The sequence below is a fragment of the Myodes glareolus genome, chromosome 11, assembly GCF_982192425.1.
Source record: "Myodes glareolus chromosome 11, mMyoGla1.1, whole genome shotgun sequence".
Lineage (NCBI taxonomy): Eukaryota > Metazoa > Chordata > Mammalia > Rodentia > Cricetidae > Myodes > Myodes glareolus.
Window position 1 is genome coordinate 18297174 of NC_142036.1, and position 288358 is coordinate 18585531.

Here is a 288358-nt window from a genome sequence, read left to right on the forward strand (position 1 = left end):
TGTTGCCCTGTTTGTGTGCCTGGTTATCTGACACATATTCATTCAACCCTTGGAAATGCGTTGTGGGGTTTTCTACAAAGTCTAGGATGGTGGCTCCTTCCTGAAGAAGAGACGGGCTTTTTATCTGCTTCCTGTCGACACGTGGGCCTTTCCTGTTGACAACTATTTCATCCCACCCATCCCCTGCAGTTCCCAGATGCCTCCCTGGCAGGCTCAGCCCTGGAACTAGTAGTTCTAGATGCTCTGTGCCTATGCCATAGAGAACAGTTGCTCCCAACACTACTCATACACCCAGGCTGCCAGGTGAGTCCCAATAGGGGCCCCCTCATCCACAGGTCACCCTCTCTGGAGTCCACTCAGACCTGCCTAGTCTTCAGTGATGCCCATCTGTGTGCTCAACCCCTGCAAACTTTTCATGCCCACCCCTGTTCGAACCCCAAGGGCAGTCAGTACGTGACTATGCTCCCATTGGTTGGTTATCACCAGAGGGAGGTCTCACTTTCCCCTTCTGTAGCCTGAGGACACTGGTCCTTTCCAGGGGCCTTCTAGACAGTCGGCACACTCTGTATGGAGTCGAGCTGGGTTGGGAGAATATAGAGAACCATTTGGGGAGGCAGTAAAATGAGTCAAGGGTACAGGCTTCAGAGATGGGTGGTCCCAGCATGTCTTTGTGCCCCTGGAACAGAAGCTTCCTCAGTAGGACACCAGGGGGCATGGCCATGCTGCGGGGGGGGGGGGGCTGCATGCTAGTGACACTCAGATGACAGCCACAACCTGACTCGGTGGACAAGCCAGCAGCAGATACAGCCTGTGGAGGTCTCTCTAGACAGGGCCGCTTTCCTCCCTGGGCACCTCTGATCTCATGTTGCAGGTTACAGATGCAAAAGTGGGATGGGGTGAGTTGGGCCCAGGAGGGTAGGTGGAGGGAGAACCCACACTCCAGGTTCATCCTGCTCTGCGCTTTCCAAATTTAGCTTTCCTATTTTTAAATTGCAAATGGTGAACTCCCGACACCTCAGCTGGGATCAAAGTCAATCTTTCTGAGTGTTCTTTGGAAGAAGACATTTGAAGAAAGAAGGGGAAGCAGGGGACCCACCTGCCCTCCTGCCCAGAGGCACGGGGCACCAGCATCGACAGGGAAAAAGCAAACACTTGGAATGGCACCAGGAAATAACCACAATGGGACTCCTGGAGACCCTCACTGGTCCCCTGGACCTGAGTCAGAGCATGGAGGACTCAGATGCTGTCTGCCTGTCCTAGTGACACCAACAGGGGGACAGTCTACAGACTATAGAACTCTTTCCTCTCCCCTCTGTCCCAACAGGCCCACTGTGTACCTGAGAAAGCAGAGGGTCAGAGAAGCCAAATCCCACAGCATTAGGGGGCGGGCCCAGAGTCTGATCAGGGCACCATGATCAGAGTGCACTGGAGGGGGCTGGGCACTGAGGTAGACAAGGAAGCCCTCTAAAACCAACTGCTAGCCCTCCTGGAAAAGCCGGAGGACCAGAGCCAATCTGTGATGTCGCCAACACTGCAGTGGGGACAGTGACCGTAAGATAACCCTGGGGAAGAGAGAAACTTGGGGATGACAGCTGCCCAGGTGGAGAGCACTGAGAGAGAGGCTGGAGGAGGCTGGGGGAGGCTGGGGGAGACTGGGGAGAGGCAGGGGGAGGTTGGGAGAGCACTGGGAGAGGCTGGAGGCTGGGGGAGGCTGGGGAGAACACTGGGAAAGGCTGGAGGAGGCTGGGAGAGGCTGGGGAGAGCATTGGGAGAGGCTGGAGGGAGCACTCAGAGAGGCTGGAGGAGAGCACTGGGAGAGGCTGGGGAGCATTGGAAGAGGCTGGAGAGCACTGGGAGAGGCTGGGGGAGACTAGAGGAACACTAGGAGAGGCTGGGGGAGCACTGGGAGAGACTGGGGAAGGCTAGGGGAGCAGTAGGAGAGGCTGGGGGAGCACTGGGAGAGGCTGGGGAGCACTGCGAGAGGCTGGGAAGGCTGGGGAGAGCACTGGGAGAGGCTGGGCAGCACTGGGAGAGGCTGGGGAGCACTGGGAGAGGCTGAGGAGGCTGGGGAGAACACTGGGGGAGGCTGGGGAAGGTTGGGGGCAGCACTGGGCGAGGCCCCTGGAGGAGGCTGGAGGAGGCTGGGCCTACCACGTTTTAGTTCATTCAGGGAGACACTCATGAAGACACCCTCAGGGGCCCTGAGGTCTTGGTGGAGCACACCAGTCCTCTGGCTCATGCTGGGAGCTACTGAGCACAGCACCCCATCCGCCTGGGCAAGGAGTCCTAGTCCAGCAGGGCTCGAGACAGAAGCCAGCTGATCTAAAGCTCCCAAGAGTTCATCATGTGGGAAGGAAGGAAGCAGCCTCCTGCCAGTATCCTTCACCAGGATTAAATCTGGACCTTGCTAAGGCCCTGAAAACAAGAGGGACAGCAGCAGTGGGAGAGGGTCCCACCAGCCCTTGGCCTACCACTGCAGAGCCTTAGAATGGAACCTGGCCCTGGTATCCACTGAACAGACACAGACGCGAGTATCCTGAGCGCCCACTGCACACAGGCCCTATGCTGCTCTTTAGGAGGGGAAACTGAGACACTGAATGACCACACAGATCCCCTAAGGTCCCATAGTAATGAAGGAAACACAGGGCAGACTTCAAATCTGGGTCTGACTGGCCCTAAAGTTTGGTCCTGACAGGCTACGTAGCAGTTATTCATTGCATGCTTATATGCCAGGGACACAGCGGGACACAAAGCTCCGCCCAGAGAGCTTACTCCATACCTGATGTCAGTCACACAGGACAGCACAGGGTGGAACCCGGTGCTTGAGCAAGGCAATTTTGTTGTTTCCCTGCAGTTCCCTGAATAAGGAAGAGGGCATGCTTATGGGGGAAGGACAGTACCTAGGCCACGATGGTGGGTCCAATGGCCCTGAGGCACCCAAGCACAGAGGCAGTGGCCATCAGCTTGGGGAGAGGAAACCTGAACTGACCTATTGCGGCAGCAAGGACATAGGGGCTTTAAGATGAGCCCCAGCGCAGGGCTCTGACTTGCTTTACCCTGGTGGGAATGGCCCCTCAATGCCTTGGACACTGGAACAAATGTCCTTACACAGCATCCCTGAGCCAGGCTGGCCTTAGACTTGGGCTCACTATGCCCAACATTCTTCCAGCTCCCCAACACATCTGCAGGCAGCTCTCCTGACTTCTGGCCTCACAGGTGAGGAACTGGGGCACCGAGGGAAGGAGACAGGCCTTGCCTGGGACTAGACTGTAGAACGGAGTAAGGTGTGAAGCTGTAAGTACTCTGTCAAGTCCCAGGCCCTCTCCCGTCCTCCCTCACCACATCCTGTGAGTCCCAGGCCGTCAGGCAGTCTCTCAGTTACAATTCTAGTAGTGTTTGAGATTCATGGGCCTTCCCAGGAAGCTAGGCTTCCTGTCTAAGTCACTGTTCTATTGCTGTAAACAGAAACCATGACCAAGGCAATTCTTACAAAAGAAAGCATTTAATTGGGGCTTGCTGACAGTTTCAAAGATTTATTTAGTCCATTGTCAACAGGGCAGAAAGCATGGAAACATGCAAGCAGACATGGTTCTGGAACAGTAGCTGAGAGTTCTATATCCTGATCTGAAGGCAGAGAGAGAGAGAGAGAGAGGGAAGAGAAGGGGAAAAGACTGGTTCTAGCATGGACTTTTGAAATCTCAAAGTCCATCCCCAGCGACACCCATCCTCCAACAAGGCCACACCTCCTAATCCTTCTAATCCCTTCAAGCAGTTTCACTCCCTGGTGACTAAGTGTCAAATACATGAGCCCTTGGGAGTTTCTTACACAAACCACCACATTTCCTCACCCAGCCCAGTCAGTCCCTGAAGTGGCTTCTGGGACCCTGCATCTCCTCATCTCCCCTTCCAGGACAGACACACGGCTGTGGCCAGCACAGACCACCCACCTTGGCAGCAGGCAAGCAGCAGGGTAGAGGACCAGAGAGGTGACCAGAGAGGAGTAGATACACAGCTTTGGTGTCTAGTAAGTGCAGGTGAGTGGCAGGGCCCTGTGGAGCTCCTGCACAGAGTTCCTGAGCAGCTGGAAGACCCGGAGACCCACTGTTCTGAGGATAACACTCTCAGGACCAGCAGACAGTCCCATCTCCAGCTCCCTTACCTGCCGTAGGATGGCAACAGGAAGCAGCTATGTGTTTATTTCCAAATCACATTAAGAAAAACTACAGAGTACACACTGATTGGTTGGGCATCACCAGCCATTTGGCAAATGCCTTTACTAATGCAGCCCTTACATCCTGAGACACTTCTCACCCTCCTTTTACAGACAAGTCACTGAGGCCCAGTGTGGGGGCAGCCCCTGCACTTGCCTAACCTCCAGTCAACTTCAGAGACCCAGGGGCAGGGTCTCAGCTGCCAGTTAGTGCCAGATCTTGATGTCTCCTCCCCAGGAGCAGGTGCCAAGGACAGAAGGCAGCACGGGGTGGTAGGTGGTGCCAAGGCAGGCCTGAGCATGCCCTTGTAGCGTACACGCCCGGCTGGCAGTGCGGAAGCTGAACATCAGAACCCGGCCATCGGCGCTGCCTGTCACCAGCAGGTCACCACATGGGGAGCACTCGCAGCCCACAGCGTAGCCTTCCACCTGTGGAGAAAGACAGAGAAGGCAACCTGTGAGGTGGCAGCTATGATCCCACACTACACCTAGTGATCTTGAGGCCAAAGGCTGAGCTCCTGCTATAAGCCTACAGGTTGGTGAGGTGACCTGTATCCCAGGGTCACTAGTCCCAACAGTCATGTCAAGTCTGTGGCCCATGGGCTGCAGGTCTCCAGAACATGAATGCCCAACACAAATTACAAACTTACTTAAAACAGTATCTGCATTTTGTTTTATTGTAGCTCAATTGCACAGCATTCAAGTGTGAACTTCATAGATGACATCTAACAATATCCTGGTAATGGAACCCAGATACAGCAGCTTCTACAGAGCTGGGGTTTGACACCAAGTACTAAGTGAATTCCCAGCCTCTTCCAGGCCAGCAAAGTGGGCCTCAGGCAGGAAAGGGGCACACAGAAAAACGGCTCCCAAGTCTGTCCTACCCTGTTCCTGTCCCCACCCCACCATATGTGAACTGACATGCTCTCCTGCCTGTGGCTGGGCATGTGGCCTGGACCCTGAGTGGACCCTCATTCACACAGCCAGAAGTCATTCACTTCAGCAGCAGAGTGCCCAGAGGGTCTACATGCCCTGGAGTCCTGGTGATACCTGGCTGGAAGTCTTGGGGCCAATGGTCAGCATTTGACCTAGGTAACAAAGATGGGGGTACCTTGTGCCCTTCATAGCGCCGCCGTCTGCTCATCCGATAGGGCCACACAGAGGAGAAGAGAGCCAGGTAGTTGCCATTGGTTTGTGCCAGGAAGACCGGTTCCCTCGGATGCAAGGCGAGGCTGGGGCAGGTGTACCTCTCCTGAGAAGACAGGACCACAGAGGGATGAAGGCTACCACCGTGGGGTTTCTGCCTCCCACAGATCGCCACCTACCTAGCCTGCACTCTGCTCTTGGGGTTTTGTCCCTTTCTCCTGGGCCTTGACTTAGGCGTCTGTGTAGGTTGCTGTTGTTATGTCAAGTTATATACACTCAGAGCTTGAAAACAAGGCAACTGCCCTATCCTGCTGCTCTGTGGAGCTAAAGCGAAGCTCACTATGTTAACACACTGCCCCTTCTGCAAGATGCTGAAGAAGGTCTCACTTTGTAGCCCTGGCTGTCCTGGAACTTAATGTCTAGACCAGGCTGGTCCCAAACTCAAGAAGATTGGCCTGCTTCTGCCTCCTGAGTGCTGAGATTAAAGGTATGCACTCAAGAGATCGGGAATAGTTTACCGTCACCAAAAGACGGTAATGTGAGCACAGGTGGTGATGGTGGTGACCACCACAATGGTGATGGCGAGATGGCAGTGATGGTGGATGTGGTGACAGTGGTGGAGATGGTGATGGTGGTCAGTGATGGTGGTGGAGATGGTGGTGGTGGTGGTGGTCAGGGATGGTGGTGGAGATGGTGGTGGTGATGGTGGTGATCGGGGATGGTGGTGGTGGTAGTAGTGATGGTTGTGGAGGTAATGATTATAGTGACAGTAATGGTGGTGGCGGCAGAGAAGGTGATGCTGATCATGACAATGTGGGGATGGCAGTGACCACAGACATGATAATGATGGTGACGGTAATATTGGTGATAAAGGTGGTGGTGGCAGGGTGATCACAGCAATGATGATATTGGCAGTAATGATGGTGTTGGGTTGGTCACAACTGTTATGGAGGAGTCTCTGTGCCCGACACTGTGCTAGATCTTTATAAGCATTTTCTTCCTGTAGTTCTTGGTACTCTATGAGGTGAGTATTAGGGTGGCTGAACCAGAAAGGGCAGTCTACAGAGGCTATCACTGTGTGCAGACCTGGGCCTGACCTATGCCTACCTCTGTCCTAGATATTTCAAATAGCTGATCTCCTCCTCCCCCAGACAGAGAGGGGCCCCCGACCCCAGCCCAGGGCTACAGGAATATCCCCCACTGTTGACACCAAGAACAATTCTACACAGGGCTTCTCACATGGAAAATTTGGTTCGATATTTTGGCAGCAGTCCGGAAATCCCAGGCAATAATGGTTCGGTCAGCTGAGTCTCGAGTGGATGCATCAGTGCTGCTCAGGAACTCAGACCCTTCTTGGAGGAAGAGGATGTCCAGGGTCTGCTGGATGGTTGCCTTATAGCCTCTCACCACCTACAAGAACGAGCACTGGTCACCATGGTGGGCCTGGGAGCATGCCCACACAGGGAGAGTCAAACAGAGTTACCAAGTACCGGGCATGGGCAGGATCAATAAAAATATACTAGGCCATGCACACATGTGGTTTCATGTGCTTTCCAACTTGGAAACACAGGGTTTTCCAACTTCACCAGGACAATGCCTATTGCTCTTTGGAGCGACTGGACTCCCAGATGCAAGGCGACTGCTGGTTATGCCCACCCCGCCTCTATCAGTACATGGGTGGGTCCAGTGAGATGCAGCGGTTTCCTGGGATGGCAGGGTCCCTCAGCAGCAGCTGTATACAATAAGGGCACATTAGGTACAGGGTTCCCACCTTGCCCTAGGTGCAGAAGGGAAGAGTGACATCCAGTGATAATGGTGTTATATTTCTGAAAGGGCCTGAAGGTGTCATACAGCTCACAGACAGCTACAAAGCCTAGACTACTTACTGTCCCTGGGTAAGTAAGGATGACACAGGGAGCAAGCATTCTTGGAGACAGAAAATTACATCAGAATCTCAAGTCTCGGAATGTATTTTACTGTTTGTTTGTTTGTTTGTTTTCTGAAACTTGCTCTGTAGACCAGGCTGGCCTCAAACTCAGAGATCTGCCTGTCTCTGCCTCCCAAGTGTTGGGATTAAAGGTGCACGCCACCACTTCCAGGCAGAATTTATTTTACTTTTATAGACATGCTTTATGTTCTGGGACCCAGTACAAAGACTCAAACAAAGCATCTATGTTGAATGGGCTCTCAGGTGGCATGGTGCCAACTACAATACTGAGAAGACCACCCACTGCTGTCTGAACTGGACGCACAGACAGGACTCCAGCTGCCCCTAGGACTGGCCATGGAGTCATTAGCTCCCTGGGCACTGCCGTGTGGCTACACCAGAATCACAGTTCTCAGGCCATCTGCTCCTCTGGCTACCAAATGAGCAGCAGTCACACAAGCAGGTGAGGCCAAGCTTCTCCCATTCCAGCCGCTCCCCTGGGGCCCACGACTGGGTAACCCGCTGGCCAGTTCCTGCTTCTGTAAGTTCCTAGGGACAGACATGGGCAACAAACAACTTGGCCTCTTTACAAGCAGAGTTTTACTAAGAGAGAGGCCAGCCCTGCAGACCCATGAAGGTTAAGATGTGCTTGTAGCAGCTTCTCGGACAACAGGAGCTGACTGCTGTCTTGCATGCCATCCCCCATCCCCAGGATTCAAAGACACAGCTTCATAGGGTAGCAGGGAAGAAGTCCAGGCAGTCAGGGTTCACACTGCTGCTGAGATACACCACAGACAGGTCAGAAGCTGAGACAGCACCTAGGACCCGGGAGAGTACAGAACATATCAGCCCCCAGTACCTGCTCAGACAAGTTCACACAACATCCAGTGCTCACGGGCAGAGCTGGCCACTGCAGCTGTTGCGGTTTGCTGGTGGGCAGAGGGGTCTGGAGCAGAGAGAGGGCTCACCTTGGCTCTGGGAGCCTCTTCCCTGGCACTGCTTAGGTCCTAAGCCCTAGAGGGTCTCAACGTTCCTAACGCTGCGGCCCTTTAATACAGCTCCTCATGCTGTGGTGGTCTCTGATCATAAAATTATTTTTGTTGCTACTTCATAACTGTAATGTTGCGACTGTTATGAATTGTAATGTAAACATCTGTGTTTTCCCATGGTCTCAGGTGACCCCTGTGAAAGAGTCGTTTAACCCCCAAAGGGGTTGAAATGCACAGGTTGAAAACCGCTGCCCTAAGTAGTTCAATCCCACCACCCTAAAGCCCTTCTCATGTGTCACTTGGCAACTCCATGGGTATGTTAGATCACATACATCCGCTCCCCCTTCTGCCTCTCCCCATCAGCTGCAGGCCAGGCTGCCAGGCAGTCAACAGACACCTAGGATGGAGATTAAATGCACAGTGAGAAACAGGTCTAGCCTAACGTTGATCTCTGGATATACCTCTGGAAGTGGCCCACACACTTATCCCTGGCAAATACATGTCAGAGCCCTCCAGTTCATAGAGAACAGCGGTAAGGAGGCACCATGTGTGCCTTGGGATACACGTGGCCTTAACATCATGCACCCTGCAGTCTCCTTGGGTTAGCTGAGTCAGGACAACATCCCAGGAGTGCCTTCTCTCAGGAAGACATACCCGGGGCCACCAGCCACCCGTGACTGAAATATTCGCACCTGTACCTCCCAAGAAAACTTTACCAGAACAAAAGGCCTACCTACGTCTTCTCAGAATGGCCAGACATAGCCCAGTTCATTGGCGCATCATAAGAGCAATGGATGGGAAACACACTGTGGTATGGACGAACCCTGCCAATGAAGCACAGCTGTGGGCAGGAGGCTGGCCTTCAATGTGCTCATCACCGAACATGACAGACTCTCCTTCCCACTGTGACATGTCCCGTAGAGCAGATGCATCATTTGTGCAACTGGCTGGGGAGTTTTACGGCAACCTTGATTATTGCCCTGGCAGCTGGCACACCCTAGCCCAGGCATGGAGCCAAGGAGGAGAAGCTCCCCCAGCAACCACAGGCCCATTGACAAAGGCTGGCCTTGGGGAAAGTAGACGACAGCTCATGCCATAACTGCACGCCCTGTGGCCAATCAGCCTGGACTACACTGAACTGTCAATGCCGACAAAGGCACAGTCTGCCTCTTTGGGGCCCTGGCTCTCTCAAACTGTGTGAGCTGCTACAGCAAGGGTCTGGCCCTGGCCCAGGTCTCTTCTCCCAGATTGTTTTATTTCCCTGATAACAGGCATATGGGCTTCTTCAAGTGCAATGTGATAGTCTATACATGCCAGCTCTGGAGCATGTGTGCACTTGACTCCAAGATTTAAGGTAACATGGGTAAAAGGAGACAGTCACATGACCAGAGTGTCTGCAGACTTTAAAGAAGCAACTACAATTTTACACTGAGAAAAGAAAGGGAACTATATAAATATGAGAAGACAACATGGCTAGATTCCATCTATAAACCAGCCCTCGGGGAACTTCCCAGCTACAGCTCTGGAGCTGGAGAGCTGAGAGGAAAGCCAGCGATACTGACCAAGTGGAAGAGTAACTCACACACCTCACCCCCAGGTGGAAAGAGGCAGATAAATAAAGGAGGAGTAAAGGAGAGCCAAGCGGGAGAGGCTTTCTAACTCGTGTGAGATGCGAAGGTCACCATCTGCAGCATCAGAAGCGCCTGCGACAAGACGAGAAAGCCTGAGTTCCACAGGCGATGGTGAGAGGATGCATCTCATCAACAGGGAAATGGCTTTGACCTTGCTCATAACAAGAACAATTTAAGCAAACTTAAATGTCAGCCCTTGCTTATTAAATGAGCCAACTCCCAGAGTTTGACAGTACTTTTGTTGGGTGGTGTCAAGGTGCCGGACAGCTGTACGCTGTTCGCAATAATGCACAAACTCGGCGAGGAGGAGCCGAGCAACACTACAGATGGGCTGGTATTCTGCAGCCCACAGCCCACAGCCCACAGCCCACAGCCCAGCCCGCTCACCCACCACCCACCGTCTAAGGGCTGGTCATAGAGCTGCACCGGCAAAGTGCCAAGATGTCAGCACTATGTCAAAGGCCATGAAGAACCAGAACGAGCCCAGCACACACCACAAGAAGCACAGTGAGGACCTGGGCACTGCCGCACCCATCACAATAGCAGGGAGCCTGCCTTGCTAAAGCCATCTCTAGGGCTCCATGTTCAGAGCAAAGGTGGAGAGAATGTGGCAGAGAATGATAGGCAGATATGTGCGCTAGAGTTAGGATCATTAGGAACAGCCAGGTATGGTGGAGCAGATCTGCAGTGTCAGCACTTCAGAGGACCAGACAAGAGGATCTGAAGCTCAAAGTCACCCTTGATATGCATTACCTGTAGAGAAAGGGAGGGACGGCATGCGGAGACGGGGTTACCAGTAGAATTTGATGGCTTCTCTAGGGGCTGGAGGAACGGCTCCGTGAGAACTGAAACAGCAGGAAGAGCACTACTGCTCTTGCTGAGGACCTGGGTGCCGTTCTCAGCACCCACAACGGCTCACAGCCTTCTGGAACTCCAGCTCCAGGGGAGCCTGGCCTCCCTGGGCACCTGCACACATGTGGTATACATACATAGATACATACAGATACATATAGATACATGTATACACATACACAAATTTAAAAAATTAAAAACCTTTTTTAAAAAGATCTTATTTTGCAGATTTTACCCACAAATAAGGATCACTGATTTTTTTTTTGTTGTTGTTATTTGAAGGGCCAGATAATAAATAGTTTAGGTTTTATTAACCATGTATAGTCACTGTTGCAGACCGTGTGTGTGTGTGTGTGTGTGTGTGTGTGTGTGTGTGTACATGTGTGTGTACATGTGTATGCGTGCATATTAGAGTTGACTACAGGCATAAAACCCAATTTTAGCCCAGGGGCCATATAAAAACTGGTCACAGGCCAGATGGGGCCTGTATGCTCTGGTTGCCAACCTTTTCTCTAGATTCATGGACATATTTTATTAAATTAAATTATACTACAAAATTAACTTAAAAAGCAATTTTTAAAATGTGAAGGCATAATTAAGCAAATCACATTAACCAAGTATTGATTTGGTAGGTTAGCCACACAAACAGGATTGCTTTTAAAAGGGTTTAAAGCACGACCATTTAATGCAGCTCCTTAGCTGAATACACATTATTAATGGGAAATCAGCAATTTGATGGCAGGTCCTAAATGGATGCACATTGTGAACCAAAAAGAAAAAGAAAACGAAAACAAAACAAAACAAACAAACAAAAAAAAAACCCTACAAGAAGGTGAGAGCATTTCCCAGCAACCATGGCTAATACCTAAAAGAAAAGTGTTGAGGTGAATCGAAGTAAAAAATTTCCCATAGAAAAAGTTTAAAATAAACATGGAAAGAAAAAGCCTGTAAGCTTACAGTTGCACTGGAAGTCAGTAGAAATTATATATTTTGTCTTAACAACAAAAATACTGCTGGGCGTGAAGGCAGAAGGATCTCTGAGTTCAAGACCAGTCTGACATGCAGAGCTAAGCCCAGGATAGCTACAGCTACCCAAGAAACCCTGTCCAAAAATCCAACCAAAACAAACAAACAATACTGCCCCATCTGTTCACAGAGAGGGCAGAGAAGTGAACACTGCCAGAGAGCAGACTGTGGCCCCTAAGCCCAGCAAGGCTGGCCAGGGCAGCCTGGGTGACCGGCCAGGACTTTAAGAACTGCTGTAACTCTGTAGCACACCTTTGGTGGAGAAGGACCAAGGTGAATATGTCAGACAGCACTGACGGCAGAGTCGGCACTGCAGAGGAAATCGACACAGAGCATGGTGGGTGGAAACATCTCAGTGTGTGCCGTGAAAAGACATCACTGGATCTTAAAGGAATAAAACAATGTTAACACAAGAAGGAGCAAACCGAGCCCACAAGGGTCCCTTCTCCTTACCTACCATCTACACATTGCAATACAAGCTCTGGATTAAACTCAAAAGGCAACTACCTGAAGAAAAGCAAGCAGCAGCAGGTGGGCCAGAAAGTCCAATGAACAGGTACAGAAAGATGAGCGTGGAAAGCAAAGACTAAGTTATAAACCATAGAGTGGGCACTACTGGCAAAAGTCTGGTCAAATTACTATTCCAAAGTAAAAACGAACTGAGCCTTAACTGTCTTGTCAATGGACTTCCTGAAGGGGAAGGGGAAGGAGGGCACTACAGGCGAACCATGGGAACACTCGCTCAAGTACAGCCCCTGGCATGAGAGAAAATGCTCATATAATCCAAAGAAGACAGGAGAGGCAGAATAGAGATAAACAAGACAAATGGAAAACAGTAAACGTAGGGCCAATTAAACCACATCAATAAGCACTTTGCATGTAAACTATTTAAATCACCAACTAAAAACCATCAAACTGTATTTAATTGTTTTTGAAGACCCAGCAAAGCAAGATGTAGTGCCACCCACCTGCAGGCCAACCTGCTTAGGAGATCGAAGAAGGAGGGTTGTTTGGATCTAGGAGTCTAAGGCCAGACCCTGTTTCAAAAGTAAATAAATAAAAATTAAAAAAGACTCAATGGGATCATCACCAGAAAGCCACTTTAAATAAAATGAAACAGATAGACTGTAAGTGAATGGTTGAAAACCACACCATATTACAGCTAATCAAATGAAAGCCAGAGTGGTTGCGTTAATGTGGGGAAAAGCCACTGTGAATAAAAAGGACATTTGCAGAAATGGAGGCATCAGCTCATCTAGCAAATACACACCTACAGAGCAATTCAGTGCACAGAGCAAAGACGGCAGGGAAGCCAGGCAGGGAGGAGTCCAGTTATACCTGGGGAAAACTGACAGGTAAGACAAACCGTGACCAGGTCATTCTCCATGTGTGGAGACGACACAGATCCATGACATAAACTACAAGACGGGAACAGGCCAAGTGCGCTAAAGGTTTCCTACAGGATGCAGCTATGCACGCACCCACTGACCTGAGGGTGAAAAGCTCACAGTGCACAAGGCATCAGGTAGTTTTCTGCTAGCGCTCGAACCTCAGTGTCCCCGAAGGCTCATGTCTTAAGTTCTTATCTCCCTGCCAGTGGTGCTATTTAGGGAGTCTATGGGACCTTGGAGTGGGTCACCAGGGGGAAGGCCTTTGAGGTTCAAGTCAGGCCCTGAAATTCAGAAACTGAGCCAAAATCAACCTGCTCACCCTAGAACTGTTTCTCATCATGGGCTTTGATCATGGAGACACAAAACTAACAAGGACCACAAGCGATGAGGCGAAGGGAGCTAGCTGCATGGACAACTAGACAAACCTGAGAGAACATGGCATATTAGTAAAACGTACATGTTTCATTGGCAAATTTTTAAAAATAGCTATCTCTGCCAAAAAACCAATAACAATGTGTCATAGCGTGACGAAGCTGAAAGTCTATAAATGGTAAGAGTCTTACAGAAAAGAAACAACATAACTGAGGAGGCCAGCCATTAAGAACTCTACAACCCAATGTTGGTAACACAGTTCACTAGGTAATGGTGCCTGCTACCAAGCTTGAAGAATTGAACTCAAGTGCTGGGCTATATATAGTGGGAGGAGAGAACTGACTTCCAAAAGCTGTCCTTTGACCTCCACTGTGGTACACATTTGTACACACATAGCAAATAAAGATAAATGCAAAAAACTTTAAATCCAAACACAGATTTAGGAGACCCTGAATTCCATGTTCCCATGGGAAGCAGTTTCACGAAGTTTTTGTTGAAACAGAACAAAGCAGAGAATCCTAGATAGAGGCGTTGGGCTGTCTGATGACTCGCAGGCTTTCAGTCGGCAGAAACGAGAGTTTTGTTAGTACATTCCAAAAGGTTTCTGTTAGTCACAGGACATTAGGTCTGACACAGAAGTAGGCAAGGGATGGCTATGTGGGAGAATAAAGATCACTCGAGATAAATTGTAATTAGGCTGTGGACCCACAACATTCCAACCTCCCCACCCACCATCACTGAGGAAGCTCTGGTGTGCTAATGGCCTTGCAGAAGCTTCAGTTGGAGCTTCTTTATTGGGAGCTTTTGTTCATAGCAGAAAATAAAAATCCTGGCCCTTAGGCAACTGGTACAGAACTTCAAATAGAAGCAGTGAACTTGAAACCGAGAGAACTGAGAAGGATCGGATCTGAATCTTAGTCACAAGCGTCAGCCAGCTTGCTGGGGTTCAGTGGGATAACCGTGGGATGAGAATGTCATCTCTCACAGTTCTACACTCTGGAAAGCTTAAGATCAAGGGACCAGTGGATCCAGTGTCTCGTGAGGTTCTGTGCCTTCCTGCTGTATCTCACTGGGCAGAGGAGACCTGATATTCCCCTCCGGCCCTTTGATAAGGATGTCGATGCACTTGAGAGAACAGAGTTTCACGACCCCCAAAGCACTCGTCTCCTAACATGCAGCCTCCCAGAGCATGCATAGCTTGTTTAAAAGTTTTACGTTGCTTTTAAATTTATTAATATGACTTATATTACGTGTGTTGGCACATGTGCCACCACCCACATATGGGGGTCATAGGACAACTTTGTGGGGTTAGTTTTCTCCTTCCACGTTCACGTAGGTCCCAAGGACCAAACTCAGGTTGGTAGACTTGTGTGGCAAGCACCATTCCCCCGAACCATCCCACTAACGCTGGACCAATCTCTATATACATCACTCTCGTCTGAATGTGAGAAGTTCCCCACGGGCTGCATGTGGACACTTGGTCCTCAGCTGGTGGAGCTATTTGGGAAGGTTGTGGACCTTCACGAAGTGGAGCCTTGCTGGAGGAAGTGAGTCACTGGGAGATGTGCCTTGAGAGACCACAGCCTGTTCTACTTCCTGTCTGCTCTCTGTTTTCTGACCACAGATGCATCCCATGGCCCACCATGTGTTCCCTGCTATGAGGGATTACCCAACTTGAACTCCAGGGCAGACCAAAGCCTCCCTCCCTTAAACAGTGTCTTCTCAAGTCACAGCAACAAGAAAAGCGAGCATTACAATCACTTAAGGGTTCATGTTCTAGCACATGAATGTTGGGAAACTATAAAACATTCAAATCACAGCACAGCTGTTCCCATCCAAAAGATAGAGAAACAGAAATGATTTAGAAGACCTGCACAATACTGCCAACCAAGCTGATATAATTGATACTTGATATCCACCATGCCCAATCACAGCAGAATATACAGCATACAGGCAGAATGAAACAGACCGTGCTAGAACATCAGATAAGCCTCCATTTAAAAGGACTAATATATACAATGTACATCCTGTACCCACAGTGGAGTTAAGTTAGAAATGAATAACAAAGGCATTTGGAAAACTCTCATGTGTTTGGAATCTAAATATGAACTTTTAAATAATCCACAGGTCAAGAATAAATCAAAAAGGAAATGAGAAAGTGTTTCAAACAATGAAAATAAAAACACAATGCATCAACATTGTTCAGCCGAGATGTGATGCCCACAGGGAAATTGACAGTGCTGATCGAGTAAAAGAATAAAAGTCTCAAGCAATGACCTCAACTCCCACTGAAAGGAACTAGAAACAGAAGAGAAAATGAAATTCCACAGTAGGTGGAAGCAAGGGGTAAACAGGATAGGAAAGAAATTCCTGTTTCTTCAAAAGGCAAAACAAATATATATATAAAACAAGTGAAAACAAAAGGTGCTGCTTTGAGAGACAATATTTGCAAATCTTTAACTGGTCTGATGGGGTGGGAATGACTTACCAGCACCAGGGATGTGGGCGATAGGGAGACACCACTGGGGATTATTCAAATATAAAATGTCATCAAGACAAACATTATAACCAAACTGTAACTTTGATGAAATGGGTAGCTATCTTGGAAGAGAAAAGACACCAAGAGTAACTCAAAGAGAAATATAGAACTGGATCAAGCACAGGTTTATTAAATATATTTTACTTAAAGTTTCAAACCTTTCTGAGAAATTTTTGTGCAAAACTGCTTTACTGGTTAATTCCAGAAAATATTTATGGATGAAATAATAAATAAATTTTAACAACTTCTTCAGAGAGCTGATGAGACTCTCCAGAGCTCACCATGACATCAAACCCACACACAACTTCCTAGAACACTGAGATCCATATACGCATGATGGATGCAGAAATCCTGAGATCCACACCCTCACGATGGATACAGGAACCCTGAGATACACACCCTCACGATGGATGCAGGAACCCTGAGATACACACCCTCACGATGGATGCAGGAACCCTGAGATACACACCCTCACGATGGATGCAGGAGTCCTAACAGCCACACCCTCACGATAGATGCAGGAATCAAACCCACACACAATTTCCTGGAACTCAGATCCATACACGCATGATGGATGCAGAAATCCTGAGATCCACACATGCATGATGGATACAGGAATCCTGAGATTCACACCCTCACGATGGATGCACAAGTCATACAGGGAAGACATGATGATGTGAGGCTCATACCATGAACACAAGCATGTTCTAATGTTCGAAAATCAACTCACCTTGATCGAACAAAAACAAGAGAACCTCATAGAAACTTGCATCAAAGCAAAAAAGCATGTGATAAAATCCAACAACTCCTAACTGAAAAATCTTAGAAAATTAGGAAAAAAAAAAAAGAAGTCCTAAAACTGAACTGCTCCTCACCAGACAGCCACAGTCGACCTGATCCATAAGTGGGAGAATACTCCTCTAGGACCAGGAGCCATGCAAGGCTGGCCACATCCAGACAATGCTACTATGCATGTCTGAGGCAGGACCCACAGCAAGAAATAATAAACAGGTAAAAATAGGTAATTAATAGATATGAATGGCATCTAAGATGGAAAAGAACAATTAAAGATGACTTTGCTTACAAGTGACATGATTACCTATTTTTAAAAACCTGCTAGCATCTACAAAGAACACACCAGAACTAAGGAGTGGAACAGAACTGCAGGATTCAAGGTGACTATTCAAATGCTTATTGTTTCTCTAACAATAAATAATCATAGATTGAAATTTTAAAAACTAGTTACAAAGCTAGTTCATGGCTCTGAATTACAACTTTGGCATCAAATGCGTAAATACTCAGGAATAAGCCTGACCAGGAACTGGGAGAAGCACAGATGCTCCTGACAGGTCTCCAAGACTGTGCTGCTGAATCAGAAACCTCGCCCTCATTCAGAGCTCAGTTCTCTCCCACCTGCAGACACGATACCAAAGCTCAAGTCGACTTGTCTCATCTTGTTAGAATTTGGCAAAGTGATTGTAAAATCAAAATGTAGATGCGATAAACTCTGAGCAGTTAAAACAACTGAGAAAGAACAAAGCGTGTGCCAGACAGATCCAAGATTCCTTATAAGGGTACAAAACCAATTCAAGACTTAGAGAGATGAGGAACTCAGAGCAGGAAGACAGACCCACACAGGTTCAACTGCTAACACCACACAGGGTAGAAAGGCACAACATACAGCAATATGGAACACCCATAGCTGGACACATGAAACTCCATCCAACCTTGGCCATATGCAATATTAATTCTAAATCGATTCAACTGTAATATAAGGCCCCAAACTATAGAACTTCTAGAAGTGAACACAGGACTGCAAAACTTTCTGAAAGTGATGGAAATATTACTTTGATATGGTGTGGTTTTGTAGAGATACATATTAGATATATACATATTCTACACATCTATAATATAAGTAGCTGAGTAAGGTGGTGCACGCCTCTACTCCCAGCATTAGGGAGGCAGAGGCAGGAGAACTGCTGTTAAGTTCAAAGCGAGGCTAAACTACAGGGAGAGTTCCAGGTCAGCCAGGGCTAGAGGGCAAGGCCCTTTTTTACACACATAAAAATATGTATGTAGTCAGGCGATGGCGGTGCATGCCTTTAGTCCCAGCACTCGGGAGACAGAGGCAGGTGAATCTCTGTGAGTTTGAAGCAAGCCTGGTCTACAGAATGAGTTCCAGGACAGCCAGGACTGTTACACAGAGAAACCCCTGGCTCAAAAAATAAAATAAAAACCATGTATGTATGTCTATGTATGTCAGAGTTCATGGAACGTCCTTCATACTTCAAGCACATGATGTTTACAATATGTCAACCAAGCCTCTACTACAGCATAAAGAGGGGAGCTAAGGACAGAGGGGAGCTAAGGACATGAGAAGAGCCATAGCAACCAAAGACGTTTATCATGACTGAGAGAACTCGCCAGCATCAAACTCGAGGATGAGAAATGCCAAAGGAAGGTCCCATGACAGAAGTGACACTTTCAGAAGCAGGAGCTGCTTCAGCACTGGAGGATGAGGGCACATGTGAGGATGCAGAGTCGATGATTTTAAATGACATCCAAACTTCCTTGTGAGGCAAAGAACCCAAAGATAATCAAGGGAGAAACAGAATACCCAAAGAGCCCTTTAGTACACCAATTCTACATTATTATGTATGACATTACATTGTTATATATATTATGTGTTACATTATTACACATAATATTATTATTATGTGTGGTATTATTATACATCATTATGTGGGCTATTATACTATTATATATTGTTATGTGTGGTATTATGTTATTATATGTTGTTATATGTGGTATTATAACTATTGTATTTTGTTATTTATGGAATTATATTATTATTATCATATCATCATCACCTTTCAACTAGAAAACTCAGCTCCAGACAGCCTCACTGGTGTACTCTGTCAAAGATTAAGGAAGAACTAGAGTCAATGCCACATGAATAGTTAGAAAATAGGAGAGGAGCCTCAGTTTACTTTTCTGCATCCAATATTAATCTCACACGAAAACTAGACAAGAAATAAAATAGAGATCATAGCTCTTGGCAAGGTTCCACATGTCTCTTCTTTCCTCTGAGGACTTTCCCTCCTGCCTGAAGGAGGCACCTCATACCTTCTCTTCCACACGTGGAACAGCTGACATCACTGTTATTGGGTTTGGGGGTCATTATTAAGTAAATAACGGTTACGTGAACTCAACCATGGAGGACATCACAAATGACTGTCTGAAAACTAAGGCAGCAGCAAGGTGACTGGCAGGCAAGTGGCAAATACAGTGTGGATACTGTGGGCAGTGTGGGACGGCATGAGCGGTCAACACCTTCAAACTCAAAGACTGTGGATTTTGGAGATTTCCATAGGATAGTCTGGGGGCTGAGCACTGGTAAATGAAACCTGGAAGGAAAGCCCTGGCTGAGGAGACCCTTGCATCATATGTGGATGGACGACAAGAACAGGAGTGGTGCAGAACACGGCTCCCCGACGTGACCTGTGTGCATGGGCCAGGGTCAGAAGCTGCAGGACACAGTGGCTCATGAGACAGACGGAAACCACAGGCATATGTGAGTGAGACCTCAGGGACAAAATCAGGAAACTAAAGGACAAGCAACCACTTTACTACCCAATAAATACGTTACAGGAAAACCTGCAGAGTAAACAAGACTGCAGAGACTTATCAACCAAATGTTTAGGCCCTGATCTGAACGGGGCAACTATTTAAGGCAAATTATGGGGCTTTAGGGAAATCTGAACACAGACTGGATATTTGATGGTATTAAGGAATTACTGCTAAAGTCTTAGAAGGGATAATGGTATTATAATAATTTTTGAAGTCCTTATCTTTAAAAAAAAAAGTATTAACAAATGAAATGAATGTCTGGGACTTGCTTCTAACTAATTAGGTGGAGGGGAAGTGGAGTGGAGTGGAGGCTGCTGGGGAAAGGATGGGATTAGGAGAGGACGAGGCTGGTCATCAGCTCATAACCACTGGGAGGAGTGGTGCCTGTGCAGGGTCATTAAGTAACTCCTCTACTTTGGTGGATATTTAAATTTTTCAGTAATGAAAAGTTTCCTTAAAGTGCTCTGCAGGGAGGAATTAGCTCCGCAAATGTTCATTCTTCCTCTCATCATCTGGGCCTGAATAATAGGCAGGGTGGGGACAGCTGAAATCAGGCAGTAGGTGGAGAAAAGACACAATGACTGTCGCAGGTTACAGCTGCGGTAACACGCACCTGTCCCACAGGACCCCGTCTTCAGAGGTTGGGTGTGCCCAGTGTTGCGTAAGCAAACCTGGAGCGCGGCTGTTCTCCTACCTAGGTGCCGGCCGTTTCTATAGAAACCACCAGAGAGATGCTATTCCAGAGAGCACCGCGCATCTCCACTGGCCTCACTGCTCTGTGCACACTTGCCCATCAGCATCTGAGAGCCGGCCTATCAAAGAGCCCTCGCCGCTCACTTTTAAAATAGGTACAGCTCATTATAAAGCACCTGCTCTCAAATGTTTCCAAGGAAACAGAGGCCCCAAGACACCCCTCTCTAAATTCATTAGCATTTAACACTCCCTAATGAGGCTTAAAGATGGCGTACTTTAATAACCATATGCTGGGAGGGCACCTTCCCCTTCACACCTAGGTGTGACTGATGAGCTGCCTGGCTCCCTGGGGACAAGTTGAGAGTAGTCTAGGATATCTGAGGAGGTCCCCATATCCAAAGACTCCTTTTGGAGAGTTTGACTCTGGGACACAATCCACAAAAAGCTGGGGTGGAGATCCTGCCCTGACCAGCTCAAAATACCACCTGACTTTCTTTCTTAACCTTTCCTCTGAATGAGCTTGTATACACACACGCATGCACATACTCATGCACACATGGAAGCGATGTGGTCTCTAACTAAAGGATGCATTCTCTTACATATGCTATCCTTACCCAACACTACTGTTGGGCCTAAAATACCCTAATGTGACATGTTACCTGGAAAACTCCTATGCACACTTTAAAACCTCTAAATGAGCCTATATGAACTCACTAGCTCATTCCTTTGAGATCTGTCAACTCCACTGTATGGCCACCACAGACCAAACAATGGAACTAGTTTCCTCTTCTATGGTGACTTCAGGGCCTGGTGGAGATGAACCCCCATCCTCTTCCATTTCGTGGCTTCCTGGCCTTTCCTTGTTTGGTTGCAGAGTCCCATAATGAGGACTCTAAACTGACAGGGCTCTGGCAGAAGAGCGGTCAGCAGTGGCGTGCAGCCTGCATGAGTCCCCACAGCTCTGAGGCAGGAGCTGACTACGGCAATGTGAAGGTCTCAGCTGAGTCTTCTGATTCCCACGGACCACACCATGGGGCTAAGCTTCTTCCTGACAGTGGGGGAAGGGAGAATGAGGGACTGAGAAAGTCAGGTGATAAAGAATTTCAGTCCACTAACCCAGGGGACATGATGACACTGGCTTCCAGTACTGTTCGCTCAGTGTGAGAGGGGGAACAAAGGCCTGAACACTGGTCTTCCTGGGGTGAGCTGCCCTGGGGGCAGGTCCTGAGGCCCTGGACTTGGAAGGAGCATGGAGCAGATGTAAAGAGAAGTCTGGCCCTACGAGGGCCTTGGCCACCCCTGTGGGCCATCCACCTTTCCTAGTGTGAGGGTGCTGGTGGCCAAACCTCCATGTGGAGTCACAGTTCTTGGGTCAACCAGGAGCTATACCCTCCATGGTTGACCCACATCTCCTGGGCTACCCTGGGCTACACCCTCCATGGCTGACACAGAAGACTCCACCTCAGCTTCTCCAGGCAGTCTGAGTGCCCACACTTACTTGGCAATGATTAATTTACTTTTGCCTTTTAAAAATTAATCAAAGATGCAGAGGAACGTTTGCTGGAGCCTGTGATCCCCTGCACTGGCCATACCATTGCTCTGGGTGATCATCTTTCGCCGATGGCACAGATACTTGGCATTTTGGTCAGGGTGCGCCCAGGTGCTGGAACAGATCCACCCTGCTGTTAGCAAACTGAGGACAGCTCGACTATCATGACCCCACAGAGGACTGGGTCTGCTGTGACCATTTGAGCAAGCAGATGGCTGTGAGATCCTGGCAGGATACACCCTCTCTCTGAATCAGAGTCCTCATCTGCACAGTGAGGGTGCTAACCTGGACTTCCTAGAATGCCCATGGGAACTGTATCCTGCCTGGGATCACACAGCCAGCTGGAGACCTTACTAGAGTCATGACAAATCCATAGCCTGACACTTGTGCCTGACCCCGCCATGCTACACTCCACAATAGTAGCTGCTCAGTTAGTGCTATCTGGGTGGGACTGAGACCACAGCAGCCTCCCAGAAAAAAGGAGAACAGCAACCACTGTGAAATTTCAAATTGTGGATACAGAACATGGGGGAGAAGGAGGAAAGTAGAAAGAGCCAATGGCACGTGCGTCCGTGTTGCCAGTCCTCACAGGAGAAACGCTGCTTCCGCTCACAGTGGAGCCATGAATTAGGAGTGGCTTCCAAGGGTGCAGCTCCCCGGTCCCCCAGCACCGGAGGACCCATGCTGGATGCCGCAGCTGTCCATCAGCCCCTCAGGCATTCCCAGCCCTGGGAAGCAACACGATGGGAGGCACAGAGGCTCTCAGGCTGCATAGGAGGGTGGATGACATGGACTCACCTGCTCCAGCCATCGGCAGCCAAACCAGGTCCTGCCATTCCTGGAACCCCTTAGAGCTCTAAGAGGAGGGATCTCTCTCAGATAAGGCCAGAGTGCCCTTGGCTGGGATGCAGGGATGTCTCTCCTCACTTCCTGTTCCTCCAATAACAACTACCCCTACACTTCTGTACCCTCCAGTGCTAGGACACCTGGGAAGGAGAGCTTGAACTGAGCTGGCCTAACTAACGGGCCAGTGAACAGGACAGGGCCTCCTCTAGGGACAAGCAGACCGTGAGCAACACAAACTGCAAAGGGACAGAGGGAAGAATGAAGCCCTCCTGTGTCCACACACCTGAGTACACACAGTGTACAGCAGGTGACTGTTTGTATGATCCAAGCAGAGGAGAGCAGTAATGGCCTGGGATTCTCTGTGGGCTAGGCAGGCTGCAAGAACCACTTCCCAATACTGACCACATGGGGAGCAAGTCCCCTGTCACTTTAGGGCCCCCTCTGTCTCCTCATCCAATGCTTATTTTTCAGTATATCCTATCTGTCTGGCATGCTCTCTGAATTCCAAGGATTCTATGGGACTAACGAGCAAAGAGCAGGAGGAGCAGGGACACCAGAAACTTCATACCCTGCATCTGCTCCAGACCCAGGACACCCAAGGGAGAGGAAGGCAGCCTCCCCTGGCCTATCTGCCTTAGTTTCTTCCTACTTCATCCTAGGACCCTGGCCCCAGAGCCCTCCTTGGTCACCCTACCTATTCCTTCTCTCTGCACCAGCTCCTCTCCAGACAGAACTGGGCCTACAAAAGCCTCACCGTGACCCAAACAAGCAAAGTGATCAATAGCGTGAGGCTCAGGCAGGCAGCTGTCCTCCAGAAGGAGGTGGGCTACCCAGACTTAACAAACATGCACACATCTTAGCAGCACCTAGGAAGTTAGACACTCGCTTCAGTGTTGTAATAAAGAAAACACAGAAATATTATAAATACCCACAACAAAGGACTGGTTAAATGCATCATGGCATACTGGATAATTGTTAAAAATTATAGCGTCCAAAAGTCCTTTAACAATATGGGAAATGCTAATGATGTGATATTAAGCTGGGAAAATCACATTAAAATGCAAATGCATGTGTCCAAAGAGCTGCAGTGGAGGGTGCCAGCCACTGGTGGAGGGTGCCAGCTGCTGGTGGAGGGTGCCAGCTGGCTATGCTGAGCATTAGTAGGCATCTTCCTCTTCATACCACTTGGGTCATCATGTGACCTAGAGGTCATAACTCCCCAGCCTACTTACATCTTTCCTGGTCCTAGGCCACGTATGGGTCTCTAGTTCCTCTCATTCTAAATCACTCTAAGTGACAGGGGACCTCACCACATCCTCTGGACAGTTTATGGTTCCTTTCATACCAAGTAAGGGGCGGCAGCAGAAGAGACAGAGCCACTGCAGCCAATAAGGCATCTTCAGGAGGAGAAGGGGGGACAAGAGAGGATAATGGGTTGAACATGTTCAAAGTTCATTATATACATGTATAAAATGTTATAATGAAACCAATGGTTTGTTATATATATATATATGTAGTCCACATAGCACCCTTCAGTGGAGCTCACCAGCATATGGGCCTTGCTTGGATACTGGTGTCCTATCCTCTGGTCAGATATCTGTGTGCTTTGGACAACTGAAGGAGGGAGCATGAGGACTTGGGTGGGCTAGAGTTTGCAACCCTGAAGCTGCCAGAGAAGGTCTGGGCCAGCACCTGCACGGACGGTGCTGCACTACCCAAAGGCATTTTCTACAGCCTCTCTGGGCCTTGTAAACCAGAGAGAGCTCATGCATACAACAGGAGCTCAGAGCATGCTCAGTGAGCAGGTGGATGGGGTAAAGCAGTAATATCTTATTTTTAAAAACTTCAGTATTCTGGTTAAGAGCGAAGCAGCGTGCTTGATGGAGGCGTGAGCCGAGGCCCAGCCCTCATTTTCTCTGAATGTGTACAGAGTGCAGGCTCTACTCGACTACAGCCTAGACACACCACTTCCTCTTAGCATGGCCAGCATATGCTCAGTCTTCCCGCAGGACCCGCTGGGAAGTGGCCATCAGCTGTCTGTGGGTGAGAAGAGGCTGAGTGAGACAGCATGTCTACCGACAGATACAGCAACACCCACATGTGAAGTCACACAAGCATCAACTGGCACGGAACAGAGTTCCCAACTGCGGAAGCCTCCTCAAGTCACAATCTCAGAGTTCCAGATTCATGGAGGTGAGAGCCATGGGTCACTGAAGTCCAGGCCCCAAATCAGCACATAAGCAAGGTTCCTAGTGATCCTGCCCAGTGATGGGCAGCAAGCCTCAGGTCAGCTATCCCCCGGGTTGTGGAAGAAATAGTCAGAGATTTGGTGGGGGTGAGGTGTTGTGGAAAGTGTCTAAAGGGACATCCATGGGGACACACAAGACAGCTGGCATCTAACCAAAGGAGGCAAAGTGGAAGAAATGAGTAAGAACAGACCCAGAACTGATGGGAACAAGTCAATGACAGCCCAACACCACCAACCCCAGCCAGAGTTCTAGAGAAAAGACACAGGCACTAGCTGAGGAAGGAAATCAAGTGGGAGTGGGGAACACACACAGGGGACTTCCTCCTCTTTCTTTCCCTCCTCCCTCCCTTCGCCTTCCTCCTCCTTCCTTCTTTCTTCTTTTCTTCCTTCCTCCTTACTTCCTTCCTCCATCCTCCTCTCCTTTCCTCTGTCCCTTTCTCTTGCTTCCTTCTTTCCTTTTTCTTTCTCTCTCTAAAAGCTTTGACCCTAACAGCAGGACCTCAGTGGAGCTGTACTGGCAGCTTCTGAGACTGTGAAGCAAAAGAAGACAGAATCAAAGAAGAGACAAATCCACAGCTACAACTGGAGACCTCCAGGCTCACATCCATGCACTTCTCCCAATAATGGAAATAGCAAGTACAGAAGTGTAGACCAGAAGGCCCCCAGCCGCTGGTCTGACTCTGGTGCACTGTTGGATCATCTTCCCCACGAAGGCCAACATGGTATCCAAGCATGTGCCAGTAAGTCAGTCAGTAGCTTCGCCCTACTCTGGGTGAGGAGAACAGCCCTGACAAACAGAGAGTCATACAACCTGTTTCCAACCGCAGCAGAATTAGGTTCAGCATTAACATCAGAAGGATATCTGGAGAATCTCTTCATGTTTGAAAATTAAATAATATAATTCTAAACCCATATGTCAAAGAGGACATCAGAATAAAATTAGAAAACTTTTAGATTGAATTAAAACAAATTTTATTTTTTATTGGTAGCTGGCAGAAAAAGAACATGGGTAGCACGTAGCTGTTACCGTTAAAAAACTAAAATAAAATAATGGCCTAACTTGTTTGATTACTAAAAAACAGACATGTGAAAACAAAGCAAGAAGATTTTTAAAAATGGAAATTAGAGCAGAAGCCAATGAGAATGGAAACAGAAAAGCAAGGCAAAAACCAATACTTCATTGAGGTGGCCAATAAGATTGACAAACTTCTAACCACAGAGTGGGAAGGGGATAACATGAACGTCATAATCAGAAATGAAGAGGAGGCACCGACAAACTAGACACCGTGAACACTGAAGGGTACGAGCAACAAGTTCTTGCATGTGCCTGTCACAGTTTCCATGAGATGAGACAGTTTTCCGAGACTCGGAAAGTGCCTGAGCTCACTTGTGAAGAAACGCATGCTCTGATTAGCCTTCTCTGTGACCTCCAAGAGACCACGTGCCGCACACTGCTCCCAGGAGGGTGGAGTGCAGAGGGCACCACAATGTTCTGTGTTACCTCCAGAAGCTCTCTCAGGCCACAGTGACGACCAGGAGCCCCGCTCCTGCTTAAATATTCCAGGTTCTCCAACCCTAAACTCTGAAAAGCACTTCAAAGTCTGAAACCTTTGCGTTTCCATGACACGCCACAGTTGAGATTCCAAACCTGGACACACGTGATGCACCGCAAGTAGACTCAAAATAGCATAGTAAATGAACTTCAAGCCATGGATACAAGATGTAAATAAAACATAAATTAATTTTATGTTTAGTCTCCAGACTGACCCCAAGTTATATCATCATGTATACACAAATATTCTAAAATCTAAAAGAATCAGAAATTCCAAACCACTTCTGGTCTCAAGCATTTGGGATAAGTGTACATTGAAATGTCCTGCGCATTCTGTTAAGGAGGCCTGCCCTCAGGAGGACTGTTTAGCAGAGTTCAAGATATGGTAGCTTTCCACAGCCTAACTGATGTGCAGAAAGGACACCGTCAACCCCAGCTGGTACACACCCTCTGTGTGGCAGGAGAACACACAGTTCTTGTCATGCTGGCTTCTATTTGTGGGGAAAAAAATACCCACCCTAGCCCATTCTGGCCTGTCCCACCTCAAGGGTAGGGCATGTGCACCGAGAGACACATGAGGTTCAGGAGAGACACAGCTCACTAGAGGCTTGGCCTGGCCAGGACTAAAGAGTAACACCTCCCCAACACAAATAACGTGTACCATACGGGGAGCCCTACCTCAGATGTGCTCACCTAGCACACCCTCCTGGCAGGCAGGTAAGCATGACAAAGGTGCATGCCAAAAGACAAGGCAGGACAGAAGGATCAGAGCAACATGAGACTTGAGAGATGCTGGACTGACTGCTAATGAGGAATAGCTGTGGTCTCCACACTATGGGCTCTAGTGAAGTGTGTGGTGTGGGCAAAGCAGGGCACTATAGGCAGAGGGGAAGCTCCCAGAAAGGACTGCCAAAACAGAAATAAAGGGTTCTTCTGACAGGCTTGTCAGTACACTGAAGATGGCTAAGGCCATTTCAATAGAAACCTCCAGAATTTATAAAAGCAAAGAGAAGAAAGACTGGAAGGAAAGCCCAGAGGACATATGTAGGGGTACAATACCAGGGAAGGGTGGCTCTGGGAGTCTGGATCCCCAGCATCCACACAGAATGAAAATCTGGACAGACATGACCCCTCACCTGTAATCCCAGCACTCAGGAGGCAGAGGCAGGTGATCTCCTGGGCAAGCCAGCCAGCTAGAATAGGCAAATCAGTGAGATCTGGGTTCAGTGAGAGACCCCGCCTCCACAAACACAATGGGCAGGAATTGAAGAAGACCTCAAACATCAACTCCTGGCCTCCATGAGCACCCCACACGCACATGAGAACGAACACACACAGACACACACACACACACAACTATAAGGAATGATGGAGCAGAGAACAAGAGTTAGGATGGTAATATGTGAGAATTTCCCCAGATTAATGGCAGGCAGCACACGGCAGGTAGGCCCAGAAGCTCAGGGAACACAAAGGATAAAGGGGGAACTGACAAAAATATAACATAACACAGCTATATCTTGTCGTAGAATTTTAAACCGCAGAAAACCGGAGACGAAGAAATCCCCATGCCAGCAGCCGGGTAGCAGAGAACCATATTTGCAGAGAAGCGAAGCTAAGAACCACACTCAGGCTCCTCTCGGAGTCACACGGAGAACAAGGCAGCAGCAGCCAAGGAACCGAGGAGTGGGGTGGGGGAGACCAGCAGCTGAGAAGTCTGTACCCTGCAAATAGTGCTTGGAAAAGCAGATACGGGGCCAGTGAGGGCTCAGTGGGTAGGAGCACTCTCTGGACAAGCCTGACAGCCTGAGCTCAGTCCCCAGAATGCACAGGAAAAGGAAAGAAACAAGTTGATAAAGTTGTCTTCTGACGGCCAAAGCACGTTGTGGCACACATGCATGCTGTGTATGTACGCACAATAACGCTGATAACAATAATGAATAATAATAGTAGCTCCAGTAGCAATCATCATAATAATATGGAGGGAAAATAAAAGCTTCTCACAAAAGAAAATATTCAAAAACTTGAATAAATTTGTTTCCCACAGGCCCATCTTACAAAAATGTTAAAAGATGTTCCTTAGGGGGAAAAATGATCAAGGTGAGGAGCCTAGAGGGACATTTGAAAAAAAAGGAAGAGGAGCCAGCGAGACGGCTCAGAAGGTAAAAGTACTTGCTGCCAAACCTGGAAATCTGAGTTCAGTCCCTGACACCTACTATCTCGTGAAAGTTATTCTTTGACATCACACACACACACACACACACACACACACACACACACACACCCCATATACTGACAAAGAAACTCACACACACATACACTTAAATAAAAACAAGCTTTAAAAAAAAAAGAAGTCTGGGTGTGGTGATGCACGCCTTCAATCCCAGCACTCAGGAGGCAGAGGTAGGCAGATCTCTATGAGTTGGAGACCAGTCTGATTCAAAGAGTGAGTTTCAGGACAGCCAGGGCTATATAGTGAGATTCTGTCTCAAAAAAAAAAAAGAAAGAAAGAAAGAAAGAAAGAGGCGGAGGAGAGGAGGAGAAGGAGGAGGAGAAGGAAGAGGAGGAGAAGGAGAAGAAAGAGGAGGAGAAAGAGGAACATACAAGATGTATAAAATGGAGTTATGTAAAAACTCATTTTTCTTAACACAGCAAGTAATGAATTTGTTCAAAATAACCACCATAGCAATGTATGCAGGAATGGCGGTTATGACGAGGGCAGAGGGAGGGAGGGAGCAGGATTACTTTGCTACTATAAGGCGCAGCTTCTTGCACAGGACTGGGGTCATGTGACTCAATGTGAGGGTCACAGTAACAGGCTAAGGTGAAGAGTCTCTAAGTGCACAACCTCTAAAAACTCGTTCAAACTCTAACATGCTTAACTTCAACTGTTTCTGGCAGCACTCGCCTTGTGCCCCAGCTCCCTGCATCTTGGCCCCAAACACATGAGTGCCATCACACCGAAAGTCACCAACCAACACTGCCTGCAACACCTCGGTTCCAATTCCAGGATATCACATTATGAATCATGGGGGTTTTTACTGTGTGTAAGATTTTTCTATACTTATATAAATGTAATGGTTAAATGAACAGAAAACAAAAACTTTGACTATTTACCTGTGGTCATTCTTCAGCATATCAGTATTAAAGCTGTACAACATGGGATAGTATTAGAATGGCTGACTTACAAGTTAACCACTGCCAGAATTGCTAACTTGAGTTCCATTTTAAAAAAAAAATCATTAAGTGAGACACTGGGTAGCCTATTGGGAAAGTGCTCGCCTCAGCAAACATAAGAACCTGAGCTCCATTCCCAGGACCTACATTGTAAAGAGTCAAGTGTGATGGTGTATGTTTGTAATCCCACTGCAGGCAGGCAGGCCCCTGGGGTTTGTTGGTCAGACAGCCTAGCCTACTGGACAAGTTCTAGGTCAGTAAAAAAAAAAAAACTTGTCGAGGGGTGGGGGAGGAGAAGAAAAGAGAAAGACACCTGGGGAATGATACCTGCAACTGTCCTCCTCTGGCTTCCACACACACGCACACACACATGCACACACACATGTATAAGCATGCAAATAAACAAACACATGCACACACACGCACACACACACAAAACCATTAAATGGTTTTGGCTTGGGTTGAGGACAAAATTTCTAACAATTTCTGAAGTGACCCCAAACATACTTCTGTAGGTTCATAATTCATGTTTATGCAAAGCAGAGTTCTCAGCACTAACAATTATAAAATCTGAATATTCATCAACTATGAAAAATGATGAAGATGCTCATGTCCTTCAGTATCAAATGATCTGTCAACACTTAATGCTTTGTGTAAAAACACAAGTGCACCTACCTGTCTCATTAGTATACGAATTTGTGTTCATCTTCAATAATGGTACGTACATAAATCATGTGCACATCAAAGAACTGTTAAAATAAATTTCCTTATGACTCAGTACCAGTAAGTGCTTGAATTATAGATGTATTTTATATATCTCCATCCTGGAATTGCATAAAAACTTGGGCAAAAGGAGTTGCAAATGAAAAAAAGTTGAAGAAGGCCTCTTAAAAAGCACTCAGCGTATTCTAAGGAGAAGGCTCAAGAGTAGGTTAACAGCACTTGCTGAGCAAGCTTGAAGACCTGAGTTCAAATCTCCAACCCCCATGAAAAAAACCTCCCAGTGTGGTTGCATACCTAGAACACCAGAACTGGGCTGCGAGTAGAGAGAGAAAAATGGCGAGGGCTGCTGGCTTGACTCCAGTTCAATGTAAAACCCTCTATTGGACAAAGTGGAAAGTGACAGAGAGGGCACCTTCTGTCTTCCTCTGTGTCCACATGTTCACACACACAAATACTTAAAAACAAAATTAAAACACTAAAGGGCTCACCATGCCTTTGGAATCCTAGAGTATCAACGGAAAGTAGATTTGAATTAGCTTTAATGTAGCAAATTCCATAGCAATCCTCAGAAAGTTAGAAAAGTAATACCAGTGTGCTAAGAAAGCAGCAAAGACCACAACTGTACAAATGCTCAACTACAACCAGAGGAGGGGGCAGGTCTGGTGGCCTGGCCTATAAACCCACAACTGACAACACAGAGGCAGGAGTAGCTACAGAGTGAATGCAAGCAGCAGAGGCCATGCTGCGTACAAAAAGCAAGATTATCTCCCAATATCAAAAGAGAATAGAAACTCCATGATCACATATGATCAGGGAAAGTTAAGTTATTAGGAACCTGGAGGGGCCAGTTCTCCAAGCCTTACAGTATAAGCAGCTAGTAACAAACTGTCAAAATGCATAAGGAAAACCTGACAGACTTGCACTGTGAGACAAATGAAGCCACATCACAGTTGGGGCTGCCAACTCTGCCTTCAGAAAAGGACAGACCCATGAAGAGGAGCACAGTTACAACCCCAGCACTCTGAAAGTAGGGGAAGGAGGATTGCTATAAGTTCAAGTCCTCCTACAGAGGGAAATCCTGTCTCTTTAAAAATGAAAAAGAAAAATGTCTAACAGGGAGAAAATCAATAAGGACACCAGTAAGCTCAACAAGACTCATAACTGACAGCTAGAGACAGGAATAGGCCTGTGGTTGCAGGGCCTAGGGACAGAGGCCAGGCTGCTACAGGCACAGGGCTCCTTTACAAGTGATGAAAATGTTCACAACTGACTGAGATGTTGGCTTCTGTGTGCTGGAAACATACCAAAAACTGCTGTACTAACACTACAAACAAATCAGCTGGACGGTATCTGAATAAAAGCTGTCACCAAAAGATTATCAGATATTTAAAGTAAATTTAGACAAAATAAAAATGACTTGGACATCAAGTTGGTGAGTTAGGGACACTGTTAGCCATGGAAAGGAAGTCAGGTAAAGAAAAAGAATCGATATACAAATTAAAATAATTTTAAGCACCTCAAGGTGAGAAATGTTGGGTCCAACATAGAGCTGTCCTCAGTGGCATCGTGTCTGAGAACACACGAATCAGAAATCTATGTACACCGCATTTACAGAATCATCACGTGTCTACAGAGCAGGCCTCTAGTCTCTGTTCATACTCACATTTCCTAGAGGGTGGGTGCTAATGACAGCCCTAGGCTACTGGCCTCTGGGCTCCCAGTCGCACATCAGCAACTCACCCAAGGAAACAGACTCAGGAGAAAAAGTTAGGGGGCAAGTCTCGGAGGTTCTGCACTTTAGGAACAAACTAGCTGCCTTCCTCTGCCCAGGTTGGGGACCACAGGGGCACCCCAGCCACTTATGAAGGCAACCAGTGGAGCTGACAACTGCACCAGTCATCCTAAGACACAGATGGCTGTCTTCCGCAGTGGGTTTTGCTCTGTAGACTGAATCCCTTGAAGGAATGGTTGGTCCACCTGGGCTGTGTTACATTGTGCCCTGGGAGAACACCTGGTTCCTGGTGTTCTCAGAAAGCTTCAGTGCCATTCACAAATAACATGTTTCCTCTTCCTACACTGGAGAAAGAGAAAGTAACACCTGGCTTCAGGTCCACCCTCCATGGCTGCCAGCCCCTGTCTTGAGAGTTGACCCTGTCGGGATCAGCTTCCTCTCTAGACTGTAGGCAGTGGGCTTACCCTCGCAGGGGGTAGGGTACACTGGAGATAATGCCAGCTCTCCCTCCCAGGCCTACTAGGACAGAAAGAGCTATAAAATAGGGTAGATGGCGGCACCCACAGTCTGATAACAGAGGTTTGAGGGGTGGCCTGGAGCCTCACCCACCTCCACCTGAGAGAGGAGGAAATAGAGTCCTGGGGAGAGCACCACACACGCTGAGTCCTGCCACATGTCTCCCTGTCCCACATCCCCAGCTCTGGGGGGCTCCTAGTCTCATGTGCATTGAAAAGTTTGCAGCAAAGCTTAGTCAGAACTGCAGCGAGGACAAAGAGTCCAGATAGAAAGGCGTTTTAATATGAAACAGATGAAAGAGACGGATGGAAAGTAATCAAAACCTCATTAGGGCAAATAAGCAACCTGCCTACAGTGTCACCAAAACTGATGGCATGGAGCACAGCGTGGGCGAAGCCATCGGGGAGGTGACGGCACATGAAACCCTGACATCCCACTCAGGGCACTGACCTAGCACCCACACTAAAGCCTCAGGAGTTTTCAAACACCCCAATGCCAGGCCACCCAGATGGGACAGAAAGGCAGGCAGCCCCCAGATGCGCCCACCCTTTGAACCAGGTAGGTAAGTGCAGCTCTTCTCAGCTCAGGTCACCCCAAGCCAGGGAGGAAGCTCCACCTAGGGAAAGCCGCCTGCAGCAAGGGCCAACAATGAGATCAGTGGATTGTGCCTCTGCTTGCAAGCCAATGGGCCGGTTAATTACTCGGGATCTCTGCATCCGTCTTGATTAGCGCTATTAGTCTTTCTTGTAATGTTTTCTCTCCCAGAGCCTACTATGTGCTCAGCACAATGGTAGGTGCTAGAACACAGCAGCAAAGAGGCCTAATTCCTGCCTCAGAGGAGGCTCCCTTCTCCTGTGACACTCCAGCTTAAATGCGAATAGCCGTGATGACAGAAAGCCAGGCTGAAAGTCCACAAGGCCAAGAGCCAGCCGGGGCCCTGCTGTCACCTCACGTTAGGGCACACGCCACGGGGAACCTAGCACATGACTCCAGAAGGGGGTCAAGAAGCCAATTCAAGAAGTCAAAATGTCCGTTTAAACACTTAAGAAAGGAAGGAAGAATGTAGAACAAGCATGAAATATTGATGATCCGTGTCAAAGCAACACCAGGGTGTGCTGAGCAAAAGTGAGCTAGCCTGTCAGAGCTGATATTATCGGGAGAATCCCGGAGAGGGTGGAAGTCAGGGGTTTAGAGGAGCAGCGGGGGCCTGCAGCAGAAACACAGCGAGTCTCGAGGCAACACAGCTGTCCTTCTCATGGGTAGAGCAGGAGGCAACCAAAAGCTCTTAGCCCCCTGCCTGCCCGGCATCTACCCCCCACACAGGGAGGAACTGGGCCAGAGTCCAGCCTCCCTAGTTCTGGGAGGCACTCGTCCTAGATTCTCCGAGGCTTGCTCCAGTTCCCAGTCTAGGCCTGCCTTCTTCAAGCAGTGACTTGCTGAGGCTGGAGTTCCATCATCCGGCCTTGGAGAAAAGACAATTCCTAAGCACGGGATCCAGCTTCTCAGCTTCTGTGGGGCTTCCTTAACAAACTGATATAGGAGGGAGGAGTCACTTTGAGGACTTAACTTTGACTTCAAGCACAATGAAACTTTGACTTCAAGCACAATGAAATTGGAGGTGACTGTCATGAGGCACAGTGCTGGTGGGTCTTATGTCTCGGTGTTCTGGTAAATCCCACACCATGCAAGGCTCAGAGCCAGGGTATCACCAGACTAGAAACCAGGAAGCTAGTGTTCCTATTGTTATTTTACTTATGCTATAGTTGTTATTCCACCAGAACCCAGGAGCTGGAGAAGCCAGCCTCGGCTAGGAATCACAGAGCCCAGCTCACACAGGATCTCCTGGGAACTCCCTGCAGCCATCATTCTGAACTGCAAATGCTTTCACATCCATTGTCAGAGAGGCCTCTCCTACACAGATCCCAGAGCAACCACTGGTCAGTCCCATGGTCCTGGTGCTGCTCTGGTTCAGGTTCGCTAGAAGATGCAGATGTGACTGGGCAGCCACTGAGAGGCACCTGGGGATGAAGAAGCCATAGGTGCCCAAGAGACCAGAAGCTGCCACAGTCATGGAAAAGGATCACAGCTGGTACAGACCCACTGAGTCAAAGGCTCAAAGGGTTCACATGAGAGAAGCCGGGTACCACTGAGTTCAGAGGTTTCAAACTAGTTTCTCAAAGGTTTTCACTCTCGGCTCCTTCTGCATTCCTTGGAGTCTGCTGACATGCAGAACTTGCCCCATAGGGGACTATGGAGGCAAAAATCTATACCTAATGAGGGCTGGAGTTCTCCTCCATGTGGCCAACATGAGAACCCTGCTCTGCGGACATCTTCTCTATTTCCTTCTGCCACAATAACGAGGGACTGTGCACCACAACAGGTTTGCCTATTTTGCCTTGGATCACCCAGTAGCAAAGGGAGTATTTGAAACTCAGTCTCCTGCAGCTCAAGGCCCTGGTTCGGGAGAGAGGGGCACCCACAGCACCATGGAAGCCAGACTAAGGACACCCTGGGTACCAGACAACAGCCCTCCCAGAGAAGATGCTGGAAGTGAAGCCTGGCACTTTGTCGTGATGAGATGGGACTTCAGTCATCAGGCCATGGCAAAGAGAGCAGCCAAGAAAGGAGGAAGAGAGCCAAGCAGCCCATTTTCCATAATGAACCAGGCTGGGCTGGATGGAGCCAGAATCCCAACATTTGACATTTTGCTGAGTTTCAAGATTCAGAAAAAAAAAATCTACTGGCTTCAAAGTTACACTCCAACTATTCATCAGAGCTTGTGCCTGAAGTCTTCGGGTGAGGCTGCTGGCCTGAAGTGGTTCCACAGTGATGGGCTTAGACCCCTGGTCTTGACGGCAGAAGCCTGTTCCTTGCCTGCAAAATGTTGGCTTACATTGACCCAGAACTTGAGTTCTTCTTGAGCTTAAGAGTCTCAATCCCTGGTGTGGAACAGCTCCTGGAACAAAGATACCTCTGTGGTGGACTGCATGACGGTCAACCTTAATAGTCCACTAAGAGGAAAAAGAAAAATGACCCAAACACCACTGGCTGGAGAACTATCCAGAAAAAAAAATTCTCTGAGCACATGGTATCTGTGAAAACGCATGGAAGAGGGCCAGGTACAACGGGTCCCACTTCATCAGCAGCTCACGAAGGTTAGTCCCAAACAGTTGTCAGAGCCAGGTCCCTCGATGCTCAGCGTCAGACACACTATGTATCTGGGGCTCTGCAGGCTGTGCAGTCTCTGCTCCACTACTGTGGTATGAAAGCAGCCACAGAGGGGACATAAATGAATTCATGTGGCCGTGTTCAAATAAAACTTTATTTACAAAAAATAAATAGAAGGTGAGTTGAAGAAACCTTTTTTTTTTTTTTTTGATTCCTTCTACATAGAAGTCTACCAGGTGCCTATCAGATGCTGTGCTGGGCACGGGAAATAAGGCGGGAGCAAGTGAGGAAGACACATGAAGCCAAAGGGTATCACAGAAACTTGATCTCAAGCAAAACCGTTACAAGAGTTGACAGTGGGCAAGGGGAGAGGGGAAACTAAACTGGCTCTTTAGCTCTATATTTAAAAAGAGACCAGAAGGTACCGGGAGCAGTGCAAGGAAAACAGCCAAACATCACCATGTCTCTGTACCTGGTGGACTCTCTGGCCTCTCCCCCTGAACTGCCAGTCATAAGACTGCACACTGCTATCCCATAAGCACTCCTTTCCTGGGTGGTGACACAAGAAAGCTCAGTTTGACTGTGAGCCAAGGGTCTTTGTCCCTCCTGCTTCTACCTATTTGCCTACTGCAGCCCAGACAGGATGGTCAGAAAAGGGCCACACTGCTGGGTATAGAAGCAGAGGCAGTCAGATCTCTGAGGTCAGCCTGGTCTACACAGAGAGTTCCAGATGAGCCAAGACTACCTCTAAAACAAAAGGAGAGAAAAGGGCCACATTGCTCGCCACAGACTTCAGCACCAGGGACAGAGCCCCTGCGGCCCCAATCACTGACCAGCAGCAGCAGTGTCAAAGCAGGGAAGTGTGCTGGTCCCCAGAGCCCAGCTGATGCAAACAGAGCCGCTGTGCCCCACGCTCGGTGACCCTGTGTGGGAGGACTGTTGGCGAAGAGGAAGTAAAAACAAACACTGCACAGATCCCTCCACCCACGTTATTAGCTTGGGAGAGACTCACAAACGTGCCGATAGCAGCAACAGCAACATCTGCTTCTGATTGCTTCTCCCCAGAACTCGTCAGCTGGCGTTTGCCCCAGGAGAAAAGCTGGTATTTGCAACAAACTCTTAAATCAGATGGCATCCAGAGTGAGTAATTTCTTATGTGTTTGGTCTTTGAGGCCAAAAACACAGAACGCACCTTTACAGGAGAGCTGGGCCAGACAGTGGTCCCACACCAAAGGTCTGCTTACAAGGTTTCTTTTTTTGGCTGTTCAGCACAGGGTTTCTCTGTGTAGCCCTGGCTGTCCTGGAACTCGCCCTGTAGACCAAGAGGGCCTCAAACTAGGAGATCCCTCTGTCTCTGTTTCCCAAGAGCTAGGATTAAAGGTGTGTGCTACCATCACCTGGCTACAAATTTTTGATTTGCATACCATGCTCAAATGTTTCCTTCTATTTCTTACATATTTGTGTCCTAAAAAAGGGAGGTGCTCTAGTGTTTTCAAAAATTCCACTATGCCCACTAGTTTATGGGTAATATTCCTCTTATTTTTGTAAAACATTTCTTCTTCAAAAGAAAAGTAGTATTTTGAAAGTGTATGGGTCTATGTTGCCATTTAAGAAGCGTCTCAAGGAAGAGACCCACAAAGTACTCTGAAGCAAGGATCCCTATTTGTAGGTTCTGCTCAGAAGCCCATAGACCTTCCAGAGCCTGCAGGGTACCGCCTTTCTGGAAAGCTAGTCTGGTACACAGTGTGGATATGGATAGAGACTCTGGGCTTTGGAGGCTTTGCTGCATTGTCCCACATCAACTCCACAACCAGTGTCACCAGGATGGGGTATCCCCAGGTGACATGGATGACTTCGGGTAGGTCCTCCTAGTGCTACAGACCCTACGACACTGGTCCTCTCCATGATGAAATGGAAGAGGACACCTCCTGCTGCCCTGTACCTCTTTCTTCCCTATGAGCTTTCACGCAAACAGAACAGGGTGCAGGAATGGCACAGGCTATGCCTCGATCTTCCTAGGACAAACTGAAAACAACCTGAAGTCACCGAGTCCCTCAGTCATAGTCCTGACAAGCCTCTCACACACCTCTGCTCTCCACCTACTCCACGGCCATTGTTACCAACACAGAGCCCTTCCTCAGCCCAGCCCACCAACCTCCACAGGGCCACAGCAATAGTTCTGACTGGACAACCCTCCTTTGGCCCTGGCCAAAACACAGCACTGACGGTCTCTTCCTAGCCCATCCTGCTGCCCAGTGCCCTCGCCAGTCAAGTCTATATATCTCTCTCAGAGCTCACACTCCTACCTCCCATATATGCACAGTTCACATGGCCATCCTCCTTAACTCATTCAGTCAGTCATGGCTCGCCAAGCGCCTGCCTGAGCCAGGCATTCCAGCAAACCACAGAATCTTTGCCCCACAAAAGCTCACATTTGAGGGAAGGGAGACAGGCGAATACAAGAACATGAAAACTCTAAGCTGTGCCAACTGATGGGAAGAGCCATGGAGAGGAATAAAGTAGCAGAGGGGACCAGTGAACCCGAGGAAGGTGGCAGGCAGGGAAAGTGGCATTTGAGTGACGGTCCCTCTGGGAACATACTCTACACAGAAAACTGGAGGAGCGTCAGTACACAGGCAGCAAATGTGCACCATATTCTGGGAAAGGCAGAGTGGGGAAGGGCGGGGCTCATAATCAAGGGCTTTGGGGAGATCATTTAAGCCTTGTGGATCATGGGCTTTCGCTGCAATTAAGACAGGAACCTGGAGATGCTGCCGGAGGACGGAACCATCTGATTTAGATCACGCCGCTGCTGTGTGGCAAACAACTGTAAGGCCAGCAGCAAGGGTAAGCAAACAGAAACCCCAAGCTCTCCTAACTCAAGACAATGGCGCTCCAGCCAGCCACAAAGCAGTGGACATGGGCAGAAGGGCTGATGCTATGAAGGGAAGAACATGGTTTGCTGGCAATTACAATGGGGGTTCAATGGGAAGAGCAGAGACGGGACTGGTGTTTGGGACCCAAATCTGAGTCATCATGTGTTAAGAGACAAGGACAACTGGAGCTTCAGACTGCAGCAGGGTAGGAGTGGAAGACCCCCAGTTTTTAAGGCCCCTGAGGCCAACACCTCCTCCAGGAAGGCCTCTCAACATAAGCTGGCCAGCATTGTGCTTCTCCGTGCGTGTCCATGCACACACTGCAGGACGTTCTCTGCACTGGAGCTGTCTATCTGCTGGAGCAGGCTGACTCATTTCCCACACGCAGTAGGTTCTCAACAAATCTTCACAGTGAGACACTGCATAAACTTGTACCTGTGATGTTTCAATATCTAAACTACCCTCTAAAACCTCTAAAAATGATGCTCAGACCTCATTAAATATGAAGCCAAAACTATTCTGCCTCAAATATACAGGTGCAGATCTGTCCCTACTTGTTCGAATTATGAAGGACAGTTCTCCCATAGAAAGGATGGCCCAGCAGGCACTAAGCAGATGGCTTAGTCAGTAAAGCTTGTCTTGTAAGCGTTGAGTCCCTTAATTCAATCTCCAGAGCCATGCAGAAGGTCAGGTGCAGTGGTGTGAGACTGCACTCCCAGCACTGGGGAGGCAGGACAGCCGGAGCCCTGAAGCACTCTGCCTAGCCAGTCTACCCGATCAGAAAGGCCTGGGTCCCAGCATCTCAAAACACAGGTGACAGTTCCTGAGACACCCAAGGTGGATCTCTGTCCTACACACACATACACATGCACAGCCACACACACACACACACACACACATGCACAGCCCTCCTTCTCCCCCCACACACACACATTCCCCACACATGAAAGGCCAGCCTCAGAAAAAAGGTGTCACCTTGCCAGTCCTCATGTCCCAAGCTTTGATTTCAGAGCTGAAGCCGCCACATAAAAAGACGTTGTGATCTTTTGGATGAAATTTCAAGGTGGTGATTCTGAAGTCACTCCGACCACTAAATACTTGGGTCCCTGCAACATAGACAGACAAGAAAGAGTGAGAAAATACTCAGATCACACGGATTTCAAAGTGGAGATATTCACACAGCTCACAAGAGCCTATGTGGCCCAGTGTGAACCTTCTGGAAACAGAGCAAGGTGGCAGGCAGCTCATTTCCACTCCCTGTCAAACCCCTCCCCTGCCAGGCAGTTGATCCCAGGACTCGATCTCTCCCTGGTCTGTGAGAGTCATGAGTGTCATCTCATTTAACCACAGGACAGCTGAAAACGGGTTCAGGGAGGCTCGGGAAATTTCTCACGCTGCATGGGCAATACAGGAGATTGTTTATCTAAAATCTAAAAGTAGAGTTGGTTGGAATTTATTCCAGGATACATCTTCAAATTCTTATAAAAATGAAGATGGGCTTGTTACAGAGTACAGCAGGTGCAGGTGACCTGACATGCTGGGCCACAAATGACAGTGACCCGCACAGCAGTCCAGCTACAGAATGGACATCAGGTGTGGCTCACTGGGGTCTCACTAGCTCTACAGGACTCGAGACAGCCCTGCCACTTTTCACATCATCATAAATGGGTATCGAGTCCCTGTGTGCACTGTGGTAAATATCTGACACATACAGGTACATACGGTGTGGAAACAGCTGTCGCTATGGTTTCCTAGAGGTGAGCAATATAAACATCAGAAGTGTCCATCATTCAGAACCGGGTAAAGCCAGCACTCCCTCCACCGCTCAGTGTGACTTGTGCATCCCACAGCATGGATGGGTTTCTTATCTGTCACACTTAATTTGTCCAAATCTGCACCAAGAAATCAGACCAGCTTTAAGAGACACCACACAGAGAAGCACCTGGGTTTGGCTCCTGACACATCACCAGCAGCCAGGCTCATATACCGGAGACAGCACCTGACACCTTCCAATAGCAGAGGAGGCTGACTTCCTCAGTCAAATTGGGAAATCTTGGCTGCCTTTGGCTACCAGGACTCCTCCACTGAACCAGCGCAGTGGCAGAGTGGAACACAGAGGCTGACAGCCAAGGCGCTGGGAAGGTGGCTGTCTGTAAAATGCATGCCACAGAAGCATGAGGAGCTGACTGTGATTCCAAAACCCACATAAAAAGCTGAGCCTGGTGGTGCACACTTACAACCCCAATATCAACCAGAGATGGGGAGATAGGCAGATCCCCAAGGCTTGCTAGCTGGACAGCCTCACCTCATCAGCAAGCCCCAGGTCCCAGTGAGAAGGTAAGGCTCCCAGGGAATGGGACCCAAAGCTGACCACCGGCTTCCACATACATGTACATATGCCAGCACCTGCATACACACAGCTGGCGGCAAAGACAGTGATGAGATGTCAAGACGAATGGGTCCCCTTCTAAGCCTTAGAAGACTGTGTTTGTTCATTCCAGGCAGAAAGCACTCCCTGGTGGCTGCCTCTGTCTGCTGACCCAATACACTGAGTAAGAACTCGACCAGCTCCAGTTCATCCAGTAAGGAAATGAAACTCATCAATCACAGCTTATGAGAGTCACAGAGGGACAACACAGAGCCAATGGCCAGAGCCACTGTCTCCAGGCCTGTCTGCCTATACCCCATTCAGGACAGACCTAAACAGACATTACTGTCATGCAGTGATTTGTTTATGAGTGACAAAATGTACCAGTGTGCCAATATAGCATAGACACGGTCTTTAAAGACCGTTGGTATTGTTTATTTGTGTGTGTATTTGTCTAGAGTATACGCCGTGTGAGTGCAGTGGCAGCATAGGCCAGGAGAGGGAGTCGGGTTCCCTGGAGCTGGAGTTAAGGCAGTTGCCTGACACAGGTGCTGCTCCTCTGAAAGAAAGAAGCATCAAACCACTGAGCCATCTCTCCAGTGCCATGATCACATTTTTTAAGCACCAAAATTAGGATCTCTTACACAGTGAGACAAAAATAAAAATAGCCAATTTAAATATATCTTAATATGCCATACATTAAGAACATCAAGCAACCTATTTTTTAATATTTGACTTATTAATTTGGGGTGAATGTGCACGTGCTACGGTATGCAGAGGTCAGTGGACGACCTGAAGGGGTTGGGTCTCTCCTTCAGCCATGTGAGTTCGGGGCATTAAATATAGTTCTCCAGGCTTGTTGGCAGAGCCTTTACCTGCTGAGCCATCCAAGGGCATTGCAACTTCCCAGAAATCATGAAAACCGTATGAGCTACAGAGTTAGAGCTATGACACTTTTAGTGGCAGCAACAGAACCAAACATGCTTTCTCTTATCTAAACGCAGATGGCGTCCTGTAACCCAGGGCTTGAAAGCCATCCAGCTGTAGTTTCTGTTTACCCAGCGAACTGAGTGTGACTGACAGAGACTCCTCACAGAGATGTGCCACTGGCCACACAGACATTCTCTACTTCCAGCCCCCAGTGACCACAAAGGACTGGGAGCCCATTTCCTCTAGCGAATAACAACCCTACACCTAACCAGATGCTTTTACCACTATATTCCTATGCTTTCAACAACTTGATTCAAAATCAGATGAAATGTTCATTTAAAAGGTTTTAAAATGGATGGGAAATGGTCAGGGTACAGACACTAGCTGTTTTGTTTTTGTTGGGTTCTTTTCATTTGGTGCTAGGAACTGAACTCAGGACCGTGAGCATACTAGACAAGTGTTCTACCACTGAGCTACACTTCCCATCACAAAGTAAAGTCTTCAATGGATGACATTTAAATCATTTTTGGCAACACCAAGGCATAAATAAATAGATCCATTTACAGGTATCAGGGTATAGCTCTGTAGTAAAATTTGTGCTTAGTATGTCCAAGGTCCTTGGTTCAAATGCCAGAGCAGAAAAAAAAAAAAAGAAATCTGTTTCAAAGCATTCTCTCCAAAGTGAAAAATAGCAATTATTAATTTTAAATTTTGGGAGGGCAAAGAGATGTCTAGGTACATAAAGTATCTGCCATATAAGCATGAGGATTTGAGTTCAGATCTCCAACACCCACATAAAAAGCTCGGCATAGTGGCACATTCATATAATCCTGGTGCAAGGGGGATTAAAATGTGGGGGAATCCCTGGGGTTTACTGGCCAGTCATCCTAGCTGAATCAATGAGCCCCAGGTTCAGTGAGAGACCCTGTCTCAGAAAAATAAGATAAAGAGAAAGACCTCACTGTCATCCTCTGGCCTCAACACACGTACACACATAGATGTGCATGCACGTCTGCATGTGTGCTCACACACACACACACACACACACACACACACACACACACACACACGAGGGCAACAGAGTCTTACTGTGTAACCCACAAAAGCCCCTACTGAACTGCTAAGGCTCCTGACTCAGTCTCCTTTGCACAGACAGGTCATCCCTGGGCAAACCTTGCTTGTTTTTTGTTTTGTTTTGTTTTGTTGGGTTTTGAGACAAAGTCTCATCTGTAGCTCAGGCTGGGACAGAACTCACTGCGTAGCCCAGGCTGACCTCTCCTGGCGATCCTTATGCTTCAGCCTCTCAAGTGCTAGAATTCCGGGCGTGAGCCACCACACCCAGCTGGCACACACTTCCCTGAGCACAGTTACTCCCACGCTGCACCTGTGCCTATACCTGCCCTCCCCTCAAAGGATGACTAAGAGCGTTCTTTTCTTTTCTTTTTTTTTTTTCTTCTACTCTCCCCTGGAGTCAAGGATTGGCAGTCACTTGTCATCATAGGAGATTCTGGAAATACTTGTTTTTTTTATCAAGGAGTGCCTGTAGGCTGCACAAGTGCTCAAGGTCCTCAGCTATGCAGCAAGTGGACAATGCTGATCATCTGCCCCTCAGTAGCCCAAGAATTACAGGAGTAAAAATGGACCAAGCTAGGAGGAGACAGAGACACAAAGCAATGCTAGAAAGGAGGGCTTACCAGTCTTGGTCATTCCCTGCTCCTTTTCATCCAAGGTACTTCATGCACCCTCAGGTGCACAAGCATAGACAGGAGGTGCAAATAGCAAACATTTGTGATAATAATCATAAAAAAATTTAAAAGCAATCCTTTGGCATACATATAATTTTACTATTTACTATAGATGAAAGCAAATTTGCATACTAATGAGATGGATTACTTGTTTATTTTTACATGGAGAATTAAATCCTGAGTATGTGTGGCAGGTCTTATACTTCCAGGACTCAGAAAGAAGGCAGGAGGACAGCCTGGGCTACACAGTAAGTTTCAGATCAGCCCAGGCTACAGAGTAAGACCCTAACTCAAAATATAAACAACAAAAAGAAACAGGAATTATATTTAATACAACAGAATATATCAGACTTTCAAAGTTTTTCAAAACTGATTGATATTCAGAGATGCTGAGAACTCCACTTTGCATAAATCCATTTTTAAAAAATCACAGAATTATGTCTAGAGCCATTCCAGAAACTGCTGGAAATTCTATCCCAGGCCAAACTTCATTCACCGTGCTTAAAATGAAGCTGATTTGAAGAGCAATTTAAAGCCAGCACTCTGACACAATACAATCCAAGGATGTCTAACCTGACGCCTACACGCTGAGTACTGTAAAATATTAAAAGTCCTTCTGTCCCAGAATGGAACTGTTACATTTCTGCAAGAGCAGAAAACTTTGTAAACACAGGACTAGCACAGCACTTCATCACACAGAAGTCTTGAATGTGAGCTGAGGCTTTGGGGTGGGTCTCGCTGGCATTATCCTACCTGATGGCACTCACAGTACAGAATGCCCATAGTGCGTGCTCAGGCCGAGGCTGCAGTAAAGTCACGAAATGCAACATGGGTGAGGACTGCTAGAAGCATCTTGGATCCGTTACGCTTTTGAACTTGAATTCATTTTTGGTCACTGCACACTCAGAAACCTTTAACAGTTGCTGAGTCTTCACAACCCCACGCTCAATTCTACAACCCTGTGGAGCTGTGATCACAGTTTTCAAAACTGGGTTCTAGAGAGTGGAAGATGGCCTTTTAAAACTACAGCACTGTTTTTATGTTGTGCTATGTTGTTGCTCAGGGAACTCAGCAGGCTGTGGGTGCCGCATTAGGACTTCACACCCTCAAACCACCCTCATAAACAATCACCGTATGGAGAGCTCATCTAACTGGGAATATGCTTTTTCTCCAGCTCACTCATTTTTTTCACATCCCAAGCTTTTCTTCCCCTTTCTTGTGAGTGTATGCTTGCATGAAGCCGTGAAGGGAGGGTGTAGAGGCTAAAGGATGATGGTGGATGCCTTCCTCAACTTACTTTTTGAGAAAGTCTCTCACTGAAACTGGAGCTCTTCAATCTGCCTGGACTGGTGGCCAGCAAGTCCCAGGCATCTGTCTGTCTCTGCCTCCCCGGGGCTCAGATTATAGTTAGGAGCTGCCTCACTTGGCTTTTATGTGAATGCTTGAGACCCCAACTCAGGTCCTCATGCCTAAGAGGCAGGTGCTCTACCCACTGAGCCGTCCCTCCAGACACTCTTCCATACCCCTTAAGCCGCAGTCAGAGATCAGGCACTTAGCTGATATACAGGTAGCAAATGTCCCACTGAGCAGAACGAGGAAAGAGACTCTTCCCCTCTGCACCCCCAAATTTGGAAACTACTGTCCATCCTCAGACCCACAGCAAAGGAAAACTCTCCCTGGGGGTGGGAGGCAGGGACTTTCCTGGGTCCTTGGAGCACAGCATGAGACCAGCCATGTTTTCATTTTGAAATAGCAGCAAGACACCAGATGCTTGCTAATAAAAGGTGGGTGGCACAGCCTTGTTGATGACAGGGAAGAAAGGGAGGGAACACTGGGCTGCTAAAAGGTGGTGGCCGAAGTTTTCCTGCTAAAAAGAAAAAAAAATTCTGAATGTTATTCCCCTCAATTCCCAAAGACACTGAAAATCTGTCTTTGAAAGGACTAAAATTTTCCACTTAGAAAGAGGCCGTCATAAGTATTTTCTACTTCTAAGAGCTAGGGCTTTACTATTTTTCTTTGTTAAGCAGTCCAAAGCTAAGAGATTTTTAATAAGCTAACAGGTATTTAATGGGAAACACTAAGGAAAAATTCTGCTAAGACTTTAGTTCAGAAATCAGCATCCATCATGGCCGGACAATTGAGACAGTCAGGGTGATAATGCTGAGAGCCAGAGAGAGCCAGCTCCCAGACCAGCTCTGTCTCTTGAGAAGGGCCTGAGGTGGTCCCGTCACTGCTCAGTCTCATGCAAGCAGGAGGACTGAACACTAAGTGCCATACATAGCACTCTGTGGAGTAAGCAACCAAAGTGAACCATTATTGCTTGAAAAATTAAACCCCAACTTATTGAATTCATCTGTGGTTAAATTAAAAGCTAAAGCCAAGGGATGCTGGGTTCTAACAGCAGGAACCTTAAGAGACTAATGACTGTTGAGGCTTTTGCACGAGGCCTGGAGAATACAGCAGCCTGGGCTGGCTTCTGCCTTTGCTGAAGAGAAAGGCAGAAAGGTTAGGAGACATCCATCAGGGGCAGCCTTGACCAGGGGCACTAGCTGCTCTCGAGAAGGCCTGGCATCTGTGGCCACTCTCTCCCCTCTCCCAGACGGTGCCCATCAGTTCTCTTCTTCAGCACTTGAGCTAGCCGTAACAGACCTTTACCTTGGGACTACCTTACTTGTCTGCCTGTTATAGGAAATTCTGTTTATTCACTGCAGGCTTATAGGAAATTGAGCTTTAAAATATGTAATCCATTGGCACTTGGCTGTATTGATCTGGTTATAATGAGCTCAACCAGTATAAAAACTGTTTGGATCTTCTTGGAGTTAAGAAAAATTACTTCTTTTCCTCTTTGGATCAATACTGATACAAATAGAAAATATGTTTCTGGGCTGGCGAGGTGTGGCTTGGTGCAGAGTACTTGCTTAAGAGTATGAGGTTCCAAATGCAATCCCCAGTCCTAGAATAACTCATTCTGAAAGCAAAACCATGCTTCAAGGATTCTGCTCTCTTGACACCATCATTCCCACAGCTTCACCATCCAGTATCACTGAGGCGACGCTCGGGTGACCCTGGACAGGCAACTCCTTTGAGCTGTGCCTCTTCCTTCCTTAGGTAGAGCTGTTAGGCTTCCCTAAAGGTGGCCACCCATGTAACCAGGGCAACATCATCTGTCAGCCTAACGTCTGCACGAGGGGACACTACGGTTAGGCAGGCTCCAGGTCCCTTCAGTGTGTCTGGTTCCCAAACCATTCCTGCCACATCAATGGCATTTCAGGTTTAATGAAAGCCAAGCGCTGATCCCTAGGAAAGAGAGGGGCCATCTGTTCCTCTGTAAGAGCTCACCTTAACTAAGTTATTGTGAGGTCACAAGTGGGACGGGAACCAATATGTTCCATAGCCTGTCCTTCAGGCCTCTCTGGACCTTGCACTTAGCACACCACAGTCCTGGGCAATGGCAGGAATTAGTCTGCATCTTAGAGCTGAGGAAAGGGAGTTTGGGAAGGGAAAGGACATCTGGCCCTACTGATCAGCCATGCAGACAGTGACTGAACTTGTGTGACCCTAAAGTCTCTCTGCCTGCATCCCACCTCCAGACCTGCCAGCTACGCATGACCTTTCCTTCTCTGTAGCTCTTTGTTGCTAGCCATAGACTCATGAACATGTAGGAAAAATGTTGACAAGGGAAAGCTTATGTTGTTGGCTCGTGGTAATTGAGCCTGTGTTCCCAGGCAGCAGGCATATGACTCATTTCGCTAAAATCAATATCGTTACACTCATCCTCTGGGAAATATTCAGCCAGCTGTAAATTTAACCATCCTGACTCAAAGTTAACAAGAAAAGAAGCTTGCTAACTTTCAAATCAACCTCCATGTATCAGGAGCAGGGCCCATGTTGGCAAGTGGGCAGAGGGCTGGCAGGAAGCCAGCTGAGGGCCAGGTAGGCCTTGTCGGCATGCCCACTAGCAGGGCTCTGGAACTCACCAGCAGTGTAGCTCAGAGCCTGGCATCCTTACCGTAAAACTGGGCTCAAAACTGCCCTTCAGGAGTAGCTGTGAGAAAAGATGCAGCAGAGACAGGAGCAAACTCCAGAGTAATGAATGCCGGCTGCAGGAGGCTGGCAGTTGCTATCACTCCTTTTCTGAGCCCAGCTACTTTCAACTGTCTGGACAAAACTGAATTTCTTAAAATTAGGGGGTGGGGAGTTAGCTTGCAAACCAGCTGTGTTTAGCTATAAGCAGCTTTGTTGAAACACAGAACCAACCATGCTGAAATCAAACATGCCCCGGCCGCGTTCAGCTCCAGGGTCAGACGACAAAGGCAGGCTAACCTAAGAAGGGCCAGTTGCTCGCTGATGACTGCTGCCTACACACAGGAGGAACACGGCTGCTGGGAGCCCGTGCCAATTAAGAAAATCACGCCAGGGCCTGGGTGCTGCCTTCTTCATAAGGAGGGCTGGCATGAGCTTCCCAGCTAAGGATGAGACTGGTTTATGGAGGTGCGGAAACCCTCTCCAGAGAGGGGCCAATGAAGCTGCTCGGAGAGCTTGCAGGAGAGGGCGTCACAGATGACAGACACATACAGAAGGGGGTTAGGGAGGGGTTTGTGGCATGGCTAACAAAGGTGGTGGGAGGGTAGCTCTTCACTGGGCAAGAGGGTACCTGAAGGACAATGGCCAGGAATTATCATCAGCTCAGCTCCTGCTAGACCTAGATGCAACATGGCTGGGCATAAAGTGGTAAAAAGACAAGACTGCCAGTCTGAAAGCAGGCCCTACCCAGGGGACACAGCGAGCACACACTGTTTTCTTTCTGGTCTCCAGGGGCACTGAGGGCCCTAAGCAGGTTCTCCTGGAGTGTGCCACGGAGCATGAAAACCTACAGAGGCTCTGGCTTCAGTACGGCACTTGCTTCAAGCACCAGTAGGAGCTAGTGCCACTTCAGAGGCTTAACCCGACACAGAGCCTTCTTTCATGGCCTCTCCTCCAAAACCTGAGGAGCCGACAGCGCTCGTCGCTGCGGCCTTCATTTGGACACTATTCACTCTTCCTATGCCAAGTGCTCTGAAGCTGTCAAGGCGAACACTGCTCATGCTGGAACATAGCTGTCCACGGCTCAAGAAGCATCCTTCGGCCCACCACTTCATCAGAGGGGTTAGCCAAGACCATCGGGCACTCCATTCTCCCAAAGCCTGTTTTCTGCAGATGTTGAGCCACTACCTGGAGGCAGCTGAGCACCCTGCCAAGACAGTTTGCCCAGGGCAAGGAGAGGTTAGGGGAGGCCATACCAGTCCATGTGTTGGCAGGACACCTTTGCCAGCCCCATAAGCCAAAACTATATCAGCTTCACCACTGGTTGGGTGACCTCAAGAAGTCACCAAACACTCAAAGTCTTAGTTCTACATCAAAGAAATAAGGATACAGATGGGGTTCTCACAAGCGAGTGGGGGGCTAAGCATGATGCCCAAGCAAAGGGCCTTCTCCATTTATCTGTAACAGCTCAATATAGACCTAGTGGCATGTGGGACACCAGGGCTACAGCAAGAACTTTGGACAGCAGATCACTCTTTCTCTATGGCAACAGCCCTAGTCATATGATGGGGCTGAAGACAATTCTTAAAAAAGGAATAGTTGTGCAGGGTGCAATTCCACCTGGTCAATCGCTCCCACCCACCATGACCCCAACAAAAGACACAGTGGCATCAAGATAAGAGGAGGAAGTCAGAACAGTGAGCATCCTAGAGAGAAGGGCTGATGTCCCTGGCCATGACTGCCTAGAGTTCTGCAGAAAGCTAAACTGTGGGGCTTAATTTATACACCCACCTCCGACCCCAAATAGAAGGCACCCCACTGTCAGGAGGAGCTGCCACCCACCATGAAGGAGAAGGACAACTCTAAGGAGCTGAAATCTGCAAGAGGGGCCCTCGGAGCAGAGCAAGCTCAGGGGGACTCTAAGGAGACAACCAACTGACTGGTTTGCAGGACAGGTCACGTACAAAGTCAGTGTCACTCAGGGCCTGGGTGGTGTCTGCCAGCGTTCCCTGAGGCTGCCTGTGTGCCTAATGTAGCAGAGACGTTTGTTAGGAAGATTGTAGACGGAAACAAGAGCGCCAAAAATAATTAATCTGTGAGCAGATTTGATTAAGTGTTGATTCATGGCTGTTCCGTAAGCCAACAGCCCGTCAGAACTATAAATTAACGAGATAAAATGGTACTGGCCCTCCATATTTCAGGCCGGGTATTGACATTTTAGAATCCACAGATTTTTAACTGTATTGATTGAGGACACCAGGATAAATGGCCTTGGCGCCAAATTCCCATTAATGACAATGGGCACAGAGTGACTAATTCCCAAAGCACTGCAGAGCGAACGCCCTGCGCTGCCTTCTCCTGGCAGGACGCTCTAATTAGATTGAAATGAAAAAGCCAAATCACCATGGGCGGGAGAAGCAGAAGAAGAAAATGGAAGATCAGACTTCACGAAGAGAAAGGACAAGACTAGTTAGAGCCGGACAAAGGCCACAGGGTGCACAAGTGCTAAGACCCAGGGCCAGGGAGGGGTGTGCAAGCATCTGCTGTTTCCCACCCCAGCAGCCCTGGGAGCTTCATTACTCAGGATAGGAGGATACGGCCGAGGCTAGCCTCAGCTCTCCAATTATGCAGATGCAAGCCAGCCTCATCAAAGCAGTGGACAAAGAGACCACCAGGATGGGTCCATCCTTGGGGACACACACTTGCCAGGATACAGACAGAAATGCCAGTTATCCTCACAGGAGAGGCCTCATCTGGGGTTCAGAGGCCTTCCTGGAGGCTGAGATCCAAACCCATCAACTCTGTCCTCTGTGGGGACAAGAGACATCCAGCATACGCCAGCACAGGCCATGCACACAGTGTGTGTATAATCAGTAGCAAATTAAAGGAATAAAAACAGTTCTGCAGTAGATGAGCCCCATGCAGACACCATTCTTGGCAAAGGAAGATGAAGGGCCTTCCATCGCTCCCTACTGGACAGTAGCACTGAGAAGTGGGGCCCTGCCTCTCTATACCTCTCTGCACACAAGAGCCCCTGGGAGCCCTGGCAACATGCCGCCCTCCATGATTCAGCATACCTGAAGGGACAAGCGCCTCCTCTCTCACCCCTTCATTGAGCCACATGTCACATGATAGCAGCTGCAGTCAGGTCCTCCTAGCTGGAACACAAACAGGACCACACCCCACTGCTGCCCCAGACTCATCATCAGCCACCCACAGCCACGAGTCCCTAACTTGTCAGGCCTCGGAGCCCATTGCTGCTGACAGCCAGAATGAGAATTCTGTCCAGGAAGCCAGGGCCGAGTAGGATACTATAGGTTAGACTCCATATTCAATGGTCCCCAGTCTCCCTTGCCATCACTGCTGTATCGACCTTGCTTGGGAAAGCTCCTTTTGCTGGCTGCTCCCTCCTTCCCTAACTGATGGAGGCTTCCTGAGGATTTTCCTACATGAAACCCCTTTGCCCAGGGGCCTCTCACTATAAATACTGGGAAGAGCCCCTCTGAAGAGTTCCCTGCGGAACTTAGTTCTACCCCATGGACTGACAGGAATTCTAAGCTGATGCCAACCACAGGACACCGTGATATTTTTGGTCCAAATTACACAGCAGAAGTTGATTAAAAAGCTGCCTCTTTCTCCGGCCCTGCAGCTTGGGGCTGAGAGAAGAGTGGCTGTCCTTTGCTGACTGGCAGAGGACTGGCCCCAGGACCTTGTAGACAGCTGCAGAACCACTGGCAAATGGTCTGCACACCCGTCAGGGAAACTAGTCTGTCCTGAGGCCCTCACCACACCATGACTATGGGTAGTTCGCAATCAGGACCTTCTGGAGAGGTTTCCCAGTCTTGAGAGGGCTAACCTGGGGTAGTGAGACATCAGGACACACCTGTTTCGAGGTCTGTTAGGTGCAGGGCAAAGTCGAAGCCACCACTGAGAATGCGCCGGCCACAGGGAGACCACCGCGCTGCCCGTACCGCCTCACTGTGCACAGAGTAGGTCTGCAGGCAGTGCCCCGAGTCCACAGCATTCCACACCTGCAACGGAAACACAGAGAGGCAGCCCCAGACACTGTGGTGAGTGCCTGAGCTCCAGGTCAGCAAGGGGCTCCCGGGAAACTGGGTTCCTATTATTCCACATCAGAACAAAAGCTGTAGTCACTTTCCCTCTCTTCATAGAAATGTGCAGACTTCCTTTTTGGGGGGCTAAGAAAAGAACATTCCCTATCTCCACTCAACCTTCACACCTCTCCTACCTGCTGGCTGCAAACATGTCACAGTCCTATCCCAGCCTCCACTGGCCAGCTACTTGTTCTGAGCAGACAGAGCACGTGGTCAGGCCACAGTCAAAGGATGTCTTGAAGAATGAGACCCAGACGGGGGCCGGTCACAAAGTACAAGGAACAGATTCGGAGCAATTGTGTATCTTCTTAGGAGAGGGGTCCTTCCCCCTCACCTTCATCCTGCCTCCCCATCGGGGAATGAGGCTCCCAGGACACTATCTAGTACACAGCTGACTTCACGTGGCATTCAAGCCCAGGCAGGAGAGCTACAGTACCACAACTGGAAGGCCTGGCCACAGAGGTGTTTGGAGCTAGCTCTCCTCACTGTCACTACAGGGCGAAGGGCACACACTGTAGACACCTCCCCTTGACACTGCATCTTGCTGGTCACGTGGTCCAGTGATCCAGTGGCTCCACCTCACTGAGCCTAAGTCTCTCACACCATGAAGTGAAAACAAAAGCATTGCCCCAGACAGGAGTGAGGCCAGAGTAGGGGTGGTTCTACAGCAGGAGCAACAGTAGAGTTGAGCAAGGGTAAGGCCGGAGCAAGAACGGTTCTGCAGCAGGAGCAACAGTAGAGTTGGGCAGGGGTGAGGCCAGAGCAGGGGCAGTTCTGCAGCAGGCGCAACAGTAGAGCTGGGCAGGGGTGAGGCCAGAGCAGGGGCAGTTCTGCAGCAGGAGCAACAGTAGAGTTGGGCAGGGGTGAGGCCAGAGCAGGGGCAGTTCTGCAGCAGGCGCAACAGTAGAGCTGGGCAGGGGTGAGGCCAGAGCAGGGGCAGTTCTGCAGCAGGAGCAACAGTAGAGTTGGGCAGGGCGTGTAGGGATTAGAGTTCAGAAACAGCAAGATTCCCTGAGTATCAGTGACACCAGATTTTCCTGAGTAAGTTCGAGAGAAGCCCAAACAAGTACACCCACACACTTTCACAAACCTGCTCCTAGGACAACTTCCACTAGAGATGAGCTAACTCTACCTGCCAAGTCCTGGAGGCTCTCAAATTGCTGAGTTCTGAGGTTTCTGGGAATATGTACATGTCTAAGCTCACCCAAACAAGAAGTTATGAGGGAAAGGGCCCACAGAATGTGAGGTGGGCCCTTCTGTTCTCCCCTTCCATGCCAGGGGTCAACAGCTAGGTCTCAAATTAAAGAGACTTAAACCAGAGGCAGCAGTGGTTGTTTCAAAACACGGAACTAATAGGAGCAGCCAGAGGCTGGTGAGTGTAGGGGGATTGGCAGCAGGGCAGCAGAGCACGGAACGTGGCTGCTTCTTCGGAATTATGCACAAGCATGATGCTAATAGAAAAATTAAGTGAGCACGTGAAGCTCTGCGGGGCTCACACAGTCAGGCAGGAAGAGGCCAACACGGTGCACACAGGACAAGCCGCATTTACAAAGTGTGACGGCATTTTCTAAGACACATGAACTACAACATCATACTAATTAGGCAGGCTGGTATAAAAAACAAAAACAAAAATAACAGGCATTGGCATGGATGCGGAGAAGTCAGAACCCCCCACAATGCTGGCAGGAAGGCAAGACAGTGTAGTCATGATGGACAGCCACTTAGTGATTGCCAGAAACCTGTAGGGTTGCCATGAAACCTAGCAGTTCCACTTCTGAGAATAAACCCAAACATCTGGTACTGGGATCTCAAAGAAGTTTTGCCCTTATTTATATGGGTCGAGGATGGAAGGAGCTCACTTGTCCACAGACAGATGAAAGGGTAAACCAAATGCAGACGGCCCAGACAGCAGAGTGCCTCTAGGCAGTGCTCCCTGACAGCAATCACTACATGCAGCAACCTTGATCACACTGTACTCAGTGGGGCAGGCCGGCCCCAAAAGAATGGATTCTGGACATTCTCCCTTCATGCTGCTTCCTGCATAGTCAGAATCACAGACAGGAAACAGAAAGGCTGCGGCCAGGAGCTGGAAGAGTGGAGTGTGGGTGGAGCGTGGGCAGAGGAAGAGGCGTCCTGGGGATGGGTGCAGCCAAGCCAGCCAACAGCATGAACTGCAGCCCTAAACCCAGCTACAGCGGTTTATATTTCACCGTGGTTTTATTAAACACACACACACACACACACACACACACACACACACACACAAACCTTGTCTACTCATGCATTTTCAGTAAGACCTTAAAACCAAGCTCAGGATGGTTGTTGCTCCTAGGACTGGCAGGCGCTATGAACACTGCTCAGTATTTCCTGAGAAAGACAGTGGCATGTGAGGGGAACAGGGAGGAAGAAGGTGGCTCTGAAACAATCGTGTCCGATGTTTGCCTCTGTGAAGCTCTTCCACTTATTCATTCAACAAACACTCCTGGGTGCTCATTAGCTAGCCAGGCACTGCTCACAGGAAACAACCAAAATCAAAACGCTTGCCTTCCAAGAACTGACCTTACTGTCAGAAAGACAGGGCCTACACAAACCAGTAGAATGGAGTGTATCAGGCACTAAGACTGATGGTCCAAGGTCAGCAAAAAAAGGGGGCTCTAAAGCCAAGAGAAGGGGCTGAGAGGGTGGCCATGTTAGGCCTCACAAAGGGATGAGAAAAGAGTTTTGCCTGAGTATGCAACAGCACAAAGGCCAGTCTGGCCAGAGAGGTGAACAGGATGTGACAAGAAGGGGTATGGTGAGAATGTCTCTATGGCAGTAGAGCATTCGGGGTCTCCTGGGGGAGGAGGTAGCCGGCTCCAGCCTACACGACCCCTTTAGCTGCCCTGCAGGAAGAAGATGCAGGGGCTTATGTAGGAATTTGGGAGAGAGGCAGCAGCAGTGGGGACAGGGGTCCATATGGGAGTCAGAAGCAATAGGAACCCCTTAGAGGGAAGGCAGTAGAGAAGTCAGAGAGAACAGGACCACCTTAGGCCTGGGGTCTGAGCAGCAAGGAGAATGGCCAGCTCTAAGAGAATCAAGTTGGAAGCAAGGCCAGAGCACAGCACTGAGCGAGGGAAGTCATAAGAAGGAAGAGTGGGGAAGTCCCTGCCCTATACTTCCAAGTACAACGCACTTACATATAAACCTTTTGTGATGTGCAGTAAGATGTTGAGTTAGAGAGGAGGGAGAAGAAAAAGGAGCAGGGCAAAGAGATGAGAGAGAAAAGGTAGGGAGAGACATGGAGCAGATGGAGGGAACTGGGACATGGGCGGGGTGGAAGGAAGAACGCAGAAGAAAGCTTAGACCCCACGATGCCTGAGTCAAAGGGGCAGCACAGTGCGCTAGGGTTCTTGGGCAGTGGTGTCCTGCATCGGCCTAGGTCTAAGGAGACAGAGCTGGAAAAGGTGTGACAGTCCCCGCTAGGTGAAGTTGCACACCTGTCTGCTAAGGCGCTCCGCTGATGGCGGCAGCAGCAGAATAGATGAGGACCAGTCAGTCCCGGCTTGCTACCAGGGGCGAAGGCGAAAGGAATCTTCGCCAATTGCTCTCCCTAATTGAATTGAATGTTCACTGTCAGGCTTTAAAGATTAATTCCCAAACACTGCTGCAGCCCCGAGTGTCTGTCTTTTTTCAACCAAGTAATTAGAGATCCCAAACTGCCTTCACAGGATTAAGGAGCTCAGTCTACTGTCGAATGTTCTGAGACGGCTCCATGTATTAACTACAATTATTAACACGGTTTGTGTGTCCAGCCAAAGCACAGATTTGACAAGAACATGACGAGTAAAATGCGGTAGGACTGGGTACCAGCGCCCTGGCTACCGCCACTCCCACAACAGCCTTTCTGGGTCTTCAAAGACCATCCAACCTGTTACTTCAGTCTCAGGCCACCCTCTTGATTGCCTATTGGTTTGGGTTTTGCTTTCACTTATTTAACTTATCATCATTATTGGGAGGCAGAGGACAACCCTGAGGATTCAATTCTCTTGCTCCACCATGGGTTCCAGGGAACAAACTCAAGTGGCTGGGTTTGTGCAGCAAGCACCTTTACCTGCCGAGCCATCTAATAGGCCCTATTCCATATTTTAAGACAAACGCAATCTCCTTACAGAACACTCAAATTTTACAAAAATGCAAAAAAGGAAAGCCCTGTAGGGACCCCTCTGGGATGGTTGTTTCTATGGGAAATAAGCATGTTCCACCAAAATGTATTTATCAAAGACAGAAAAAAAAAATCACCTAAGAGTTGCCCATATCGCCACACCTGGAGACTGTCACTGTCACATTTCTGGGGTGACTGTGCTTGCTGTGTGGTCCACAGTAGCTCCTCCTGCTTCATCAGCACTTCCAGTCAGTCTTTTACACAGTTTATGTTGCCAGAGCCATCTTGGTGGAAAGCCCTTATCAGTTGAGAGGTTCCCTACTATTTGCTCAACATTGCTTAAAAAAAAAAAAGTGTTGTGTGTGTGTGTGCGTGCGTGCGTGTGCACGCACGCGCATGCGTGTGTGAAACAGTGATCTGTATGTATGAGTACAGGAGCATGCATGCCATGAGAGCTCAGAGGACAATTTGAGGGAGTTGATTCTCTCCTTCCACTCTGAATTCCAGGGATCAAACTCAAATTGTCAGGTTTGCTTGGCAAGCACTTTCACCTATGAGAGTCACTGTGCTGTCCCTGAGAAATTGTTTTTGGTTTGCTACATATATAATCAGGAATGAATGTTAGGTATTGCCAAAATCCATCTACTTATAGCTTTCTCTTTATAGTTAATCATTAATATTACAGTTCCATCATCAACCACTGCATTGATTGATCTTCAAAACCTACACTAAGCTCCCATTCCTGGGACTGACCCTGCTTAGTCATGCTATTTTAAGTGGATGGTTGGATGGATTTGCTAAAGTTTTTGTCAAAAAATGTTTGCCAGTTCATCAGAGATATTGAATGAATGCTTGCTTCTATTATGTCTTTTTCTTGTCTTGATTGTCAGGAGAACTAGTCAGGGGAGGTGTCCCTCCTCTTTGATGTCCCAGAATAATTAGTAGCCAGTATAACAACATCCCCCCAAAATATAGTTCCAGGAGCTAGGTCCCTCTGAGTATGGGCTGGCTCCTTTCTCTTATGCCTAAGCGCTGCCTTCATGTCTGCATGCCAGTCTTCCTCCATAAAAGCCTGTCTCCTGATCTCCCGTCTATGAACGCGAGTCACATAGCACTAGAGCCCACCCTACTGCCTCAATTTCCAACAATTGCCTCTGTACAGATTCAATCTCCAAATATGGTTATGTTGTAAAACACTAAGGATTGGGACTTTGAGAAAGAAATTGAGGGTGACAGGGGTACATGTAATTCAACCCACAGCAAATGGATACTCTTTCCCTTAGATGTTTGTTAGAACTCATTAGTGAAGCCATTAGGGCCTAGAGTTTTCCTTGTGGGAACAGTTTGAACTAAAAATTCAATTATTTCCATAGATATGAGATATGTTTCTTCTTGGGTAAGCTTTTATTATTAGGGTCTTCTGGGGGATTGTTCGTGTCACCTAAGTTGTGGCATTCATTAGCACACGCTGATCATGCATTACCTCTACATCCTTTTAATATCCGTAGCGTCTATAATTAGCATACTCTAATCATCTCTCTTATTGGTAATTTGTGTCTTTCCTCTATATTCTTGACTCTAGCTAACAGTTTAACACACATTCATCTCAGAGAACCACCTCCTGAGCTGGGCGTGGTGGCTGCCTCCCGTAATTCCACACCCAGGAGTGTCCCTGGGAGGTCAAGGTCAGGCTGGGCTGCAGAGAAAATAAGAATAAAATAAAATTGGGCCAGAGAGATGGCTCAGCAGGCAAAGGTGCTTGCCATGTAAGCCTGATGACCAGAGTTCGATCCCCAGAACTCACAGTGGAAGAAGAACACAACCCCTGGAAACTGTCCTCTGACCTCCACATGTGGCACACACACTCCCAGGTGTGCTATACACGCAGCACACACTAAACAAATTTTTTAAATTTTGTCTTTTTAATAGCTGGTTCCCTTTGTTGCTTCCTTTCCCTCTATTTGAGGGCCTTCTGTTCTGTCCTCCTTTATTTATTTGGACCTCCCCGGTGTTTTAGTGGAAGTTGAGTTTAGGTGTTCGTAAACGGCCAGCATTGTTTTGTTGTCTGTGGTACAGTTGGGGCTGAAACCCAGGGACTCTCACAAGCTAGACAGAGATTCTAGCACCACGCCACACCCCAAATTGACCTTTCAGCCATTAGAAATGTATCTAGTTTCCAAATATTAGGGAATTTTCCAGTTATTGATTTTTTTTCCTTATCCTATCCTAGGAAATCAGCTGTGAATAATTTCAGTATTTCTGAATTTCCTGATTAATTTGTTTCACGGCCACACGTGGTTATCCATGGATATTCCATGTGTCCTGGAAAGGAATGAACATTCTGTTGCATGATGTGGAGAGTCGCATGGCTGTCAATCAGGCCAGCTGCTGACAGCTTGTCCCGGTCCTCCACATCTAAACTAACTTTCTGTCTGTGTGATCTACTGATTATTGAGAAAGGGCTAGAAATTCTCAAGCCATTGGTGGGTTTTACTGTTCATATATCCCATCCTGGCAGCTTTGCTTCGTGTGTTTTAGGGCGCTCTTATTCTGTGTGTATATAAATATCTGTGTGTCTGGTGCTATGCACCTTGGGGGATGTGCTGTGATGAACTGATCCCTCCTGTTATTATAAGATGACTCTCTTTATCCCTGTAATATTTCTGCTCTGAAATCTGCTTTGCCTGATATTTATATAGCCACGCAAGCTTTCTGTTATTACTGTTAGTATTGCTTATCTTCCTCCATCCTTTCAACTTAACCTTTTTGTTTTTATATTTAAGATGGGCTTCCTGCAGGCACCGTATAATTGTGTGCTGCCTTTCTAGCCAACCAAACAACCCTTGTCTTTTAAATGGAGTGCTTAGACCTTTTCACCTGCTTCTGATAAGGTTTAAGCTTGTTTTGTTTACCCAGTCTGTTGGTTTTTTTTTTCCTCATTCTCTGTACCTCTTTGTGATCTTTTGTTATTTCATTATACTGCCCATTGTTAGGACCCATAACCATAAATCTTTCTGTCTCTCTTATTATTAGTCACTTTAAGGTTTGCAGCACACATCTTTAATTTATCCTGACCTACTCTCAAGTCACAACACCACTTCCCTTATGATATAAAAACAAGAAAATGATGCATCCAGTTTCCCCATCTTTCATCACGTATGTTACATCTCTATATGTTAATGCATCAGCACTATGATTCCATTGGTTAATTGTCATCGGAAGAATTCTTAAATGAGAACAGTGTTTACATTGCCTCCAATGTACACTATACACTCACCATTGTATACTCATCATTTCTGGAACAGATGGAGAATCTCACCCAGCATCAGTTTCCCTCTGCCTCAACAACTCCCTTTCCTAAAGAAAAATTCCTGTAATGTGGACTTGCTGGTGATGCATCATTTCGGCTTTTATGTGTCTCAGAAAGAACTGTGCCTTTGTCTTTTCAAGACCTTTTGTTTGGGATTGTGAGCTAAGGTTCCTGCAATGACTTTCACCTCCTAATGAGCCTTCTGCAAGGTTGGTTCACTGATTAGACTTCAGTAATTGGGGAGAGGTTGGATTGTTAACAATCCAGAGCCTAATCACAATTTATCTGGGGCTACCTTTCCCAATTTGTGTGTGGCCTAACATCCTTGTGAGTGAGAGGTGCAATCCTTTGAAATGTATTTACCTACCGCTAGCTTTCACTAACCCAAAGACTAAGAAACCATCTGAGGCCTCGAGCAGAGACTCGCCTTGGCTTAACCCACCTACATGATGTTCTACCAAGGCATCTGAAAAGTGTCTTGACTTATGACTTTGTCTTGTTACTATAAAAATCCAGTCATGTGGGAACATGAATTCGAAGCACCCTGCATCTGTGCTCCCAGGTCATGGACAGGTCATCTTTGGCTCAATAATAAACTACCTCTTATCCCCACTAAGGTGAGAGCTGTGTTTGGTTTTCTGTTTTGTTTTTTAACTAGTACTTTCAGGGTTTTTTTTTTCTATCCATATTTCTTTATTTCTATTATGTGGATGAGGGTTTGCCTGCACATGAGTCTGTGCACCATGTACATCTGGTGCCTGAGGAGGCCAGGGAGGCATCAGATCCCCCTGGAACTGGAGTTAGATGGTTATGAGCCATGTGGGTACTGGGAACTGAACTTAGATCCCCTGCAAGAACAGCCAGTGCTCTTAACTGCTGAGCCATGGCTCTAGTCTATGAGCTGTGCTTTTATGTTGAACGTATCAAATTTTCACTTGCAGTGGCTTGGGTTTCTCTTCTTGCTGTCTTATAACTGAATTTCTTCTGCCATTAATCTTTGTTCCTCTGTATACCTTGTGTCTTTTTCTCCTTTTCATATTTCTTTTATTTTATTTATTTATTTATTTATTATGTATTCAATATTCTGTCTGTGTGTATGCCTGCAGGCCAGAAGAGGGCACCAGACCTCATTACAGATGGTTGTGAGCCACCATGTGGTTGCTGGGAATTGAACTCAGGACCTCTGGAAGAGCAGACAATGCCCTTAACCTCTAAGCCATGTCTCCAGCCCTCCTTTTCATATTTCTAAGTCAAGCATGCATGAAGGCCTGAGTCTGAACCCCTAGAACTAATGTAAAGCTGGGTACAGCAGTGTGCACAACCCCAGTGCTCCTGGCCAGGCAGCTAGGCAGGCACACATGACAGGGAACCAGAGAGCCTGTTTCACCTGTCTCAAACAAGAGGGAAGGCAAGAGTTGACACCTGAGATTATGCTCTGACTTGCATATGTGTACCAAAGCATGTGCATGCGCGCGCACGTGCATACACACACACACACACACACACACACACACACAGTTTGTTATAGGGAGGGCAGTGGTAAGGGCTATCCTGGGATATACTTTGTACAAGCTGACCTTACTCTCACTGAGGTCTGCCTGCCTCTGCCTCCTGAGTGCTTTAAAAAAGAAAAATAACTTTTTTTTAATAAAAAGATTTTTCCAGCCAAGTGTGGTGATGCACACCTGCAATCCCAGTACTCGGGAAGCTGAGGTAAGAAGAGCTCCAGCTCCAAGCCAACCTGGGCTACACAGTGAGACCCTGTCTCATTTTCTACATTTGGCCCTTATTTTTAAATGTTATTTCCCCTCTGAGAACATTCATTTCATGCGTGCTAGGAGTCTGAGGTTGTCCCAGGGCTCACTGATGCTCATGTGTCCACACCGCATGTTACTCCGGGGAACATTATCATCCTTATGTCTGTAAATGTTCCCATCTGTAATTCCCCATCTAGTAATCTCACACAATGTATTTTTTGTTTAAAATGGTTTATTATTCTATTTATCATTAACCATGTATAGTCCAAAGACAGGAGTTGTCTACCATGTGGGTCCCAAGTTGTCAGGCTTGGTGATGAGCACTAACCCACTAACCCATCTTGCTGGTCCTTGTCACGCATGTCTCTCTGTCTAGCATGCCCATCCCTCCTCTTCTGGCACAGAGGGGTATATTCCCTTGGTTTACTGACTGTTGCTATTTCTCCTCTGCACCACTTCCATGCCGTTTTCTTTTTTAATTGTTGCTGCCTTTTAAGCTACAGCTATCCTAGTCAGCAACTGCAACTCCACCACAGCTAGCAGTGGTTCAAGAGCCGCAGCTTGAGGAAATTCTGTTCCTTCAGGCACCGACTCAAAGCTACAAAAGGAACTTAACTAAATCTCTGTTCCTCTAAAGAACTCAATATTCAAAGGCTGAGGTAGAATTCTGCTCCCTAGAGAAGCTGAATAGCAAGCAGCTCATCTCCTTGAGTCTCCCAAGAAGTTCTCATGCATCTCCTCCTCCTTAATACCCTTCTCCACCTGGCTTCACCCTATAACTTCCGGTCAGCTAGTTGCTAATGCAACCTCTTGAATGCGGGTGAATTTTATTTACTCAAACACATCTTTGCATCATTAAACAAATGTTCTAGAGCGCAAGCAAAAGTTAACACACCTGAAAATACTATTCACAACAGTCCCACATCTGGACCTCTGCAGAACTTCCCTCTTGATTTCCTACTCCGGATGCCTTGTGCTCCTTACTTGGGTACTAGACAGAATGAGCTTTACTTTACAAATGTTTCCTATTTCTGTCTTCCTAAAAAGATCTTGGAAGTTTGTTCTGGAACATACTTAAATTCTTGGAGACCACAGGCTCTGCACCAGTACAAATCTCTAATTCACCACTCCTCCACAATGAACTTGACTGTTAAGTCACCTCAGCCACTTGGGGACATCACAGGACCAGGTTTTCTCCTCTTGGGAACCTGAAAAGTTCCCAAAGCAGTAGCAGAGACAATTGAGCACTTGTCCCATTTGCTACCCCTCAGTGACATTTGCCTGCTCTGCCCATGTTCCCAAAAACCACTGCACTGTACACTTTGCCCAGCTTCTTACTTGTTGAAGGCTGGGCAATAAACCCAGTCTCTTAGAAATTGGGCCAACAAGATGGCTCAGCAGGTAAAGATGCTTGCTGCCAAGCCTGTTTTGATTCAAGTTTGATCCCCAGAACTCACATGGTGGGAGGAGAGAACTGACTCCCTCAAGCTGTCCTCTAATCTCCACATGTGCAACACAATGAGTGAGCATATGTGCACACGCACACACGTGCATGAACACACGCACATGCACATTCACACTAAATGCAATTTCATAAAAGTTTTGAGATACTTGGAAACTGTTGCCAATGTTCCGCTTTCCCTTTCGCTTGATGAATCATGACTCCTTACTGACCTAACCCCATGGCAATCAGAAAGCCTTTGACGTATGCTTACCTCAAGGAAGCAGGATTGAAACTGGGAAGTGCATGTGCCCTGCGCTTATGTAGAGTGGTCAGTACATGTCAGAGCTCTCCGGCCTACTTTTGTTGGCTTGTCTGGTTCCTACAACCAGCCACTTGGAGAAGGGCATTAGGACTTCAGCGGCAACCGTGGATTTGCTCTGACTCTCATTCTGTGAAAACTGCTCTCCGCTGCACACGCATGCCCGACGCTACCTTCCTAGGGAATCTACCTTTTTACCAACCCGCACACCTGGCTTTTCTCCGGTGACAGTCTCTTCCTGGTCAGCCTCCCCCTACCCTTCATGCTCACTGTCTGGAAACTGTTTCTTTATTCAGCCTGCTTACCCTCTCCTGCCAAAGCCATACCATGTTTCAGTTTGCTCTTTTTCTTAAAGCACTTTTTAAAAGATTTTTAAAACATGTGTGGGTGTTTTCCCTACATGGATGTCTGTGGAACACAGAAGCCAGAAGAGGATGACAGATCCCCTGAAGCTGGAGTCACAGACAGCTGTGAGCTGCCATGTGGGTGCTGGGAATCGAACCCAGGTCCTCTACAAGTGCAGTCAGTGCTCTCAACTGCCGAGCCACACCTGGTCTAACGTTTTTATCTATTCTGAAAATCTCTTTTCCGCTGTCTCGTTTACTTCAGGTAATGTAGTCGTTGATGGAATCAAATTTCTATTAGATATTTGGTTTTTTAGCCTCTCTTTTTATTCTTATCTTTCTCCACTACTAACTTTTTAAAAATAACTCAATATTTCATAATTCCATTTTACTTAGCTTCTGGCCTTTTAGCTATCTCTTTACATTATCTCTTTGGTGGTTGCTCTGGGAATTATAATATACACTCTTAATATCTTGTCACTTTCTTGCAAATAAGATTGTACCAGTTTCCATACACAGCGCAGAACTATAAATGCTCTCCCACTAAACCCACTGTTCACCCTGTAGCATCATGTACTGCATTGATGTGTGTCATAAACCACACAATGCAGCACTGTCTGCCTTCAACCGTTATGTGTGTTTTTAATCTAAGGTGAAATTGCCTTTCAGACAACCACACGCTCCTGTGTCTTCCAGCCATCACTGCATCCTAACTATTGTCACCTACCTGCATCCTGAAGAGCTCCTAACACCAAAGGCAGTTAATCTCATTTACCCAAAACACATTCATCTCACCTTCACTCTTGAAGGACACTGAACCACAGCTGGGCTGGGCAGTTTGGGGGCTCAACCAGCACTCTGGAGGCACTATCCTAGTCTCTGGACACCACTGTTTCTGGCGAGGGGTCAGTGGATTCCTACCACAACTCTCCTTGGGTGAGTCATTTTTCTCTGATTGAGACGTAGATTTTCACTTTAACCTCCAGAAACTTGAGTGTGCTGTCTCATCATGAGGTTCTCATGTGCTGGCCTGTGGAATCTGCACTGCACTGTTTTCTGCTCTTTAAATGGACTTGGGAAATGTCCTGACGCTTGGTACTCGTGTAATCATTCTGACAACACTGTGCACCAGGCCCTGGGCATTTATTTGCTCTGTCTCTCCTCCATTTTCCCCTTGGCTGTTAGGCTTCAAAGGTTCCAGGGCCCAGACTCCTGTCGTCTCCACTCTACTGCATGGCCACGTGATGCAGTCCTGCCTTCAGACACTACTTTCAGTGCTGGTATTTCTACTTGCTTACTTGTAGTCTTGATTTCCCCGAGAAGAGTTCCTATATTTATTTACTGGAGGTGTTTTCCTTTATGTCCCTGAGCATATCTATGATGGCTACTTGAAAAGACTTGTTGGCTAACTTAATATCTGGACCATCGTGGGAATAAGACTGCTTCTGGAACCTCGGTCCTCCCTTTGCAGTTGCTGTGGTTGTCCCCAACTCTGCCCTCTGCCAAGTCAGCAACACTGCAGTTCTCTTATTCATCTGCTCAGCACTGGGCCTGCCTGCCGGTGAAAGCACACGATGCAGGTGCCGTCTTCTGCCCACTTTCTGCCTGCTTCTATGTCCCTACAGCACTTCAGGGGACATCACTACTGCACATGGTTGACAAGTAGTGATGAGAGGGACAGTTCAGGGGACACCCTGTTCCCTGCCCAAAGTCACGCCAAAATTCCAGTTTGAAACTCCTGTTTCACAACAGTGGAGAGACTTCATCCGTGTCACCGGCCCTTACACTCGCTCACACTGCTTAGGGAAACATCTTCTGCACACCCAAAGAATGTTCAGGACATCTGAGGAATAGAGAATTATTTCTTGGAGCACACAGCTACATCACAGATAATACTAAGGTTCACGGGAGTACACACATGGTTGTCACCCACTGCAGGCACACAATGGGACTAGACTGCAGTGGGTCCCATCTCCTCCACTGTACAAATGAGGACCCGAAGACGCATACTCACTACTCCCCTGCAGCTTGAGAAGGCTGCAGGGCTTCTAGCCTACTTGGGCAATCTCATGTGAATTCCTACGGGCAGAGTACCCCAGCAGCTACCTGGGTGACAAGGGTCTCTCACATCTGCTCACACAGCAAGATCAGTGTCTCCTTACACTAGCCTCCTACCCATTTCCTAAGATGGCCTGGATGCCACAAGATGCAAGGTCTCCCAGAGTTTGGGCTGAGAGAAATGACCGTAATCTGGAAGTACATGAGCATCTATTACACAGAGAATTCCAAGCACTTAGTCTCTCTATTCAACACCATCAGAACAAAGGACAGAGTTCTAAATGTCAGCAGAAAACATAAAGGGCAAAGGAGAGAGAGCGAGACAACACTGAATACTCCAGAGTGGGAGGTGGGTATGCTTGAGAGTGGCCTGCAGGGTTCCCAGCAGGTGATTAGGAGATTGGGAGTAACTAATCCCCTTTCCTAAAGCTTTGCATTTTGAACCTTCTTCTGAGACACACACACACACACACACACAAAAAAAAAATACAAAATCTATTGTGCTTACCACCTCCCAGGGACAATAGTGTTTTGAGCAGGCATGCTTAGAATGCCTTTAAGGACTTCACCAGAACCTCGTGGAAGAGTTGAGAAGAGTCAGGAGATAGTGCTGGCTGGACACAATTAGGAATGTATCTAATAACAGAGAACTATATTTATTTAAGGATGGTTGAGAAGGAGCTGGGCATGGAGTAATCCTAGCAGCAGGGAGCTGAGAACTAAGAGTTCAAAATTGGCCTAGTCTATAAGAAAGATAGCACAATGAACAAGAAAGGTTAAAACAGGAGATACTTTCTTTTCCTGCAACTAAAACTATAATCTTGCGAAATGCAACAGAGTTTTGGTGCATACCTTCACCTCATGGCCCACTGCAAGCAACAAGCAGTCTTGAGCTGAAGCCCATTCCATCTCTCCCTGCTGAAAACCCTTGAGAGGGTCTCATCATATACCAAAAACCCCTATCAGGTGCCCTGACATAGGAGTCCCCACCCCACCCAGCCCCACCTCCCATACTGACTTCCACACCACGCCACCTTCTCCAGCCATGTTTTCTGAACCCTCCTAATTCCTCACTTGAAGTACATCTCTCCTGCTCTGGCCGACTGATCCCAACCCCTTCCTCCAGAAAGCCCCCCTAATCTTTCCAAGCCAGGTGAAGCCCCAACAGATATTTCCATGGCACCTAAGGCTTTCAAGGCTGAGCCAGGAGAGTACAGGTAGCCCACTCTACACTGTCTCCTGCACCACTTCTCCACCCTGTCACCTGTACTGTTTTTGAATCCAGAAGAAATGCATGCACCTCACAGACTGTGGTTTAGACTCCCACGCTCCACACTGCCAGGCGCTTCCCCAGCTAATGGAAGTTCACATGGTCCCTCTCACCCGCTGGCATGGCTGTGACGGGGCAGAGATTCTCAGTAGAAGGCACTTGTCATACAGTGAGCTAGGCAAAGGCCGAGGCATGCGGACAGAGTACGTGTGCTTCTCACCCAGGAGGTCTCCACTGTGTCCACAGCTGGGCAGCTGAGGAAGTGGAGAAAGGAGACAGAGGGTGACACTGGGTCTGACCCTCACACTCCAACACAGATGAGAGCTGCGAGCCTGGCAGCAGTTTCCTCTCGGCACGCTTCTGTGCCTGCTGCTCTTTCCGGGGACCCCCTGAATGTAAAATTGTCATCCTGTTTCCACTGCTTAACGGCTTCCAGTGCTCATAAAACCCCATTTTCAAAGGTGTTGTTCCTCATCAATCCCAGAACCGGAGAGCACAGATATGGCGGGGGCCTTGAACTTGACCATTTTCCCCTGGTGCCAACAGCTACATGCACACAGCAAGAGGATGTAATGGCCTGATTTGGCATGGTGGGAAGCAGTAAATTGCTTGAGTCTGTGAAATACATTACCTCAATCTCACAAATGGTTTCTGAAAATCATTAGGCTACAGAAACGTCCTCTGCAAACCTGCTTTGCTGCCTTCCCCACCCGCTCAGTGCCACCAAATTCAGAGTGATAAAGCCTGTAGCAGGCTGAGGCTCTGGCCTGGGATTACCCCCAGTCTGGACCCTCGTGAAAGGCAACAGGAAGTCCACATGTCCCTAAAAGCAGCCAATCAGAGACGCGATAGCTGATGAGTCTTGAAAAGTAGCTCCCTTCTTGCCTGGGACCCCCACCTCCCACATGTGCTTCCACCCCAATCCACACACATGTGATGACTCACATGCTATTACCCATGTGCTGATGTCCACACACTTGACCTGTCCACACACCATGATCATGTACCTGCCTAGAAACAATCTGGGAAGACTCCCTGGCTATGTAGGGTATAGCTACTGAGCTGCTTCAACTTTTCATGGTGGAAAGCAGTTCTTCAGAGTGCTAATACTCAGTTAAGCCTTCAGTTTGCCTCACCCTTAGAACCTTACCCTGTCTCAAAATTAAAAGGCCTTTTAAAAGTAAATAAATAAAAAAAAAGTCTGGGATATATTGCTTGGTATGCTTGTAGCATGCACAAGATTCTAGGTTGAATACTGTGTGTGCGCATGCGTGTGTGAGTGCATGTGTGTCCGTGTGTGTGTGTGCGTGTGTTTAAACCCTCTTGTGCAGATATTTAACCCTCTTGAAGCTGCTGCGGCATACATTACAGACAAAAGAACAAAGCTGAGTCTCTGAGGCACAATTTTATTAGCACCTTGAAGGAGCTCCATATCATTTTTCTTGCCATAAACATGCAAATCTGGCATTCAAAACAGTCTAAGTTGCTTTATTCTCTGCTTATTTGCATGACTTTTAATGGCAAACAGTAATAAAGTGTAACCGAATCCTCTAATCCTGAATGCGTCAGCCTTTGCTGCAGCGAAACACACTGATAATAGACTTCAAAGTTTCTAGGAGAACTTGTAGGGCAGAACTTGGAGACAGCTAGAAGACATGAACAATGCCAGAGGGCCCTGGGTGACACAGGAGGACAGCAAAGAGGACATAGAAGCCTGACTCCAGGATGCCTTATGGTCTGACAGCCTGCTCTGACCCCTTGACCCATAAGTCCTGGGTGAATGACCATGCCTCTGAACCTCCATTCCCATAGCTAAGGTTATCTGTTCCCAGGGCCAGGGGCACTTGAGCACATTAAAGCAACGACAGCAAAGGCACCACAGAAGCCATAATTAGCTCTTGGCTCTTTCCCAGCCTTCCCTGCCTGCTGCCAAAATCTGTGTTGGTATACACAGGGCTATGGGCCAAAAAGCATGGCAGGGAGGGGGAGATAGGGTGTCTCTTGCTTCCTTTAAAGCAGGGCCACAGGCATGTGGGAGTGTACGTATGTCCTTAGTTTATGGCATGACCCAGAGACCCAACACTAAAGCCCCAACACAAGGCCATTGTAAGTGCTCATTAGCTAGATGTGGCAGACACACAGCCACGTACAAGGAAGGCGGCCATTCTACACAGACCTAGCCTATGATGTGCTTTTACCACACACTTAAAAGACATTTGTCCTGCCCTTCCCTGGGGCAGCTCTCCTGAAGAGCTCATCCCAGGCACACTCCCAAGCCAACCAGAAGGGAACCACTACTTTCAAAGGATCAGTACTGCCACCAGCCCCTGGGAGACCCCTGAGGCTCTCTTCCCATGTGTTCAGAATTTATCAAGACACATTATAACATGATTCTCAGGCAACTCCAGTTGGGGTGGAGGCAGGGTGTCTTCCTCCTGGGGACAACATCTTTGTGGTGCCCAGTGGGCCAAGGGAGCCCTGGACAAGGTAGTCTTTGCTCTGGGGGTTCACCCCTCGGAGGAGCCTGAGTCCCTGGGAAGCAGGACAGGAAGGTGGCCAGGAGGACCAGCATGTGCACAAAGAGCTGTGCCCGGCGCCTGACTGTTCCTCATGCGCCATTCAGCGAGCAGATATTCCTCACGCCTTCCAAAGGCCCTCGTTTCACATCAGCCTGCAGCACTCCCAATTAATGAGAGAACAAATTAAACTGTCATTACTTTAGTTTAATTCTGTAATTAAAGAACTTCAAGAGGCGACAGGCTCTAAATAATGCATGCTTTTGTCAGAGGAGTGTGGAGTTCTGGGCAGAGGGAAAATAAATAAATAAATAAAGGGAGGAAGCTGTGGGGAAAGGGAGAAAGCAAAGAGATGAGGTGCGAGCAGTGATGTTTATCCTCAAACATAGGAGAGAACACCTAGACAGCTGAAGGACTCAATTTGTTTTTGAATTAAGGCTTCAGCTATCAGGAAAGCAGGGAACGTGTGGCCCCTCCCCTCGGCGCATCTGCCATAAATAGGAATGGCGTTGGGAGTAATTCAATCGGTGGCTTTTCCAGTTGACGAGGCAAAGCACGGCAGTCATTCTGACATCTGTTTCTTGTGACTCTCCTTTTTATGTCAGTTCAGGGGAAAGAGAAATAAAAAAAAAAAAAAAAAGGAAACGCATGTGTCACGTAAATTTTTTTAAATGTGTGTCCCTCATCCAGCAGATCACTCAGCTGCCACATGCTACAAACCTAATGAGGCTGTTACATGCAGCTCAGGAGAGAGACTAGCTGGAAAGGATTCAAACCCAGCTCGGGGTACCATGCCCTAGGCAAAAAGACACTCTACTGAGCAGACCCAGCCTCCAAGCCCCTGTACCTTCCCGGGACCAGGACTCAAGAAGACAGGCTGGGGGGGGGGGGCGGCATGCCTGTGCCCTGGTACACAGTATAGGAGGCCTGAATTAGTAGCCAGCACCCAGGCCTGCAACTCCAAATTAAATAAGTTACTGGGATGTTTTCTTCTTGTCAAGCATTAATGTTTTCATAAATTTCATCCACAGTATAATTGCTGTGTCCTGACTCTCTGAATCACATAAAGAAATGGTATTCAGATACAGCCTCCGTTTATGTTTCTATTAGCCACAGAACCCGAAGGATGAAACATTATTAAATGGGACTTTTGTTTCCCCTGCTCTATCTTGAAGTTCCAAGAACAGTTTGGAAGTTTCCCTGAAAAGGCTGGCAGTGTATTTAGTACACATAAAAGCAGCTGCTTTACAAACTGCACACTTTTATCTAATTACTACCCCTGCAGCATCCTGCCAGCCATGGGATTAAAAAGCAAAAGAAATTCAGCTGACAGGAAAGGCTCTGAGCAACAGGTTGAAGGCAAGAATGGATCTAACTTCAAGGCCATGCTGTTAGGGAAGCAGAGATAGGTCAGTCAATGCAGTCCGTCTGGCACATGAACTTACAGAGACATAAACTCACTCTCAAAGTTCTGAAAGGGTTCTGATTCATACTGCAAAATGTGGCAATTTCCCCCACCAGCCTGGAAGCCCCAACCTCTGGCTTACAGTCACACACCCATTACTATTAGACTGTCAGGCATTCAGTAAATGCTCACTGGATCCTGGCTTAGTGGCTGAGTGAATGAAGTATTTGACTCAGGGTCCATCTAGAGGCAGTGTGAGGACCCACTGTCACCTGGCAGGGAACATCCTGACTCAAGGATCCTGAGTTGTCAAGAGAGAGTGTGCAGGCTACACAACAAGGGGATGTCCTCCTCCTGCCTGCGTCTGCTCCCAGAGCTTTTTAACCAAAAAAAAAAAAAAAAAGAAAAAAAAGAAAGAAAGAAATTGAGAAGCATACCTCAACATAGCAGGAATTATATACCATAAACCTAAAGCCAGCAGTATGCTAAATGGAGAAAAGCTGAACTTCCTCAACAGTTGGGAATAAGGAAAGAGTGTCCACATCACCATTCTCATTCACTACAGTGCTTAGAGTCAAGCAAGTGAGAAAGAAACAAAAGGGATACAAACCGTAAAGGAAAAAGCCAAAGGATGCCAGCTTGCAGACATTATCCTATACTTAGAACGTCCCTGAAGATGCCACCAAGAACTTTAGATCTGATAGACCTCAGCAAAGTATACAAAAGTAATACACAGTAATCAGTGGTTTTCCATACATCTACAACAAACATGCTGAAAAAAAAACTGGTAAAAAAAAAAATTAAAAACTACTCAGCATCCTTATCCATGAGGAAAATGCAAATTAAAACAGCTAAGCAATTCCCTCCATAAGAGTGGCTAAAATCAAGCAAACAGATAAATATTGGCAAAGATGTGGGGGGGTTACTCACGGCTGGTGAGGATGTGAACTGGCATGTTCTCTATGGAATCAGTATGAAGGTCACTCAGACATAAGACTAGAACTTCTGTGTGACTCAGCTAACCACACCAGCCTGGGTCTATAACCACAGGAGTCTACATGGAGTACCACAGAGATACCTGCATATCCATGTTCATGGAAGAACTGTTCACAACAGCCAAGACAGGAAACCAGTCCCTATGCCATCAATGGATAAAGAAACCGTTAGAGGGTTGGGGACATGATCAGCAAATAAGGCATGTGTACAGAAACAGGGGGTCCTGAGTTTAGATCCCAGAACCATATACAGCAGCAAGTTTCTGTAGGACCAGCTCCCCTATGGTGAAACAGGAGGTGGATACAGAAGAATCCCAGGAGTTTGTGTGCCAACTAGACTTGTGTGTTTATGCATATGCACACACAATAGGGTTTTATCCAACTGTAAAGACAGAGATAGCCAGGTGTACAAGTGTTCACCTTTTATCCCAGCACTCGGGAGGCAGAGGCAGGTAGATCTCTGATGAGGCCAGCCTGATCAACAGAGCGAGTTCCAGGACAGCCATGACTACATAGTGAGACCCTGTCTCAAAAGGAAAATGAATTTTTTGCCACTTACAGGAAAATGGATGGAACTGGGGATTCATCGCATTAAGCAAAATTAGCCAAAATCAGAAAGCCAGATCTTGCATGTTTTCTCACATATAAAATGCAGGTTAAAATAGGAAACTAGACAGCAGCCCCTGTGGGGTAAGGGAGAGCTCTAAAGGGATGGAGAGGGGCAAACAAGTGGACATGCAGAGTGAGAAGATGGATGCTGAGTCTCCTCTCACGTGGAAACGACTTTCTAGTTGCTTGGTTTGGTTCAGTTTTGCAGTTTTGTTTTGTTTTTTTTTGGTTTTGGCTTTTTTGAGACAGGGTCTCACTATATAGTTTTGGCTGGCCTACAACCTTCTATATAGACCAGGCTAGCTTGGAAAATACACCTGTTTCTGCCTCCTGAGTGCTGGGATTAAAAGAGCACACCACTACATCTCATCTCGCTTGAAATGTGGGGGAGTTGGGTAGAAGGGGAGGAACTGGGGGGAAAGGACCCACAGAGAAGGAAACAAAATTAGGTAAACGAGAGGGGGATCAGATATGAGCTGCATACAATGATATACATATATAAAATATAATGAAATCTATTCTTTGATACATTAACCAAAAATGTTTCTTTACACTTGCCTCCTGAACTGGCTCCCTCTCCCATTCAGTCTGACAGGCCTATCCTGCTCCAATAAGAGCATGTGACCACTCATCCAAATCTTCCTGGGCCCCACTCTGCTACTACTGATCCTATGGAATGTAGCACACAGTAGGAAGGCTGCAAAGTGATGACTCAATGGGCCACTGAACAGAGAGCCTCCTATGTGTCCGTGATGGTGATGCCAGAATGTTCTGGAAAGCAAGCCGGAAAGCAGAGTCTTGTCTCTGGCCCAGTTTCAAGACCAAATCAGGCAGGGCTCTGTCTGCCTTGGCTGATTAAAGTGATGAACAGGAAGTAAACACAGGCTGTTTATTGGCCCCACACCGAGGCCTCTCGAAATGCCAGGGACCCAGTACTTTGACACAAACTCAGCAACAGCATCTTTAATCATTTCAGGGTTAATAAAAAATGTCAATTATGTTTGTCATCATGGTTATCCTGGGGGAACGATCCCAGCACAGACAATCTCTGGCCAAATGACAGCCTGGTCTGTTTGTCACACATCCCTCCAGCTGCCTCACTGATGAATTAATCGAGTTGGTTGCCTCCCCCTGGCCTGTCCGTTCATAAATAATCAGAAGTAATATGAATCTCCCAAATAAGACTGACCTGCAGATTGTTGATCTGACCACCCCTAAATAAGAAAAGGGAATAAAAATTAGAGACAAGGCTCTAAGCTCATCCGAAGATGTGATGCCGGTTTGGGAAGGGCAGTAAGGGAGGCAATCGGGGCAGGCAGGCTTCCGGGACAGGGGCATGACTCCCGTCTTTGTAGTGGCACCTCTCTCCACAGGGCTGTTCTTGGCCTCAGGCTCATCGGCCTCTCCCAGCTCCCGCCCCCAACCTCATTATGGGCTCCATTCTACAGTCAGCACAAACAGAAGCTCAGAACAGCCTGGAGAGAGAGGCAAGCCTCTCGGGGACTCAAAGCCAGGTGTCTAGCGCCACCCTGCTGCCCGCAGCCACAGGGCTGGCTGAGCAGCCGCCTGTCGACATTGGAGGAGGTGTCTGCAATCAAAGAATCCTTGAACGCTTGCTCTGGCAGGAGCAAAAGCACCAGGAGAACACTGCCTAAAACAACTGCCCTCAACATGCAGAGGGAGATGGAGTCCGGGAGGGAAACACTACCTTCTACCCCCCCCCCCAATTATGTCAAACACTGCCTCAGTGAAAACCTGCCTCAGTGAAAACCTGCCTCAGTGAAATACTCTATCAATCAACAGCCTGACGTGAGCACGCAGCTTCAGAGCCTTTCACGAGAGAGCTTTCCACTCCTTCTTCAGGAGTCCTCTTTCCCTGACATGTGGATCAGAGCCCTGGGGCAAACTTGCCACCTTCCCCTCGACACCTGAGAACACTCTGGCTCTGTCCCAATCAGTACAGATGCTTTACCAAGCCCTCAAATATTTGAGTCATTTGTATTTTCAGGGAGAACACGGACAGCATGAGAAATCCGCAGCTATTTCTGGAGTCGGTGTTAAAGCTGCAGCAATTCAAAGGGTTAAGCTGAGCATAACTCCTCGGAGATCACTGTTAGCTTCCCTGCCTTGCTGTCACATAAAAAGTGTCCACCCCCACACGGCAATTGGGAGATGCCAACTGTCCTTCCAGAGAGTTCTGTTGCTAGTGAGAAGCCCAGATGACACACTGCTTCCACAGCCCAACAGTCATTAGGTTTGCAAGTTCACTTTCATGAGGCAGGCAAACCTTCATTCTGACAGCTTCCCTCAACTGTTGGCAGTTTTATCTCCTTCCTAAACATTAAGATCTCTTGAATGACTACTATGAGTGGAGTATACTGTGCCAGGCTGCCCTTCACAAAATGCCATCACCCATCCCTATGGGTAGTCAGCCACGTGATGCACAGGACTGAGATGGGAGCAGTGGGCAGACCTGACCAGCCAGGGGTGTCCAGGCAGAGCCCTCCATGTTCTGAGGGCCTGCCTGAATCTAAGATATGACATCCATGTTTCACATGCACAGCCTATGACCGGCAACCACCTACGATGGCATAGTGCTATTCATTCACCAACAAGGACAGGAAAGGTCAGGAAGAGAGAAATGCCACCTGCCCAGGACACAGCCAGAGAAAATCCTTGGCTCGGGCCCACTGTCTCACAGCACACTGTCAGGCTGTCTCTCGTGAGCCAGGAAGCGTTCAGGCCCTAGAGAGGTTCTAGAAGGAACTACTGCTTGGAAGACTGACTATACTGAACTCAAATCTCAGCTCTGCCTGTTGCCGTCTGTGTGACCTGAGCCTCATACTACACCTCTCTGAGTCTTTTCCTTGGATGTAAGAGAGGGAGACATGAGGAACTTTAAGGGTGTCTGCGGAGACTAAAACAGGCTAAGCAAGATGCACAGCCACTGACCTCAGCCTTCTTAGTCAACTGTGATGAAAATCAGCCTCAGAAAGAGCTTGAGTCAGACCCACTTCCAATCCCACCCTCCGGACCGGCCGACTGGAGGGCGGTGGATGTGAGTGCTAACCCTACAAGCCCTCACCTGGCTTAGCTCCCCATAGCCATGAGGCAGTCCAAGGGTTAAGGAGCTGGTGTCTGGCACAGAGTGGGTGTTCAATAAAAGCTCATTCAATTCAATTTGACTTAATTAAAAAACCTTACTCATAGCCCCGGGAAGGGCAGGAACACAGAGGGCTAAAACTCCAAGCTGAAATCCATTTGAAGCTATAAATCCCATGCCCTGCCAATGGATGCATTTTCTTATTAAGTGACAATATTATAAAGCTCTTCTAAATTCCTAGCGATGTTTAAGAGCCCTGTCTTCATCGGGCTGAAAGCCGCTGTCAAGTCACAAAGAACTTGAAGGGGATCTAAAGACAACTGATGAAAAGGAACAACTGAAACCAAGTTTGCCGAACGCATCAAATGATGCTGTGGCTGTGCCTGCCTTTGCAAAGCTCCTCCAAATTACACTTCATTATGAGACTCGGAAATTAGACACCAGTAACAAAATGAGAACGCCAGAACACATAAATATTTACATAATCGTCAGAATGATATTCGTCTCCTGTGCAAATCGACCTACCACTTTGTTTATTCTTATTAACTCAAGTTTAGAAATGGGACAATCGTGTGAAATGGGGCCTTGGGGATCACCTCCCCCAACTTAAACCATTTCCTTTCTTCTTCTCAGAAAACAATGGTGTATCAGGAGAGGACACCATAAAGGAGCAAGGAGGGAAGGATGTATATCCTCAGCTTCCTACAGGACTTGGTTCCATGGAGGTGGGAGAAATGGAGTGTGGAAGTGGGGTGACATGGGGAGTGGAGGTGGAGACAGGGGCCATAGTAGCACCAGTAGAAGGATTAATGATAGAAGCAGCTTATGTCCCTACATGAGGTGCCAGATGCCTGTTGCTTTAAATCTCCACAACCGCTCTGGGCAAATGGGGATTCTGATCCTCACTTTACAGGGAGGGAACAAAAGGCCACCAGAACCACATGGCTAGAGAGGGCCAGGGCCTGAGTGATGTCCAGTAGCATTTTCTGCCTTGCTAGCACCACTTCTTGGATGCTAAAAACCACACTGTAATGAGGTTCAACCCTTGGAAAGGCACCGGCTGACACCTCAATGGTGGGCTTTGATGGTGCCTGCTATGGAGTCTGAAGCATACACTTGGGCAGAAGTTGCACAATGGTGAGGATGGATCCTGATGCAGCCAGGTACTCCTCTAGACTGGCTGTGTGCGTGCCAGGTCCTGAAGAAAGTCCCTGTTCTGGGCCTGACACATTCAACAGTCAACACAGACCATGAGTCCTGGCTTCAGCTTAACCAATCACAATGAACTGGCCCCATGTAGTGCTGGTCCAGTCCATGCTGTAAGTCCTCCAGGGCCAACTAGACAAGACTTTGTTGGGTCACAGTCTCCAAAACAAGAAGGTGGGATGGATCTCTTGGTATATGGTACAGCACAGGAACAGCTGAAAACAGTGGCATTTACATCACTAGAGGCTACCAAGTAGATTTGTCACTTCCTCTACCACAAAGACTGGAGCGTTCTGTTCTGGAGGCCCAGCCAGACACAGTTAGGTACAATGCAAATACTAAGGGACCTGGTGACATGGCATGGGAAAGCTGCAGAGGACAGACAACATAAAGCCTTCAAACCAAGGGACTCTGCACATGTGGTTCAGGAGAGTTCATAGGCATGCCGCTCCACGGTAGCATCATACGGGAACGTTAGGGTGACCAAAGCAACCTGCTGCAGATCCACAGAGACACCATGAAAATGATATCACAACCCTGTCAGAACATCTGAGCCCCAGGTAAAGTCGTTCAACACTGCTGCAAAATAAACAGAAGGGAAGTTTGGAAAGCAGTGAAGCATCCGGAAGGGAAACTGAGCTGTTCTCAGTGCCAGAAAACTCAGGCTAGGACAGGTTTGTGGCTTCGGCAAAAAGTCAAGCATGGCAGTCACCCTCAGCCTCCACTGAGGATCCTGCACAGGGCCTCTCCTCTCTGAACTCCAGAACACACCCTGTCCTGGAAGGCCTAGAAAGCGAAGTCGAGAGTGGCAATGTGGCACAGTGGGCCCAGGCAGAAAAGGTCCCAAGGACAGTTATTAACTATAGTGTCTGGGTGTGGCCTCTGAGCAGACAAGAAGCACTTCCAGAGGCAGCACCTCCTTTTCCCTTTCTAGGAAGAGCAACTGAGGCCAAAGAGACTCCCTCCTCGGTGACTCAGAACCAGAACTGAACTTCTTTCCCTTCCTAGGCCTGTCTGCCCTATACATAGATACACAGACACCGACATACAGATACAGACACACACACACAGACACACACATACAAAGAGATACACCATAGACACACAGACAGACACAGACACACACATACACAGAGATATTCACACAGACATACAGCGAAACACACATACACAAAGACATACACACAGACACATACATATATAGAAATACACACACAGACACAGATACACACAGAGAGATACATACACACACATCCTAACCCTCTGTCCAGCTGTCCTGCTCACTGCATGGGCTCTTCTCCATGAATGCATGTCTGCATGCCTCCTTATACAGACCACAAGCCTTCTTCTGCGGATACTGTGCTCACCCTCCAAAGAGCTGAGAGACTGCCTCTTTCATTGGTACCCCAACTACTGTAAGAGATCATTGCTACTTTTCAAAACTTTATGTACACATATATGCTGTTCTGTAGCACACATGCAAATACAGTTTTTCAAAAGACAAGCTGAAAATTAAGGATGAGAAGAGTGTTTCAAGATCTCTCCTAGGGAGCTCCTCTATCCCTGAGGTCTTTTTGCACAGCCCCCAGGATGGTATGTGTGCTGTTTTTGACATCTCAGGTGTGTAACAGATCCCACAGGAGGGTCTAAGTACATCCTCACGTCTGGGTCTAAGCTCAGATACCAGAAAGCTGACCTGGACTCCTGGACAGCAGGTATCTGTGTAGCAGTGGGCACCCTAGACCCTCTCTTTTGAAGTCAGACAGGATCCATGAGGCACAGTTAGGGCCTCTATTATCTGTGCTATTACCAGCTCTTAGAGACACAGCATAGTCCCTGCGCACCTAAATAACAGCCCAAATGGCCTAAGTGATGGTGAACAATGGACAACACTCTGCAGCCACAGAAAGAATCTAAGCAGCTTTGAGAAGAACTAGTGTGGCCTGATTAGATGTATTGTTAAATGAAAAAGCAAACTGCAAAAGAAGTTCTATAATGTTCTACTATTTATGAAGAAAGAAAGGAAAATGAGACTAGCCATTTGTTGGGGTAGGGGTGAGAGCAGAGGTGGGAAAAGCCAAGAGTAAGGCGTCTAGTCATCTGTCTAGCAGGGGCAGCAAGTAGGTAGACAGGATCAAGAGAATTGGGCAGGGTGGGAGGACTCCTCCCAGAACAGAACTTTTTGTACTGGCCTCAATTTGGGAGGTATCGTGGAAAAGGAGAGAGGGAGAAATCCTAGACAATACAAAGAGAAATAAATGAGCCAAAGTGTCTTTCCAATGAGTAAAAGGACCACAGTGAAAGGCAAAAGGGGGGAAAAATAAAAAACAAACCCAAGGAACATCTGAAAGTTGAGCTGCATACTCTCACACCAAAGCCAAAACACATCAGTAGACATCAGTAGACTTCTTCAGCAACCCTGACCTCTTCTTCACATGCTGGAGTTGAACAACAAATGGCCTATGGAAATGGGAGCTACAAGGACTGGAAAGATGGCTTAGATGCTAAGAGCACTGGCTACTCTTCCAGAGAACCTGGGTTTGATTCCCAGCAACTACATGGCAACTCACAAGTATCTGTAACTCCAGTTCTAGAGGATCTGGCTCCATTACATGGACATACCTGCAGGCAAAATGCCAATGGACATAAAATAATAATAAATAAATTATTTAAAAAAATAGGAGCTGCAAATGGTAGAAGGCAGGAGAAGCTTTGCTATGCTCAAATGGAACTAGAGACATCAATGTGCAGTCCTGGGTTTCTACACAACACATGTGTGTGAACTTGTAGGTTGTCCAGGTCAGATTGCTGAGAACTGCAGCACAACAGTGATGAGAAAGCTAATACCCAAACTCTGGTTTCCAAATGCCTTTCTCCACTCAGAGGAGCCAGGGCTCCTTGGACATGGTTGATTTCAGAACTCAGGCAGAGAAAGAGCAAGAGAGCCTGGAGCATACTGCTATACACGTACACACACACCACTCAAATGATGGATTCACCTCAACTAGACAGTGAGCTGGCATGAAGGGGCTTCATTAACCAAAAATGAATACAGTGTATCATTAAGCTAAGAGTACAGGGAGTCCACAGAGATACAAATTAAATAAATAGACTTCTGGGAAAAGAAACAACTCTTTGCAGCCAGCAAGCAATCTGAGAATTAGAAACCACCTCTTGACAACCATTATCAGAAGTCTGGTTCCCGTAAGAAGAAAAACAGCACCAAGGCCTTAAACTAAAGTTTGGGAAATAGCAGGCCTTTATATAGACCCAAAGTATGCCCTATATAATTTTTAATGTAGAAATGCCATCAATAGGACTAACTGGTGGCTACAGCAGCTACCTCCTGACAGAATGTTCTGAAAGTACACACAGATCACAAAACATTCCTGCTCAAAGTGTATTGGAACCTGATCACAAGGAAGCACATGGCTGAGCCACAAAGGTAGCTGTCCTGTGCTCTCTAAGCAAGTGGGTGTCATGAGACACAGAAATTATCCATACTAAAGGAGATAAAGAGAGTGACAATGCAAGTCACACCAGGCCCTAAACTCCCTTAGACCACACAGGACATTCCTGGGCTGGAGATGTCTCGGGTGGTAGAGTGCTTTGTCTAGCATGCCACGAGGCTTGGGTTCCATCCCCATCACTACGGAAATGGAACAAGCAAGGAGATCTGCAATCCCAGCACTACTTTGACTACTGTGCCGGCTTATTTTATGTCCACTTGACACAAGCTAGAGTTATATGAAAGTAAGGAACCTCAACTGAGAAACTGCCTCCATAAGATCCAGCTTAAGATTAATGTGAGAAGGTATTGCCCATCGAGGACAGTACCATCCCTGGGCTGGTGGTCTGGGATTCTATAAGAAGGTAGGCTAAGCAAACCAGCAGGAGCAAGCCAGTAAGCAGCACCCCTCCATGGCCTCTGCATCAGTTCCTGCCTCCAGACTCTTGGTTTCTGCCCTCACTGCTTTTGATGATGAACTCTTATATGGAACTGTGAGTAAAGTAAACCCTTTCCTCCCCAAGCTGCCTTTGGTCATGATATTTCATCACAATATTAGCAAATTTCAAGTCAGCATGGGCTATGCAAAATCCTGCCTCAAAAAAAAAAATAAGACAATTGACAAAAAATCTCAGGAAGGCATGCATACAGCAGATGAGGTGTTAGTGCTTCAGTGTTGAAAACTGCTCTGTGGGTGTGGAAAGAAGCTCTCTTACTTTAAGAGACCTACACTGGAGTATTTAGGAATAAGCATAGTGGTTCAGAAATGTGTGTGACTATATATCAATAATACATGTACACAGGGTGTGAAATGATGCTGACACTTAGAGAATTCAGTAAACAGTGTCTAGGAATTCTCTGTACTATTCTTGGGATGCTTCTGTAAGTCTGAAATATGTCAGCGTTTTTAAGAGGAGGAAGAAGGGACAGAAGACAGGTTTGTGTAAGCTAGTAAATTCGCTAGACTTATTTGTAAGGTCTCCTTCAACAGGCTACACTTTTGAAAGATGCAGACGTTATGACAGTGAGCTTCCAAAAAATAATAACGAGAAGAGTTGACTCTTTAAGGGGGATAATAGCTGGGTGCTTGCTACACTTCACAGCCCAGGCTTCTATGGGCTCCTTCCTTTTGCTCCACTGTTTCAGTTCTTTCTTTTCAAACAGCCAGCTTTGGCAGACTTCCTAACTCAAGAGAGAAGAGAACGAAGCTCCTGACTTTGCCTCGGGTTCCCATCTCAGCCACTGTCATGAGATACAGTTTGCTGACACTGAGCTTGGGATGCTCACTGTAGAGCATCGACGGTGCTCCGAAGCAGCATGGAGAAGCAAAGTCTCTAAGGAGAGACTGGAAAGAACAGGAGTCAACAGAAATGCAGTCCTGTGTCTCTAGAGCAAATCACTCGAACAGCTGTCTGCTTAACATGAGCCTTAAAATTAACTCAGCTCTTATGAACTTTCCCAATATACTAAGAGGGAAATGTTAATAAATAATCCTTTAACTGCCTTTATCAAATGTATATCACTTTTAATTTGAATTAAGAAAAAGCAAACAAACAAAACAATTTCTTTTTGTTAACTAGGGAATTAAAGTACCTTGCCTGGACAGTTATATGAGTCTAAAAAATTCTTTAGAAAATGTAATTAAGTCTAAATGCTCTAAAACCATTGGTCATATCAAAAGTTATTTTATTAACTGAAGTGCCAATGGTAAAGATACTCAGATCAATCCATGTCAATGTTTTAATGTCATGCATTAATTAAGCCACACTAATAAAATCACTATGCACCTAATCACATGTCGGGGCCAACCAGTGTAACAGGTTAACTGGCTGAGCAGAAATGGCATCGACTGAAACCTAGAAGTGTGGTTAATGTGTTCTTTCATTGATCTGCTCAGTGAATACTTACAGAAGACTGGTCACATGGAAACCTAATACCAGAGGGAAGCCCTTTTCCAGAGGTATGTCCCACAGGCTGAGGTCAGGGGTATCTTGGGCATTTCAAGAATTAGTGAAATGACCCACAAGAATTAGTGGCTAAAATGACCCACAAAAGTAAGCACCCTTTGGGGCCCTACCAAGCCAGTCCAGAAGGTGCACCATCAAGTTGGGGAGCAAAGGCAAGCTTGCTCTGTGCAGGCTCACCCCAGCAGAGCCTACTTCCTGGGGCTACTCAGCACTCAATACTCCACCCACCCACCCTGAGTTACCCACAGTAAGCTACCCTTCCCTTCTGAGCTTCAGTGTCCTCCGTGTGTAAGCTGTGAGGCTCTCTGCATGGCATCCACTCTGGTTCAGTTAGCACACAGCGGGCAGCAGCACTCTGTGCCTGACAGACAGTTTCTTCATGTGTTTGCAGTGCTGGAGCTAGAGCCAGGACCTTGCGTATTCTGTGCAGACACTGCCATGCGCTAGATCCCAACTCTATCGCTCTATAGCTCAAGCCAGCCTAGAACTTACTATGTAGCCAAGGCTGTGCTCACATTTGCAGTAATCCTCCTGCCTCAGCCTGCTGAGTACTGGGAATACAGGCATCTAGCTCTAGACACTACTGCACTGACTAGGGAAAGGGGCAACACAAACATAGCCTTGAACAGGAACATTGAAGATCTGAGCCAAGAGTATCATGGTCATGATACTTAGTCAAGGTCACGATTTCTCTGTTGCAGATGAGGCAGGGGTGGAGGATGTGGAGGCCCCAACCAATAGATCGTATCCCCTAGCTTTCATATGATATACTCACCAGAGTCAACAGGCAGAGCTCGGCAGGCTCAGGGTAGGAGGCCACCTGCCCTAAGGGGACCCTTCGGGATCTAGGTAGAGCCTCAGAGATCAGTTCTGTCTCACTGTTTGAAATCTTTCAGATTCAGTACAACACAAACTCACTGAGCATCTGCTAAGGACCAGGCAATACCTGGGTATGTTTAGGGTCATGTCTTTCACACATTCATACAACAGAATCCTAAACCTACTGTATGACTGCATTTAGAGAGAGGCTTCTAAGGAAGTAACCGACATCCTAAGGCACGGGCCTACAGGATTCTTAGCCTTCTGAAAACAGCCATTTGATAGTGTGAAGTGTGATTCCCCTGCCCATCATTGCACACGCGTGCACACGTAAACCCACTGCAAAGCACATAGTGATCAAGCAGTTTTCTACAACAAAAGAGGAGGCCCCCTCCTGACTCCAGCCCTGCCAGTACCTGGACCTTGGGACTACAAGTCTCCAGCACCGTGGGAAACAATCACCTGCAGCATGTGCCAGCCAGCCTACCGTACGCCGTTGCACATGGCGAGTCCTGTCTGATACTCACAAGCTGAGTGTGTGAAGGGTTGCTTAGGCCTCTTTCGAGCCACTGGGGCCTTCGAAGAGCTGAGTAAGAGGGACAAGTGGGTTTCTAAAGCCTTCTGATGCCTCTAAGACCTGAGACACTGCTCCTTTTCCTGTCTTTCACTTCAGTCTGCATATCTTGGAGAAGTCTGTGGGCGGAAGCACAGGAGGCTCTCCATCCGTGGCATGTGGCCTCCGCTGTGCTACTTCTCACCCCCAGGAGTGGAGGAGCCAGTGACAAGACAAGTATACCCTGGAGAAGGGTCTAGTGGACCCTCTATGCAGCAAAGGGTCATTGAGGGGGTGGCAGGTCCTGCTCCACAGCCCTGACCAAAACTCAGGGGGCAAGTCGCCTCAAAGTTTCACAAGTGAGTGCCTGAGGCGAGGTGGGAAAGTTCCCGGTGGCGGCAGCCTACTGTGATTCACCAAGGGCAGGATCTGAGAAGGCTGACGGGAAGCGAGGCTGACACGCTTGCTGGAGAAAACTGCATTAGATGAGTCAGAGTGGCCCGGGGGATAATGATGACACCAGAGGAAGCTCAGCGATACCGCTTTGTGAGAGGTAGGAAGGAAAACAACCCGGTTTCATGAAATTAATTCCTATGAGATTTTAAATATGAATGTGCAGCTGAATTAAAGTTCTATTCGCAGAATAAAAGTGAAGGTACAGTACTTTGGAAAGAAACGTCTCAAATGTTTAAAACATCTCTACCTGACAGAGAAGGAGTGCAATGGCTCCTCACAGGGGCAGCTGTGGGGAAGACGCCTCTTATGGAAAAGTACCAGGGCAGGATGGCCTCGGCCAGTGAGCCCCAAGGAGCCCCTACGAGCAGCACAGGGATGTACTGAGGGTGGCAACTGCTGCAGGTGACACTGCCACTGAAACCTCTGCGTGGCCAGTTCAGGGAGGAGGAAACTGAGGTCCAGAGAGCCTAAGCTGCCTACCTGCGCTCCATCAATGGCAGAGCCAGTACTGGTACCCAGGCCACCTAACTCTTGACCCACACTCTGATCTGCACACTAAGCTGAGTCACTCTTATCGTTGTGCCCCCCCTCACCACTCAGGGGTGGGAGAACCCAGGACAAGCAACACAGCTTACGGACGTCCTGTCTCGACCTCTGCGCTCTGAGTCCTCAATACTTTGGTCACATGCACCAGTGGCCTTAACACTTCAGAGTACGTGACAGACGTTTCCTAAAAGGAAAGTGAAGTTGGGGAGTTTTCCATAGGGAACAATGACGCATCTCTGGCTGTGAGGGAACCAGGCACGGCAGGGGATGAAGGGAAGAATTCTGGATCTTCTGAAGGGAACCTCCACCCGTCAAAGATGCATCAGGATCAGAATGGCAAACTCAGAGAGAGCTATCAGCTGCCTTCCCGGTGGAGAAACTCATCCTAGCACCACAGGCCTAAAGAGACAGAGGTGCAGGAGCTTGCCACAGGGTTCCTGCATACATGGAAGCCTCGCCCAGCCCAGCATTCGTCAGCTCTCTTACAGCAGCATTGGTCCAGACGCCCTTAACTTGCACTTTGACCCAGACTTGTTCTCCATGGTTCAGGATGGATGCTAAGTGACAGGATCTGTCTACACAAGAGAGTGAGGCCTGGAACCACAGAGGACATTCTCTTCCCCGTGGACTCAAGCCCTGGCCCGGACTGCTGCTGCTAACCTGCACTGGCTGCTCAGGACAGCTCCTTTCTGCAGTGTTCACAATGTTCCAGCCATGTGCCACCTGCTGTGATCACACCAGGGCCCAACAGCAAAAAGTACACTCGGGTGCTTTCCTCGCAGTCACTGGGAATTGGTCCAGTTGGCAACTGAGTGCTATGATGGAGGAACTTCAGAGCAGGAGAAACGTAGCAGCAGCAGAGTTATTCGGGGTGGCCTTGGGGGGTCAGGGATGACTCCCTGGAAGGACAGACAGGAATTATTCAGATGCAGTTGGGAATACAAAAAGAGGAAGCCGGGTCAAGACAGGGAAAGACATGCGAAGCCAGGCGTGATCGCACATACTTGTAATCCCAGGTGGCCTTGGAAGTGGTGGCAGAAGGATTAGGACAAGGTCAACCTGGGCAACATGGTAAACTTGAGACTAGCCACAGCTATATGAAAATCTGTCTTCTGAAATAAATAAAGAAATAAAGAAATGCCATGTGTGGTGGGTGACACAAACCTTTAATCCCAGCACTTGGAAGGCAGAGGCCAGCCTGATAGATAGCAAATTCTATGACAGCCATAGAATTTGAGACAAAGAAATAAAGAGAGATTTATCTTGGGGGGTGTGTGTGTGTGTGTGTGTGTGTGTGTGGTGTGTGTGTGTGTGTGTGTGTGTGTGTGTGTAAAAGAGAAGGCTCAGTCCAGGCAAGGGTAGAAAGGCAAGAGAAGAGAGCCAGGAAGGGTGAGGAGAGCTCCTGGAGGCTGGGAAGGCATATTGAGGACTCGTGGCTCTGTTGTGGAGGCTGAGGAAGAGGCTGTAAGGGCTTCTGCAAGCCTCGAGGCCATCGGTAGCTGTCCTAGAAGTCACCAGGGTAGGTGATAGGCACAGAGTCTCCTAGGGTTTAAGTAAATGATAGCAGTGCCACCAGCACCCAGCCAAGCAGCACAGCCAGGGCATGGGTATGTCTTTCCTTCCTATGCCCCTAATGCTTGGCATAATACCTGGTCCACAGCAGGGCCTCAGTAAACGAGGGATAGAGGGCTGTTCTGGGGACAACAAGATAAGTCAGACTGGGCCTGGTTCTGGAAGACAGAGGGTCCAGCAGACCCTACCCCAGACCAACTGTGGGACCAGAGGAGCAGCAGTTTAAACCCTCCCTCCTGTGCTGAATAAAGGGCAGGAGAGCGAGCATTCGACAGATGCCAGCTGGGGTAGCAGGCCTCTGCTAAGGACTTGATTGACTTCTTACAGTTCAGCATGCCCACCTGAAATACAACCTCTGGTGCCACCGTGTGAGATTCTCGCTTTCTTCAGAGAATCTGGAACACAGCTTTATAACTTCTTGTCAAATAAATGCCCACTGCTCTCTGGAAGGACAAGGCCACTCTGGAAAAATAACCAATAACTCTTCTGAGTTGGGGGCCCATTCTCAGGTTGATTTCCCAAAACACTGTAGAAGAGAAACAAAACAAAGCGTAATTGCATAAAACAGCAGCCCTGTGAACACAACCCAACATGGACTCCATTATCTTCTCTGCACCAACTAACAAATCTGCTATGGGTTCTACCTAAAAGCTTAATTTGTACTTTTAATCACAAGTTAATGAGTCAAAAAAATTAATTCTAGCTTAGGTTCACAGAAAAAACTAAGCGATATCTGTTAATATTTTAACTTCCCCACTGGGGGCTCTGGGTGCACATTCACCATTACACAGTGCAGAGAACAGACTTGCGCTCATTCTGTGCTTGCATAAGTCTGATTTATAAATCTAATCTATGGTGCAAATGTCTGAAAGAGCCCTCAGAGGGCCTGGGGTCTAACCCTGCCCCCTCGCATACCCCACGGCTCACACAGACAGTCGGCTTCCCGAGATCATTTCTCTGTCTGCATACTCTATGCCTGAAATGAGGCTGAAACTGTCTTAATTCTGTCCCTAGCACACAAGAGCTTTGAAAAAATAAGCTCACAAATTCCAGCCAGGGACACTATTAGATTAACAAAGACCCTTGAAATGAAGCCTGTCATTTTCAAGAACTCCTTCAAAACAAAATCGTGACAGGGCCTTCAAAATCAGCCGGCTGAGTCTGCGTCAACATGAGACCTTGCCCGCCATCATCCGCCTGTGACAGCACTGCCTAATGGGTTTTGTGCGTGGGAGAGTTGAGCTGCCACGGACATTTATGTGAAATACGCAAGCAGGCTCTGGCCTGAGTACCTGCCCTTGTCAAACTTCCTTTGTAATCAATGGGAAAAGGTGGAAGGCCCTGGAAACTAACAGATGTAGGGCTTGCAGCTTTCTCTGTATGTATTCACCCCGCAGCTGCACCCAAACACCTGCTACATGCCTCCCCACACTAGGTGCTAAGATAGCTGCTGCTCACCGATGAGGAAGAGACAGGACATGCATACTAAAGGAGGCAGGCAGGAGACCGGACCACCCAAGCCCTGTGAGCCAGACCCCCATAGAATTAAAGAAATGCTGGCTGCCTAGACAAGGTGGAAGCAAGTGAGATACTTGCCTAGGGCTGCGGCCCTCTCCCTGGCCTGCCTGAAAGCATATGATCTGGACTACAGACTGAGTGAAGACAGGCCAGGCTCTTCAGAGAGCACACAGGCACATGACTTGACAGACCCAGTCACTGAGCAGGTGATAAGATCATGTGCTAAGAGTGTTGGGGAAGGTGTAGTCTTACCAAGCCTCAGTTTCCCTGTCAGTGTGATGGATGATCAAGCTCTTATGCTGTGGGATAGTAGGTGTGTGACAAAGCCAGGTCCAGGGCAGGATCACCTAGGTGGTAACAGCTGTTATTACTACAAGGACTCCTAGTGATAGCTCAAGTCTGAATTTCACTAACCAGGAAAACCAAGACATTAGGCCAGGAAGGGCTGGTCCCAGAATCCAGGGCCAGATGCTCAGGCCCAGAGCACTAAGAAGATGGCAGTGTAGTGGCCCTAGGCATTCCCAAGCAAGGTAGGATTCTTGGATGGTTAGGAGCAGATTACCCTTTATACAAGGCCCCATCAAGGTGCCATGTGGTTCCTCATCTCACCAGTGGTCAGTGGGCAAATTTCCAACAGTACGGCCAGGCCCTGTAGACTCTCAACATGCAAGCAGGGTTTGGAACTTAATGAGAGCCACAGGCAAAAGAGGCTTGCATTTGGAACTGCTAGGCTGTGAGCAGTCTCTCAGAAACGGAAACAAAACCCAGCCCTTTGTTTGGCTTACTGGTACCAAGAATGCTGTTTGAAAACTCCAAGGCTCTGTAACTTGGCTGCCCGGAGAGATGAAAGAGTATAAGAGCATGAACTAAGTAGCAGTAACCATGCCAACCTGGGAAACTGGCCTGACTTGTTCAGGACACCTTGGTGGATCCATGGAGGGATGCTCAGATCCTCCAAAGTCGTCTTCCTTAAAACAAAAGGAAATGAGGCCAGGTGCGGTAGCACATACATTTAATCCCAGCACTCGGGAGGCAGAGACAGGCAAATCTTGTGAGTTTGAGGACAGTCTGATTTACACAGCAAGTTCCAGGACAGTCAGAGCTCTATCTCAAAACAGCCATCAACACACACACACGGACACTGTCACAACACTGTTCTCCACCCGCCTCCCAGGGACCACATGGAGCCTCTCCATGGTGTTGCTCCCCCTACAAGTCCTGCAAAGGCCTGTGCCTTCTCACTGGCCCTGGGCACTACAAAGCCGCAGTTCTGCTTCTGTGCTCGCATATCTGCAAGCAGGCTCTAGGCCCAACACTGCCCGATCCCAGCAGCTCTTAGGAGGAAAGCAGAGCAGGTAACACTCTCCAGTGAGCAACAGGTGGGGTTCTGAGTGTTCAGGCAGAACTATCTTAACTTAAAAAGTAACCCCAACTTCACTTTTCAAGGATTGTTAAGAAACTTAACAAAGAACCCTTGGTCACCGGGTGGTGGTGGTGGCACACGCCTTTATTCCCAGCACTCGGGAAGCAGAGGCAAGCGGATCTCTGTGAGTTCAAGACCAGCCTGGTCTACAAGAGCTAGTTCCAGGACAGGCTCCAAAGCTACAGAGAAACCCTGTCTCAGAAAAGCAAAAAAAAAAAAAAAAAGTCCAGATGTTTCTGAGAGAAGTTAGTAGATCAAACTGATAATTATAAGAACCAAGCACTTATTACTTAGTTAAAAGTGTATTTCCTGAACAGCACCCCATGCCAAGATTCACACCAGTATCTAAATGGGACGGGCCTCCCCTGTGGCCTCTCAGTGCCACTTTCAAAGGTGTGCCTGAATAACTAGGGGCGGTGCGGTCCATAACGAATCCAAGTGGAGACCTTGGCTTCCAGTTTCCCCTACAGGCTTTACACAGATCACTGCAACAGAGACCACAGGAAGGGACTAGGTCCAGAGTAAGCAAATGTCCACACAAGAACTGGGAGATGGCCTGCTGAGCAAAGAGCTTGCTGCACAAACATGGAGACCTGAGTTCTGATCCCAACTCCCATATAAGGGCAGAGTGTGGCAGGGTGTGGCAGCACAGGGTTGCAATCCCAGTGCTGAAGGGAGGGAGAGACAGGGGAACTCCAGGGGCTCACTGACCAGCATATCTAGCCAAAATGGGAAGCTCTAGGTGAAAAATAAGGTAAAAAGCAACAACAGAAGATGCCCAACATTGGCCTGTGATGCACATGCACACACACATAGGCACACACAAAATAAAAATTAAAAATAAAAAAAATCAAAGTACACAAAGACAATGAGAACCAGGAAACACATACTGGCACCATTTCTTACTTCTATTATTGCAGTTCAACATACTAAGAACAGGGCTCCCAGACTAAGAAAAAGCAAGCCTCGGGGCATTTTTAAATTGGGCAAATTACAGAGAGGTGAGAGATTAAATGGAAATCTATGGCATTACAAATGCAGCCTGCAGTTACTGGGATCCTTTTTTTCATAAGTGAGTCATGCCAATAGTAACTCCAAGATCTTCACAGTAGTTCACAATAAACTCTGTGTGAAACTCACCACTTCCCTCTTGAAAGATTGACATCATAAGCCAAAAAATAGCACTTTGACGTTTCTGTCTCTTCAAGGCAACCAGCTGGGAAGGGAACACAAAGCCATCCCCACAAGGCTCCCAGGGCTCAGCCTCACCAGTGGGCAGGCAAATGAAATAACAAGATCTGATCTCACACCCACCAGAGGGGCAAAACTCAAAATCTAAACCGCAAGAACTGGAGGGGGTGTGAAGGCGCAGAGCTGTCAGTACACGGGTGGGTGTCAGGGAACAAACACGTGGGAGAACAAGTCAGCTACACCCAATGGGTCCAAAAGGGGCCCACGCCAAGACCAAGGCCACAGAAACTCTCCTGCTATATACAAGGAGACAGACCTAAGGGTGCTGATCTTAAAATAGGCCTGCCAAACCAGTGACACTCACCCCACTCAAGATGAAACCGACTGCTTTTGCCCTGGATGGAACCCGGCCTTATGGGCTTGCTTCTAGAGGACAGAACCTGGAGAGAAGAACACACTGACAGTGAGGTCCTAACTTCCAGACTGGATCACTGACTATTTCAAGACACTGAGCCCTAGAGCCCAGCTACTAGAGGAAGGCCAGGCCACATAAACAGTGTGGGCCATGAATGGCAACACTGCTTGGCTCCCGGCTGGTAGACAGTATCACTCATCAGACCCCAATAAACAAGCCTGTAGAGGAGACCAGAGCCAGCCTTTTAGCTCCCCTACACAACACCTAGTCAGACAGACTGCAGCTTTACACGTATGACAAACACTGCCATTCTAATGTGCTATTCTAAGTTCAGAGGTTACTATACAGAAACAGAGAGCCAGAACACATGTTCACCACGATTTTATTGGCAAGACATAAAGTAAGTAAAAAAAATAAAATACGCCGGGCAGTGGTGGCGCACACCTTTAAATCCAGCACTTGTGAGGTAGAGGCAGGTGGATCTCTATAAGTTTGAGGTCAGCATGGTCTACAAAAGCGAGTTTCAGGACAGGCTCCAAAGCTTCGGAGAAATCCTGTCTCAAAAACAAACAAACAAAAAAGAAACAAAATACTTAACTCTCATTAATTCATACAGAGGATAGATACACAGACATTAAAAATGGATGAAGTAGGGGATAGAGAGATGGCTCGGTGGTTAAAAGTTCATACTGCTCTTGCAAGTTCAGTTCCCAGCACCCACTTCAGGTTGCTCCAGGGGATCAGATGCCTTGGCCCTCTGCAGACACTTAACTCAAGCACATATAGTCACTCAATTCCACATACACATAAGCAAAAATAACTTTAAAAAAATATTTTAAAAATGAATGAAGTAGATGAATGAATTGATAGGTGGGGTAGGTGGGTGGGTAGATGGTTTTCTTTCTTTTTCTTTTTTTTTAAGATTTATTTATTTATTATGTATACAGTGTTTTGCCTGCATGTACAACTACAGGCCAGAAGAGGGCACCAGATCTCATTACAGATGGTTGTGAGCCACCATGTGGTTGTTGGGAATTGAACTCAGGACCTTTGGAAGTGCTCTTAACAGCTGAGCCATCTCTCCAGCCTCATGGATAGATGGATGGATGGTTTGTGGATGGCTAGATAGCAAAAAAAAAAAAAAAAAAAAAAAAAAAAACCCATAAAGTTTAGTGTTTTATAAATTGAAAAAGGATATAGAGTGTAATAGCATTGTTATGAATCTTAAAATTTTAAATGTAATGCCAGGTGGTGGTAGTGTACACCTTTAATCCCAGCACTCAGGAGGCAGAGGTAGGCGGATCTCAGGGAGTTCAAGGCCAGTCTGGTCTACAGAGAGAGTTCCAGGACAGCCTCTAAAGCTATACAGAGAAACCCTGACTCGGGAAAAAAAGAAAGGAAGGAAGGAAGGAAGGAAGGAAGGAAGGAAGGAAGGAAAAGAAAGAAAGAAAGAAAGAAAGAAAGAAAGAAAGAAAGAAAGAAAGAAAGAAGGAAAGAAAAAAATTCAAAGTAAATCTTAGAAATTTTTAAATGCAAAAACATGGCCAGCAGGATGGCTCAGCAGGTGACAGCGGCTGCTGCCAACTGAAGGCTCCAGGGCCAGCTCTGGGACCCACACTGTAGAAGCAGAATGACTCCACAGATACAAACAAACAAACATATAATAAAAATAAAATAAATAATAAAATAATACAATTTTTAATTAAAAAATACAAAAACAGTATCGTACATTGCTTATGGACAAACACACACAGGAAACATTCACATACCCACCAAAGGCAGGACAGTGTTGTATCCGGGGAGAGGAGGAGGAAGAACTTCGGCTACCTGATCCCTATCTTATTCCTTACAAAACAAAAAGAGGGTCCAAGCTCCCAACTACCTACCACACCCAGTGGGAGCTCAACAAACTTACTCTCCAGCCTGAGGGGCAGGGGAGGGAGACTACGACTGAGCCTGGAAGTCTCTGTTCTCTTCCTGACTCCACCACATGGGGAGCAAAAGGCGTTTTCTACCTTGAAATGAGAAAAGAAAGGCAGTCCTGTTAAAAAAAAAAGAATGAGCTCCGTCCTGGGCCCAAGGCGGGCTCTTCCACTGCTCCATCAGGACCCAGGCAAGTCTCTGCTCTGGCCAGATGAAATGCCATCAAACAGGCAGCTGAAGAGTGAAGGAACACAGCAAAAGGAAGCATCCCACAATGGCCCACATGCAGTACAGCTCTGAGTATCAAAGATGAACAGAAATGACTCAGCTGGAGCGGGAGAGGCTCATTAAAGGCAGCCAAGAGCTGTCAAGGGAGCAAGATTAGCAGAGGAACAACCACGCTGAAGGATGAAGGGCGCGGGACAGGAAGCGCCCTGTGGCCAGGCTCTCCAGTGGCATGGCCATGATCACTCTGAGACCAGCCCAGTCTCTCCCTTAAACTCCCTGGTTCCTAAGGTTCCTGCTGTTTGCAGCCCAGTGAGATCCTGGCTGACACACTTCCTGGGACCCATGGCTCATCTTTATTTCTATTTTCCAAAACTATAAGAAATTTTTAATTAAAAAAGAAAAGCTGTTCTTAGTCTTGGCTGGTTAGTTCCAGACATGGAATCAAGCCTGGCAAAGTAACTGCACGGAAGCTAAATATTACATACCTAAGGAGATTGTTGCAGCACTAGTTATAAAGCCATGGTAAAAACGGATGGAACAAAACCTCCAGCACTCAGCACAAGAGGTACAATTCTGCTAACCCTGGTGCAGCCACAGAACGGAGGGTGACTGTCAGAGCCTATAAACATGAGCCAATTTACTACTTAGTTTTGAAAACACAACCCAAATGACACATGAAAAAAAATCCCTACAGAACTAAACAATATGTTCACAAGTGAAAGACACAAAACAGAAGTTATTTGCTGTAGGCTTGGATGGCCCAGCCAGCAGAGGGAGGTGAGGAGGTAGGCAGCTGGGGCCGGTGCCATATACAAACACGGCTGTGGAAGCAGCAGTTTCAGGCCCCTGGGTGCCTCTTGGCAGGTCTAGGGTTGGAATGCTCTTCCCTGTGATGTTATAGGCACAGTTATAGACTGACATCGAGTAGACCCTGTGGCACAGTTTGTTCCTAGGTCCCGTCCCTCAATCCAGGGGAAAAGAAAGATCCCAGAAGAGACTCCAGAGCATGGGCTGATGTCTGCAGAAACCTTCAGCTTCCCATTATTTCAAATATGCACATCCTTGGATAATTAGCACAAGAAGAGCGTCTAAGCAGATGTCCTGGCCTTCAGCACTAAGCCTAAACCAGGGGACATGTGATGCCTAGGGACACAGCACAGGCCCACTTGTGAGACGTGGACATCTACCCACAATCCTCTTCCTGCTACAGACAGCTCTTGATATTGTTGTCTGAAGCTACTTATCAAAGTTATTACATTAATGTGAATGACTACAAAACTATACCTCGCCTCTAAATGAAAACACCAGGCTGCCAAACCTTCCAGCAGATACAAAATTGTTAATGTGGTAAAGACTATTACATCTCCAAAGACATTACCATAGCCCCCACCCTTTTCAACATGGAGAGATGCTGAACTATATTGGAAACCTCTGTGAATTGCCTAATTATAGTTAATAAGGTCATCATCTTCCCATGAAATAGCCTTTTTGTTTTCCAACAGAGCCCTCAACAATTCTAAAAGCTTCATTTGAAGACTCCCCAAGAAGGCTATCACATTACAGGGCAGGCGGTAACAGAAGGGAGTGAGGCATGAAGGAGAGGAAACAGGATGCTCTTAGGGTCAGCATCTCAAGGCAGGATCCTAAGGGAGAAAACAGAGGGGGAAGCAATGAAACTCCCATGAGTGTGTGGAGTATGAGGGCCCAGGATCCTGGGCCCAGTGCTAGGTTCATCCTGGAGCAAGTACAGCTGAGTGTGACTTCCATCCCCCAGGCTGCCCCACAAACTCACCTTAGCACTGACCGTGTGTGCCTATTGCTCTGGCAGTTGAGACGTCACTCAAATTTTTCACTTTTAATAGTTGCAAAGACATCTCTAGGATACCAATGTGTGAGGCACAAAGCTTCAGGCAGCATAAAAGAAAGAAACAAGAAACCAAAGTGACCTTCGAGTACATCTACAGGTTCATGCTAGGAGCAGGACGGGCTATGAGTCCCCATGGCAAGCCTGTCCATGAAGAGATGATGGAAGGTAGATGGCAGAAGGACAAAGAAGAGTCAAAAGTCAGGCATAAGCCATACTCTTGCCTCTGTGCATGCCCAGCCCCATGGAGCAGCAAGAGGGTGAAGGCAAGCTCATCTGCACAGGCCTGCTCCTGGCTCTCCCAGCCACAACTACCAAAGGGCTCAGTCTTTAGCACCCTATCCACGAGAGGAGGAATTACTCTAGAAGCTGTCCACACAGGGGATGAGGGAGGCTTAGCTGAGCCGGCTCACCAATGGGAAGTCAACCAGCAGGGTCAGCCAACAGCTCAGGATCTTCAAAGAGGTTCCCTGGATCATGGGAAATCACCTGGCCCTACTGGGCATTATCAGACTTCTGCAGGCTGAAACACTCATCACACATGCACACACAATAACAGTCCACCAAGACACACGTAGGGTTTAGCTACTGACTCCTACTTCCACCCTGAGCTGGTGTGGGCACAAGACTCGGCACAGGAGACAACCAGAACTTACCATGACTGATAATGGGAAATAGTGGCCACACAATCACCATGCGGCACCTGCTGCTTGCCTGGGGCACACGAAGCACTTCAGTGTGCTCACTCTGACCATCTGAAAATGTACTTCCAACACAGGGAAACAAACTGTGGTGGGAAACGGGACACACTCAGGAAGACTGTGCAAGTCAATGAGTCACAACCTGGTGATGACGACAGCAAAGGCTACACAGCGTGTGCCTGCTCTATGAGGGCTGGAACACAACCCCCACCTCTCGATCTCCTGCCCCTGGGCCTGCCGTCTGGTAGAATGCTCGTCAAGAGCAGCAGGGCAGTGGGGAGGAGGTAACACAGCCAGCTGTGCATGGTAGCTCCCAGGCACTGTCAAGAACCATGCGACATTTGAACTAACCCTGCTGGCAAACTGACAGACTAGACTGCCAGAGAGTCTCAACGCACTGCAGAAAACGCAAGACTCTTGAGGCAGAGAGAAAAGCCAGCAGTCAGAGACCTCCAGAGTACACAGGTGATGGGATGAAGGACAAACAGTACCTGAGAACACCTTAGGATGCACCCCAGAGAAGGGTTCCAACACTGAGAAGGAGGCTGCACAACCTCTGATCTGGGGAAGTCACCATCTTTATTAACCTAGGATGTAAATAAATAGGCTCCACGCTATCCTCATTGCCTAAGCTGCTTGCTATACAAACATTCTTGCAAGCACGCCTGGGCAAACTGGCTGTTCTTGCCTTTGATCAGGAAATGGTGAAAGGGGCTTACTTCAAAGGGTGGTTTGGGCACAGGATTACAGGTAGTTGGTAGGATGATGATCTGGCTCTAGTAACTGAGAAGGAGATGCCAGTACTATGGGTGGGATATGAATCTTGAAACATCATACCCTATCCACAGGACATAGCATCTCCTCAGTTATCCTCCAATCCAGCACAAGAGCCCCTCATATATAAAGGAGAACAGATAACGACCACACAACCTGTGGCTCCGCTCCCAGATGTGCACCTGAGAAAAACAGAATTTGTCCATATAAGCGGTCGTTAAAGTATGATCTCTGGCCAGGCGGGGGGAGAGCACGCCTTTAATCCCAACACTCAGGAGGCAGAGACAGGAAGATCTCTGTGAGTTTGGGGCCAGCCTGGTCTACAGAGCAAGTTCCAGAACAGGCTCCTAAGCTACAGAAAAAACCCTGTCTCTAAAAACAAAACAAACAACAACAAAAAAGAAGTATGACCTTTTGACTACCCCAAATTGGAAACAAAGAAGATGTCTACCAACAAAAGAATGGAGGGCAAATCACAATATTTTCATGCAATGGAACACTACTCAGCAATAAGAAGGAATTTCAGGCCAGTGAGATGGTGCAACAGATAAGGGTGCCTGCTGCCAAACCTTACAGCCCAAGTTGACACCTAGAACCCACATGGTGGAAGAGAGCCAACTGTAGAAAGCTGAAAGTTGTCCTCTGACCACAATAACACACAGGTGCAAAACACACACAACACACATGTATGGGTGAAAAAATAAATAGATGAGTAAATAAAATGTAATAAAAAATTAAAGGAATATATGATGAACATTATGGATAAATATCAGAAATATTTTGCTATATGAAAGAAACCTGAGCTGGGCATGGTGGCTTATGCGCATAATCCCAGCACTAGGGAGATGCATCAGGAAGACTGCCATGAACTCAAACCAGAGTGGGCTAACAGCTAAATCCTGTCTAGAAGATGGGTGGGGGAGGGGCAGTGACACATGAAATGGGAGAAAGGAAAAAAAGAGAGGGAGGGAGGGAGGGAAAAAGAGGGAGGAAGGGAAGAAAAACTGCATGTTGTGTGGTTCCATTTATGGAACATACACAACAGCTATGTGTTTCCTGGGGCTGGGGCTGAAAGGAAGACTGACTGACAAAGAGCCCCAGCAACACTCTGGACAGGAACAGATGGGGATGACAGTTACACAATGTATAGACTGTCAAACTAAGCCCAGAATAGTCTAAGAGTGGATATATCTTTCTGTATGTAAACAAATCCTTACAAAGTCAATTTTCTAAGGTTCAACCCTTTGGGAGTTCCCCACTTTGGTATTTCGGTATGAGGCAAACACAGAGACCCAGTTTTCCCAAGGAGAAGATAATAAACACATCTAAAAAGTTAGGGCACATGTCCCAACATGTGCTCATGTCGTCTCCTGACTCCTAACTCAGATGGTTACACTTGTAGAGACGTGGAAGAAATAATTGAAGGTCTGTGCTTACATCTAGCCTAGTAACCAAAACACACAAATATATTAACAGTCACCCATTGCCAGAACCACTGAATATTTCAAGGCCATCTCACGTTAGGTGTGCTCCTCTCCCTAGGCATCAAGAGCAGTATTTGTTATTTCTAGGAAATGGTATTTAGACCAGCAAAGGGCACCCCAGGGCTGGGGGGCAGCCATCACTGTGCATCTCATTCCAAGCACTGCCTAGATCCTTGCAAGGATCTTTTCACTGAATCATTAAAATAAATAAATAAAAATAAGTTGCCTGCACACTGTCACAGCAATTCCCAGGGGTGCCCTGTGGGCAGTTTTAATTGTTTAAGGGAAACACAGCAATATCTGCTCAATGGTGTGTCAAGGCTGCAACCTTGATTTTGACATCCGATCTCTCACCATCTCCTTGGATATTGCCTTTTTGGAGGACATCACCTCTCTGCAAAGCTGGGCCCTGGGTAGCTGTTGTGATGAAATAAATGTCTAAGTATTGGGTGAGAATAGCTGGAAACAGGAAGTGAGGTAGCCTTAGAGCCTGTAGATGTGAAGATAGGAGGGCCATGATTATCACATTTGTTGGTTCTCCTTGGTGGTCAGGACTATGAAGCTGTGCTGTTCCTTCTAGAGGAGGTTCCTGCTCCCCCAAATCTCTTCCAGTTCATTATAGGTTTTTGTGAGATTCCACAGTTCTCCCGAATCTGCCCAGTCATTTCATGTTTCCCAGTAAGAGCAACTTCACAATTAAGAATCACCTAAATGATGAATGAATTTAACAGGTTATGCCAACCCTCTAGTAGTACCTAGCCAATGGCAGGGCATCAGTAAGAAGTGGCTGCCTTATCTGTGTTCTCTCTTCTCATTGGCCTCTCTAAGTTCACCACAAAGCATGGTACATACCCTCACTCCAGCTCTGTGGGCAAGGCAAACCCCAGAATGGATGTTCCCAAGGCCCCAGAGCCAGGCACCCGCTATCATACACGTTGAAGGGCACCCTTGCTTTGCCCTAGCCTCAGCGGCTGCTGGTCCTAACACCACTTAATTATCTCCCCTCCTGAAATTCAGATGGGCTCTGGCCCAGAGTGTTCTTACTTTTAAAATACTTGTTTTCTAAAATGGTAAGCTTTTGCGGCCACTGCAAACAATTAAAGCTGAGAGAGAGCCATGGAGAGATGGAAGGGGGGAGGGTAATTATTACCGGCAAAACCAATGAGAAGGAACAAATGTATTGGGCCAAAATCTAATAAAATAAGTATGCAGATTCTGCAGCAGCTCCACAGGAAGCAAATTACTCTCCGGCATCTTTGCAGACAATATGTGGGAGAGGCAATTTATTAACTTGCGCCACGTCGGCCTCAACATTAACCTGTCCCCCTCACGTACTTAACTCTTACCCAGGAAGCTGCTTACTTGACTTGCATTAGGACACACAGGGCCGATGCAGGTTTGCTATTCACAGCCACAAATTCAATTTCAAGGAATCCCTGTTCCAATTTCCTGTAGAAAGTTACTCCGTGTTCTAATACATCAGTGTCAGGAAACATGGTCTTTACTTAATTTCTCCTCATTATTCATACAACCAAGGATCACCCAGAGCAATTTCTCCTCTTTTATACACCTAACAACAATGATGGGCTTTTACTTTCTATCTTTTCAAGTACCAGCTGCTCTGAGGTCTCCCTGCCTTAAAAAGCAAACCCTTTGGGGACCCTCTATCAGCTTCCGGGGAAGGGGGGGTCTCCACACAGTGCCATAGCCTATGACAATGATTCAAGCTAAAGGGCCAATATTTCTAACTGACTCTTTCTAAAAGGCAATGGGAGTCAGAAGCCATGAAGACTAGCCTAAGCCACCAAGTCACCTGGGGCCAGCCACATCTCAGTGGCCTGGACTTTCTCACTTGTCGAATGAGAGGTTAGGCTAGAGCCCCAGATTTTCAACTTGATAAACCCACAACCATCATTCAAAGGCAGCTATAGGAAGGTCAGCCAGGCAAAACTGTTTGAGAACTCTGAGGATGAAGCCAATACAACTAGCTTCCTTTCCTGAGGAACCCCTAAAGACTTTCATGGAGCCTGTGGAGACCCTGAAGCATGGCTTGAAAACTGCTTATCTCATTACCTCAACAAGTCCCTCAAATAAGTCTGGTGCTCCAAATTTTCTTTGCATAAGCAAAACATCCTTAATAAGACTGTAATGGAAAAATAATTCATGCATTTTATTTCCTAGTTAATGCATTCATGTGTTTTCCACAATGAGCATACATTAGTTCAATAATCAGAAGAAAACAAACATTATTAAAGAGAAAATCATTCACATAGATTTTGAGAAGAAAACAAAATACCCTAGGCCCAAAAAAAGAGCAGCTGGGCAGGTCTGCGCACTGTTGGCGTCATCTGCTACCGCACTGGTAATCACTTTCATCCCTCCAGACGAGGAAAATATCACAAGTGTTTGGAAAAGGTCTGATGAGCTGCCGAACGCTGCAGCGCTCAGCTGCGTCACTGAGTCCTGTGCTGCCTGCGTAAATATTCATAACCCTCCAGTTCACCTCGGGCTTCAGAGACAGGTGCGGGGGTGGCACGGGGGAACTGCAGGCAAAAGACAGCACCGCAGGGTGGGGGCTCCAGTCCAGCCCCTAACGTGCCAGGGATCTTTCCATAAGAATGTGACCTTTTCAAATCTCAGCTTTCTTCCACACTGGCACTCGGGGCTGAGAAATGCAGAAATTCAATATTCCTATGCAAAATACATAGGTTTTCTATAAACAAAGGGGTTCCTAAGCGCTGAAAATTTAATTACATTACCCTCATATCCTGAGGCTCCATGAGAAAGAAGGGGAGTCATGGCAGAGCTACCTGAAGTCAGGATCAATACAACCCCACTGTCCTCAGGCCCAGAGGACCACAGGAAGCCCATAGCAGGTCTCCCTAGGAATCCTACTTCACAAACTGTTGATAGCTCCCAGCTATACAGTCAAACCTCCACATTCACCTCATGCCTCAAAAAAGCTCCATCCTCATGGCAGACACTCACCGATCACTACCCTGATCACGGCACAGCCTGCCCATAGGCCCCCTTACTCCCAGAGCCAGCTTAAATGCCCTTTCCTACTGGTCAGCGACAGAGCCAAGGGTCCTTCCCGTGCTCCATCTTTGCTTATCTGTTGAGAAGGCCCCTCACACTTGGTACCACAAGCTCCCACAGGGAAACTGCCATCTCTCTGTTCCCCAGACCCAGACTAGCAAAACTGGGAGTCGGGTCCTGCTGAGGCACCAATGTGTGAAGCCCTGGTATCTGATCTTAAAAAGTTTTAGCTTCTGGGAAAGCTATCTCCAAAGTCTGCAGAAAGAATGCACCACCATTCTCAGGGTATTTATGGTCCAAAAGTTTTCTTCAATTTGTATGCAAGATGCAGCCACCAGCAGCAACTACCCTGGGAATGCACCAGCTTCCAACAAGGGCACACTGAAGAAGGGAGCATGAGAACCTAAAGCCTGCCCTGTCCACCACTCCAGCTCCATCTAGGGCCAGATCACCACTGCCCAGTGTGCCGGCTTCAATCATCTCACCAAGCCCCTCCAAATCCCCCTGACCTGAGCCGAGGACATGGGCAAGCTAAGTTAAGAGCCTCTCTGTACTGCCTCCCGGACTCTCAAAGGTGATGAACCTGGGACTGAAAAGGGTTCCCTAATGCCACAGGACAATTGCCCCAAACTATATGTATGTACAACAGTAAGAACCTGAAAACCATGCAAACAAATGACTGAGCACTGAATATAAACCTCCTGATTACTACTAAGATGTTTACTACAGGCTCAGCGAAGCATCCATCATCCCCAAGTAGCGTATTGACTCTGCTTATCCCTACTCACCCTCCTCCACTCCACACCATTACGTCATGCTGGCCAAGGTGGGAGATGGATGGAGCTGGTGGATCCCCACCCCCACACCTCTCTTCCCATGTTCCTTCTTTCTCTAGCCAGCTAGAGTATCCCTCATTCTCATTCCTTCACAGCCTAGGTGTCTATCCAGCACTTGCTGTGTGGAAGACAGGTAGCACAGGAGGTGCAGGACCTGCTCTGACCTTGATGAGCCAGGTCGGACAGGCACAGCCCTAAGACGCCTCCAGTGGGAATCTATAAAGGCTGCACTCGAGCTGTGTCACTAGGTGGTGTGACCTTCCACTCTGATCCTTGTAAGCCACCTGTGAGGGGCATGGATCACCCACTCCCACCAGTGTATTCCCGTTAGACTTCAGCTCTTCACATGAAACAAAGGCATCACAAGCTTAAGTCTCAATTTCTTCAATTACAAGATGACACAAGGATGCCTGGAAGGGACTCCTATGAGGCTGTGGCAATGCATGCACAGATCCTGCACGTAGCAGATGCTCAGGGAAGAGCAGCTGCTGTGATTGCTCTTCCTCCACTTTCCAACTGCTGCACACATACCCTCAGAGTGTGCCAAGAACAGAAAATACACTTCCTTGTGATCCTGAATCAAGCCCACATCCTTGATGCAAACAGTCCACCTGACCTCCAAGGTCACTCTAAGTCAACACTGGAGCACTTGTTTTGATGTCGGGGGGGTTCATGCCTCTTTCTCTATCCTATGCTATGGACATGGGCCCCACCTATATCACATGTGGGTCGAAGCATCTATGTCCTGGAGGAGGCTGACCCACAAGTTCTTCCCTTGCACAGACAGACGGCCATCCTCTCTAAAGGCAAGTCCATTGTTATCTCAGCAAGCACACAGTCATGAGCTAGCTGTCCTTGGCTAACCAGTCAGGAAGCACGGCATAATCTCTTTGGGTCCCATCTAAGCACCTAATAAACCCAGAAGCCTACATATGACCAGCCCTGCTTCTAAATGGCCAATTACAGGGGGCCACATGCAGGTGAATTCCCTCTTTAGCAGCTTCTCTTGAGTACTGCCATCAGTCCTTCAGAAAAAGTGCCCAAAGCCAAGGTACATCTAAGCTTGGCTTACCAGAGCAGTAGCTGCCTCGCATGAAAATCTCAGGGAGGAAGCAGCAGTGAACACTCGGCTTCTGTAGACCAGCCCTCACTGCCTACAGCTTCTCCAGGAAAACAAGAACCTAGGCTTCAAACTTCTGGTATATTCCTAGGAAGCATGGACAAACAGAGAGGACACAGGTTTTGGAAACCAGCAACCCAAGACTCTAGTTCCAGTCCTGCCACCATATCCCTAAACCTTATGTGTATGACAGGCAACTCAGAGGTTCTAGAATGATGAATCACTTGCCTGTGATACTCTATGCTAAGTGCATGATGGAAGTTTGGAAAACGTGGAGTTTTCAATGTTACCAAAAGTGAAACCTCAGGAACTGGCCATGTGGGGTTCTTATGACACCAGAAAGAGACTCTTGAGCCTCAGGAACTGGCCATGTGGGGTTCTTATGGCACCAGACAGAGACCCTTGAGCCTCAGGAACTGGCCATGTGGGGTTTTATGACACCAGACAGAGATCCTGATAGAGCTTGCAGCAGCATGGCCTCGCTCTAGACTAGGCACTCCATCAGGCAAGCCAGAAACCAGCAAATAGGAATAACTTAATGCTCTGTTTGGCAGTGCCTCTCTGGGTCTATCATCCATCCCGACTCCCTGCAAGCTGCCAGCCAAGCAAACTGGAATATTGATCGCTGCAATCATCTCGATGGAAGTCTGAGGACCAAGCACTTTATGTGTGTTTCAATTAGAAAAGAAGGTTTGCCATCTGAATTCTGCTTCATTCCAGCCAGCTTCATTCTGGGCAACAAATGGGCTCCTAAAAAATTCAGTTAATCAGCCATCTATTAATGGAATCACACCTCTGCATTGATTTTATATTATCATTTCAAAATGATACATATTCATTTCCATCCTCAATTTTAAGAAGAGGAAAGGAGCAGCAGCTACAGTGCCTATGCCAAGCTCTGGGAGTCACGCGGCGCAGCCACCTAGCTAACCATGCACATGGTCCTGCAAGCTGAACACACCAACCTGACTGTGCATGAGGCAGGGGTCTCCCAGGCCTAGACTATAGCCATAGCTCCAATCCAAGGCCACATTCCTTCCAGAAGTCCTTCACCTCTAGTCTTCTCCCTGTCACATGACCAGACATGCTTTGGTAGGAAGGGTGGCAGGCAACATGGCCCAAGCCAGCCCTGCATCCCACAGTAAGGAGAGTGCCCCAGGTATGGAGATGAGGCAAATGTTCACTCTCCGAGAACCAGGCAGGAAAGGGAAGAAGGCATTTTTCTCTCTGCATCCTTTTATCTCTTTTGAATTTTGTACTGAATTCATATATTTCTACTCTTAAAAGAAATAAGAATGTTTTCTCACCCCTGCAGAAGAAGCTTACAACAAGGAATCAGGTGCAATCTATACAAGAAACTTTAATTCACCCCGACAACAATTTATTGGGCACTTCTGATACAGAAGAAAGGCAAGACAGGGTCACAAATGTAATGAGACGCAGCTGCCAGCTCCTCGGAGAGTAACCTAAGCAGTATCCACTTAGCAAGCCTCTAGAATGCTGGCTGGCTGCGCTATTCTCACCCAAGTGGCATTTCTTATACAAATAGAATAGCAGGTACCTTGGTCAATCATCCAGGAAAACAAAACACACAGGCTCATGTGATACTTTAATTTAAAATTATTCACAGGATGTTGAGATGGTTGAGTGGTTAAGAGGACCTGGCTTAAGCTTCCAGGAAAACTTCATGGCAGCTCACAACATTCTGTATGTAACTCTACTTACAGGAATCTAGCACTCTCTAATGGCCTCCACAGGCACCAGGCACACACATGACATATATTATATACATATACATACACATACAGGCAAAACACTTATACACATAAAACAAAAAATTAACAAATCTTTTAAAAATAAATACATTCATAGGAGGCCGGGCATAATGGTGCACACCTTTAATCCCAGCACTAGGGAGGCAAAGGAAGGAGAATCTCTGTGAGTTCGAGGCTAGCCTGGCCTACATAGTGATTTCCAGGACAGCCAGAGCTCATAGAAAAACCCTTTATCGAAAACAAAAGCAACAGAAATTATTCATGGGCCAGAGAGATGGCTCAGCAGATAAAGTTTGGTTGCCACCAAACCTGACAACTTGAGTTTGATTTCTTGGATCTACATAGTAGAAAAAGAGAACCAACTCTCAAAAATTATCCTCTGACCTCCAAAAGAGTGCTGAGGCACAAGCAACCCTTCCCCTACACACACACACACACACACACACACACACACACACAAAAGTTTTTATAATAAATATTATTCATGACACCAATGTTAGAGTAGGTGTTTAAAGAATCAAAAGGTGCTTAGGGAGACTGCTCGATGGGTAGAGTGCTACTGCATGTCTTAGATGGGGGTTTCTATCTATGCGATGAAATACCATGACCAAAGCAAGTTGAGGAGGAAAAGGTTTATTTGACTTACGCTTCCATACCACTGTTGATCATTGAAGGACATCAGGGCAGGAACTCAAAGAGGATAGGAAGCTGGAGGCAGGAACTGATGTAGAGGCCATAGATGGGGTGCTGCTTACCGGCTTGTTCCCCCTAACTTGCTCAGTCTGGTTTCCTACAGAACCCAGGGCCACCGGTCAAGGGATGGCACCACCTGAAGTGGACTGGGCCCTCCTCCGACAATCATCAACTAAGAAAATGATTTACATGGGCTGCCCACAACCTGATCTCATGGAGCCATTTTCTTAACTGAGGTTCCCTCCTCTCAGGGGGCCCAGCTTGTGACAAGTTGACATAAAAACTACCCAGCACACTGCACAAGCATGAGGCCTTAAATTCGGATCCCCAACATCCCCAGCAATGTCGGGTCCAGCAGCATGTCCTGTAATCTCAGCAATGCATTAGGAGAAGACAGGCAAACCTTAGGGGCTTGCTGACCAGGCAGCCTGGCTGAAATATCAAGTTCCAGATTCAGTGAGAGTGGAGAATGAGAAGACAACTCTCGATGCTGACATCCAGCCCCCACATGCATGTGAGCACACACACACAAAGAATCAAATGGTATAAAAATAAATGGTGAAAGTAAATTTGCACAGATGAACAAATGCAGGTGCATAGTTGGCATTTAAGGGAGGTAAGGGTACTGACAGGTCCTGGACGGCCTGGCCACAGTAAAGCCCCCAGCACCATGCTCTTCTTTTTCCCCAACCCACATGACATATGGCAGGCTTGTGGCTCTACCCGAGTGGGTGGAAACTGTTAGGAACATCTCTGTTTGCTTAATGACCTCCTCTGGAGGTCACATGGAGAGAAAATCAATGGAGAATAGCAAATGCTCACTGCAATGACTCTGCAGGAAGGGTTGCCACCTGCGAGTCTTTCATTACCACACCGTTCTGCCGCTACTCTGGAGACCACAGGACTACTGCGAGAAAGGGCATCAGAGATCGGTCACACCTCCCTGTTCTCCCAAATGAGGAAGCCAACACCCAGAGGCTGCCTGACCTGCCCGGGGCCTCAGCTGGTGACTCAGTATGAACTTCTGGCCCCTGGCAACCAGCTTCATCACTCCATCCATCCCTTGTGTCCCACCTGTCTCACCCCTGTCCATGGCAATAACCTCATAAAGAAATGAGTCACTCCTCCTACAGATCATGCCTGTAAAGTCAGGAGGTTGGTGTCGTTTTTTTTTTTTTTTCAGAGAAGGTAATAACAAAGGAAAGGAGGAAAGTGTCTTAAATAAAGGTTGTCCTTCCTACACGACAGATGGAAAGCTTTCGGGCACGAGATGGAATGGCACATGATTACACCAAAGTAATAACGGCTGTCACATGTCACTACCTTTTGACAGAGGGCACTTGGGAAGAAGAAGTCACAAATAGAAAGCTTTCCCTTTACCTTCTGAGGGGCAGAATAATAATTCACCTGAATTGTCGGGATCTGATCCAGGCAGCATTTGCGCAATAAAGAGAGGTTCAGAAAAGCTCCCATGCCATTATGGGCATTCATAGGAGCACAGTAATAACTGGGTTTTAAAAGCCTCTCGCGATTGAGCAAAAGTACTTTCAAGCACTTACTCCTCCTTCATCAGTACCAACTGATGGCAGTAACACCTCAGGAAGTGAGCTGAGGAGAGTGTGATCCAGCCCCTCCTAGCACTCATAGTACAAAAGACACCCAAGCCATGGAGCCTGGGGAGGCCAACAGAAGCTCAGCTACAGAGAGCACCCACCAAGGCTGCTAGCAGGACCCAGGGGCCAGAGAAGGCCATGGCTGCAAGCTGCAGGTAATGAGAGCTCAGACCGCTTCCTGTTTCCTCCACTATTTTTCCATTCCTCTGGGTGATCATGTTTCCCCCAGAAACAGAAGCAAAGTATAAAGAAGCCCAATACGAAAATTTTAAGCAAACAAAAAGACCACAATCTGATAGCACAAAGCTATAGGAAGGGTATGGATTCTCATGGAGTGAAGGGATGCCTCCAAGAAGAGACCCAACTTGAAGCACCCATAAAGGGCAGGAACCTACCTGGTGGGAGCAGAAGCAGAACACTCAGGGTCATGCATGCCAGGGAAGCCTATGACCCTGAGTGGGGAGATGCCAGCTCCCACAATACTTGGAAATCAATGTGCAGGACTGTTCTAAGTCCCTGAGCCAACCAGAGGTGATTAATAAGGAAGTGCTTAATTAGGCAATGCACAGGGGACTGCTGTGGACTGAAGGCAGAAGGAGCAGGGCAGAAGCAGGAACCTGAGCAACCCCACACTCAATCGCTGAGTCTCAAGGGAGGCAGGAGGCCTCTCTGCCCCAGGAATGGAGGGGGGGCAGCCACTGACGCGCCCCAGAGGCCCAGAGGAAATATTATTGCAAGACAAAAACTGAATTATGAAATCCGCAAGCAATAATTAGTTTAAATTACTACTTCTACTTGAATAATTAAACACGCTTATTTTCACTCACTGATGTTTTATTCATTACCATACATCTTTCCTGAAAGTTGTTTTTAACGTGGATATTCTTTTATTTGCAAAGATCCCACAGAGATTTACTATGCTAATTTCAAACCTTTCTTCTAAAATAAAAACAATAACAAAACATTCCCAGATCATCACCCATTAGCAACTGCTGTGTGTGGTCCATTATCAATTTAAGTCACAGCAACCGACTGGCAATGCTGTGGGTAGCCATGAAGTTACCCACGCAACACAGTGCCCTCCCTTGAAAATTCACTACCGAAAGGGCAGTATTTAACTAAGCTCCAAGTGATTATGAAAATAAAAGACCCAAGTGCAGAGAGCCCGTTCAGAAGACGGAGCTCGCCTGTGCTGCTAGCACACCCTCTACTAATGAACATGTTTGTGCACTGCCACAAATAATATTTGAGTTTTGTAAGTCGTATTTGTACACCCTGGAGTCAGGATACCCATAAGCACAGTAATAGAGGCTTAAGGTTTTTATTAAACAAAGTTACCTTTGGGAATAAGGACTAACTTAAATATAATCCATGGACTAACTCTTCCCTGCTGGGCTATTAGCTGGTGTTGGCTGAATGGCAGAATTCCAAATCCTCACTAATGCCAACAAGCTGGGCCTGAGTCAAACCCAGATGGAGTGTGGCTGCCACCGCTGTCAACCAGCTCCATGGCAGACCAGGCGCCAAGTGCTTTGTGGTTCCTTCAAGGGAACCACAAAGCCTAGTTAATGTGCAGGCAGAACAGGCACCAGCTGGACTCGCCGGACTACTGTGACAAACCCCCATGTAACATCAGTACAGCAGTGTGTGCATACAGCAGCCCTGCTAAAGGACAGACTCCTTGAGGTGGCACAGGGCTCTGCACACTCCTGACCGAAGCCATCAGTCTTAGAACCAGCAAGCTTTTCTCAAACCTCTGAACAGAACTAAGATCCAAAGTTTTAAAACTCCAACTAGACCTGAACTCCCTCTCCCAGAGCAACCATTCGTTTATCCCAGCAGTTCGGCAAAGACTGTGTGTGACTTGTTCCTGAAGCCTTGTCTCGCCCTGACATCTCCATGTAGGTGAGTTCAGGGGACACTCTTCCACACAGGTGCATTTTGGAGTGGCAAAAAAGCAGATTTCTCAAATTTTGAAGTTTCCAAATAAAAAATGAGCATCAGCTAAGCAGAACCATGAGCTGTGGCGCTGATGTGGCCTTTGGAAGATGAAGGATCTCCAGAGGCCACAGGCCAGAGCCCAGATGCTTCTAGAAGTCAACACAATCTGCGTCATCCTGTTAGACGCACAGGGAAAGCAGAGCAGAGCCTCTGCTAGGCTTCTGTTACCGTGGCAACAGCTTCACTGGCCTGTTGCTGGGAAAGGAATGCAAGAAGGGAATTGGAGAGGGAGTGGGGAAAGGCAAGCGGAGGCGGACAGAGATGATGGAGGACGAGGGGCAAGCAGAAGGGGAAAGTAAAAACAAGACATGAGAGGAAGGATGGAAGGGACAGGGAGGAGCAGGACGAGATGGGAGTGCCCACAGATGTGCAGCTATCTGTATGCAAAGACAGCTTGTCTCACTCATTAAAGGCAACATATTTCAACTCTCAGGAGCTGCCTCAAGACACACTCAATTATCCGATAAACCACAGGAAAACTGTGAAAACATCAATGTGGTGGAAATGCCTAAACACAAACTCTCACTAATGTCAGCACTAGCACAAAAGGCTGGCTGGGTCAAACCTAGAAGGAAGAGAAGAGAAGAGGGCGAGGGCAAAAGGCACCTGCAGTGGGAAACAGCTACCCTACAGGCAGCCTCACCAAGGAGCAAGCCCTCACTCTTGTTCATGATTTAACAAGGCATGAAAATCTAGACTCAGCTAAGCATCATTGCGCTTGTCCCCTGGTGAAGGGCAGGTAGGAGTTGTTGCAGCACAGGAAACTCAGAGTAAGTGGTCAGGACAAGTCCCAGCCATTCTTCTGATACCCCACAAGGCATCACCTGCCAAGTTTCAAAAGCCATCTAAATGCAGCATGGTGCCCTGAACTGGATCCTGAAACAGAAAAGAGGCATTAACAGAAAATTAGTAAACTTCAGTTCAGTCCACAGTTACCAGAGCTGTCTGATGCTGCCTTCTTAGTTGGTCTGATGCACTGGAGCTAGGTCAAGGGTCAGCCCTAGGAAGGCTAGGAAGGGTTGGGTGCTCTGTGCTGTTTTACAACTCGTCTATAAATCTAAAGTATTTTTAAAAGTTTTACAAGGAAAATAAGAAGGGCTGCTAGAAACTAAGAGTCCCGTTTTTCTCACAGTGATTCATCTCTTTCGTATAAACCAGCACCCTTGACAGGCTTAACCGCCATAAAGTTTTATTGGCGTGCTGGCTGAAGCATTACCGCAAAGCTGCACTCCCACAGCCAGAGTGAATTATTAAACCCTGAGTGTTCTGGCAGCGTCCTTCCCTCTGAAGCTGGAACACAGAAGTGACATGTCTCCATGCATAAAGGGGTAGCAGCTCAGACCATGAAAAGTAGACACACTTTGAAGACTATTAGAATCGCTTTGCCCTCCCTGCTCCTCAGCTCTGACTGCACAGGACACTCTGGACCATCTCCCTCCTGGGCCTCAGGTATCCAAACAGCCATTTTCCTTGGATTACCACAGTTTGCTGATGGCGGGACACTCTGCCACATGGCTAGGCCTTTGAAGTCTGCTTGCAATGCCCTTCCACAGCTTTGCTGTGTGTCTACACAATCCTCCTCAACACCCTAACCCCCTGGGTGGCTTCCTCTGTCTCCCACTCTGTCCAACCACCCAACTCTTGCAACAGATGTGGGATGAATGAGAGACAGAGTCAGGAATGCAGGCAATTCTTCCCAACTCTTTCAAAGAAGATACCAGTAACAACCTGCCCCTTCCTGTGAAAAGGTCGGGAAGATTCTATCTGCTAGAGGAAAGGAAACAAGACCTCCAGAAGAAACAGATTTTGCTACAGAAGGACAGGTCCATTCCCACAGACAATGTGAGTGTGGCACAACAGTCCTCTTCTGATGGGGAAGCTGAAAAGCTTTTCAGAGGCTTTGGTTTCCTTGACAACAGCATTGCTGTAGACAAGCAGGGAAATAATTAAAAAGTATGTTCCCTTTGCTCCAAACGCCGTAAGTGTTTAAGCAACAAGAAACAGGCCATTCTGGGTGAGATCAGTGTGGACAGAGCCAAGGGCACATGGGAAGACTCCATCCTCTCCATACTTCCTCTGCACGTAGGGGCCTGAGAAAAGGACCAGATTCATTAGCCCAGTACATCAGTGACCACAAGAATTCTAAGTCAGATTAAGAACAGTACTTTCCAAGGATCAAATTCCAGAGAGACACAGAAAATCAGTTCCTTGAACTGACTCTCGTTAACATGCATTGGAAAGAAACTGAGGGACAGAAAAAAGAACAACTCAGGCTGTATGGCCAGGGGCCTATATACAGCCTCTCCTCAGGCTGACTTCAGAGACGGCCACCCCTGGAAGGGACTCACTTCCTGTCCTCTGCACTCTGATCCTCATGGAGAGACATTTGTGCTGGCTGCTTCACATGGCAGGACCTGGGGAGCCATGTGCCTCCTACAGAGCAAGGGCACACAAAGCCAGGAAGTAGGTTGGCCCTGTCCCTGATCTATGTGCGTCCTTTTTTTTCAGATGGCTCTAATGTTCTGTTTGTTTTAACAGCTTTACTGTGTTCGTGTCTTTTATTGTAAGCTTCCTCAAATCCTCTCTGGATTTATGATTTATAAATAAGTAATAAATAAACACACAAGCTGCAAGCAGCGGCCCAAGACTATTACCTGGGAGCATGAATACAAACATCTCAGCAGATGTGGCCCAATCATGGTTTTGATTTAGCTCCTGGCAGCTTCGAAGGCCATTGAAGAAACCTGAACACTACTAACACATCACCCTCTGCAGGGACGCTTCCTGCATGCTCTGGCACACAGCACAGGACCAGTGAGGGAGGGCAGCGGAGACCTGGTGGGGGGGCCTCCCAGATGCTGTGGCTCAAGGGCTTCATCACAAATGTCTTCCTAGCACTGACTACATGTCCTGCCCTCCTCTAGAACTGGAACTACAAGATAAAGAACAGAGTCCTGTGATCATGGAACCCACAGTAGAGCCCATTCATGACAGATGAGCTAGCTCAACAAGGTTCAAAAGGATGGAGGGCCCCAACAGAGACTCATGACCACCCTTCGCCACTCTAAGGAAGGAGTGTCAAAACATTCCAAACAGCGCCAAAATAGAAAAGGAAGGGCTAAGTGCAGAAGCCAGCTCTGTGCTCACATATCCTTCAAGGCCTCTCTTGTCCTTAGTGTTCTCCTGTCAAATGGGCAGAAGAAAGTCGCCAAAGACAGTTGGCATTAAGGAGTGTCCATCCTTAACTCAGTATTCTCTTGAGTTAATACTGAGGGCCTGTAACTCAGTATTCTCTTGTTGGAGCCTCGGAAGGCTCGGGTGGATGTTGTCACACTCTTTTGCTTACTAAAACTAAAACCAAGAGTTGAACCCAATTAGGAAGAATGGGATGTAAGGTAGAACCCCAAGATTAAGATTTGTGAGTTCGTTGACTTCCCTGTGCCCCAGGGAAGAAACCCAGTTCTCCAGACACACAGGAAGCCGTGATGACCATTCAGGCCCAAGGCCAATAATCAGGCCAGCTCCGCATCTGACCCACTCACATTGCCATCCTCCCTAGCCTGCTCTTCTCTGTTATTCAGTCCAGGCTCAAGCTCACCTTCCCTGCCTCTAAACCTAACAGATCCATCCAGCTCTCTTCAAGACTGCACTGTCCCAACACTGGTGGTCCCTACAGAGTTGACACACATTTTCATGCTGATGTCCGTCCCCAACTAGACTTCTTGATAGCCAGTGTGTGCCTACTTCCCTCAAACCTAGAGTCCTGCATCGATCCAGAATTTCCTCCATGACTGGCTGAACAGACAGATGACCACATGAAGGAGGAAATGGAAAAGACATACCTGCTGATACTGCAATCAAGGACCATCTCCCATCAGTCTCTGGGGACCTTGTTGCCTATATTTCAGACAGACAGACACACAGACAGTCCCAGGCAAAGCTAGAGGAACTCACAGGCCATGCAGCAACATCCCAGAACTCTGGCTGGCAGACACTTTCAGGAACCCATGACCTGAGCTATCGCCAACTCTGTTCCCTCCCCACCACAGCTGACACCATGTTACTAAGCTAGAAAACAGTCAGCCATGCCAGGAGGAGCCAAGGCCCCTGAGAGACCTACTGGAGTGAGTATGAACAATGGAGCATGCTAATCAGCCAGGCCTACAAGTGCAGGCAAATTAGATGGCAAGCCTCACCTGCTCAGCAGTGGGGCTTAGGAGGCAATTACAGAATAACCCCATTTGGAGCACCGGATAATACCTTCCATTTGTAAGGGCTTCATAGTTTACAAAGTGGCTTCACACATCTAACCTCCCGATCCTTCCAGCCCTAGGAGGTAATTAGTTCACAGAAACACAGGCTGAAGCTCAGAGCAATGAGGGCACAGTGGGCCCAACTGTCAGTGGCATATGCGCAGCATGAAGCCCTGCACTAGGCGGAGCCAGGCTGGCCAGTGCTTCAAGGCCACACTCAAGCTCTCTCCAGAACTGCCCAGAGCTGACAGACCAGCACGGAATGCTGGATCATACAACTCCCAAAGAGGTCTCAAAAGCCACCTAAGCCCCCAGCCCCATCCAGCAACAACATAACAGAGCCCTGCCAGACTGGTACTCTAGCCCTCTTTCCAACAGTCCACTCCCCAAGTCAGTGTCCTGGAAAATTCTCAGTGCATCTTCCACATAGGAACTGCTGCCCTCAGGACCAACGTGAATGCATACAAGTTCCCTTTCCTAATAGCCCTAGCCTGATGACAGGTGTCACACCCCCAGAGAAGTGACAGCATGGAAGGGTCATCACAAGGTGCCAACGCGTTTAGAGTGAAGGAATGTGGGAAAAGGCACAGATGAAAGCAAACAACTTTCCTAGCCAAAGGTTACAATGAAAATGTGATTTAATTTGTGTTTTTGAACCTTTTGAAATAACACTTCAACAAGTGTAGAAAGAGATCACTTGTGTTTATAAAAAGCTCTCACATTTCCCTACAGTGGTTGCGCCGTGTAAACACACTTAGAGGAGGGGGAGAGAAATAGCTGCTTGTGAAACTTTTAATACTAGCATGTATGAGAATCAGAATTCTAAACCCAGCAGGTTAAAACCGTTCTGAAAGCAATTTTGGTGTTAGTCTAAATAATTATAGATGGTGCTCACTTAGATAAGGGCCTTTGCCCCCTCGGGGCTCCAAGGGAAAATTCTAGGCATGATAGTTAAGCAAAATAGTTGGTTATTATGGAGGCTTTGCGGTGGCAGTGCAAATTGGTATAATCCTCCTGGAAAGCAATATGACAGGAGACGAATCTGGACCCATGGAAATGTACAGCCCTTTGACCCAGCAGTCCCACTTCTGGGAATCAATCTGAAAGAAATAATCCAACAGAAAAGGGTTTCATGCATGAAGATAACCACTTCAGTATTATCTGTAACAGCAAAAATTAGAAACCACCTCGGTGTCCAAGGGCGGCTAAGTAAATTACAGTTAATCAACTCGATAGAGCGTCGCAGAACCAGTGAAAATTGACGGCCCTCCAAAGACACAGAGCGGCTGGTGGTGCAGTGGCAGGCAGGGCTCTGGGAGAACGTTAAGTGGCAAACGCAGGCTGTTAGAACTGTGTGTGCACTCTGAGAAAAGCCCGAGCCTGTGTGGACCAGAATGGGACAGGGGGTGGCACCAGGATAAGCAGGGCTTTAGCACTCACTTAAAGATGGAGGAGTTACCCTTGTAATACTGCTCAGCACCTGAGAGCAAATGGTGGCTCAGGACCACCCCCATCAGGTCTTGTCATTCAGTTTGGAATCTATTCAGTAAAAAAAACAGGGACACAGCTAGAGCAGAACATAGTCACTTACCCCAGAGCTGGGACAAGATGTCATTTCTACTAAGTCAGTTACATCCCCAAATGAGATTGCAAGTTACTTAAAACTACACTTGTCAAACCTTTTGGTCTCTCCCACACTGTCTAGAATGACTACGGGCCCCAGAGAGCTGTTGATTATGTACATGACAGCTACTGCTGGTTAGCACGTCAGTTGAAAACAGGACATTGGAAAATATTTATTAACTCATGTAGAATTAGCAATAGTAAACCCATCACTTGTTAATATAAATAATGTATATCTTATAAAAAATAACTAGATTCTGCACAGCATAAAGAAAATTAGTGAGAAGGCACTGTTTACATTTTATGGGTCTCATTATTGCCTGGCTTAATACAAGACAGCTGGGCTTTCATATCTGCTTCGGTATTTAATCTACGGCAACAGCGCCCACCATGTAGCCTCTGGAAAAGTCCATTTACACTCCTGAGAGAATGAGAGTAGAAAAGGCAAATAACTTCTAGGTGTGATTATGAAAATAGTTTTGACCCCTCTGGAAGGGTCTTGAGGACCCCTGGGGTTTTCAGATCACACTGAAAACCACTGCAATAAATTACAGCATACCGAGCTACAGGGCAGTGGGGTAGTTAATAGTTGAAGTGCAACCACACCGAATTATTTCTAAGACTAGATGGAAATATATCCAAAAGTCTACACTTATGGCCTCCAGAGGCGATAGTGGTCTTTTTACTCCTTTAACCTTTCAGGCTTCTCCATAGTGTGTGTATATTTGTTTTAGGGTCAAAAAACATTTTTTTGAGGAAAGGTTTGGAAAGTCATGGTGTACTCACGCCCTGCAGAATGAACTGGATGGGAAGGTCATTTGAAATCATTAGTAGCTAGTGTTGCTGTGGGGGAGGGAGCATCACGAAGCAGGGCTGGTGGGGATGGCAGCGTTGCTCCTTAATATGCTGATCGATCCCTGGCACCCAGCACACATTCATCATGATGCCATGTGGCCTGCCTGGGCCCCAATGACGAGAACTGAAACTGGCTCAAGCTAATCACTGCTAGATGAAGGTCAAATATAGGTGACTATATATCAGCTATCAGGGTATGAGCGGACATGCCACTGCCTTAAAGCTGCTGGACACTTACAAAGAGGGAGGTCCACACACTTGACTGCAAAAGATGTTAGGATTTCCCCGCTTAAAAAAAAAATTAATAATGAAATACCAGAACTCAAATATCACCTGGGGGAAGGAGAAGCAGGATATGATGAGGGTCAATATTGTTAGCATGTAAATTGCCTGGAGAAGGGGAACACTAAGACCACAGGAGATTAATGGACAGGAACCCCAATGACAACCACTTATTTAGCATTCACAAGGTGCCAAGCCTGAGTCTAACCACGCTGTCCTATCCATAAATGAACTCATCTGGTCCTCAAACAAGATGCCATTAAGTTAGCAGATGTGGGGGGGGAGGATATCTCTGTCTCTACAAAGGACAAGGAGACATGGTCACTGTGCACACAGGCATTGGTATGAACCACCACAGAAATGATTGCTGTGAGTCTGCGTGCCCAGAAGTGATGCACTGGTGACTGACAAGAGGGAGGGACAGGAGTGGGCATGGCAAACCACCGAGACCCTTCCTCCCTCAGAGCACACATGACAAGAGGCTACAGCAAGCAGAGAGTCCACCCAGGATATAAGAGACACCAGTCTGAGAGAAACTGCCCAGACTAAAAGGAACTCTCTCTCTCTCTCTCTCTCTCTCTCTCTCACACACACACACATACACACACACACACACACACACACACACACACACACACACACACACAGTGGACTCAGCATACCACCTCATCACCCTCAGGCAAGCTCACCGTAGACAAGTTCTTTCATGCCCAACTGACCTATGCATACTTCAGGAAGCTTGCTAGAGGGGAGTGTGGGGATCCTGGCTGACAGCAGGGTATCCTCACATTGCCACCACACCTTGATGTTCTCAGTCCACACAGGAAGGCAACATCGGAGACACCTACACCTGCTTGATGCCTTCCATTAAGGCAAAAGGACAAGAGAGAGAGATGGCAGCTGTGCATGGTGACACACGTCTGTAAACCCCAGCACTCAGGAAGCTGTGACAAGAACGCCATAAGTTCAATGCCAACCTGGCCAACATGGGCCACTGGATGAGTTCCAGACCAGTCTTGGTTACAGAGTGAGACCCTGACACAAAACTAAACAGACAAAAAGCAGCAATGGAAGACAGTGAAGAGTGGCGCTGCCCCCATCTCCTCTCTTATTGGGAAAGTCCTGGTAATACTGATGAGGAATCACTACTTTGAAAAGCTATTTTTGTGGGGGAGTTTTGCTTTGCGTGAGATGTAACCCAGGTTAGCCTCAAACCCTTCCCTGCCCCAGGCATTCAAATGTTGAGACTGTAGGCATATACCAACACACCTAGCTATCAAAAAAAAAGTCATCTCAATATTTTGTAGTGTGGGTTACAAAAAGTGCCAGTGGTGTGATGAGAGGCTGATGGTGCTTGCACAAAGAGACAGCGGGGGACGCGGATCACAGATGCTTGTGGCCAGTATGCACGAGTAGGGCACTAAGGATTTTTTTTTTCATTTCTGCCATTGTCTTCTCAGAGTTTGACCATTTTTACAACAAAGCTAAATCAAATATAAAGCAACTCCCATTTTTATTAATTAATTAAATTTATTAATTTTATTAATTAATTTCCACCTCCTCCCATTTTCCTCCCACTTCCCCAACTCCCCCCGCCCTCGCTCTCCAGTCCAAAGAGAAGTCAGGGTGCCCTGCCCTGTGGAAAGTCCAAGGCCCTCCCCACTCCATCCATGTCTAGGACGGTGTGCATCCAAACAGACTAGGCTCCCACAAAGCCAGTCCATGCAACTCCCATTTTTAAGAAGCAAAAAGACCTTGCTCTCATTGGGCATTAGACAGGCTCCTTTAACAGTCTTCCGTGTCCAAGTTCTTAAAAGCAACAAGAAATAATTCACTAGACTGTCTCAACTGCTAAGTGTGCCAATTTTGCAATCTGCATCTTTCAATTACATTAAAAGCATTTTTCCAAATTGCTCTATTCTCCCCTTAATGACACAGGATGAGATTGGATGAGACTTGCTCCCCGAGGACAGAGCCAGCACCTCCATGCACCCTGGTTTCTCCAGCAGCACTTGCACATGGGCTGCTCTTGGTGCATGGAACGAGTCAAGTTCAACAGCAAAGGTTCCCAGAGAGCAGAAAGCACAGGGTCAAGACAGCGCTGCTTTCAGTCAGCTCAGTTTGTTCCCAGAGCCACATGCTCAGAAAGCAAAGGGAAAGGGAAGTGTCTCATGTATTGGCCTCAAATTCATCACGGTTTTCACTTGAGGAAAGAGAGTGTCAGAAACATTTCGCCTCCCACGAAAAGAAAATTCCAGCCCAGAAGCTTACAACTTTCTTGAGGCGCTACAGTCTGGCTGTCACCCACCAGAGCCACCCCAGGGGCAGCCCAGAGGATAGTCAACCTTCTTGGGAAGGTGGGAAGGAAAAGAGAGGAGGAAATAGGGCCCAGAAATGTACACACCAGGGTGTCTGCCTACCCCTTCCTTGGTCTCTGTCAAATAAAGAAGGACCAGATGATCTCTGTGAGTGCTGGTGAATGTGCGTGTTAACACACACACAAATTCTCTCCTTGCCTTCACCTAATTACCCTCAATGCACTGTTAATCATTCACTCCCCAAATACCAAACGCCCACCACCACAACCCGCACCTCCTCCCCAGCTGCGCCTCTCATTTCCAACAGATTTGCCTCGTGCTCGGAATAAATTGCCAATCATCTGCATAATGCTCCACGACTCCTTACTCCACGCATCAAATCACTTCTCAATCTCATTTCGTAAAAATCCATCAAGAATAATTCTTTCAAAACTGAACTAAACCCTCGCTCTGGCACTTGGATCCATAAATTCCTTGTCTTTGAATGTGAAATATATCACTTTTTACAAAGCACATCCAAGATACCCTAATATAATCAGATCCACTAACAATGATAAATCAGCAAGATCCTGTAATATATAAAAATGCAAATCTAAGCCACCATGGAAATCATCTCTGCTCCTCCTGCCCCTTAACAGAACCCAAGGAGTGAAGCCCAAGAGAACCTGGGTCCATCTGAGAGAGGGGCTTGCTCTTCAACTGGGCATTTCCAGAGGTGAAAGAGGGAGGAGGCAACAGCTTGCTGGTTTTGCTCAGTCCCTATAGCCTACCATCTCCCCATATTGCCTCCATCATATGCTTGCTGTGTAGCTAGGAACAAGTCCCTCAACCCCTGCGGTAAAGTATGCTACAAACTGTGCCTAGCAGCATGTGATAGGCCCAGTGCAGCTGCTGACTCCCCGTTCTGTCACATGTTCCTGGTCACCACAGAGCTGGTGATTCACACGAGAAGGCTCCAGCTGGGGTCACCAACTTCCACCACAGGGCTTTCAGCTATTCCTGAGTGCAGTTTGCCTGAGGGAGACAACACAGCTCCCTCCCAGGTCTCCTAAACTGTGAGGTTGCCTCCCTGGTACTGCCCGAGGCTCAGACTTTTGGAGTCAAGCAACTATCTATGACCTGGAGGTCAGAGTGAGCACCTGGCAAGTGGACCAGCACTCAGCGGGGCCTGGCAGGTGCACAGCACTGCAAAAGACTGCATAGGTGGCTTGGTATCGATGATCACAGAAGCCCCATAAATTTTAAAGGTATTTATCTCAGGAACACAGAGAATGAAACTCTCTAAAATCCATATGCACAAAAACAAACTATGAAGAGATTCACAAAGGCAGAAGCTATATTAAGTCAGAAGATTCTAGGTGAGGTATTTTTCTGCACGTTATGTTCTAACCAATCAATACAGGTCCAGGGGGGAAATTCTTGCTTATGCCAGGCACTGGGCTAGATCATTTCTTTTCATATTTACAGCAACAGTCCTCGTCAATAGGCATTCTCTCTACTTTACCAGTGATACCCGTGGATCATAGAGACTAAGTGACCTTAAGAAAAGTCACACCGGTACTGAGCAGCGGTAGAGCGCAGCGCTGAAAGCCCGCCAACGTTCAGGTTCCATTTACCACACACAGGCCTTCTGCTGAAGCCCGATAGTGCAAAGCCCATCTTCACTACATTAAGCAGCAGAAAAGATGGCATTTATGCACAGTGTGATCGCTGCGGGACTCCTTGCTTTCAAATGGACTCCAGAAGCTACAGGGAACAACACAGAAGAGACAAGAGCAAGTGTGAGGAATGATACCATCACAAGATGTTTGAGGACAGTTTTTCAGTGGGGGTTTCGGTTGGGGGAATGAGGGCAGAACCCAGGCCTAGTGCCTGCTAGGCAGCATTTCACCTCTAAGCTATACCCCAACCCCACAACAATACAGAAGACAATCTGGTGGCAGACTAGATAGCACATGACCAGCTGGATTGTGTCAACACGTGGGATGCCACAGCCAGGTCAGGATGGACCACTGATGAGTGCGGGCTGGAGTAGTATCACCTTTGTACCCCTTTATCTTCGTCTGCAAAGGTTTCCAAATAAGCATCAATTTCGCTTTTTTTAATATATTAAGGAAATTTGTTATTGAAAAAAATTCTAAAACAAATAAAGCAATATACAGCACCTAACTCACATGCCTTTTGTGTTGATCTGCCTGTGTAAGAACTCAAGTTCCCCACAGTGGGAAGCTCGCTGAAGCAGCAGGGAGTCCCCTGGGGGAGAGGGCTGGCACAGCCCCTGTATGAACAGAAAGGCAGGGCTGGCTGTGTTTGGTTTTTTCCCTCAGAAAAGGCATCAAAGGCTGAATTCTATCTTGACGTGCAGTGGGTGTTCAAACATGTAGAGCCGAGACAGTTTACCGGGAAATGAAGAGAGAGTCTAAAAGGGTATCTGAGCTGGGATTACAGCCATGAAAGCCTGGAGCTCACGGCGGAGGGCAGGAAGGATCGCTGCCTGCGACAACAGAGCAGCGGTGCAGACACTGTGACTCATTGTTTTATTTTACTTAATTGCTCTGGCTGTAAATTTTTCAAAACTAATATAAGCACATTTTACAGCTCACAGAACATTTAGAACATATTAAAATACATATCTTTCCACTGTGGTGTGCCTAGTTGAAAGTTCTGACTGCAAAGCTGAGCTCTAAGGCTATGAAAGACTGGCATGCGGCACTCTATGCCAGTCAGACGGGCGGCGTTGTTCTGCTCCGGATCAGAGAAAAATCCTTTCAAGCCAATGTTCTGGTGAGTCAAAGATTCTACCACATTCTAGAAGCTTGGTTGGGCCAGAGATTTAGTAAGTCTTACTGTGCCCCCTAGAGGCGAGTAGGATTTCTGCAGTCACAAAAAAATCTTCATAACGCAAGGCAGTAAATTCCAGAAAATGTCTTTAAATCTTCATTGATCACTTAACATGTACCAAATTTCATGCCAGATGCTTCAGAGAATATAAAAGTGGATCTGGCGTGGCTGATGCCCCGACAAAGCTTACATCCTATCTATCAGCTCAGAACCCAGAGAGGCACCACCACCTGGCAGGGAAGCAGGTAAATCCCTTAGATAGCAAGACCCCAGCATTCTGAGCGCCAGCCCAGGTGCTCACATCCAACTTCATCTACTGTTCAGAAAGAGCACGCAAACGCAGATAATGGCCTCCACTTCACACTCAGTTGAGCTTGGTTTACAGCTGTAGACGACATCTCTGACATGTAGGAGCAATTACTGCTAGGCAGGCCACATACCAACCTCATCTAGGGCAGGACTTCCATTGCCATGTGCCCACATGAACCCTCCTCCATGCCCTAATCCTTCTGTCCATCACAGCTCCCTGATCCCTACTCCCCATTCTGCATCCTAAACTTACTCAAAGTCCCACTTATACAACCTCAATCACTAAAACTGTCGAACATCTTATGAAAGTCTCTGCGCACTCTGTTCCAGTTCAACATCCACCTCCAGCTTCTAAAAGCCTCATTTTCAAGACCTCTCAGTGAGAAGAACAGGAGACACTGATCCTAGCAGCCATGGTCAGTATTGACCCAAATCAACTATGACAAGTGCTTTGCCTCTGAGGTCATCCCTGGGATGTATTTGGAGGACTAGACAGGAGGGTGGGGCACTCCCTGAAACTTCCTATCAGCCAAGGAGCCTCAAGCTAGCATCATCACTTCCAGCCCACATGCCTCCTGTGGACAGGCCACACAACAGCATCCTAAACTCAGGCTTCTCGTCATTCCAAACAAGGCAACTGTGACTTCTCCTGGACCATTCCTGGCCCATACATCTTCACCAAGCCCAGAGTCAAGGCTTGGTGAACTCATAGTCAAGTCAACTCATAGACTCCTTTAAAAAAAGACCATGGAGCATGGTGACACATGCCTTTAGTCCTAGCACTCTGGAGGCTGAGACAGGAAGATCTTTATGAGTTCATGGCCAGACTGGCTTATACAATGAGTTACAAGGCAGAAGCCTAATCCCCAGATATGACACAGTAAAAGGAGAACTGGCTCCCCAAAGTTATCCTCTGACCTCTACACATGTACCATAGCATGCATGTGGCCACACACACAAGCACACATATAATAAATAAGCAAACAATCTTGCAATCCCAGCTTTATGGAAACAGACAGGCAGATTCCTGGGATATACCAGCTGGCCAACCTAGCCTCCATGGCAAGTTCCAAGCCAATGAAAGCCCCTATCTCAAAAAGGGCACCTGAAGAACAACATCCAAGGTTGCCCTGTCCTACACATGCACACCCATGCACACACGTCCCCACACAGACACACATACACAAAATAATCATGGGGAGTGGGAGTATAGCTCAATGATAGAGTATTTGCCTGCATGCACAAGGTCCTAGCCTCAAGACCCCAGCACCCAAAACCTCAAAAGCAAACAAACAAACATCAACAACAACAACAAAAACAGGGATACCTACAGTATCTGTTCAGAAAACTAAAATTTCTTGTCAGTAATAAGCCAGGGTAGTCAAATGTTCAGTGGTGGCTTCAGGTAAAGACCAACTCCACAGGGCTCAGGTCTTCCCACCTCTTCCCACCAGTGCACAGGTAGTTGGCAGGTGGGCATCCATGAGGACACACCTGACCTGTCCATGAAGCAGCATCATAGGTTCAAGGCACGACAGCCATGGCAACCCTCTCCACCTTCTTGCTGGCTTGAGCTCCCCACATCTACCAAACTGTACTCTCCTCCCTCTAGTGGCCTAGAGACAGGTATGAGTATAGCACCCACTTTAGAACCACAGGTAAGTTCCCACCAGAAGCCAAGAGCACACTAGATACTGCGGGCACAGCACATGTAGGTATTTGTGCCACGAGAGAACCCTCAAGCCTTGCCAAGGTAAATAAAGCAGCAGGTGAGCCAGTCCACTGTAATGCAACCTCCTCCACCCTATGAGTGCTACCTCATCCTTAATACTGAGGGGTTGGGGAGGAGCCCAGCCTGCTTCCAGGCTCATCCAAGGGAAGGACCTCTACATTCAAACAGTGGACAGTGCCCAGTTAAGTGTAAGAAGACAGAAGGCTAGATACAAAAGCAGCTTGTCGACTGTCTGGTCCCAACAGGAAGAACATGACCCATCTGGCTTGATGCAGCTCCTGCTCCTGACACACCGCCCAACCCAAGAACACTATTCATTAGTCCCTTTCTGAGCTGGGTCTTGACTGTTCAGTAGAAACTGGTCAAGCAAAAAGCAAAGCAGAAGAACCCTAGAGAAAGAAGGACAAAAGAGAGAAAAAAGTTTAGCAATCAGGTGAGCTCAAAGTCAAGGAGTGTCCTGTGTACTCCAGAGCCAGACGGACACTGCCAGGAACATGGGCCCAACTGAAATCTTTAGATAGGCCCCAGGCCCTGCTGGTCTCTGTGCATCAGGTTCTCAGGATGGAGAACTGAGAGGCCAGGACTCTGGGTAGGTCCAAGACGTCATGAGCCACTCCAGGAACACTGAACACCCCTCACACAGATTACATAGCAAACGCCGCAGAAGCACTAAAACCTGACTCAAAGAAGCCAGGACGCCAGCTGAAGATTGAACTGAAGACAACAGCCTTGCCAGAGCCAGCTACAAGAGTTTCAGCATCATCTGTACATGTCTATCTAAAACTACCACACACAGACATAGCTCACTTCTAAACACTTGGGTCTCCCTCTCTTCACTTGAGAAAATGCATCCTGGGTTGGTGGGTTGGAGCTCAAAACAAAATCTCAGACAAAAGGGCTCAGATAAGTGGTTTTGAGAATGCTGAGGACAGAGTGGGCTAAGGCCACATTTACTGAGCTTCTATGGGGTCCAGCTCTGCAATAAATGCTTATTTTTTTCGTAGTCGTGTGTGAATGAAGGTATGCGTATGTGTATATGCAGGTGCACATACATTTGTGTGGGCAAACATAAAGGTCAGAGGATAACTTCAGCTGTGGCTCTTCGGGCCCGGTGCTGGCTAGTTTTATGTCAACTTAACACAAGCCTGTAGGGAATTTTCTTAATTAGTGAAATTTGATGGGGGAGGGCCCAGTCCATTGTGAGTGAGGCCACCTCTGGCCTGGTGGTCCTGGGTTCTATAAGAAAGCAGACTGAGCAAGTCACAATGAGCATGCCAGTAAGTAGCATCCCTTTGTGGCCTCTGAATCGGCTCCTGTCTCCAGGTTCCCTCCCTGGTTGAGTTCCTGTCCTGACTGCCTTCAGTGATGGGCTACAATGTGGAAGTGTAAGCCAGATAAACCCTTTCCTCCCCAACTTGCTTTTGGTCATGATGTTTCCTCACAGCAATGGTGACCCAGACCAGGACAGGCACCACCCTTGTTTATTGAGATTGGGTCTCTCGCCAGTCTGGAACTCACTATATAAGCTAAGCTGGCTGGCCAGAGAACCCCACAGACCCACCTGTCTTCACCTACCTATATGAATGATGATATGTATGCACCCATTTGTTTATGTAGATTCTGGGAATCAAGTTCAGGCTCTTGTATTTGCAAGCACTTTACTAATTAAGCCACACCCCCAGCCTACATGATGTGCTTTTTAAAACACATTTCTCAAGTGATCATGTAACAGAGGTATGAGTGTCCTTCTTGTGCAGACTCTGAGGGAGACCCACTTGGCCCAGAAACCAGCTACTCTCTGCAGGCTGTTGGAAGCCATGTTCTTCCCAGGAAGCTTGTAGTTCAGCTAGCCAGGGAGTCACTGGGGTCACTCAGTAACCATCAGTATTTGGCCCGTATATTTGTTCTGCTGGCCAGAAACTGGAATTACAGGCTGGAGTTAAATATATCGCATGGTTGACATGGTAGCACAGGCTTTTCATCCCAGTACTTGGAAAGCAGAGGCAGGCAGATCTTTTTTTCTTTGAGGCCAGTCTGGTCTACATAGAGCACTCCAGGCCAGCCAGAGCTAGCCACAAAGTGAGAACCGGTCTCAAAAAAAAAAAAAAATCACACTGTACACCCTGCATTCCCTGAAAACATAAGCCTAATTTCTGACATCACAAGCAATAGAATATCTATCTTCTTTTCTACCTCTCTCTCTGTCTTTCTCTGTGTGTGTGTGTGTCTGTGTGTCTACGTGAGTGTATCTGTGTCTATGCCTGTGTTTATGTGTGTGTGTGTGTGTGTGTGTGTGTGTGCATGTGTACATGCACAGCACACATGTGAAGGTAAGAGGACAGTCCCATGTCAATCCTCAGGTGTCTTCCACCTTGTGTTTCAGATAGGGTCTCTCGACTGACATGGAACTTTGCCATATAGACCAGACTCTCTAGACCCTTAACTTCCAAGGCTCCACCTGGTGCATGTCACCCTGAAAAACTTTTTATTTGGATTCTGGGGATTCAAACTCATATCTTCATACTTACAAGGCAAGCATTTTACTGACCAAGCCATTTCCCCAGACTTGTTAGTTGTTGTTTGATTTAAAGATCTCCAAAGCTAGCTGGGTGTGGTGATGCATGCCTTTTAAACACAGCATGATTGGGGGGGGGGAGCAGAAGCAGACACCCTCTGTGAGTTCAAGTCCAGCCTTTCTACATAGCTAGTTCCAAGACAGTCAGAGCTACATAGAGAGACCCTATATTATTAAATAAATAAATAGGCTGAGAGGGGGTGTCACATGTCATTAATCCCAGCTCTTAGGAGACAGAGGCAGGAGAATCTCTGTGAGTTCGAGGCCAGTCTGATCTACAGAGCTAGTTCTAGGACAGCCTAAGGCTACCGAAGAAACTCTGTCTCAGTAAACAAACAAACAAACAAATAAATAAGTCTCCAAAGTTAGATTATCAAAACTCAAGTGCTGATAATTCTATACCAGGGTTCAAGATGAAACAAAATGAAGCATCACAGTTTATGAATAAAAGATTAGAAGAAACAATATTCGGGGCTGTGAGCACATAGGAAGATGTGCTTTTTCTACTTGAGCTATTCCTGAGTAGGGGTCACCTGTCTTCAGGTTAAGCCTGGCCTGACGCTATGTGGACCAGGGTCTGGCGGGTGGTACGTAAGCAGTAGCATGCTTACAGCAGCATGGTTCATGGGAATGTGCCACTGAAGGGTGATGAAATGCCCAAAACAGAAAAGGAATGAACTAAGGCATACTTGGGCTAAAATAATAGGTTATTATAAAATGAAGTAAGATGTTTATCATCTGGGCATACTGTAATTTATTTAACACTGTGGTGCTATGGCAAGGCAGCCTTGGGAAAGGCAGGAAAAACCAAAGATCTGAGGCAAAGCACAGAGAACCCTTTCTCAAATATACCAAAGTGAACCAAGGAAATTTCCAAAACCACTGTCCCCAACCACCGCCTGGCTCTAATCAGAACAACGTCCTGGGAAGAGAGTCACTGCAGACTGTTTTCCCTCACCTTACCTTGAAGGTTTTATCCATGGAAGCAGAGAGAAGCATGTGGCTTTTACAAAAGACTGGACACCACTGAATACTGTTGACAGGGCCCCTGTGGCCTCGCAGGTGGAAAAGCACTTTCTTGGGGACCTTAGTCTCTCTGTACTGACTGTTCAAATATGGCTGGATGAACTCAGACACAGTGGGAGCCACAGAGAGTGGGGCTGGGGCACACCCTGCAGGGGGTCCTGGAGGCTCTAGATCTTTGCCCCCTTCTGGATTCAGTGCCTGCAGCTGCCTCAGTCTCTTGGGAGTATAGGGAACCACACAGTCCTCACCTCTTTTCCTCTGAAAAGAGCTGGCATTTCTAGCGGTGCTTTCAACTTTGCTTTGAGTCTGAGAAGGTGAATGCAGGGCATCCCAAGCAGGTTTTACTGGCTTTAAGCAGGCAGCTGCCAAGGGCACAAGGCCGGCTGGAGCTCGGCTCATCCACAAAGGACAAGGAGGCTCACTGGTGGGGAAGGTGGTATCAGGGTCCTTTGAGGGCCACTGTAGCCTCTGGCTGGGACAAGATCCTGGGTGACTTCTCCAGATCCGAGCGAGTGGCAGATGTTGATCCCCCGGGTCTTTATAAGGACTGTGCCCTGTGTGTTGTACCCCCTCTTTTGTCACATCCACTGTACCAGATACAAAACCCGTTCCAGAAGGTCTGGGCACATCAAAGGTATCATCCATCTGACCTTCAGGGTTCACAGTTCTGGCAGGCTCGGTCTCAGTCTCTGAGTCAGAATCATCATATGCCACCAGCGAGGCCATGCGGACACACAAGGTGACTTCCTAGAACTAAAAAAGGTCAAGAGTCAGCAACTGCGAATGGGAAAACAGTTCTGTACTTCAGAGCAGGGATGTCACTTTGAAAATCTAAGACTTCAAACTCCACTAACACGAACACATAAAAAACAAAGGCTGCACTTTCAAAAGAGCTAAAAGAAAGGATTTCAGATACTCCAACATAAAGACATGACTCTGGGGTAGAAGAGATGGCTCTTCCAGAGGATCAAACACAGTTTCACAGGTAGCCCCAGTTCCTAAGGACCCAACACCCTGCTCTGATCTCCACGACTACCCACACTCACGTACACACTCACACACTGACATATATGCAAACACACACACAATTAAAAATAGAAAGCACACCTTTTTTTAAAAAAGGAAAATTTAAAAATAAGTGATGTTCTGGGCCAGCAAGATGACTAAAGTGGGTTAAATGTGCTTGCTGCCAAGCTTAAAGACTTGAGTTTGATTCCTGGAACCCACATGGCGGAAAGAGAAAAATCAACTCATGAAAATTGTCCTCTGACCTCAACATGTGTGCCTTGATGTGCACTCCATTGCCGAACCTTATAACTAAATTAATGTTAAAAAAGGAAGGAAGGCAAGAAGGAAGGGAGGGAGGGAGGGAGGGAGGGGGGGGGAGGGAGAGAGGGAGGGAAGGAGGGAGGAAAGAAGGAAGGAAAGGTGAGTGGATGTTAGGGAGATGGCATGGGGAGATGGTATGTTCGCCCTAACTTAAACATAACATATTTTTAAAAACCTAAGTAATTTTTAAAAATAAATGGATTTCCAGTCTCCAATAGACATACTTAGAACATATAATTTTTTAATGGGAACCTATGTGGGGCTGGGGATGAAGCTCGCTAACAGAACACTTGCTAACACATGCAAGGTTCTGAGTTTGCCTCTTAGCACTGCAAAGCAGAAAAGGAGGAGAAAGTAAAGAAAGGAGACAACAACAATAATCTAGGTATGGTGACACCCACCTGTGAGCCCAGCACTCATGAAGCTGAGGCAGGGGGATTATTATTTCAAGGCTATCCTAGAATATATATTAAGATGCTGTCTTTAAAAACAATCAAAGGAAAAAAATGAGAGGAAACAAGCTTTTGGAGATGCAGAGCAATAGGAAGAGCACCTAGCTGGCATGCCAAAGCCCAGGGTTGGATCCGAAGGCACCAGTCTACCTACCCAAGTGTGGCAAGAGCAGTTTTGGTCATGGCATCCAAAACTGTGTCTCACCCCAAATGCACAGATTCATACAGTAATAAATTTCCTTTAGAAAATTCTTCCTGGAATTCTGATCCATCACAAATTGCTATTGGCTAGTTCTCAGTAAGAGGTGGTTTGGTATTTTAATTCAGTATTTTAATATCATGAAGAGAACAGCAAGAACAGACAGTAAGAAAATAAGAGTGCTAAACATATCATAACCAGCAGAGGGCATGGTGGAACAGGGTGCAAGCCTGGGCCGTGGACCAACTTCCCTAATGAAAGAAAACCCTGCTAGCCTCATGTTTTGGGTTTTATACTTATTTGTGCATCTGTGCATTTGCGCAGAACTATGGAAGTGTGCAAACCTCTGCTTCTGCACACGAGAAGGCCAGAACAAGGCATCCGTGTCTCCTCTACTGCTTTCCATCTATTCTTCTGAGGCATGGTCCTCCTGTCTCTGACCTCTTAGAGGTTGGGTTACAGGCAAGTGTGTAATGCCTAGCTTGTTAACATGGGTGCTGGGATCCAAACTTTGGTCCTCATGATTTCAAAGTAAATGCTCTTAACAGCTGAGCCTCTCTAACCCCAAACTGTTAAGACATACTTTCACTATATAAGCCAGGCTGGTCTTAGTCTCATAACCCTCCTGCCTCAGCCTTCTGAGAGATGGAATAACAGGCATACATCACAATGTCAGGTCACACACTAGGGTTCAATATCCCACTCAAACCCTTCCACATCTGTCCCTCTAATGGCACTATTTATCCAAGAACTCCAGTGCCACACAAGTCTGTTCATCAATTAATGCCTGTGGTTATTGTTCCCACTGGTAGCTGGTTCCAGGCAAGTAGCAATGTCCACATTTAAAGTCATCTTCTAAAAAGGACTTCTAAAAGCAGTCAGCCAGTCTCCAACTGAACCAAGAGCACACTGGGGACTAATTACACACAGATGAAAAAACATGTTCTGCAAATAATTTAATTTCTACATACTCAGCAGGGATCTGAGGTAGCTCCTTGGCTCTACCTGTCAAATGGAACCCATCAGATTCCCACTACCAGACTAAATAGAGCTCAGTCACAAGCCTGGATTTCGAGCCACACAGTTAGCTGCAGAATTGACTCACAAGAGAGGTGTATGGCAGATCAGAGGACACCGTAGCCCATCAGTTCCACGGGGCATGGGAAATGTCTGAATGGCAAGAAGCTGGACTCCCGAAGCACTCTCATCACTGGGAGATCTCATGCACTCATTCAACAGCTGCAACAATAGGCAAAACAGTACATGACCTTCACTCAGCACACCCACAAGCCAGAGGGAGAGAGACAAGCACATCCTCCACTCCATGCATGAGCCAGAGGCCACGGTATGTGAACTCAAAAGGAGAAACGGAAGAGAAGAGCAGAGCAGCTGAGCCCTGAACTGCATGATCTTATGGAGCCTAGACGAACCTCAGAGACAGTAAACCTGTGCGGAGACACTCTGGAGAAGCTGAGAACCAGAGATCACAGTATTTGAGTCTAAACAACAGAACCAATTAACGATCGAGAGGAGTCAAGGGTGAGTCAAGAAAATACGCGTGAAAGGAGAAGGCTGAAAGCTGAGGGAAATGTACACGGTTTAAGAGGTGATGGCTGCCATTTTGAACCCAAATTCAAAGGATGTCATGGGAAAGGGGGGGGGGTGTGTTGAAAATCAAGAGGAAGAGGCTAAATGCGGGGGGTGGGGGGAGGTAATGAGGATGGAGAAAAAATTAAAAAGCTAAAGGAAGCACAGACGTGTGGGGCAGGGAGTCTTGTGTGTTTCGTTTACTGTCCAAGAACCCTCGACCTAGATGAATTTGTAGACTGAGAGCCGGTGGGCCAGGGTGCTGAAGAAGTTAAAGAGAGGCGGGATTTTCCCGCTCAACAAGCACTTCCTTGTTACCTAGTCTGTGTTTAGCTCTACGTTGGAGCTCATGTGGGCGGAAATTAAGCTCGGATCTTGACCCAGTGGCCACAGATCCAGAGGGGAAACATAAAGATACCAGCAGACACGGGTCTTGAAGGATGAAGAGAAATCAGCCAAGCTGTCAACAGTAATGGGTAGAGTTCAGAGCACTCTAGAAAGAAATGGGAAGAAATGGAAAGCGTGCGGCACTCTGAACCTGGCACTATGAGGCGGAAAGCACGCGGCCACCAGGTCCCGGCCCCCTCCCGCCCGGGCCCGCGGCTCACCACACACACGGAAGCACTCGGTCCACCTCTACAGCGGTCCGGCCTGCACTCGGGCCGCCCAGTCGCGTTCCACCACGACTCCAGGGACCTCAGCCAATCAGAGACGGGTCCTGCCCCGTCCCTGGATGGACAGCCAATAGTGGCATGTCAGGACCGGAAGTTGTTCCGGCCGGATGGGGTTTCCACTGACGCCCTGGATGTACCGGTGGCTGTACCAGCGGTGCTGACTGGTGGGTCCCAACGGGGGCCGGTAAGTGAGAAGAGGGCAGACGCCACTTTGGGAGTGAAGGAGGGACGCCGAGGTGGCGCCGGGGTCTCGGGCTACCGCCCGCGCACTGAGCCCTGAGGACCCAGGTCCGAACCGGACACACTGTTCTCTGGGCACCGGCACTGCGAGGGGCGGGGAGTCTGCGGCGGCGCCGCCCACCATGGGTGCATGCTGTCATCGTTTTCCACCGCCTGGGGCTTTGCCCTGTAGGGTCGCCATCAGTTCCCCTCCACAAAGTATTAGGAAGGTTCCTGGTACGCATTTCACAGACCAGGAACCCGAGGGAGAAGCAGAGAAGTAACACTACTTGCCCAAGGTTTGAAAGCAATCTTACGCTCAACGTCAAAAGTCTGCTCTCTCTGACCCATCTTTCCTATCTTTCCGCTGCAGTGCACCGCTTCAGAACAGGACTGCCTCAGAAGGTACAGGCTGACCTGCCCTCCCCATTGTCTCTACGGTACACACAATAACAATGATGCTCTAGGCGTGGGGGACGGGGAGAAAAAGGGGTGGGGAGGTCACGTGGCGGCAACTTGGAAGACGGGACAGCTGATGCAATGGCAAGTAGCTCGAGGTTATTGAGAGTTTGATTGGTCTCAACCTCCTCCTCCCCAGCCCAACCAGCAACTGGCGGAACTTGCTCATTAAGAAAGGTATTCAGATGGCTAAAATGTTCTGAGAACCTGAGTGATTTCTGAGAAACCCCTAAGTAAGTGAAACTGAAAGGGTGGGGCAAGCAGGAAAGAAAGACAATAGACTCTTCTAAAAACAGAAACTGAAAGAAAAGAGGGGGAGAGTATTAAAGACCTCCACCCTGCCCGCTAGTTCTCATCTGCTCCACTGTCCCTTGTGACCAGGGGCCACGGACTCCATAGCCAGGGTATGTATTGCCGTCTTGGCTAGGCTTGGAGCTTCTTTTCTGTTCTAATGGGGTTTTGTTTTGTTTTTCTCCTGCCTTATATGAAAGCCCTGAAGACTTGAGAAGGGCCTGTGTCAGGATTGGGATGTTGCGTGCTTATTTCAGGCGACCCCCTGTTTTTGAGGAGTAGATGCAGTGGGTGCCCAGTGGCCTGTTTGCAGTCAGAGCTTGCCCTTCAGCAACTTCAGAGGTTTTGGCTGATTGAGCCTTCTTCAATAGTCAGTGTCGGAATACATTAGCAGTCTCATTGTGGCAAGCCTTTGTAAATTAGTGTCTTTTTCTTTTAAAGTAGTATTCATGGGGGTAGGCATGTAGTTCAGTTGTTAGGAGGCTGCTTGGCATGTTCCCGGCTCTGGGATCTATCCTTAGTGCTTTTGTATGGGGAAATAACCTTTCATTGACTAGACCATCATCTATCCCCAAGTTTAAGGGTGTAAAAAACTGCTTGCTCTAAAGAGTCTTATAGGATGGTGTCATTCGGAAGCTATTGTTATCTTCTGTTTGAGGCCACAGTCCTAAGCTATCTAGAAACTTTCATAGGCTACTCCCTTTTACAAGCTGCCCCTAAAATCTTGCTGCCCTCATTCCCCAGGTTGCAGATTCTGTAGATCCTACCTGTGGGGGTTTTGTGACTATCCAAGTTCTCATTCCGTAAGCTTACACTATACCGTGCCCACTTTCTTTAAGAGCCCACAGCATTCATGCAGAACAATATCTTCCCAAATGAGCAATAGATTTAATTCCTAAAAGGGGAAAGTTGGGGTGGAGGAGCCTTTGTGGGTTTCTCATCAAAGGCTTGCTGAGGTTCCTCTGGGTTGGGTAGTTGGACTTTTTACAGTCCCGGTACTTTTTTTACAGGGGAAAATAGGTCACTTCCTGATTATAATGCCTTTTCTTTCTTCCATATTGGGAAGAGCATATTCTTAAGAAAGACACAACTTCTCATCTGAAGTTGATATGGTAAGCCCTAGAAGCGGTGATCATTAGCCATTTGGGGTATCTTGACTCCTTCATAAAGCCGTTGAACCTGTGTTCAACTTCATAAAGTGTTGAACACTGCTTAAACCTGTGTACATCAATGAATATGCAAATGTTGATGTACTTCAGGGTTCAAGAACTCCAGGCTGAAAAGTTAAGCTTGATTCTAAAAGTTAATAAAAATAGAAATAAAGGATGGCAAGAGCTCTTCACACAATACACAGGTAAGTGCATAACTACAGGAAATAAGGAAAAGGGTAGCTGTTTCTTTGTCCCAATTATTCTTAGAGCATTCGCTCAAGAAATTGCCTCTCTTGATCACTCTCTCACTCTTTCCCTCATGTACTTAGACACAAGATTTAACAGTGACCATGCTTGAGTGACTGCCTGTGGTCAGGGGAGCAGAAATCTTACCTGTTGTTCCCTCCATCAGATTCCAAGTCAGAATTCTAATATTTAGGTGTTCCCATACAACATGGAGCCTGAATGCAGGTCTGGTTCCCCTAACTGATTGTACTAGTGGGAAGAGGCTGGCTCTCCTAGGCTCATTATCTTATTTCTAGGGCTTGAATGGAGTTGTGACTATGACTATGACTATAGTCTTTGCAGAGCCCCTCATTTTGTGGAGGAGCAGGCTAAGCAGAGAGAAGTCCAGGGGTAATCAGGACAGGGCAGATTTTACAGTGGGCAAAGAACCCAAACTACAAACCTAAGACCTGGAGCAGACCCCAGGTGGTCTGCCTGGCTCTCCCCGGAGCTCAGAAGACAGGGCTCAGTGCCAGAACACTAAACTAGTGTTAGTTTCTGACTAACTCAGCCATCAACGAGAACAAACACTGATATCTATGTTTGCTGGTTTTGGAGGATTTGGGGAATGAGTTGCAACAGGGTCTTATTTATATAACCCAGGCTAGTCTAAAATTTGCCACAGTTCCCCTACTCAGCTAGAATTGGAGGTATATACTCCCATGCCCAGCTAGAAGCCACACTTAACAAAGATGATGTAAGAGAAGAGTCTAGAGGAAAAAGTTGAACTTACTGGTTTTGGAGAGTCGTTCATAGGAGATACTAGAAATACATGATCATGAAGCTGGTGCACACCCTCACTGTACTGAAGATTCAGCTAACTCAACAGCAGAGGAAGTGCTATAATAAAGTCAGTTCCAGGGACATGGGATGAAAACGGGCCAGGGCTTCGGGAGTTGGGAAAGGCTATGAAAAACTGAGGTTGAGTCTCAAAAATAGCAGAGGCAAAACCAAGGAGGAGGAGACATCCTAGACTGGAGGAACCGTGGGGACTCAGGGCCTATGACTGGGATGGGTTCTGGATTTGAACCTCAGGAAGATTCTTGTGGCTTCCCTCACCTAACAGGATGTACACTTACAGCTTGCTCTTCCAGAACACTGGGAAATTGCAAACGGGATATCGCTTGACCCTTTGTGTCTAGAAGTCATTTTTATTGCATTCATTATTTTCTGACCCAGGCAAATATACCCAGAGAAAAGCAGGGTCTGGGAGTTTCTCCTTACTCCCTGGCTTCCACATGCCTCCTCCCTGGGCTACCGGACCTTGCTATCCAAGTCAGTCTCTCACCAAACTTCCCTTAGGAATCAGGTGAGATGATTCTCAATGGTCCTTGTCCCATCATGGCTTTGGTATTATGAGTTGATGAACTTATCTGAAGATAACAAGTAGACAAATACAAACATCTCCACTGTAATCTGACTCTGAGAGGTGAGTAGCTGGAGAACAGTGGCTGAGACAGCCCTAGCTCGTCTCAGGCATATCCCTTCTGTAACAGTTTCCTCCAGATGAAATCTTCATCCTGCAGGGAAGCTTGTTGTGACACTGGATGTTGACAAGGTGGTGAAACAACAGTGTGTTCTAAGAGGGAGGTAAGGGAAGCACAGTAAACAATTTAATAGCTTCAGGAAATCCCTGAATTGAACCAGATTCCTTAGGTCCCTTCCCTCCCTCAAGCATTCAAGTAAGGGCTGCTGAGAGGCTCTAGGAGGAGCCTCTAGTGGCCTAGAGGAGACTCAGAGCACCTGGGCTGCCTGCTGGCTATGCAGAGCACTCCTAGTGACTGGTTTCCTTGAGCCATCCCCCATGCTGCACTGGGTGAGTCTTGGTGATATAGCTGTAGTTGAGTCATCCACCCAGGAAATCTTATTGATTCAGAGTAGGGGCGGGGGCACAACACTCACTGGTTCACCACTTTGGTAGTGTCCTTACTCAGGTTCCTTCTCAGAGATGAGGAGACATTTGTTTGTGTGTCCTCAATAATGTCACACAGGACACTCCTCGGTAGTCATGAACTTCTGTATCCATGGTCAGGGAGGACAGATCTGTCACAAGATTCTGGTGAGGTTCAGGGGACTTGGTGCATAGAATAACTTAAACCAGGGTATCATGACATTCAGGGTACTTGGAATTAGTGTTCCAACACAGCGTGTAGCTCCTCTAAGGTTAAAGTAAGTCAGGTTAACCTGAGTTGGGTGGATCTCCAGAGCCCTCACTCCCAAACCCAGGAATAACAAGACCAGAAGTCACCTATATCTTACTTTCAATTTACAGTATGTTCCTGCATCGGTTTTTTTTTTTTACTTTAATTTCTATAAAAGGCCTATCGATAAGTTAAAAGTTCATAGAGTTACCATTTTATAGATAAGAAAGTGACTAACCCAAAAGGGGATCCAGATGGCCCAATCTCCACCCTTTCCAGTGTCAATAAAAATAATGACTGCTAGCAAGATGTCGCAGGCATGCCTTTCCAGCCTTCAGTAAGGCAGCGTGTGGGATGGCTAGGGTCAGGATCCTTGCTGGTCTAGAGCTCTTGTCCTCTACCTGGACCTTGCTGTGAGAACACAGCAGTGAGGCCACCAAAAGCCTTGTGGAACATTACTGTGTCTATGTCTACAAAGGCCTGCGAGTTTGTTCTCAAGGCAGTAAAGATAAAGAACAAACAATACTTTACAACATGTCTTTTCTGGTGAACACAGCATTACTAAAGTGCATTGGTATTCTGAGCAAACATTACTTCCTCTCCTGGGCACTCAGTGTGAACAGATATCACTGTGTGCCAACTTACTGTTTACCAGGGGGGCCCTTCTTTGCTGACTCAAGTTAGCACTTCCAGTAATGCATTTAGTTCTTAATATCAGCATTGATACTTCTTTTCATGAGCCCAAATTTCTCCTTATCTCTTTACATTAATATTCTGTTACAGTTCAACAGTTTCCACATTTTTCTGGAAGAAAGACTGAGTTCTGGGAAGGAAATACAGCTGCAGTAATCTGTTCATGGCTCTCCACCCTCAAACCCATTTCATTTTTTTCTCCACAGAGTCTTGTCTGAACTGCTGAACGCATCTGCTCACTAGCCAGCTGCAGGCCTAGGTCCTAGAAGATGGCAGACATGCCCAGTGGCGAGTCCTGTACCTCTCCACTGGAGCTGTTCAACAGCATAGCAGCTCAAGGGGAGCTCGTGAGGTCCCTCAAAGCTGGAAATGCACCGAAAGTAGGTGATTTGTTGGACTCTCCGATACATGCACCATTGTCTGGTTATAACGTCTGTTAAATTCGGTGCCCTTGTTGTACCTGTGCTTTAAGACCCATTGTATTGTAGGGAATTGGTCCTAGATCCTCAAACATCCATGATGCCCAAGACACTCACATAAAGCAACATAGGATTCACATATAATCTGTCATATATTTTCATCTTAGTATTGTATGGGTTCTGTGTGAATAGTTGTTATATTCTATGTATTTTTTTCTTTCTTTTCTTTTGCTATACTGTATTTTTTTGGTTTTTTGAGACAGTTTCTCTGTGTTGCCCTGACTATCCTGGAACTTGCTCTGTAGACCAGACTGGTCTCAAACTCGCAAGATCTGTCTGTCTGTGCCTCCCAAGGGCGAGGATTAAAGACATTCACCACCACCACCACCCAGCTGCTATACTGTTATCTTTAGAGGATATATTCATTACATTTTTGTCTGCTCCTTGGACAAAATGTGGAACAAAGGCAATTTAAGGAAGAGAGCTTGTTTTTGGCTCACAGTTTGATGTTATAGTTCATCATGGCAGGAACGTGAGACAGCTGGTTACCCTGAAGCACTGTCAGGAAATGGAGGTGAATTTCTATGCTCAGCTCTCTTTCTCTGTGGAACGAGCCACCTGCATTTAGGGTGTATTTTCCCACCTTAATTATCCCTACCTAGAAACTCCTCACAGATATACCCAGAGGTGTTTTTCCTGGGCACTTCTAGATCTTGTCAGGTTGACAGTGAATAAGGTGACAGAATGAAAATCTGCACGCACTCAGCACGGGTGAAGAATTGTTTTGTGTGCTTAGTGTTTTCTGTGTTAGTTAAACCCAAAGATACAGAACCCACAGACATGGAGATCCCAACAGCCCCCATGCCTTCCAGCCTGTTCTCCCGAGTTCTGCTCATACACAGATGTTTTCAATTCTCTTACAGGTTTGTACCTCTGCACCTCTAAGCGACTTGCCTACTATTTCCTTCCTTTTTAATTCCAAACTAGGGCTTTGGCTGTGGCTAGAAAAGATCCCTGCTTTCACATATACTTCCCAGTCTCCCGGAATGTATTGAAGTTGTAGTCAGGTCATTATTAGTACAGGCGTTATTACAGTACATAAACACATAGACAGCTGAACCATCAAGTACAGCATGAGTACTTCTCCTTTCCTTCCCACTATCTCTTTTCTCTGGAGTTAATGATTGCCTTAATTTCTGTTTGCCTGGCCTTTTCTGTGCTGTTCATAATGCAGTTGAGTGCCACATAATACCGTCCAGTCAAAGACACGGGGCTCCAATAGGTTGTAAACATAGTCAACATTCTATTTATGGTGAATTAATTTTGTATAGTTGTTGCTTTTGTTTCCTGTTTGGGCACTTTGTTTGTTTTTGGACAGTGGGACATGGCACATGCTAAGGAAGCATGCTCCCACTGTCTTAGCTGCTATTTTCATTGCTGTAGCCAAATAGCTGACCCACAACATCCACTTCAGAAAGGAAGAGTTGCTTTATGCTTTATCTCACTGTTTGAGGGTTCGGGGTCTTGTGGGGAAAACACTGCAGCAGATGTGCCTGGCAGCCGGTCATGTGATACTACAGTCAGGGAACAGAGAGAGATGAAGGCTGACTCTCTGTTTACATTATCCGCTTTCTTCTACCTGGGACCCCAGCCCATGGAATGATACCTGCCTAGATGTGTCTTCTCTCATCTGTTAAACCACTGTGAAAACATCTTCCCACACAGACTCAGAGGTGTCATCTGGTTGATTCCAAGTCCAGTCCATGAGATGATGAGGATTAACCATCACAGCCTCAAGGCCAGACATTCAGGCCTGGCTTATGCATTTAAAATACACTTTATCCTTAAGTTTTTATGCCTATTTACTAAATCACAGCAAGATTTGTGCCATATTATCTTGGCAGAAACTCCCTATACTGCATGTTTAGTCAAGGTCACATCAAGTAGTGGTCCTGTATCATCTATGTTAGTGCACTAATAGTGTTGATATTTAATGACACATTCCCCAGACTCTATCCCCACCAGCAAGCAGTATAGGGCTATTGTGTCTCTGATTGTTGAATTCAACACACAGCAGCAAGTATATAAAGGTAATTTCTTGGGCATCTTGCAGGACCTCTGCCAAGTCCCCTTTGGATTGGTGGTTCTCCATCTGTTGTTATCTTCCTTCTCTGCTTTACTCTCTTGGGGTAGAATAATCTTCTTATTAAAAGTCCTGCAAGGAAACAACCTTAAGCTGTGTGTGCCTAAAGATATATTTACCTTTCCTAAGGTTTGATTGATAGCTAAGCTGGGTATGGAATTCTGAGATGGAAGCAATTTTTGCTTAGAATTCTGTTATTTGTTTCATTTGTCTGACACACTGTCTCATTTAGCCCAGCCTGGCCTCAGCCTGCTATAGGCAAGGATAACCTTGAACTTCTGCCTGCCTCTGCCTCCTGCCTCTGCCTCCTGGTTGCTAACAGGGATGGGATGGGAATCACACCCAGCCTCCCTTGGACTGCTTTCACTGTGCCTAAGTCACCATTGTTTGTCAGTGCCTTTTGTCAGTGCCCAGTGGGCATCAGGACCCTTTTTGTTCCCAGTGCTTTGACATTCCTGGGACAGAGCCAATGAATGCTCTTTGTAAACTTTAATTCTCAGAAGTCCTATCGTTTCTTTGATCTCTTTGGTGCTCAGTCTTTTCTGTTTTTAAGTCAGAAAATGCTCATCTCGTTTTCTTAGTTTTTGCCTGCTACTTTCCATTTCCTTTTTTTTTTCGTTTTTTGAGACAGGGTTTTTCTGTGTAGCCTTGGAGCCTGGCTGGCCTCCAACTCCCAGAGATTGGCCTGCCTTTCTGCCTCCTGAGTGCTGAGACTAAAGGAGTACGCCGCCACCACCCTACTTTCCATTTCTTTCTGTTCTTTCCTGGCCATTTTTTCACCTCAGCCCCCTGCTGTCTTCTATTTCTCCTGCAGGTTAAACTCCCAAGCACCCTTGTAGGCTGTTCCTTAGTTCACTAAGCTGCTGGTGGTAGTTTTCTCAGTGTTCTCTGCTCCCTTTAGGGTCCCGGTATCTCCATGTGAGTTTCTTCCCCTTCCTTCATAGCACATGCATCTCAGATATGAGCTGTCTCTTGCCCATCCACTCAAGGCCTTGAGGACAACTGTCAGTCGGTCACAATGTGAGGAGACATTATCTGTGCTTGGCCCCTTCCTTGGATAGCATCAGGCTTGGTTTGGTTAGGGAATATTTGGGCTCAGAGTCTTAACCTCTTTCCTTCGAAACCAGATTCTCTGATCTGCTGTCTGGGGAGTGTGAGTGGCTGTCACATCCTCCCCTAAGTGGAACACAAGTCTCTGTGTGGTTGTCTTGGGCTGTACAACAGTCTGTAATCTACATGCCACTGTCGTCTTTCCATGGAAACCTGGATAGAGTGGGGCCCTGGGCATAAGCTGAACAGCTGCTTCCTAAATAGACCTGAGCCCACTGCCCACTCCTTCACAATGCTTGAGTCTCTCTAATAGTCCACAGTGTGAAGTGGGGTCGCCACCCGTCCACCAGTTCTTAGCATTTGTTTTTCTTGTGTGCTCAGTCTGTCAGTTTCCCCTGAATATTGCATCTTCTGGTTCTTGTTGCTGCCACGCTCCTCCTGTCTTCTTTGTCCCTTGGAATTATGCCTTTTTTAAGGATCTTGATGGCATAGTGTAAGGTCTCAGGAGCATAGTCAGTCTGCATTTCATGGTCTTTGCTGCCTCCGCTCCTAGATCTCCATGACTGTCTTCTCCTCTGCCGCTTTCCATTCAGCTGTCGTCTTCTCAAACTCCTGTGTTTGTGTCCCCAGACGGTGCCATCACCCTTCACCACACTTTGACCAGACGGTAGGTACCATCACACCACACTTTGACCAGATGATGCCATTACCACACTTTGACCAAACAGTGCCATCACCACACTTTCACCAGACGGTGCCATCACCACACTTTCATCAGACGGTGCCATCACCACACTTTCACCAGATGGTGCCTTCACCACACTTTCACCAGATGGTGCCATCACCACATTTTCACCAGACGGTGCCATCACACCACGCCTTTAATCCCAGCCCTCGGGAGGCAGAGGCAGGTGGATCTCTGAGTTCGAGGCCAGCCTGGTCTACAAGAACCAGTTCCAGTACAGGCACCAAAGCTACAGAGAAGCCCTGTCTCGGGAAGAAAAAAAAATGGTATAGAAAGAAAATGATTTCCAAATTTCCAAAAACCTGATTATCTAGAAAGACATTTACTCACTAGGTCTTGAGGCAAAAACCTAAAATAAATAAAAAGCCCAAGTATTGATCATTTCTTCTGTAAACCTACTTCGGAAGGTTAGCAGTGGTATATTTGTCAGTTTTACCTTAAATTTGCATAACACATTTAGTAGTATTTTTAATTATTACTGGTTTTTTTTCCCAGCCCTTATAGCCTCACTGTGTAACCCTGGCCAGTCTGGAACTCAGTCTCCTGCCCCTGTCTCCTGAGTGTGGCACCACTAGAACACTGGCTTGTAAGTTTAGTCTCTGTGTTCTGGCCTGTACTACTCGGAAGTAGAAAGCCAGTAGGGTCTAGTCGTCACCATTTTTCCGGCTACAGAAGCCCCCTGATGGTAGACAGGGATTTCCAGAGCTGAGCCTAGGGCTGCAGAGACATCAAGGCAGCTACCCAGGGAAGGCATGTTCTCACTTTTGTGAGCTGTAGACATGGGGTTATTGATTGCATGAGGCAAACTCATTTTGATAACAAATTTCAGGTAATTTTGTTTGAAGCACTGACCACTACAGAATCCTGGTCCTCCTTGGCCAGGGTGCTGTGCCCTTTGAGCAGCTCACTAATGAGGTTGGGTCGTGGCAGTTCTTTGCCAGGAAACCCAGTACATGCTGCATAAATTCTGAGTGAAAATATTTGTGTTGCCCTAGACAAACAAATTAGACTGTGTAGCCTTTGTGGTCTAATCCAGCTGTGCCAATTACCAGTCTAGAGCTTTGGGGCACAGCATGATTTGATCGCCTTAATTAGGCCTGTTCTTTTAAGCTTCTGAGGTGGCCATTGTGAGCTACTAGAAGAAAGGGGTCTTCAATAAGTTTCCAGAGTAAGCAAGGGTACAGCTTGCATTTGCTGCTGCTGCTATTTCCTCATCTTTTTTATTATTACTATTTTTAAAATAAAGTCTTGTGTGCCCAAACTGGCCTCCAACTTTCTATATAGCCAGGAATGGCCAAGAACTTTTAATCCTTATGCCTTCACCTCCCAGGTGTTGGAATTGCAGAGATAATAGATATGTAGACACTAGAAATAGCTTGGTGACTGGCTAGAAAGATGGCTCAGCAATTAAGAGCATTTGCTGCTCTTGCAGAGGAGCTATCTGGGTTTGGTTCTCAGCACCCACATGGCAACCCACAAAGGTAACTCCAATACTAGGAGACCCAGTGCCGTCTTCTTACCTCCACAGGCACGTAGGGTATGCATACATACATAGAGGCAAATAATCATACACATCAAATGAAAATAAAGCTTAAAAAGAAATAGCTTCATAAGATTGCATTATTTAGGCAGGTGGTGGTGGCACACACCTTTAATCTATCTATCAATCATTATTTGTTTGTTTGTTTATTTATTTATTTATTTATTTATTTATTTATTTATTATGTCTGCCCACTCCAGAGAATACAAAGCCTCTGGCCTCCCTACACAGTCAAAAATAATTAAAATAATTAACCTGGCATTAATAAAGAAAAAAAGGAGCCTGGTGGTGGTCACACACACCTTTAATCCCAGCACTTGGAATGCAGAGGCAGGCAGATCTCTATGAGTTCAAGACCAGTCTGGTCTACAGAGCGAGTTCCAGGACAGCAAGCACTGTTACACAGAGAAATTCTGTCTTCAAGAGACAAAAAACAAAAAGAAGAAGAAGGAGGAGGAGGAGGAGGAGGAAGAAAGAAAGAAAGAAAGAAAGAAAGAAAGAAAGAAAGAAAGAAAGAAAAGGAAAGATTGCATCGTCTAGTGGTGTACCTATTTCTGAGCATCCCTGGAGGCTTATATTTTCCCATTGCCTTTATTTGCTTTCATGTCGTGTCTTTGAGTTGCTGTCACAACTCCTTTGCCATCTTTGGTTGTATCTGTAAATTTCATCCTAACCAGCGCAAGATGCAGCACTCTGACCTCCATTAAAGGAGCTGTCACACATGTTCTCTGCCGTCAGTGTTGTTTAAGGAGCTTTAGCATTGCCAGGCGGTGGTGGTGCACACCTTTAATTCTAGCACTCAGATGCAGAGACAGGCAGAGTTCAAGACCAGCTTGGTCTACAAGAACTAGTTTCAGGACAGGCACCAAAGCTACACAGAGAAACTCTGTCTCGAAATAAACAAACAAAAAAAGGAGCCTTAGTGTATTGACCGTCATAGACGGTAGTGCATTCTGTGTCAGTGCTACTAGCGCATGTGGTTTTGGTCATAATCTGTAGCACTGGAGTATCAAATAAAGGTAAAATATGGCTGAGCCCGGCTTTTTTCTGTTCAGGACAGATCCCTGGCTCTGACAGTCCTCAGCGGGCCTAGACAGCTTCAGCGGTGCCCACTGTCAAGGCTGTAGATCTATACAAGGTGACGTGTGAACATCCTTGGCACAGTGCCTGACCCCTGACTGGTGTTCTGCAGACGTTGGCTTTGTCAACTTGGTGAGCATTCATCTTTTTTCTCTTTAGGATGAGATAGATTCTGCAGTAAAGATGCTGTTATCGTTAAAAATGAGCTATAAAACCGCCATGGGTGAGGATTACAAGGCTGACTGCCCTCCAGGGAACTCAACAGCTGGGAATAAGAGTGATTCAGATGCCACAAAAGCCAGTGAGGATTTCGTGGACCCATGGACTGTGCGGACAAGCAGTGCCAAAGGCATCGACTATGACAAGCTTATTGGTAAGTACTCAGCTTCTTCCCTCACAGCATCCACTGCTCAGTGGTGACCACTGTGTCAATCCCAGTGGTGTTTCTAAATATGTGTATTTGTACAAGCACTTTTGTACATTTTTAATTTGCACAGTAATTGTATATATTCTTAGGATAAAATGATTGTCCACACATGCATTAAACTTGGGATATTAAACATGTTTATAACCGACGACATTTTTCTTTCTTTGTGGCGGAATCATTCATAGTCCTCTCTGGTAGCTGTTATGAAATATGCAATGCATTATTGTTGTTGATTGCAGCACCCTGTTGATGGCCGCCAGAACTTACTCCTCTAATCTCACATAGGATGAGATGCTGCAGTATTTGATCTTCTGTGCATTGCTGATCTGGCTTGTCCTGAGAGCTCATCTCTATTGTAAATAACAGAATTCCGTTTCCTTTCATAGCTGTGGGATTGTACTCTGGGTGGGTGTGGGTGTGGGTGTGTGAGTGTCACATTTTTTGTCCATTCAGAAACACAAAGGGAGATCCATCTCTTGAATAGTGCTGCAGTCAACAAAAATTCAGATACTTTTTAAACATACTGATTTCAGTATCTTTGGACATATATGATATTTTTAAATTTCGAATTATTCCTAAGTAAAAAGATTTGATACAAGAAACAAGCATATCCTAAAACCCTTTGGTTGTGTGTTATAGTCCCAAAGGATTTTAAAATTAGATAATAATAAGCCAGGCATGGTGGCTTATACTTGTTACGCTGCAGTTAGGAGTGGAGACAAAAGGATCAGAAATTTGAAGTCATCCTCAGCCACATGGTAAGTTCAGTAACAGCCTGGGACACATAGATTGTGCCCCAAGAGACCAAAGTTCTAAATTATATGAAATGACATATTTCAAAATTATGATCTAAAGCAATCGACCTGGTAGGATTTCCTGTCTTGGAATACTTTGGAATTTTAGAAAGCTCTATTGAGGTAGGCATGTTTGCTAGTGAGGTCTCACCATCACACCTCTCCTCTAAGGCGCTTCCTGCCCTCTTGATATCATGTTTACATCTGCATCAGAGCTACTTCCATGACCTAAAACAGACTCACTGAGGGGAAAGTCTCTTCAGGACCAGCATGAATCTAGGTCAGCGGTTTGAGAAATGGGGAAATTGTGGTTGTTGTCGGTGGGTGTAAGCTGCACTTTGAAGTGTGTGTGCATCAGAGCTGGCTGTTCTGAGTGTGTTCCCATCACTGTCTAGGTCAGGCAGAAAATACTGTTTGTATGGTGTGTCCCTGATTTTGCTGACTGGGGTCTCAGCTGTTTTGATACAAAGGTCTTTTCACATTGTGTGAAGAAAAGGATCACAGCCCAGAGCCTAAAGAGATGTGGGTCATTGGGACAGGTCACTAAGTCCTCTGGCATCTAAGGATGTCATCTCCTGTGTTTTTTGCAGTTCAGTTTGGAAGCACCAAAATTGACAAAGAACTGATAAACCGAATAGAGAAGGCAACTGGCCAGAGACCACACCGCTTCCTGCGCAGAGGCATCTTCTTCTCCCACAGGTCAGGGCCCCTCCTCTGCTCTGGGTTCGTAGAGTTGGAAGGTACTAGGGAGGCCTGGTGCCCTGGGCAAAATGGGACTGCTGCAGTAAGTCACTGTGGAATCATCCGGTCCCTTCCCCTCAAGTCCTCAGCTTGTTGTTTGTAAGCTCCCCACTTCACAAGGGGAGGTCAGTCCTTTGCAGGTGAAGTACAACCAGCCATAGTACATGCTGTAAATCATGAAAGCCAGAGAATATTAGGTCCAGCTTTAGTCCTTCCTGAAGTTACCTGTGCTCTTCCACCCACTCATAAATGACATCAAGAGACATTTACAGCTACAGCGGGACCCATGGTACAGAGTATCCCTGCCATGGGCCATAAATTCCATGCAGATAACATCAAGAATGGGCAGGCTCCAGAAGACTTTTTGCCTCTCCCATCCCACAGATTGCTTTTCCTCTTCGTGGAACCAATGACCTGGGGCCAGGTTGTTCTGTTCTACTTGAAGGAACACCCAGGAAAGAACATTTCTACCCTAACATTGACCACCATGTCTACAGAGAGCTCAGAGCCCTGCTCAGCCCACATTCTGGGCAAAATATAATCAGTATTTTTCTTAATTGAAATTGAATTCTGGGCCAGTGATATGGGTCAGCGGGTAAAGGTGCCCACTGCCAAACCCAACAACCTGAGTTCCATTCCCAGGATCCATATGGTAGAAGGAGAGAAGAACAGATTCCCACAGAGTGTGCTATGACATTCACATACACTCCATAGCATGAGTATACTCACAGAAAGACAAAATAAATCAATAAAATGTAATTTAAATAATTGAGGCCAAGTGTGGTGGCACACACCCTTAAATATAGCACTTGGGAGGCAGAAGCAGGGGTTCTCTCTGAGTTTGAGGCCAGCCTGGTCTATATAGAGTTTCAGGATAGCTGGGGCTACATAGAGAAATCCTGTGGGAGCCGGTGGGGTGAAGGGGAGGATTGAGGGCTGGTTAGATGGCTCAGCAGGGAAAGGCACCTGCTTCTAAACTTAACTTGAGTTCAGTCCCCAGGTTCACATGGTATGAAGGAAGTATTAATTCCCAAAAGTTGTTCTTAACCTCCACACACACAAGAACACACATTCATGTTCACATATATACAACACAAAAAAAAAATGAAAGTTATTGTGAAGAAATTTAATTGACATATCATAGAGTTCGGCTCTTTAAACTGTTTAGTGTATTTGCAGAGCTGCATAAGTCCTGCAAGAATCTAATTACAGAGCTTTTTACCACCCAGCAGAGAAAAGTCCCTGTCAGCAGTCACTCCCAGAACGGGTAATGGAACATACCTGTAGTTACAGCACTAAGGAGGCGGAAGCAGGAGTCAGACGTTTGGGGTCATCCTTGGCTGCACAGCCAATTCAAGGCTAGCCTGGGAAACTTGAGGATTCTATCTCCAAAATAGAAAGAAAGCAAATCCAACAAATTCTGAGTTAAAAATACGAGTCTTCCAACTCCATTCTTTTTCAAGAATACTTTTATATTCTTAGCTCACTTCGATGTGAGTTTTAAAATCAGCCTTTTTTTTTTTCTACAGGAAAGGCATCTGGGATTTTAGTAGAGGGTTGATAATGCAGAAACATAGCTCTCACCCCTCAGGGAATAAGAGGTAGTATATTCTTGAGCCAAATACGGGTGTGACCGGAGCTCAGAGCAGATTATTCCCCAGATACTGTGTCCAGCGTGGAAATCGCTTAACAGAACCTTTCTGTTCAGAACAAAAGAAAGGCATGAATCAATCAGGGCACTCTTGATGCATTAACGAAGACAGCAGGTCAGTATCTGCAGTAGGCCTGAGGTGCTATCTGGTGGCATTCCTAGCTTTTGAGTTGATGGCAACTCTAGTACATTCCAAAACATTACCTGATGGTCACTAGGCTGTCCGGTCACACACTAAGGTGAGCAGTGACTGGCTATTGGGAAAGCTAGCATGGTTCAACCCCATAATGTTCTGGTCCACCCATGTGCACCCCCGTGCCTGGTCAACCCGCAGAGTCTTGAGCACGGGTGGAGCTTTCTCTGGGACTTCGGTGTACACACTGTTCCAGATCTGTGGGCCAGCTTGGGGAACACTGTGAGCTTAAATACTGTCTTAAGTTTAGGGGGTTTGGTTTGTTTTTTGAGACAGGATCTCACTGTTTGCCCTAGCTGATCTGGAAACTGTTGTTTATTCTAAGGCAGAGTCTTAAGTTTCCTAGACTGGCGTGGAACTCACAGTCCTGTATCAGGCTCCACGGGCTAGGAGTGCAGGACATACCATCGTACCCAGATTCCCAAACTCTCCTTTGTGGGAGTGCTCAGATTGTTGTGAAATTTTTTATTGTGTGGGTGTGTGTGAAAATGTAGGCATTGCATGTGGATGTTATAGGACAGCTCACAGGAAGAATTTGCTTCTCTCCTCTACCATGTGGGCCCCAAGAACGGAACTCTAGTCATCAAGCTTGGGAGCAAGCATCTTTACCCACTGAGCTGTCTTACCGTGTTGTTAATCTTAAAGCTTCTAACATCCTACGGCTCTCACTGTCCTCAGAAAGGCATTTACACATTTGGAGTTTGACAGAACCTGAGGGTGCAATGACGTCTATAAGCTCAGCTCTAACAAGGCCCTTTTGGAAAGGTATGCATAAGGTAGATGGGCCTCGCCAGGGCCTGGCCTAGTGAGCTCTCAGATAAGGGCTGTGACCACATGAAAAGCAACTCATGGGATGGGTTTTCTCTCTTCCGTGTGCCCATTAAAAGTCAGTTGAGTGAAGCAGGGTATGGTGGCCTCTAATTTGAGCACTCAAGAGTCCTCAAAGGCAGGCAGATGAGGCCAGCCCGGTTTACATAACACGTTTCAGGACAGCCAGGGCTACACAGTAAGACCCAGTCTCAAAAACAAAGAACAACAAAAAAGCAGTTACTTGGGTAAGTTAGAGAAGCAGAGAACTCTTCACAGTTAGAAGAACAGAGAAGCAGCTTCACCAGTGCATTACAAATCCTGTGGTGTGGGGCAGGAGTGGGATTCCCAGGCTACTCTTGACTACATAGCAAGAACCTGTCTCAGAGAAATGGGACCCAAGGTAGTGGTGCACACCTCTAATCCTGGCACTTAAGAGGTAGAACCCAGGGGCTGGAGAGATGGCTCAGAGGTTAAGAGCACTGGCTGTTCTTCCAGAGGTCCTGAGTTCAATCCCTAGCAACCATATAGTGGCTCACAACCATCTATAATGAGATCTGATGCCCTCTTCATGTCTGCAGGCAAACATGCAGACAGAACACTATATTTATAATAAATAAATAAATCTTTTTTTAAAAAAAAAAAAAGAGGTAGAACCCAGGCAAATTAGGGGTTCAAGGTCACCTTCCACTACACATTGCATTTAAGGCCAACCTGAGCTAAATGAGACCCTCCCTATTTAAAAACAGCAACAAAAACCACTATGTACAAAACACACAGTGTAAATAAGTGTGCACAGGCCGTAACCAGCATTGTGCCTTGCCTTAGATCATAAGAGAAGGGGCCACTAGAATGTTTCTTTCTGTTCATTTCTTTTTTGAGGCAGGGTCTCAATAGCCCAGGCTGATCTCTAATTCATTATGTAGCCAAGGCTCTCCCTGAACTCCTGACCTTCGGGCCTCTGCCTCCAAAGACTGCAGCCCTGCACTGCTGCTGCTGGCTATAGCACACTGTTGTCTAGACTCTTACGCCCAGGCCCCTGGCGATGGGGGTTCCTTATTCTTTATCTGCAACACTTCTGCCCAGAAACAGGATACCTCGCCTTTAGCTGGTTTCAGACACAGAAACACACACACCAACACTTTAAACCAAAACACATTTTAAAAAAGAAAGAGGCTGGGCATAGTGGCACAAGCCTTTAATCCCAGCTCTGGGAAGCAGGAGAATCTCTTGAGTTTGAGGCCATCCTGGTCTACATAGTGAGTTTCAGGACAACCGGAGTTACATAATGAGACCCTGTCTTTAAGAAAGGAAGAACGAAAGCGAAGAAGGAAGGAAATGCTTGCTGTGTAAGAGTAAAGCCCTGAGGTCAGTCTCCTGAGCCACATCACAAACCAGGCTTGATGACAACATGCTTGTCATGCAGTGCTGGGAGACACGGAAAGGCGGGTTCTTGGGGCTCACTTTTCACCCAGCCTAGCCTACGTGGTGAACCCCAGGTACCTGTGAGAGACCTTGTTTCAAAAGTAGTTCCTGAGAAACCATACCTGCCCAGCACACCCACACAAATCCCAGATACTGCTCAGATCTGCACTTACAGGCAGAAGAGGACTACCAGCTGGTGCTGATCACAGCCAGCAAGGAGGGCCCCCACAGCACTGATGGTACCCCCCAACCTGGGGAAGAAAGGAGGGGTGACTCTGGAATGGATCCCAGTGAAAGACTCAAGGCCCCCAAGCTGGTCTGGGTTACCATGTCAGCTCTTCAGTTGGGGACTTCACACTGGACTGCCAGGACCTACCTTTCTGTCTCCCCCAAGCTAGGCCTGCATGGCACCCTAAGGTTTTCCTAGGCTCGGTCTCTACGATTGCAGGACTGGTGGGTTCTAAAGGGAAGTGTGTGTGGTACTGGCCAAGTGTCCCATCCTCAAAGGTTGTAGAAAGCACTGAGTGCATTCGCTTTGTTCACTGGAGTATTCCAAGAAGTACCAGTGGCATATTCACGCTCATCCTTTAAAATGTTGGTCCAGAAACAAGGTCTCACTCTGTGGCACTGGTGTCCTGGAACTCACCCTGTAGACCAGACTGTCCTCAAATTCACAGAAATCTTCCTGCCTCTGCCTCCTGAATGCTGGGATTTAAGATGTGGGCGTCACATCTGACCCAGATTTTAAACCTTTTATTCCTAACTCGCATATCTTGACTCCTCTCCGTGTTAGTGGTCTGTCGTCGGGCTCCCAGCTCCAAAGGGACCACACTCTGATTATCACCTGTGTTATTTTTCTGCTTTACTTTTCTCTTCCAAATGAGCCTCAGTGTTTTGGCACTTTTTCCAGAAAATGACACTATTTCTTTTTCTCTCTCTTCCTTTAGAGATATGAATCAAGTTCTTGATGCCTATGAAAATAAGAAGCCATTTTATCTATACACAGGCAGGGGCCCCTCCTCTGAAGCAATGCATCTGGGTCATCTCGTCCCATTTATTTTCACAAAGTAAGTATTGCGCATGTGACTTGTCACTCCCCAGTGATAAGAGTGAAGCTTATAGAGCATCTTAGAAGACAAGGCTGCTCCTGCTGGCTGAGCTACAGGCCACCTCTTCATTGCCTTTGCATCTAGAGCCAGGTGTGATGGGAGACCACCACCATGGGATCAACCAGACCTGCTCCACTCCTCTTCCTGCTCCTTGTCCTTGCCACCTAAGCCCACTCTAGTCTAAACCTCGTGTCCATGTCTGCCAGGGGACAGGAATTTCTCTCTCTAGGAAAAAAATCATTAGTGAAATGTTTGGCGTTGATAGTGCAATTTTACAGTTACAGAGGAGGTAGGAACTGTGTTCACACACAAAAGTGGCATTCTTCCTCAGGATCTTGGTTCTCCATGTCCTTAGACTTGGCTACAGGGCATGTTCATACCTACAAATACCTTCCGTGTTTTGTAGGTGGCTGCAAGATGTGTTCAATGTGCCTTTGGTCATCCAGATGTCTGATGATGAGAAGTACCTGTGGAAGGACCTGACTCTGGAGCAGGCCTACAGCTACACTGTGGAAAATGCAAAGGACATCATTGCCTGTGGCTTTGACATCAACAAAACTTTCATCTTCTCTGACCTTGAGTTCATGGGGTAAGGAAGAAACATTTGGCTGCCTTCTGAGCAATGGGTGCAGACATCATGACCAAGCTGAAATGCTGGAGATGGGTGATGGCCTGGTCTTTCTTCTGTTGTGATCTGGAATGTTGGTGTCATTTAGCAGTAATTTTTAAGGTGGAAACTGTGCATAAAAAGAAGTAATATCAGAATTACTTCTTCATAATCTTCATAAGATTGCCGTCATAATCTACTCTACAGAAATCATAAGCATCTGCCCGGCGTAGTCCTGGTGTCACCTCAGCTGTCACATTGAAGTGTGTTGCACTGTAGTGGCCAAGGACAGCCAGTCCGAGTTTGGTAGCCTTCTCACTTTCAATGTGGCTTTTTCCTCAGAGAAAAGTGTCACTTGTTAGGTACGTTCTATACCATCCCATTTCTGAAACTGGCCTTGTTTAAGTCAGCACACTTCATTCTTGAACTTCATCCCCATTGATTACAAAGTATGGGAAAAATCAAACTTTGAAGCAGGTTTGTTGTGGCCTGCACCTACAGTCAGTCCCATTACTCAGAGGCCTCAAGGGTACCCCGGGGCTACATAACAAGGCCTTGCCAGAAGAAACAGTGGGTGGAGATGGCTTTTAGTCAATAAGAATGACATTAAAGCCTGTAGCACATACCTCTAATCCCAGCACTCAGGCTGCTGACAGAATTGGGCTACTTAGTTATTTCCCCATCTCAAAAGTACATAAAACGGTGAACACTGTTTAGCGCCTCGAATATTTTTGAGGGCTGGAGTATGACTTACCTAGCATGTATGAGGCTGGATCTGTTTCCCCACCACGGGAGGACTTGGGAGGCATCGAGTCTTGAGCACTGGAGGTGTGGACCTTCACTCAGGGAATCAGTTCAGCAGGTGGACTGGGCTTGGGACTTGAAGCCCTCTTGTGTGGTGTTACAGGCAATGATTAGGCTAAGGCAGTGTGGGCACAGAGGCAGCTGACTATTGCTGTTCCCCAGCTGCCTTTTGTAAGTTCTTGGAGCCTGTGGGAGCTATGTGTCCACCAGGAACCACAAATACCCTGACAGGAAATCTGACCTTTTACCAGATGAGAAAATCCTTAAGATTTTAAAATATTTTTATTATGCTGGGTGTGGTAGCACATGCCTTTAATCCCAGTGCTAGGGAAACAAGGCAAAAAGACTCTCTCTACGTTTGAGGCCAACATGACCTACATTAGACTCTGTCTCAAAAAAATGTATTTTTTTTAAATTATATTTTAATTTATTGAGTGGGGATTGGAGGGGATATTTTATGGGACAGTTCTCTTTCATTTTTAACAGCTGAGCCTTCTTGCCTGCCTCTGCCCCGACAGATGAATTTTCTGAGTTTTGGCTGTCAGACTGTTTCTCAGTTATTCCCTGTGAACACAGAGGCTCTGCTACCCCAGAAGGGATCTAATGGTCTAAGGTCAAGACCTGACCGTGCGTCTTCAGTGGTCTTGTGGTAACATAGATGTCATCAGACTAGTCACACCCGTGCCATTGTTCTCACCTCACTCCCTAAAATAGCCTGGTGCAGGTGTGAGCCTCAGCACAGACGCCATGGATTCTGCTCCTCCTCTACGGCCAGGCTGTTGACAAGGCACAGTGACTGATAGCTTTTGTTTGTGAGTCACTCTCTGTGTGTTTCTTAGGTTGTCCTTGAACTCCTGGGCACAAGTGATCCTCCTTCCTTAGCCTCTCCAGTAGGAGCGGCAGGAGTCTCACATCCAGCTTCTGCTCTGTGCAGCATCCTTAACCACTGCAACTCCTCCCGCTCTTGTCTTCCACACTTCTGCCTTGCCTGGTGCCCATCATGGGACAGCAGGAGCTCACCTTGCTCTTAGCACACAGACCCTTGTGTTTTGGGCCTATGTTTCCTTCAGCAACACTGCCATTTCCAATCTGATGGATAGTTTACAGTTCATATCCCTCATCTTTGCAGATGAAATGTTATCATCTGAAACCTTCATCCTTGTGTGGCTAACTCTTTTACTTTTCCTCCAAATGAATGCCAAGACCCCTTTTCCTGAGGAGATGCCCTTCTCTGCTCCCTGCTACACAACTACCAATTTGACACAGGGAGACCCTTGATGGGCATCAGACACATAGCTCCTTCATCTGCACGCTAGGGAAGAAAGTACCTTTCTGACCCTGTGAACATAGCAGGGGTTTGGCTAACTCTGTCCTCCCTAGACTCAAATGTCAGTGTCTGTATTAGTTATGGTTTCTGTTACTGCGATAAAACACCGTGACCAAAGCAAGTCTTCCTCCCAGAGCTAGGTAGAGATGTGACTGCTATAGTTGTCTACCTGCAGATGACTTCTCTAAACATCCTTGTTACGTGTGAGCTAAACACATGCGACACCCAGTGTGTATCTGGCACGCCACTTACTGATACCAGGTTTTAGCCACTGCTACTCTGTTCTCCGTGGAAGCTGCCCTCAGCTCAAGTGTGACTCTACTCATCTCTGCAGGCAGAGCCCAGGCTTCTACAAGAACGTGGTGAAGATTCAGAAGCATGTCACTTTCAATCAAGTGAAGGGCATTTTCGGCTTCACAGACAGTGACTGCATTGGTAAGGAAGGAGCTGTTGCTGCCTGGGGACCCCTCTTCCCCTCTCTGTGGGACAGGCAAGCTCAGAGGAGACTAGTATGATTCATAAGAGTCACAGAGCAGCAGTACTGGGAGGTGGTGGTGCACGCCTTTAATTCCAGGCAGTGGCAGGAGGATCGCTGTGAGTTCAAGGCCAGCCTGGTCTACAGAGTAAGTTCCAGGACAGCCAGGGCTACACAGATAAAGACTGCCCTGAAAAAACTAAATAAATCAATCAATAAATAAATAACTATTAAAAAGTAAATAAATAAAGCACAGAACAGCAACACCAAAGCCTGAGCTAACATACCTGGGATGTGTGTATGTTCCAAGAAATAGTTTCATACTTGTAAGAAATGCTACCACTGAGCCCCACGCCACCCCAAGTATCTGGTCTTTAAAGCATCTGTCTAGAGACCTGAGATGTTAGTACTTCATTTAAAACACTCAGAGGTGGGTGTTTCACCAGACGCAGACAGACAAGACTGGCTGGAGTTCTCCAACATGCTGGTGTGACCCCAAACACTATAGAGCTTGGTAGCGCCCAGGAGAGTTACAGAGGACAGGCGGATCTTCTGCTCTCTTATGGGAGCCTTCCCTGGGCCCCAGTCTCCCCTCTTATAAGATAAGAAGTTTTGGCTGAGTATGGTGACACATTCCTTTAATCCCAGCACTCAAAGGCCAAGGCAGGCAAATCTCTGATTTTGAGACCAGCCTAATCTATATAGTGAGTTCCCGGTTAGTCAGGGACCACATAGTACAACCTTAATAAATAACCAAATACATATAAAGAAAAGGGGTTTGACTAACTACAGGCTTCCCCCCCGCCCATGACTTTGACCCACTGATACACATTGTGTATGCCAAGTGTATATACATGGTTAATGTCCTCCACATGTCTTTGTAATGTATTGGCCTTTGTAGGCCATCATCTTGAGACTTGTCTGGGCCTTCTGTTCCCTGTGTCCACCTGTTTCCAGTCCTCTGCCCCCCTCTCTTTGATGGTTCAGTCAGATTCCTTTCCAGCAATTGGGGCATGGTCTTCCTGATTTTGAGAGGCACTTGGCATTTGGGTAACAGCATCCAGGATAATTCCACGGTGGAAGTGATGAGCAGCATCTTATAACAAATCCCAGCCCCAGCCTTCCCTGACACCCCAGGTTCAGTCCTGGTTCAGCCAGTCACTTGCTGTGTGCAGCTGTGGCCAACCACATAAACACCCTGAGCCTGCATGTTTGTAAGATGGCAGGAGGTGCCTTGCCATGGGGTTTGAAGAGTAGCACACTGGGTAGTGCAGACAAGAAACATCTGATGAGAGACCTGGGGTGGGGCTCGACTTTCACTTAGCTCCCTCTCTGCATTTTTAGGCTGTGTTTAGTTTGTTTTCAGTCAGGAGGAAACCCACTGTTGATTCCTGTAACTGGATCAATACCCAGAGCAGTGGTCGGCCCAACACACAGGAGTGTCTCCCTTCTTTCAGGGAAGATCAGTTTTCCTGCTGTCCAGGCTGCACCATCATTCAGCAACTCTTTCCCAAAGATCTTCCGAGACAGGACGGACATCCAGTGCCTCATCCCGTGTGCCATTGACCAGGTTGGAGGCAGAACTGGCTTGTGGGAAGTGAAATGGGACTGCTTGTGGTTTCAGGACTCACCTGAGGAGGGTGGAGGTGGGATATAAGTGTTTAGAGAAGTCGGTCTGAAACTGACTGCAGGCTTCACAGCCTCCCACGAGGGGGGGCTCCTTTGTGGTTGCCCATTGTCTTCACCCAAGCCTTCTCCACCCAGGACCCGTACTTCAGAATGACAAGGGACGTGGCTCCCAGGATCGGCCACCCTAAACCTGCCCTGCTGCATTCCACCTTCTTCCCTGCCTTGCAGGGTGCTCAGACCAAGATGAGCGCCAGTGACCCCAACTCTTCCATCTTCCTCACTGACACAGCCAAGCAGATCAAGAGCAAGGTGAGCTTGAGAGAGGCAGGAAAATCCAGTTCCCTTAACTGCCATTTCTTACAACTCAGATCCCGCAGTGCTGAATTTCACAGGAGTCCGCTGCCCATAGCAGGGGAGCTTGGGTTTGGGTGGACTGGGGGTTTGGGACTTTGGTTTTGGTGTTAGGGAATTTATTAAGTCCCTTTGTATAAGTAAAAACCTGGGGACTTTTCCATTGATTACCAGCATGTTGGTAGTTTGCTTTAAAGCATAATCAATGAAGCTGTTGTCAGATAATGGAAAAAATGGGCCTGTTTTCTGAAAAATCATACCGGGCTGGGCCAGTTACCATGCTGATGGTTTCTTGAGTTTCCTTCTCCCTCAGTCTCTGCCAGGCCCTCAATAAATGGTTTGTTTATTGGGACAAAGTGTCAGTGTAGACCAGGCTGTCACAGAGATCCACCTGCCTCTGCCTCCAGAGTGCTGAGATTAAAGGCGTGCGCCACTCTGCCCAACCACCATGCCCAGCTACTCTTTCTGTTTGGAGCGGAGAGTCATGAGACAGAGATGATCACTCAGTGTTAAATCTCTCTGGCACACTGCTCCGGAGTGAGGGCAGCATGGTAGGCTGCTATTCTCTAGGATGCTCTCCTGGGAGAATTGAGAAGTACCCTCCAGCAGGATTGCCATGTCTAGTTGTGCCCTGTCTGGCAGGCTGTGGGTGCTTGGGAAATATTTGCAAGTTAGTTGGAAACTGGAACTAGAAAGGAGTTTGCACATCCACATGGTTCAGAGCCCACAGCTGCTGCTCAGAACTGAGCTGCCAGTGAGTGTGAGCCCTTCGTAGTTACAGGAAGTCACTGATGTTTCCTTTGGACCCGACTTTTTGTTTGTGGCCTGGATGGTCTAAGAGAAGTAAGAGGAACATATCTGGGGGGTGTTATACAATAGTCAGAATCTCTGCCAGATCCACAAGCCCTCGGAAAGTCCCAAACAGGTTCTGGTTGACAATGGGGACTTTTCATATCCAGCCCTTCCTCCGGAAATGGCTTCGGCCAACCCTGCCTAACATGAGAGCTAATAGGATTGGGGATTTGAGGGAATCTTTATTTCTCTTTTGCTTTGGTCTGAAACTTGCAGAATGCAGAGGGAGAGGGAGGAGTGAGGTATATGGGGAAACATGTTATGCTCAGTTTTGAGAAGTTGGTTTTTAGAAGCAGTTTTTGACTCTGGAGTATTTTCCATTTGCAAAAGCCAGCAGAGACCCAAGGCCTAGGTGAGTATTGTGCACAAGATCAGAACTACAAGGACCTGCAGAGGTCAGGGTCATAGTCAGGTCCTCTCCAAATCCCATGCCCACCTCAGCTCCAGACAGTCACTTTGGCAGAGGACCTTCAGACAAAATCTCCACAGCTCAGAGCTGGGTTGAGACCCTGCCAGCAGCAGGGTCAGTCTTACAATGAAGAAGTCTCGCTGCTGATTCACACAGCTGCCAACAGTCTGGGGCCCTGATTATCTTGGCCTATAAGTCAACAAGGCAAGGGGACTTTTCCCTCCACCTCTGTGCCTGCCAAGTGGTTTCCAGCAGCACCAACTGGCTGGTGTCCTACAGTCAGTTCAGTCCTGATGCTTTCTCCCTGGAGAGTGCAGCACTCACAGCTGAAAGCCTCAGCCCCACTCTAACAGCCCGAGGCTGGGGCATCCCTATTTTTGACTAACCAGTTCTACGCCAGGGTCCCACAGCCCCTACCAAGGCTTCACTAATTTGCTGGAACAGCTCACAGAACTCAGGGAAACACCATCTCTTTATAAAGCAGGAGCAGCTACCCGTGTCTGGGCGCATTTGCTCTTGTGAGTCAGCAACCTGAAGCTGAGCAGTTCTCTGGGAGGATTTGGGAGATCGTCAGATTTAGGAACTTTGTCCTAGGACAAAATATTCTGACAAAACGTGACACTTTCAACCATGAAGAGGAGGATCTTTGCAGTCTAGGCAGCTTTTGTGAGGTGCAAAGTCCTGCTGACCTTTACCCTAGCTTTCACTTGTTTTTGTTTTTTTATTTATTTATTTACTTACTTTTCTGAGACAGGCTCTTACTGTGTACCACTGGCTGGCCTAGAACTCACTATGTAGCCCAGGCTAACCCCATATGTTGGGTTAAAGGCTTACACTGTTCTTTTGTTTGTTTAAAGATGGTGTTTCTTTGTTGTTGCTGAGACTGGCCTGGAACTCTTGAACACAGGCAATCCTCCTGCCTCAGCCTCCTGTATGCTAACTGCCCACCACTGAGCTCAGCTCCATTATGTTAGTTTCTGAGGTTTGTTTGCTTGTTTTTATGTGTATTAGTATTTTGCTTGCATGTATGTCTATGCTTCACATGAGTGCCTGGTATCCACAGAGGCCAGACAAAGCATCTGGAGTAACAGACAGTTTTGAAGTGCCATGTGGGTGCTGGGGGTTGAACTCTGGTCCTCTGGAAGAGCAGCCAGTGCTCAATCACTGAGCCATCACTCTAGTCCGTCTGGGGCTTAACCACCTGACACATGGCCTGTCTGGGTGGAAACTTCCCTACAGGCCTTTTCTGCCACCACATACTGAAAGTGGAGCTTCCTTCTGCTGTGCTCCCCTGACCTCGTGGCTTATGTGTACGTGGGGTGGGGGCAGCACTACCTGTCATCCTTTCTGCTGGCCACCTACTCTGAAGAGGACTTGGGCTCTCCGCCAGTTTTTAGCCCAGTCTGCTTTGGTTTCCAGACTGTTCTGTAACTCAAGCAGTAGAGGTTCTCGAAGACCTGTTCTCCTGCCTCCCTGCCCTTCACCATGAGTCACTAGTGTGACTGCTTCCCCATAGGCCCTGACCTGTGTCTAGGGACAGGGCAGCACTCTGACTGGCTTCTGTGCTGGTGCAGGTCAACAAGCACGCATTTTCTGGTGGAAGAGACACCGTGGAGGAGCATAGGCAGTTTGGGGGCAACTGTGAAGTGGACGTGTCCTTCATGTACCTGACGTTCTTCCTTGAAGATGACGACAGGCTGGAGCAGATCAGAAAGGTGAGTCCACCCCAGCCCTGCCACCCACCCTCATGAGCCTGACAGCAGCATAGATACCAAACCTGGAACAGTGCAGAGAAGGTGAGCATGGCCCTGCCCGAGGATGGCATGAAATCCATGAAGCTTTCCATATGTAAAACAAAAACTGGGGAAGACCACTCAGATTTTTAACCACATGGGAAGAACCCTTGAGTAGTTCACAAAAGTAAGAGCATAAAGAGATTTGTCTTTCTTGTCAGGGGAGAAATGTAGGTGAACCACATGCCCGAAGATTGTTTAGGTGTCTGTGGTCCCAGGACAGCTCTCAGTGAGCTGGTGAGGACAAGCGGAGGCTTGGTCTTGGAGTTTTTTCCAAGGAAATACTATAGAATAGTGTTGACAGAGGTTTTCATCACGCCCGGTCCCAGCGTTCAGTCCCAAAGAAACACACAGAGGCCTACATTAGTTATAAACTGGTCCTGTTAGCTCAGGCTCCTTAATAACTCTTACATCCCACATTAACCCATAATGCTTGTCTGTGATAGCCACATGACTTGGTACCTTTTATCAGTGAGGCATTCTCATCTTGTGCCCTCTGTGTCTGGATGAAGACTGCCGACTGGGACTTCCTCTTCTCAGAATTCTCCTGTTCTGGTCACCCTGCCAATACTTCCTTCCTGGCTACTGGCCAGTCGGCATTTTATTAAATTAATACAAGTGACAAATCTTTATAGGGTATAAGACCATTGTCCCATAGCAGAATAGGAAACAGCTTTTCATACAAAAACACTAGCAGTAAAAAGTTACAAATACGCGCATGCAGCCAGGAGACCAGGTGAGAACTGTTGCAGGCACACTGCACTATTGTGTGGGTGTCTTTGGTTGTTACTGTTTAAGACAGAATCTCACTGTGTAGCCCTGGGACTCCCTATATAGACCAGGCTTACACTGAACTTATGACAATCCTCCTGCCTCAGCCACCTGAGTGCCGGGGCTATAGAAATAGTTAAAGGGTTTCAGTGACACTGCCAAGGACAGTGAAAGGACGGCAGTGAGAAGAGAGCTGCATGACAGTCACCAGAAAGTTCTCGGAGGAAATATGCCAGTCACTGTTAGTGGCTGGTGCTGGGCTGTGGAACTGAAGGGGATTTTCCCGACTTGCTGCCACCTAGGTTATGGGTCTGTTTTGTCTGCTTTAAGAGTGGCACAGTCGGGAAGGAAAGTGTCAGGGGCATGGAGCTTTCGCCAGGAGCCGAGTCAGCTCCCTTTTCTCTTATGAGTGACAAAGTGGATTCTGAGTACAGTCTCTACTCCTGCTCCTCCACCTGTAGCCATCCTTTCTGTGTCTCATTAGGAAACAAACAGGCATCTACAGCTAATAGGAAATATTATAAGGTAACATAAAAACTAACACATCAGAATTAGACATAACAACCAAAGGAAAAGAGCCCAAGGCACAAGAAACAGACATTTAATGTCCTGTAAGACCCAGGTTACTGTAACACTTTAGGCATAGCTCCTAAAGGAACATAAGCTGAACTAGAGCTCAGGTGGGGAGGGCTCGGACACTAAGCCACTGCTCACAGCATCCCCTTCCTGGCAGGATTACACCAGTGGAGCCATGCTCACTGGGGAGCTCAAGAAGACACTCATAGACGTCCTTCAGCCTCTGGTGGCCGAGCACCAGGCCCGACGCAAGGCGGTCACCGAGGAAATGGTGAAGGAGTTCATGACTCCCCGGCAGCTGTCCTTCCACTTTCAGTAATGCTTCTCTTCTGTGTGCATATAAAGACAAAAATCTATCAATAATCCCAGCCCCTCCAATCAAGTCACACTCCCAGTAGGTTTCTGTCACGTGGTAATTCCTGGACCTGGGTCTCTACACCCTTGAGCATTCTGGATGCTGTTTCTTCTGTGATGTCTCTCCGCCTGTTGTCTGCTGAGGATGATCAGGTGCTGCTAATGCTGTGTGGTCACATAGAAACCCAGCCAAGAATCTCTCCCACAAAGAGCCCAGGTGTAGCACCTCTGTACCCCACAGAGGACGGTCCATCTAACACCCTAGGGTTCCAGATAAATTCCCAAAATCTGTTAGTTTTCTTTTTAAGTATATGTGCTATGCATGGTGGTGCACGCCTTATAATCTCTGTATTCAGGAGGCAAAGGCACAAGTTCTGGACCAGCCAGGGCTACCTAGCAAGAGCGTGTCATGATTTGTGTTTGATTCTGAGTCTATGGAGTCAGAATGTCATTATTGTAAAACTAAAAACTGCTGTGAAAAAAACCGATGAGGAGACTTTTAGTGGGCAAAAGATGCTGTGCTTGAGCCCATACCAACTATATATACATAGATATATTTATACATTTGCATATAATATATATATACTGACTAGAAAGTGATCACCTTTGTCCTGTAGATGTAGCTCAGCAGTAGAGCACTCGCCTAGCGTGCATGATGCCCTAGGTCCAGTCTTCAACACCACAATGGAGGCGGGGGGGGGGGGGCAGGAATCCTTCAGCTCTAAAGCTGCTTTTAACACTGGTTATGGACCAGGCTGGACCATTTCTATTAACCTGTGTCTTGTGGGTGAAACTTCAGGCTGAGGTAACTAAACTCCAGATCACACGTGTTGTCCACTCCAGAATCATGCTTGTTGCCCTTAGTGTACTAACTTTTCTACAAATGGCCCAGCCTCCACTTTTTAAAGCCCAGCGGTGACTTCTCCTGACCATCAGACTCTAAGGACAGCCTGTTGCTTTTGCAGATGCTTTTGTTTTGACACTTGACTGAAGTGGAGGGCAGCACAGAACAGTGTGCTGGCTGTGCCCTGGGCCGGTGGACCATAGCTAGACAGGAAAGAACAACAGCCGTCCAGGCCCTGGCATTCTCCTTCCAGGCTGGCCCTGTTTGAGCTACCACTCAGAGTCTTGGCAAAGCAGAAGCTGTATCTCAGGGAAAGCCCCTGGTTGGACGTGTCTGTCCTCGCTGAAGGCACAGAGGCCACTCTTGAATGTTCTGTCCTTGCAAAAATAAACTTTGTTGTGCTCCTGCCTTTGTCTGTCCAAGCAGGTTTCAGAGGCACCTGCATTTACTGCCCCACGTCACACTGTTCCCATGCTGAGGCTGTAGCCATCCCCCTTGTGGGGGGAGGAGGGGGGACCCATGGTGCTTAGAGGCAGCCTCCCAGGGACTGTTTTTATGTCAGCCACTTGTCCTGAGAAGCCACCCGTCCCTGTGACTGCTTTCCCATCTTGTTTGACTTTCTAACAGCCTGAAGAGAGCATGTGTATGCTGTCCTGTCTGCAGAGGCCTGGGTGCTCAGGGAGGTTCTGAGGAGGGAAGTGTGAATTTGTTACTGAGCCGTCTGTTCTGACTTAGTATTGAGAGCACTAAGGTTCATACCCTGGGACGTTTTTGGGTCAGCCCATGCGAGTCAGAGTATGGCTTGAAGTTCATGCCGGCTCCTCTCGAGGCCCTGTCCCACTGGACAGCCACACTTCCCAAGCTAGCACGTCCCCTGGCCAGAGTTGGTGAAGCAGATGCAGAGCACTGCCCTGCGCTGTCTCTGATCCGGAGTGACTAGTGTCACTTATACTGCCATTGTACCCATGGGACATAGAGCTGCAGAGGAGGGAGCGGGAGCAGCTCCTGTCTGCTGTCTTTGCCCAGCCAGAGCATCTGACGGCCTAGCTAGGATCCTGGTCCCAGGGAGGAGTGGGCACCCAGGCCAGCCCCTTCTTCCCACTGACTGACCACAACTTTGAGAGAGTCACATGACTCCTTGGGAACTCCGTCTCCGTGTAAGACAACACTGAGGTGATACCCAGAGCTGCTGCTAGGTGTGAGGGTAGAATAGCTGCGGGGCTTCAACACCACTGCCACTTTTGCTGAAAACCAGTGGATTCTTGAAGCTCCCTGAGAGAAAGGGGCAGCCTGGGGATGGTGTCTAATACCAAATGGTCCAGAGACTTCCCAGGAAGAACAGCCTTCACTCTGAATGGTATCCTCAGCACACAGATGCAGGTGACAGCTCCCATCTAGAGCAGTTTGTGCAGAGGTGAACAGGCCTTGGTGAAACTCTCCAGAGCTGCGCTGTTAGCCCTTCTCCTGGGCCCAAGGGTCTGTAGTCAGCACAGTCTGTGGGAGCTCTCAAGGGGCAGCTTTTAGCTCTCCCTGAAACGCTCAGCTACAGCCTTGGTTTTTCTGGAAGTGGCCCTGTGGGAGACCAGCTCTTCCCCAGTGTGTTATCAGGAGCAGCAGGAGTGAGGCCAGTGATGGTGACTTCTGCCTAGAATCCCTGCACTGGGGAGGCCGAGCAGGCAGACAAAGAGAATTTGAGGCCAGCCAGGGCTATATAGTGAGTTCTAAGCTCTTTCTGCTGAGTCAGTTCCCTCGCCAATGGCAGCCTGGACACTGGCCTGGGACAACAGATCAGTAATTGGGGATCAGCGAGAACCATAACATCTACCTGCCCTGAACCATGTGAACATGGAACTTCAGAACCGAGAGTGTGCTGTCCGAGCTCGCCTCCCACAGGAGAGGAGGTGACATCCCAGGTGTGGTGTCACACCTTTAACCCCAGCATTTGGGAGGCAGAAGCAGGCAGATCTCTGAGTTTGAGACCAGTCAAGACTACATAGTGAGACCCTGTCTCAAAAAAAAAAACTTTAAAAAAAGAAAAAAAGAGTGGTACCGGTCGCCACTCACGACAGAGTTGGTAAATTATTGGGCCCCTTCATTGGTTGTCCTTTTCCAGGCGCTGACCCAGAATGTCCCAGCATCTTGACCTCTCTAAACTAGGTGAACTTTCAAGTTCAGAAACTAAAACGAAAAGGACTTCAGGATTGCAATTCAAGAGGCATATGGAGTGCTAAGTCATTGTTGAAGAATGCAAGCAAAGGGGGGCAAGCACACAAACAGCTCTCAGATCTGCTCAAAGTAACTGAAATGGCTTGAAGAGAAACTGTAACTGAAAGCGGAGGAGAACCCAAAGGCTGGAGGACTACGTGTGGCAAATAAGGGGAAGAGGACATTCGAAAAGTCCACAGCGGCTGTGTGTGTGCCCCTTCTAGGTGCCTGCAGAGGGTGTCTGGGCCAGCTCTCCCTCGCGCTGCAGCTGGAGCCGTGCTGAAGCCCTGTCCCTCCAGAACCCTCCCAGCCCCACCTGGACGCTCTGGCTTTTGTCATAACCAGGGCCTTACTGCAAAGCTAGTTCCCCTGTTCATCAGAGGCTGAGAAGTCCTGGGCAGCTCCCAGTTTTAAGATGGGACAGATAAGCAACCAGCAGCCAGCTGGCTAGGCTCCATGGGAGGAGCCCAGAGTATCTCTTCCGGGAGGAGGGGAGGCCCCAGAGATGACATCAGGCAGTAGGAGGTCTTGCAGGCAAGGGCCCTGGGTGCTGAAGGGCCTGCGTGACAAGGGCAGACACAGAAACAGATTCTGCACCTTCTAGAAACTGAAGTTGTAATTGGATAAGAACAACTGGAGACCATTTGGTGCGTGCATGGCTAGGCCTGGCATCTGAACCTGCCCAGCTGAGGCGGGTATCAGCCAGCTCTAACACAGGTCTTCTGTGAAGATCCAGTGGGCTCACACTGCTGCCAGCTTCACTCCCAGCGACCCCCATCACCAGAAGCCACAGGGTCTCCGGAAAGGGAGGCCTCAAGCACGAGCGAGCGAATCCCATGTGTGCCTAAGAGCAGACACTAGCCTCCTCCCCTCCCATCCAAGCCACTGGCCCATAAAACCTTTGTAAGGGACCCCGCACTTTCCCACCCTGTCTCAGTGCTCTCGGTGTTTGGCCTGGAAATGACAGAGACGACAAACTACACAGCCCCGAAGTAAAGACTGAAGGTTTCCCCAGGGACCCCTACATAACAGGCACCTGGCTACCCACATAAGAACTCTAGTCCGTCTTAGCCCGAGCTAAGCCCGGGCTTCATAGCACCCCTCCCTCCATGAGCTGACAGGTTTCACGGCACCCCAGGTGAACACAAGGTTGGAGGACCAGCACCGCACAGATCACAGAGCAACACTGCTGAGCAACCTCAGAAACATTTATTGACCCAGGTTTCAGGGTCTTCATGTGGCAAGTGGTGTGAATATACATACTCAGTGAAGCCCCACACCAGTTCCTCGGCCAACGAGGACTGTGGGCCCTCTTGGACAGCCTGGGACAGGGAACAAGCCCAGCCTGTAGCCAGATGGCTCAGCTTGCTATCTGGTCCCTCACTTGTCCCTTAAGGGAAGAGCGTGAATCGGAAGATGAGTGGAACTGGGCTTGGTGAGGGAATGCTCTGAGGTCATGGTGTGGACAAGGGAGGACACTCAGGAATGAACCGTTGCTCGGTGACAAATGGCTCCAAGTGGCACATCCTCATCGAGGAGACCCACACAGCCTTGGCTTGTGACCCCCAAGCAGATCGACCCCCTGACTTTGCGAGCAGCCGCTGGGCAGGCCAAGCTCAGGCCTCACCTCAGTCACTGTGCACAAGCCCTCTGCTGTTCCAGTGACAGCCCTGTGGGGTCCTGAACCCACCCATGCTCCCCCTGGCCTCCAGAGGCTGTGAGCCGGCTGCTGCTGACTGGTGACCCTATGTGAACAATCTCTGAGTGAGCCGCAGCACAGCCTCATAGGCCACGAAGACCACCATATTGACAGGAAAGGCACGGCAGCAGTTGAGCGTCAACCCTTTGAAGAGCACCCTGGGGCCCTCCTCCCGCACGCTGGTCACCACACAGTGCAGGAGGCCCCGGTAGCGCTGCTGGCCCTGCCCGTCTGCCTGCAGGCGTGACTTGATCACATCCATAGGGGTGGCCACGGCCCAGGCCAGGACACCAGCGCATCCTCCAGCTACCAGTACACCTAGGACATCTGCAAGAGACACCGTGAACATGCCTTATTGCAAGCTCCTCAGAGACGGGACCCAGCCAGGACAGCTCACTAACACTGAGTCAAGATACACCCCTCTGTCACAACGTCACTGTGTGGCCTTAGACAGGCACACACCTCAGAAACCATTGAAAAATAAGGCAAAGATGCTAAGCTTGATTCAGTGTTGGTGAGCTAGCTGCACTGTGCACAGATGCCTCTCCCAGCCCCCATCCCACTGGGCCAACTCCACTGGTTCTGCCTGTCACTCACCTGGCTGGCTATGGCCAGCAGGGGTGAGCCACTCACAGAGCATGGCATAAGAGAGGAAGTAGGTGGCAAAAGAGTGGCCTTCCCGAAGGAGCAGAGCTGAGCTGCCCTTGTAGAGCCCCCGAAGCCCCTCTTCACGGGCCACTGTGACTAAGCAGTGCAGCGGCCCACGATACTTGGGATTTGGTTCCAGACATGCATTGGGAGCAGGACACAAAGCAGGAGCCACTGATGTGCAGGAGGCTGAGGGCCGCCGCTGCTGTGTCTGAGCCTGGGCCTGTGTCTGCAGGCGGACCTTGGTCACCTCCGTGGGTGACGTCAAGAACACCTGGGATAGAGAGGAAGCAAGGTTAGGACATGCCTACAGCCTAACCGTCAGCTCTAAGACCCAGTGCTGAGAGCCCAGATCCCAAGAAGCTGCAAGCTGGTCCCAGGGTTTTGATAGTGCTGGGTTGAAAGCCAGCTCAGCCCGATGAAGGCTGAAACCAAGGTCTCCTGCATCAGAGAGTCCTGGCTTGACACCTATCTGGTGCTAAGTAAATGTGACTAGTTCAAGAGGATAATCAACACGCTTGTTTGCGCTGTAGTCATATTGCTAAAAGCAGGGCATGGTGGTCACAGCGGGACTCAGATGGACCAGGCTGCACTGGGGTCTTTATACCTCTGGTCTGCCCTAATTCTCCTCACACCTCTTGCAGATCAGAGGCTGACTAGGCTCATTGGCCTTTGGTGTCTGCACTGCGTACTGGATCCAACACTTAGCCCCTCAGCCTGTGGAAGCTCTGATTAAGTAAGGACTGAGTGGTTTACCCATGCTCCATCCTGACCTATGAAAGACCTCAGCTGCATTTGCAGCCCTTGTTCCCATCTGTAGTGTCTGATGCTCCATCTCCACTGAAGATGAAGGATGCCAGGTGTCCATGGTAACACTAGATGGTGCTCAGGCATTTGTTGGATACCCTGAAGATGGAGCCCTCCCAGCTGAGAAATCACAAGCACCTGAGTGCTCTCTCTGTGGCTCCCCACACCCTGACAGGGAGGTTCTTTATGGTCATTTCCTCCTCACCACTGGAGCATTCTGGGAGGGACACCAAAAGGAGCCTAGCCCATCCCAGGCAGGATACTAGTTCCTCACCACAGTCCTTATGCCCTGTAGGTTCTAGCTTCCCAGGGCCTGAGTTTTGACACCTGCTGGGAGGTAAGATTCAAGCTCCCTGGTTATCTCTGGTGCCCTTCCACCCTCAACTGCCTCTACTCACCCGGACAAGGCCAGAGGCACCTCCTGAGAGTGTGATATCAGCCTTGGTGGGCTTGGCGTCAGTGCTGCCGTACCGGAAGCGGCAAATGTGAGCCAGGCAATGGTGGTAGGTGCCAAAAGATACAGACGACACCAGGGACACGGTGCACACGGGCAGTGAGAGGCCCCGGTAGAAGCCCCGCACCTGGTGGATAGGGACCAAGTAAGGACAGGACCCAAGAGAGAATGCCCTGGGGCTGGGACATCTGGGACTGACCACCATCTCCGCCTCCAGACATCACTCTTGGGATCTCAGCACTTGACTTGATGTTTGAGGGGTTGAAGACAGCTGTCTGGCCATGATGGTGGAACCAACATGGTGCTTAGCTAATCCCTGCTGCACCAAGTCCCACATCAACTTGCATAAGTGTCCGCAAGACATTCCCCTGGATAAGCTCCTCCCTGACCTTCAGAATCTCAGGTTTCCCTGTGTCCCATCCCTGAAAGACAAGGGACTTAGTTCTGTATCAAATAGGGTTCCCAGTGCTCTGACTTTGGGACTCAGAGGGGATCCCAGGGCTGGGCACAGCCATACCTGTTTGGAGGGCCTAGGAGATAGGGCTCTAGGGGAAGGGCATCACTAGCAAGTCCCAGTCCCTGATGCCACCCCACCATCAGGCCCCAGTCCTACCCGCTCTTGAGAGTACGTGTCCCGGATGCAGTGCCAAATGCTGGTATACTTGGCCTCAGTCTGGATCCGGACCTATGGGAAAGAGATAAGGCTTCAGGAAGGGCTGGCTCTAGGCCTGGGACAAAGCCAGTAGAAGACGAGGTTCAGCCCCTTGACTGTCAGGCATGCTGCTGTAGACTGAGTAGGGACAGTGAACACCTTTTAGAATGAGACCTCTGAGGCACAGGGTGAGAAACTGACAGTCCCAAGGGCCCTAGGGAAGCATTGACGGGATTGGTAGGAGAGGACTAGGTCCTGTTAGCATTCTAATTGAGGGCCAGAGCTAGATACAGAGATACTTAGTAAGCTAAACCAAGGTAATCTAAACCTTGCTGTACCTTCACTGTATCCAGAGGGTAGCCCACAGCAACACCGCAGACTCCTGCAAGGCAATCAGAGGACCCAGTGAGGCAGTAGGAGATGCCCTGTCAGCAGTGAGAGCCCACCCATCCTGAGGGATGGGAGAAGGGGCCTCAAGCAAGCCCCCCTCTCCCACCTCCAGCTGACCCTACCTGGGCTCTGTATGAGAAACCGAGGCTCTGTGTGCACCTGCCAAGCTTGCTGGATATCTCCCAACCCCTCTCCTGGCCCAACAGTGCCTATTCCCATTGCCCAGGCCAAGGACATTCCTCAGCCTCCCCTCTGACATCACCTTTTAGGAGAACGCCTGGTTCCACTCTGGCTGCCCTGTCTCTAAGCCAGGCAAACTTTGCCCTCAAGCCTGTGCAGGGTTTGCGTGGGAGTCAGGCAGACAGCCACACTTTACAGGGATGGGGGAGGGGCATGTTCTGAGTAAAGGCCAGCTGAGCAGCCCCAACCCCCACCCAGGTCCCTGAACCACAGGTGTGCAGGGGACAGAATGCGCACTGCTGCCGTGATCTGGACAGACTTCCCCAGGGGCCCACGAGTGAGAGTGGCAGAGCCCATAGGACGTCTTTAAGTCACCGTGGTCACGTTTTGGAGGGGACTATGAAATCGCAACCCCTTGCTTTTCGACTTCCTGGCCAAGAGAACGCCCTACCTTTGTCCTCTCCAAGCAACGAGGCCACCTGGTGGTCACAGCTTTGGGAACTGCCCCCTGAGGAACCACTCCTCTGCCTGAGGGGATTAACTGAAGATTGCGGACAGCTGCCAGCCCACCTTGCAGAGGGGCCTGTAGTGCCCACCCTGGCTTTGGACCAAGAGAGCCACACTGCCCTCCTAGCCCGGCCACTCCAGCTCTGGGGCCTCCACAGCCTTGAAGGTCAGCAGAGCCTTAAAGAAGTTGAGGAGCCAATCAGGCAGGGCCTTCGGCTTGCTAACCCCAGCAAGGATGCTAATAACACCATGAAGGATGACAAGGCCCATGGGGTGGTGTCCTGGGATGCATTAGAATAGAAGAATGAATGCCTGGGAGGGGACAGGGAGGTATAAAGCAAGTGCCTGGCAGGACACTCACATAGAATAGTTTTCTATGTCTCTCAAAGCCCTCACCAACTCCTATCAATCCCTCAAAGCCCTCCTCTCTTACATCTTCCTACTATGCTTTTGGTTGCTTCTGCCTGGAAGCATGTTGATCAGAACTTGTGTCCCATGGCCTTGCTGCTATGCCCCACCTGCCATGGCCACCTCTACACCTAGAGTTCTTAAAGGAAAGGCTTGGGTCTGAGTCCCTGGGACCCAGGACCCAGCACAGGGCAAAGACTCCTCACTAGGGCCTGTCCTGTGGCTATGAGGAGGGCATGACCTGTGACGCTAACGTTCAGAGGAGCAGCCAGCCTTGGCAGAGCGTAGGTCAAGACCCCAGGCAGCCCAGACAGGGCCAGGACTCAGTCCTCCCCAAGGCTGGTGCTGTCTATCCTCTCAGGCCCCAGGCTGTTCCCAGCAGTGAGAAAGCCTCCCATGGCTCTTTCACAAGAGCTGCGGGGCCAAGGGTGCCTCACTCAAAATAGCTGCCCAGCCTGAGGATCGATGGCCCGTGGAGTCCCTGTGGGCAGCCACCTTTCCCCTCTGTTGTCTCGCCCCAGGAAGGAAACGGTTTTATCCACAGATGGGCTAGATGTTGGTAGGCCCCAGGGGATCAGAGAAACCATCCATCCGGGCCTGCTCTATGCCTTGTTCCCGCTGCTGCAGCAGAATTCCTGGGTACACTGCTCCTCCCTGGAGTCTTCAGTCCTCCCACATGATAGAATCGCCCACACCAAGGACCCCAGCCATCTTCTAACCCCACAGGGACATTCCTGTTCCCAAGCCAGGGATTCCTAGCCTGCCTCAGCATCCTGCCGGAGCTTCAAGGCCTTCCCCCTTTGGCACCCATAGTCCATGCCAGGGGTCTGCTTGAATACCAACCGCCTATGGCTCCCTCCCACTTACCACACACACAAAAGCACCATCCCCAGCTATTCCCAACCCCTGCACCCCTCCATCCCTGGCTCGTACCTCCAATGGCCCCAGCAACAAAATCCATGGACAGCGTGGAAAATGGGAAGAGCTTTGGTCTCTCGGTCTTTGCCACAATGGCCAGCTCCTACCAATTCTGCAGGTCTTAAATACCTGTGAGCAGAGGCGGAGACATGGCTATTTTGATGCCACATTCAAACACCCCACAAGGATCCTGGTGCCAATGACCTCAGCATCAGGAAAGCATGTGAGAGGTCATGGGAGGTGGCCAACCCCATAGGCCTGCCTCTATTTCCGAATTCAAACTATGCCTGGCTTCTTTCTGACTGCTTAGAGTGACTGTATAAACAGTGATCCCTCGTATGTGTACCCCACTTTACAGTTTACCTCCAGTCCTGAAAGGGAAGGGACTAATCCTGGAGCCACCAAGACCCCAAAGGGGAGTTGCCTGAGGCAGTCACTATCTTAGAGCCATCCTATCTGATAGCCAGTCCTTGAAGGGACTGCAACCTTGTCTGATTGAACAGCATAGCTAGTTCCATTCAGAGGCTCAGAGACCCAGGCTGCAGCCCTACAAAGTGACCTGGAGGGCACCCTCGGGGCCAGAGAGTCGCAGAGTGGCAAGAAGGGGCGTGTTTGTGAACATTTAGCAGTTCTATCTGGATGGCCCTCAGGGTAGGGCAGCCACATATCCACCTGTTTTCCTATTATTTGTACACTGTCCTTGAACAGGCTAGTTTCAAACTAAGGATGACCCCTCACCCCGACAGTTTGTCTGCTTTTAGGCAAGTAGGCGGTGCTAGCTAGCTGCCACGGCAGAGGGCAGAGGGCAGAGTGGGGGACAGAGGGAGACTGGAAGTAGCCTGGCCAAGGTCAACCTTGATGGCCTTCCTTGTAGAGGGACGTGGCTCAGCATCCGCTTAGAAGTTGACTGCCTGCCTTCAGATCCCAACCCTGCCACTTGACTTTGAGACAAGGCCTTTGGCCTTCCTCTGCCCACACTTTTGCACCCACAAAATTTGTGATCACACAGAGCAAACTCCAGCTGTGTTCCTGTAGAACTGCCAGCCAAATTCATTAATAGAAGCAGAAGGTCTAGAAGGAGGGATGCATCTGCTCTGGAGAGGCAGCTGGGCCAGATGTTACACTCAAGACGCTAGGACCTTGGTTAATGAGGGAGCCTAAAACACACTTTCTACCTGAGAGGACAGGGACCCTTCAGTCCCACATTGCCAGCAGAGTAGGACCATCCACCCTGACGCTGGACCCCAAGGCCCCACAGTTGTCTGGATACCTTTCTCTCTCTGGCCCACGTCCAGTCTAGCTGTCTCTCCTCCACTATCGCAGTCAGGATCATTTGCCGCTGGCCGCCTGCACTGTGTCATTATCCCTGGACAGCAGCCCACCTGTCCAGGCTCCTAGTGCGTGCAACCAACACATGCCAGGTGTCAACACAACCACCTCATCCCTGCCCTGAACACCTGATGTGCTGGCACTGACACGGAGAGCCCTAGACAGACAGGGAAAGTCCAGAGACGATGGTGAGGTCTGATGGGTCAGCTGCAGCTTCCAGTTGGGCACGACCCTTACTGTGAAACAGAGCAGCTGTGACAGCCCACAGGACACTCTCAAGAGAGTGAGCCTAGTGATGCCCCTCGTGATACAGGAGGCTCCTGGGTCTCTGGAAGCCTCTCTCCACCCCAAGGTTACTTTTAAAAAAAACCCTAAGCACACAGTGTCGGAAACACAGATGGCACATTTCCTCATCACACATTTCAGTCGCATTGACTGTGATTTGCCAAGTAACCCAGATTTTACCTGATGGTGCGGCCATCGGCAATCAGATTCTTCTATTCCAATCGTAGTTATTAATATGCGTTCTCAGATCACATGCTACACAGTAATACACACACACACACACACACACACACACACTGATTAAAAATGAACTCACTGGGTAGTGGTGGCACACACCTTTAATCCCAGCACTCGGGAGGCCAGCCCGGTCTACAGAGCAAGCAACCAGGGCTACACAGAGAAACCATTGCAGAAAACAAAAGTGCTAAGGAGTGGTTATAAAGAGGCATCCCAGCGGAGTGCAGCTTTCTCACATCAGCAGCAGAGAGTTGATAAGGACACACGAAAGGCTGTGCAGATCAGGCAGGTCTTTGGAGCTACCAGCACAGGGATGTCAGGTGCAGTCACTGAAGAGTCGGCCTGAAATGGGCTGTGTCACAGGCAGAGAACACTGCACTTGAGCTGAAGCAAGGGACAGGTTCAGTCCTCACTGTGGCAAAATGCCGGGACAGGGCTGTGACTGACAGGCCACTCAGTGCACCTGCCCTGGTCGGGTCCTGAGCATTCCTTTTCAAGATCCAGGAGAGGAGTTCCATCTTCTTCAATGATAAATTCATGCGTCTGGTGTTCCCAGAGTGACTTACTGTATTCACAGGCGTCATTATTTAATATCATAAATAAATTGTTTGTGCCTCCTGGTGTGCTGGGAGGTGGTGTTTATCTGTAAAAATCATTCTTTCTTGACACACTCCAAATGGAGTGTGGTGGTTTGAATGAGAATGGTCCCCATAGGTTCGTATATTTGAATGCTTGGTCACCAGGGAGTGGCACTATTTGAAAGGATTAGAAGACTTAGAAGAATTAGGAGGTGTGGCCTTAGAGAGAAAGTGTGTCACTGGAAGAGGGAGGTCTCAGGTTTCAAAAGTCCATGACAAGCCCAGAGTCTCTCTCTCTCTCTACTTTTCCATCACCACATCTGTGTACCGCCATACTCCCTGACATCGATGATAACGGACTAGACCTCTGAAACTTTAAGCAAGCTCCCAATTAAATGCTTTCTTTTATAAGCTCTACAGAGCGAGTTCCAGGATGGGCTCCAAAGCTATACACAGAGAAACCTAATCTCAAAGAAAAAAGAAAATAAGAGCTGCCTTGGTCATGGTGTCTCTTCACAGTGACTAAGACATGGGGTAACTCATAACAGAGTTACTTCAAGAGACAAATAGCTGGCCTGACAAGATGGCTCAATGGATACAGATGCCTGCCTGCTACCAAGCCTAACAATCCGAGTTTGATCCCAGGGACCCACATGTTAGAGGAAGGAAAAGCTACTCAAGTTGTCCTCTAACCTCCATATATGCACTGCATGCACATACGTGTGCACACACATGCACACACATGCACGTGCATGCGCACACACATGCCAAATAAATTAATGTGTTTTTTTAAAGATTTATTTATTTAATGTGCCCTGGTGTAGCACAAATTCTAATTGGTCTTAGTAATAAACCCCCCCCAAAATAATAAAAACCCAGAGTCAGATAGTAAGGGGTGAAAGCTGAAAGTTCAGAGAGACAGAAGCCAGCCACTATTTCTTACCTCTACAAAATTCTCTGACTGAAATCGGGTATCCTGTGTCTACAAGTTCTTAGACTGAATGCTGTCTCTATGAAACCTCAGACTGAATCCTAAGCTCCTCTGTCTCCTCCTGCCTTATATTCCTCTCTCTGCTCAGCCATATAACTTCCTGTCTCCACCTCCCTAGTACTGGATTAAAGGTGTGAGCCACCACCACTTGGCTCTGTTTCTCTTTTAGACTGATTCAATCTTGTGTAGCCCAGGGTGGCCTTGAACTCACAGAGATCCATCTGCCTCTGCCTCTGCCTCCTGAATATTGGAGTTAAAGGTATATGCCACCACTGCCTGGCCTCTATGGCTAACTTGTGGCTTAGCTCCATACTCTGATCTTCAGGTAAGCTTTGTTAGATCACAAACAAAATATCACCACACACCAGTGTTTTGCCTGTATATTCTCTGTATGAGAGTGTTAGATCCCCTGAAACTGGAGTTACAGACAGTTGCAAGCTGCTATGCAGGTGCTAGGTATTGAACCTGGGTCCTCCAGAAGAGCAGCCAGTGCCCTTAACTGTTGAGCTATCTCTCCATCCTCAAATGTAATTTTTCTTAAAGATACAGATAAACTTCAGACTTCCCAGCAGCATAAATGCCTTTGACTGTCTTATAAATAATAAATTCTTTGGTTCCCCAATCTGGACTTGGATAGAGTTTTTATTTTTTTTAAAGATTTATTTATTTATTTATTGTGTATACAATATTCTGTCTGTGTGTCTGCCTGCAGGCCAGAAGAGGGCACCAGATCTCATTACAGATGGCAACCACTATGTGGTTACTGGGAATTGAACTCAGGACCTCTGGAAGGGCAGCCAGTGCTCTTAACCTCTGAGCCATCTCTCCAATCCCTTGAGTAGAGTTCTTTCTTTGGTCTGCTGGTCCTGTCTCCATCGGGAATGAAGAGGCGTTCTTTATCTTGCCTGGGGGAGAGTTTCATGACAACCAGAATAACAGGGAGAGAGGAGATAGGAGGTAGGGGAGCTGAGGTGACAGAGTATGAACTGGGAAGGTGACACTGGGACAATGATGTTCTCTCGGTCACCATAGCTTAATTTCTCCTGCCCTTTGTCTTCTGACCAAACATACCAAGACTCACCAAAACTACAACTACCCCCCAAAGTGTATTCCCCAGTGTCTTTTACTGGTTCCTCATTGGCTGTAAACCTCTCACAGACATGGATGGTCTACACTGGCCTTCCTCTACACCCACACTATACAGTTCAGGGTGGGCTGCTGCTTGGGTAATTAGGTGAAGGTAGATGAGAACAGGTCAGTGAGCAAATGGAGGGACTGATGGATGGGTTAGATGAATAACAGGCAGGGTGAAGAGGGATGAATGGATAGATGATGGATGGGTGGGTGGATGGATGGATAGATGGGTGAACGGGTGGGTAAGAGATTGAATGGATGGATGGATAATGAATGGATGGATGACAGATGAGTGAATGATGGATGGATAGATAAAGACAGATGAATGGATGATGGGTGGGTGGGTGGATGGATGGATAGAGGGGCGAGTGCATTGATGGATGCCTGGATGGATGAATGGATGCCTGGATGGATGGATGGATGGATGGATGGATGGATGGATGGATGGGTGGATGGGTGGATGGATAGAGGAGTGTGAGTGGATTGATGGATGAGAGAGGGAAGGAGGAATAGTGGATGGATAGATGGATGGATGGATGTGTGGGTGGATGGATGGAAAGAAATAGATGAAAGATGGACAGATATCAGAACAAATGAACAAGGGGAAGATGGATGGGTCAACGGATAGATGGAGCAACAAAAAGGTAGGTTGGTGGACTCAAAGATGGGGAAACGGATGAATAGATAAGCAAGGGAAAGACAGGTTAGTAGAAATAGAGAACGGATAGAGAAGAGATAGATGGATGGAGGCAAAGATGGCATGTGGACAGATGAAAAGACAGACGAGGAACAAGGGAAGGAATGATAGGAGGAAGGAGCAAGAGGTAAGTGACTAAAGGCCGGCTCAGGGCATGGGAAGGGAAGATTTGTTGCAGTTCACGATAAAGCAACGGGAGAATGGACAGAATGGAGCTGTCTGTGCCAGCCTTCCCTCCTTCTGGAGTGGCTGTAGTTATGAGAGGGACTGTAAAATATTGGGGTCACCTCCCAGCCTTTGCTGGAGCTGATAGATGTGTCAAGGAAGAAGTCTCTGCCAGGATGTCCCTCTGTGTGCGTTGGGGAGGTGTGGGGACCCTTGGCCTAAGTTTGTTGTAGAGAGCTGCCTTGCCCAGCTGAGGACCTTGGGTCAGTGACATAAACGCCCTAGACTTGACTTTCCTAGTAGGCAGTGGATCTCATGGATAACAGAAAAAGACCAAGGGGTGTCTGATAGGGCCACATCCTGCCATGTTACTATCATCCAGGTCAGCTTTAGGCCTCCTTCATGTGGATGTCACAACCCATGCCTGGGGCTACCAGAGAGAGCTCTTGGGAGGACACAGGCTTTCTGAGACACCACAGGGGATGGGGCACATTCTGCTCACCTTCTTTCTTAACCATGGGTTGTACCCAACCCAGCAGATAGTAAGTGCCGGACATACAACCCAGGCCTCAGGGACCTGCTGCCCAAAGGGAGTCTGCAAGCTCTCTCCTGCTGGGCATTGTGACACATACCTGTAACCCCAGCATTTGGAAGCTGGAGACAGGAGGATGGGGAACTCGCAACTACAGGGCACATTTGAGGCCAGCCTGGACTATGTGGGACACTGTCTCAAAAGTAATTCTCCCTCAGCTTCTTGAGTGTTGGGAGCACAGACATGAGCCATCCATCCAGAACAACGGGCTTTGGACTTTTTAAAAAGATTTTTTAAATTTATTTTATGTGTATGTGTGTGAGTGTATGTACCCCAAGCGTGCATGTACCTTCAAAGGTCACCTGAACTGGAGTTATTGATGGTTGTGTGCCACCAAACACAGGTGCTGGGAACCAAACCGAGATCCTCTGCAAGAGCAGGAAGCGCTCATCATCACTGAGCAAATCTCCCCAGCCTGAAATGTCTCTAATACTGGGCTGCGGCTTATTTCCTTCCCCTGCCTTTCCATGTGTCTTCGCTCAAGTGCCTAGGGATCCACATGTGGTACATGTCCATAGCACCCTGAAGAGCGACTCTGAGCCAGATAACTTGGGATGGACAAATCCTGTAGCCTATCCAGGCTTCACTTTCCTTACCTAGAACGTAGAAACTGTTCAGTAAGGGCAGGAAGAGGTTAGGTTTCAATCCCCCACCCTCCAGTGCTGGGGATGGAACCTGGAACCTCATGCATGCTGGGTAAGCACCATACCGCTGAGCTACCATTCCTAGTTCCCAGGAACCATCTTTGAAGGACAGAGTGTCAAAGATTTTTCAGACAAACTTTTTAAAAATGTGTGTGCATGTGTGTGACACACACATAGAGGCCAGAGAAGGTGCTGGATCACCTGAAACGGGAATCACAGGCAGTTGTGAACCATCTAACACGAGTGCAGGGAAACAAACGCACGAAGAACTCTGGAAGGACAGTGAGCATTTTCAGCATTTTCAGTCATCTCTCCGGCTCTGTGGAGGCCCACTTCCAAATCATGAAGAGCCAAAAACCAAAGCTGGGAAATGCAACAGGCTGGGCTATCCTGGAGGCCCAAGACAAGCTAGCTGAACCATCTGGGAGGGGCCTTCTTTGCAGGCAGCAAGCATGAGTATGTTCCAGAATGGGCTCCAGGGAACCAGTGGGGTGAGCTGAAGGGTCACTGTAGTTTGGGATACATTTTCTAGGTGCAGGCATAGCCTGGCCAGGAACAGAAGCATGGCCAGCAGGGTGGCAGCAGTTTGCGAAGGGAAAATGGGACAAGAGGCCAAGAAGGAAGTAATAATCTAGGCTTACAGGCCACCTGCTAGCTGCAAGGATATCCTTTTTTAAAAAAAAAAATATTTATTTACTTATTATGTATACAATATTCTGTCTATGTGTATGCCTGCAGGCCAGAAGAGGGCACCAGACCTCATTACAGATGGTTGTGAGCCACCATGTGGTTGCCAGCAATTGAATACAGGACCTTTGGAAGAGCAGGCAATGCTCTCAGCCGCTGAGCCATCTCTCCAGCCCAGGACATCCTTCTTCTCTTGGGTCAGGAAGACCTTTATGGGGTCATGCCTCAGAGGTGAACCACACCCTTTGTTCTCTCTCTCCTGCCTGACACAAAAGCCTGGTGGAGCAGACAGAGCTCTGGTGTGTGAGGTCCTTCTCTATGTGTGTTGCTTTTATTGGTTAATGAATAATTAATCTGCCTTGGTCTGTGATAGGAAAGAGTAGAGCTGGGTGGGGAAAACTAAACTGAATGCTGGGAGAAAGAAGGCAGAATCAGAAAGAAGCCATGTAGCCCCTCTAGAGACAGATGCTGCTGGATGGAACCTTGCCGATAAGTCACAGCCACGTGGTGATACACAGATTAATAGAAATGGGTTAAATTAAGATGTAAGAGTTAGCCAATAAGAAGCTAGAGCTAATGGGCCAAGCAGTGATTTAGATGATAGTTTCTGAGTGATTATTTCAGGAGTGTGGGCAGCCGGGAACGAACAAGTGACCTCCTACAACAAATTGATGCCCAACAGGACTCTACATAAAAGGGCTTGTACAGAGGATAGGTAGAAGCTGACCTCTCTGCCTAGCGCTGCCCCTAAGGTTGGACAGGAAAACTGGGGAAGCTGGGGACACTGCCTAAAACCCTGCAAAGTTCATGAAACTCTTGGTTCCAAGGCACTGAACCTTCTCCCTCAGTCTCTGGAGTGACCCTCTGGCCACATCTGATATTCATTGAGTGACATGCCTGCCATGACAATGACAAGTCTGGGCTCAGGACACAGAATCCTCCCTGCCAGCTGTTTCTCCCTCTCCTGCCTCCTATGGTACCAACTCCAGCTAGCTCTGCCACACCTCAAATCAAGACTATGCAGGGCACACTGCCCTCCAGGACCCCTGGATGCTGACTGCGGATTGGGAACAAACTGGCAATGTGCCAGTGGGAGCCCAGAGGGCACGCAGACTAGGCTACAAGTGGCCAGACACCCATGAGGGACCCCCACGATCTTCCAGTTCTGGGGCACCCCCAGCAGCAGGGCCCCTGCAGCCTACTTGTATTTATCAAGTCTTTGCCATGTAGCTATTTATACCAAGTCCCATCTTGAGTTTCTGGTGTCCACTGACTCCTGAAGGTCAAGTGGGTTCTGAAGTAGGCCAAGGAAGTCTCTGGTCAACCAAGAGCTGACCCCAGGGGAACCGCTGGAAATATAGGACTCCCCCACACATACACCCAGGGCTAGGAAGCACAATTATTAAATTAATCCTCATCTTCTTTTTCCTGGAACTAGAGGATCATGGGTAGCAGGACAACAGCAGAGTTGGATACTGTCTGCTCCCTGGCTCCTTCCCCAGCCCTAAACATAAACGAACATAACTTGAAACAAATGCCCATATGGTGCCAGCCAGGACAGTCAAGCAAAACCAACCAAAGCACTCGAGAACTCTGAGACACTGTCCCCAAAGCCCTGAGGGTGTGCTGAGGAGGCTGGCTTCAAGGCAGTCAACCTCTCCTGCTCAGGGGCTGGGAATCTGATTTAGCTCTATAGGAACTCTATGCTCGACCTCCCTCTGGGAAGTCTGAAGGGGGCATCACATCAAGGCACACTGGCCAGACAAACCAGTCCCAGCCACCTTTGTGGCTGCCTGCCAGGCTGAGAGAGCCACTCTTGGTTCCGGGTTGTTCCCACTCCCGCAAAGCTGCCCCTTCCAGCACTTCCCTGGCTCCTCAGGGTGGCCTACTGACTAACTGAGAAGAGACCTTACTATGTAGCCCAGGCTGGCCTTGAGTGGAAGACCCTGCTGGAGACCTAAACTCAGGTCCCCTTGTGCCTGCACTTTACCAACTAAACCATATCCTCAACCTCTCACTGGATTTTATATATGTGTGTGTGTGTGTGTGTGTGTATACATATATATATATATGTATTATATGTATATATGTGTGTGTGTGTTTTATTTTTTTTATGTGGGTGGGGCCTGCATGCCACAGCACAAGTGTGAAGGTCAGAGGACAGGGAGTGGTAGCTGGTTCTCTCTCTCTTTTTTTTACCATGCAGGCCCCAAGAGCCAGACTCGGGCACCAGGTACCTTCTACTCCATCTGGCTGGCCCTTCCATACAGGATTTTGTTGCTGCAGAGTTTTTCTCACTATGTAGCTGTAAAGACTGTTCCTGGTTGTCAAGCTCTTGGTTGACTATATCTGGAGTTAACTAAAGCCCAAAATGGAGGGGGCACATCTATGAGGGCTTTTTGCTTTTTTTGCCACGAGAAGGTCTACTTCTTTTTTTTTAAGATTTATTTATTAATTATGCATATGGCATTCTGCTTGCACGTGTCCCTGCAGGCCAGAAGAGGGCACCAGATCTCATTACAGATGGTTGGGAGCCACCATATGGTTGCTGGGAATTGAACTTAGAACCTCTGGAAGAACAGTCAGTGCTCTTAATCTCTGAGCCATCTCTCCAGTCCCAGGAAGGTCTACTTCTAATCCAGATCTTTGAGGTGGAAAAATATAACTTCAACCAGGTGGTGGTGGCGCACACCTTTAATTCCAGCACTCGGGAGGCAGAGGCAGGTGGATCTCTGTGAGTTCAAGTTTAGCCTGGTCTACAAAAGCTAGATCCAAGACTGGCTCCAAAGCAACACAGAGGAGACCCTGGCTCAAAAAAAACAAAACAAAACAAAACAAAACAAAAAAACAAAACAAAAAAAACCCAAAAAACAAAAACAAACAAAAAACAACAACAACAACAAAAAACAAACAAAAAAAACCCCACAGCTTCAATTCAGATCTTTTCAGATGGGAAGAGCCACCTCTACTCTGGGTCACACCTTTCGCTGGCAGTCTATATAAAGAAATGGAAGAAGGAAGCTTTTACTCTTTGCCAGCTTGCTGTCAACCTTGCTAGCAAATCCATTCTTTCACTGGCACTAGAGCCTACGACGTCAGGACTCCAGCATATATTGTGACCAGCTGAGACATCCAGCCTCATGGACTGAGCAACTACTGGATTCTCAGACTTTCCTTCATAGACAGCCATTGTTGGATTAGCTGGACCACAGCCTGTAAGTCATTCTAATAGATCCCCTTTCTATATATAGAGAGATTCATTCTATAAGTTCTATTCATCTAGAGAACCCTGATACAGTAGCCTTGGCTAATTTAGAACTCACTATATAGACCAGGTTGGACTTGAATTTGTAAGAAACCAGTCTGCCTCTACCTCCTGAGTACTGGGATTAAAGATGCAAGATATATCCCATCCAGCTTTATAGGATTAAAAACATTGTGTGTGTGTGTGTGTGTGTGTGTGTGTGTGTGTGTGTGTGTGTGTGTAAGACAGAAGAGGGCACTGGATTCTGGAGCTGGAGATACAGGTGGTCATGAGCTTCCAGACATGGGTACTGGGATCCAAACTTGGGTCCTCTGAAAGAGTAGGGAGCGCTCTTAACTGCTGAACCATTTCTCTGCCCCTAGAAATTTTTTTCTTAATTCTAAAAAATACATTTCAAACAACTGGAGCCACCCTTGCCTTTCACAAGACAGGCGTCCCTAGAGAAGGGAGACACTGTTAGCCAGTAAGGCCCTACTTCCAAATGTCATCACCTCGGGGACTAGGATTTCTACCTGGAACCGCGGGGAGAGGTCATTCAGACCACAGTGGTGCGCCAATCAGCACCTTAAGAGAGAACTGGGTAGAGCCCAAGTTGCAGAGCTAGGTTAGGGGAAGGGCTCCCCAGAAGGAGCAGCCTGCACGAAGGCCCTGAGGCAGGAACAAGTTTGGCATGTGAAACCTGAGCTGAGCAGAAGGCTGGAAGTTGAGTGGGTGCAGCCATGTCATTATGGTCCTCCTGTGTCCTTGGCATTGAGCGTGGATTTCATATCAAGTAAGACAGCCCCTTCTGTCACTCAGTGTACAGGTTCCAGGGTAGGGAGATCGAAGGATATGATGCTTCTCTTTGCCCACTGTCTGTTCTGTTTCTAGACTGGGCCTGTCTTACGTAAGAACTCAGGAAAGATGTTTCCAAACAAAACATGTCCCTGTGGGCAGTGAAGGTTCCTTCCCCACACCGCCTCTTTCCTACTGTGTGCCCTTTGGGCAGTGACAGACAGTTCCTTCCCCACACTGCCTCTCTCCTACTGTTTGCCCTTTGGCTGGAATCCTCAGAACTAAACGGACCCCAGTGCCTCTGGAGCAGAGTTTGAAGAAGTAGATACATTCCTGCTGTCATTTCACCCTTGTAAAATGCAAGAAAACAATAAAACAATACAGCCCCAAGGTGTGGGCACCTGGTGTTCTTTCTGGTCTCCTCCCAGCTAACTACCAAGGTCAAGTATTTGGACTTGTCTTCTGAACCAGATCACCAAAGGCCTGTGCAAAGGGCTCTCAGCAAGATTGCTGTCTCAAGTGATTCTCTCCCCTATCAGTGCCTGCCCCTCAAGGTGCAGACCAGTGGGCCTTGAGGACACACTCAGTCCCACAGGACAGATCCTCACCTACCTAGGACAGCATGAAACCTCAGCTTAGCCTTCCATTCCCTCACACATTTTTGTCCCCAAACCTAGTAGTTCCAGATATAATACCAGCCCCTACCACAATTAGCCCACCCATGCTTGGCCTACAAGGTACCCAGAGGACAGCACACCAGGTCCCACTGGATTCCTACAGGGGCTGTCCCTGGGCTCTCCTTCCAATGGCTCTGAAGCTCAACTATGGAGTACCTGATGTGTACCAGGCTTCTGGGCCCTTCCCCAGCACTCCCAGAGGGTCAGAGCGCCACACAACCAAGGCCAGGAATGACAATCATATAAAGGCAGGCTCTCCCGAGTTCCTACCTGTCCTTCTCTGGCTTTTTGATGCATGCTCTCTTAAAAACAAAACAACAGCAGTAGAGAAACGAGGCTCAGCAAGTTACACACCTGCCTGCCAAGCATGCGCGAGGTCCCGAGTTTCACCTCTGGAGAAAGAAAAAGAAACAAAATGTCATGGTGCACACCTGTAGCCTCGGTGCGCAGGTGCGCAGGAGGATGGGGCAGGGAGGGGCAAGTTCTAGACCAACCTGGGCTACATACCAAGATCCCGTCTCAAAAAGAAAAAAGCCATAAGCAGAATGGGTTGTTCTTGTCTCATCGGCTGCCCTCTAGTCTTCTAGAACCCAAAGTCAGAGGTGAAGGTATGAGCTTTGCCACCTAGTCCCCCAGGGCATTCTTGGGACTATGTCCCTGTATGAGAACTGTTGGGTTTAATGGCATGGGCCTCAGGAGGGGCCCTATATTCACCCCAGTTCCAGTGTGGACTTCCTTCTCCCTCTCACCACTTGCCTCCCAAAGGCACCCAGATGGCTCAGAGGCTGTGGAAATCAAACCCAGGCCTCCAGACCCCTAAGTTCAGGGCCCAGTAGCCATCACAAGCACTGGACTAGGAGTCAGCAGGCCTGGACTTGGATGTCGGCTTCAGGAAGGGTCCATTCAAGGATAAACACCACTTCCCAAGGTCCCTGCTCCAGGCTTCACTGGAACTTTTTAAGACCTGCCCCTCCAGTGGATCTGCCACCCATCAACTCCTGCCCAGTTCCGAGAGGGTATAGGTAAGAACAGTGTGCCTGACCACAGGAGGCTGTTACAAGGCTCTCGGCTCAGGAGAGTCACGACTAACAGAGGCCCTGGTAGTTGTGGTTGTGTCCATCACTGGGAACTGCTTCAAAACTCCTTGCTGTTGTACATATTAGGACACGTAGGGGTCTTACCCTACCTTACCCTTAGTGCTCTGCCAAGTCAGCGGCACCTGCGCGCTCCTTGCTCTTCAGCAAGCTCACCCTGTCCCAAGGCCCAGCGCTGCATGAGGTTTGCCCCCATCTAGTCTGCTGCCGGCTCCCAGCCCTGTCCTGCAGCATCCCTCTCTCCACAACCTTCAGCGGCTCCCAGGAACACCTCAGGGCTTGGCGGCACCCTTCCATCCTTGGGTCCCTTGTGTTTGATAAGTTCGTCTCGGCGTCATTCAAATCCAAGTCTCCGGCCCTGCCGGGGCGTGCTCGGAACTCAGACTCCCAGTTCGTTCGCTTAAGGAGACCCGGGGTCTTGGAGGCTTCTCCAGGTGGGAAGCCATTCTCGAACTTTCACAACTAGCGGCGTCCAATCCCGCAGGCCTTAGAGAGTCAAGACGTTCCACGTGTGCTCGCCACAGTGTCCCCGTGACACTGGCAAGGACGAAGAGGTTGAGCAGCTGAGTCGCGTCCAAACACCGTGAGGGGCCCCAGGGCCGAAGCAAGGCGAGCGCTGCCCCTCGCAGAGTGTAGTTTGAAGGTTACCGGCTCCAGGACGCAGTGTACCCACTGTACAGCCCCTGCTCCGGGCCGCGCGGGCGGGCCCGAGAAGCACAGTCTTTGTCTGCTGCACCCCATGATACCCCCGCCCACTGTGCCCGAGGCCACACCCTCCAGGAGCGCCCAACCAATAAAATTTGGCGGCGACACCCAGAGCGCGGGGTGTTGTCCGTGCCTGGTGTACCCATTGGTTGCGTTCTGCACCGGGGGCTGCGGCCGGCAGGGCGGGGCGCACGGCGCGAGGTGATGCCCCGCGTGCTGGACGCAGGGGGAGCGCTTTCCTAAGAGTCATCACCCAGCCGCCACCCGGACCAGGCTTGCCGGACAGTCGGAGCCCCGACGGCCCAGGGGCCATAAGAGTAGTAGGACTCAGGCGGCTCGCGGGGCCGGGCCATGGCGCTCGACTTCCTGGCTGGATGCGCTGGAGGTAAGGAGACTCCAGGCATGCCAGACTTCGCAGCCTGCCTGGTGCGCGGGGACAGGTGTCTTCTCGGCTCTCCGTGTGGTTTGCACTGGGTGCGAGGTATCCCGGTGACACCGCGACTTGGCCAGAGGCAGGGACAGATCGGAGGATGCAGGCACGCAGCCTGCGGATTCTTCCCTCCTAGCAGCTGTCCAAGCTCAGTGGTGACAGCCCTCCTAGAGGGCTGGCCTGACCCCAGGCGCCCAGTTCTTCCCAGGTGATGCTTTGAGCTGCTGGAGGGCGCAGAAGAGGAGGAGGCGGTCCACCGGGTGGTCAGGTCAGCCTGACTCAGGAAAGCTTGAGGTGGAGAGCAGATCAGGTTTGCCCATGACGCGACGGTGCGAACCTGTTGAACCCTTAGTGCCTTTTCTTGTACCTAGAGGCAGTTTATTTGGTAAGTATTAAGTACAGAGTCTGAATCCACTGGAATTCCAGGTAAATTTTCCGAGATGGCAGTGGTCTGACTGGTTATGTCAAGGCTGAGTTCAGCTCTGAGGTCGGGCCTGGCTCACCCACCTACTGCCTTCAAGCTACCGTCACAGCACTACCCGGAAAGGTCTCACCTGGAACAGTGATTGACTGTTCTTGCCCTTAGGTGCTTAATCCGTGCTTGCTTCTCCCTCCCTAGGTGGAGAAGGCTGGTCTGTTAGGATACCTTCCCAGGGCAGTGATGTACCCACAAAGTGCTTGAGAACCATCAGGCTGTTACTCAGTCTTTCCTTTGTAAGCCATGGGAGGGGAATGAAGCCCAGGGATTTCTAAAAGTTAGTGGGGAATTAGAGGCCCAAAAGGGGTCCCATCTTAGCCCCCACCTGTAGCGGGGGGAAGGGGGAGAGCCCCTTTTATGGCCAAGGCTCGCTTATGTTGTTGCAGTCTTCCCAGGGCCAGGGTTCCCTCTGTGGTTGCACCCTAGTCAGTACAGTTGTTCTGAGGAGCATCTAGTCACCCCTTAGCCAGGCCTGCTTAGAGACCCAGACCACCCCCATGATTCAGCCACCCATTCCCTTGGACTTTGGCTCAAAAAGGCCTTTCTTGCCTGCAATGCCCATTCATCTTTACCCAGCCTATCTCAAGGGTATCATGTGCCCCAGTCCGGCCCCAGTCTGCATTCCCACCCAGGGTGCATAGAGAGTGCCCAACTAAAGGGAAGTAATACAGGATAGGGCTCAGATGGAGGTCACCTGCCGAACCTCTTCTGGACTCATTCCGTAAGGGAAGAAATGACAGGGGGTTGTAGCCTCAGGCTCAGTCTCTCTGAAGGGATGGGGCTGCTGGGGGGGGGGTAAGGGGGCAGACAATGATCTGATTGTGTCCTAGGCACGCCTTCTGGATTCCCTCACAGAGGCTCTGACAGAGGATCTGACCTTCTAAAGCGCTTGCCTGGGATGGGTGCTAGTGGGGCTTCTCTTCCCAAGGAAGAATGCACTGTGGGTGTGCCTGAGTGACCCAGCACACATCCTATCCTGCCTTCAGTCTCTGTGGGAGACAGGGCAAATATCTTGACTAATGGTTGGCTTCTACCCACTCCCTCCTGTGTAAGGATGGGTCTCAAATCTTGAGGACACAGTGACCCCTGGGTTCTGGATAGGGCATGGACCAGTGTGACAGAGAAGTACCAGATCAGCAGGCAGTGTCTGTGTGGAGGGAAGAGACCTGTCATCTCTGCCAGAACTGTGATGCCAGGTGTCCCTTCCTGTCCTCGGATGCTCATGGTGTCAGACTTGCCCTGGCTTTGGATTTGGGGTATCCTCTCGGAGGTGGTCAGGCAGGGCTCCCTGACTCTCAAAGGGACTGTGAGGTCAAAAGGACATGTGTAGGGAGTGGGGATGCCAAGACCTGCCAGCTCGGGACCCTCGTGGGTCTCTGCAGTGTCTTGGAAGTGGCAAAGACTGTTGGCACCTGTGAGCAGCTGCCCACAGCTGGGCTCTCTGCTGGCACCAGGGGACCCTTGGAGGAAGAGGGAGGAAGGCTAAGAGGGTATCCCAGATGCCCAGCCTACCAGCCGTGGGTGCTAGGCTTTCCGAAGCCCTAAGAGATTCAGATTAGTCTGAGAAAAGAAGTTCGGAAGCAGGATTTGCAAATACAAAACATGGTAAGCAGGGGGTTGGACCGCTGGACTCTGTGAGTCCTGGTTTTGCCCCAGCAACCACTAACCAGGAAGTTAAAAGCAGGTGAGAGCTGGTGACTCTCCAAAGGGAGGAGACAAGGTCCCACCACTAGAAATAGGAAGTGAGGGTCTCCAGGAGAAAAGAGCCTGCCTGGAGATGGTGGTGAGGGGCACGAGATTATAGTGGAAATTTCCCCGGCTTGGAACTGAATGAATCTGCAGCCCGAGGGCTGGTGGAGTGCCAAACAGGGTTGCTTTAAAGAAACAGGCATACCCTTGGCATCCCCTGGCAACATTCCTAAAGTCCACTTGTGAAGTCTCCAAGGTGTCCTCATAGAACAACGAGGAAAGGGTTAGCAGTAGGCTTCCCAGCCCCAGCACTGGATGTGGCCTAGCAGACTCTGAGAGGAGAGGACTCGTGGGAAAGTGGCAGTGATGGGGGCCCAGGTGGATGGGGGCTCAGGGGCTGCTCACCTTTTCTCCTATGCAAAGATCGGAGTGTTACTAGAGAGTGTTTTACTGAACACTGAAAGAGCAGATCTAAGGAAATTTAGATGTGGTTGCACACTTGCAGAGACGGGCTCTCTGAGAATTTGAAGCCAGCCTAGTCTAAATAGGGAGATCCAGGCCACTCAGGGGCACACAGTGAGACCTTGTCTCAAAAAGAAAAAAAAAATTTTTCTTAAGAACAGAAACATGAAACATGGTGGACATTACTGAAGGGTGCAAGGCAGAGTCTGGGAGCAGATGTCACCTGGTAGTGTCTCCCGGCAGGTTCTGTGACCAGAGCTGGGCCGAAGTTCCCATTGTAACACTTACTGGCCACGCACCACCGATGTACTGCTGTGAGCTTTTCAGTTCTGGTTTCCTCATCTGTAGGATCAGTTCATCGGCTCTAGGGTGGGAGGGTTAAGATCGGTGTGAACCAAGGGCTGTGACCGGAAGTTGGTAATGTTATTGTTCATTGCCCAACAATAGCCACTGTAGTTAGACATAAAGCACTAGCAACCAAAGGGGACTTCTCTTTCTGCATCGCTAAAGGACTGTGAGCGAGCACTCTACCACTGGCCACCGGCCAGCCCCAAAGAGGCTCTTCGGCAGATGCTTCCTAGAGAAGGAAACCTCACTGACTTCTGTTTCTTCTGGAAAAAATGGGGTCATTGGGTTGCGGGGGCGGTGGGAGGGTGCAGGGGAGTCACACCGCTGTTCACTACCCGCAGGCCACTCTGAGGAATGTTCTTAGGGGAGGGGTGAACCTTGCTCTTGTGGGTGGGGTCTCTGGCAGGCCCTGAAGTGATTAATGTACCAAGCCTGACTCAGAGTAGAGCAGCACTAGGGAGGTAGCGGCCAGCAGGCAGTATTTCCTGGGAGTTCCTAATCTCCATCCTGGAGTGTGGTGGGGTAGGGCAAGGAGGATGCTAAGTACCTTTCAGGTGAGCTGAATAGGGTCAAGACAATCCTTTTGTGTGCCTTCCCTGAAGGTAAGAAGTAACAAAAGGAAAATTCAAATTCTGCTGGTGGCAGCCTAACTTCCAACTCCAGCTTCCCTGAGCCTCCTGTGGTGTTGTGCTTCCAGAAGGTGCGGTGCAGTTCCCCAGGGGACACAACACCTCAGGGAGCTGCAGGGGAAGGCAAGGGACACAGCTTTGAGTTAAGGGGGTGCTGATTGCCCTCTGTTACCAGAGGGTGGTTGCAGGGATTCCTGGGATGGGCCCAGGGTACACACACACACACACACACACACACACACACACACACACGATTCCTCAAAGTTCTGAGGCACTTGGTCACGGGCACCTTTTTCTTCCAGGTGTGGCAGGTGTGCTTGTGGGACACCCTTTTGACACAGTCAAGGTGAGTTTTTTGTGAAGGTACAGACAGGTAGAGTCAGGCCTGCAGGGTTTCTGCCTCAGGACCTCAGCACCTCAGCTTTTGAATGAAGGCAGACAGCTGTCTCTCCCTGAACAAGGTGACTGAGCCTTCCTCCTGGGCATCTCCCACAGAGGCTGAGCTGCCTTACTTGGCAGGCGGAGGCTGAGGTGTTGATGGGCAGGTTTCTTATCTGCCAGGGAGAGAAAGCCTACTCTGTTCTGATGTATAATTTCTCTGGCATTTTCTTTGAATTATCGTGTTCTGTGTTTTGCCTGCACGTCTGTCTGTGCGTCATGTGTGTGCCTGGTGGAACTGGAGTTTCGGGTGGGTTGTGAGCAGCTGTGTGGGTGCTGGGAATTAAACCCAGATCTTCTGGGGGAGACCAGCCAGTGCTGTTAACTGCTGTTTGTTGGGCCTCACAGAGTAATGCGATATCTTTAGCCCCACCCCTAACATCTTCCAGAAAGAAAATAAAAGGTGGGAAAAGACGGAAATATAAGGAATCAAACCCTACTGAGCCAGGTGTGGTAAGTAGCACACCTGGAATTCCAGCCCTGGGGAGAACTGAGAATTTGGGGCCAGCTTCTATTAGTTGGATATGGTAGCAGACACTAAAGTAGTGGCATTGGGAGGCTAAGGCAGGAGGACCACAAGTTTGAGGCCAGCCTCACAAACACACACCTGAAATAAACTTGAGGGTATTTCTCTCCTGGTCCTTATGGACCAGTGATTGTCATGACTGTCTTGAGTGCTGGTATGTCCCTGCAAGGCAGTGTCACCCAGCAAGGTCCTAAGGACCACCACTTTCAAATGGCCAGGGCTCTGAACATGAACTCCCTGGGGTGGGTACGTCCTGAATCATAACCTTGATTAATTGGAGCTCCAGGTTCATCAAGGAGACAGACCCACATCCTGTGGTGGAAAAACTCCTGTGGAAGTTTCCCCTGTGGCTGGAGTTGTAGGTGTTCAAGCTAGTCACATCAGGACCCTGCCTCGGCTGTTCTCCCGGCGCCCAGTGGCCTGTGAGCGGAAGGGCCCTAGACCAGACTTGTGCTGGGTTCAGGCCCTAAGCCAGGCTCCTTTCCCACTCGTGTGAGGAAAAAGCTGGAGGCAGAACACAAACACACTATCCTGCGTTGGGCTGAGCCTCACTTCCTGGTTCTTCCTTTTTTTTTTTTCTTCTTCAGTGAACCAGGTGTTTGTTGGCAAAGAAAGTAGCTTATTAATTCAGAGGTGGGATTTTTTTCCAGTGTGGATGTAAGAGCCTGCCTTGTGCACTGGCTTTGACCTTACACAGCTCTGTCCTTGGTCCAGGCATCTGTGAGGTGAGGGAGTGGATGAGCTTACTAAGGTCCGCTGGTCACTGTACACCAGGATGACTTTTGTCATATTAATGGGTTAATGCAGGCTCTAGACAGCCTAGCCCCGTCACCTGGTAACTGGGGAGAAGGCTGGAGAGCAGACTCTTGGCAAGCAGTGGCCCATGAATTCCATTCAGAGACTTGCAAGAACGATGCCCTGGCACACCCTATCCACAAGACGACCCACCATGCCCACATTCTGCCTGGATGCCTTCTTCCACCCACAATGAGGCTGGCCACAGTCACATATCATCGTGTTCCTAACTTGTGGTCAAATGTCTCAAACACCTCCCACAGCTGTGTCCAGCTAGTAAGAACAAGGATTCACTTCCTCAGCCCGCCATTGCAGAGGTGGCTGACTTGGCAGGTACTTGCTCCTAAAGCAGGCCCCTCAGGCAAGAAAGCCCTTTTGTCCTGGTAGTCCTGATTCTGAGTTGCTGAGCCCAAGAGCATCCCCCTGCAGTCATTCAGCCATAGGAGTCACTCCCCTGCCCATGGATACCTGGAAAATGGTCTTTCAGAAAATCAACTGTGGTTGGGCCATTGGCATTCAAGCAAACTGGCCATAAGAAAGCTATTTGTTCATTTTTATTGTGTATGGGAATTTTGCCTGTCTGTATGTCTGTGTACCAGGTGTGTGCCTGATGCCCATGGAGGCCACCATTGGATCTCCTGGAACTGGAGTTACAGCTGAGCCACAGAGCGGGTGCTGAGAATTGAACCTGGGTCCTCTCATAGAGCAGCCAGTGCTCTTAATCACTGAGTTCTCTCTTCAGCCCCTTGCACGTGCTAGGTAAACCAGAGTAGCTCTGTCACTGAGTTACAGCCCAGCCCACCGCTGACCCTTTCTGACTCAGGTCTAGTAAGCTTCATAGGTCTTGAGACCATGATGTAACCTAGCTCCCCCGCCCCGCCCCCCCAGCACTAACATGGATTCCAAGTTCAGTATGCACTCTTCGTGCCACCATGACGTCAGTGTTCTGAGAGCAGATAAGTTCTCAGGCAACAAAGAGTGCTTTGAGGTGGAAAAGGTTCTGGGCCACTGGGCCTGGCAGTGTCCCCAGGTCCTGGAGTTATTGCTATGGGTACCTAGGGGAGCTGTCAGCTATCTGCCATCACCCGTGACTCATGGCTATGGTTGTCAAAGGGCGGCTAGCAGGAACCAAGCAGGAGCAGAATGGAGGCCCAACATCCCACCCTGATGGAGGTTAGAAGTGTGACACTAGGCTGGGATTCCCCTTCGGCCTCAGCCCTCAGAGGACAGGTGTCGCCTGAACAAGGGTTGGTCCCAAGAGCTGGTCTGGTGGTAGTGCACACAAGAGACCTCTCCTCCACTTGTCTTGGGGACTCCCAACCCATCTGCAGCTGGCTGTCCTTGTAGCTGCTATTTCTCAAACACCCAACCCGGCCGCACCCTGGGATCCCAGATTCACAAAAAGTTGCTTGGCTGCCCGCCTTGGGCACTGCAGGTCAGGGGAATTGCTGCAGTGGCTCTGCCTGTCCCTGCTCACTGACTCTGCCTCTGCAGGTGCGGCTGCAGGTACAGAACACGGAGAAGCCCCAGTATCGAGGGACCCTACACTGCTTCCAGTCCATCATCAAGCAGGAGAGTGTAAGTGCCCGAGTGGGGCAATTGTAGGGCTGGGGAAAAGCCTGGAGGTGCTACCACCCGAGGTCAGAGGCCCAGGAAAGGTCATTGGGGTACCCACGAGGGCCCTTGGGGGTGTGAGTTGATTGCTGGGGCGTCTTGGATTGAGGACTTTGCGTCTAACAGAATTCTGCATGCTTTCTATGAGCAGCTGGGTGGCTAGGGCTGCCATTTGTGTATGGAGGGCCTGAGGAGAATGGCTGGGCAACGCAAGCAGGGTGGCACCCCTCATCCTGATGGCATTTCTGTCTCTGCAGGTGCTGGGCCTGTATAAAGGTCTGGGCTCACCCCTAATGGGGCTCACCTTTATCAACGCACTGGTGTTTGGGGTGCAAGGCAACACCCTTAGGGCCCTGGGCCAAGACTCACCACTCAATCAGTTCCTGGCCGGTGCAGCAGCAGGCGCCATTCAGTGTGTCATCTGTTGCCCCATGGAACTGGCCAAGACAAGGCTGCAGCTGCAGGACGCGGGCCCCGCTCGAACCTACAAGGGCTCCCTGGACTGCCTGGTACAGATTTACCGGCACGAGGGCCTGCGAGGCATCAATCGAGGCATGGTGTCCACACTTCTGCGCGAGACACCTAGCTTTGGCGTCTACTTTCTCACCTACGACGTACTGACGCGCGCCATGGGCTGCGAGCCGGATGACCGCCTGCTGGTGCCCAAGCTGCTGCTGGCGGGGGGCACGTCGGGCATCACCTCCTGGCTCTCCACCTATCCTATGGACGTGGTTAAGTCACGACTGCAAGCCGACGGGCTGCAAGGAGCCCCTCGCTACCGTGGCATCGTCGACTGTATGCGGCAGAGCTACCAGGCTGAGGGCTGGCGAGTCTTCACGCGAGGACTGGCCTCCACGCTGTTACGTGCTTTTCCCGTCAATGCTGCCACCTTTGCCACAGTCACTGTGGTGCTTACCTATACCCGGGGTGAGGAGGCCCAGCTAGACAGTGAGGCAGTTTCGGGCACCTCTGCCACCCCTGCTGGGGCTGCTCTGGCCCAGCCTTCCAGACTGTGATGCTGTCTCTCCCACCATCTTCCCCAGGGCCACTTGGCTGAAACCTGACACAGATAATGTGGCTCCTCAGCCAGTCTCCTTGCTCCTTGGCTGGCGATATTAGCCAGCCTATACCCCAATGACCTCCCGTTTTTCTTAGCTGTAAAATGGGGACTCTTCATACATGGTACGTTCAAGAAGGTCAAGCCCGGTTAAGTCTACACTCTGCAGTCAGCACTGCCAGTGGGAATCTCTCAAGCCCCTACACTCCAGGGCTCTCTCTCTCCTGAACCGACTATAAGAAGCTGGCCAAGGACCCACCCATTTCCCCAGATCCTCCATCCAGAGTCCCAGGAAGATACTTGACCAGCTCTCACCAGTAGGGGCGGCAGACAGTGTAGAGTGCTCCTCGCACTTCTCAGCTGCTGCCCTTGAACTGCAGATGGGGATCCTGCCCATGCACAGTCTGCATAGGGAGCAGGCAAGTCGCTGCCACGGTGTCTCCACAGTGAAACTGCGTGGCAGCTGTGCCAAGAAGAAATCTTCTCATCCCTGGACTCACAGTTATCTGTCTGCAAAATGGGGACCTGGGTCAGCCGATGTCTGCCTCACTACTGCCAGTCAGGATTCCCAATAGTGGGTAGGCAGAGGGCCCAGAAGGACAGAGTGTGGGTTGCCCCACTTCCCAGTGCCCGTGTCCCTGGTCTTGGCAGCAGGTACAGTAGAGCCAGTTTGGGTATCTCTCCAGCTGCCTGTCAGTGTTGGACAGGACCCTCTAAAGGAATAAAGTCTTGTTTTCTAAGTGTGTGAGGCTCCTCTCTGCATGGTGCAAGGGACACCATTTCCTTCCTTATATCCTGGATTCAGTGGCTATCTATGGTCTATGCATACACTTGAACTTGGGCAGGTCAAGGGCACATTCAAGCATTCCTGGTCCACATGTGGTGAATGGAGGCACAAGGATTACGTAAGTAAATCACAAGCATGCCCTTTAACAAGTATTGGCTGTCATTTTGGGAACTGGGGGCCTGTGGTGGGGACATAGATCCCCTGGTAGAGGAAAGATATAAGGGGAGCTATCTGATGACCTGGGCAGCTAGTATGTGTCCTGGAACGTGTCTTTCTCTATCCTACCAGCTCCCAAATTTTGATGTGGAGACTTATTAATTATGAAAGCTCAGCCTTAGCTTAGGCTTGTTTCTAACTAGACCTTATAACTTAAATCATTAACTCAACCCATTTCTATTAATGTTACCATGTTGTTCATGGCTTTTACTTCTCCTCCTGCATGTCCTGCTTTCTCTGCATCTGGCTGGCGATGCCCCCTTCTTCCCAGAGCTCTCTCTGTCTGGAAATCCTGCCTATACATCCTGCCCAGCCATTGGCCATTTAGCTTTTTATTAAACCAATCACAGTGACATATCTTTACACAAATATCTTGTACCATTTCCCCCTTTTTTTGTCTAAATAAAAAGGAAAGGGTTTTAACTCTAACACAGTAAAACTATATACAATAAGAATAATTATAAGATAAAAATTACACTTACAATATCCAGTCCATTTGTATTTGGCAAATTTGGATAAATTACTTTATTATCTGTCTTATCTTGGTGAGTTCAAAGTTTTAGATCTAAACCATTTTTTATTATAACTTGTATTACCAACCCAAAACTATCTGTTTAGGCTTCAAAACATTTTCTTAGATAAACAACTTAAGCTTTTATGTCTTTCAACCTTATATGCTTTGTACTTTTGTGAATTTCTTTTCTGAATTTGATGGCAAAGAAAACTGCAACTATCTGGTCTTCAACTCCATCAGAGATCCAAGAAGGACATAATATTACCTGAGTAAGCAGGAAGTGCACAGCAAACAAATTCCCAAACTATAGAAATGGCAGAAACATCTGGCTGCCTGGACAGTCACCTAAGGTTCCTCTGCAGCACTGGGGCCTCCATCTGGGACCTGCAGGCCTAGAACATCTGGCAGACTTTTCGGTAAAGCAGGAATTTTGAACAACTTTCTTACCTTGTCTTGGCAAAGTGAGGCAGTTGCTTTCTTTTGTGTCTTGCTTGTCCAGTTCGGACAATGTACTGTCAACAATTGAGGCAAGAACAGTTTCTTTGCTCAGTGGTTAACTTTGCCGTAATAAAAGCAAAGTTCAGATGGAGCTTCTTTATTTGATGCCCATCTTTTGAAGTAAATTGGGGTTGCCAGGAGCAGATATGTCTCACTGTCATGACAAGCCTGATGTTATTAAAACATTTTAAATGCCATATTCTGTAGGTTTTGGAAGTGTTTGAAGATCACCTATCTATCTAAAATATATCTGTTTAACCTTGAAAACATACCTAATGTAACTACAAGTTGGCTTATTACAGATGACTTAACTAATCTGTAATTTTTTTCTTTTTTTGAAGCAGGGTTTCTCTGTGTAACAGTCCTGGCTGTCCTGTAACTTGTTCTGTAGACCATGCTGGCCTCAAACGCACTAAGATCCACCTGCCTCTGCCTCCCAAGTGCTGGGATTAAAGGTGTGTGCCACCACTGCCCAGTGTGCACTGTGTTCTCCAGACTGCTTCCTGTTGTCTGTGAGATATCACATCTAGGGAACCTGAAGAAATTGAGATAATGGTCAGTTCCTCAGAAAACTAGCTGTACCATTTGTTCTCCAGTCTGTGGAATGGGAAGACACAAGGCTTATCTGCAGTCCTGGCTAGAATAGTCTGCGAGGCTGGACCATCTCTGCCAGCAGCCTTGAAGCTGCTCTGGATGCAGAACTCTGAGGAAACTGCAATAGAGGCTCATGAGAGGCTGGATCACCCAGGCTACTTGTCTTTATTGGTACCTGGTCCCTTTATTTTTTTATTTTTTTTTAAAATACACAGACTTTTAAAGGTAACATGTATATCTGCATTAACACAATACGGAATGTGCAGTGTGCACAAGTCAGTTAAAGATAATATTTTGTTGTTGGTTTTTTTTGTTTGAGCAGGTAAAAGTCATTTGTTAATTTTATGTTTATTTAGTCTGTATAACCGAATTGTATTATAAATCTCTATCCATGCCTTATGGAAGGATGGCATATAACAATGAGTCACGAGGACTCTGTAGCCAACAGGATTTATCAGTCTCCTCCAGTCTCAGAGCCGTTTCCAGGTTGGAGGATCAGTTATACATCAACTGTCTTGTAGCTTTTCTTTTGTTCCTTGTGTTTGTAATCAAGATTATCAGAAGAACTTCCCCAGCCAAATCTCATCTCAATTAATTTTGAAGGAATCCACAGCACAACCTCTCCCCCAGTGCAACAACACATTTTCAACTTTCATTCTGAAGCCAAGACATCTCAAAAGCCCTGTGTATTTCCTATCCTTATGTGGTTTTTTTAAATTACTTACTCTTTCTTTTTTTTAAAATTTATTTATTTATTTATTTATTTATTTATTATGTATACAATATTCTCTCTGTGTGTATGTCTGCTGGCCAGAAGAGGGCATCAGACCTCATTACAGATGGTTGTGAGCCACCATGTGGTTGCTGGGAACTGAACTCAGAATCTTTGAAAGAGCAGGCAATACTCTTAACCACTGAGCCATCTCTCCAGCCCCCCTTTGTCTTGTCTCTTTCTTTAAAGACTTTATGATTTTTAAACTGTTTTTTCCTCTGATTGTCTATACCCATTTTCAATCCCCTCCCTTTAGCATTTAAGCACATTTTAAAGCATTCTGTACCTATTTAGAGGTTTTATTTAGGCCTGGACTTGGCTTTGCTAAGTGCACACAGCAGTCTCTGACCGTGTAAGCCAAAGCTTAAATGGCTAGGTGGCAGCTGTTCTGGCGATTCCACCCTCCTTAGTTCCCTGAGTACCTAGCTCATGCTGGTGCTGCCCAGTTCTTGGAAGTTGCTGAGTCCACTTTGCAAAGTCTCTGCGAGTGGCAGCCAACTCTTGAATGCTTCCAGAGAGGCCTATGTGGTGACGGCAGCAGCACAGGCTGGCAGGACTTCTCTGTCGGGTATGATCGAGCCATGTGTTGGAGCGCCAAGTGTAGTGAGTCTTTCTTCATCCTGCCAGCACCCAAATAATGGCATGGAGACTTATTAATTATGAAAGCTTGGCTCAAGCTTAGGGTTGTTTCTAACTAGCTCTTACAACTTGAACTAATCCATTCCTGTTAATCTATGTGTTGTTACATGGCTCGTGGCTTTACCTCTCCTCCTGCATGTCCTGCTTCCTCTGCCTCCAGCTGGCAACTCTCCTTTTCTTCTGTCCCATCTATACCTCCTGCCTAGCTATTGGCCATTTAGCTTTTTATTAAACAAATCACAAAATCGTATCTTTACATAATGTAGTCAAATATCTCGCTACAGTGCCCAGATCAGCATCAGGGACAACTTCCTGGAAGAAGCCTCCCTAACCTGTCACATGAAGTTCCCATAGCCACCTGAGGCTCTTCCCAGGCTGAGACCCAAAGTCTCCTTAGTATAGAGTATTCTTATGTCCCAATTATGTCCATGTCTCCTTAGTACCTAACTCCAGTAATGTGAAATCAAGTTTATTTAACTTCTAAGGACAGGAAGAAAGAAAGGGGTGTCTGGCTGCCCTCTGGGGCTCCCACCCTGGCCTTCCTCCCCTCTTTACTGTAAAAGAAAACAAATTATACTCTCTGGGCAGATGTACGGGAGACTGTCTCTGGTCCTCTCTCAATCTAGTTGGCTGTGCTTCCCAAGGGCAATCTGGATAGGGCTTGGGCCACAAGGCACTCCAGGTCCCTGTCATCCTCAACTCCACATACCTGCAATTTCCAGAAAGGTCCTACCATGACCAAGCAAGGCTGTTGGTACTAAGTTAGCCGCCTCCCTCCAAGGCTAGGGCCACAAGACACAGATACAGATAAGTCCCTTGCTTGAGTGATGGACAGGAGCCACTCACTCAAGGCTGCACTATGGCTTCCTCTGAATTGGTAACCTCAACAGTAACTTGAGACAGTAGAAACTGGTAGCACCACATGGAGCCCGGTCCCCTCTTCTACCACGAAAGCTGACTGATGGGCTCAACAATAAATCTAAATTAGAAGAAGTGGTGGTGGTTAATGCTGGGAGCACACGTGTGCCATGACGCACAGGTCTGAGTTAGAAGCCAACTGTGGGAGTTGTCTTCAACCATATGAGTTCCAGGGACTGAACTCAGGTCACCAAGCTTGGAGGAAGGCACCTTTATCTGTTGATCCAATCTTGCAAGCCCAAACTTGTTTTACATTCTTTTCTCCTTGACTTGAACTTAATCTAGTAAGTACTATATAAGAGTTATTTGTTATGCTTGAGACGGTGTCTTGTTATGCTGCCCAGGCAGGCCTCAAATGGGTCCGACTCCTGTGCCACCACAGCCAGCTTTTATGAGAGGAGGGAGGTGATGTGCGAGGAACCCAGACCGAGGGTGTGAAGGGAGCTTCCTTAAGCTGGGCCTGACTCAGATCATCCTCTAGTTCCCGGGCCACCTGCAGTCTCAGAGCATGTCCTGTCTCTGCACGGCTCCACCCTGTCAAGTGTGGCAAAAGCACTCACTGTTTTGTTCTGGTTATTTTTAGTACTAGGGGTTGAACCTGGGGTCTTCCGCATGCACCTACACCTTCAGCCCCTCTTATACCTTTATTTTGAACTTAGTCTGTATCCCAGGCAGACTGTGAGATTGTGATCCTCCTGCTTCAGCCTCCTGAGATAGTGCTGGTGCCACCAACCCCACACACATTCTTTGTTTTTGTCACGGGTTCCTCAGGCTGTAGCTAAGGTTCTTCCCTCAATTCCCAGATTCTCCTTAGAGGCTTCCAGCCCACAGCTCTGAAAGGCACTGTTCCTTGACTTCCCACTTAAGGTGATGACTGCCTTCCATGGATGCTCCCTGGTGCTGTGATTAAAAGCACACACTACAAGTTTGGAATGTTCTTAGACTGATGCAACTATTTGGGTCTCAGAATCATTAGGAACTGTCTGTTATGGAGGAACAGCAATAGCTGAAGGGGACCTGGGAGTATGTTATCCAACAGCTAAGTGAGAAGAGACAGTCCACACCTAGAGGTGGAAAAAGGAGGAGGAGGGTAGTGTGTCCTAGAGAGCAGCCTGGGTCATCAGAAGGCTGGAGTCACAGAGATGTAGGGGATGACAGTCTGCAGGCGGGGCTTGGCCTTCAGCTACTTCATCTTATAAACACCACAGCCTTGACCTAAGTTAGTTCTGAGTGTACATGCTGAGAATGACTCCACATTTTGGTAGCACAAATCAACACCATCGGCCAGCATATCAGAAGGGCACGATATCAAGTCATATCAGAAGCACCAGCCATGAATCACACTGGATGGACCCAGCTTACCTGGGACTATAAAATGAGCACTTGGCTAATGAGATGGCTCAATGAGGAACGGTGCTTGTTGCCAAACTTATCAACCTGAGTTCAAACCCTGGGACCCAGAGAGAGAAAGAAGTCAATTCCTTCAACTTTTCCTCTGACCTCCACTCGAACCCACCCAATCACAGGTCACCTCAAAAGCCACCACACAGGCCTGCACTTGTGGTTCCTAAGATTCATGTGGTCCCCGATAGCCTCTTCCTGTGTCAGTTCTCTGCCTTCTGTATAGCCTTGCTTATAAACATTTTTAACCCTCCTGGGCTCTGCCATAAATGTATAGTTGTGGGAAGTGTAATGAGAGTGAAATGGAGTTGGTTGTTTTGTTTTTGTTTTACTCTTTGGTCTTTTGGGGGCCCGCTACCCAGCTCCCAAATAAACACACAGATGTTTATTACTTATAAATGCCCGGCCTTAGCTTGGCTTATTTCTTACCAGCTTTCTGCAACTTAAATTATCCCCTCTATCTTTTGCCTCTTGACTTTTACCTTTGCCCCTGGGCTTTTACTTTTCTCTATTTCTGCATATCTTACTTTCATTCTTACTTCATGGCCGGCTGTGCAGCTGACTGGCCCCCGATGTCTCCTCCTCCTCTTCTGTTCCTCTCTTTCCTTTTCTTCCCGGACTTCTCCTCCTATTTTTCTTCTCTGCCCGCCAGCCCTGCCCATTTCTCTCTCTTGCCTCACTCTTTATTAGACCAATCAGGTGTTTCAGACAAGCACAAAAACACAGCTTCTCAGAGTTAAACAAATGAAACATAAAAGAATGCAACACATCTTTGCATCATTAAATATTCCACAGCATAAACAAATGCAACACGTCTTAATATTCCACAACAAGTTAATATTAGTAATGAAAACAGAAGTAAGGGCTGGAGAGGCAGTCCAGGTTAAGTAAGAGCACTTGTTCCTCTTGCAGAGGAACTTGGTTTAATTCCCACCATCTGTAACTTCACTTCCAGATCTGATACCTTCTTCTGACTACTGCAGGCATCAGGTACATGGTTTAAGACATAAATGTAGGTAAAACATTCATATACCTAAAATAAATAGATCTTAAAAAAAAACTTGAAACAAAAGATTGGTGGCTATCAAGCACAATTGAGATTTACTTGACAAACACTTGTGAATTTCTTTTCTGTTTCAAATACGGTCTCAGGTAGCCTTGGCTAGCTTGGAACTCACTATATAGCCAAGATTGCCTTTGAACTTGCTGATGCCATGCTGGGATCAGAGATGTGTGCCCAACTAGTAATTTATTGCTATTTAATAAATTCTGACACGGGGAGACGCAATGTGTCCTCTAATGTTTCTGCCTGTTGGGTTTTTCTGCTGCCCTGTGAAGGATGGTGGGGTGCTGTGAGGCCTGGAAGGCCCAGATAGTGCCCCCCCCCGATGACCTTCCTACAAGCCCAGACTATGGCACTGACCTTGTAAAGCTGTTGAGAGAATGTCATATGTCAAGCTGCTGTCCCTACCGTCCAGAACTCACTAGTGTGGGGTCCTATGAAAAGCTTGCTTGTATGGCACAAGGAGGTTATGATTGCTTTTCATGAGAAACTACTCATTGTAGGCCAAGGCACAGGGCAGGAGGCTCCAGTCTTTCCTTGGCCTAGCCCTCTTGCTCTCTGCTCTCCAGACTTTGTATCTCAAATCATTCCTCCAAGAGATCTGAGCTGCAGCCTTGCCCTTTAACTCATAGGACCAAGGAAGGAACTGCACAGCCAGTTAGTTTTGCTCCCTTTCTTTGACTGCACCCAACACTTCCAGGGCTGCTGCTTCTTTAACATTCGAAGCATTTTCCTGCCCTGGAGCATTTCATTCCTGGATGCTGGGAACACTGTCTGCCCTGAAGCATCTAGGCCTTTAGGTACACCTGCTCAGATACCCCAAACCTCAGCCCCCAACCCTGATCTGCTTCCTTTGTTCACTGGGCCCACTACTTTGGTTTTTAAAGCATAGACCAGGATCCTATCACTTCCCTAGATAAAACCCATCCGTGGCTGCCAGATGTGACAAGATAAACACCTAGCTCTGCATTGAAGCTTGGATGCATCTGGCAGCATGCAATAGAGAAACCAAGGGGCAGTGCCAAAGAGATGACTAACAGCTCTCTTACAGGCCTACCCAGGCCAGTCTCTCTGCCTCTCTGGGGTTTCTGTCAAATTGCAACGTGAAGAGCAAGGTTGGAGGTCAGAAATGAAAAGCAGGGTGCACATCTGGCTGACAAAGCTTCCTCGCAAGTCCCAGCCATTAACGTCAATCCACTACTTGGCTACCTTCGGGACTCATGTCCACAGGGCTGCAGGGAAATTGGCACAATGAGTCATTTTGTTGTTTATTTTCGTGTCCATACATTTAGCCTGCAAGTATGTGTGTGTACTATGTGCAATGCCTGATACCTGGAGAGACCAGAAGAGGGACTGGGGTTACATACAGATGTGAGCCCCATGTGGGTACTAAGAACCAAATCTGGATCCTCTTTAAGAACAAAAAGTGCTTCTAACCACTAAGCCATCTCTCTAGCTCTTCTCCCTACCCCTCTTTGTTGTTTTGAGACAGTTTATATAGCCTTGGCTGGTCTGGAACTCACTATGCAGACAGGGCTAGCCTCAAACTCATAGAAATCCACCTGCCTCTGTGGTGGTTACTTTGAGACGTGGTCTTGCCATGTAGCCTAAACTGCCAAGAAACTTGGGTCTTTCTGGCCTTCCTCAGTCTTCCAAGCTCTGGGCTTATGCACGTGCCATTATGCCCGGCTTCAGATCAGGATTCTACTACAGGTGCGAAGCTAACAGAAGATTCTGCCACCTTCTCAAATACATGGCCAAGCTGTGGCCAGAGGTAACAGATAACCTGGAGTAGAAGGTGGTTCAACCACCAGTAGACTTTGGGAGCAGCCAAGACCTACTGCATGCTGTTGTTTCCTACTGCTTACTGACCTCAGACCTCACAGTACCCACCTAGGCTTCCTGACATGCAGAAGGGAGAGAAATGGCCCCCTCAGTTCGTATTCACCTATGGTAGACAGAACTCAGATTCCATGAGAATCACATCAACCCTTTCTTCCAAGGACAGTATCCCCATGACCTAACAGAACCCATTTCTTAGAGACACAGCAGTGAGGCAGAAAAGTCAGCTCGGTTCAGAGGGCCTACAATTCCTTCCTTCCTTCTGACTCACTTGACCCCATCCCTTAGATACTTCCTCACCCTCAGCAGTTCTTAACCTATCTCTAGGACAGCAGGCTCTCTCAACTCATCAGGGACAGCATTCCACTGTGTTCTAGGGGTGCATGGTACCAATCCACCCCAGGTCACCTGGCTATTGCTTCTTAGGTGAGGCTGGCTGTTGTAAAAGGAGCAGCGGGCTGTGTTCCCGCTGTCCGGCTCCCCGGCTAGTTTACACCAGAAATAATTACACACAAACTATTCATTTAAACATTGCCTGGCCCATTTGGCTCACCCACTTAGGGGTGGGTGAGAGGAACAAGGTCTCCACTTGCCCAATCTCCTACCTCTCCGATCTAGCCTCCCTGTACCACACATACCCAAGTCTTGAACTGGCAGGCCTGCACCTTGCTCATTTATAGCTTCTTCCATTGCTGAATGCACGATGGCCCAGTGTCCTCCTACAGCTGAAGATTGGAGGGCAATTGAATGGCAAGGAGTAGAGAAAATGTCTAGGATTCTGAGTAGACCAAGGCCAGAGCCTGGAATGTTTCCTGGTACAGGAGGGTAGGCCCAACATGTGCAAAGGGTGAAGGACAATGGGGACAAGAACTGGAGGCCCCTACCTAGTATGTAACCTGCAGCAGGAACTGGAAAATCCCCAAGTTCGTATGTGCCTACTGTTCTACCTCCTCACTCATTCTCCCCAAGCCTATACTTTTTTTCTTTCTTCTTGTTCTGTGTAGCCCCGGCTGTCCTGGAAATTTAGAGATCCACCTGTCCCTGCTTCACAAAATGCTGGGGTTACAAGCATGTATCACCACTCACAGCTAACACTGCACTTTTTCATAGCTTGACATACTGTTTGTCTCCTTCTACTAGGTAAGGTACAAGTGCCAATGACGTAGGGCCACAATTTCCTTAAACAGGATATGCACGTGTAAACACTAGATGGAGGAGACACAAACCTGGCAATCCCAGGAAGGCAAGCCAGGGTACAGTGATTCCTCTGGAGGTTCAGGCTGAATTGAGTGTTAGTGGGAATAGGGCATTTTTCAGTAGGAAATGGGGAGCTTCTACAGATCTGGTGCTGAGTCCCTGGATGCTGACAGTGCAGTCTAGCAAGACCAGCAAGGCTCAAGTGGGGGTAGCTGGCACAGCTTTCTTGTGTGTCCACAGCAGCAGAAAGGCCCAGTTGGGACAGAAAGCCCCATGTACTGTATTTGTAAAGGGTAGCCAGGGCTTCTTTAAAAGGAGGTTGTAAGAGATAGTCAGGCCAAGGGATCACAGAATGAAAAGCTAAAAGGCCTGTTCAGGGCCTGTTTCTTCACTCTTAGTGCAATATGAATGTTCCCAGTTCCTCCAGTGGTTTGGAGATGAAAAGGTATATTCACCTGTCAGTCATTCTCAGAGAAGCAGGCTGGTAAGTCTTTGGGAATATCTGCAGAAAACAGCCCACTTATCAGCCAAAGATGTAGGAACGGATTGTTTATCCCAGCTGCTCAATCCTCAGCAATTTTGGGCTCACAGGGGCTGGGGCCTTGCCACCTCAGCAACATGATGCCTGTAGCCCCATTTCAGTATGGGGGTGGGAAGAGATGGGCAGGGAGTCTTGCTTGCAAGCACCATAAGGCGCCAGGGTCACAGGCAGGCAGGAAAGCACATGCCCAGTCAAATCCTGGACAGAACCATCTTTTGGTTCCCGAGCTTCTGAGGCCAACACTGGGGATTATAAGCCCAGCTGCTCAATAAACACTTGGTTGTGCTTTTTTGGCGAGTAGGTGGGGCTCTTACTACAACTTCTGGCCTGGGAGTGGAACATTTCTTGCACTTGTGACGCTGTTCCTGGGTAATAAGGGAAGCCACTGCATCTTCCCTGGGAATTTAGGACCGCCCCCCCCACATCAAGTGGGGGGTGGGGTACTCACCTCCAGGCTTAAGGTGTAATGACACTCAGCAAAGTGAGGAACAAACAAGAACCACAGGCATTAAAAAGCTTAACATTAGCGTTTATTGTTATTGTATAGAGCCATGTTACACATGCTTGGTGCTTCAAACTGAGTTATGTTTTCCTGGATGCGAAGCCATCTGATGCTTGATGCGGATGCTTTAAATACTATAATATTTCTGTGTCTATGATCTATGAGCTAAGGAAAAACCAAGGACAATTTCAGAACAGTAAAGAACACTTAAAAAGATGTACATGACACACAATGCAAAGTCCTTGAGCCAGGGCCTACACAAGTTCCCAGAAAATGAAAACTCAACTTTTCCTGTCATTTGTAGGCATCAGGGTCTAACAGCTGCTGGCATTATAAGAGGCGAATCTGGTACCGATGCCCTTTCCCTCCATTATGCTATATATGTAGACACCATGTGGCCCCAGGCAGGAAGACAGACAACCTGGCACAGCCGCCCATTTCCAAAGTCATTTCTTAGGGTGTCTGAGTGGCCTTAAGTAGTATCATCAAACCTGCCACTCTATGGAATGCCAAGGAATGTGCTGCCAATTAATACACCCTTCTCCTCAATGAACTCCAGAATGCCGGCTGGGCGCACCTTGTACCAGTTTTGGAAGATGTACCCTGCCTGTAACCTGCTGCCAACATTCAGCTCCAATGCTCCATTACTGTTGTCATAAGAGAAAGACATTTGCTCACAGCTGCCACCACCTTTCCTATAAAGTCTAAACAATGTCCCAGCTGAAGGATCATTTTCCTGGCACCATACTGACCCATTAGGCAAAAATAAGATGCCAGGAAGCCTCTTAGCCACACACCTATCCTCTCCCGCCTGGTGCCACTCATCCGAAGGACTAGTACTTAAGCAATCTGAGGCAAGCAAGGCACCTGAGCACACCCTGAGAACAGCAACAAGTGGTGGGAAAAGGTCAGTACTTTGGAGACCTAACCAGTCTGGTCAATGCTGCTGGGAAGTGAGTGATTTGAAGCATGAAGTACCTTTTGTTCTGATCAGTCAAAGAGCAGGATATGAGGTGTTCGCCCAGAGTTGCAAGCAAGCACACATGCCTCAAAGTTCTGACTTAATAGCCTGAGCTGAAAACTTAGGTGGAGTGCATCTGCCAGGACCTGCTAGGCCTGGACTCTGGAAGAGGTGCTGAAGTCACACTAACACCAAGGGGTTGCAAAGCCAGATTAGGAGCCTCTTAAGCCAGAGCCAAACAACCTGGACTAGAGAAGGAGCTGGCTTCAGCGGTTAGTAGGACTGCTAGGACAAAGACTTTTAGTAGTCATGGCATCAACTGGCAACGGTGTGCTCAGCTCTGGTTCTGACTCCCAAAGTTCCCGCTCTTGCTGTAGGCTAGATGTTGAGAGAATAAAACATGAACACTGCAGACTGACAAAATCATGCCAATTCTGGAGCACAGAGGGAAGGTAGAAGCAGTCAGGTCTCTCTGCCTGTGGTGGAGAGTGGGTAATATTAGGGACAAGACTTCCTGGGTCATAGACATACACTCCAGTGTGAGTGATCTGAGGTTATACCACAGGTTGAGTCCTGCACAGTGGGAAGGTGGGTGGTGCAAAGTCAGGCCAGCACCATTATCACCCCTGGAGCACCACACACCTCACTAACAGTAGGTTCTCATTTGTGAAGACACAGCTACAGGTCTACCTAGAAACATGGGCAAGCATTGCACACACCATCCCCTCAAAGGGTCTTATATCCCCAAACTTAGCAAAAACAAGTGGCATTCAGAAGAACCTGTGCATGGAAACCAAATAGGGGGAAAAAGCCTTGGGTTTTCCTCAGCTCCTCCGGCCTGGAGTCTGGGCAAAGCACACACATCGCATAGGACCACCACGGCGTGAGCTCAGCATCTCTGTGGGAGATAAATGTCACCCTAGAGTGACAACTCTGTATACAGATATGCCCCCAACCCCACTACCAAAGAGGGGCAAATAACAAATTCAAAAATAGAAAACAACATCTTATTAGGTGTAAACTTATCCTCTGGAGTTTTTACATTACATTTGCTAAAAACATGCATTTATTTCTGCTCAGATGTAAGAAAATATGTCTATCAGTATTACTTACAAATCAGATTAATTCTCTAGACAATGGACTCACTGTTAGAACACCATTTCAAATTTTAGTAAATTACATCTATAACAAAATAATAAATTCTAACAAGCAAAATGGGTTTAAGCCAAAGCCAATGAGAAGCAGCTTTCCTCTGGCCACCGCCACTCATATTAGTTCCCTATGCTGTTGTCCTAAACCCAAACTGTAGTCAGCAAGGACCTGCATACCAAGCTGTCTTTGAACCCCCAAATGAACTCCTACTGCACACTGAGAAGACAACGCTAACAGGAAGGGTGAAGACGATGACTGTTCCACTCAGACAAAAAGGACAGAAGAGATGGACGTGGGCATCTCCCAAGGAATCAAGGCACAGAAGATGAGGCCTCACTCCATACAAAGGCCTGACTTTCAGGGTGGCTGGAAGGCCTTGTCACAGCACAGGTCTGCTCTGCTGTGTAGCCTTGGGCAAGGGTCTTAAGGAAGTGCCAGGGTCAGGCTCAAGGGTGGCACAACATTGGGTAAGGGAGGGCAATGTGGCTCTGGACTCCTACTGCAGGGCAATTGGGAAAGCTCAACCTGATGGAAGGGAGCGAAACCTGGGTGCACAGGCCTGGCAGAGGATCACATGGGGCACTTGGCTTGGAAGGGGCCCCTCCTTAGGCTTACCTCTCTCCTGACTGCCAGGCACAGCAAAGCCTGTCATCCAAGCACAGCTGGGTCTGCTGATGAGCTCAGTCCCGTCAACTACTCATTGGATAACAGATTCTGGACGAATAAAAACAAGTGTCCCAAGTTACGATTTTCATTTATAGTTCAGAAGGCACTTCAAAATTCCACAGAGCCACAGGGTCACTGTTTCTAGGTCACCAATCCTCCTGGTGAGGCCATAAGAAATCGAGCTAAGTGTTCGACCGGTTGGTCTCCCGGCCTCTTTGTGACTAAATCTGGTATTGGTTTTTGTTATTTACCTTATAGTTAAGCATTCAGCACAGAAAGACAGACAGTTAGGTTTGCATTTTGAATAAATGAGATTTTGATGTATCACGGCAGTTTATAAAATATTTAACAAGTCTGGTATTTGACTCTAAGTAAAATTCAAAAATTATATTCATACATTGAAGAGGTCACAACATGACAAGTCAAGTACTCACTGAGTACAACTTTCTAATAATCTAATCGCCTTGCCGCTCTGTCCTTAGTGTGTTTACAAGCATCAAACTGCTACTGGCACTCAATTGCTACATCTGCTAGCATCTAATAAGGACTGCACTGGATTTCCTATTGGACAAGCCAAGGAGCCACTGCCCTTGAAGGCAGTCTGAGTGATGAGAAGGAGGCCCATGCTCCCTGGTGCAATCATTGCCAGTTGGTGCCTCCCATTCCGAAAGCATCAGGCCCCATGCAAATATATCACTCCCACACGCACCAGGATATCAAGGGCAATCCTGTCGGACATGGGCCATCTGGTGTACTCTGAGGTAGTTCCTTAGCTTGGGGTGCCTACAGCCTATTCTTCCGGAATTCAGGGCATGTAGGAAATATTGTCTATGTACGGATCTCATCACAGTCACTGTCACTGAGTGCAAAATAAAGGAAACTCGAGTTGCTTTATTTAGCTTCCAATTTCTGGGAGGCTCAAGAATTATAAGTATTCTGGACAACAGAAGAAAATAAGGCTGTGCTTACAGATCTCTTTCTGCCATAATCTTTCTTTAGGATCGCTATTTTATTGTTGCCCTTTCTGTTACACGGGATGTACACATCAGGTGTTAAAAGGTACAATACATTCTACAACTGAGCACCACTTTCTGTAACTGAACAGGCAAAGAAATTACACTGAACATCAGCATCTGGCAGTATTTTTTGGAAAAAAAAAGTGACTAAAATGGGTTTAAATTGATTAACACTATTAAATCACATCTAATATTTGATACTACATGATTCAATACAGCTATACGATACAATTATACAAAATGTGTTAACATCAAAGAATACAACCAAAATTAAGATAGCAAACAAAACCTATATAACTTTTTTTGTACAGGAAAATACTTTTGAAGTATGCATGTAACTGCCCATTCTTTTAAAGAAAATCTACCGCAAGCAAAGTTATCAACCTCCAGAAAAATCACACAGCATTACTAAGCATATCCCCAAAAAGTGTACAATATGCACACTTGGAAAATACAAAATTAAAAAAATTGTAAGCAACAGGTGAGCTTCATATTTATAAGAATGTGAAAAGAAGTCCCATTTTTAGCACTGTTGTATAAAGAATTGTCTTTTGATGCGAAGTTCATGAACTGTCCTCCTGTTGGGACCACACTTTACAAAAACACCTTGTTTTTGAAACGAGATTACAGAGCAAGATAGAGCATCTTAGCAATGTCATCTTATTAAAGTATTTTTTTAAATTTTACTACTTTATCAAAACATGTCCCTTAGGTGTGTAGGATTCATTTTTAAAATTCTTCCTAGAAATAATATACAAAGGAGAGGCATATTTATTCCCAATCACACTCCTGAAGATGCTTCCCGTGGTAGAGAAGGTCTTCTCTCTTCTTTTCACTGGTTGTTTTTGGCTTTAGCGTGTGTTAAGATGTGAGATTTCAGGTTAGTTGACTGAGCAAACTTCTTATTACAACCGTCGAAGGGGCACACATAGGGCCTGTCTCCGGTATGGATTCGCACGTGCGTGCGCAAATTGAAGTCCAGTGAAAAGCGCTTCCCACAGCCTTCGAATGTGCACTGTCAAGAAAAAACCAGACATCAACACACTTGGCAACTGGGATCAGACCCTAGGGGTCAATGGCACATTGCTTGGATGGAGGAACCACTATTATTTAACTAAGCTGGTCTCCTTCCTCCCACGGAAAACCTCTGGGAATATTCTAGAACTGACAGACAGGAAGGGATCTCTGACACTACAAGCCCATGGCTAGCTCTTGTTGTGCTAAGTGCCAGTTTAAAGTTCTAGTATGTCCAAAGACATCACAGAAAGTAGAATACAATGATTAGGACACTTAATGACGCCAACTGTCACAAATCGTGTCACAGACTCATTCACTTCTATAAGCAGCACTGAGTGTCACCTGAGGCACACGTAGGCACAGCACCTCATAAGCACTCCATCAGTAATTCAACATACTATTCCCTTCCAAAACATGGGACCTTTGAATCTCTGAACACACTAGAAATTTAGTATGGGCTTACTCTCTCATAATCCCGTTTCTCTCAACAGACACCACCACCCAGTATCCAACACTCGCAGTCACACACAGTCACCAGGAACTCAGGCAGACCTTCAAGTGGCCATACCAGGAATGGAATAAGAGTCCACCAACCCCCACCTGCATAACATCACCACCCTGCCCAGCACCCTAACCTGCAGTTTGGGGAACAGGAACTGGCTCTACCTGAAAGGGCTTCTCTCCAGTATGAACCAGCTGGTGTCGTTTTAGCTTTGAGCTCTCAACGAACGCTTTGCCACATTCTGCACAGACGTGGACTCTGGGACCGTGGGTGTGCAGATGCTTTCTCATAGCAGAGTTATCCCTGAACATCTTTGTGCAGCCCTTAAAACAGAGAAAGAAGCTTAGTGGTTCACACTGCAAACTGTGAGAAAGGACTCAACCACTCAACAGCTTTTACTGATGTTTTTACAGCAAACAACCTCCCCAACCCCCCTTTAACTTTACTTAGCATTACAGAACATTAAGCTATTCGAGGCTATTTAAGACAAAAATAAATAAATAAAAAGTAAAAGAAATAAATCAGACAGCTGAGAAAAAAGCCTTATTATTTATGGCAAACCCGTGCTTTACAGATGAGGAAACTGAGGCTTAGAGATGTATCGAAGTAGACTTGCCCAAGGTCACACTATTAGCAGAAGCCAGCCAAGCTGGGAGTAGAACCCAGCACCCTGGCTTCCAGCTATACCACAGCCGCCTCACCCAACTACAGTCCCCAGATGAAGTAACAGAAGCACTGAGAAATAAACGGAGTTAAAATGACGGTAGTCCACCACTACCTTTGGTGGGCCCCGTATTCTGTGCTGCAACAATGGGCTGTCATTCTCCATCGCCTACTGTTCCCTCTTCTCTCTTTGCCTCTTTCCCCTTCTTGACAGAGAAAGAAGCAAGAGGGTCTCCAAGGAATGGCAACTACAGAAGAAATTTATTTGGTGAGACACTGGGAAAAGGAAGAGGCAGGCAAAGCGATACCAGTGCGGGGGAGGCAGATGGATGTGTGGTGCCCGAGAGCAGCATGTCCTCAACAATTTCTTCTGCAGTTGTTGCCCATGATGGAGTGAGTGGGGAAATGGTGAGACAGCATGACAGAAGGACAGCACAGGTCACCACTAGACAGCTTCACAGGCAAAAGGGAGGGGAAAGCCAGTTTTCCACCTTGACCTCTAGCTTCAGTTCCCATTTATACAGAGAAGCAAAGAGATCCCGGCACTTATGGCATAACAGTTTTCAAATGCGTCTTAATTTTGACTCCGATAAAAGCCACCATGCACCCTAAACCTCCATACTACAAGCATTTACAAGGAGTACAGAGACTTTTATGTACATGGTCTTCAGTAGTCATCTATCAAAACATACTTATTGTTCTTCAACTGCTGTTTTGGCAAATTCTTTATTCCACTAATGGTTTCTTCCCCTTAGTTTCTAAGCATTTATATCTTTTTCCCCTGTTTAAGCCCAATCAAATTTGAAAACTGACCACCACCCCCAAACACCCCAAACTGCTTTTCAGTCACTCCCTCCCCCCTTTACTTAAGACCAGAGCTGCGTTTGAAAACGGTTATGCACCTTCCTAGTAGCACAATTAACAGAGTAAAAAGAAAACTGAAAGAAATTACCAAGTTTTTATTTGGTCTATTCTAGCAATATTCAACATAATCTTCAAATTTCAGTCATGAGCATAGAGTCTCGTAAAGATTTATGGGTGAGAACAACCCACTGTCTTAAGACAGACTTGTTAACGATCCAAAACAAACAGACCTAACACATTACAGTCAATATACAGAATAAGAACACTGGCCCCTACAGCAGCCCCACTTAACATATTTAAGTGTCCTTTACTAAACAAAACAAAATTAAGTGTCTCGTGTTAATAAACCAACAATTCTAATTCCTCACTCTGTTTTAGTTACAAAAGTGAAAAATCAAAGTACATATATATTCCTTACAAACTGTCTGAAGCCTAAGCAGCAACTAACCAACACTCCCCTCGCATTACTTACTTTATGAGGGCAAGCTATTGTTCTTGGAGCATCATCTTCTTTAATTTTCCTTGGCTTCATTCTTATTGGAAAAAAAAAAGAGAAAGAGAAAGAGAGAGAGAGAGAGAGAGACAGATTTGTAGGAGTGGGTCACACTAGACAAGCATAAATCAAATAGTCCCGAGACTGCTCCTTGTGGCACCAACACTAAGCTCATGGTGCTCCCCTTCCACAAAGGGAAAGGACCAAACTGCCCAATCTGCTGAGCCAGAAGAGCAAGAGGTGCTCTTCCGACATCCTAGGTAAGTGCTGGTATTCCAAAAGGCTGCATCGCTGTCTCTTGAGAAGCTGGTGCGGCTTAGAATGGCACCATCAGCACCATTATCGTGTGACTCCAACATCTGCTCTTCCCACCTAACCCCGTTAGCAAAAAAATAAAAAAATAAAAAATAAATAAAAACTCCACACAGATCAACAACCCTGACAACTTCAGACTTATCACTTAGTCAGGGTGGGGTCATGGCAAGTTACCCTAAAACATCAGCTGCTTTTTTTGGGGGGGAGGGGTGGCGTTTCAAGACGGGGTTTTTCTTTGTAATAGCCCTGGCTGTCCTGGACCTCACTCTAGACCAGGCTGGCCTTGAATTTACCAAGATCCACCTGCCTCTGCCTCTGCCTCCTGGATGCTGGGATTAAAGGTGTGTGCACCACCAGTGCCCGGTGAGGAACTGCCCCTTACACTGTTTGTAAAGTATTCATTTTGATAGTAATAAGAGATGACAGTTTCTACAGAATTCTTAATTTTACTTTGTTTTTGAGACGGGGTTTTGACACCACAGCTATATTTTTAAATTGCTGGTTGTGGCTTGGGAGCTCTCCGTGAGAAAAGAACTTTGGTAGTAAGACAGCTGGGAGAACCCCAGGTGAGGCCACTATCTACACAGCTTGCCAACAAAGAACCTACCCATCTGCTACTTCCTCAAGCAGCCTTGGTTTTCATGAAAACTTTCTCTCCAAACATTCCCTACAAACCTACGTATGATCAAGGGACAAAAAATGAATTCATAGAAAACTAAAAAAAGATTTAAAATTTAAAAACAGAGCTTTTTATCCCTAGCTCTGCCATGTTGTACTCTTCCATGAAAGTTGACATCTAAATAATAACTAAGCCAATGGTCTCTTAACACTAACAACAGTGTACCAAAGTGACTTGTAAGGTAACAGAGGCTCAGATTACTCTTTCTACTCAAACCCGGGGAGAGGGTAACTGGCCCTCCCTATACTGTCAAGCCCTGCAACCTGGTCAAACCTTCCATGCCTAGAAAAAGAGGAAGCTTCTACAGTGCCTGATGATCAATCTCAGAATATTCTTTCCAATTCCAACCCTGCAGACAAACTTTAAGTAGATTACCAGTATGCCGGTTAACAAGCCATTACTTAAGTGCCTGTTCTTAACTAGTCTTTGCTGGTCTCAAATGCTTGTCTTCACTTAAGTGCTAGGATTACATGTGTAATCTTCACCAGTCTCTGTTGCTTTAAATGCCAGTAAACCTTCAAGTTTGGGGTTCAGTTCAGAGTAGGGCAGCCTGGTGCTACTGCGCCACCTAGAGGTTAGATCAGCATGGAAGAGCAGTAACTCATGAAGATGGATCTATCTATCTATCTATCCATCCATCCATCTATCTAGTTTGAGGCAGGATTTCTTTGTGTAGCCCTGGTCACCCTGAATTTCACTCTATGGTACAGGCTGGCCTCAAACTCAGTAATTCGTCTGCCTCTGCCTCCTGACTTTCTTTCCATTCTTAATGGGGTGTTTAGAAACAGGCTCTTGGATACATCCTAGACTGGTCTTGAACCTGCTGTGTAACACAGGACTGGCCTTGACTTGTGATCTTCCTATTTTCACATGCTAAGTGCTGGTCACAGATATGTCACTATTCCCAGTGGTGTTATTTTTTCCCTTCTAAAATATCATTTTCAAAAATGCGCGCTAACATTCAGTATTAATTTTAGTATGAGAATTTACAATGCATTAGGCCAAACCCAAGACTCAGAATCAATGAAGGACTTAACCATCCATAGCAACAGAGAGGGTCTTCCCTCAGAGAAGTTCTGCTGTGCAAGTGAAGAATGAAGGCCACTCCCATCCCATCCCAGCACCTCGATGTGTTTTCTATCACTGACTGGGATACTTTACAGACCCAGACACGATGAGGACGACGACAGAATGGATGTGACTTGGAGTTGACTTCTACTAGCTTCATGACCTTGAACAAATCACTCAACTTCTCGGTCTCAATTTCTTAATCTGTAAAGCAGGCACAAGGCTCCCTACATCAGAGCTGCAAGGCATCAAAGACAACACACACTAGACCCATGGGTAGTGACAGTCACTACTATCACTGGTCATGTGGCTAGAAATAAGTTCACTCTTTTGTTCCTTTGGCTTTGGAGACAGGGTCCCAATCATATAGTCCAGATTGGTCTTAAGTCAGTCAACCTTTCGCCTCAGCCTCCTGCATGGTAGAACTATAAACACCCGCTACCGCACCCAGCAAAATGAATTCACTCTTTAAAATTATCATGTCAGTTTTGCTAAACAATCCATAATGTTCTGATATTCTGAACTATCTTTCAACCAAAAGACCAAGAGACTGAAATAAAACAGCACAAAAAGAAAGGCACCATTAATAATTTTCTACTCTAATAAAACTAGAGGGCAGCATGGCTGGTGGACTGGAGAGTGCACCATCCTGTCACACATGGAAGGAGCACCACCATGAACTCCACAGCTCACCCCTACCGCAATTTCCCAGACACAATTTTAACAGAGCACTATTTAAACCAGAGTCCCAACTAAGTTGACACACAACAAACTAGCCCCAAAGCCAGCAGGCGGGACTTAAGCTGCTAAGACAGCCTCTGCTGCCATGCAGCTATACTCTGCAAGCACCAGAATCTCATTATGAAGCACAGCGTGGCCTTGAATTTGCAATCCTCCTGCCTCCACTTTTAAAGTGCTAGAATTAAAGGAGTGCACACACCACACCTACCTTAGACTACAGGATTTCAGTGTCAGCACCTTTAAGGAAATATACAAAAAGAACTGCCTACTTAATTAGGAAACAGAACTTTCTTCACCAGGCCCTAGCTTAAATAGGCAACTCAGTGAAATATAAAGAACCCCCCCAACATGGTACCACCTCAAAATCAAGACTAAACCTTTTTTTGGCGGGGGGGGGGGGGGCGCATCAGGGATTCACTATGTGCAGCCAGCCCTAGGCTCTCATGAAATCACTTTGTAGACCAGGTTGGCTTTGAAATCAGAGAGATCCACCCGCCTCTGCCCCCACGTGCTGGGATTAAAGGTGTATTCCACCACCGCCCAGCACCACCCCCCCCTTGAAAAGAGAGCATTTCATGTTGTATCCCAGGACTAGCTTCAAATTCACTATGCAGTTTCTTAGCCCTGGATAACAGATACACAACAGTCAACTTACAAACTTACATGGTAAATCTAGTGTTTCCGTCATGCAAGGCAAGCATTTCTTGAAAAAAAAAAAAACAAAAACACAAGCGATCCCACCCCTCAGCTTTAAAGACAGGACTCAAATAAATTCACTGTAAATTTTTTAACTTCCATCTGTCTGTCTACTTGTCTAGGTGGAGTGTAGCAGGTCTGAGACATTCTTTGATCAGCTCCATGTCCAGGACAGCATACCCACTCTGCCACAGAATGGAAAAGAAACAGGAACTCGCAGCCGTAACCTAAGGGCAATGTAACTCCCCCATCATAGCACAGAGGGCCAGAGGAAGGCCAGAAGAACAAGTTTCATCATAACTGGCAGAGATCATATGATGTGGCCATCCATCAACAGTGAAGCTTGGTATTCTATTGTCAGAGTCCCAGCTAAAGGCCTCCAGAAGACCCCATTCCATGACGACAATACAGTCTCCCAATGTGGAGACCTGAAAATAATACGGCATGCAGGTTCAGATATTTCTACCACCACTGCTGAATAAGTCCATGTAGGTAACATGATTTTTAAGGGATGTAATCTAAAATGGGACTGAGTATAATCCTTAGTCCACCTTGGTGCCAAACTTTTATAAATTTTTTTCATACTAGCAAAGTGAGCAAGGTAACACCCAATTCTAATACAGAACCAAAGTCCTAAGAGTTGACTGTAAAAGAAAGACTGCTGAGGGTTCGGCCGCAGTTCAGCAGCACTGCCAAGCACGGACAAGGCCCTGGGCTAAATAAAGACTTTTAACAGGGAGTGTTCCTCTTAAAACACTAAGTACTATCTTCTCATTACCTACCGCGGCCATGGCATTCATGACATTATTCTCTGTAAGTGGTCTTCTCCCTGGGCTTTAGGTCCTTTATCTTTGGTGCTTTGAGATATTGTGGGGGGAAGGGATCAAAGCAATGCCAAGAGTCACCTGTGCCTAAGCTGTACTGCTCATAACCTATAGCTTCTCTCTCTTCAAATTCTTTCCTCAGCCCTCTTTCCTGATGCTGAAGCAGTGCTGCAATGTGCAGGAGATGGATTCCTCCCTCCCCTGGTCTTCTAGGCTATTCATTGGCAGTCACGCTGCTGCACATATACATTTCAAGTGATTCTCTTCTACTCTCACTGTTTCCTTTTACTCTCCAAACATAAGGATTTCCTCAAACTTCCCTTTTTAAAACTTCCATAATGTCTCTAACCCCACTCCATTTTTGTGTCCTCACTCAATTCTAAGCATCAAGAAAGAGCTGGTTAACTTTAGGAGCACAATATTAAACTCAGGCATAGTATTTGGTTCAGTATGCCCCCAAACTATACTTCATTGCCAACTCTGAACATTATAAATTCAATCTTGATTTGTAGCTTTTAGGGGGAAGGATGCTTAATATTTGATCCCAGTAACTGTACCAGAATTACAAATGGTAACAAAATCTGGAAAGCAGTGGGCTCTGCTCCACCCTGGGCAACAGAAGATGCTGGACTATTAGCAATTCCATTTTACTTAAGATGTTACATATTTGTGGTCCCCTACCCCCACACCACCATGTCCTCATAAAAACTGCCTACAACACTAAAAACTAACTAATACAAATACCAGAGACTTCTGCAGGAACACATCCTATTTCAGGCAAACAAACAAGTATCAGTGAGTACAGATCTTGACTGCTCAGCCTGGGCAGCCATAAGTTCCAACTTAAGATAACACCAGGAGTTACACTTATTATATCTATGAACTGGTGAAATCCCTGCTGTGATCAAAGCATCCAGGATAAACCTGGACACACTGTAACACGCCTGGACCAATAGAAACATAGAGGTGATGTGCACACCCATATCAAAACAAATCATGCCAACTTCCTTAACTTCACAGCAACACCAGTTGTGGAACCAAAGAGTATGTGCCTCATCTCATATTCTGCAAAGATCTAGAATGCTGTCCTTCACACATTAACAGCATCAGTTATTATCAAAACCAAGAGTGGCTGTTTTGTTTTCAGAAGTGTCCCTCCAGAAAGAATATAAACCATCACTGTCACTTGGAAACAAAGAATACAGCTGGCAAGATTCACACTTCCTATAACAGAAAAAAAAGTAAAGTTCTTGTAACTTACCTAGCAAATTCTGCCAGTTGCTTAGGGTCTGAGAGGTCAATGCCAGGTATCCCTCCAGGAGGGAGTTTCTTGCCTGTCATATATTCAGAATAATCAGGAGGTGAGTTCTCGCCAATGATCTGCTCTTCAACCACCGTTTCATGGTCAATATCTTTTTTTTCATCTGAAACACATGAGATTGATCATCTTAACTAGAAAAATACACTGAATATAAAAATAGCTTTCAGTGGAATCTTAAAATTTAACTATAGCTACTGCCTCAATTTCTCAACCACTCATTCTGTGTTCTCCAACTTTTGAACTCCTGATTCTTCTCCTGGGTCACCCAAACCTTCAATGTCAAGCCCCACAGACCTTCTTCACATTGGAGCTCTGACTTGGCCTACCAGGAATAGCTAGCTCTCCATTAGTGTACTGTCACACACTCTCTAGGTCTACCTTTCTTGTCTAACTGGCTTCTCCCATGTCTCAGTTTTGCCTTTTTACCTATTTCACAAACTAGTACAGGAAAGAAAAAAAGAAGACTCTTAGAGTCCAGTAATCATTACAAGTTCAATCACTCCCAGCAAGGAAAAACAAAGGAGACACAAAAATCAATCACCTCTCTAACCTTCCACAATTGTTTTTTATAAAAAATGTGTTTTATTTTGTTTAAAGAACATCCTTTTTGCTAGGCGGTGGTGGTACGCGCCTTTAATCCCAACACTAGGGAGACAAGAGGCAGGTGGATCTCTAAGTTCAAGTCTACAGAGTGATTTCTAGGACAGAAACCCTGTCTTGAAAAAAATAAAACAAGCCGGATGGGCAGTGGTGGTGTACGCCTTTAATCTCAGCACTCAGGAGGCAGAGGCAGGTGGATCTCTGTGAGTTTGAGGTCAGCCTGGTCTACAAGATATGGTTCAAGGACAGCTAGGGAAAAACCTTTCGGGAAAAACTAAAAACAAAACAAAACAACAAAAACCAGGTCAACCTTTAGGGGTAGGTTCTTTCCTTTCACACTCAATAGGGATCATCATTCCAGCTTTCTCAGCAAGCAGTTTCAGCTGCTGAGCCTCATCCCTACCCACCTATTTAAACTAGCCTGAACCTCCTGCCTCCATTTCCCAAGTACTCCATTTCCCAATACAGGTGTGAGCCACCACCTCACACAGTTTACTCCCCCCATTCTTCAGTTGAGAAAGCATTATAAATCAACACCAGAAATCTGATATAATAGCAGTGACATTTTACTCAATGTTTATGTATTGCACTACCTTCATCATTACACATATTCCCTACGAAGTGGGCAAACTACTATCCTCATTGATTTTGCAGAGAAGAAACCGAGTCACAATAAAATTAAGCAATTTACCTGGGGGTGTTCTTTCTTTCTTTTTTTTTTTAAAAAAAAGGTTCTGTGCATACAAAACATAGGTACACACGGCACACACGGGGAGATGTGTGTGGAAGTCAGAAGACCCCCCTCCTCCTGTTCTGTTGACCTGAGAACTGAACTCAGGTCATCAGGCTTTGTGCAGTTCACCCAGTAGATCAACAGGTCTCACTGCCCCTCCTTTTCCTTTTCTTGTTTTTTTTTTTTTTTAAAGAAAAGGACAAAACATAAATGAAACATTTTTATTTGTCGGGTATAAACTTAAGCCTAACCCTGAGACCTGTGTGCTGAACTGTTTAGCCCAAGTGTCTTCTTAAGAACTAGAATTAACCCACTAATAATCTATGTACTGATAAAGATAAACATTTGGGCTGAAGAGATGGTTAATGCTCAGTGGTTAAGAGCATTGCCTGCTCTTCTAAAGGTCCTGAGTTCAATTCCCAGCAACCACATGGTGGCTTACAACCATGTGTAATGAGGTCTGGTGCCCTCTTCTGGCCTTCAGGCAAACACACAGACAGAACATTGTATACCTAATAAATAAATATTTTTTAAAAAAGATAAACATCTACGAATGGATGAAGGGTCAATTAAAACAGGCTAGGCTGTGTGACTGATTAGCAGTTATAGAACTGACATTCCAGTCAGGTATTTTCACTTCATTTCTAGTTTTCTGTCCTTAGCAAGGTCAGTCTCTCACCGAGATCCATTACCATACCAAACCTAACTGTAGAGAAACATGATGGCAGGCAGGGAAGCTAATGTTCTTTCTATTTTCCCCAGCTCCCAGTCTTACTACTAGCCATCCCAAGCTGGCCTTGAAGTTGTAGTGACCATCCTCCTGCTGGGTCAGTTTATACATATTTCTGATACAAAGATTAAAACAAAGGGTTCTATGGATGTAGATCAGTTGGTAAAGTGCTCGCCTAGCATGAAGCCCTAAGCAATCTATCTCCAGGACCACATTTGTGCCTAAGGGCACAGGCTTACAAACCAGAATTAGGGGGTTCAAGGTCATCCTCCAACTTCAAAGAGAGTTTTAGGCCAGCCTGGGAATATATGCTGAGTGTCAAATCCACAGCACAGAGAACTCCCAACTTAGACCAATCCTTGTATTAGTTCCACATGTATGAGCCAGGGCCTTGTCACTGGCAAAGTTGCCAGAGACAATAGTCTCTACCTCAGGGAATACACAGGGAAGTTAAATGATGAAACACTCTTACGGAGCCACATTTTCAACCCAGAGAAAACACTTTTTTTGAGGCTCAGTTCTTATTACACTCAAAAGTACAAAAACCCAAGAGGGGTTGAGGACACAGTCAAGTGTTCCACAAGCCTGAGTTCATTCTCCAGCACTCATGTTAAAAAAACAAAACAAAACAAAACAAAAAAACAGGCAAAGTAGCATGTAGAAACTGAGCTCTGGGGAGGCAGAAAACATGTAGATCCTGACATGCTTACCAGACGCCAATCTAGCCTACCACTCTGAGGATCCAAGCCCCAGTCCAAGGCTATCAAAATCAAGGTAGGAGCAGGTGGGAAGATACACGCCTTTAATCCTAGCATGGAAAAGGCAGAGGAAGAGGTAAACTAAATGAGGTCAGTCTAATCTACATAGTGAGACTCTGTCTCAAAATGAAAACATGTTTGAGGGGCTGGAGAGACCCAGTGGGGTTAAGAATGTGTACTGCTCTTGCAGAGGGCCTTGACTTGAGTTCCCATTCCCAATAGCTCACAATTACCTGGTAACTCCAGCTCCTGGAGATCAAATGCCCTCTTCCTGACTCAGTTGACATACGCACACACCTACACATAAATCAAAAAGTACTCCTACTTTATAAACAAAGTTGTTTGTTTATACAATCCTTTCCACTTCTTTACGGGCCATCGATGGCTGCTTTCCTGATGCAAAAACATGGGGATCTGATTGGCTTCAATAAATAAAGAACACAAACCCACAAAACCCAGTGTGTTACTACCTGGCCCTTCATAAATTTGACCCACAGATGACATTTTACTTAGAGAAAAGGGGATTAAGATATTTCTTTTCTGAGTAGGAAAATTACTAATTCTTGAGAAATGTGATTTGGTACAAAATGAATACATTTCCAGAAGGTCCTTAAAACATGGTAAAGGTTTCTTTTGAAAGACTAAACCATAGCTTGGTAACAAACCAGATGCACTTCTTGGAAGATGGTGGTGTCACTTGCTCAGATAGCCAAGTGTGGAAGAGATGATGAATAACAACAAAATCTAGCTTCTCTTTGCTTTGCCATGCCTATGCAGGCTATCAGAAAGCAAGTACAGGAAATGAAAAGGAATCTAGTTGAAGAATGGTGCCATTTATTGGCATACAGACTTCTTATAGTCATACACACATTGAACACACCCACTGAAAATAGAAGGGTCCCAGAACCACCCCCTAATTTTCCTTGCAAAGGATATCAAACACTTGAAAAGGGGTGAGACACAACAAGTGGAAGTGTATGGCAGGGCTGCACCATCAATTTAGTCATCACCATATGCCCTCACTTCTGCAGTGTCAGCAAACTTGGGCCCTCTGCAAGAGCAGTAAGTACTCTAAGCCACAGAACTACCAGCTCTCCAGCCCCATTTTGGTTTTGATGTTAGTTAGCATCTTATGTAGTTCAGGCTGGCCTGTTCTCATGCTCCTCCAGCCCCATCTCCTTACAGTGAGTGTTAGTGTTGGTTACGGGTATGCACACTGCACAAACAACCTTTTGCACTGGCTATTATTACTTTCTTTTAATCTTATAATACTGAAAATTATTCTGTACAGGAGAATGTGAGCTGATCCACTTTGAATGTTAAATACACTTGATTTCTCTGAACTACAACAGGTGATACTGTACACAAGTCAAGGCAAACTATGTTCAGGAAGCAAATGATCTAATGCTAGTCTAAAATTACTAATGCACCAGACCCAGAGGACATGTCCAATCTTTGGTCACTGTCATGAACAAATGTGTTAGGTCATGTTCATAGATATACTATATGGTCCATGGACTTCACCTGTAAGAGATTCATTCAATTCAAAAGAGTTGCGTTTGAAGGCAAGGTTAGCATGGAACCTGATTTGACAAGGTAAACCAAGGCCTATTTGGAAAAGGCTGAGAACATAAGAAAGTGACTGAAAGGAGTGCAGTGACAAGAATGCCCTGTTGAAAACCAAGCTAAAACTGTCCTGTATTTCCACCAAAACATGGCCAAATGCAGATGACCCAGAACTATCAGAGCAGAGCTAAGCAGTTCAGGATGCAGTCTTGAAGATACGAAGTCTAGCCAGCAATGTCTGTTAAGTGAGGAGAGGCTGAGCTACTCATCTACATTCAACGTTCTCTTTCTGCACATAGGATGATGACCTGAAAGTCAGGAAGGTACACAGACTAGTCAGTCCGTCCTGGTACATTTCCTGGTAGTTCAGTTCCCTTAGCAACGATCACTTCCAGTTTGATGATAAGTAAACTAAGGAGACTAAAAACAACCTCTAGCCACTACGATCTAATCAAGAAAGTTACAAGAAAGAGCTGGGAACACTCCAGGTCTAGCACTCAAAAGATGTCTCCTCTACCCAATGTGTATAAACCAAAGAGGTTTTCTCACAGCTTGCTTTTGGTGCCTGATAAAAGGCATTTAATAAGCACACCTTTCATTGCCTGCCTTCTCTCATGGTTGTTCTCCTCCAACACCTAGAATGAAACCTCTTTCCTCCAAGGCTTTTGGTTCTGACATCTCCAGCCACCACTCGTAGCTTTGTTTTTGTTTCCTCACTCACTAACAAGAATACAACCTACTTTATACGATTGGTGGCATGTTAAAATGACAACTTTTTATCTGAAATGTAATGGAGTTGACTATACAAACAATTTTTTATTTTGTTTTTAGACAGGGTCTGTCTTTGAACAACATGGAACCAAGATTTGATAAGATAAACAAGGGCCTATTAGAAAAAGTCTGAGAATATAAAACACCGACAAAAAAGGAATGCACTGGCAAGAGTGCCCTGTTGCAAAGGCCAACCAAGGCTGACCTTGAACTCACTAAGATCCACCTGCCTCTACTTTCCAAGCACTGGGATTAAAGGCGTATGCTACTATGCCCAGCACAAATTTTTCTCCTCCTTGCCTCCTCTGAGTAGGCCTCAGGTCATTAGGGATGACCACACTTTGCACTATATTAAGAGATTTGCCAGATACCTACATGCATATACAGAACCTGTTCCCCTCTAATGGTGGCTTATAATTAGACAATAAGGAGTCAGAACCAGTAGGAGGTCATGGTCACTATAAGGATCTCAACCCTTGGGGTTGGGGAGTAAGGGTGGGGTTGGTGTTTGCCACAGTCCTTGGCTCATGACCCCTGCACAATCACAATTCACAACTTCTTGCCCTAATCACCCCTTCCTTGGTTGTTGCACCTGCTTCCTGACTCATTCAGGTGATTACAAGGACACTGGTGTGATTATATTTAGGGCCCACCTAGATAATCTAAAAATCTCTCTCTACCCCAAGAACCTTAGTTTAATTGGAAGTATAAATAAAGCAACACGACTCAAATTTCAGGAGTTAAGGGGTATACTCACATAAAGACTTTAAGATGAAGATGTAACATACGGAACCCTCAGTTCCATCCCAACACACACACACACACCCTCTTCAAGTATGGTTTCAAAGATAAACTCAGTTATATGCAACCTCACACTTCAAATTATTGTATTTCACTACATCAAAATCTTTCCTTCATTTCATACCTCTGAAGCCAGAACTTGAACAACCTGATTAAGTGAGGCATTCTCTACCAGGCTTAATGGTAATGGTTCTAAAGAACACTAAGCTCAACAACCATAGGAAGTATATCCACAAAATGGAAGAGCAGCACACACCTTTATTCCCAGCACTTGGGAAGCAGAGGCAGGTGGATCTCTGCGTGTAACCTGGTCTACAAAGCGAGTTCAGAATAGCCAGGACTGTTACACAGAGAAACCCTGTCTCGGAAAACATCAACAACAAAAATGGAAGAACAGGGCATGGTTGCTCACACCTTTGTTCCCAGTGCTCTGGAGGCCGAGACAGGAGGATCTCTGCATTTGAGACAACCAGGTCTGCAAAGTGAGTTCCAGAACAGCTAGGGCCATATGGAGAAACCCTATCTTGAAAAATCAAAAGTAGAAAACAGGAAATTCCAACTAAGTAATATTTCAAGTTTTATACATTTTAAATACCTCTGGCAGATACAAAAATCAATGTGAAACATGACACCAGGTTGATGGAAAAGATACTTTTTTTTATCATTTTGTGTACCATCTTCTCTAGTCATATTTTCTTTTTCTTTTTTGAAACAAAATTGGGCTTTAAGTTTACCATAGATTTAAATATGAAATTTGAGGAGAAAAGCAAGAAAAGGATAACACGAAAGCACATGAGTGTGGGTTTCTCAAAAGAGCCAATTTTTCTTCCTTCTTAAAAACACAGGTTATTTTGGGGGAGGGGGCAGGAAGATGACTCAGTGTTACAGGCCCAAGTCCGGTGATCTGAGTTGTATCCTTGTAACCCAAATGACAGAAAGAGAACCAACTTCTGAACATTGTCTTCTGAACTCCATATGCACTGTGGCATACAATCCTCCTCTTGCCTTGAGCCTATAAGTGCTCTAGTTACACCCAAAGGCCTGCCTTTTTAATTTTTTTCCCCATCTTGGTATCAAGTAAGGAGAGTGTGAATTTCCTTTTTCATCTTGATTGTCAGAAAAGAAGCTTGTTAAAGAGCTGACCCCAATGATTCTGCTTCTATTTTCCTAGTTTACACATTTACCTACTCATGTACTTTTTGTCTGGATTGAGCCCCATGCCTCCCATCTCTGGCCATTCTGGTTTCACTTTCATAAAGGAGCCATCTTCTCAGCATTGACACCATCCAAACCCACACAGTCATGTTCACTATTCAGGAACTATTAGCACAAGAATTACCTTTAATCACTTTAGAAACCACTGTGCAATGCCAGGCAGTGGTGCTTAATCCTAGCACGAGGGAAGCAGAGGCAGGTGGATCTCTGAGTATGAGACCAGATGATCTACAGAGTGAGCTCCAGGACAGTAGAGGCTACAGAGAAACCCTGTCTCAAAACAAAAACAGAAAGTTGAAGTAACAGGATATGCATCTTACTTTTGAGGGCAGGGGTGTGGCTCAGTAGAGAGAACTCTTACCTACTGTGTGGGTCTTGGGTTCTTCCCCAGCACTGAAACAGAAGACACTAAGTATATATGGCTTCCTATTAAACACTTGGTCATTTGTAAAGAAGTACAACTTCTTTGCATTAAAGATTGAAAAAATGGAGACCAGGTAGGGTGTGACTAAGTGGTTAACTGTGTACATTTAACACGCACAAAACCTTGCATTTAATCCTTGGTAAAGGAACAAAATAATCTTAAAAAATCAAGCTGTGTATGTTAGTGTACATCTATAATTCCAGCACTCAGGAGACTGAATCAGAAAAATTGTCATGAACTTTAAGGCAGGTTGGGCTACACTGAAGGATCCTGTTTCAAAACAAGGAAAAAAAAAGACAAGGTCAAAAGTCTTGATCAGTGCTTCCTAGAGGGCAAGTATGATGTGGTTACTAGTAAGGTTCCCTGAAACCACTGGGCTGTTACTGAAAATTAATCATGGGACTGAGCTATAGCTCAGTGGGAAAGTGCTTATCTAGTGTGTGCGAGGCTCTGCCTAGAGCCGTACACCACAAAAAGTCACAATGGCCCTCACTAACAAGTTACTTCAAATGAGGAAATGGCCCACCTCATGTTCAGAGACCACACATAAATACACACCAATACACCAGTCAAGTGGCACCTAGGATCTCCCTACCATTTCTTACAAAGTCCAACTAATAAAATTAATGCTTTCAATAGCCAAATGTTTCAGATATTCAATCAGCAAACCCATGGTTCTTAACAGATGTGTATAGAGAACAAGCAAGCACAGCACCAGGAAGTTGAGACAGGAGGACTGCCTTGGGCATGAGGCCAGTCTGAGCTACCTCACAAGTACTGCTCACAAAAAGATGATCCAGTAAGACTGATGGACCTAAGTTCAGAATTCAGCACTCATGTTAGACTCAAAGCTGTGGGAAGAGTGGAGTAGTGGAAAGAGAAGGCAAGTAGGCCCAGCCTAGCTCCAGGTTGAGTGTGAGACCCATCTCAAGGACATATGATGGACTACATTGAGCAGACGCCTAACATCCTACTCTGGTTTCTGGAAGGCCTCCTACACAGCACAACACACACATACACAGAAAAAAGTTGTGCAACTTTTCTGATAAAACTATGTAATATGAATTCGAAGTAAATACTCTGAGTTTTAAACCTATAAAAAGTTTCCATTTTGTTTATTCTTCCTATTTGATTATTCCTACGCTATATCAAAGTAGAAGCAAGAACACCAGAGTCTGAGGATGAGTTAAAAGATTACAGATCTTAGGAAATTCATTCTTGTAATAACTGTTCTGCTAATAATTCATTATGAGTCCCAAGTTTCTCAGTTTTCAGAGACTGAACTGTCTCAACATGCTTCAAAACAAGCAGAAATGCCTAGGGTGCAACCACCCTTAGGTCCAATGTAGGTCTGTGTACTCTTTTTAAAACGTGTATGGATGTTTTACATGCATGTATGTTATGAGCACCAAAATGGAGCTACAGAGAGTTGTGAGTCAACATGTGGTGCTGGTAATCAAACCTGGTCCTTCTGAAAAGTGACCAGGGCTCTTAACCACTGACCATCTACAACCCTAGCCTGTTTTTAGTATTTATTCTTTCAAAAGCTTAAAACGCTCTGGCACTAGATAGGACAGGAGCTGGGACTGTTTCTAAAAGGGACTTTTCTGCTCCTGTTGGCAGAAGAGAGAACAGTTATCAGGGGCAGCTAAAGGAAAGGTTAATAACCTGCAGTCAAGAGTCAAAGGTCACAGGCTTTTTTTTTTTAAGCAGGCTGGGACTCCCCCAGTCACCAGATCAGAACTGAGTCTTAGACTGAGATTGACGCATGCAGGGCATGTAGTTGACAGGATTGCTCTGGAGAGTTTTGGGGACTTTGCTCTGTGGAAATTCATGATTATGGTTTCTTTATAACATTAGGTAACATTACCACAGAGGAATGGCAAATGGCCATTACTGAGAAGCCCTGAGTTTTTCTGAATGTATAGAACAACAAAAAAGTGTAACACACATCTGGTTTTATTTCAACTTGTTTTCTAGGGTCACATACTTTCACTCAATTGAGCACAAAGCCTTTCATAGTTGGTTTAACAGAAGACAGTTAAAGTCATGTAGATTTCTCTCGAAGTTGGATGCTTTTGCTAAGTGATTTCCTTTATTATTAGTTACATAAAAATAAGTCACTCCTGTATGAATCTGACGACTATTTCCAAAAACAACAAAACCAGTTGTCAATAATAAAGGAAAAAAAAACAACTAAATACCAATCTGAAAACTACAAATATTTCAAAACAGACAAACTAAGTATTGAAAATGTTTAGGAAGCTTTAATTTTAAGCACAAAATCATCTATATTATGGGATATCATCCTGCCACTAGAAATGGACAAATACATGCCAATCCAGAGGGCAAATATTGTCTGATTCTATCAGTATAAAGTATCTGGGATAGGCAAACTCAAAGACAGAAAGACAAGTTGGAAAAGGGCAAGAGGGGAGTGACTGCTCACAGGTCTGTGATGAAGTCACTGTGGTGATTTATAATTATCACCCCAATTTTGGCCACAATGTTAGACCCTTGCCTCAAAACAAAACAAGTGGCAGATTGTGGTGGCACATATCTTTAATACCAGCACTGGGGAGGCAGGGGCTGGTGGATCTGTGTGAGGCTGAGGCTAGCCTGGTCTACATATTGAGTTCCAGAACAACCAGGGCTATATCAAGTCTCAAAAAAACCAAACAATAACAATAAAAAGCATCAAAAAACGACAATCATTTGTTGTGTAACAATTTAAGAGACTGAAACATTCCATCCTTCAAAAAGCTCCTTAAAACAGGATGGCAAACTCAAAAAAGATTCAGGAAGTCCCTGAAACTAAGCAGAATCCCTAGGCCCCTCCTGGCCAGAGCAAACAATAAAAGCTGAGCTGCTAAAAAGACTCTCACATCAGATCATCTGCTTGCAAGGAGTTTGGACCAACCAAGGCACTTGGAAAGGACACTACCTAAGCTGTTGAGCTACCTGCAGGCTATGCAGTGTGGTTCAGGTACCCAGTCTGTGAACTGTCATCCATGCTGGGGTGGGCTTTAGTGATACAGCTTATCTTTTGAGTCATTTCTGCTCCTATAAATACTTCAGTAACACTCACCGGTTCTCCAAGTTGGACTTGCATACTGATCTGTGTGGGTTCCCTATCTAGGGTGAGCAGCATTGTGTGTTGCATCTTCCCAGGAAAAGTTTTGTCACTCAACATCACCAAAGTACACTGAGAGATAGACAAAGTACTAAACTGTGAGAGGTGAAGGAAAGGGGGAGCCCTCTAAGCCTCTACAAGTAATAGTTACAGTGCTTTGCTACTGTTTCATTCAAAACATGACCTCCACAAACAATGCTGTCACTCTCAAGTTCAAAGAGGTAACAACCCCACAAAAACGGAGACCTACAAAATCCAAATATCTGGCTTCCACAAATTCCTACTAACACGTATTTAAACCAAAACCCCCAAGAGGTACAAAAAAATTTCTAGTGTATTAAGACTATCCCTATTCTTGCTCGGGGTGGTGGATTCCACCTTCAATCTCAGCACTTGAGTGGCAGAGGCAGGCGGTTCTCTGAGTTCAAGGCCAGCCTTGTCTACAGAGCTAGTTCCAGGACAGTCAGGGGGAAAACACAGAGAAAGCTTGTCTCAAAAAATAATAAGACTAACCACATGTACAACTATTTTTACAAAGGCTACAGGTAACTAAGCTTGGTGCTTATGTAAATCTGTGGCTTCCTAGTTTAGCTCATCTAATGCATTAATTCAATAAACTATACAATGTGGAGTAACACACATTGTAACAACTCATGCCTAGAATCAAATGAGATCCATTCCTACTACAGCAGCATCACATACATGACAGATTTAATTTAGCTAATCTCCTTCCACTCCTTCGCTTATTGTGTGGCCTTAATTCAGTTCTGAAGATTAAATTATTTTCAGAATCTCAACTTGGGACATGCATAGTTGATCACACCACCACTTAGCTCCTTTTTGGTAATAATTACAAGCCACAAAGGTAAGGAAGAAGGACCATTTACCACCAAGACATTCTGAGGAAATAGGCCATCCCTTGCTATTGTCATCAAATATTTATAACCACTGTTTTTGCAGACTACTCAGTAACATACCAGACAACTAAGGTTTTAAAGAAATAGACATTAAAATACCTCCAAGCTGTTCTATGTGCTCTTGTACAGCCAGTTACACAAGGGAAGCAATGACTAAATGCTGACTTTAATTGTAATTCAACCTACATTAGCCAGGTCCCTCACTTTCTCCCCAAACTGGCTGTCTCAATACACACTACTTCATCAATCAATATCGCACACACTATCAAGTTTTTCCCCTCTATCTGGAAGAGCAAGGTAACACTTTGGCAAGACAAACAGGTAAAAGTTATTTTATAACTTAAGTCTTGTATGGTTAATGTACTTGGTAGCCCCAATTTGGAAAATTCATCTAAAGCCCTAAACCTGCTTTTTTTGTGTTATTCCATTTCTACTAAAAGGGGAAAAAAGTTTCTAAAGTTTAAACACATCAGTATACAAACTATTTGTTACCCACCAAAACGCGTGGTAGGCAGCGTTTGATTAACTATTAGGTAGCGGCTAATTTCGTTTTATGTAAACACACAGCTCCTGATAAAAACTCAAACTGCTCAGCAGATTCTACCCAGAGATTCATTTAGTGCAGAACAGCGTCCTGAACACTTCCTACTAGATTTCCGTAGAGCTCTCTCTCCCTCCTCCTCTCTGAACCACAGACCCATCAAACTTCCTGTCATCTTGACACTAGACCAGCTTTTCCGTTAGGAACCTTCATTTATTTCACTAATTCCTCTGAATTTTAACAGTTGAATAAATAAATCACATAATATTGAGACTCTGCCCAAATATGAAAACTTAGTAAAACGTAAAGGGCTCTCAAACTCAAATTTTATCATCACAAGGGCTACGTAAACTAGTTACGGTGTGATTATTCTAGGTAGTACCCCAACAATGAAGCTGGCTAGCATGTTGACGTTGTATCGGATAAAACGAACAGTCAACAGCTCTTCCGGAGCCCTAAACTGAAAGGATTTTACTCTTTCAATATAGGCTATTTGGGGCCCTACACGGTCTTCCTGACTTTCGCTAAAAGCCGTTTAACATAGAACAAATTAACCACTTTTTATAATTCTTTTCATGAGGAAAACAAAGACCGCTGTTTATAAAGTGAAAAGGCTACAGATGTGAGAAACTGCGACTTTTATTAGTTTGGTGGCAAACATCCACAGCTGTGCAAAACCAGCCCAGCCTATCCGCATAGGGCCCAACACTTAAAAAAACAAAATCCACAACGCATCAAAGACCAGTGAGTGCTCGACCCTTCCCAACTCCCGTTCCGGGTCGAGTAGGCGAGGGAGCGCGCTGGCAGCGCGGGTGACAGGCTCCAACCGCCGCCGAACCCGCACACGCGAGCCCTACGTGCCACCCAAGTCCCGCCCCGCAGCGGCGACGGCCCCGGCCAGCGTGACCGCGGGGCAGCAGCGGCGGGCTCCGCGCAGCCCGCTCGGCTAAGGGATTCGGGGAGACGCTACGCGTCCGAGGGAGCGGGGCGGGGCCGCGCCACCCCCAAGGGGACGGCTGGGGAACGGCGCGCGTCCGGCCCGCGCTGCGGCCCTGTCAACGCCCGGCGGGTGGCCCGGCGCGGGGCGGCGCCCTCAACCGGCCCGCCGCACGTCCGTTGGCACGGGCGTGGAGGAGCGCCGGCCCCTCCCTCTGCGCCCGCCGCCACAGCCCGCTTCCGCTCGCTCAAACTACGCCATTGCGGCCTAGCCGGGCGCCGCCCCTCCCCCGCGCCGCCATCTTCGCGGCCCGCCGCCCCCGCCATCTTTTGGGGCCGCCATACTTGCCCGGGCGGAGAAGATGGCGGCGCCCATCACACACATAAAACATGGCTTCCCTTCAAAACAAAAACATCCCGAGCAGCGGCCCGCCGCTGGCACTCACCTGAGGACCACATGGTGACGGAAAACTCGCCCTCCAGGGTTTTGATCTGCACCTGCTTCTGCTCCCACTTCTTATTGCCCGGGTCGGCGCCGCCGCCGCCCGCCGCGCCGGCCCCGCTGCCCAGGTAACTCTTCTTGCCACTCTTCTTGCCGCCGCCCTTCTTGACGCGGCCGCCGCCCGACGAGGACCCGCCGCCGCTCTTGCCGGCCGCCGCCACAGTGACCAGCGTCTGCTCAATGTAGTCGTCGTCGCCGCCGGCCGGCGCGGGCACCGGGATGAGGATCTGGTCCTCGAAGCCGTCCTCGGCGCGCAGCCCGTCCGAGTCGTCGCCACCCACCACCTCCTCGCGCGTCTGCACCAGGATCACCTCCTGGTGGTGGTGCACCTGGCTCGGGTCGTCGGTGACCAGCGGCTGCAGCGCGATCATCGGTGGGTGGTGGTGGTGGTGGTGGTGGTGGTGGCCGGCGTGCCCGTGGCCGCCCCCGCCGCCGTGGTCGCCGCCGCCGCCGTCCTCGTCGTCTTCGTCGTCCTCCTCCTCCTCGCCCACCACCGTGGTCTCGATGGTCTCCACCGGGATGGTCTCCACCTCGATCTCGTGCAGTTCCACGATCTCGGCCGGCATCTCCGAGCCGTCCGTGGCAATGTAGAGGGTGTCGCCCGAGGCCATGGCTGAGGGCTCCGCCGCCACGGCCGCGGCGGCCTCGGCTCCTGGGCTGCGGGAGGGCGGGCGAGGAGGCGGCCGGCCGTGGGGAAGGAAGGCAGAGGGAGGAAGGCGGCGAGCGGGCGGGGGGGGGGGGGGAAGAAGGGGCGGGCGGCGGGGGAAGGGGCGGGCGCGGCGGCCGCGGGGCTTCCCCGCCTCCCTAGCTCGGTGCGCCCCGCGCTCGCTCGGCCGCTGCTGGTCCTGCTCCCCGCCTGGCTTGCCTCGCCTCAGCTGCCCGCCCTGGCCGCGCCTCCTCCCGCCCTCCGGGCCGGCGTTACGCTGCCCCCTTCCTCCTGCGCCTCCGCCTCCTTCCACACAAATACCAACTCCTCAACCCGAGCCCAGATCTCGCCACCGCCGCCACACTCTGCTCCGGCTCGGCCTCGCGAGACTTCCGCGAGGGCCGCGGCCCGCCCCGCCTCGATCCCACTCGCTGTTCCTGGCCCCGGTTCCTCCTGCTCTACCAATCGCGCTGGCCCACTAGTCCTCGAGGCCTCGCCTACTCACCCGGGCTCCTCCCGATTGGGGCCGCTGGGCTAGGGGGCGTGGTGGCCTTCACGCGCGCTGGCTGGCCCCCGGCGCGTGACGTCAGCTCCGCGCCGCCGTCGCCTTACGGCGCTCCGCGTCGCGCGGACCCCGCCTTCCGCGGTGCAACAGTGACAAAACTGCCGCTTGGGGCCGGGGCCACCTTCGGGAGTGGGGCGTCGACGCTGCGCCTTCCGCCACAGGAGCCGGCGAACGGTCCGCGTGACCCCGGCGCACGGTAACTAGAACTGGGCTGGAGGGGGGGGGGCGCGCCTTGGGCTGCTGTGTTGCCAGCGGAGCGTGCCAACAGTGGCCGCGTCGCCGCAATAAAGTCTGCTCTGACGAGAAACGCCTGTGCTTGTGTTTTTTGTTGTTGTTTTGCGAGTGTCCTTGACTCCTGGGCTCGGTGAGTGGTGGCCCCGGGAGTGAAGGACCGAGGACAAATGTCGCCGCGGGTGCCGGCCCGGAACTCTGCGGCTCGCGTGCCGGTGGGCGGCGCGCGCTGGGGCGATCGCGGCGGGCGGAAGCGGCGCGCGCAGCCTAGGGTTCACCGTTGGAAGTGTGTCCGTTATTCTTTTATGACCCGCGGAAACCGGAGACTGAGCCGTTGGGTGCCTGTTGGAACAGAGGGTCTCGGCTGTTCCAGTAGTGGACTCCACTATTGTAGCGTTCTAAAATTCCCCTGGTATCTTGGGATATCTTGACACAGGCTTCGCCTATTCTTCGCTCTCATAAATATGCCTTTTGCCCACAAGTCTTTGCATTTGTCTCCTTGAAAATTGCGCCGCTTTCTTTTGTGCGATCCCCTTTATAGCTTTAACAGCTTGTATTTTCCTGGTGCATCTCAAGTTGAATTGTTTAAGATACATTGTACCTAAGTGTTTCTACGCATCCTTTCAGTCGACAAACAGCAACACAAGGATGGCTTGCTTTTTCAAGAGAATCAATGAAAATTCAAACATTTGGGGAACTGTGTCGTACACTTGTTTAACGACCTACTTCGTCTGTCGGACATTCTGGCTTACTCTTTATCTACTGGAGTGTTGAGACCAGAGAGTACATTACAGACATCTTTGGTCAAACTTGTTTATTTAAACAGTTACACATCTTATACTTTTGTTTGTCATTTTGTTGAGTTTTTTTTTTTTGACACAGGGTTTTTCTGTGTAGCTCTGGTTGTCCTAGAGCTCACTCTGTAGGCCAAGGTGGCCCGGAACTCATAGAGAGCCACCTGCCTCTGCCCCCCCCATTACTGGGCTTAAAGGTGTGTGCCACCATCGCCCGCATCTTATAATTTTGAACATAAAGTCGAAACAAGATTTACTTGTGCATTCTTATAATTAGGGGGAAGGGACATCGGACAGACAGTTAGGGCCAGTCTTTGCTACAGTTATACCTGAAGTTCTTTTTTGAACTGAATAGCTCCCCAGTCTGTCCAGAAATCTTGCAGTTTTCTGCCTGATTCCCAAGTTTGAAGTTACACATTTGTGCCACCACATCCTACCTTGGAGTCCTTTATCTTGGCATGAAGACAAATGGCTATTGACATTTAAAAAGGTATCTCTTACACCAGCAATTGCATGCTGTTTTCCTCCCGCCTGTATGAGCAGGGACTTTGGCTGACCTGTCTACAGTGTAGTACCTGGAGTGATTGTTTCACTTTTGAATTCTTCCATAAAGTGAGGTGGAGCAGAGACTGGAGTTTTGTGTGATGGTCTTGGCCTTTTCGGAGTCCTTCAACAGTTCCAGCTTGCTGCAGATCTCCATTTGCTGGGGAGGTAGACCAGAACAAGCATAGGATTGGGAACAAGACCGAAGGATTGTGGCAGCTGTACAAGACTTCAGAGCTTGTTAACAGTTGAGAAATGTGACAGATAGCCTCTGAAGAGTGTTTTCTTTGGCCACTTGGCCAGGACAGCAGCAGAACAGAGTTGTGGCCTGTTAGCTGAGAACTCCTTTTGATGTCTCTGAAATTGCTGTTTTTTTTCCCATTTGTCTGAAACTTACCTTAAATGTGTTTAAGGCATGTGTATGGGAAAGCTGGAGGGCAAGAGCAGGCAGAAAGAAATGTCCGTTAAGGAAACCTGATGCCTCTTATCCATGCAGTGTTCAGCGAGAAACTGCTTGTGTGAGTCATGTATCGTAGGCAAGCGTTTTATCACACAGCTACAGCTCCAGCCTGAGTGCTTGCCTGCCTTTACTTTTTTTTTTTTTTTTTAAAGCAGGATCTTTATTATCTCTGGCTGTCCTGGAACATGCTATATAGACCAAGCTGACCCAAAACTCTGAACGATTCACTTGCCTCTGCCTCCAAGAGCTAAGATTCTAAAGGCATGTGCCCAGCCCTCAGCTTCCTTTGAATAAAATCAAATCAAGCCAAGTGTTAAATATGTTTGTAGACAAGCACTATGACTCACGGTTTTAATTCCAGTGCTCAGGAAGCTGAGACAGGAGAGTCACTGAGAGTTACAGCCTAGCCTAGGTTACTAGACGTCGTCTCAAAAAACAAAACCGTACAGTCTGTACCATATTCTTATATCTGGTAACTTGGGGTTGGTTCAGGCTCTATATTCTTGCTATCCTCTTTATATCCATGTAATTTGGCTGCTTTGTGAAATTTCCAGGGTTTTCGTTTTTGTATTTTTGATGTTTACAACAGTTTTGTTACATGGTGTATGCTTGTCTTGAGCCCTCAGCCATCCTTTTGTCTCAACCTCCCCAGTGCTGGGATTATACACCACTGTACCCGGCAGACTGTGCTTTTGGGTTAGTTCTGATGTCTAGTTATTTTGTAGTTAATTAAAATGGGAGTTTGGGGCTTTGTTAAGAATTGAGACTATTAGAGCTAGACAGGAAAAAGTGGAAGTTTTTTTTTTTTTTGTAGGAACTGGAGATCCTTTTTAGATCCTAACATTTGGGCTATAAGAGAGATATTTAGATCTCTGAAATTAATATATATATATATTAGGTTTGGAGTTCAGATCAGGGTGAAAAAATCTAACTGTATATGAAACATTCATGTCTTGTCTGTAAACCAACACCATTTACTCAATAGTTCATTTTATTTCCTTTTGTACAACCTTGCTCAAATTCTTTCTTTTAGGTCAAATGACTTGTGAATGAGTCTATGACTGTTCATAAAAGTTGAAATTTTGTCATAAATTAGCTTATTTTTCTTTGTTCAGATAGTGCTTTCCACTATTGGGTAAAGAAAAACAGAAGTTTAATAATGGGTTTCACATGACATTTTCATACATACACATAGTGTATTTCAATAAATATATACCCCTCTATCAGTTTCTCCACTCTTCCTCCCTCTAAACCCCTTCCTCTTCCCAGCTAGCCCCTTTCATGTTGCATGTGTGCTTATGGGTCTGTGTCTATCTTCTGATAAGTTGCATGGCCATGGTAGTGTTTGTAACCACATTTCACTGCACCGCAGTTGCAATATGAAATTTTAGGGAGTGTGTGCATGAGGCAGGTCAGTATGGTAGAGTGGGAAGGGTTTGTACAGGTGGGAGTTTCCAGTCCTCTGCCAGGGATTTTGTTCTTGATAAGGGGTTAAGAGAGTTCAGCACCTGTGTGAGGCCAGAGGGATAGATGCTTTGATAAACAGGCAGCGAAGAGGAGGTTGGCTGTGAACAGAAAGTTCACCAGTACTTACTAGCTTTTGTTTATTTGTTTTATTATTATTAATTATGGGGAAATGTGGGGCACATAAGTACAGCTGTCCACAGAGGCCAGAGGTGTCAGATCCCCTGTGGCTGGGTCTTATGTGTAAACAACCACTAATAAACATAGGTATTGGGAACTGAACTTGGCTTCTCTGCAAGAGCAGAACATGTTCTTAATCACAGAACCATATCTCTTCAGCCCTCCCATCTATTTGTTAGGAAGAGCAGAGAGGCTGAAGACAGGCTCCATCCTAGCCTCCTGGAATAGAGCTCTCCGAGAAGGAGGAACATTCCAGCTGTGACTTGGAAGTTGACAAGAACATGAAGTGCTTAGGCCAGTGCTGCTGCTGAGTAGCCTCCAATATGGGCTTTAGTGTGAAGGAGTCATAAAAGTCAGTAGATGAATTTACTCTGTGAAAACATCATTAATTAACAAGTTCACAGAAACTGGAGGACAGCTAAGTTTCTCAGCACATTAGGCCGTACTTTTTTCATTTTTATGAGCCATTTTTTTTTGTTCCAGTTGACACTTGAACTTTAGGGGTTAATTATGGAAATTAGGCTAGAAATGAAATTCTCATATGTGCTTAGCATGTGTACGGCCCTGGGTTCTATCACTGCTCCTCCCCCAAAGACTGCAGGCCATTATGGTGGAGTTAAGCATCTAGCACTTAGGAAAGCAGCTGTCCAGAGTGGTGAGACAAGGAAAGGAGATGTCACTCATGTCCCCAGAGAACTACATTGCAGTAGGCAGCTGCCATTAGACAGTCTTTCTTCCCTTGTGTCCTGTATAGTTTGAAACTTGGGCATTAAAGGGTGGGGGAGGGGAGCAGGGACTTTATTGTACAGTCCCAACTTTTGAAAAGATTGCTTAGTATTAGGAGCCAACTTGGGTAAAAATGAATTACTATCTTGAAAACATAATGATGACATCCTGTTACTGCCTGAGGAAAGGATTAGGGGTGTTCCTGTACTGTTTTTCATCAGTGGCATCTTCACTGTACTAAGAATTCTATTGTATAGTGCCTGAATCTGTTCCTAGTAATTTTCTAACCTAACCATACCAAAAGCAGCCCCTCATGCCTGCCACCTATCACCTGCACACTGTCTCAGTCTTCGCCTCTCACCTAAGCTTTTCCAGCCTTGGGCTAGCTTTAGTCACCTCAACATCTCTTATGTATGCTTGTGTTTCAGTAAGCACACATGCATGCAGGTGCCTGCAGAATCCAGAAGAGGGTTCAGATCCCCTGGAGTTGGAGTTATATGCAGTTTGAACTACCCAGTGTGGGTGTTGAGAGCCAAATTTCTCTGCAAGATCCCCAAGAACTCTAAACTACTGAGCCATCTCTCCAGCCCCACCATCTTCGCAAACTCCAGTGACCTTCATTATCACCTCTTGTCAACTCCTGTATCTTGGTCCTTATCATTGCTAAGAACAGTTTCACATCCAAAATCATAAATATCCTGTCCTTCCCAATTGTTCCACCTTCTCTCAAACTGTCCCTTTATTTCTACCCAATACCGTCAGTAATGTGACTGTCTCCTTGGCCTAGGTTGGCCTCTTTCACTGTGTAGGCCAGACTCGAAACTTTCTTACCTCAGCCTCTCTGGATGCTGACTTTACAGGTGTGAGCCACCATGCTTCAGTCTTCTAATCCATCTTTCTTTCCTAGACTCTAAACTTATCACCCTCTTCTTCTGGTCCACGTACCTGATAAACTTCAACCCTTGAACCACCTTACCTATCTCTACGTGTGGAATTCTGGAGTCAGTTGGAGAAAACACTCATGTAGGCTTTTACCATAGCTTATCAATGGCTCCAGTACCGGCCGAATGTTTAATGCTAAGTAAAAACTGTTTGGAGAGCTAAGGATGTAAAATAGATTAATAATTGGTAGAGTGCTTGCCTAGCATATATGGCCCCACCCCCCCAAAAGTTTTCTTTTTGTCTATTTAAACAGTCTCACCTAGCCCCAGCTAGGCTCAAACTAATTTTGTCATGGAGGATAATGTTGAACTGTGACCTTTCTCTCCATCTCCTACATACTTGGATCACAGACCTGCATCATCCTGTTAGCGTTTTCCTGCAAGTTCTTAACAAATTTGCTTAGACCCATTTCCCTAACAAAGCTCATGGCTTTCTGCACGAGGGAACTTGAAGGCTGGACATGGTGACTTTTCTGGGCTACCTAGCCATACCCTTTCTAAAAGTAAAATCAAATGGAAAGCTTCAGAATTCATCTCCTCAAATACCAGCCGTTTCCGTTTCCCTTGTGAACTGACCAGCAGACCTTTCCTCTCAGGCCATGCTACTCTCCTGGCTCTGCCTGCTGCCCTGAGTCATTTCCCCTGCCCCAGCATTAACAGTCACCTGTATGGTGACTCTTCCCAGCCCTCTCTGGTTTGGATGAGCTCCGGGGCTCTGTGTCCTGTTGGCACCTGCACTGAGCCCGCCTCCTCAACTCAGCAGTTTCCCTTACTGTTTACCCCTAATTGCCCACAACCAAATTCTGTGGGTTTTCTGTTGTGTGATAAACACTGACCAAACTCAGCTTAAGGAGGAAAGGGTTTCTTTAGGTTCCACTGAAACTTTACAGTTCGTCGTCCAGTCAGAGCAGGAACTCAAGAACTGAAGCAGAAGCCATGGATGAATGCTGCTTTACTGACTTGCTTTCTGTAGCTTTCTCAACTTGCTTATACCAGCCAGGACTACCTGCCCAGGGGGTGCCACTGCCCACAGTGATCTGGGTCCTCTCACATCAATCATTAATCAAGAATATACCCCATAAGAATGGCTATAGGCCAGTCTCTTGGAGGCAGTAGAGACACCATCTTTGACTCCTTCCCCAGTTCCCCTTGAGTGACACCAAATTGTTAAGTTTAGCTCCGAGCTATTTCTCAAATATTCATACCTGTTCCTGTTGCCTTCATGAAGGCTCAAAATCTGACTCCCATCAGTATCCACTCCTTTCCCAAAGAATTCCTTAATTTTTCTGACAATATATAGCCTCATTGCCTGTTCAAACCTTTCTGAGATTTCCCAGGGCCTCGGTAGAATAGCTCCTCAGGCCTCATTGCCCTACTCTCTTGCTACCTGAAGATAGTGTATACCCTTGTGTAAAGGCCCTTATCTCCTTCAGCTTTTTTTTGAAATATGGTTTGGATGACATCTCTTGGAAGCGTGCTTGGAAAGTACTTTTGTATCACTGTTCAAACTGTTGTCCTCATACTTACAAGAACGTGCCCAAAGTGTCTCTGCTTTTCCAAAGAAATGTGAATTCTTTTTCTTTAATGTGCATGAATGTTTTACCTGCATGTATGTGTGTGCACTGTATGTGTGCCTATTGTCCACAGAAGTCAGAAGAGGGTGTTGAATCCCCTGGAACTGGAGTTATGGATGGTTTTGAGCCACCATCTGGGTGCTAGGAATCAATCCTCATCCTCTGTCAGAACAGCCAGTGCTCTAAACCTCTGAGCCATTGCTCTACCCTGAAATACACATTCATTGGGGACTGGGACAGATTGGAAAGGACCAACCTAATTCTGGGCACAGTGGCCCTGTTGGAACAAAGACAGTTGACTGGGTTGGGCCATCTAAGGCAGGTCTTATGTTGCTTCTGTAGCTCTCCATGGTTCTGAGCACTTGTGTTGGTGATTAGATGGCAGCCTCCTTTGGTGGGGTTTCAGGTAAAGAAAACAAATAGTTCTTTCAGGCTGAGTCTAGAAGGAACCAGCCCTTCTGAGAATGTGGGACCTTCATTAGTAAGTCCTAAAGTCTCTTGAATAGCCATACTTGTAAGCAAACAACAAAATAGCTGAAAATTAGACATAGCTCTAGAAGGCCATTTAAAACACTGAGAAATCACAGGGCAATGGTGGCACTTGCCTTTAATCCTAGCACTCAAAAAGAAGGCAGAAGCAGATGGACCTCTGAGCTTGAGTCTGGCCTGGTTCACAGAGCTAGTTCCAGGACAGTCAGGGCTCCATAGAGAAACCCTGTCTCAAAAAGAAAAAAAAAATCAACAAACAAAAACAAACACACTAAAAAATCATGGGTCAGTTGGGCACTTGGCTTGGTTGGCAGATACTGGCTTAGCATGCTCAGAGTCCTGGGTTCCATAGCCAGCACTCCCTAAACCAGCATGGTGTACCACAGGGAGGAGGGGAAGCAACATAGAGTTGGAAGCTGTCCTGGGATATGTGAACCTTTGTCTCTAAGCAGACAGAACTAGAAAGATGGCTCCACAGTTGAGTACTTGCTGCTCTTGCAGAGAATAGAGTCAGTTCACAGTGCCCACATCCTGACTCACAACGACTGTAACTCCGGTTACAGATTTGATGTCCTCTTCTGGCCTGCACAGCTCCTGATGCCTGGTGTACATTCATCCACTCAGGACACACATAGCCATGAGAAAAGTATTAATAATTAGAAATCTCTAGTGTCGTTACTTTGTCCTTAAACTACATATAAGTGATGTCTATTTGTGTTTATTTTCTGAAAGGCGTATTCCAAGGAGAGAGTCAGTCCTAAGGGAATCCTTGAAGTAGGCAGTGCTTTGGGAGAGAATCAGGCAAAGCTGGCATGGTCTCTCTTTTAGCCTTCCAAGGCAAACACTGTTAGAAGTAAAGCCTGTCACAGTTACCACCAGGAAATAGCCCATTTCCTGTGATAAAAGTGTGGTAAGGAAGTACTAGGAATGAAGTCTGGGGTTGGGGTCTCACATGTCCAAAGCAAGTCCTGTACCGCTGAGCTCTGCCCCACCCCCAGATAGTTACGTTCTAAAGTGCGTAGTGTTTTATTCAAACAAAAAGCTGTGGGGTGTGTGTGTGTGTGCCATAGTGTGTATGTGGAGGTCAAAGGACAGCCTTAGCTATTGGTCTGTGACTTGTCTTTGCTGTTCAACTGCTGCACACACCTCGCTAGCTCACCCCAAAATTTCTTATGTCACTGTAGGAACTCTGCGATTGCTAACACATACCACCATACCTATTTTTACATGATATGCTGGTAGGCTTGGGAGGGGGGCGGTGATAGAAGAAAGCAAACTAGAGGAACAAGCCAGTAGCCTCTGCCTCATTTCCTGCCTCCAGGCTCCTGCTCTTAGTTCCCGTCATAGTGGACTGTAAGCTGTCAGTTTAAATAAATTCTTTCCTTCTCAGGTTGTTTTCAATCATGGTGCTCACCAAAGCAAAAGAGAGCAAACTAGTACACATGAGTTCTGGGGACTCAGACTCAGATCCTCGGAGCCCAGACCCTGGATACCTTAACTGAGGGGTTAGTGGGTCCCAGGCAGACAGAGTGTCCACAGGTTCACTAGCATCTCTTACTGAGGGGTTCGTGGGTCCTAAGCAGATAGAGTGTCCACAGGTTCACTCACATCTCTTCTAGCCGTTCAGTGGTCATTTTTCTTGAGTTCTGCTCATTTCAGCCTTTTCTTCAAGTTCCTACTGGAATCATTCTGGATTCTACTTGGAGTCGCTAGCTGTCCAGCAGCGTGACCCTGCTGCCAGGACGCCGTGCACCCATGCTTTTTACTGTGCAGAACTGCAGGCTGGGCCTTATTAGAACAGTTGGTTTTAGAATCCAGATTTAGGAACTTGAATGTGCCATAAACCTTCATGCCAGAGACTACTGCAATGTGGAAGGAAGGTCGTGATTGTTACCAGTTTATTGCAGCTAACTGTAATTTTTGCCATTTTTGTAAGAATTTTTCCAAGTACATTCATTAATGTGTTCAGTTGGCACAACCCTAAGTCATTAGTGCTGTCTGCTCTACTGTATGGCTTAGGAATACTCAAAAGTGCCATCAGTAGATGGATTAAGGGATATTTTCTGACTCTAAACAGTATAAACTTGGGGCATATGCTAGTACGCTTGTGACAGGTCTTATGTAGCCCAGGCTGGCTTCAAATTTGATATGTAGTGGAGGATGTCCTTGAGCGAGTCCACCTACTTCTGCCTCCTGAGTGCTGGGATTCCAGGGGTCTGAGACCAGTCCCTTCCTGTCTCTCCACCATGGGGTAAGCCGCCCCACTTCACCACCTGCTCACTCCTGTAGTGTTAAACCTTCCCATGTGCACGCCCGGAAGTATTTGAGCCAAGAGGCTGTGGACCTCTGAAACTGACCCAAAATAAATCCTCCTGTAAGTTGTTTTTTGAAGCCAAATGGCTCTATAGTAGATGCTTCGTTCCTGCTCTACATCCCCCTGATGCAATCAGCCATCCCTCTTCACACAGCTCGGTGTTTTTTTTTTTTCTTTCCGTGTAGTGGATAAAAGTCATTGTGGGTGTTTCCTTTTGCAGTGCTGGGGTTGAAGCCAGAGTCTTGATGCTAGGCCCTGAAGAACATCCCTAACCCAAGAGTAGAAAAACTTCTGACCCCTTGGTGGGCAGGAAAATGTACTTAGTGTCATTTTAAAATGGCCAAGGCAATCAGTTTTGTTAGATGTATTATGCCCCAGTAAAATTTGTGGGTTTTTTTTTTGTTATTGTTTATTTGTTTTCTGAGACAGAAACTCTCTGTAGCTTTGGAGCCTGTCCTGAAACTCTCTCTGTAGGTCAGGTTAGCATCTAACTCACAGAGATCTGCTTGTCTCTGCCTCCCAAGTGCTGGGATTAAAGGCATGCACTGCCTCCACCTGGCTTGCTACGTAACTCTGTGTGTGTGTGTGTGTGTGTGTGTGTGTGTGTGTGTGTGTGTGTATGGGCCATGTGCATGCAAGAGGCCAGAGATCATTCGGTGTTGTCTGTCATTTCTCTATTCCCTTGAGACAGGGTCTTTTCTGAACTTGGAACTGTTTTTCGACTACAGTGCGGGGGGGGGGGGGGAGGTGGTCAGCAAACACTCTTGCCTCTGAGCCATCTCCCTAGCCCCTTACTATGTTAACTTTTTAAGTGCATATTTGGTTTACGCTATACAAATGAACATAAAACCCAAACCTAAACCCTGGTTCACAGAGGCAAACTTTTTCCGACATGCTTCTCAACTCTTTCAGTATGCTTTTCCCTAATCCAGTCAGGATTGGGAATGCCCTACATGTCTGCTTAGTCATACTGTTCAAGTTATTAGAGTTAGCTCTAAGAGCTAGGGGTCCATAATCCCATGGTTTCCACATGAATAACCTACAAAATTCGCAGGAATAGACACCAGCACACAGAGTAATTCTTTTGATCCTTGCCCCAGTTCCCACAGGAGTATTTGACGGCTGTTGGCGACTGCTAGTCAGGAGGGCTGCTGCAAGGCACTGCCCCACCATCGTGAGTTCCTGTGCTCACACCCTCGGCCTCTCTGCACCGTGTTGTAAGAGAATTCTCCATCTGTTTTCCCAGTGGCCTGCACCAGCCGCCAGAACAGTTCTTTCAGTGACTACATAAGCACAGTTCTTGCTGCCTAATGAGCTGAGGGGCTGCTGTTCTTGTGCTGGATGTCACAGCTGTGCTCACCTCCAGGGAGCTCTTTGCCCCCACTTTCTTATAAGCCTCCCATGAAACACAGCTCCTCTGCCAGGTGTTTTCAGTCACCCCCATATTGCCCACCAAAGTCTGCCTTCCTTTCTCTTGAATGCCTCTGGCCATTCAAGCCTTCACCTTCCTCAGCCTTCCAGTGTAACAGGAGACCTCCCCTTTGAGCCACCTATTTCCCTGACCTTCATGTTGGGCATTCCAGACAGTCAGGCTTTGAACTGGACTTGTGTGTGAGGTAACACCTCACTCCCTCCTGTTTCTGTTTCTATTCTGTGAGAGCTTGGAGAAGCCAGGAGAGAGAGTAAAGAGTGAAACTTGCCTGCCAGACTCCTGCAGAGGTAGCTGGGTGAAAAGAGCATCTCAGCTGTGGCATCCGTGACCCAGAGCAGAGGAACCAGAAGCCAGGTGGACAGAGCAAACCAAGTCCCTCCTCTGCCCGTGACTGTCCACCCCACTCCCTGGCCCCTTTCCGACTCCACTCCTTTGTTTCTCCTTGTGCACTGTCTCCCTGCTCCTGCTCCTGCCCCCAGTTGGTTGTCCCCTCTCCTGTCCTTCCTGTGTCTCTCAGTCTTCCCACCCTGCTTCACTTCCTTCTCCATAGCAGAGAGCATTAATGTATAGATTTCACACTTGTCCTATTTTTCAGCTGTGGCTTCATGTGTTATTAATAGAGCCAATAGATGAGCTGTGCTCTGAGCCTTCCCCCTCCCTGTCCCCCTAAGAATATTTCATCATACTTTTTTTTTTTTTTTTTTTTGCTTCATGGCTTTTAATTGATTTTTCTTCCCGTGGATCGTCAGACTTCTGTAGGAAAACTCCTTGTTCTCCAAAGCAGGGAGCACCCTGAATGGTCCTCAGTGGGTTGTCACCTGTCCTGCCTGCAGTGCCTTCCCCCGCCCACTACACCACTGCACAGCACCCCAAACGGTCCTCAGCTGGCCGTCACCTGCCCTTCCTGCAGTCCCTTCCCCTACCTACTATACCACTGCACAGCACCCCGAATGGTCCTCAGCTGGCCATCACCTGCCCCACCTGCAGTCCCTTCCCCACTACGCCACCCAGAAACCTAGGCATGGACCTTTGCCTACCGTGTGAAGGAGTCTCATTAAGTCCTTTCCTCTCTCCTTAAAGCTGGACCTAAGTCCCCTTCTTTGCCACATATCTTCCGGGGTGCAGACACTGGCAGAATGACACTTTCTAGGTCTCCTCAGTCCCTGGGTTCCCTATGAACTGGATTCTGTCCAACATGCTGAGCTTTAGAGGCTAAAGCTGGGCATCAACAACCTTGCTGGCATGTTTTCTAGATCACACACTCATGGTTTCCTGGGCTGTTCCTAACTAGGGCTTAATGCCGTGTATCCACGCCCTCCTCAGACCCTCCTAGCTGTCAGGCACACTGCTCCCTCACTTCCTTAGAGTCAGGATAGTCCCTTCTCTCTGGAACACAGAAAGCATCTTCCATTCCAGCACTGGGCAGCTCCAGCTCCCAGTCCCTGCTTCCCCACTCTCCCCATTTGCTCAGAGTACCACCTGTGTTTGTTCCGTACTTAAGCCAGGGGCTGCCGCCCAGAGCTGCCCTCTTACTGATAAGTGATGGCCTGAGATCCTGGGAAGGCATGCCCAGCTGCCAGCAGCATATGGATGCTGAGCCAGGTACACAGCTGCTGTAGGGGCCTCTGCCTTTTCAACTAGCTTGCATAGCAGCAGGCCCTGCAGCCATTTCCTGTTTTAAAATGAGCCTGTTATATTGAGGGGTCTTTAAGATGGCAAGTCCTCTGTGTTCATCTAAGTTGCTACATAGTTTGTGCAAGGTTCTGCAAACAGCAGGATTCCATTCAGGAAGTCCTCAGCAGGGCGGGGCCTGGGTTACTGCTGTCACTCACTGTCCTGATGGCAGATTTATAGGCTTTCACTGTGGGGGAAGGCTCAGCTCTGTCTCCTCTGGGGCTGGAAGGTCAGCTCTCTACTGGTTGTGAAAGCAGTGGGGGCTGTTGTCATGTGGCCTTGCTGTCCAGGAAGCTGGTAGTGAGGTCCACCCCGAGAGGTCGGTGGGGCAGATATGATATGCTATAACCAGGCAGTTCTTATTGCCAGCTCTCCTGTGCCTGTCTTTAAATCGACCAGCCATTAAGTTGGTGATAAAGATGGGGAATTAACTGGTACAGAGACCAGATGGTGTAAAGGAAATTGACACTACAAGGCAGAGGACAGCCCAGCAGCCCAAGCTTGCAGGGCTTCCGGACTTTTCCATCTGCCTGTGACCAGAAATGCAATAGAAGACTCAGGTCGGGGCAGGGGACTTAGGCAGGGTGTCTGAGCCCTGTGCCACCGGTGTTCTGACCATGCTAAGGAAAAGGCAAGGTGAATCGCTTGACTTCCCCAGGGCCTGAATCCCTCTGCTGTCGAGTTCTTGGCTTCCTTCCCCATCTGCCTCTTCAGCGCTATGCAAGGTGGAAGCTGGAAAGAAGGACTGGGAACCTGCCTCAGCCTCCAGTGGCAGGTGAGCACAGAGGAGCTAGGCTGGGACTTGGCCTTGTTATGGTGACAAGGCCCTGGGCTGCTGGTAGCAGAGCTCAGCCCTAGTCCAAAAGTCTTAGAGCCAGAAAAGCTCTGCTGTAACTCAGTTCCTGGCAGAAGACCTAGGAACTCGGAACGGCTGGGGTATGTCTGTGTCTGCATTACGAGGCCAGCCAAGCCTAAATCCTGACATCATGGCTGCAGAAGGAACCGGTCCTCTCCTCTGCTCTGCTGAGCCTGCCTCAGAGGGCAGGGCTGCCCTGGAGACACAGACACACCCAGAACAGAGCTCCACCAGCTTTCTAGGGATTTCTAATCCAGTCAAGCCCGTACTGACTGACAAGTCTCAATGCCTGGCTTTGGGCATTTGATCCAGCAAGTAAACTGTTGTGGTTGTCAAGGGAAGTGAGAAAAGAAAGCTAGGTAGCTGAGATAAATAAAGCCCCTTGGCTCCAGAACATCTCTAGGAAGCACAAGGAACACTAGAGGAGGAGACAACTAAATTCTGCTGTCTCTGGTGCTCACTCCACTGACCTTAGGTTTGAACTGTGGTGTCTGTGAAAAAGCCCCAGAACGCTCTGACCGTGTGTTTTCTCCTGGTTCCCATGTGGGCTTTTCTTGTAACCTGTAGAAGGATCCAGGAGCTCCTAGGTGTGCTTGAGCCAAGGCAGGGGGCAAGGCTCACCAGCTTGCTTCTGTGAGGATCCTTTAAGCTCCTAAAGGACAGGGCCACCTCTAATCTGTGTCTTGCCAGAGCCTAGCAAAGTTCAGAGGTGGTAGTTAAAGGGACAGACTCATGGGGAAACCAGGTCCCAGCCCAGCAGGTTTAGTGAGGGGGAAAATATCTCTCACCGGACAGAAAAAGAGCCAAATTTAAACCACCCAGAATCTGTCAATGTATTAAGCCACCCTTTTCCACTCTTAACAATGCATATGAAACCAGAGCTTGTGTACATGCGTGGAGGTGCTGGAGAAGGTCAGAAGTGGGCGGCAAATCCCCTGGGGCTGGAGTTAAAGGTGGTTGTCGGCTGGTAACCATAGGTGCCGGGAGCCAAGCTAGGGGCTTTCTGAAAAAGCAGTATATGTCTTGCTCAGCCATCTCCCCAGGCCCAGCAAGATGTTTTTGATCCTCCTGTCTCCACCTCCCAAATGCTAGCATTCATTGGTCATGCACCTCTGCCATCAGGGTAGAGAAGGGGGAGGTTTTGGTTGGGGAGTGGTATTAATTGGGCCTCTCTGGAAAGCTATTTTTCAGATAACAGTGGAGCAGACTGGCCTTGTTGGGGCTTGGGTTTTCACTCCTAACTCGTCTAGTTTTTGAAGAGTGCATCAATTCTACCTGCTCTGCCTGCGATCTTCATGGCTACCTGGGAACAGAGGTCTGGTTGTTCCTGGACCCCGTTACCAGCTAAATGCTCATGTGGTTTTGAATAGGTCATTTGACCTCTCTTGTCTCCCAACTTCAGCTCTGCCTCTCAGAGCAGCCACAGCAGCCCAGCATGGACAGAGATGATGTCCTCAGCCTCTACCACTGGACACTGTGCATGCTGCAGCCTCCAAAACAGGAGAAAATCCCAGACCAGCGTGTGGCCCCATAGAGTACCAGGCCGGCCCTGGAAGCACCAGTATAGGAGACAAGCAATCTGTGTCCACTGTGATGCACAGGCCTCAGGCACACACAGGAGCCTGCAGACAGGGAAGTGGGAGAGGGTGCAGCTGACAGTCAGGGGCCCAGCTATAAAGTGGATGGGCATGTTGCTTTCCAAAGAGCATTTCCAGGGTCCCTCCCTGCAATGAGCCTCTGCGGACACCAAAATAATGGAGGGTGTAGAACACAGAAGCAAGCTGCCTGGTGAAGGGAAGCAGGAGTCGCCATGTGTGGGAGGGACAGAAGCCTACTGGAGAGAGGACATGGTGAGTGAACCGAGTAGCCCAGGGGACAGCCCCAGGTCAGCTTGGATGATAGAGAGACCTGCAGCACAAAGCCAGGAAGTGGCTGGCATCTTCTGCCTACATGGGTGCTGGGAGAGCACAGCAGAGTCAGCTTCCTGACGAGGGTTCCGAGTAGGGCATCTTGATACTCCCTGCTGGGGTGAGAGGGAAAGGTCAGATGGGAGTGGAGGGCATGGGGGAAAGGATGAGTGAGGTGCCTGGGGCCTGAAGTCAAAGGCTGAGCAAGAACTGAGCTCTGGCAACCTAGCTGGGGCGCCATACGGGGCATAGGAAGCTTTGGTGTCCCATGGAGGATGGTTGAAAGGGAATGTGGGTCCCTCAAACCTAGCCATGGGACTCTTGGTAGTGAGCTTACCCAGTGACTTTCCTTAGTACCTTGGGAAGAAGGCAGATTAGGCTAGAACTGATTACCAGCTCCCTCGAAAGAAACCAAAGGTGAGCGGACATTTTCCCACCATCCCAACGGACACCCTCTCAACTCAACAGAGGATCCTTTACAGGGACCCATAACCAATACTTCCCTAAAGCCTCAGTAACCAATAGCTTTATTATTTTTAAATGTGTGTGCATGCACACATGCAGATGGTTGTGAGCCGCCTCATGTGGGTGCTGGAAATGGAACTTACGTCTTCTGGAAGAGCAGCAAATTCGCTTAAACCCCCGTCATCTCTCTGGTTCCACTGATAGCATTGTTGACATGGGTGGGCCCAATCATGCCCTTTCACCCTGTTTCTCTTTCTGTTCTGGACATCAGGAAGCTCGTGTCAGTGTCAAATTCCTCTTCCTCCCATCTTGGACATTTGTACAGGAAATGATCTTTGCAGTCTTGAATACTTGCCCCACCCCCACATTTCTTGCACTTGAACTCAGACATGCTAAGCAAGTGCTCTGCCATTGAGGTTCATGTCCAACCTCTTGTCTATGGTCATTCTGATCATAAGCTACCTCTAATACTTCGTGGAATAAGACAGAACAGCCTTATTTTTGTTTGTTTGTTTGTTTTTGAGACACAGGCTTACTATGTAGATCAGACTGGCCTCACAGAGGTCTATCTGCTTCTGCCTCCTGAGTACTAGATTAAAAGCATGAGCCACATACCCTGCTAGATACATTATTTCCTTAAAAGTCATATGTATTAAGTTGCTGCACAAAAACTGAGGTTTTAGACAGTGACTTCTAAACCACTATAGCCTGGCATGAACACGGCTTTTAACCAAAATAGGAACCATCAAATTCAACATGTTTTTGCCAACAAGAAGTACGTTTATTTGTGTCGGTAGCGTGAGACTCCTTGCTTGGGCATTTGAAGGACTCTTGGAGAACACCATCTGCACCCTGCTGGTGGTGGAAGTGAAGAATTTCCTGAAATGCTTGAAGAAGTGGTCATCAGCTGCTGAAAGGTCAGGTGACGGTGGGGGAGGCAAACTCTGGAGTCCAACATGTCCAACTTCTGAAACTGGGTTGTACAACGTGCAGTCGGATATTGTCATGGAGAACTGGGTCATATAGTGGTATGTTATTTGTGTTTTAATAAATAAAGCTTGCCTGAAGATCAGAGGGCCAAGTAGCCGCACTAGTCATCCAAACAAGCCAGGGAGTGATGGCACACACCTTTCATCCCAGGACTCGGGAGGCAGAGGCAGAGCGCTCTCTGTGAGTTCAAGACCACCCTGGGCTACACAAGATGGATCCAGAAGCAGATCCAGGTGTTGGTGGTTCACATTTTAATCCCAGTGTTTGGGAGTCACACTTTTAACCCCAGCACTAGGGAGGTGGAGACAGGAGCGATATGGCTGGGTGAAGAGAGGAACATAAAAGGGAAGAAACAGGAACTCGGTGATGTGGAATCTGAGGATTCATGGAGACAGGATCTTGTCCTTTTGGTCCGAAGATTTGGTAGAGGTAAAGGGTCTCTAGTAGCTTGGCTGCTTTGCTTTTCTGGACTTCAACATGAACCCCCAATATCTGTCTCTGGGTTTGTATTATTCATGCTACAAAGTCCTTTCCATTGACCAATGCCAGCTGTGGGCACTGCATTTTGGGTGTGTCCCACAGGTTTTGCTGAGCACACTCCTCAGATGTGTGTGCTTCACCAGGACTCAGAAAGCCCAGACACCAGTGACCACGATAATTTTTGGTGAGACTCTGGCTGTGGGAAGTGCTATGGGGCATCTTCTCTGCCCGGCCACTGATGTGGCATCACTGGTTGTCATACACAATCCACTTTTCATGGCACATCACAACCCAATGGAGACCTGGTGCGTTGTGCAGAGGACGACAGTACAAAATGGGAATTTTTAAATTTTTGGTCAGTTCATGAGGCACCACTTAGTGGCTTTTTCACCTTTCCAATTTGCTCCAAATGCCAAATGGCCACTGGATGGTCTGTGTTGGGTTATTGGCTCCTTTTCCTTAGCGCTAAGGGAACCTGCTTCGGTGACTGCCCTCAGTCGCTGTCAGCTGATGGGCAGCCACTGAGGCCCTGGTCTGCAAGGCTCTGGCTGGCACAGCTTCGCAGCCACCACTGCTGTGTTCACTAGAGGTCCCAGGCCAGATGCTTTGATGCTGGGAGGGGCCTGTGGTTCCCAGGCCAGAGGCCTTGGCTCTGCAAGCTGTTGCTGCTTTACATCCCATTTTGAATTCAGATAAGGAAGTTACTATGATTTTCTTCTGTCTAACATTGTCATGATATAAAATAATAAAATAAGCAGCACATGTAAATAATTAGGAAGGAATTAAAGCATGAAATAAGCATTATATGAGTAGTACATAACCATATTTATTAAGAATGTATTATTGTTGCTGTGGAATAATCCTGTACACTGTGTGAATATATGTCACTATGATTGGTTTAATAAACAAGCTGACTGGCCAATAGCTGAACAGGACAAAATTAGGTGGGAAAGCCAAACTCTCTCTCTCTCTCTCTCTCTCTCTCTCTCTCTCTCTCTCTCTCTGTGTGTGTGTGTGTGTGTGTGTGTGTGTGTGTGTTTGGTTTGGTTTTTCAAGATAGGGTTTCTCTGTAGCTTTTTGGAGCCTGCCCTGGGACCTGCTCTGTAGACCCAACTGACCTCCAATTCACAGAGATCCACCTGTCTCTGCCTACCGAGTGCTGGGATTAAAGGCGTGCAGTAACCATTTATAAACTTGTAGAGAAGACAGCCCTTTTAGTTGGAGCTGCACAATGGTCCTGCCTCCATACCTTGTTCAACATGACAATCATTTCATTATTATTTTGTGTGTGTGTCTGTGCACCACGGTGCCTCATGCCTGAGGAGGCGGTTTACCTCCATGTGTGTTCTGAGAATCAAATTGAGGTTATTTGCAAGAATAACAAGTGCTGGGCTGGAGAGTTGGTTCAGTGGTTAAGAGCACTGGCTGCTCTTCCAGAGGTCCTGAGTTCAATTCCCAGCAACCATATGGTGGCTCACAACCATCTGTAATGATATCTGGTGCCCTCTTCTGGCCTGCCTGTCTACCTGCAGGCAGAATACTGTATACATAATAAATAATCTAAAAAAAAAAAGAATAACAAGTGCTCTTAGCCACTGAGCCAACTCTCCAGCCCACTGTATTTAGTTTTTAAAGTCTACTTGTGCATGTATATGGTGCAGTGCCCTCAGAGAGCAGAAGAGGGCATTGGATCCCTTGGAGCTACAGAGGGTTGTGAGCCACTGTGTGGATGCTAGAGCCAAATCCAGCTCTTCTATAAAAGCAACAAGTAATTTTAACACAAAACCATCTCTCTAGCCTCATAGGTTTTTTTTTTTTAAATGTGTATAGGAAAATATCTAGATCTGTCAGTTTCCATGTGGTCCTGTATGGAGGCCCTGAGGACGGGAGGGTGGTAACCTTAGGAGGTGACTTGTGGCTGCTTCCCAGTGTCTGCAATAAACATGCACCCTATGTATAATCATCACCTGCTGTTACCTAGGAAGCTCTTGAATCTTGTATGTAGTGTGTCATCATTTACCCAAAAAGGGGTGACAGGCCAGATGGTGGGTGCCTGTAATCCCTCAGGAGAGGCAGGAAGAGCAGTTCAAGGTCACCTATGGGGGTTGAGTTCCAGGCTAGAGACTCAGTAAAACAAAACAAACCAGCCTACCCCAACAGGACCAAGCAGGAGGAGAAGAAAAGAAATGGTGGAAATGTGGGAGTAGTTACTTTTTGGCCTTAGGTTGATGATAGTTGGGATGGCCGTGTACCTAGGGTTCGCCACACTCCTCCCTCTGCTCCTGTATGTTTGAAACTTAAACAAAAGCATGTTAATAGGACCGGAGAGATGGTTCTGTGGTTAAGAGTAGCGCTCTTGTAAAGACACTGACCCATGCTCAGTGTCGTCACCCATGTGACAGCTCAGAACAGCGGGCAGCTCCAGTCCAGGGGATCCAACGCCCTTTCCGGTCTGCGCAGGCTTCTGCATGCATGTGTGTGCACAAACACATGTCCGAGCACACAATAAATAAAATTATAAAAAAATCTTTAAGACTCTGTTAAGCCCTTCAGCAGACGTCACTGAAGGATGCATTTGGTGTGCTGCTATGGCACTGTGCCAAGTGCCCCTGTATCCTCAAGGCCTGTTCATCCTCACTGGAGGCAGATGAGAAAGGCTAGGAGTTTTGATTCCCCTGTGGGGACAGGGCAAGGAGTGAGTGTGGTGTGGAGGTGTAACAGCTGAGCCCTTATCTTTCAAAGGCCGGCAGTTATTGATAATGTCTCAAAGGGAGTAATTGGTGCTGTTGCGATAAGGCTTTTAAACATGGAGATAAGAACCTGAAAAAAGGACTGGGAGAAGGCCTACCCAGGAAAGTGCTTGAGGACATGGGGGAGGGGGAGGGGCTGAGTTCAGCCCCAGCACCTCCTCAAAACCTGGCCTGGTGGGACAAGTCTGGAACTCCGGTGCTGGAGGGAACGGGAGGAGACAGGCAGATCCAGGAGGCTGACTTGCCAGTCTAGCAAGGATTCAGTTAGAGATCCTATCTCTAACCAATTGAGGAAGACACAGGACGTACTGCCTAGTCCACCCACACACGTGTGTATATGTAACACATGCACCTGCACATATGTGAACGTGCATACACACATGCATGCAGCTATATATACAGATACATAAAAAAAATAAAAATGTGTACTTGAATCCGGCAAGGCAGCACAGGCCTGTAATTCCGAACACAGGAGGCTAAAGCAGGAGGTTCACAAGTTCAAAACCAATTTGGGTTGCATAGAAAGACCTTATCTCAAAAACAGAACAATGTGCACCTGGGCTGGTGGGTGTATCTCAGACGTAGAATGCTAAAGTATAAATTAGGTTCCCAAGACCAAAACCGAAATAATAACAAGTGTGTGCCTGTCACTAATCCCACTTAAAAAAAAAAAAAAGTAAAGGGAGAAAAAAAATGGATGCACAAAAACCTGCCTGGATTTCTCTGAGCTCAGATCTGAGATTGTGACGCCCCTGCAGCCCTGGTGCTGGAAATGGGAAGCCCTGTACATTCAGAGGGTCCAGCCTCCCAGGAGTGGTCTTGAAGACAGCTACTTTCAGCTGTTTCTGAAGGCAGTACCTGAGGAAGATGCCGACTTTAGCAGCTCACGAGACAGAAAGGCTCTTCACGGGTCTCATCTTCACCCTGCTAGCTGGTCCACAGAAGCTCCCACCCCGCTCAGTGTCAGCAAATCAGTCAGCCTGTGCTGTTCCCACGGCCAGGGAGGAGGTGTTCTGCAAGGCCACCTTAAGGATGCCCGACCTGAGGCTGAGACTGACTCCAGGTCTAGCCCCTGAGGCACTTCAGGGGCTGCTGGAAAGTAGGGTGTGCATGTTGGGGGCGGTGCCCTGGAATTGCCTTGGTCTGGAAGTTGAGGTGGGCAGTGTGCGTGGAGAAGGGAGTTTGGAGTGAAAGCACCCGAGGTTTGCAACGAGAAGAGACTGGGACTCGGGAAGGAGCAGGGTTCTGATAGTGAGCCTATCCAGCCCCCCCCCCCCGCCCGCCCCCGTGGCCCTGAGGTCAGGGTGACAGTCGATGCCTGTGGCTGTCCCAGGTGTACTCCTATACTCCCGTCCATCCTAATCTCTCTTCCAACCCAGCCTTGGGTCCTGACCCTTCCAGGCTTTGCCCCTTATTTTCCTTCAGCACAGCTCTAGACTCTCAGCAGACTGGCATGCACGTGTCCCCAGCACTGTTAACTAGGCAGTCCAGCCTAGGCATCCAGGCCAGCCATCAGCGTGTTGGAGCTTCCGCGGACCACCCCCTCCCGGTCCCCCCCCCCCCCGTGTCATAGTTTCTATCAAGTGACACAACCTAGACATCCCCGGGAAGAGGAAATCTCACTTTACCCCCATCAGAATGGCCTGTGGACACGCCTGTGGGGACATTTTCTTATTTGCTGTCACTGGGCAGGTGGGCCTGGGTGTGTCAGAACGCTCGGGGAGCAAGCCAGTTTGCAGCGTTCCACGAAGCATTCTGCTTCAGCTCATGCCTCCAGATGGAGCTTCTGCCTTGGCTTCCCTCCATAACTGACCTAACACCCCTACCTGCTAGGTTGCTTTTGGTCAAAGTGTTCTTTCATAGCAATAGGAACGCTAACCAGGATCCCAGGAAAAGTGTATGGGTGCTGACATCAAAAAGCCACGGCTCGGGATGTAGTTCCTAAGCCATATATATCTATCTCCGCACAGTATTAAGTGCCTAGGGCGTACCCGACCTCTGCCTGAAGGGGAGGCAGCGCTGAAAAGTCAGAGGTACGGTTCGGACCAGCAGGGTGTCAGTGCAGGTGGCAGGAATCCCGAGCTACTACAGCGCGCCCCGCCCAGTGTGCTGAGAGAGGAGAACTGGACGTGAGGGTAGGGCGGTTAGCACGGAGGTAGCACTTCAGAAAAGCGGAACCGAGCACGGAGGACCGGGGCTGCTGCAGGCTCCGCCCTCGCTACACGTGATCCGGGTGGCCAATCCCTGTGCGGGGCGGTTCCGCTGATCTCGAAACACCGCTCTCCGGGTCCTCGGGCCGGAGAGAGACTGGCCAGCAGGAGGCGCAGTGGGGATATGGCTGGGACGTGCTTCGCAGTTCGAAGTCGCCGCGATCCCAATACGTGGGCTCTCCGAGTCGGCCCGCCTCGTTCGGGTATCATTCCCCTTGATCTGTGGCGTGGACACTGGGGACGAGGCTTCCCTGCTGCTAAGCAGCCTGAGGTTGAGGACTTGAACCTGATTCAGTCACGCCCCTGAGCGCCCTCAGCTGGAGATGTCCCTGCCTAGAGCAGGTACCAATCCTCACCTCTGAAAATGTGTGCAAATCAGCGTTCAATAAAGGCAGCCATACTAAGCAGCACTTTGCGGCACAGGCTCAGAAAGGGGTGGGTTTGGGGAGCCACTCGCCCTGGGCACAAATGGAAACTGACCCGGTCTCACCTAGGTCGTGACCGCCATCCTGCCGAGGAAAGGAAACGTGAAAAGTCACATCCATTTTTATTTACTTTAGTGTAATCTGCATTTTAGTCCTTCTCTAACTAGATCAACTCTTTGCTTATCTGTTTTTTTTTTCTAATTTCATATGCGTTTGCCTGCGTGTATGTCTGTGTGAGGCTGTCGGATCAGCTGGAACAGGAACTACAGACAGTTGTGAGCTGCCATGTGGGTGTTGGGAATTGGAGCAGAGTCCTCTGGAAGAGCTGCTAGTGCTCTTACGCCCTGAGCCATCTCTCCAACATACGTGCTTATCTGTTTTTAAAGGTGTAGTTTTTGTTGTTGTGAATGAAACTTTTATTGTCACACTGTATCTAGAAGCAGATACATGAATTTTCATACAATTGATTTCCAAAAAATATGCAGGACATTACTATAATTTGCTTACAAACCAAACACACGTTAAAACAATGGACTTTGGATAGTTAATTCCGTGGTGTCCTCAGTACAGACGGTACACACCAGATCTGAAATGTAAAAGTATAAACTACGGCGATCTGGACTGCAGGTATTAATCTCACAGCACACCAACTAGGAGACTTCTTTCCCCAACACGAATACATGCTGTTAGGTAATTCTAAGACCTCCTCATCCTCTCTCATTGGAAAATTTGGATCGCTTTAAAAAAAAAAAAAGTACATATTTGCCTTGTTGTGCTATGACTGATCAATAAAAAGGATGTTATAAAAACTTTGCAGGATTAAAAAAGTATTAAAAGAAACCAAATTTTTGATTATTAGCGTACCAATACCTTTAAGACTGTAAGTTATTTGTGGAACTGGATATTGTTCTTCATTATCTCTAATATGCAACAGAATATGCAACAGAACTGCCTATTGCTTGTAGTGTCATCTCACTTTCTAATTAACACTTCACATTCAATGAAAGAAATTCAGATTTAAATCAAAATATACTATTTTGAATCATTCATAAAAGTTTCTTTCATATATAGTGTGAAATGTACAGTAATTAAAGTTGGCATTCCTGAAAACAGTTAGATACTTTGCTATCTAGGAAAGAAACTGCAAAAACCTGTAAGATTTCAATAACTTCCGTACTGTTTCAGTATAAATGTGTATTTTATTTTATTTTGGTTTTTTGAGACAGGGTTTCTCTATAGCTTTGAAGCCTGTCCTGGAACTAGCTCTTGTAGGCCAGGCTGGCCTGGAATTCACAGAGATCTGCCTGCCTCTTCCTCCTGAGTGCTGGGATTAAAGGTGTGCGCCACCACTGCCCAGCAGGTGTATTTTATGTGTATGGGGATTTTACCTACATGTCTGCATCACCTGCATGCAGTGTCTATGGAGGCCAGAAGATGATGTTGTATCCCTGGAACTGGAGTTACAGAAAGTTGTGAGCCACCATGTGGATACTGGGAATCAAACCCTGGTCCTCTGCAAGAGCAACAAATACCCTTAACCTCCAGCCTGATATAGGAGGGTCATCTGTCTATGTGTTACTTTCATTGGTTAATAAAGAAACTGCCTTGGCTTTTGATAGGACAGCAGCTTAGATAGGCGGAGTAGACAGGATGCTGGGAGAAAGAAGCAGAGTCAGGCAGACACCATGGAACAGCTGCCAGGTCAGACATGCTGACTCTTTCCCGATAAGCCACCACCTCGTGGTGCTACACAAATTATTAGAATTGGGTTAATCAAGATGTGAGAATTAGCCAATAAGAGGCTAGAGCTAATGGGCCAGGCAGTGTTTAAATGAATACAGTTTCCATGTAATTATTTCTGGTAAAGCTAGCCGGGAGCCTGGTGGCAGGGATGCCGACTGCCATTCCTTCAACACCAGCCCCCGCCCCTTCTCAATCTATATTCTTGTTTGTTTTTTGTTTTTGTTTTTGTTTTGTTTTTTGAGACAACTTTCTCTTGGCTGTCCTGGAACTCACTTTGTAGAACAATTGATCTCGAACTCACTGAGATCCGCCTGCTCCTGATTCTCAAGTGCTGGGATTAAAGGCGAGTATCACCACTGCCCATCTTCAATCTACTTTCTGATTGGTTTGTTCATTCTCTGTTAGCCTCCATCCCCCCCCATACATATTTTGTTTATGTGCATGTGACAGCTTGTTTCTATGTGTGTGTGTGTTCAGGTGCCTGTGGAGGTCAGAAGAGGGTTTCCACTGCACTGGAGCTAGAGTCAGAAACATTGTGAGCAGCTCAGTGTGGGTACTGGAAATGGAACTTGGGCCCTTTGCAACAGTAGGAAGTGCTCTGACTGTTTGAGTCACCTGTCCAGACAGACAGACATCTCCCCTATGTACGTAACCCAGCCTGGCCTGCCACCCTCCTGCCTGTGCCTCCTCAGTGCTATGTGTCACTACACTGCCTTAATTTACTTCTTCACTTTATCATTACGTTGTATCTTTATTTCTTTTCTTCTGTTTCATTAGTTTGCTGATTTTCTTTTGCCCTTGTCTAGTTACTTAGTTCATTAGTTTCATTCATCTTTATTAATAAGTATCAAAAACTATGTATTTCCCTGACTATTGCCTTAGTGGTACTTCTTAGATTCTGGTGTGTGTGATATTGCAATTGTTTTCTAGATATTCTGAAATTTCATTTCATTTCCCATCTGATGTAATTTAAGAGGCTTCAAATTTGCAGGTAGTAAGGACTTTGGGGTCTTAATTCTGTTATTAATTTCTAGTTTGATTTTCCTCATGATTGGAGAATGTAGTCACATCTATTTTCTGTTATTTATTTTAAAAAAACAGCTGGGGCTGAAGAGATGGCTCAGAGATTAAGAGCACTGACTGCTCTTCCAATCAATTCCCAGCAACCACAAGGTGGCTCACAACCATCTGTAATGAGATCTGGTGCCCTCTTCTGGCCTGCTGGCATACATGGAGGCTGAACATTGTGTACATAAAAAATAAGTAAATCTTTAAAAAAAATTAAAAAAAAAAACAACTGGTGGGCGTGTACTGTCTTTCCCCTGCTCAGTCCTAATGGCCCCTAATCCTTAATTTTTTTTTTTTAAATCAAGTGCTCGAGATGCAGAGGTAGGTTGATACCTGTGAGTTTGAGGCCAGCCTGGTCTACGTAGTGAGTTTTAGGACAGCCAGAACTACATAGGAAGACCCTATCTCCAGTCACACGCTGCCTCCCAACGCCATGTTCAGGTCTGCCTGAACTTTGCTGTAGCTGAAGTATATGTTAGTATTGTTAATACAACAATATATATTATATTAATATATAATATAACAATATATATTAATATATATAATATATTGCCACTGAGGCCTACTCAGATATTTGTGATCTGGGCTGCCGTCTGAGGCCATTCAGATATTCAGGGACACTGCTACTGCCACGGTCCAAAGTGATCTGAGTGTCCTGTACTGCCACCTGGTGCCATGGGGATGTCCTGGTCTGGGCTGCCATGGAGGACCATGCCTGGGTCTATAGACCTACTGCAGCTGGGATCTGTGGCCCGAGTTACCACCAAAGGTCCTACAGTTGTCCATGATCTGGGCTGCCACCTGAAGCCATGTTGATGTCTGAGGGCCATGCTGCCACCAGGGGCCATGCTGATTAGATTGGCCTGTGTTGCCATCTGTGGCCATGGCGACATCCAGGTCCCTGCTCCTGAAGAGAACCATATCTGAGTCTGTAGACCTATTTACTGCAGCTGGGTCTGTGTTGGTGACTGTGGTCTGGGCTGCTGCCTGAAGTCACCTTTGATGTCAGGGTGCCATGCTTAGCTAGCCCTACGCCTCACTAACCCCAGGAGAGCTGGCCTGGCCTCTTGCGGGCTGTAGCACTCAGGAGAGCGCCCCACTCCTCTCTTGGGTAGCACTGTAGAGCTGGCTGGCTCTGGTGGCCTGGGTGCAGGAGAGCAGGTGGGGTGACCAGCACAGCTACCACCCAGGCCCAGATCCAGGGCTTTGAGTTGGCCTGCCCCAACATCTACCCCATCCATGGAGTACTAGAGGGTGTGAAGGGGTTGGTCCTTCAGAACCAAAGCTGCAGAACCTCCAGGACACAGGATATCCAAAGGTGAGTCTGGTGAGGATTCATATTGATAGTGTAGCAGAAGCCAGGGGCCTTGAACCAGACCAATGACCCATTGCAATGAATAGTTGCAAGTAACGTTGTTTGGGCAAAAGGGTGGACTGTGTGACACACCGCAGCTTCTGTTTGTTCTTTGCGGGGAGGTTGCAAGGGCAGAAGGCAGATATGGAGCGATGAGATGAGTGGGATTGGGATACTTGATGTGACATTCACAAAAAATCAATAAAAGTTTGTAAAAACATAATATTATTTATTGCTTCTGAGTCTATGCTTGCCAGTGTGGGATTCAGAGGCTGACATGCAGGGGTTTGTTCCCTCCTTCACCATGTAGTTCCCAGAACTCAGGTCGTCTTGCTTAAAGGAAGTTCCTTTACTCATTGAACCATCTTGCTGACCTACCATGTAGTCTTGTTTTTTTAAAAATATTATCTTTTAAATAAAAATAAAATAATATAAATAAATGAAATATAAATAAAAATAAAAGCAGTCGGGGTGGGGGCATATACACTCCACAGTACTCAAAGTGAAAGCCAGGGGAAACCTGAGGGAATCAGTTTCCTCTTTCCATCTTTTAGCTCCCAGAAGTAGAATTCAGATCGTCAGGCTTCGCAGCAAGCCATTTTGCTGGCCCTACTGAGTCTTTATATTAGGGCAGAGTGTTTAATATAAATGACCAAACCTAATTTAAATAATTATGTTAATATGTGATCGCTAATCTCATTTTAATTTTTTATTACATTTGTTTATTGTATGCACGCGCGTGCACACACACACACACACACACACACCACGCACACACACACACACACACACCACACACACACACACACACACACACATGCATGAGTGCTCAGGCCACAATGCATGTGTAAAAGTCAGAGGATAATTTACAGGGTTGATTCCCCCTCCGCCACCTAGGTCCCAGAGACTGAACCCGGGTTGTGAGCCTTCACGGCAACCGCCTTTACCAATGCGCCGTCTTACTGACCCGCTGATCTTATTTTTTGTACACATACTCTGCAAGGGGTTAGTTAAAACTCTTACTGGGGGCATTGCTGTAGTCTTCCCCACTGGTACTCCTTTTGCGATCTGATCACAGCTGCTGTGCTCTTTGTCACACGGGACATACATCTTCACGACCGTTTGCTGTCGTGTTTTGTCGTTTTGCTGAGTGCTTTCACGTTTTGCTTGGACGCGACTTCCACGTTCCGATTGTTCACAGCTGCCTGGTGCCCCTGACTCCAGATTTCTTGTCCTTCTCAGTCCTCCTGTTTAGGGGCATCTATGGCTGATGATTTTAGGCACATGTGAACCATCTGGCAGACATTTCTTCTTAGAGTCCAGTTGAACAAACTAATGTACGTTGATATGACATTCGTCTCACTGTCAGTGGCTTTATCTTCTTGATATTTGTATAGATTATGAAATTTTTGCTTAATTTGGGTGCATCTATTTCCTCTTGATATCTTGGTAATTATATTTGTGTTTATATCCTTTTTTAATTTTCGGAGGTAGTCTTTCCCCCAATATGCTGTATTTTAATGACTGTGATTCTTTGGTCGGGCATCATTTATGAGTTGGTTTTGAAGTGATTCAGTGATGCCCGCTGACACGACTGAACTCTCTCTTCCTAGGGAGGACTCTGCCATCAGGGAACAGGTTCCATTCTATTCCAGTTTCTGTCTCTGTCATGTCTCTACAGCAGTTCTGCGGGTACTGCACTTATCATATTAATTATGGAACACACATTACCATATTAGTCATGGAACTCAGGTGTCCACTTATATGTATGGGCGTTTTGCCTGAATCTGTACATCACATTTATACCTAGTGCCCATTAGAAGGAGGCATTAGATCCCTGGAACTGGAGTTACAGATGGTTGTGAGCCGCTATGTGGGTGCTGGGAATTGAACCGGTAATATGTATATATAACTACTAATTGTGTATCCTTTCATGTACAATACCGTGCTGTCTTTTTTATTTTGTTTTGTTTTTGATTGTTGCTTGATATATTTTTTTAGTATTTATTTTATTTTTATTTACTTACATATGTGTGCATGCCCTTGGAAGCCAGAAAAGGGCACTGGCTCTCCTGAAGCTAGAGTTCCAGGTGATTGTGAGTTGCCTGACAGGTGGTGGGAACTGAGTTGTGGCTCCCAGAAAGAATAGCAGAACTCTTAACCACTGAGCACACTCAAGGTCGCTCTTAAGACCCTCGTTTGGGATTTTGTGGAGGCCCACAGAAGTGGATCCTTTCCATCTTGATTAAAGGTCAGAGAGTTCAGACCTATTCTTGCTCCTTCAGGTTATACAACAGAATGCTTGACATAAGATGCGGCTAACGAATGTCTTGCCTAGACAGCAAGATGACTGACCAAAGGTGTACCTACTGGATGCTTTACTCGTCAAAGGCCAGTCAACAGGATGTTTGATTTATGATTGGTGATGGGATAATAATATATTGGTATTTGTGAGTTATTGTTTTTAGAAAATTGTATTGATGTTGATTTTTTTACATTGATATATTGAAAAATATTTATGTAATTTGATTGGAATAATAATATATTGGTATTTGTGAGTTATTGGTTTTAGAAAATTGTATCGGTGTTGATTTTTGTACATTGATATATTAAATGTTGTATGTGAGTATGCTTCTACCTTTATTTGTATCAATATATATACATATATTTACATTCCTACCTCTGATTAAGATATTTATACACATTGTTTACATTTGGAGGTCATTGTCCTCACTCATTGCACAGTTGTTCATTCTCTTAGTCTTCAAGCTAGATAAATAGAAATCAATAGTCATATATGTTTATTATATTTATATTTAGGCTAATCAGGTTATTTAAATGCATAGAGATCATACTTAGTATAGATAATATAATCTTCAACCTCTTCAAAGAGCTATGAAAAATGGCCTTTAATCTAACTCATAGTTCTATAGTAGTGAGACACAATTGCTCCTGGCATCACTGCTCTACTCCCGAGAGAACGTTGAGCACCAAAGACACTCCACATGGAGCTTGTCTTCTTCCTGGCAGAACTGGCCTTTGGGCAAAAAAAAAGCCCATACCTCAACCACTGACAAAATTACAAAATATCCATAAATGGATAAAAACAGGATTGTCTTATCTTGCCAAGACAGGGTAAGAGAGTCCTAAAAGGTTTCTTGCCTTTAAAAAATGACATGTCAGTTACATCAGACCTTAGCCAAAGTTGGTTGACTCAACATTGCATATGAAATTTGGGTGATTGCCCAGGTATTCAGTTGTCTCTTCTATTCGTTGCACATTTCGGAAGTTTCCTGCTTGTACTTCCGGGCTGCTTGAATAAAATTATTTTCCTTCTCAGATCTTTGATGGAGTTGAAGATTAGATAGTTGTAGTTACCATCTACATTATTTAGACTCCCTGAGATAAAATGTTTAACAAAACTTTTGTTATAGGTTTCTTACTTAACATTGTTTGTTGTTTGTAACTTTATATTTATTATTTGCTTCTATTGCATATAGTTATATTTGGTTTGGTTCTGTCTTATTTTAGAAAAAAAGGGGAGATGATAGGGGAGTTCAGCCAATCATATTCTGTTTTCGGGGCGTGCCGCCCTCAAACAAAAGCCTGCCTATAAACCTTGCAAACACGCTCTGCTAGCCCTCTTTTTGCCTGGCTCCTATGTCCGGACGGATCAGTTGGATTCTGGTGTAAGCTGTTGTAAGTCTTACTTCTGTTTATTAAAGCTATATATTTTGTATCAAGATAGTCTGGGGACTTTTCTTTACCAATCGCCCTGCAGCTTCAGATTTAGGGTGTGGTTACTTGATGTTTTGGGTATTAAGGAGGTGATTACATTAGTTTGTTCTTTGTGTCTTGGTAAGGAAGTCTTTTGCCTTCCCCCTTTGGATTGGGGTGCATAAGAACTTTGAGTAATAAACTTGGGGCAGACCACAGCACTCACTGGATGCCCTCTGGACTCTATCTTCTGCTTCTCATCTATTTCTTTCCTTATTCCTCACTCCTTCTTTCAAGCACAGACAGACAGGTTTGCTGGACCAGACAAGGTTTTGGAATAGGGTCTCACTATGTAGGGTCTTACGCTGAACAGTCTCCTCTTGCTTCAGCCTCTGAGCGCTGGCATTTCAGATGTGCCCAGGTTTAAGATTACCATTGCAGACACCAGTGGGAGGCTTTCACAGACGAGAGCACTTGCTGTGCTGAGCATGAGTACCTGAGTTGATCCCTGGAACACACACACACACACACACACACACACACACACAGTACCATTTTAAGGTGCCCCAGTGATGAAGTGATGATGGCTTTCTAAATGATAACAAAACTGTTTTGTCCCACAGCCCCTGCAAAGACCTCAGCGACTCTACTAAGTTGGAATTCAAAGGCCTTGTGACTTGATTCCTGCTGGACTTTTTCCTTGTGTGGCTAGCGCAAGTCACCCAACAAGATCCTTGCCCTCACATGCAGTTCCCAGAGGAAGTATCTTCTGCCTTTGCCGCCATGTCAGCTGGGTGGCGAGGTCTAGCCAAAACCACTAAACCACGAGTTCAGGCAGCATGAGATCTCTAGTAGGTGGATGATATTGGACCCACCCTGCCATTTTCTCCTGCTTAGCACCTTCTGCAAATTCAGGCATGGCTGGCGCATGTTCAGAAACAAACCATATTTTATTTCATCTCGTTAAAATATTCCCCAGAGGCAGGGAAGCTACACCCTGTCAAAATATAACTGCCTAAATAAGTCCTGAATGTTGTCAACACCAGTAGGTGAGCTAATGTGGAAGGGAGAGACCTCACAGGGCTCCACTTAGAGACAAAGAACTACAGGCAGCTATGGGTGCTGGAAGAGGGAGAAAGAGCCTTCCCAGGGAGGAGTCCCCTAGTTTGGTTATGCAATACCAAGTAGCCAGCCCTAAAATCACATACACACAAACAACACTAAATATATGTATGCACACACACACACATACACACATCAATAACAAATTAAAAGAGGCCACAAAATTAGAGGGAATGAAAGAGAGGGCATGAAGGGCTTCAAGGGAAAAAAATGATGTAATTTTATTTTAATTAAAATAAAAATTGTTATTAAATATCATTTAATTAGGATAAACAAATTATTTAAATTTAACAATAAGTTAATTAAATTTTATTTAAATAAAATTAAAAATAATATTAAATTTTTTTTAAACACTCTAGAGAGCCAGCGAGATGGACTCAGTGTGCAAGGCTTGTTGCTAAACCTGATGACCTGAGTTCAGTCTTTTTTACCCACGTGGTGGAAGAAGAGACCCAGTTCTCACAAGCTGTCCTCTGACCTCCACATATGCACCCGTGTACATGTCATGCAGAGGTGCACACTAAATAAAAACCCAAAATGTAATATAAAAATAGCTGGGTTGGGCATGGTGGTGCATGCTCTTAATCCCAGCCCTTGGGAGGCAGTGGCAGGTGGATCTCTGTGAGTTCAAGGCCAGGCTGGTGCATATAGCGAGTTCCAGGCCAACCAAGGCTACACAGTGAGAGTCTGTTTCCAAAGCAGACTTCTGAAAGAGTCTCCACTTCTTTCTCAGAATCTCAGATTTCCCAGAAGAACCCAGCATTGCCTGGTGCCGTCTTGTGCCTAATGTCCTCACACCTGCTTTGTCTCCTAGGTGACTTCCAACTAGGGCAGCATGTCCAGACTACACCTTCACCTACATTCCTCCCTTTGGGCCCTGTTTCCCGTAGTTTCTTCCACTAGGGATGCCACCGTTCCCCTAGCTTTCTCTGCTGGAAGCCTTCCCTGGTCTCTGTGATGTTTCTCACCAACATCAGCCCTGCTCCTCTTATATGACTCCATCCCTGCCTGGCTGTGCCAGTGAGCTGTGGTACTGCCGATAGCATTTTAGGCTCCATGTCTCTGCCTCTTAGAGGACTAGCACAGCTCCAGTTTTCTGGAAAGATCTCTGAGGTTTGCATGGCCACAAACTAGAGATCCCCAGACTTCCCACTGGGTACATGGATGACTGCCCTTGGCTCTGTGGAGAAGTCCAACCTGCCTGTGAGGGGCTCAGACACAAGGACCTATTGTCTCAATGGCTATAATAGCTTACTGCTAAATTTTATTTACAGAGATGTCACCTGCAGCTCTGTCCAGATCAGGTTCCAACGATGGCCAGTCCTCAGGAATGCCACCAGTCCCCATGCAAGAAAGCTACTCTTTGGATGTTTGCCACCATAGCTACGTCCTTTGTCCAGATGGAATCACACGCCTTTGGCATCTGGCTTCTTTGATATTGTTACCCCCGTCCGCCACCGCACTACACATCCTTCTCTCCCCCCTCCCGCGTAGCCCAGGGAGAGTGACTAGTTAACTGGTAAACGGTGAACTGCAGTAGAGGGAACTTGACACATCGGCTTTCACGCTAGAGTGAGCTCTAAGTATCGCCCACTTTTGAAAAGGCTTTGAGAGTCAGAATGTAGGGCACCAAGAGTGCCGAGACACACCTTGATCGCTTTGGCCATAACAGTTTGGCTTGCCTTGCTGCTGGCAGTGAACCTAGGGTCCATGGCTGTGGTTCTCCTAACCTAACCATATCCCTATAACCCCGTGTGCACCCAGAGCAGGTTCTATCACCTGGACCCCCTTTCCTGTCCCTGAGGTCTGCAGTAGGCACGTCATAGCTGAGACTAAGAAGCTGTCCCTGGGTTCAGGCTCCCTGGGAGAAGACATTCATTCCTTAGTCCTGCTCCAGACCCCAGAGAGAAATCTCCCAGCTCCCCAAAGCTGTCCAGGGGCATGGCTCACAAGTGAAGGCAGAAAGTCTCCCGTTTTCCTAGAGAAAAGGCCTCTTAAACTGAAAACTGTGTTTAAAAATAGCCCTGGGTGAGCTAAGACCCTAAGCAATAGTGGAGAGGGTGCCCAAACTGACCTGTCCTGTAGTCAGATTGATGACTATCTTTTTTTTTCTTTTTCTTTTTTTTAAATTTTTTCCTTATTTATTTATTTATAAGAATTTCCACTTCCTCCCCTCCTCCCAATACCCTCCCACTCCCCCCACTCCCTCTCCTCCTCCCTCTCCAATCCCAAGACCAGTCAGGGTTTCCTGCCCTATGGGAAGTCCAAGTTCCTTCCCCCTCCCTCCAGGTCCAGGAAGGTGAGCATCCAAACAGACGAGGATCCCAAAAAGCCAGTACATGCAGACGAAACAAGACTCAGTGCCATTGTCAATGGCTTCTCAGTCAGCCTCCATGTCAGCCACATTCAGAGAATCTGGTTTGATCACATGCTCGTTCAGTCCCAGTCCAGCTGGCCTTGGTGAGCTCTCATTCAATCAGTCCCCTTGTATCAGTGGGTGAACGCACCCTTCGCGGTCTTGACTTCCTTTTTCATGTTCTCCCTCCTTCTGCTCTTCATTTGGACCTTGGGGGCTGATTGATGACTATCTTAAAGGTCATCATAGAACCGACATCCACAACTGATGGAAGCAGAGGCAGACAACCACAACAGAGCATTGGGCTGAGCGCCCGAAGTCCAGTCGAAGAGAGGGAGGAGTGAGAATACAGGCAAAGAGGTCAAGACCATGATGGGGACACCTTCTGAGACATCTTACCTGAGCTGATGGGAGACTTCCAACTCTGGCCTTTCAGCGAAGGAACCAGCATAGGACCAAACCAGGTCCTCTGAATGTGGGTGACAGTTGTGTGGCTGGGGCAGACTGTGGGGCCACTGGTACTGAGGCCAGGATTTATCCTTACTGCTTGTTCTGGCTTTTTGGAACTCATTCTCTATAGAGGGATACCTTGTTTAGTCTAGATATAGTGAAGAGGTCTTTGGCCCTGCCTCAAAGCAATGTGCTAGACTTGTTGACTCCCCATGGGAAGCCTTACCCTCTCCTAGGAGTGGATGGGGGGTAAGAAGGGGATGGGAGGGGGAAAAGGTGGAGGGAGCAGGAGGAGGAGAGGGAGTGGGAAATGAATTTGGCATGTAAAATGAGAAAAGATGTTTTTTAAAATAAATTAAAATAAAAAAATAATCAGAAAAAAATTAGTCCTGGGTGTTCAAGATGGCTCAGATCACCGAAGTAGCAGGAAGTAGTAGGTGCCTGCCACCGAGTCCCCAGGACTCTCACATGATGGGAGAAGAGACCTGACTCCCACATGTGTCCTTCACAAGCTGAACGGTGGCACACCTGCCTCCCTTCTACGTACATATGAACAATAAAAAGTCCTACTTATGTGCCTATCATCCTCAGCCCTTACAAGCTGAGGCAAGAGGATCTGGAGCTGGTGGCCCTAGAGACGCTGCCTAGAAAGAGCCTACTAAGTGGAAAAAGCATTAGCTCCTTTTTCTGTTTCCAGGGATTCACACTTGTAAAACTTAGAGAAGAAGCAATGAAATAAAATCCCTGCCCCAAAGCCACCCCTCCCCCAAGCCACCTTTGCCTAGCTTGGGAGCACCCTTGTGGGTTTTGTAAACCATGGCTCACGTGCGAGTAGCGAGTATGCAGGAAGCCAAATGTGCCGTCACCTACAGAGCTCGGGAACTCACCTCTATACACTCCCCCACAGTATTAACATACTTGGACACACTTGGGTGCACTCAGGTAGTCAGAGCAGTCATGGATTTCTGGACACTTTATTTGCACAGGTTTGCTGTGAGTGTTGCTATTACAAATACCAGCTCCGAATCCACCCACTCCCGTCACCTCCTCGTGCCCCTTTGTCCCAATCTCCCCTGCACTGAAAAGGTTGGTGTCAAACCAAACCAAACTCAACTTTCAGGGCTGGTGACGAGCTGCCCTGGGGTTGTGGGCTTGGGGCATGGCTCAGTTACAGACTTCAGGAAGATGCCCTGAGTGTGAGGGCAAAGTTAAGAGTGGAAAAGATTGAGATGAGCTTCTGGGCAGGACCCAACTGGTGACATTTCCCTGAGGGATATGGCTTAGGTGCTTGGGGGAAATCTCAGAGCCGTATGGCTGTCCATACAGATTGTCCCCTGAAAATACAGTCATGTTCAGTGGAAGGCAGACTCCTGAAGCCAGGCTGCATCCTTCGTAGGTTGGCTCCAGCACAGGGTGCTTCCCCTGGGACATACCTCACAAGGAACCTATGTGTCAGGAAGTATCTCAGGGCCAGGATTTGCCCTACAAAGTTGAACCCTGACTGTTCAAAGGAGGTCAGTACAGCACAGTTGGAGAGGGAGGCTTTGCACCTGGAGTGTTAATCCTGGGCTTATGTTAGTCATACTCTACCTAGTCCGGTATTCAAAGAGCATTCCAGAGCCTTAACTGGGTAATGCCTTAAACTGATAGAGCCCTGTGTAATGCGGTGGGGAGGAGAGATACAAGAGGAAATAGCTATCTGCTACTACATTGGGTAGATACACAAGGAAAGAACGCTGAATGCTCCAGGTCCAGAGCAATCCCCTGCCGGAGTGGAAAAGTGTGTTTCATATCCACCCACCCCACCCCAGCACTCACACTTGTTTCAGTGGGTTCCTGTCAAGCCATATTTTAGGACAGCACTAAATCACAGTTTAGTGAAGTGCAGGTACAGGGCAGTGACATTTGCATTTGCATGTACCCAAGGGCAAAGAGGACTTGAATCTGAAATGTTCCCCCAAATATCACTTGCTCAAGGCCCGGTTGCCAGTAAGGGTGGCCTTTGGGAAGAGAGTTAAGTCCTGAGGGCTCTGATATCATTCACAGATGTCGTAGTCATAATCTTGAAAGCTTTCATTTATTCTTTGACACTTCACACACATATATACAGATCTGCCTATGCTCGATTCAACTCCCCCCCCCCCCCAGACACCACCAACATACCTTCTCCCACCTCCCTCTGTGCCCCAGAGGGCAGTTAATGCTACCAACGTTGACTGGTCATGTTGACCCTATCTTAGGCAGGTAACCATGGCTACAGTGAGTTTATGAGTTCAACAGCCGTGTCACTTCTAGAAGACAATTTCACAGCACTCCTTGCCCTCTGGCTATCAGAGTCTTTCTGGACTCTCTTAAGATGCTCCTCAGGGTTGTGGTGAAGGTTTGGTGCAGATGTTCCCTTTGCGGCTGAGCACCTGTCTTACTCGGGTTTCTACCGCTGTGATGAAACACCACAACCAAAGCAAGTAGGGTAGGAAAGGGTTTATTTGGCTTACACTTCCTCATCATTGTTCATCACTAAAGGAAGTTGGTGCAAGAACTTAAGCAGGGCAGGAACCTAGAGGCAGGTGCTGATGCAGAGGCCATGGAGGGGCGCTGCTTACTGGCTTTTTCTCATGGCTTCTTCAGCCTGCTTTCTTATAGAACCCAGGATCACCAAACCAGGGATGGCACCACCCACAATGGCTGGACCCTCTCCCATCAGTCAATAATTAGGAAAATGCCTTATAGCCAGATCTTACGGAGGCGTTTACTCAGTTAAGGTACCCTCCTTTCAGATAACTCCAGCTTGTGTCAGGTTGACTTAAAGCTAGCCAGCACAGTCCCCAACACTTATTCTCAGCACTATGGTTAGTTATTAACCTCTGCATTGACTACTGCCCACTGCAGAGTCCAGGGCTGGGAAGGACACTAATCCATGGCTGTAAACAGAAATATTTAGAAGGCAGTTTGAGAACACGTCCCTTTAGCAAAAAACAAAAACACTAATAGGTTCACCCCTAAGGTCTACATACAACCTTCTGAGCCATGGGTCTCTGACCAGCCTTATAGTATGAGGCATGAGTTGATGCCAATCTGGAGAAGGGGCAGAGACAGGAAAGAGGGCCTCGTTGGAGGTGGTGAGTCACGGGGAGCGTGGATTTGAAGGTCACATCTTGTTTCCAGGCCCTTTCTGTTTCCCAGCTGCCACAGGTAAGCATTCTTTCTGCCTCGACAGCCTTATTTAAGGCCCGCGGCACTGCCCATTGACTGTGGACTGAAATCTCTTAAACTGTAAGACCAAGCACACCCTCTCGTGAGTGGGATTCTCAGGTGTGTGTCACAGCAACCTCAAACTAAGTGTGTGGTGGTCATGTTTGGAGCCACAGGGCGGGAGGTAAGAGGAAGTTATGCAATGTGTGGGCCTCTAACCAGCCTGGAATGGAGGCTAGACAGGAAGCTGGGCATGTGGGGAAGGCAGAGAGTTCAGGGGATTCTTGGCTGAGCACAGACAGCAGTATGTGGGTCGGAATGCCCTTCAGGCATGAAATTAGGGCTTAAAAAGGCAGAACTGCCTCAGGATCCTGACTGAGTGTCTGTGAGCTCAGGGAACACCCAGGCACTCACGATTATCAAAGTGAGCAAGGCCCTAAGCGTTCACATCCATTCTGGACTTCCGAAGGATCGCAGGGTAGGGGGTCAGTGCCCAGTGGCAGGGTCCTAGGTCATGGTTCTAGTGTCTGAGCTGAGACTGGACCACCCTTCCTAAGTGGTCATGGAAACCAAATGAAAACAGTGGTGAACAGTGGGGTGTGTATGGGCCTCCATCTGAGGAGGATGCATGGGGGGAGGAGGAGCTTAAAGTTTCCTGTTACTGAGTATCTGCAGGGTGAGGGAGACAGTTTCCCTTGAGTGACTCCTGGCCATCCCAGGTGGTCCAGAGATTGTAGCCACCCAACACACACACAGAAGCTGCTCAGCCTCCTCCCAGGACCAGCACCGAGGAGGACGTTAATGGAGCGCCTGCTCGGTGCGCTTTGGGCCTTCAGGAGAGTCTTTTGTTGGAGGGCATAAAGAATGGGGGGGGGGAGTCAGCTTCCAAGCAGCAGCAGCAGCAGCAGCAGAATAAGTTGGGTTTGATGATGAGGAAAGTCCTGTCACTGGAACAGAAGCTCAGCTGGAAGGCAGGGACCTTAGTCCTCAAGGATCACGCCAAACAGATGGCCTTGGGAGAGACTCTGTTAAACAATGTCACACCCATGTTCTTAGAGCAAGGTGGCCCAGAAAGGAGCTCATGTTCAAGAACTGTATAAGAGCTAAGTTGTCACGATTGTCGATGCATGGTGTTCCAATAGAGCCGCACACGCTGTGGCCTGGAGAGAGATGCTCTGGAGATGGACGTACCAGGCAGTGACACCTCCGCTGAGCTGCATCCCCAGTGTGATCAAATTGTTTTCATAACACTCTGGACTGTTACCAGGGAGTCCACAAAGCCCTGCTTTATCACCAACTGAGTGCCAACGTCTTTCATTTAAACTTATTATTCATTGTGTTCACGTATCCATATTTTTCTTCTTCTTTTTTTTAACTTTGTTTATTTAGTATACAGTGTTCTGCCTATATGTGTGCCTGCATGCCAGAAGAGGGCGCCAGTTCTCATTACGGATGGTTGTTGCTTGCGATTGAACTCAGGACCTCTGGAAGAGCAGTCAGTGCTCTTAACCACTGAGCCATCTCTCCAGCCCATATTTTTCTTCTTGCTATGAGAAACACCCAACAAAGGCAACCAAGGGGGGGAAAAGTTTATTTTGGTTCATGGTTCAGTGTGATACAGTCCACAGTAGTGAAGGTGGGGGGACATCATGGACCCAGGAGCGTGAGGCAACTGGTCACATTGTGTCCCTGGTCAGGGGACAGGGGGATGACTGCTGGAGGTCCACTGGCTTGCTTCCTTTTAATTCTGTCCAGGACTCCAGACCACAGAACTCTTCTCTCCTGGCTAAGCAGCCCCAGAACTGCGCCGAGCAGGCATCTCCCAGGTGACTCCGTATCTAGTCAAACTGGCATCATCCATCACAGTGCCCAGTCTTTAAGGCAATGGTACATGATGAAGGGAACCCCAGACGAGACCCATAAAGTGAGGCGCACCTCTTTGCCTTCTGTTTTACCTGTTTCTTCTCTGAGGTTATAGAAGCCTGGTGTTCAAATTTACTGGAATCTCCAGCTTCAGCTCTAACACAAGTCCCGGTGTGGAGCAAGTTCACAAAATCTTGTCAGTTGGGGCATTTTGGCAAATGCTGAAGTTAATTTTCCGACAGACAGTGGTCTTTTAGCCTCTTGTTCTGGAAACCATTCCATATATAGTCCTCGGTACATATTTGTTCTATATGGCGAGTTATTACTGTAAGAAAGAAGAAAATGGCTCATTTTCAAAAGCCCTTTAAGGCTACTTAGGTCCAGTGACAACTGAGCAGAAAACACTGGGCCCTGAGGGCAGCTTCCAGAGCTAGTTAACCTTGCCCAAACTCTGCTAGCCCAGCTTCCACCAAGAAGCAGAGGAAACAAAATCTAGATGGCATGAAAGACCACATCCCCCTGGTACTCGGCCAGAGGAAGGAGAAAGGGGCCTGCGCTGAGGGGAAAAACCCTGATTTCTGTGTTTGGTCAGCTCACTCACTTCTCCGACTTCCATCCTCTGAGTCTTCCTCTTCCTAAGAAGTGGCAGTCACAGAGCATAATGGCGCACACTTTTAATCCCAGCACTCAGGAGGCAGAGGCAGGAGAATCTCTGTGAGTTCCAGACTTGTCAGAGTTACACGGTAAGGCACTGTCTCCAAAAGCAGCAATAACGCAAGCAAACAAAACCACTTGCTGCGGGAGCTCCTTCCGCTCCTTCGGCCAATAGCCGCTGAGATACCAGCCCATTGGAGCGTGGTCTCTCTCTCTCCTTTAAAAAAGCAGCGACTGTCCTCCGTTCTCTCCCTGGCTTCTGGCTCCGCTTCCAGTTCCTAGACTCCTTTCCTGATCGCGCAGAGGGCTGTTGTCTGGGACGGTGATCTGTAAGTTTTTTCCCCCCCGATCTGTAAGTTTTTCCCCTTTAAATAAATAACCATTCTATTAGTCATAATTCCAAACTGGTGAGGGATGGTTTGTTTGTTTGTTTTTTTAAACTTATTTTTAAAATTTTTGAGGGATTGTTTGTGACTTACACCTTCAAATATATGTGAGAAATTATGCATTCTGTATGTGATCTTAGTTTTTTAGATTTCTGAAGCCAGAGTTGACCAGAAGGAATAAGAGTCCTGAATGGTGAGATGAGAGAGTGAGGGATGAGAAATAAAGAAGACAAAAGCAGTATCTGGGACCAGGAGGTCTTGCATAAGCTGATAGCTTGTGCCAAGCAAGTTTATTAAGAAGTACAGTGTCTTATATGCGGTTTGCAGAGGGGTGAATAGCCAAGGTCAGCAGAGAGCTAAGTCAGATGAGATGATGTTGGCAAGGACAATGCAGGATATCTCAACCTTAGGACTGTTAATTGCAGCCCAGGAGGAACAGTCGGGTCCCCAGACCCTACAACCTCGACTCCTCAGAGGCTCTGCTTCCAGCGTCAGACAAGCCTTGCCAAGTCCTCTCCTAGACAATGACACAGAGCTAAGGTTCGCTTTGTTCTTTCATCAGGGCTGCTAAAAAAGTCCAGAGTTGGTCTGGCTCTGCACACAGGTTGGAGGATCACAGGCTGGGTGAGTGCCATCTGGGACAGTTTCCACATCACGTTGCTATCTCTTTCTGAAAGAACTCCAGGAAAGCCGTAAAGCTGTGAAAAGGAATTGAACCAACGGAGAGGAGAGCCACCAATGTCTCTCCACCAATCCCGTCGTGGTCCCACAGCTAATAAACGACCAAACGAATGCGGTGCCATTTGCAGGTTTAGCTGTTGACTCAGGGCTTCCAGAGGCTCCTTCCCTGGTGTCTGTCTGAGGATCTGGAAGGCAGTGTTGTTCTTCCTAGGGGAGGGCACTGCTTCTACGACCAATGTCCCAGGTTGCCCCCATGCTGCAACTGGCCCTTCATTCTTGTCCACTCCTCTGACCCCAGGCTTTGGGCTGTTGTACCGTATATTGCTAGATTCATGTGAAAATCCCCAAAATATCTTTGTTCGTGAAATAATTTTTATCTATTAGCATGGGCAGCACACTGAAGTCAGGTGACCTTGCCCGAGCACCTTTCCATGTAACTTTTTTAGTTCTAGTCATTTATGACAGGCTGCATAAGTGATGTGTGTGTGTGTGTGTGTGTGTGTGTGTGTGTAGGACTATTTTAACCTTCTAGTAAATATTCTTCCCAAAACATTATTTCTATCCTGGATCTAAGTTATAAAAGAAATTCATTTAGAATTAGAAAACTAGGAAGAAAGATGAATGTAGACAAGAATGTGTGAAAAAAGACCCAGAGTTTACAAATATATTAAGATTATAATTTGAAACTTGTGCCTCTGAAATCAAAGTTTTCTCAGTTATTTTTAACAACAGGTCCTTCTGGCTCTAACACCATGGTTTTCCCAAGAAAGACCATTTCAAATAGTTTCAAAATGGGTCTTTGTTTAAATATAAGTTTCCCCTCAAACTCTGGTTCTTATTCTTTTTTTCTTCCTAGTTTTTCAAGACAAAGTTTCTCTGTGTATTCCTGGCTGTCTTAGCTCTGCTAACAACTCAGAGACCCATCTGACTCCATCTCCCAAGTGTTAGGATTAAAGGTGTGCCACCTCCACCGACTCTAATTCTTTTTTTTTTTTTAATTGTATTGAGCTAAGCATGGTGGCACAGGTTTTTAATCCCAGCACTTGGGAGGCAGAAGCGGGTGGATCTCTCTGAGTTTGGGGTCAGCCTGCCTGGTCTACATAATGAGTGCTATGACAGCCAGAGCTACATAGTGAGACCCTGTTTCAAAAACTTTTTTATACAATATGTTTTGATCATGTTTCTTCCCTTCCCCAATTCCTCCCAGGTTTTCCAGCCTCCCTACCCACCCAACTTTATTTTCTTTCTTTCAAACAAAACAAAACAAAAAAACAAAACCACAAAAACGAAAATCAAAACAAATAGGCAAAAGACCAATACGACAAGAAATGCCCCAGCAAAGCAGAAGAAAACAAAAAGTCCACGAAAATAAGTTTTGTGTTGGTCAGCTACTCTTGGGCATAGGGCCTGCCCTGAGGTGTGGTTAATATACTCAGTAAGACTCCAACGGAGACAACTGATTTCTCTTCTGCCAGAGGGTATCAGTTGAAGATAGCTCTTGGTTAGGGATTGAAGCCTGTGTCTACCTCCCCCTCTCAGCAAGGGGACCTTGTCAGTCTTGAACCTGTGCATGCTGCCATGACCTCTGTGAGTTCACACATGCACTAATTCTGTTGTGTCTGGAAGACACTGTTTCCTCGGCATCACCCGTCATCTCTGGCTCTTAGAATCTTCCTGCCTCCTCTTCAACATAGATCCCTGAGTGCTGAGGGGAGGGATTTGGTGAAAACATACTATTTAGGGCTGAGTGCTCCCAAGTCTCTCTCTCTCTCTGCATATTGCTGAATTGTGAGTCTCTGTGTTTATTACCACCTACTGTAAGAAGCTGTTTCTCTGATGAGGGCTAAATAAGGCCTTTAGCAGTGGTAGGTTTTCCCCTAGGCCCATTGTTATGGTAGAAGTAAAATGCTGTAGGTCTAGAGTGACTGCAGCCAGCAGCAGGTCCTGAGACCACACCGCAGGTCCCCAAAGTGATGGCAGGCGATGGGCAGTCCCACACAGGGACAGCACAGTTCCCCAAGTGGCTGCAGTAGGCCATGGGGGCAGCAAGTCCCAGGCAGTGAGCCATGTGGTGGGTGAGAGACTTTGACAGGGCAGCCAGTCCCACGAGGAGAGACAGACAGATGGGCACACCACAAGATCATGCTGCAGGTCTTCGAAGGTGACTGATCCCAGGCAGGGAGCCACTCAGTGTGCAAGCATGCCATGTAGAGTGAGGTTGGATATTTATTTAGTGGGTTATGGAGGGGAAAGGGGAGAAGAGGGGATATATAGATAGATAGATAGATAGATAGATAGATAGATAGATAGATAGATAGATAGATAGATAGATAGAAGCAGAGGGGGAAGGGGAGAAGTGGAGAGACAGAAGCTGCCTCTTTGAGAGGGAAACAAAAAGGAAGGGACTCAGGCTGGAAGCTGAAGATCAGCTTGCCTTGGCAGACAGGGGAGGGAGTGGGCCTGGCTTGTCTCTTAAAGGGATAGGACAGACCATTACACCCATGACCTATGTAGTCTCAGGCTCTTCCCCCAACCCCCAGGTCTTTTTGAGACAAGGTTTCTCTGTGTAGTCCTGGCTGTGCAGAATTAGCTCTGTTTACCAGGCTGACCTTGAACTCACAGAGATCCACCTGCCTCTGCCTCCCAAGCGCTGGGATTAAAGGCTACACCACTGTTGTAATTTAGGGAAAACAGCGCAAGAGAGAAAGATGCCAGGCGCAAGAGAGAAAGATGCCAGGCGACAGAACTCAGGTGGAGGGGTTTTTATTGGGGAAAAGTAAATGAGAAAATGGGGGAAGGGAGAGGATGGACACGCTTCTGGGGATAGGAGTGGCAGAAGAGGAGAGAGTGAGTCAGAGACGGAGAGGAAGAGAGATGGGAGGTGGGCAGGGCCCTTTTAAAGGGGAACACAGTGAATGTGTACAGGAGGTGCTCTTGGTGGCTACAGGTGAGGATGTGCATCCCAAGGTCAGGTCAGCACAGACGCCTGAATCCTTACAGTCGCCACCACCCGGCAGCTCTTGGCCACTTTAGCCGTGTCAGTTGTGGTTCTAGCTCATGGAGTGGGCCTTAAATTCAATTAAAAAAAGTGTTGGGATTAGAGAGATGGCTCAGTGGTTAAGAGCACTGGCTGCTCTTCCAGAGGACCTGGGTTCAATTCCCAGCACCCGCCTGGCAGCTTACAACTGTCTGTAACTCCAGTTCTAGGGGATCTGGTACCCTCACACAGACATACACACAGGCAAAACACCAGTGCACATAAAAATAAATAAATATTTAAAAAAAACATTATTGTCAATCTGATAAGGCTTGTGCTACTGCTGCCCAGTGTATCCTGCAGGCAGGTTGCTGCTGTAGGTCGCAGAGTTCACTGGCTTCTCTTCTCTGGAAGTGTGCAGGGTATCTCCCAGGACCATGAATGCCAGCTGATCTTAATTCTTTTATTTGGAAAGAAAATAATTATTTCTGATAGCACAAAATACAAAGTTTTAAAGTTTTTTTGTTTTGTTTTTCAACACAGAAAAGAATTTGATGGGCTAAGTAGAAAATTGATAGAGGTGATTAAGTGTGTAACACTAAGTCCTAGTCAGTTATGGCACTGTTTATAGTTCTCTGAAGGAAAACCTTTAAAAAAAAAAGATAGGCTCTCATTGTGTAGACCAGGTTGGCTGGAACTTGCTATGTTGCTATGTGGAACAGGCTGGCCTTGTACTCACAGAACTCCTCCTCCCTCCCCACCACCAGTGTTCAGGTTAAAAGGGTGCCCCCACCACTGCACAGCTCTGTTTTTGTTTTGAAATTCAAATTTACCCTGATCCCTGACTACCTATCAACTTTGTCATGCAAGGTTGCATTTGAGGGAGTTATACATTAGCAGGCCCCATTTTCCTAAAGCTCAGGAAAAACATGCCTGGCTACACCCACCTAGCCATAAATTGGTCTTATCTGCTGATGTGAGTAGAGTTTCAGTCTACACCTAAGAAGTGATATTTACCATGATCTAGAAATTCAGGTCTTATCTTGATTTCCAGTGTTGCCAGAAATGCTGTACAGCTCAGCTCTGACTGTGGGGGAAGACACCGTAACTTTGTTATCAGGCCATGTCACCAATGATTACTCATTGCCCACTGTATGGATTCTAGGAATTGAACTCAGCTCATCAGGCCTACATGGCAGGCTCTCTTACTGTGAGATTTTTCTTATGTATTTAAACTTTATTTCTAACTATGTGTATGTCTGTGGAGAGGGCGTGCACACAAGTGCAGGTGTTTTTGACATCAGACATGGGTGTGGGTGATAGAACTCAGGTCCTCTGCAAGATCAGCATGTACTCTCAACATCTCTCCGCCCCTCACTGTGTGTTGTGATTTGCATTCTAGAGGGCTTAAATCTGAAAGGAATCATGCACATCAAAGATGTATTTTGCAAACATAAAATTTGAGTCACGGTTATGTAGAAGTGTTGAGTTTTGAAGAAATTTTAGAGGTTTGCAATATTTTTAGTTATCACAACTTTTGAAAAACACAGCACCACTGGCCATAAGTGTTTTTTTTAAATATTTATTGATTATATAAACAGTGTTTTGCCTGCATGTATACCCGCAGGCCAGAAGAGGCCACTAGATCTCATTATGGTTGTGAACCACCATGTGTTGCTGGGACTTGAACTCAGAACCTTTGGAAGAACAGTCAGTGCTCCTAACCTCTGAACTATTTCTCCAGCCCAGTGTATTCCACTTTTACCTGATGTAGAAAGCCAAGTCACTCAAGTCTTATTTAACTAGAACTATAATGCACTCACTTAAAAGATTTCAAAGGGGGCTGGAGAGATGACTCAAGGCTAAAGGATTGGCTTCTATGACAGAGGGCTAATGTTTGATCACCAGCACCTGAAAGACCCCCAGTGGGGAGACTCTCACTCAAGTCTCGGGATAACACAACCCCCCCCCCCCCAGTAACTCATGAGAGACTGTCCTTGCTGCAATCACATGAGGACAAGACAGGACCCAGTGCACTGGGGCCGAGATTGACCCCGAGTAACTAGGAGAAGGGGTTTTTAAAGGAGGAAACCACAGCCCAGTAATCCGAAGGGGGTAGGGAGGGCGTCATAGAAAATTTAAAAAATCCAGTGATGATCACAAGGGGGCAACTCCCTGTTTCTCAAGATTATTCTCAAGATTATAATCAGCTAGTTCCTGAAACAGAGTATCCCAAAAATACCAGTGATAATCACAAGGGGGAAACTCCCTTTTTAGATTTTTGGCTCTATTTTTTCCTGCTAGGTGGGTGCCTGGATTTATCCAGGTCTATCACACCCACATGGCTGCTATGACAGAGGCTAAAGTTTGATCGCCAGCACCCACTTGGCTGCTATGGCAGAGGTTGAGGTTTGATCGCCAGCACCCACTTGGCTGCTATGATAGAGGCTAAGGTTTGACCGCCAGCACCCACTATGTGACTCACAACTCTAGATCTGTAACTCCAGATCCAGGGACATCTGATGCTCTTATCTGACCTTCATGATCATTTAAGCATACACATGCTACACAGATATGCACGCAGACAAAACACCATTTATGTAAACTGAAGCAATAAAAATTATCTTTCAGGGATTGGGGATGTAGTCCAGTTTGTGGGAGGCCTGCCCAGCATGCACAAAGTCCACCCTTTCCATCCATAATACTGTACGAACTGGTGTAGTGGATGCTGTTGATTAATGTTGGCATATTTCCTGGCAGGCTCGCAGAGTAGCTGCTAGTCCGACAAGGACAGCTGTGGGTCCCTGCAAGATCTCCAGGGTGGCAGGCTGGTCCCGCCATGTGGCCGGGCGAGTCAGGCGGGTGGATGGCGGAGTAAATAAAGATAAGACTATACATAAAGCTAAACATTTATTACTTAAAGAAGAGGCAGAGAGACAGAGATAGAGAGACATAGAAACATGAAAACATAGAGACAGAGAGAGACACGTGTGCACGCGCCAAGAGATGGGGACAGAAGAGGTTAAGATGGTGACCAGGAGGTCAGAAGTCGCTGGGAGTGGGCGTGGCTTGCCCCTTAAAGGGACCAAGCCAAAAGAATAACATTCCCGGATCCTTTTTATAATAAAAAGTAGAAGGTTAGATGTGGCACGCTGCTCGACCAGCAAGCAAGAACTACCACGAAATCAAGGATTCTTCTCTGATCACACTTTATTGGAGCCACTCAGTTGAAGGGAGAGCAGGAGCGAAAGAGAGAAGGAGAAGAGAGAGAGAGAAAAGCGAAAGAGAAAGAAGCCCAAGCGGCAGCTGCTTTTCTAGGGTGGAGGGGGTCGGATCCTGATTGGTGAATACCATTCTGCTGAAGCCCGGGGCTTCGGGCTAGGGGGCAAATCTTAGTTATGCAAATGCAGGCCGAGGGTGCCCACGCGGCAACATCAAAGGATCTGTTTACCTCCAAGCTGCAGGACCACCTGCGCCATCTTACAATGGCGATTTCTTCAGGTGGCTCCTTACAGTTCCCCCTTTTAGTTTTTAAGAGCAATAAAGTAAAACCTATTTCCCAATCTGGTCCCTCATGATGTGTGGCTCGATCGAGGGAAATGAAATAACCCAGATACACCCTTCTCGTGCAATGGGATAGATTTTTCCCTGGGAGTGCAAGGGCTGTATCCATACACCCTCGCCTATGCATACCTTCCTCTGTGCAGTGGGACTATCTGATCCCTAGAGGGTGCAAAGGCTATGCATGGCATATTGCCTACGAGCTCTTTAAGGCTGAAAGCCAAATCTGGGGTGAGGATCCACACTCCAAGGCAGCCAAGGCCTGTGCTATAATGACCTTGTCCCTACTCATTTGGGCTTGCAGATGGCACACCAATCACAGACATACTGCACATCCACCTAGGCAGCATGCCAAAAATATCCCTACTCCCACCCATTCCTTAAAGAAGGAAAAGGCAGAATAAAGCCAGTTAGAAAATTACTCAAAGGTAAGAGGCTGCACACGGGTGCTGTTCAAAGTGATAATGGGAAACAGCTGCTCTTGTCACCGCCCATAGGGTCATCCGTGCTGCCTCCGCACGAATCTTCATCCTTTGCGGCATCCTTCACTTCTCTGGTCAGTCTTGCTGGCACCCAGATTGGATCCTCACGATTCTGAGGGAAGACACAAATCGCTCCCCTGGATCTGGAAATCACCGGATCCGGTCCGTACCATTTGTTAACCAATACATCTTTTCACATGACCAAATCTTGCTCCGTAAAGCTTTCATACAGGGCATGCCTGTCTGCTGCTGTCTTTCCGGCATTGTTTTGAATTAAAAAATTAAGTGTAAAGAGTGCAAGGGAAATTCTTTCCCTGGGGGATGTTGCTTCAGCTATTCCCCCTTTTTGTTTAAACGCAAACCTCTCCTGGTCCTGAGGGCACAGGGGAATTGAAAAGAAACAGTCCTTGATGTCCAAGGACATTACCGGCCAATTTTTTGGTATTGCCAAAAGCAATGGGAGGCCCTGTTGGGCTGGGCCCATGACTTGCATCTGAGCATTGACCGCCCTAAGGTCATGTCGCAACCTCCAACCTCCACCTTGCACATGGTTACAATAAAGATAAATCAGACCAAAGACAAGATTTAATCTTCATGCTGACTCAGACTCTGACTTTCTCAGGATATACTGTAAAACGTGTAAGTGGTTCTGTCTGACTGTGAATAGCTATCCCTGGTGGCCGCGGCTCCTCCTCCCTGTCTGACGCGCGGCACCCGGCGGCCGCGGTGGCTCCCGCACAACCCCTCTCTGTCTCCCTTGGTGCCACCACCCATCCCGCTGTTGCCGCCTCCGCCCTCCCGCCTCAGTTTTCCGTGGGCCCGCACGGCTCCCAGTGGCCAGAGGCGATGCAGAGAGGTGACGCGGAGGCAGGGGCCTGCAGCTCAGGGGCAGGGGCAGAGCTACAGGATACCTGTCGGCTGCATCTTTAAGCTCCTACTGTCTTTAAGCTCCTACCGGCCTGCGCCATCAGAACCGGCCTTAATATTGGGCTGAATAGTCAACCTCAAAACACTCTTTTTTTATTGGCCTGTACCATTGCAGCAGGCCTTTGAATTGGGCTGAATGGCCAGCCCCAAAACATTTTTTAGAATCAGCTCCACCTGGAACTTTTCCAGGGGCAGAAAATAATTATCTGATCCAGTACGTGAACACTTACACAACTGGATAGAATTGTTAAAATTGTTACCTTTATGGGGGCACATTGCCTCCCGCCAACATTAGCCAAGGGCTTTTTGCATCCACCTCCCTGCGGATCCTGAAACATTAGATAAACCAAGCGTCTTAAAAGGCTAAGCAGTTCTTAAAAACTTAAGTTGCACCATGTAGATGTAATACGGTACTGCCTGTTTAATGCGGCTAAACCTTAATTGCACTTTTATTATGATAATTACGACCAGTCCTGCCTGAAGTAGCATAGCCAAGTGGAACCGGAGCCATTTCAGCCTCAGAGCCCCTCACAGTTTCAGGTACACTGCAAGTCTTCTGGTTTGGCAGCTTGTGGCACCGCTCTTATTCTTGGCACTGCTGTGGCACCCGCCAGGCTAGGCACCGACTGGGCTGGCGCAATGTGCCTTTCACCACAGCCATCTAGCAAAGCTCTGCTCCAGCTGCCTTCTAGCCGCAGCTGCATTCGTTTTGAGCCCAAACTGGTGCACGGAGTGAAGCGGAACTCAGGGAAGCAGGCTTGCTGCTCTGTAACCACTGGAAGGACCTCATTTAATCTTTTAGGGAATTTGGGCATTGTCAGTCTGTCTGGCTACTTCCTGCTGAATGGGGACATTGCATTTTTAGGGGTAGTTACTACAACATTTCAGGAGGTCTCAGTGATTCAAACCATATAAATCTCAAATACACCCCTAGGCTCTCATTTTCTGTGGAGACGAAAACAGAACCCCTTTTCCAAAACATCATATCCTGTACACAAAAGACAACACAAACAACATAACATACATCTGTACACATTTACACTAACCCTGCTTGTAGCAGTCACATTAACACCACTCTTGTGGTCATTAAACCCCACTTTGGTCGTGGTCAATAACCTCGCTCTTAAGGCGGACTTCCCCTTTACCTGGCAATTTTTTCAATGCACTTTTCTCTATCCTCCTCTTTATACCTGGAGGATTTTCTGACGTTGCCGCTCCAGTGTGTAGAGCTCTGAATCCAAGCTCTTTCGCTGAGGTGACCGATGTGTTGTCCGTTGTCCCGGGTTTTCAGCACCAGTTGTGGCACGCTGCTCGACCAGCAAGCAAGAACGACCACGAAATCAAGGATTCTTCTCTGATCACACTTTATTGGAGCCACTCGGTTGAAGGGAGAGCAGGAGTGAAAGAGAGAAGGAGAAGAGAGAGAGAGAAAAGCGAAAGAGAAAGAAGCCCAGCTGCTTTTCTAGGGTGGAGGGGGTCGGATCCTGATTGGTGAATACCATTCTGCTGAAGCCCGGGGCTTCGGGCTAGGGGGCAAGTCTTAGTTATGCAAATGCAGGCCGAGGGTGCCCACGCGGCAACATCAAAGGATCTGTTTACCTCCAAGCTGCAGGACCACCCGCGCCATCTTATAATGGCGATTTCTTCAGGTGGCTCCTTACAGTTAGACATTACAGTTTGAAGGAATTGGGGCGGCGAATTCTCAAGACTGCTTCCGGCTGATTTGTGGGCGTCGTCTTTGGGGGGGAGGATCCAAGAGAAGGCTGGGTGCTGGTCACATCTTGGCATAGTTGGTCTCTGTTCCCGACAGGTGTCTGTGGCATGGAAATGTCTGGTGTTCCTTGTACCTGGTTAGGGTATTAACAGAACAGAGGACAAAGTTAAATTAAGAAAAAAATTTTTTAGGACCAGGGAATTGAGGGGTGTATGTATCTGACCTGTTTATGGTAGGTTCTTTAATTTGGCTCCCTGGAACTCATAAGAACTCCTTGGGTTTGTAAAAACAGAAATTTTAGACATATGTATTGTATAATGGCTGTGACACATTTTTGTACAATGAAAGGTATTTTTATTTGGTGAGGCAGTCTGGCAAAACCTCTCAGCTATCAAACTGTCAGAGATCTTTGAGAAGGATAAGATTTTACTTGAGTTACTGATTAAAATATGACAGAGAACTTACTTGGTTGGCACCCAGAGCTACTCTTTTGGGTCCTCCATGGTTGCTGAAGGTTGCATTTGACCTTTGCTGTTTAGCACAGAGCCTGTCAGGTTTCAGAAGACCCTGTGGGCTGAGAAATCTCTAGGAAGACAGGCCTACCTTACCCGGGCAGCTAGGCTGTCGATTCCAGTGATTTTGTCCACATCTGGAGGTCTTTAGTTTAGGTGAAAGGCAGTTTTTGCCCAATGGTCAGCATTTGGCAGTCAAAGCGAACTTCAGATGGACGTTGTTCTGTGACCGTTTGTCTTCTGTCTTCTTGGAGGAAATAGAGTGCTTGCTGCTAGGAGCCAACCTGTCTCTTTTTGTTATGAAAAGTTTTTTAAATAATTAAATACTTAAATATCACATTCCCCAAATCTCTGAGCAGTTGAGGGCAGTTTATTAGGTATAGCTGCAGTATAGAATCTGTCTGGAAGGTTGGGTCTGAGCTTGACTGTACTGACTCTTTACAGGTAAGATCCACACTCATAAAAAGACAGAAAAAAAGAAAAAAAACCTGTTTGTAACATTAAGATTAGTGGCAGAACTGACAATGGTAGAGAACAGCTTAATATTAAATATAAGAGAGTTAAAAGTACATACCAGTTTAAAATATGAGACTTATGATTTTGTAGTCTGAAATGAGATGTAATGAATAATTATTATACATAGAAAGATTGAACAGGAATTAGGCAAAGTGCATGCTTCTGATGTGCCCTATCAGAAGCGCGTCACTATGCAAAACGCCTGTAATCAGAGTTAACGAGAGGATTTCAGTGAATACCGAGGAGGGGGAGGGGGAGGGGAAGGCAGGACATACATAAGAATGGGAGAGCTTGGTCACGTGACCTGGCTCTCGGCCGAGATAGCAATAAAGTTACCTGACCCCAGTGAACATGGCAGTGATCACGTGTTGTGGGGAAAGTTATAATTTTTGAGTTGTAAGGATTTTAAGCTTAATAAAGAGTGACCTGAAGGTGTTATCTGCCCTGCTGTTGAGCCGCCATGCTGAACCATAAGCTGCCGAGGGGGACAAAAGGCTGGAACCGAAAAAACTGCACCATGTCACGGCTGGAATGGAAAAGCTGGCAGGTTAAAAGCTGGGGGCCACCTGCCATGGGCGGTTGCTATCCAGAGTCTTGAATCGTGAAAACCTGCGCAAACAGACAATTTAAAGATGGATAAGTGTGGAGGATTTTAAGTAAGGCATATTTAGGCTGGAACGACTTGCTTTCCCAGGTCAAGACCGTGAAAAAACCCGCAAAAACCGTGGCATCTTGAGCCTACAGCAGGAACGGCTCCCTGTTTAGGTGAGATGCCAGCGAACATCCGAGACATGTGTCCAGGCGTCCGAGGTACACATGTCGGATGCTATCAGCTGAACCGTATCAACCAGTCCATGAGCCGACCATGAGAATGAAAGGGAAAGAAAGAAAGGAATGAAAAAAGGAGGAAAAGTGAGAGCTGGGAACCCCGGGTCCCCAGGTGCGGGAGTGCTGGGAGCTGGCCAGGCCAGCTGTCCCAGGCACGGGCTTAACAGAGGATGCAAGCCGTAATGAACGCCAGCGAAGGGGCGAGGTTCCTCCCGCCCTGAGCCTAAAAACAGTGGGAAAAACGGTCAATCCTGGGTTAAAAGACTCAGTTAAGCTGGCTGGAGTGGGAAAACTCACAATTAGAAGCCGGTGTTGTTTGTAGGAATGACTCCAGGCAGATGGAACATGTGGGTCGATGTTGAAAAAGTCCTCAGTCCCGATTCAATCCTGGAAATTGGTGCTCAGAGTCCCAGACAATACCCGAAGCCGGGACTGGCCCTGGGCAGGTGAATCTCTTTAGTCCACGGCACCAATGTTGTTGTTTAATGTTGATGTTGGGGTGTCCCGGCAGGCTCACAGAGCAGACACTAGTCCGACAAGGACAGCTGTGGGTCCCTGCAAGATCTCCAGGGTGGCATGCTGGTCCCGCCGTGTGGCCGGACGAGTCAGGCAGGTGGATGGTGGAGTAAATAAACATAAGACTATACATAAAGCTAAACATTTATTACTTAAAGAAGAGGTAGAGAGACAGAGATAGAGAAACATAGAGACATAAAAACATAGAGACAGAGAGAGACACGTGTGCACACGCCGAGAGATGGGGACAGAAGAGGTTAAGATGGTGACCAGGAGGTCAGAAGTCGCTGGGAGTGGGCGTGGCTTGCCCCTTAAAGGGACCAAACCAAAAGAATAACAGTGGATGCACCTACAAACCCAACACTCAGGAGATAGATGCAGGAGAGCAAAAATTCAAAGCCATCCTCAGGTACACACTGGAGTCTAGCCTATGCTACATGAAACAAACAAACAAAAACAAAAACCATAATACACTGAAATTAAAAAAAAAATAAGCTAGGAGTGGTTGTACATGCCTTTAATTCCAGAACTTGAGAGGCAGAAGAAGGTGGCTCACCATAAGTTCAAGGCTGACCTGGCCTACCCAGGACAGCCAGATCTAGATGGAGAGATTCTGTCTCAAAACAAATAAACAAACAAAATAAAATGAGAAAAAGTATTCAATGATCCTTGATTCTGTTAAAAAGCTTGAAAGGGGCTAGTGAGATGGCATAGCAGTAAGAATGCTTACCATGAAGCCGATGACTGAGTTCCATCCCCAGGGGACACCTCTGGGAGGAGAGAAACTGACTCCTACAAGTTGTCTTCCACCTCCACACATGTATCACAACACGCACACCCCACCCCCATTAAATAAATAAAAATGTAGTAAAATTATTTTTTAAATTGTAGATAAAGGGGCTAGAGAGATGGCTTAGAGGTTAAGATCACTGGCTGTTCTTCCAGAAGGCCTGGACCGTAAGCTGGGTTTGTGCCCAAGTATGGTCAAAAGCTGGAATGCTTAGGCAGGGAATTGAACTGCTGGCAACTTCTGTGGAGGAGCTACCATAGCCACCAAAATTTGAGAACTGGGCTTTTTGGTGCCTTCCCTTTGTTCAGAGATTCTCTGGGTTGGTGGGGTTTGGAGAGAGAGAGGAATGGGGCTTCCCGGATCACGTAGGAGTGAGCTGGAGGTTCCAGCCAAACACCACCCACTTCCCAAAAAACTCGACACAAGCCCTGTACCCTGTTCAGCATGCTGCTATTTCTCACATGAGCAGCGGCAGTCGTGCTCTCGGTGGCCAGCATCGACAAAAATACCCGCTTCCAGAGTGGAGGCATGGGAATTTAGAAATATAGTAAAGATTATGAAGATGCGAACAAAAATAACAAAACACAGAAACACATAGGATAGTGTCGGGAGGGAATCTTTCAGTGAGTACTGAAAATTTGCCCACATTTAATTTCCAACTGGTTAATACCCCTGACCCCAAAACTTAGGAATAAAACAGAAGACTGCATTAACATACAAATTAAAAGTCAGGGGCCACATTTATTGCTCATGCCCTAGACTTACGCCCTAGACCAAACACCCTGTAGGCAAACCACTCCCTGGGTGGAATCCCAAGTTATCTCCATAAAGGAAACTGGAACTTAGTCAGATCCTTAGACTTTTGTTTTACGTGGAACCAACTACTTCCCTATTTCAGGAGCACAAAGTCTGGCAACTAGCAGACAATAGCCTTGAGAGATCAGAACTCTGATTTACAACTAGGTGGGATCTTTGTTTGAGTCTGAAGCACAATAACCTTGAATGAACTAGAAACAAGTCCTAAATTGTAATGAGCATGGAAACAGATTCCTCTGGATGAATAAATAAAGGGAAATCTGTAGTGTAGATAGAACAGGAAATTTATAGAATAAGAATGAATGAAACTTGGTGTAGTGTAAAAGCATTTCTTGTGTGTGGTGTGGAAAATTACTAAGGTGCAATATTAAGAGAACATTTGCCTGCTTAAAGGCTGCCACACCCATCTGGCCCTGTCAGATGGGGAGGCTTCACCCAGCAATCGTAACGAAGTAATCTTGCCACACAAGAGGGACCCCCACCCTTCTGTGGCCAGTCGATACTGATAAACTAAGACACCTGGTTATCAGAAGAATCAAATGAATGGCAGTTTCAAACTAGCATAAATAGAAAGGGCAGAAGCAGGGTAGTCATCTCACTTCTCACAATGGCTTGGGCATCCAGCCTCGTGGAAAAAGAGATCCTCTAAGCCTGCCTCCCGAAAAGCAGAAATACTTAACACCTTGTCTAAACATTTAATGCTTTGTCTCCCGAGTACAAAGCTTCACCTCCTGAAAACAGACATTTTATGCCTTGCATCCCGAATGCAAAGCCTCATTTCCTGAGAGTGGACATTGAAGGTCTGTCTTCCGAGAACAGACAAGATACACTGCCTTTCTGAACGCAGACAGAGCGCTTTACCATCCCAAGAACAAAGCTTTGTCTTCTGACTTGAGAGCAGACAGAATGCTTTGCTATCTCGAGAGTAGAGAACTAAAAGCCTTGTCTCCCGAGACTCGATCACCCGAAAAGCCGAGTCCAAAGGCCCTATATTCTGAGATAGACTAGCACCAGGCCACAGACTACGCTGTCAAGGATTGATCCAGCACCCGATACCAGCCTAGAATAGGACATTGAAACCTTATCTCCTGAGTGCAGACTATGGGGTCAAGAGTCGAGCCTCGCCATCTAGCCACCAGTGCAGTCAGGCATCCAGCCTGAAGAGATCCAAAAAATCCTTTTTAAGATGAAGAATACCAGGTCGTATGATGCTATTTAATGTGTGTATGAGATGTTAAGAGAAGAGCATAGATGTGTTAATACATATGTTTAGAATGTGAAATGTTAAGAGATATCTTATGGATAATTGATAAGATTAGGAAATGTCAATGGATAAGTTATATTAAAGTTAAGTGTTTTATAGATAGGTAATGGATAAGTTGTATTAAGTTTAAGAAGTGTTTTATAGGTAACAGACAAGTTGTATTAAGGTTAAGAAGTGTTTTATAGATAGGTGATAAGTTAGATTAAGGTTATGAATTGGTTTTATGTATTAGGTTTAGTAGGATTAATAATTGTGATATTGAATTGCCTGTGTGTTGTCCATCATCAGTTTCCCATGTCTATTAAGATTGTAAACCCCATTGATGCCTTGGATATTGAAGTTGCTAGTAAAGAATCATTATTAAAAAAATTCTTTTGCTTGGTCTGGTTACTCATCGCTCTCTGGGGAGAAAGGCACAGAGTCCTCGTAGGTATTACTTGAAAAGAACCTGGAGCTGAAGTCCCCCAGCTCATAACACAAACTCTCTGACCTTTGGCCTCTTTGGGTCTCCACATCATGACCCCTGTTTTTTTTCCCTCCCAATAAATCTCTTGTGGAGGTTTGTTATGTGGTGTGACTCTGTAGTCTCCTTGGCTCCCGGCTACCAGGATACCTATCTATCTGAGCTATAATGCTTAAATTTGGTGCTGCGACTTGAATAGCTCTCCCAGTGGTTGTGTTTCCCCTCACGGTCTAAGATGCTCTGGGACCCTATCCCTCATCTCCAGTCCACCCACAACAGACTCACCTTCCGGCTCACTGACCGCTCAGCACCCCATCCACTAGCAGCAATTAGGGA

The 288358-nt window shown here is 47.4% G+C and overlaps 5 protein-coding genes, 1 long non-coding RNA gene and 1 other non-coding gene across 16 annotated transcripts; 3 read left to right on the forward strand and 4 right to left on the reverse strand.

Annotated features, from left to right (window-relative positions):
* Window positions 1-3483: 3483 nt before the first annotated feature.
* On the reverse strand, window positions 3484-130561 carry Wdr25 (WD repeat domain 25). Of its 3 annotated transcripts, XM_048431274.3 has the most exons (8): window positions 130457-130490; window positions 129367-129500; window positions 126219-127034; window positions 51740-51887; window positions 39766-39896; window positions 6596-6766; window positions 5322-5462; window positions 3484-4639 (listed from the first exon to the last, which is right to left on the reverse strand). In XM_048431274.3, the coding sequence occupies exons 3-8, from the start codon at window positions 127005-127007 to the stop codon at window positions 4418-4420; spliced, it is 1602 nt and encodes a 533-aa protein (XP_048287231.1). In that variant the 5' UTR covers window positions 127008-127034; window positions 129367-129500; window positions 130457-130490; the 3' UTR covers window positions 3484-4417. The 3 variants fall into 3 exon arrangements, with proteins under 3 accessions (XP_048287231.1, XP_048287230.1, XP_048287232.1); XM_048431273.3 differs by lacking the exon at window positions 129367-129500 and having other exon boundaries at window positions 130457-130561; XM_048431275.3 differs by lacking the exons at window positions 39766-39896; window positions 51740-51887; window positions 129367-129500 and having other exon boundaries at window positions 130457-130561.
* A 10-nt stretch (window positions 130562-130571) lies between these two features.
* On the forward strand, window positions 130572-161085 carry Wars1 (tryptophanyl-tRNA synthetase 1). 5 transcript variants are annotated; one of them, XM_048431286.3, is made up of 12 exons: window positions 130610-130706; window positions 131115-131181; window positions 135968-136141; window positions 142898-143111; window positions 144550-144658; window positions 149724-149843; window positions 150292-150474; window positions 152958-153058; window positions 154556-154668; window positions 154863-155036; window positions 157914-158054; window positions 159637-161085. In XM_048431286.3, exons 3-12 carry the CDS (start codon window positions 136031-136033, stop codon window positions 159796-159798), a joined length of 1428 nt encoding a protein of 475 aa, XP_048287243.1. In that variant the 5' UTR covers window positions 130610-130706; window positions 131115-131181; window positions 135968-136030; the 3' UTR covers window positions 159799-161085. The 5 variants fall into 5 exon arrangements, with proteins under 5 accessions (XP_085554048.1, XP_048287243.1, XP_085554046.1 ...); XM_085697920.2 differs by having other exon boundaries at window positions 131115-131146; XM_085697922.2 differs by lacking the exon at window positions 131115-131181 and having other exon boundaries at window positions 130572-130706.
* Window positions 158089-158191, forward strand: LOC146892485 (U6 spliceosomal RNA). Its single transcript, XR_015004645.1, has one exon. It is a non-coding gene; the product is annotated as a U6 spliceosomal RNA (small nuclear RNA).
* Window positions 161086-164072: 2987 nt separating the features above from the next.
* Window positions 164073-169734, reverse strand: Slc25a47 (solute carrier family 25 member 47). Of its 2 annotated transcripts, none has more exons than XM_048431271.3 (6): window positions 169561-169734; window positions 167481-167524; window positions 167104-167175; window positions 166435-166617; window positions 165179-165503; window positions 164073-164908 (listed from the first exon to the last, which is right to left on the reverse strand). In XM_048431271.3, exons 1-6 carry the CDS (start codon window positions 169586-169588, stop codon window positions 164628-164630), a joined length of 933 nt encoding a protein of 310 aa, XP_048287228.2. In that variant the 5' UTR covers window positions 169589-169734; the 3' UTR covers window positions 164073-164627. The 2 variants fall into 2 exon arrangements, with proteins under 2 accessions (XP_048287228.2, XP_085554050.2); XM_085697924.2 differs by lacking the exon at window positions 169561-169734 and adding an exon at window positions 167655-167777.
* A 13820-nt stretch (window positions 169735-183554) lies between these two features.
* Window positions 183555-192608, forward strand: Slc25a29 (solute carrier family 25 member 29). Of its 3 annotated transcripts, none has more exons than XM_048431269.3 (4): window positions 183555-183784; window positions 187738-187781; window positions 190689-190772; window positions 191066-192608. In XM_048431269.3, the coding sequence occupies exons 1-4, from the start codon at window positions 183751-183753 to the stop codon at window positions 191822-191824; spliced, it is 921 nt and encodes a 306-aa protein (XP_048287226.3). In that variant the 5' UTR covers window positions 183555-183750; the 3' UTR covers window positions 191825-192608. The 3 variants fall into 3 exon arrangements, with proteins under 3 accessions (XP_048287226.3, XP_085554051.2, XP_048287227.3); XM_085697925.2 differs by lacking the exon at window positions 183555-183784 and adding an exon at window positions 187248-187360; XM_048431270.3 differs by lacking the exons at window positions 183555-183784; window positions 187738-187781 and adding an exon at window positions 189025-189953.
* Window positions 192609-203355: 10747 nt separating this feature from the next.
* Yy1 (YY1 transcription factor) lies at window positions 203356-230676 on the reverse strand. Its single transcript, XM_085697923.2, has 5 exons — window positions 229899-230676; window positions 216268-216430; window positions 210663-210723; window positions 208828-208986; window positions 203356-208159 (listed from the first exon to the last, which is right to left on the reverse strand). The coding sequence occupies exons 1-5, from the start codon at window positions 230563-230565 to the stop codon at window positions 207977-207979; spliced, it is 1233 nt and encodes a 410-aa protein (XP_085554049.1). The 5' UTR covers window positions 230566-230676; the 3' UTR covers window positions 203356-207976.
* Window positions 230677-281950: 51274 nt separating this feature from the next.
* Window positions 281951-285108, reverse strand: LOC148120446 (uncharacterized). Its single transcript, XR_015739198.1, has 2 exons — window positions 284471-285108; window positions 281951-283954 (listed from the first exon to the last, which is right to left on the reverse strand). It is a non-coding gene; the product is annotated as an uncharacterized LOC148120446 (long non-coding RNA).
* Between the last annotated feature and the right edge of the window lie 3250 nt (window positions 285109-288358).

Coding starts and splice junctions, on each gene's coding strand:
- Yy1 (XM_085697923.2), bottom strand. CDS start 230,565: ATGGCCTCGGGCGACACCCTCTACATTGCCACGGACGGCTCGGAGATG. Junction 208,987..210,662: donor CAATAGCTTGCCCTCATAAA/GTAAGTAATGCG, acceptor CTCTGTTTTAAG/GGCTGCACAAAGATGTTCAG. Junction 208,160..208,827: donor CTGGAGAGAAGCCCTTTCAG/GTAGAGCCAGTT, acceptor TTTTCTTGACAG/TGCACATTCGAAGGCTGTGG.
- Slc25a29 (XM_048431269.3), top strand. CDS start 183,751: ATGGCGCTCGACTTCCTGGCTGGATGCGCTGGAG. Junction 183,785..187,737: donor CCTGGCTGGATGCGCTGGAG/GTAAGGAGACTC, acceptor TTTTTCTTCCAG/GTGTGGCAGGTGTGCTTGTG. Junction 187,782..190,688: donor ACCCTTTTGACACAGTCAAG/GTGAGTTTTTTG, acceptor CTGCCTCTGCAG/GTGCGGCTGCAGGTACAGAA.
- Slc25a47 (XM_085697924.2), bottom strand. CDS start 167,769: ATGTCCTTGGCCTGGGCAATGGGAATAGGCACTGTTGGGCCAGGAGAG. Junction 166,618..167,103: donor ACACGTACTCTCAAGAGCGG/GTAGGACTGGGG, acceptor CCTATCCACCAG/GTGCGGGGCTTCTACCGGGG. Junction 164,909..165,178: donor TGCTGGCCATAGCCAGCCAG/GTGAGTGACAGG, acceptor TGTCTCTTGCAG/ATGTCCTAGGTGTACTGGTA.
- Wdr25 (XM_048431273.3), bottom strand. CDS start 127,007: ATGGCCTCGCTGGTGGCATATGATGATTCTGACTCAGAGACTGAGACC. Junction 5,463..6,595: donor TATCGAACCAAATTTTCCAT/GTGAGAAGCCCT, acceptor CTGTCTTCTCAG/GAGAGGTACACCTGCCCCAG. Junction 4,640..5,321: donor GGCGCTATGAAGGGCACAAG/GTACCCCCATCT, acceptor CTTTCTCCACAG/GTGGAAGGCTACGCTGTGGG.
- Wars1 (XM_085697922.2), top strand. CDS start 136,031: ATGGCAGACATGCCCAGTGGCGAGTCCTGTACCTCTCCACTGGAGCTG. Junction 144,659..149,723: donor GGCATCTTCTTCTCCCACAG/GTCAGGGCCCCT, acceptor CTCTTCCTTTAG/AGATATGAATCAAGTTCTTG. Junction 155,037..157,913: donor CCAAGCAGATCAAGAGCAAG/GTGAGCTTGAGA, acceptor GTGCTGGTGCAG/GTCAACAAGCACGCATTTTC.